At 46.2% G+C, this 288,358-nt stretch overlaps 1 protein-coding gene across 1 annotated transcript; it reads right to left on the minus strand.

Moving 5' to 3' along the window:
• Positions 1–66,584: 66,584 nt before the first annotated feature.
• On the minus strand, positions 66,585–183,593 carry FAM83E (family with sequence similarity 83 member E). The gene is made up of 6 exons (XM_073656286.1): positions 183,138–183,593; positions 165,135–165,705; positions 156,350–156,517; positions 127,654–127,778; positions 123,011–123,776; positions 66,585–70,222 (listed from the first exon to the last, which is right to left on the minus strand). Exons 2-6 carry the CDS (start codon positions 165,582–165,584, stop codon positions 69,992–69,994), a joined length of 1,740 nt encoding a protein of 579 aa, XP_073512387.1. The 5' UTR covers positions 165,585–165,705; positions 183,138–183,593; the 3' UTR covers positions 66,585–69,991.
• Between the last annotated feature and the right edge of the window lie 104,765 nt (positions 183,594–288,358).

Below are 288,358 nucleotides of genomic sequence, written 5' to 3' on the forward strand. Positions count from 1 at the left end.
TGGACATGCAGAATACATGGGGCCAAGGACATGGCACTGGTTGCATAAGTGATGGCAGCGGTGACCAGCAGGGGTTAGAGAGCATGGCACCTGCACCGGTTGCAGGTGATGGATTGGGAGCATGTGCTGCATCTGCACCCATCGCAGGTGGAAGGCAGGGAGCCAGTGCTGCGGTGCACCGGTCGCAGGTGGCAGGCAGGAAGCCAGTAAGAGGAAAGCACAAGGGTTTAGACCTAGAGAAGCGGAGGAGCATGGCCACGGAGGATTTGCTGGCTGCAGGCGTGCAGCTAAAGAACCATACGCATCACGGACCGCAACATGCACAGGGCACCGCTACGACAGCTGGAGGTATCCAGGCTGCTGGGGACGACAGCAAGGAAGGAGAGATAGAGGCATCATCTGAGGAAGTGGCAGATGGAGACCATCGGGGAACGTACGCAACTGCTATTGCGGGGGACCTCGCAGTCATCCTGGTAAGAAACATGTTCACTGTACGGCTGGGTGTTGTATGAATGTGGAAGGGAGGCGTCAGGCTGTGGCAGATGGTGCAGGAGTGAGTCGTCAGGTCGATTGTGTGGGGACTGAAGGTCGTAGTGGAGAGAGTGCCATGTCGCAGCTATTGCGGGTTTTGAGGGAGCTGATTGTCCCAGGTACAGTGAGCCCGGCAGCAGTAGGGCAGGGAAGTGGGTCGGCGGCGATTCCGGCATGAGTCGCCGTCAATTGTAGTAGAGGACACAGGTGTGGAACAAGTGGTTATGGTGTCAGCAGGGAGTACTCCTGCAGCATAGTCTTCTACAGCAGTGGTTGCTAGCAGTGCTCCCACAGCTTAGTCTACAACGACATTGGATATCGTGCTCAAGGATGATAGAGCGCGAGGGGATATATATGTTTGTTATGATGGGCCATTGGGGTCACATTTGAAGCAGGAGACAAGAGATCTGGAATAATGAGTATATAGAAATGTTTTCATTATTGGTGCTGGAAAAACTTAATTTAGATCGTGTGACGCCAGATGTGAGTAAGAGGTGGAGGAACGGTGGAGGTATCGTTTAATCCCTCATACTTTTGCCAATTGGTTGCAGGAGTTCACTATACTGGCTAGTGTAATTGGGGAGAAGGCACCCGAGAATTGCTCGGACCTGTTCTGTTACCAGGATACGATTGGTGAAGCTTATCACGCGTATGGAGGTTTGGGTTGGTTACGATACGATGAGCAATTCAGACAGTGAAAAGCGGTCAGGCCTTGTTTGCGATGGGAACATAAGGAAATTAGCTTATGGATGAGGTTGAGGACAGCGCCGAGAGCTGGGTCACAGTTCTTTCCAGGGGTTGCCGGAGGTGCCACTAGCTCAGGGGGATCTTCGGCAAATACCCGGAGGGGGCGGTGTTGAAGATTTAACAAAAGAGTGTAGTTTCGGGACGTCATGCCGGTTTAAGCATGAGTGTTCAGGTTGTGGGGGATCCCATAGTTATTTCAAGTGTCTTTCAAAGACCCTTTCCTTGTTCTCAGGTGATATTATATGTAATATGTGTGTTAAATTTAATGTGTTAATTTGTTTAATAAAGGCTGCTGTGGCCATTTCATCCAAGTCTGTGTCTTTGAGGAAACAGGGAAAATGGGAGGGCGGAGGTTATTGGGTGCAGGGTATTGGTCCTGAAGTCAGTCATTCTGCAGTCAAGTAGGCCTGGACTGAGGACCCAATGACTGGAATGCCTGCCATGGCACTCTGCTAGGTGGGGGACATTTTAGGTAAAAGGGGACATTATACAAGATGGAGTTTGGCATGTGGTGTGGGGGCAGGGCACGGATGAGCTGGAGAAACAAAGGATGAGTCCCACACTGGGGGGAGGCGGTCAAGCACATACCTGATTGGTTGCTGACCTTTCTGGTATATAGAGCACCAGGGGTGGTCCTAGGGCAGTCCTCTTAGAAAGATCAGTGTTCCTACCCTTCCTCCCTTATTATCTATGGGTTCATTATTTATTATTTAAATGCATTATGTATTAACTTGTTAACAACTAGAACATAATGAAAGATTAACTATTTGTTAACGTAACATGCGATATGCATTAATGGGTTAATCCTTTTCCTTATTTTCTAGGCGTTAATCATTTCTTCATGTAAAGCGTGTTATGTATGAAATTGTTACGAAGGGGCAGCGTCATGTCATGGCAGCTGGCGGGATCAGGTCTTTGGAAAGCTAAGTGGTGGTACGGAAAAGGTGTGGGGGGGACCCCGTTGTGGGCGAGTCACGTCCCTCCATTTGGCAGAGAATAAGCAGGGTCCTGACTTGGCTAAGGTCTCAGAGCGAAATTGGATGGGCACCATTCAGCTGGAGGGCTCCCAAATTGGCACGTTGTGATTGGGGGCAATAGAGGAGAAGCTGATGGTGAGAGGTTTCGATGTGGTGGCTATTCTCAGGTTATTTTATATGTAATATATGTGTTAAATTTAATGTGTTCATTTGTTTAATAAAGGCTGCTGTGGCCGTTTTATCCAAGTCAGCGTCTTTCTTTATTGAGGGAACAGGAGAAATGGGGGGAGGGAAACGGAGGTTATTGGGCGCTGGGTATTTGTCCAGAGGGCAGAGGTCAGCCATTCTGCAGTCATGTGCTCCCACATGGCTTTACTGGTTGATAAGAGACTGAAGATACATGATAGATGCCCAGTCCTGTACATGTGTATAATGTATGAACAGCACATGTGACGTAAATGTCCAAGTGTACCGTGTATAATGCATGTTTGTCTGTTCATTTGGATACAATAATTCCTATAGGTGTGCATTTGTGTATGTATAAAGCATGCATCTTAATTTGTGGGTGTGTGCACACATTAAGTATTTGCTGCAGATATTCCTGCATCAAAAATGTGTCTCTTGGCAGGAAAAATTTATGAACATTATGTTTTCACGGCACTTTACGTGATTTCACTTGCGTTTTTTCCCAATACATTCGATAGGGTGAAAAATGCTGAAAGAATTGATGTGCTGTAGATGCCAAACTGCTTCAAATCTACAAGGAAAAAAACACCAACATGTGCATGTGATTTCAGAATACTCACTTTGCTGGTTCTGTAAAACACTGCATTTTGTCCTCAAAAAAAAAAAAGCAGCAAAAATGCTAAATGTGGACATACGGAGTTTGTCATTTGTGTAATTATTCTGAGCTAGACAATTTTTTTTTTTGCCAGACCATTGTTACTGCAGAATGAACATTGTGAAAACAAAGTTCAAAAAACAATGGTGGAATTGTTATTTTTTACCATTTCATTTCACTTGTTTTTTTTCCCCCGTTTTGTCCAATACATTATACAGTAAAATATGTGATGTCATTCAAAACTACATCTTGTCCTGCAAAAACAATCCCTAAGAAGTTAGGGCTCTTAGAACAGTGAGGAACCAAATGAGAGCACAAAAATGCCCTGGTCCTTAAAAAGGTTAATAAATAAAAGTGGTGTCCCTTAGGCCAAGGGAAGACAGCAGAATTTCATGGTTGATGTATAGAGCACAATTCCTTGACCCTCCGCAGGTCTCCTGTGCTCAGCAGCCCCATGTATGCTCATAAGGTTTAGTCCAGGTTAAGAGACCAGCGATTGGTCTGGCCATTGTGCTCCATTCAAGGACCCTGGAATACGGCCGTCGGATCTTGGCCTCAAGCAAGGTCACACCTCCATTTGCCTTTTCTGTTTTTAGAAACATAAAAATGGAATTAATGTTTGAGATGAATGGAAGCAGAGGGACCCCATTAATTATTGCAGTGGCATCTGGGTTCCTCCATGTTACCATATTTCGAATGAAAGAAAGAGCATCATGCAGAACTCGTGTTTTCCGGCCTAAAGCTGAACATAATGGAACCCAGAGGCCCCCAATAATAATCAGTGGGGTCCCTGTGCTGCCATTCGTATCAGTTATGCAACAGATTCATTTAGGCCACATTTACATGCAGTGTTTTTTTCTCTTTCCCCATGACGGCAACATGGAGAGAGGGGATCCGCCCTTCAAGGACAGGAAACATACAGATAAAAAGGGCGGCACCTCTCTCCCGCATCAGTTGGTTTCCTACAGATGAGAAAGAGAAAGAGAGAGAGAATGTACTTACCAGGCCCGGCCAGACCGGTTCAGGCAGCAGGGGTTCCCTGCCTCGGCTGGTGCGGTGTCCTGTAGCGTCACTGCTGGGGTCAGTGGGCCTCTAGGGTGGCAGGGAGACGCGGCGCAGGGATTGGACCACCGTGGTCTCCAGTGGCGTCGGGCCCAGGTTGGTACATATGGCGGGGCTTCCGGGGCTCAGGTTAGTGAGTAGGCTTGAGCTCTGGGGCCCAGGTCCGATGCTTGCCTGGGCTTCCGGGGGAGCGCGCGCGCCCGACGCCTTCCTGGAGCAAAGATTCGGTGTGTCTGGGGGCACGCGCGGCGCAGGAGGCACTCCCCTCTGACGCCGCTGGGGCGCGCTCCGGAAGTGCCGCGTGCCGCGGGTCCCTCTGGAAGCGGCGTTTGAACGTGCGCGCGGGAAACCGAGGGACGGCGTGCACGACATGGCTCAGAAGTGGCAGGCCAATGGGGGGGGCGGACCCCTATAGAGGTTAAATTGCCAGGGAAGCACAGGGGAAGTGCTTCCTGGCAGGCTCTGGCACCCTTCAGCGATGAGCGAGCAGGAGCTACAGGTGCAGCCCCTTCACCCCCACTCACCATCACCATCACCTCAGAGACGCGGGAAGTGTACAAAAGGACCCTCCAGTGACCCTTCACGCCAACACAGCCAAGGTGACGGCGGGAGCGGACGGTCTGGCAGGTCTTCACAACGTGGCAAGGACTCCAGCGTGGCGTCTACCTCGAAGAAAGACCCAGCTACTGGGACAGGTTCCTGTTCAAATCCGGTATTCCGGGTCGGTAAGTGATCTTCGTGAAAGCTCACTTGTAACTGGGACCCCCCTCTCTTTTCTCCTCAGGGAAGGAAAAGTACGAGCAAGTCCAAGCACTGAGCCTGCGCACTTTGCGCAGAGGATCTGCCCACTACGTGGCAAAAAAGACTGTGCAACTCATGCATCGAACAGACAATCGGTGAGGAGACCCCGAAGTTCGCTTCAGAACTCAGATCCCTGATTAAGTCTCAGGTTGAGGATACCTTTAAGGCCCTGCAGACGGGGGGAAAGAAACAAGGAAAAACCAGACACCTATCCCCGGTGTCAGAATCTAGTAGTTCGGACGAGGAGGGGGTAGCCTCCGATTCATTCTGCTCATCGTCTTCGTCATCTTTGGGGGATGGGGGTCGTAGCTGTTTCCCTATAGGTGGAACTGATCGCTTGATTAAAGCGGTTAGGTCCACTATGGGGCTCATAGATCCTCGCCCTAAAAAAACAGTCCAGGATTTAATGTTTAGTGGCCTGGAGCAGAAGAAAAGGAGATCCTTCCCTCTTAATGATAAAGTACACTCTCTGATTAAGAGGGAATGGCAAAAAACGGAAAGGAAAGGATTGTTATCGCCCAAAAGGAAATACCCCTTCGAGGACCCAGTATGCTCCTTCTGGGGGAAGGCGCCTAAAATAGATGTAGCGATAGCCAAGGCCTCTAAAAAATTTTCCCTGCCGTTCGAGGACATGGAGGTGCTGAAAGACCCAATGGACAAAAAAGCCGACTCCTTTCTGAAAGGAGCTTGGGAGGCGGCTGGAGGGGGGCGAAAACCCGCAGTGGCAGCCACATGCTCATTAAAGATCTGTCTGGATCAGCTAGAAACGCAATTAAAAAGTAAAACATCAAGGGATAACATAATAGGCTCCATCCCAATAATGAAGAGCGCAGCAGCCTTTCTAGCTGACGCCTCAGCCGACTCTGTCAGACTGGCAGCCAGGGCTGGGAGTTTTTTCTAACGCAGCTAGACGGGCCCTCTGGCTCAAATGCTGGCCGGGCGACCAACAAAGTCTAGGCTGTGCTCCATCCCTTGTGAGGGGGAGTTCCTATTCGGATCTACCCTGGACGATATCCTGGACAAAGCCGGGGATAATAAAAAACGCTTCCCGTCCTCTCCGGTACTTCATTTAGGAAATCCTTTCGGAGCAGGAAATTCATGCGGAGAAAACCCCCCAAAGACCAGGGCAGGTGGGAGGACAGGAGACAAAAAAAGGGCAAGGGGTTTATGTTTAACAGGCCCTCCAGTGACAATAGGAAACCCGCCCAATGAAAGGCAGCCCCAGGTGGGGGGGGGGGGGAGAGACTTCTCCATTTCCTCCTGGCCTGGGAAAAAATATCAGACAGTCGTTGGATTTTAGACCTGATAAAATCAGGCCTAAGATTCCAGTTCCTCTCCATTCCCTGTCCAAATTTCGTTATAACCCCCGTGAGGTCTTCAGGGGCAGAACAACTGGCTCTAGAACAGGAGGTTCTAGGTTTAGTAGGCAAAGCAGTCCTTCAGGAAGTCCCAGCTCAGGAGGAAGGCGAAGGATTCTACTACCCTCTGTTCCTCAGGAAAAAAACGGACGGAACATTCAGAACTATTGTGAACCTAAAAAGTTGAACAGATTTCTAAAGGTACAATCGTTCAAGATGGAATCAATAAAAACATCAGTGAAATTGTTGTTCCCAGGCTGTTTTATGGCCGTCCTGGATCTGAAGGACGCCTATTATCATGTCCCCATACACAGAGACTACCGAAAATTCCTGAGAGTTGCGATACCGCTGAAGGGCATAAATCAAACACTACCAATATGCGGCTCTCCCCTTCGGGTTAGCGATAGCCCCAAGGGCCTTTACAAAGATAGTGGCAGAGGTTATGGCCCATCTGAGGGAGCAGAACATCCTAATAATCCCGTACCTGGACGATCTGCTTATAATAGGCAACTCATTCGACCATTGCAAGGACAATCTAGCAAGAGTCATGGGTTCCTTGACAAATTTAGGCTGGCTTCTGAATCTAAAAAAATCCAGGTTGGAGCCAGATCAAGTGCAGGAGTACTTGGGCATCCTATTAGATTCAAGGAATCAGGAATGCAGTCTGCCGGCAGGGAAAATCCAGAGCATGATGGCCCGAGTATCCCACGTAAAAGACCATCCCTACATGACACTGCGGGGTGCAATGTCCCTCCTAGGTTCAATGACTGCCTGCATACCGGGGGTCCGCTGGGCTCAGTTGCACACCAGGGTCTTACAATGGGAAATCTTGGGGGCGGAAAGGTCACTGAGAGGGCACTTAGAAGGTCGGCTGACTTTATCATCAAAAACCTTGCTTTCCCTGAAATGGTGGACAGAGGGGGACAATTTAGCCAGGGCGTTCCATGGACAATATAAGTGTCACAGGTCCTAATGACAGAGGCAAGCCCCAAGGGGTGGGGGGCTCATCTAAAAGACCAGGTAGCTCAGGAAGTCTGGTCGAAGGATTCGGAAGGGGTATCTTCCAACATGAGGGAACTCCTGGCAGAAAAATATGCCCTCTTAGAAATCTTAAACTCTCTATGGGGGCATCATGTAAGAGTTTTTTCGGACAACAAGGTAGTAGTGGCATATTTAAATCACCAGGTGGGGACCCGGTCCCATTCTCTTCTACAAGTGTCAAGTTCTATTCTCCAGATAGCAGAGAACAATCTAGAGTCCCTATTGGCACTCCACATAAAAGGGACAGAGAATATCACGGCAGACTTCCTGAGCAGGACCCAGCTGAAACAGGGCGAGTGGGAGCTGAATCAACTAGTGTTCAACCAAATCGCGAGGGCTTGGGGAAACCCCTCCATAGACCTATTCGCCAACTGGCGGAACAAAAAAGTGGACATGTTCTGTTCAATCGACCCCAAGGGGAACCCAGCAACACTAGATGCCTTCTCAATCCCATGGAACCACCAGCTAGCGTATGCCTTTCCTCCGATTGCTCTCATTCCGGCGGTTCCGATGAAAATCAGGGAAGACGAGGCTAACATAATTCTGATCGCCCCCTTCTGGCCGAAGAGGCCTTGGTTTTCCTGGCTGAGGATAATGTCCACCACAGACCCCTGGGTTCTTCCGGAAGTTCCGGATCTCCTGTCCCAGGGACCGGTCCTTCACCCTCAGGTAGCAAACCTGCACCTGACAGCCTGGATTTTGAGAGGGCGCTCTTAAGGGATAGAGGGTTTTCCCCCCAATTTAATCTCCACCCTACTGCAGAGTAGGAAACCCGTAACTACCAGGCTCTATGGTAAAACCTGGAAAAAATTCCTCTCATTCACGGGTTAGAAAGTATTAGGGGAGGCCCCCATTACTGCAATCTTGGAGTTCCTTCAAAAAGGGTTGGAGCGGGGCTTGGCCACAAGCACTCTAAAGGTTCAGGTGGCGGCACTGGGAGCCCTATACAACTGCGACCTGGCCAGGGATAGGTGGATCTCCAGATTCATCAGGGCATCTCATAGGTCGTGGCCCATCCCCTCCCGGAATGCTCCTCCTTGGGACTTAAATTTAGTTCTGTCAGCCCTGACCAAACGTCCCTTCGAGCCTCTAGCGGATGCATCTCTTAGAATTATATCTCTCAAGACGTCCCTTCTAGTAGCCCTCACATCGGCACGTAGGGTTAGCGACATACAAGCCTTATCAGCGGGGCCCCCCTTTATGCAAATTCTAGAGGACAGGATGACACTTAGGACTGACCCAGCATACCTTCCTAAGGTGGGATCACTTTTCCACAGGTCGCAGGAGGTCACCCTCCCTTCCTTTTGCTCAGACCCAAAAAACAAGGGGGAAGAAGCCCTTCACACCTTAGATGTCAGGAGGTGCATCATCCAGTACATAGAGGCCACACGGGAGTGTAGGAAGGATAGGGCTCTTTTTGTGTGCTTCCAGGGATCTCTGAAGGGACGGAAGGCCTCCAAGAGCACCCTGGCAAGGTGGATAAAGGACGCCATCTCCCTGGCTTACTCCTCAAGCGGGGAGTCCGCGCCAGAAGATTTAAAGGCTCACTCGACTAGGGCAGTAGCAGCCTCCTAGGCGGAGAAAGCTGGGGCTTCAATCGAGCAGATATGTAGAGCTGCAACGTGGTCTTCCCCTTCTACATTCTTTAAGCACTATCGGCTGGATCTAACCTCTTCCTCGGACATTATCTTTGGCAGAAGGGTTCTGGAAGCGGTGGTCCCTCCCTAATCAGCACTTCTCTGCAAATCTCTCCGTGGTGCCGTCATGGGGAAAGAGAAAGACGTAGTTACTTACCGGTAACGGGATTTCTCGGAACCCATGACGGCACCTGTACATTCCCTCCCTTCACACATGGGTGTGCACATTTATTTATTACCTATGCTTAGTCACAGGGTGTGTCTGGCAAGCTCCTTTTAAGATGTTAAAATTTGTGTTACTAACCTGGCGGTCCTCTCTGTGCTCTGTAAACAACTGATGCGGGAGAGAGGTGCCGCCCTTTTTATCTGTAGGTTTCCTGTCCCTGAAGGGCGGATCCCCTCTCTCTGTGGTGCCATCATGGGTTCAGAGAACTCCCGTTACCGGTAAGTAACTACGTCTTTTGCGCCAATTAAAAGCTTCTTTTTACAAACCAGCAAACGCTATGATATTTCAGAAATCTCACTCAGGACAGTGTGTAAATGAATGAGAACTGCAGCATTTTTTACAGTTTTTTTACCCATAGAAAGCGAAAAAATATCACAAAAAAGTCATATCAAATGGTTTTTGCTGTGTATTTGGTGAATAAAACATGTGCTGTAGACAAAGCACACTTATAATCTGCACCCAAAAAACACTGGAAGGAAACATGTCAAAACCAACACAAAATGGGCGTTTTGAATTCAGCGTTTGTTACCGGCAAGAGCAGGTTTTGGCTGCAGAAGAAACTTTACGTATTAACATAAGGCTGTTGTGTTTTTGCCGCAAGTTAAAAGCTTCTTTTTACAATACCAGCAAGAGCTAGGAGACTTCAGAAATCTCATGCACACGCTTGTTTTTTTTTCCTGACTGAATTGAAAAACTGCTGAAATTTTTAAATCTGCAACATGTCTTCAATTCTTCCACCCATAACGCAATAAGAGTGAAAAAAATACAACAGTTTTGGTACTTTTTTGGAGAACAAAACTAACGTTAAACATCAAACACGTACTCTACACAAAAAAAAATAAAGCTGAAAAACTATTGCTTTGAATGCAACGATTTTCCTGCCAGGAGAGCAGGTTTTTTGCTGCTGAAAAAAACACTGTATGTGAATGACGTGCCCCCTGGGCCATGGGGTACTCTGTAGCCGGGCCGGTCGATGCTGGTGGGATGTCACGGTGGCAGTGACCCGGTCTGTGACCCAGGGCGGTCAATTAAAGGGGAAAGAAAAAGGGGAATAAAGTTTTTAGAGATAATGTTCGTGGCACCACCTGTGGTATGCGGCTATATGGGGCCACCGCTGCGGTGCAGAACCTCTGGAGTTGATGGTAACGCAGCAGAGTTGGTTCAGCTCTCCGCAGGCAGAGCTTAGCTCCAGGGCAGTGTTTGATGATTTTATGAGGTAGATGTTGCTGGTGCTGTGTAGTGCAGAGCTGGTGATGGCGCAGCAATAATTTCAGGACACAGTGGGGTGCAGTCTTCAAGGTTAGCTCATTTTGTTCAAAACTCCAGGTTACCAGGGCCAGTGTGTAACCTCCCACGTTATCCTGTGTTCACCAGGGAAGGGGTTCAGCAACGCTCAAGTCTCTCAGGAGTACTTAAACGCGACCCCATTCTATGTTCCTTCCACGGTCCTCTTCCCTGCGCTGGCTCTCACCCTCCAGCCCTGCGCCTCACTATCAGTGTCCTAAACCGGTAGCCTCGGGTCTTGTCGGGCGACGTGCAGTCCCCTGGACCCTATGCGGCCACCTTTTCGGCCACATAATTGTGGTGGTTGGCTACTGCACCTTGCAAATACAGCGGCCTCCGGTTATCTACCTGAGCCTGATTATTCTCCACTAGTTTAGGGGCCGGTCCCCTCTGCGGCCTGATCCCTCTACGTCCATGTAGATTCGGGCGAATGGGTGGCTTCCTGCACTCACCGTGCCCCTGGGATCCCATCTGATTCTAGAGCCTTTCCTCTCTCTCCTGGGCCTCTTTTACCAGGCCCGCTCTCCTCTCTCTACTCTTCCTGAGTAGAGCTCCTGCTCCCAACTCTAGACTCTGAACTTTCTCCTTTCTGGAACCTTCCACCCTCTTTTATACTCTTACCCTGACGGTGCTCCCTGGACTGCTTCCTCCACCCACTACATGGTTCCACCCTTCAGCTAGGGACCAGGGACTGTGGTCTCCCTTAGGAGCAATCTTGCCCTTCCCTACTGAAGTGGAGTGTATTGGATGTGGGTGTGTGGGTCCCGGGTAGTACTCCGTCCTTACCTGAGAGTGGGGTACCACACCTCTGGGTGAGATGCAGTACCTCTGTGGCAACTGAACCCGCAGGGGCGCCACATGTGCTGCATCTGCACCCATCGCAGGTGGCAGGCAGGGAGCAATTGTGGGGTCTGCACCAGTTGCAGGTGGCAGAAAACCGGTGGGTTTTGGCTTGGGCACAAGTTTCACAAGCGAGCATTTATTCTCTACAGTCCCCAACCATGGTTTGCCACCAAAAATTCCTGGTTACCAGACAGATGGTATTGTTAATACAAGGGTGACCTGCAAGCACAGAATCCTGGGACTCTTAAGAATATATGCAGGTGCATCTCACTAAATTAGAATATCAAAAAGTTAATTTATTTCAGTTCTTCAATACAAAAAGTGAAACTCATATTATATTGAGTCATTACAAACAGAGCGATCTCTTTCAAGTGTTTATTTCTGTTAATGTTAATTATTATGGCTTACAGCCAATAAAAAACACAAAAGTCATTATCTCAGTAAATTAGAATACTTTATAACCGCTTGAAAAATGTTTTTCAAATCTGAAATGTTGGCCCACTGAAATGTATGTTCAGTAAATGCACTCAATACTTGGTCAGGGCTCCTTTTGTATAATTTACTGCATCAATGCGGTGTGGCATGGAGGCGATCAGCCTGTGGCACTGCTGAGGTGTTATGGAAGCCCAGGTTGCTTTGATAGCAGCCTTCAGCTCGTCTGCATTGTTGGGTCTGGTGTCTCTCATATTCCTCTTGACAATACCCTATAGATTCTCTATGGGGTTAAGGTCAGGCGAGTTTGCTGGCCAATCAAGTACAGTGATACTGTTGTTTGTAAACCAGGTATTGGTACTTTTGGCAGTGTGGACATGTGCCAAGTCCTGCTGGAGAATGAAATTTCCATCTCCTAAAAGCTTGTCAGCAGAGGGAAGCACTAACTTTGGTCTTGATAAAACACAGTGGACCTACACCAGCCCATGACATCGTTCCCCAAACCATCACTGATTGTGGATGCTTCACACAAGACCTCAAGCAGCTTGGATTGTAGCCTCTCCACTCTTCCTCCAGACTCTGGGACCTTGATTTCCAAAGGAAAATTGGAACTCTGGGACCTTGTGGAGTGTGTCAGTGACTGCCTTCTGGATATCTGTCAAGTCAGCAGTATTCCCCATGATTGTGGAGCCTACTGAAACAGACTAATGGACCTTTTTAAATGCTTAGGAAGCCTTTGCAGGTGTTTTTTGTTAACTATTTTAATTTACTGAGATAATGACTTGTGTTTTCATTGGCTGTAAGCCATAATCATCAACATTAACAGAAATAAACCCTTGAAATAGATCACTCTGTTTGTAATGACTATACAGTATATGAGTTTCACTTTTTGTATTGAAGAACTGAAATAAATTAACTTTTTGATGATATTTTAATTTAGTGAGATACACCTGTAGTAGAAACTAGGTGGGGAAAAAATAGCCCCTGACAATACTTGCCCAAAAACTAACTCTTGGGATCTACAGATCTAAGAAACAGAAGACAACTTTACCTTCAGCTAGAATAGGAAGTGGTTCAGAGTCTTCAGACAGAAACTTCAGGAGGAGAGTATGTCAGTTTTTATGGTTTTTAGCACCATTTCTGAATGTCAACAAAAATCAAATCTAGTAAATTTTAATGAGTAAAGACCAGCCATCTCTCTCCTAGGGTTCAGTCTTTTAGCAGATTCCAAGCAAGTCAGATTTTTGTGGTCCGTGAGAAGTGATTTTATGTTTGGCACCTTTGAGTGGCACCATTCCTCCTAGGCCCATTTAATTTGCAACAATTCATGATTACCGATGTCATAATTCCTCTCGGCAGATGAAAATTTTCATGAAGAGGCACACAGATTAACTTGAGCTAGAGACTGGGTACCTTGCAATAGCATTGCTCCAACCTAAGAGGAATTAACCTCCATAATAAAAAGGATGCTTTGGATTGGGCTAAACCAATTAAAAAAAAAATATATATATTGCTTTAATTCAGTGAAGGCACAGATTGCATCAGGCTTCAATTAACAACATATGCCCCCTTCTTAGTCATGTTAGTCTGCACATACCCTATCTGGAGCCGGCTGCGATCCCAAGGCTGCGGAGGAGCCACCTCCAGATTCCGCTCATTATGCAAATGAGCGCCGGCCTCTTTTTCTCACATGCAGACTTTCCTCATAGAGGTTAGGTCTATGGGGAAAGCCTGCATGTAGACCCACAGGAGAAATAGACATGCTGCGGTCTGGAAAGACGTGCCTCATGTCAGTTTTCACGGGTGTGCCGCAGATGCATAGTGGACATGGGATTTGTATAAAGCCCATCCACTATGCTGTAACATCTGACTGCTTAAATGGTTTGGACCTTCGAAGGATCCATGCGGAAACCTTTAGCAGGCAAAATATGCCCCAGGTAATTTACTTAAACAAAAATGAATTAAATTTGGCAAATAAGGAATTAACTGAGTATTTGATGTACAGTACATAGATGTTAGATTTGTGAATTGATAGGTGAATAAGCCAAGGTGTCATCCATGTACACAACAGCATATTGACCACTTGTATCTGAATATGTCATTCACAAACTTTAAAAAAAAACAGCCTGCGCATTACTTAGCTCAAAAGACATCGCAAGATACTCATAGGGACCCTGTGGAGTGTTAAATACTGGCTTTCACTCATCCCCTTTCCTGATAAGAATCAGGTTATACGCACCCCTGAGATCAAGTTTGATGAACCAACGGCTCCCAACAGCTGGTTAATAGAGATCAGTGATGAGTGGCAGAGGATACTGATCCTTCAGTGATTTTGTAGGTGGCTAATAGTCGACACATGGTGTTAGGCTACCATCTGACAGTCCTATATAATGTTTCATGGCCTGACATTATGGATCAGAAATATTGTATTTTCTATACTTAGGGACACGGAAGTTTGGTAGCAGATCAATGGGACAATCATCATCTTTGTGGGGGTGATTTCAGATTCGGACACAGAAGATACATAAGGTAAACCATTGGGTATGGCTTTAAACAGTTTCACAGATAAGGACATACATTTGTCCTGACACGCAGGTTTTTAATGTACAGTACAATATCACCCTGGTGCCAGTCAATAACCGGGATCTGTTTATGTAACCGAGGCATACCCAAGACCACAGATGTGGATAGGTTTTCAAGGAAAAAAAAAAAAGTCTCACCCAGGGTGTAGTGAAGAATCAGCAATAGCATTAACTTTCATGGGAAATCATTTTAGCAAGGGTAAGCCAAGATCCTCTGCATTAACAAAATTTGCTGCAGAACCACAATCAAAGGCCTGAAGCAATATAGATTTTTCTAGACAAAATGTACAAACAGGCAGCAATAATTTTGCAGACTCATAGGTGCACAGGCATTTTTCTAGGTGGACATCCTCAGGCCCACAAAGATGTTGACATTTCTCTGGTGGCGGTTGTATTGAGCAGGAAGACCTCTGATATCTAGACTCTCCCCAGTTGTTACCCAAAAACAGCTCGTGTTGCTTTATCCGTTGTACTTACTAGGAGTGAGTCACCCCAATCTACATGGGTTCCTAGGTAAGGGTAATAGATACACAAGACTTAGGAGGAAGTGCAGTGTCAGTAGTATGTCCCAATCTGCATTTGCACAAACACCTATCTAGAAGACTTGACAGGGAAATGGCCATATCAAGAGAGTCAGGAGAAGGGATCTGAAGTAACATGTCCTTGACTTGGTCAAAAAGTCCTGAGCGACACTGATTGCAAAGGGCCTGGTCGTTAGGAGTCTGGCCAAGCTCCAAAACTCTGTACAGTTAGAATCAACAGGATATCACCCCTGATGAAGCACAGTCCGTTTACTTTCAACAAAATTTACTTGGTGAGGGTCATACAGGAGCCCTAGGGCCTCAAAAACTAGTCTACAGTGGAGAGTTCAGCAGGCTCATCCTGCAGCAGGGATATGATGTTGTACTTCATGTTGTATTTCAGAATTAGAGGAATGTAGGCAGAACCTTAAATACAGGCTATAGCTGTTCTTAAAGGTTTTTTTTAAGCCCACCTGAAAAATTGGTCAGGCAGGTTAACTTTGGGTTAAGAATAGGTCAAGGGAGGTATTGCAAGGGCTTGGGCCTGAGCAGTTTCATGATGCTGAAAATGTTCTGCAAGATCCTGGATGATGTCATGCATTTGACCCACCAATACTTGGGGGATCTATAATTTGTTAGGCCAGATATAATGTAATGAGGGTCTACCAGATGACGCCTGGCAGCTCTAAAACAGCTACCACGGACAGGCTTAGTGCAAGCCACTCCGCTTACCAGTTCCCAGGGGTTGCCCTGGCCTTCACCCTTTAACCCCTGTACAGGGATCTGGACTTAAACAGGGGCCCCTGGGCTGGGGCCACGGAATAAGCTGCTGCTCGGTGGTGCAGGCTGGCAGGAGTGGTCACAACCAAAAGAGCAGGAAAAGCACAAGATCAGAATATGCAAGTGTGGCACCCCAGGTCTGGTCGTCACAGTGGCAGCAATGTCATGTCTGAGAGCAGGTGGGAGGTTCCCTGGTTGGGGACAATTAGCATGCAGCACCTCCTGCCTCAGTCCAGGGAGGGGAGCAACCTGCCCTTTATAAACTGGATCTGGGGCGGGGTTAGAGAGACAAGTTAGAGAGGAGTTAGAGACAAGTTCCAGTGAAGTTGCAGATAGGGACAGGTTAGCAGCAGGCTGAGGAGTCCCTGTAGGCAGAGGAGGAACACGAGGCCAGGAGGGGAGATAGCAGAGCTCATCCTGGCTAGAGACTTGCAAAGCCAGACACTGGAGTCCGAGGCTGTGGGGGTTATAAGCCCAGCAGCAGAAAACCACCACGCAGGGGACTTCAAGTCCTCTGGCCCAAGGAAGCCCGGAGGCTCAGCCACACGAGAGGGACCACTGCTGCCCCGGAGGGGTGAGAAGTACGGAAGGCCCGAGTCGCCAGTCATACGGGTGAGAACAACACGGTACACTCAGAGACGTGGGCTACCACTACACTACAGCGGGATAGCCAAGAAAGAGTGAAGTCAGCACAGCAGACCTACAAACTCCCCCTGACCAGTGGGATTTCCCAGTTGCTCTCAGACTGACCAGGCCTCCATTGTTAACCTGTATTCCGGACGGGTCCCTTAATACCACCAACAGTAAAGACCCTGAATTGCATGACAGACTCCGTGTGGTTACTGCTGCTCCCGCGCACCATCACCACCAACATCCCTATTTACTGCCCTGAGGCTATACTCCTCCCGTGGGGAGTTATACTATCCTCTGCTGCACCCACAACACCAGCCTCAGCGGTCTGCCCTGCAGCGGCGGTTCACTCTGACCGCAATCCACGGGTGGCGTAGTCGGACATTCAGCATATAGACTGCCATTTGGTTTGACCGCCCTGGGCACGGACCGGATCGCCGCCGCAGAGACTACAACCCCCAGCATCCACAAGAGGTCCGGTTCTGGGTATCCCCCACACACACACAGCCCAGGGGGCGCGTCACAAGGTTAGGCCACAGCACCACTAACAGTATTTGGTCAGTATTTTTTTTTTTTTCCCAGGAGTGGGTGATAGAAATAAGTGCACCACTTCTGCATTTATTATACCTTTTCTCTGATTGTTCTTCACCTGGTTTTGGCTCCTACTTCTGAGAAAAAAAATACTGAACAAATTCTGATAGTGGGGCTGGGGCCTTAGTCAGTATGTCAAAATAGGAAAATACTATACAGGAGCTGAATAGACAAGGCTAAACCAGAGGAGCAAAAGGATGTATCTGGCATCTTACAGCAGTAAGCTGGAAGCTTAAGTATGGTATGGTGCTCTCTAGTGTTGAGCGAGTATGTTCTGTTAACCCTTTCGCTGCGTATGCTCAGGCGAGCACAGAGTAGTTACAGCTGCTCGGTGTTATGTTTAAATCACTCCCGCGTGCATGATTTGCGACAGTGACAGCTTTATTACATGTGAGGAATGCTTGTTTCTTTTGCATTCCTCACATGTAATAAAGCTGTCAAACTGTCGCAAATCATGCACGCAGGAGTGATTTAAACATAACACCGAGCAGCTGTAACTACTCTGTGCTCGACCGAGCATACTCGGACAGAACATACTCGCTCAACACTAGTGCTCTCCAGTTGGATGGAGCAGGAAGCTGACAACTCCAGTTGGACAGCAAACACCCATACTTTCAGACTGCACTGCAAGTCCCAGCCACTAACTTTTGTGGCTGAATAGACTTTGCCATCCAGAGCCTCTGGTTCCCATGTCTCTAATATCACCAGCGCCACTTGGAGACAGAAGCAGGTCCTGATGGAGATGTGACACCTATTTGTAGCTACATACGTGTAAAGATTCACCAGCACCTGCAATGTCTGCTCTTTGTACAGGCCACAAAAATCCCATTTGAACTAATAAAACTTAATTGCTCAAATAAAAATATAAGTAACCAGTGCAAATCATATGTTCTGGTGCACATTAAAATTTCACTCTGTTCCTTATTAATCCTATGTATAAATGTATCCCAAGTGGTCACATTACACATTAGTGGTGTCATACAGTTGTAATATACATATGGATAGATCTACCTAACTGTAGCTACTTAGGGGAACAGTTCTACAATTGCATAACTAGCATAAAGCACAAGCACGCCCGTCTATTATCTGCCTTGAGGGAGTGTATCCTATTGTGTAAAGTCTAATTACCACAGGAACAAAGCAATATTAACAGAAGATTCCTCCCCAATATGTTTCACCCTTACAGGCTTCATCTGGGTAATGAAGCGATTGTGAACCTAAATGGCCAAACAAATTATTTATGACCTCCCTGTCTGACATCAGACCAACCTCATCATTAGGTTATCAAATCTGCCGCCAATCTGAGCTTCCACAATGCTGGGCCAATGTGCAGCTATTAGAGTGAGGTCAGAGATATACATCAATGTCTCATGTATGCATTCAATACAGAGAAGGTGGCCATATTATCACATCAGGGTAAAGGAAAACAATCATAATAGCCTCCAAGAAAATGGCGACCACTTCATACTATGGGCTTCAAAAGATGGCTGCAACACTCACAGTAGAGGAGATATCACTTAAATCTTGAAGAAAATGATGTTGGTCTTATACTTTTGACTTCTTCAAAATGGCCACAAAACCTATGCAATGTGAAGAGAAAGAAAAAAAAAATATTCAAAGAGATAGCATCGGTCTTCTACTTTGAGCTTCTTCAAAATGGCTACAGTGCCTGCACAATAGAGTATAATATATTAGAATGGACCTTTATTGGATAATGGTCTGAAAAATCAATTATGGGTTAAGCACCCACCTAGTGTAGCCATCACATAAAAGGCATAGTGTCCATTTAATATCACTAAATGGACACTATGCCTTTAAATAATGGTTATACCAAATGGGCACTCTTTAAATGGTGGTTCCATTCCTTTAAATGGTAAAACCCATTTGATGTAACCATCATTTCATGGGATAGAAACAGCTTAGTATATCAGTTTGTTAAGGGCTCACCTTGTGAGGTGGACCCTCTAAGCCCCATGTTAGGTGGGCACATAGATCCCAGCGGTGTGGTGCAGCAGTGTAGCACATTTGGAGTGAGGACTTGAATCACTGGAAACCACAAGGCAATGCAAATCATAGTGCACAGCACCATAAACAGAACCAAGAGTCTTAATACCCAGACACAGGGGTGAGTCTTAGTGGGCCTTATATAGGCCTAGGCTGATGATGTCATGGGAACATGCTGGGCCACTTGTAAAACCCGGCATGGAGCACAGCAGAGGCAGCAGCCTCAGGGGAGGTGTTGAAGTCCTGCCGCGGCAGATGCGTATCACCATCATCAAAGAGATAGCGCCAACTAAATATAACCAACAGGTGACAAGTACCTGTACATCATCAACTAATAAAAAAAAGGAGTCAATTGAAAATAAAAGGAGTAAGACTATATGGTGATATATATATAATGTAATATAATTAATGATATTATATAATATGTTACAATAGAAGGTATGATTCATGAGGAAAGGGAATAAATAAAGATAAAGAAACTAAATAAATAATGAAAATGTAATTATTTTTGTCGGCCTTAGCAATCATTTGACGCACTTCACAAACAATAAAGGTATAGCCGTTAATACATTTATTATGCATTTACCATTTTAAATGACCATTGATGTAAAGCCTCTTTCTGGAATTATGTATGTATATGCATGTATGTGTATGTATATATATATATATATATATATATATATACACACACATATACATATACATACATACATATACACTAACTATTGAAACCGTTCTACGTCCGGATGGCAAGCATTTTTATTGGTACATTTCTGGCGCCATTTTTTTCAAGACACTGTGTCTGCTAATTCACATATACAGTGTCTTCAATAAAATGGCGCCAGATAGCACGGTATAGTACTACAACATCAACATAACAGTGAAAGCAGGCCATGCACTACACCACATTTCCGGGGGACAGGGCAACAATGCTCCCAAGAGTGAGCACAACTGTCCCTGTCCCTGGCTGGAGTGGGGGGAGGGAACACCTAGAAAGGGGGAACCCGGTAGTGTGTGGGTGGGGAGAGTAGATTCAGGGTGCACTGTAAAAGGGAGTATATAAGATGGGCACCATCTTAGAGTCAAGGGAGAAAGGAAGAGAAAGAAGCAGAGAGGAGAAGGCTGGGAGCAGGGGCTCTCTATGGGCTCTGCTCCGCAGGCAGGCCAATCTCAAGGCCTGATCCTGGAGGAGAGGAAAGGAGAGGAGAGGAACAGAGGAGGCTCCCAGAGTGGAGTGAAGGGACCCTAGGGGTGCAGACCGACCAGTTGCCACCGTACGCCCGCCGCTACCAGAGTAGGGGGGTCAGGCCAAGAAAGGGAACCGGATCCCTCATCTAGTGAGGAGAGCAACTACCCTCAGCTAGTAACCGGAGGCCATGGCATTGCACGTGCATGGCCCCTCACTAAACCCGTTAGGAAGGCATCATATAGGACCCAGGGAAACGGAACATACGTTTGCCTGCCAAGGCCCGAGCCAGCTGGACAGAAACGTGGTCACTTGTGGGGTACGACGGGCCAGAGAAAGGATACACGAAGGGGGTCCTGAAAAGCATTCCAAAGGTACCTGAGAGTTGGCCGAGCCCCTCACCTTGTGAGCACAGTACTACGCGGGCAGCCATTACCTGCAGAAGTGGCTTGGAGTGTAAAACTGTGAGTAAAGACCCTGGACTGCATCACCGGACTCTGAGTCATTACTGTTGCTCCCGCGCACCATCACCCCCACCATCTGCACTCACCACCCTGAGGCTATACTCCTCCCGTGGGGAGTTATACTACCCTCTGCTGCGCACACAACATCAGCCTCAGCGGTCTGCCCCGCAGCGGCGGTTCTCAGTGACCGCAATCCACGGGTGGCATAGTCGGACATTTAAACATTAAAAACCAAGTAAACAGATCCGCCACTGGTTTGACCACCCTGAGCCACGGGACCGGGTCACCACCACGGAGACTACAACCCCTAGCATTACACAGAGAGACCCAGCTCCGGGTATTTCCCCCAAACGCACGGCCCAGGGGGCGCGACAACTTTGACGTAGTCGGCAGGATCGAAACCAACCCATTATCGTCGGGTATTGTGTGCCTAGAGACTGTTTCACTCTGTTGAATGTGGCGCCCGCCCCAGCAGAACGGACGACATTATGTGCGCGCCAAAAGACAACAAGAAGCCACCTTCCATCGTGGGCCAGGTCCCAGAATGGCGCCAAAGACGGAGCCCACCCCCAACAGCCATGAGTGCGGCTGTAGAGATGTGCATCAACATGGGGTGGCTGCCCCTGAAAGTGATTGTCAGCAGATGGCCCCGGGATCACCCCCAACAGGGGTGGAAAGAAAAGAAAACCGAGGGGCAGGGTGTGGTTTGGATCAGTCTTGGCGGACCACACCCGGAGATGGCGAGGAGCGCCAACCCCGGTACCCTGACCAGTGGCTTGCTGCAGGCCGAAGCGGCTCCGTACAGCCTCGCGGAGCTGATGGCCCAGCCCCCGGAGAGGACCCTGAATTCCTCTGGGCTGGACTGGGACTCAGTGACCGCAATCCACGGGTGGCGTAGTCGGACATTTAAACATTAAAAACCAAGTGAACAGATCCGCCACTGGTTTCACCACCCTGAGCCACAGGACCGGGTCGCCGCCACGGAGACTACAACCCCTAGCATTACACAGAGAGACCCGGCTCCGGGTATTTCCCCCAAACGCACGGCCCAGGGGGCGCGCCAGCAACACTAGGTGGCTACTTACTAGTAATGAGCGAGCCTGCTCAGCACTCGCTCAAGCATCACTGTGCTTGACATGCTCTGCACTTGGTGAGTATTTCCTGGTTGCTTGGGCGGAAGCTCGGGTCCCTGCCCTGCATGTTTGGCGCTCTTTAGAGAGCCAATGAACATGCAGGGATTGTATGCCAAGCACTGTAATGCCGTAGCCATGTTGATTGTAGCATTATAGTGATTGGCTGGCTGCACAGCATCATCAGGTGTATATAAGACCGGGCACCGCAATGCTCGTCACAGTCTACCCCGGAAACAGGCAGAGTAGGGAGAGCTGCTGCTGAGTCAGGAAGAGATTTGCTTGTTTATAGTTGGTATAGGTATTCCACAGCATATCTATATATCCATCTGAACGAACAGTCCTTCTAAGGACTAATCCAGCTGTATATATTCAATGGTGATAGCAGGAGTTAAGCAGGCAGGGGTTGTGGCAATGTATACAGCACAAGAGGGTCCACTGCATGTTCTGTCTGCTGCTGCTGTTACAGATATCTGTAGACATAGCCCCAGATATCAGGGGCAGGGGTATTTTTTTTAATCTTTAACCTGATTATTTGCTTACAAAGCAATCCAGAGTACACCACTTTAGTTCTCCATTTGCTTGTTAGCACTGCAGAATACAGTCAGATTTTTTCCATCATCAAACGTGATCCCATATTACAGCGATAAAAATTCACAAATTTGTAGTGAACGTGGAAAATATTGTCCTCCATTTAGAGTTTTGCATCAGTGTGCCAGTGAAGCTATTCACACATGTTCACTGCCAAGAATAGTAAACTGCATTGCCGCTATTTAAAACCGTGGGTGTCCGTCAGAAGTATCACATATAACTGCTGTACAAATCCAGGCATTTGTAGTGAACGTTGAAATAATTGTCCTCTATTTAGAGTTTGTAGCAGTGTGTCAGTGAAGCTATTCACACAAGGTCGCTGCCAGGAATAGTAAACTACTGGGCCGCTATTTAAAACTGTGGGTGTCCGTCAGACGTATCACATATAGCTGCGGTTCAAATCCAGGCATTTGTAGTGAATGTGGAAAATATTGTCCTCCATTTAGAGTTTTGCATCAATGTGATAGTGAAGCTATTCACATGTGGTCACTGTGAAGAATAGTAAACTACAGGGCACCTATTTAAAACCGTGGGTGTTCATCAGACGTATCACATATAACTGTGGTACAAATCCAGCCATTTGTAGTGAACATGTAAAATATTGTCCTCCATTTAGAGTTTGTAGCAGTGTGTCAGTGAAGCTATTCACACAAGGTCGCTGCCAAGAATAGTTAACTACAGGGTCGCTATTTAAAACCGTAGGTGTCCATCAGACATATCACATACAGTATAACTGCTGTATAAATCCAGCCATTTGTAGTGAACGTGGAAAATATTGCCCTTCATTTAGAGTTTTGCATCAGTGTGTCAGTAAAGCTATTGACATGTGGTCGCTGTGAAGAATAGTAAACTACAGGGCCGCTATTTAAAACCGTGGGTGTCCGTTAGATGTATCACATGTAACTGCGGTACAAATCCAGCCATTTGTAGTAAACATGTAAAATATTATCCTCCATTTAAAATGGACAAGGTGCGTGGCAATGGACGAGGAAGTGGGCGTGATGGTGATAGTGTATGCAGAGGCTGCGGCTGAGGCCGTGGGCAAGCTGAAATTGTGCCACAACAAACACCCACATCTTGTCACTCGACCTTCCTGGCTCAATTGCTAGGGGACCACAGCACACCACTATTGAACCCAGAGCAGTGTCAAAATGATGTTGGTTGGATAGCAGATAATGCTTCCAGTCACTTGGCCACTACCACCTCCACCCTGTCTTCCACATGGTCAAGTCTCAGTAGCCGTGAGTCTGGACCGCATAATCCTCACCCTGATCTTCCTTCTTCCCACCATGCTGAGTGCCCGGAGACAACTCAAACTTTTCCATTTATAGATTCGGGCCTCTTGCCCAGCCAGCTTCAAGCGGGGTAAGAGGAGAACGCGTGTAGTGGTGCCCAAATATTTGAGCAGCCACGGTCACATGAAAGCAACGGTGGGAAAGTGCAATTACTGTCGCAAGAGGTAGATGATGATGAGACACCATTGCCAGAAAGTCAGGAGGAGGACCAGGGTGCGGTAGTGGAAGACGAAGTGGTGGACGATGTAGTCACTGACCCAACATGGCAGGGGGACATGCAGAGCAAGGACAGCAGCACACAAGGGGAGGGAGGCATAGCACCACAACAGACAGAAAGAGGCAGTGTGGTGGCCACAGACACAAGGCAGGCAACCGTTCCCCAGAACACCAACACGACGGAAGTTGCCAGTACAACTGTTAGGTCTTCCCGAGTCTGGTTGATTTTTAAAGACTCTGCAGATAACCCTAAAAAGGCCATTTGCACCATCTGCCAGGCCAGCATCAGCAGGGGTAGAAAAACTAGCAGCCTGACCACCACCAGCATGATCAGGCACATGACAGCAAAGCAGCCGACTAGGTGGGCCGAATGCCAGGGTCCAGAAACAATGTGTGCGGGTGACACCACTGCTTGTTTCGCTGTTGTGCGTACACGCCAATCCCCTGTCCATGGCACATGCGAAGATGCCTACCGCCCTGCACCTGTCGTTGCACACTCTCAACTAGCTGTCACGGGTGTGTCAGATGTGACAGACAGTCGCTCTGCAGTTGGTTGCAGAAGATCCCTTCGTTTGGCATTACAGACACCTTCTTAGATCTGTCTCACTCTAGGACCCAGCGGCTAGCTTCCTCTTGCTAATTAACACCCTGGCCTGGGTGTATAAATACCTTCAGTTTGAAACAGGGAGGCGCCGGTGATTTTCATATGACCCCTTGTGAAGGCTTGGAGCAAGTGCTTTTCTTACTTCCTCTCTGGTGCTAGTATGATGTGTGTGCAATCTCTCAGGTCAACTCAGGCTAATCTACTTCCCCCGTGTCCCTCACCCCCCCCCATTCCCTAGGCAGACCCTAGCTCTAGGGAGAGACAGGGTCTTAGGTTCACCAATCGCCGAGCAACCAATATAGGGATGGTGGGGAAGGACAGAGTGATATCAGATCAGTCTAGGAGGTCTCCACCCCCTCTGTCCTTAGTGTCTGGGCTCCCTTTTGTCTTTCCTACACTGTGCGTGACATTATCACCAGCCGTGCACATTTAGAGAAAAAAAAAACTGACGCTTGGGTTTAATTGTGTGGAGGTTTTTTTTGTGCGTGATTTTATTTTTTTTCCTTTCTCCCTTGGTATGGGTTCAGTTGCAGAGCTTGCAGAGCAGCAGTCTGTTTCTGGAGGTGAATGACCTCCGCTGTGACGTTCAGCAACAACATCAGCGGCTACAGGTCGCTAATGTGGGGGTCTCTGCAGGTAGGCCTGTCCAGCCTGAACTCAGGGTTGTCCTCCCGGACAGATTTTCAGGAGGTAGGGACAAGTTTTTTGTATTCAAGGAGGCCTGCAAACTGTTTTTTAAACTTAGTCCTTACTTCTCCGGAAATGAGGAGCAACGGGTTGGAATTCATCTCTCTACTGCACGGAGATCCTCAATCATGGGCATTTTCTTTACTGCAGGATTCGTTTGTCTCCAGTCTATAGAGGGTTTTTTAAGGGCTTTGGTCCTCATCTATGATGACCCTGACGAGTTGCCTTGGCCGAGTCTAGGTTACATCGCCTTCAGCAGGGGAATTGGTCAGTGGAGACGTACTGTTCTGAATTCCGTAGATGGGCAACGGAATCCAAATGGAATGACTCAGCCCTTAGAAGTCAATTTTGTGAAGGTCTTACTGAAAGGTTGAAAGATGCCTTGGCAGTATATGAAACCCCTCAGTCATTGGAGGCTGCCATGTCGTTGGCCATACGTCTTGATAGAGCCTTCATGATAGGCGTGTGAGACCACCTTCTCTGGGGCCTTCTTGTTGGGGTTATGTACCTCTGCTGGGAGAGCAGTGTGGCGGTAAATCAGTACTGGGGGAGGTGGAGGAATCCATGCAGTTAGGGGGTGACTTGACATCATACATTTCCCCAGAGATTCGCAAGAAAAAAGGTGCATGTTTTCTTTGTGGGAAAAGGGGACATTTTATTGGGACCTGTCCTTTAATTCCTAAACAAAAGAATACTCGATTATCTCTTGGTAGTCTGGAATTGGCTAAACAAGGGGTGCATTTGCTGCCAACCTGCAGTTCCCGGTTTGTCCTGACAACAGAGGTGGTCCTAGAGAGCAAAACCGAGAAAATTTCTGTGTTTATTGACAGTGGAGCTGGAGTCAGCATGGTTGATGCTGAGTTTGTGAAAACTCATGGTCTTGCTTGCTGTACTTCAGCTAAGACTATTTCCAGCTTTGCCATCGACTCGGCGCCACTTGAACAGAAAGCATTTTCTCAGATTGTACATAACGTAAAACTGAGGGTGGGGTTGGTTCATTGTGAAATAATCCCTTGCTATGTCCTGGACAGTCTTCCCACACCTATTATTTTGGGTCTTCCCTGGCTGGTGAAACATAATCCGGAGGATCGGCAGGCCAGGGACATTATTGAATGGGGAGATTACTGCCATGAGAACTGTTTAGATATTTCCCTTGCTATATTACCTGCTTTTCTGTTTGGCTTTGAGGACGGTTTTTCTGAGAAGCGGTGTCAGGATTTGCCTCCTTATCGTGCATATGACTGACCTATTAACCTGACCCCTGGAGCTAAACTACCAAAGTCCAGACAGTATAATCTTTCTGGCTCTGAGAGACAAGCCATGAAGGATTTCATTGCGGAGAGTCTGGAGAAGGGACATATCAGACTCTCCTCTTCGCCCGTGGTGGCAGGGTTCTTCTTTGTGAAGAAAAAAGATGGTGGGCTACGTCCCTGTTTACATTTTCAGGAATTAAATCAAATTACCATCCGTGATCCATACCCTCTTCCTGATTTGTTAAGCCAGGTTGTAGGAGCTAAGGTATTCTCCAAGTTGGATTTAAGGGAAGCCTACAATCTGGTTAGAATCAGAGAAAGGGACGAATGGAAAACAGTGTTCTATACCCCTTGTCATAGAAATATTGAAAATATTCTTTCTCCCCTCGAAACCTCTCTTTATAGCCCTCCCCTATAGTATTGGTCAGAGGAGAAGAGCTGACAATCCACCATCTGTCTGTATGCAAATTAACACACACATGAGAAGTGCCTTGTAAGCAAATGCTAGCATAAAGGGTGCTACCAATCCAATTAAAATGTGAGGATAGTTTCCACTGACGCAGGCCTGCGATAATTTACACCTGGGTGAGGAGGAAATCTCGTTTAGGCTTCTAACACACTCGCAATAACCAGAACAATTCCCAGTTGCAATATGCAGCTGGGTTGGCGTCGATACAGAATATGAAATATCTCAAGTTCAATACGTCCGATAATAACGGGACCTATATTTTAAGTGACAGGGTCAGCCAGGGAGCAATATGCTTATTTTTCTGTAGCTGTGAGCCCCTCCTGGGAGCGGTAACGCAAAAGTAACAAAATAGCAGACCGCAACTATGTCATGTGTGGTCTCTAAAGAAAGGCAAACTCATAATGGAAATTATGGCGTCATTTGCAAGTTTCTGCGATCAACGAGCAATAAGTTATCCCAGAAGTTAGTGATTTTAATAAAAATGTGAAGGCTGGAGCCCAGCCAACATGATGTCAGCACAGGGGGTGTGTGGACTGGCCTCCCTCTTCGGCATAAAAGACCCCACTGAGGATGGATCAGTACTCATTGCCGGGAGTATATATTTCATATAGCAAGGGGTCACGTTCTATAACAGTCCAATTGGAGTGCCTCCCCTCCACCTATACTGAATCGTCTCAGCGATCTTTATAGTAAGTCTTCTTTAATCCTGTTTATTTTGTGTAACTGTATATTCTGTACTGTAAATGTCCCCTTTGTAAAAACCTTGTATATTTTTCCTAACACTGCCTCCCTTTTGGATTAAATATAAAATGTAATAGTCCTGTTTCTTTTGTCCTGTAATTGTTCCCTCCCCTAAAGCCATATACACTACCAGAACGCTGGCGTCCGACCAGGCCTGCATTATCAAACTCGGTCAGTGGTAGCAGCGAATAATAATAAGTGGGTTATCGTGAAGCTGTCAGTGACCGTACTGGACGTATACACATATTCCATACGTTGGGAGGTGTGTACGCCATACGTTCACTGGGCGCTTGCCGATACCTACGTAGTGAGTAATCGGGGTCGTGTGTGCACGAATCTCTGACAGTCCCTGACAAATTGGTGGCAGCGGTGGGATATTGTGTGATCCTGCTGGTGTCATTCCTGACAAATTTCGTGGCAGCGGTGGGATATTACAGAACATCAGTGGCTCGATTGATCAATCATTAATGTCACTAAACACGTGCACGGTTCTTGCGAGACTCAGTGTTTGTTTTTTTCCGTAAATATATTTATTAAAATTTTGTCAAAGATAAGATACAACAATCAAGAAAAATAGTATACATATGAATACATGTGAATTCACATTCAGGTATAATGCAACTTTATGAAGAAACAAATCAAACTTGTAATCCTAGATATCTCGGGTTGGACTCATCTTGTCCAAACACCACTTAGTAAATTTTAAACTAAACATTCTTAAATTGTGTAGGAAAAGTACAGTGAAGAAGAAACAAAGTCAGGAAAAGAGAAAGGAAAAGAAATAGAGACAAAAGATTGGAAGTGGGGAAAAGGGGGGGGGGGGGAGGGGCAAAACCAGCCTCGGTCCCGATTACCTTACATGGAGATTATGAGGACTCACTTAACCAGTCCCGAAAGTCTAAGCTCACCTTGAATGTCTCCCAAAGGAACCATGTTTGGCCCTGAACGGTCACAGAGTCGCTATCTTGAGCCATCATCGAATCCATGCGGCTCAATCTATACATTTCGGACACCCACTCAACCGCAGATGGAACCCTCACCGCTCTCCAGTATCTGGGGATAATTGTTCTAGCCGCCACTAAGCAGAACCTCAGAATTCCCTTCTTTATGGCTGTTATAGACCCAGGAATCAATGAAAGGAGGACAATTTGAGGGGATGGTTCACAGTGGACACCCGTCATCAAGCGAAAGGCATTAAAAACCGCACCCGAAAATGGATTCAGAAGCCTACAAGACCACCATATATGAAGCATAGACCCCTCCTCATTGTCGCATCTCCAGCATGTATTCGGGATTGCAGTATTGAATTTATGGAGAAGCGCAGGACACCTATACCAGCGCTTTAAAATTTTATAATTTTTCTCTTGTGATCTGCAAGAGACAGATCTTGTGAGTAAGGGTAAAGATCTTCAGGCAGTCAGCTTCAGAGAGGGTAGTCTGCAAGTCTCCCTCCCATGCTGTAATAAAGCTAGGGGTGTTAATAGATACAGTTTCCAGGATCAAATTATAAAGCAAGGAGACTATGTGGGTAGGGCCCTCTGTAGACAGCATCAAGGACTCAAATCAGGTCGGTCTCTTAAAAGAAATACCTGAGAGGAAGTCCTTCAACTGGGTAAATTCAAACCAAGACCGTGGCCTGCCATGGCATATGTCCCCTAACTCCCCCACATTGGAGAGCCCAGAGAGCCTGTCCGCCACCTGTCCCAATCTCACCCGGTCATCAGCCCTCCAACAAAAAAACGTAGTCCTATCCACCGCTGGGGGGAAATCAATGTTGTCAAAGAGGGGGCTTAATCTGCATGGTGTATTACTAAGTTTCAGTTTCCCCTGATTTCTATCCCAAAATCTCAGCACTATCTACGTAAGTGGTGGAAAGTCTGAGATCGGGGGCCTAGAATTGTCACCACACCATGGTGCCCAATATAGAGAGCCAGGGGAGAGAAGTTTTTCTATAGTCACCCATTGTTTGTGCAGGTCATTATATCTCCAGTCAACCAATCTAGACAAGAGAATAGCTTGATAGTATCGTTTGAAATTAGGGAGACCTGTGCCCCCCTGTGTCTTGGATCTAGTCAAAACCGAGAGCCTAATTCGGGGTCTACGAGCGCCCCAAACAAAACTATTGATAGCAGATTGTAAACGATTAAAAAAATAATCAGGTATTGCTATTGGGGCAGTTTGAAAAAGATAAAGGAAACGAGGGAGAATATCCATTTTAATAACGTTTATACGGCCGAACCATGAAAGCTGAGGTCTACTGTATTTTTTAAGATCCAAAAACGTTTTGTGTAAAAGTGGGACATAGTTCAATGAAAACAGGTCTACCCCATCTCTGGGGATCCAAACTCCCAGGTACTTTATTGCTTTATCCTCCCATTTAAATGGGAAGGAAGTTTGAAGTCTCCGAACTAAATCGTCAGGGAGAGATATATTTAGGGCCTCTGTCTTGGAATAGTTAACTTTAAAATTAGATACTTCTCCAAACCGTTGGAACTCTCTCATCAGCACTGGGAATGCAATGATCGGATTAGTGATATAAATCAAAAGGTCATCTGCATAGATGGACAATTTAAAATGATTCTGACCAACATTGACTCCTCTGATATCTGATGCATTCCTCAGTGCTACCGCTAGATGCTCCATTGCAATGATGTAGAGTAAGGGAGAAAGAGGGCACCCCTGTCTTGTGCCATTAGCTATATGAAAAGGGGATGAGAAAATACCATTAACTTTACGTCGGGCTGTGGGACCTCGATATAGTGCCATAATCCTACCTAGCATGTCCAGACCCAACCCAAGTTGTGTCAAGGCAGATCTCAGAAAGCTCCACCCCAAGCGATCAAACGTCTTTTCTGCGTCAATAGATAATAGACATGCTGGGATCTTATGTTTACGCATATGGGAGATAAGGAGCAATGTTTTTATAGTATTATCTCTAGCCTCTCTGCGGTGTACAAATCCAGCCTGATCTCCATGAATAGAGCTAGGAAGTAGAGAGCTTAATCTGTTTGCAATTTCTTTGGCATATAATTTTACATCTACGTTAATTAGGGAGATAGGCCGATAATTTGCGCATTCCAAGGGGTCCTTTCCTGGTTTGGGAATAACGACAATCGTGGCAGCTAAGGTTTGAGGGGCAAAATGGCAATTCTCAGAGATGGAATTGAAGCGCTTCATCATAAATTATATTAAATTTGGTGCAAATAACTTATAAAAATTAGCTGGGAATCCATCCGGGCCGGGGCTTCTGCCATTTGCCAAAGACTTGACCGTATCCAGTACCTCCTGTTCTGAGAACGGGGTCTCAAGGGCCACCATGTCCTCAGATGGCAGAGGGGGAATCGGAGTGCAATTTACATAATCATCCACTCTTTCCTGGAAGTCGGACATGGCCATGTCTGCCAAAGGTCCCCTAAGGTTGTAAAGGGAGTTGTAATAATCCCTAAATGAGTCTACAATCTCCAGAGGGGAATAAAGAGATTTACCGGATTTAGATTTAATGATAGGTATATAGGTAGTAGGAATTCGAGGATGCAAAAATCGTGCTAAAGCTCTACCAGGCTTGTCTGAGTATTCATATAGATATCTACGGAAGCGGTCTCTCTGTCTCGCTGTTGCTGTATCTAGCAATGAGCTCAAGTCAGTTCTAGCTTTCAGCAGATCAATCCATGACCTGTGGATTATGTGATCTTTTGTGATCCAACTCTAAAGCCTGAATACGCGTCAGCAGATTAGTAATGGCAGAAGCCCTATCCTTCTTCAGTCGTGTCCCTTGTTGGATGAGTACACCCCGTATGATTCCCTTTAGGGCCTCCCACTGAAATGGCAAAGCTGTGGGGTCATCTTTATGAATATTGGAGAAATCTGAGATTGCTGTCCTGATTGCCTCTTGGCAAGAGGGATTTTTAAGAAGCCCCGGGTGCAAGGACCAAGTCCACTTGCTCGATGAGAGTTCTGGTAATGTCAAGGATAGTAAGACTGGGGCATGGTCTGACCAAATCATTGGGTCAATTTGTGTCAACGGGTGAAACCAGAGCAGTCTGTGACTAATTAAAAAATAATCTATTCCTTTTATATGAATCATGTACCGCGGAGTAAAAAGTATAGTCACGTGTGGAGGGGTGGGTCAGTCTCCAGACATCGACCAATCTAGATTCCGTTAGTTTATCTCTCAGGCTCTCCAACTGGGAGGGGGGGACGGCCGACCTACCCGTAGATGAGTCCAGGACCCGATCCAGCGTGAAATTGAGGTCTTCTCCGACTATTACCGCACCCTCGGCCAATGCTGTAAGGTTGTGTAAGTATGCTTTACAAGTTCTAATCTGATCCTGGTTAGGGAGATAAAAGTTAGCGATTGTAAATACATCTCTGATAATTTTAATCTTTAGAAACAAATACCTTCCTTGAGTATCAGGTTAGAGGCAAGTACTTGAGCCTGCAGCGACTTGTGTAGGGCAATACTGACCCCTTTAGATTTTGAGTCTGGGTTGCCGCTGTGGAACCAATGTGAGTAAAATTTATGGTGAGTGACGGTATCCGATCTGACCTAAAGTGTGTCTCCTGAAGAAGTAATATATGAACCCGTTTCTCATGCATATGGTAAAGTACCTGTGAGCGTTTTTCTGGGGTATTAAACCCTCTAATGTTCAGAGAAAAAAGTTTCAAAGTGGACATCGTAGATTAATACAAGAATCAGTGGTGGGACCGAGTGGTGGTGTGAGGGGAAGAGGTATTGGGTGTAGAAGAGTAAGCCCTTAAGAAAGAAGATATGGGAGAAAATTCAGTAGGAAGATTAGAAAGGACAGAATGTGTATAAAAGGTTCAGACTGAGAAAGAAATTCCGTCTTATTAGACCACAGGTAGCTACACCTATGGACTAAGATTAAACAGAGAAATCTCTGTAAGTACTGTCAAAGACACACACTAACTTGGCAGGTGACTGTACCCTAAAACACGAGCAATCAGCCAGGCCCCCACAGCAAATTAGTTATACATGTTAATTAATTTATGCAACTAAACAAATCCAGTGCCCCAGACTTATCAAAATTCCCCTTAACACTACATAAAACCAGAGGCAACTAAAAGGTGGTGGAAATTCCTGTGGACTATTTTCTAGACATAATAAGCCAATGCAATGCATAGTGAGGTTCCACTAAAGGACTGCAAAGCCCCCCATAAGAAATCTACTAATATTAAAATTAATAAACTCCGACACGAGGAAAGAGTCAGTGGAGAGAGCGAGTGACTACGATAGGACAGACTACTAAGGCTCAGGAGTCACCAGAGGGACCAGTGGAGTCACTGCGTGGGTGTCTTCTCCTCTTCCTCACAGTTCCCATTGTCTCTCTCCCACCTCTCCTTGCTCCTCCGAACCCAAAAGAGGATAAACGGGGCCACTCTCCCAGGCTGACTGGTGGCAACCCCAGAGACGATGAGAAATCCAGAAGATCCAATGGCGATCTCAGGTTTACCGTGCCAGTGTCCCCACAAGCATGAAGCTGAAAGGGGTATCCCCACTTGTAAGTAATGTTCTTCACATTCAGAGCCTCCAAAAGAGGTCGCAGAGCCCTTCTTTTAGCCAGGGTTATAGGGGAGAGGTCGGCTAGAAGTTGAATATTTGTGCCATTAAGGTCTATGGCATCATTCTCTCTAGCTTTACGCATAATGTCTTCCTTAATTTGGAAGAAGTGGATCCTGCAAATGACGTCTCTACGTCTAGATGAGTCAGGGTGCTTGGGGCCCAAGGATTGGTGAGCTCTGTCCAGCTCAAGTTGTTCTTCCATGGATCTACTCAGCAATGAGTTGAAAAGGTGCTGTAGGGCTGAGTTCAAGTCCCGTGGAGCCACCGACTCCAGGAGACCTCGGAGTCTAATGTTTTTTCTCCGATCTCTGTTTTCGGAGTCTTCTAGCATATCCAGAACTAGATCAAAATTCTGGGAGTGCGGATCCAAAAGATGCTGCTGGGTGTGGAGCTGTGTAGATAGTTCATCCACTTTAGCTTCAAGTGCAGTGAAGGCAGAGTTTATATTAGAAACATCCTCTTTGAGGGAGCCAATTTCCCCCTTGCATACAGCCTCCAATCGCTGAATATAACCCTCCATATCGGTTTTAGTGGAGATGGCACTTAAATGGGCTCGTAATTCCCCAGCGTTCATAGTCAAGAGCAAGGGATCCCCGAGGTTTGCAAAGTTAATAAGGGTCCCAGGGCCATCCTGGGTAATCATACTGCTATTCTCAGTTACGCCAGCTTCAGATGCAAGGGGTCCCAGAACAGTGCTGCTTGTAGCTCCTGCACTCCTCAGAGATTCAGTTGGGGTAGAGGAATGGGTTAACTGAGTAGCTGCTGAAGCTGACTTGGAGGGAGCTCTCCCCTCTCTGCATGCCTGCATTGCTACTGTCTCTAACACCGGATCCCACTTGGACTGCCTCCCACTTTCCCTGTGTCTGTCTCACCGGAGTGCGGCCTCCATGTGATAATCTGGCTTCAGCAGCAGGTAAGCTTGCTCCCCTCCTGCTCTGCACACTGGGTCCTCCCACAGCAGCAGCCATATCTGCACGTGTGGTCTGTTTTCCCACGCTGCCTGAGACTGATAAATACCGGGTGATGTCAGGGTCAGTGGATCCAGAGATGAGCTCCCGTGGTGCCTGGGAGCGGAGACCGGATTTTCTTCTCATGTAGAGGCTGGGATCTGCTTGTGCTGGCTAATGCTTTGCTGTAAGGGCTCTGGAAAGCACGATCTCTCTCTAAGTGCGTCTGCTCTGCTTCATGGCCAGGCCATGCCCCCTGAGACTCAGTGTTTTAATAATATTTTTTTATCTGGGACATTGCTTTACATCTATGCCCGCGCAGGCACTGTGGTGGCTCTCTCTGGAGCTGCATGTGCCTCCCGTGGGCTGACTACTGGGCATGCGGTGGGTGGGCGTGGCTTCCCGAGGGGGCGTGCACCGATTCCAGCAGCGCCATTGGCCGGCTTCCGATGACATGGTTTCCCATGATACATTAAGGTCCTGGAAGGACAACACCATTACTTCCCTTGAGAAAGCAACGCACAGGCAACGCGAAACGCACGCTGGGAAGACGCCAATCCACCCTAGCTACCGCCAGTCTGAGGGTCCTTGGGATACTATAATTAGGGTAAGCGGTCCTAGGCTTTTTGGTCCAGTACTCTGGTACCTATACATTTGTTGATGGTGGCCCCGGGAGTTTGCATTTAGTGGCACAGTGTGTGCTTATACTCCTATTACTTGCCCTATACAGATTACCTGGGTTAACCTGCCATCACTAGCCTCAAATACTCCGCTTTTCCAGGCCCATACCATGTATCGAATTACATACAACCTCTGACTGTTTTTTTCCCCTGGGTGGGGGGGTTCCTGACACTGGTCCTTATGCACACTGCTTTTATATATATTGTCTTTTTGCTAATATGTATACATGTGTCTTTAATAAAGATTTTGTCATATTTTTGTACAAGAAACTCCTAGTTTCTCTGTAGCAGTTGCCCCCCCTTCCTTCTCTTGTTTTTCTGTCCTATCTTTTATTTGGCAATGATGGCTACGCATGGAGAGCCCTGGTATCACCAGCAGTCAAAGGCCCCTCTCACTGCCTTCTGTGAACTGCGAGATATTGACCCCGCAGGCAAAAAAAAGGCCCAACTGATTGCTGAACTGTAGCAAGGTGCTGCAGAGCCAGTCCTACAGCAGAGCCCTGATGATGGGGTGGCCAGCCAAAGCCCAGATGGCTCTGCTACAGGCATCCCACTTGTGATTGCCAGCCATACCCACAGCCAGGGTAGTGTGGACCCCCACCTGCAGATGGCCTTGGAGCAGCTCGCCGCAGATGACCGTGACTTACGACTGCAGCTGATACTGAAATTCCAGGAGTGAGCAGACCAACGGGACCAAGCTGACTGAGATGAGCGACAGGCTCAGGTTGAGCGAGCAGAACGACAGCCCCAAGAGGAGCATCTGTACCAGCTGGAGCTAGCCCGGATTCAGAAGGAGCCATCCATCCTGCAGATCCGTGAGCCGAACAATGCCAATACCTTTAAACCCCGTCTGGAGCATTTTCCTGTAATGGAAAAGGACAGGGACTTGGACACATTTCTGCATGGATTTGAAAAGGCCTGCAGACAGTACCAGCTGCTCGAGGACCAGTGGGCCAGATACTTAACTCCAGGGCTCAGAGGAAAAGCTCTGGAAGTATTTGCTTCTCTCCCTCGAGAAGAAGATGGTGACTATGAGGCCGTCAAGCAAGCCCTGATAAAAAGTACCAGCTGACTCCAGAGGTTTACCGGAATAAGTTCAAAGCCCTCCAACGTGGACCACATGATAGCTACGGTGATGTGGTGGATGGGCTCAGGACCAACTTTGAGCAGTGGGTTCAGGAACTGTCAGTCACCAATTTCGAGGACCTGAAGGATATGATGGTGAAGGACCAGTTTCTTCATCTTTGCCCTGTGGAAGTGAGACAGTTTGTACTGGATCGGGAGCCTAAGGAAGCCGCCAAAGCAGCCCAGATCGCGGATGCCTATGAGGCCAACCGCACACCAGAGGTGTGGAAGCCAGCCGCCGCCAGCTGGAAAGGGGGTAAGCTGACAACCAACCCCAGTTTTCCAGGCAGCCAGCCCTCAGCAGGTCCTGACCCATCTTCCAGCATCCGGCCAACATCTGACTCACGTCGGTGCTATACCTGTGACAAGACTGGTCAGATCAGCCTCACCTGCCCACAGAGGCAGAAGAAGAACCCCACACCTAAGGCCCAGGGGCCTACTGCAGCAGTTATTTTTGTGGGTGGGGCAGTTGTGGGGGGGGGGGTCTATGAAAACTTAAAGTCACCATGGGTGATAAAGTCACTATGGGGCTCAAGGACACCGGAGCCGAACGAATCCTCATCCGGTGTCTGCTGAAGACCTTATCCCCGGGTAAACCCTGATTATCCCCGGGTAAATTCTGATTGTCACCGGGATTGGGGGTATTCACCGTCCTTTGCCAATGGCCCGGTTTTCCTAAACTGGGGTGCTAGGAGGGGGTTGCGGGAAGTGGGGGTGTCTGAGAACCTCCCGACAAATGTGCTCTTGGGGACTGATCTGGGACCGTTGACTGCCCAATATGTTCCTGACAACCCTCCCAGATCTAATAATGTCTGTGATGAAAATGCTGATTATATGAACGATAATATAATGCATAATGATAGCATGTCTTGTGGTAAAGGAGTCACCCTGCAGGGTGAGGTTGCTGAGGACCCCCAAAACGAAGCCAGCGTGAGTGCTAGGGGCGATGGGAGCAGGCACGGGGACTTTGAAGCCAGCGGTCCCGTGCTGCCGACCAGTGTCACGATGGACTGTGACTTGGCCGTCGTAGCTGTCCCATGATTGGCACAGCTCCTGAGGTATTGGGGGATGATGGGGAAGTGGTGCCCTCAGCCTGTCAGGCTGATGGTAAAGGGTTTTTGTCCTCCGGGGAGACAGCCTAGATAGCCGCTGTCACTCGGAGTATGAGCACCCAGAAGGCACGCGGTGCGCTGCCTTCTGGGCCCTCATCACCTGGTGGGACAACAGAACTGGCTGTGGACCCAGAGCCGGTCCCAGACAGTTCCAGTGAGGTTGGGGCCGTAATGTCACTTCTGGCCACCTCCAGCCAGGAGTTCCAGGCGGCTTTGCTCACAGATGACAGTCTAGAGACATTAAGGAACCTGGCAGAGAAGCCCATCTCCGAATCCGATAAGGAGAGGGTATATCGGGAAACCGTCCAATGTGATCCACAATAGGAGTGGATGAGGGAAAGACAGCTAGTCGTGCCCTATCAGTTTAGGGAGAAGTTGTTGCGGGTTGCCCATGAAATTACACTAGCTGGACACTTGGGGGTCCGCAAATCCAAGGCCCGGCTGTCGCACCACTTCTATTGGCCCCACATGGGGACAGATGTTGCCAACTACTGCTGCTCCTGTATCACGTGTCAAAGAGTGGGGAAGTCGGGGCATGCCCCCAAGGCCCCCCTAATTCCCTTTGCCAGTGATAGAGGAGCCATTCCATAGGATTGCTTTGGATATCATTGGCCCGCTGGCCATCCCCAGCTGCTCTGGAAAACAGTTCATCCTTACTGTGGTAGACTATGCTACCCGGTACCCGGAGGCAGTAGCTCTGTTCTCCATTCAGGCTGATAAGGTGGCAGACGCACTTCTGGCCATTTTTTCCAGAGTAGGATTTCCCAGGGAGATGCTTACGGACCAGGGGACTCAGTTCATGTCTCGGTTAATGGAAGCTCTCTGTAAGAAAATGCAGGTGCCTCACCTGGTATCAAGTTTGTATCACCCACAGACCAATGGTTTGTGTGAACGATTCAATGGTACCCTTAAGCAGATCCTTAAGATGCTAGTTGAGTCCCATGGGCGCGACTGGGAGCTGTACCTCCCACACCTGCTCTTTGCTTACAGAGAGGTACTACAGGCCTCAACGGAGTTCTCCCCCTTCGAGCTCCTGTATGGCAGATGAGTCCGGGGGCCCCTTGGTCTGGTAAGAGAACCCTGGGAAGGGGAACTGAACTCACCCGAAGTGTCCATCATAGAGTATGTCATGCGGCTCCATGACAAAATGCAGGCAATGACTCAGTTGGTGCATGAGTTTATGGTGCAGGCCCAGGCCAGCCAGAAGCTGTAGTACGACTGGAACGCCCGAGAGCGGGTGTACGAAATGGGTCAGAAATTGTGGGTCCTAGTCCCAATGACCCATATGCCAGTGCCTCAATGACGTGAACTATGTGGTCACCATTGACCATGCCAGGAAGAGGCAGAAGGTATTCCACGTCAACATGATGAAAGCTCATCATGACCGGGAGGCCTCTGCCCTTCCTGTGTGTAGCGTCCCATAAGAAGGCGAGACAGAAGTCCTGGTGGACTTGTTTGCCACCGCCCGGGACGGAGGATCTATTGTCGCGGAATTCAACCCACAGCTATCTACGGACCAGAAGTCCCAGCTTCGAGAGGTGTTCTGGCCTTACCTGGCCCTCTTCACGGGTGTACCAGGGAGGATGCAGCTAGCTGTCCACCAGGTGGACAATGGGAGTCAACCCCCAGTCCGTCAATTCGCTTACTGTGTCTCTCTAGAGGTACAGAAAGAGATGAAGGCGGAGATAGAGGAGATGTTGTGCCTGGGGGTGATCCAAAGATCAAAAAGTGCTTGGGCCTCGCCTGTAGTCCTGGTCCTGAAAAAGTACCGTACCACCCAGTTCTGCGTGGTCTACAGGAGGCTAAATGCCATCACAGCCCCCGATGCGTACCCAATGCCATGCATTGATGAGCTGATGGATCGCTTAGCTGCGGCCCATACTTGACAATTATGGATTTGAGTCGAGCATACTGGCAGATTCCTCTGTCCCAGGAGGCCCAGGAGAGGTCCGCCTTCATTATGCCATTCGGGCTGAATTAATCCCTCGTCATTCCATTTGGCATGAGGAATGCACCTGCCACTTTCCAGCGATTAGTCAACCAGCTGCTCGAGGGGCTGGAGCGGTTCATGGTTGCTTACCTGGATGACATTGCCGTCTTCAGTCCCACCTGGGAGGAACACCTGGTGCATCTGGAGCAGGTACTCAGGCGGGTCCAGGGCGCTGGGTTGACTATAAAGCCTGCAAAGTGTCAGGTAGGCATTACGGAGGTGCAGTACCTCAGACGACACCGAGTGGGTGGCAAGACTCTGAAGACAGAACCTTGGAAGGTTGATGCTATCATCTCCTGGCCTTCACCCAAAACCAAGAATCAGGTGATGTCCTTCTTGGGTATGGCAGGGTACTAGAGGGAGTTTGTTCCCAACTATAGTGCTTTTGCTAAGCGTCTGATGGACCTCACGAAAAAGAAGCTACCACTGACAGTCAACTGGACAGCTCATTGTGAGCGGTTCTTCGCGGCGCTGAAACCTGCCCTGGCCAGTTCCCCAATACTGCAGACCCCAGACTTTGCCCAGCGGTTTGTAGTCCAGACGGATGCCAGTGCTTTTGGCCTGGGTGCTGTGCTCAGCTAGGTAAACGGGCAGGGGGAAAAGCATCCGGTGATGTTCCTCAGACACACACTCTTACCCCAGAAGGTGGCATACACCACTGTGGAGAAGGAGTGCCTCGCTATAGTGTGGGCCCTGCAGAAGCTGCAGCCCTATCTATACAAGTGCAACTTCACCATAGAGACTGTCCACAACCCCCTCAACTGGCTGCACCGGGTGTCCGGAGACAATGGTAAACTACTGCGGTGGAGCCTGGCTCTACAGCAGTATGATTTTACCATTCAGCACAAGAAGGGTACTGAACATGGCAACGCCAACGGGCTGTCCAGTCAAGGAGATACAGAGGAGGTAGGCTTAAGCTGTGATCTGTAAATCAGCCCCTACGCTACCTCAAAGAGGCGGAGATGTCATAGAAATATTGAAAATATTCTTTCTCCCCCTGAAACCCCTCTTCATTCCCCCTCCCCTATAGTATTGGTCAGAGGAGAAGAGCTGACAATCCACCATCTGTCTGTAGGCAAATTAATTGTAGATCTAAATGTGGGAAACAGAGCGCACAATAGGGTGATACCCTATGGAGGGAGAGTAAGAGAGTGTTGGTTCCACTCACCTGATGGAGTTGTGACAGGCACAACTCCTATGTAGGCATGAAGAAAACCAGCTGCTGCTGCCCCGTGGCTGGAAGATGAATCCTCCAGGAGATATTGGATCCAGTTGGATAAACACGTAGCTGGGCTGCGCTGCTGAAGTGAATCAATTCTTCAGAGATGATGATGATGATGATGAAAAGGCTTTTTATTAACAACGTGTTTCAATGCCGTACTGGCGTCTTTTTCAAGTAAAAAAAAACAAATGTGTACAGCATGAGGATGGATGGGTTTTTAAAGGCCCAAAATGGATGCCAGTTACATTGGGAACACCCACAGAAACACTTAAACCAATAGGAAAATTAGGAAGGGGAGGGACGTTCAACTTGCAATTAAAGTTGGAGAAAAAAAAAAAAAAAAAAGGGACCATCCTTAATAGTGATAAAATGTAAACAGTTAAATGATTACAATGTGAGATAAGAACCCAGAACGGGGCAGTGAATAAAAGCCAATGAGTGAATATTTAACAGTTGAGCCACCCAGGCGAATGTGGGAAAGGGGACAAAGGAAAGAGGGGAAATGCACATATAAATGGCAACACATAAATAAAAGACAAATTGTTGAGGAGAAGCGATTGGAGTGTAGGAGAAATGTGATTAAAACCTGGGATTTGGTAGTGTATGGACATCAGAAGGGCAACATGTAACAGAGGAGCCATCGAGGTGGATGAGGTGAAGGTGGTACAGAAAAGGGAACTATACTTATAAATGAATAAAAAGGACAAACATTTTGTAAAGACTACGGTTTGGAGTGCAGGAGAGTTAAAAAAGGGGGATGAAAAATGAAATGGGGATAATAATATTCATAAATACAAGGAGGGAATAACTAAAAAAAATATAATAAATAAATAAATAAAAAAATAAATAAAAAATAAATAAGTAAATAAATAAAAAAAAAAAATGAATTTCCAAGAATGGATAAATTGGATCCAAGATCATGTGTATATTGATTGTTTAGGATAAAACACATTGTGATATGGAATTAAAAATGGGGATATTAATAGAAATTATATTAAAATAACAATCAGATAAAGTACCTCAGAAAATACATAAAAAGGGATCTGAGACCCTATGCAACAACTGTGCAGAGCTTAAAATAGAATGAAATGAATAATTAAATAAAAATCTCAGTAATTTCATTGAGTCCATAGGGTTTAAGGGTGCTGATCCTGTATATCCAATATATTTCTTTTCTCTTCAGGGTTTCCATAGGGTTTGGGAGATCAAGGGAAATGGATTCAATTGGTGTGATAGAGATGCCTGTGGCATTCTTGCCGTGTACCAATGCGCAATGCCGGGATAAACCATGCTTCATGAAACCTTTTACAATATTGGACCGATGAGAGTTAAGCCTTCGGTGTAGTGTCTGGGTGGTCCTGCCCACGTACTGCAGGCCACATTGGCATTCTATGAGGTATATAATGAAGCAAGATTGACAGCTCATATTTGACTTGATAGTAAAAACTTCACCTGTATGGTAAGATTTAAAAGTTTGGGTATTATGTTTAATGCTGTTGCAACAAAGGCATTGTCTCGAAAAGCATTTGAAACTCCCATTTCTTTGTGATCGTTTATTGGTGCGTGTACCACTGGGGGTCGTGTGTTTCAGGCGGCTGGGGGCTAGGATGTTTCTCAGCGTGGGGGCTTGCCTGAAGGTAACCTTAGGCTGTTTAGGAATGAGAGAACACAGAATTGGATCTTTTAGAAGAATGTGCCAATGTTTGTGCAGTGATTTTCGAATGGACTCATGTGCTGAATTAAAAGTTGTGATAAAATTACAATTAAAATCATCACCTGCACTAGCCTGTGGGACAATTTTGGGCTGGATGCACTGTTTTTGTGATAAGTTCCTTGTTTTCTGATAAGCGCGCTTGATAAGCCCTTTGGGGTAACTTTGCCTATGAAAACGCTCACGCAGGATATTGGCTTGTGATTCAAAATCAACCTCATTACTGCAGTTACGTTTTATCCGTTGAAACTGATTAAAAGGGACATTTTCAAGCCACTTTTTATAGTGACCGCTGGAAAAATGGATATAACTATTGACATCCACATCTTTAAAAAAAGTTTTAGTAATTATATGTTGTCCCTGATGAGAGATGGTGATATCTAAAAAGTTAATAAAATCTTTCCCTATTGTAGGAGTAAAAGTAATCCCCCAATCATTAGAATTAAGATAAGATAAAAAGCATGAAACTGTTTGTGGATCCCCTTTCCAAATAATAAAAAGATCATCTATAAACCTCTTATACAGGACAATGTTGGCATTGTATCTGGAATTATAAATAAATTTTTCTTCAAAAATGCCCATAAATAAGTTTGCGTAGCTTGGGGCTACCCTTGTCCCCATAGCTGTGCCACATTTTTGATGATAAACATTATTTTGGAACTTAAAAAAATTATTTTGCAAAATAAAATCCAAACCTTCCAGAATAAAAGCTTTATGTGGTTTACTTAACTTTGTATCTTTCAACAAAAATAGATTAATGCAATGTAAACCAATGTTGTGTCTGATATTAGTGTATAACGAGGTGACATCAAGTGTAATAAATAAATATGAATCTTCCCAAGTTATGCCCTGTAGAATCCTAATCAGATGACCAGAGTCATCCAAATGACTGGATAGGCTTTTGACATGAGTTTGGAGAATAGTGTCAAGATAATAGGATAAATTACTTGTAAGTGATCCTATCCCAGATATGATTGGTCGCCCTGGAGGGTTCTCAAGAGATTTATGTATCTTTGGGAGGTGATACATGAATGGTATGTTTGGATCATTAGTAATCAAGAACTTTTTTTCTTTCTTATTTAAAACACCCTGTTCAAAAGCTTTAGAGATGAGTTGGGAATATTTGGCATATATGGGTGGAAATGGATCATTATGTATGATTTCATAGTGCTCTGGGCTAGATAAAATATTAAAAGCTTCTTTAATATAGTCATCTCGATCCTGTACCACTATACCACCCCCCTTGTCGGCAGACCGTATGACAATGTTGGGGTTATTCTTAAGAGATTGTATAGCCATTTTTTCTTGCTTTGTGAGATTGTTCTTGGAATATCCATGTGTGTTACTTTTGATGTTTTTGAATTCATCAAGTACCAACTCCAAAAATGTATTTACAAAATGGCCTTGACTTTTAAGTGGATAAAAATTAGACTTGGGATGGACATCAACGTGAAAATCTGTAGGTGAAGCGTCCTGTGAAGGTGGTTTATTTTTGTTTATGGAAAAGTGTCTTCTCAGAGTTAATTTTCTGATAAATGTATGAAGGTCAAGGAATATGTTGAAATCATCAACCGTGTTGGTGGGACAGAAAGAGAGCCCTTTAGATAATACCGCTATTTCAGTGGCGCTCAAAGATTAATGAGATAAATTAAATATATTGTTTGTTGGAGGGCTATTTATTACATTTGAGTTTGATTAGGAGAGATTTTTCCTTTTTTTATTGTTTTTCCCTCCTCTTGTACCCTCCTAGATTTTTCCTTTTTGTGGCTTTTGGTAGAAAAAAGTTTTTTATTGATGGGGGGTTTTGGGGACTAGCAGGTGCTGAAACCGAGTAAATAGGAGGTAGAAATGGCACTGAACCCATGCTTCCTGCTTTGGTGTTATCCAAAACAATGGTGTTACTGGTCACTTGAAGATTGTTTGTGACTGTGGGGGATTTTTCAACTTGAAGTTCTAAAAAAGTGGGGAGAAAATCCGTGGAAGTGTCGTGAACTGAGAAATCAAGATCAATATCATGGTTGCTTGGTGGAAGTGAAATTTGTGAAAGTGGGGCAGGGTGTGGGTTCAGGGGAGTTGGTGTGAGTGGTATGAGTGATATTTCATCTGGTATGTGAGTGGACATTAGATCAGAGGGGATTTGAAAGGAGGGAATGTTAGAGGCCGGAATGGGTATGTTATGTTCAGTGCGCAAACAATGGATTTTGTCTTTGATCACTTGCAAATATTTCTCCGTATTAGATACAGAGTTGGTGGGGGATAGAGCAGAGGAAGCTGTGGTGGGATTGGAAAATTTTGTTGGTGGAGTTGAATTGCCAGGAGGAGTTATCGAGGAACTGGATATAAGAGACCGATTTTTTGAATTGTTTTTGAAATTGTATTTACTGTTTAAAAATGTTCGTGAGTTGTTGGTATTGGCACGTGGTGCAATTCTATCAGGTTGGATGGCTATAGTGGTGCTGGAAGTTCTCCTTTTGGTAATATTACTAGAGATGGGTTTAAAAGCTTTGGTAGTAGCATTCCCACCACGATAGTCTGACCTGTCTCTAGTGAGTTTTTTGGATTTTTTTTGTAATCATTTCATGTTCCAAAGTGAGTATCCTAGATGTAATATTGGAATTTATTGTTTGAAAATCTTTATGTAAAGAAAACTCAGTTAATTCTCTAGTGAGGTCGTTAATGCGTGTTGACACTTGTGATGCAATATTTGATCTCTTTGCAAATAAACACTCTAAAAGACCTTTCATGCATGTACTTAAAATGGTGTCCCATTTAGAAGTAAAGGAAAGGTCCTCAGGAAAAGGGGAGACATGTGGGATTCTGAGCCCCCTGGGACTCATTCTATTTTAAGCTCTGCACAGTCGTTGCATAGGGTCTCAGATCCCTTTTTATGTATTTTCTGAGGTACTTTTTCTGATTGTTATTTTAATATAATTTCTATTAATATCCCCATTTTTAATTCCATATCACAATGTGTTTTATCCTAAACAATCAATATACACATGATCTTGGATCCAATTTATCCATTCTTGGAAATTCATTTTTTTTTTATTTATTTATTTATTTATTTATTTTTTATTTTATTTATTTATTTATTATATTTGTTTTAGTTATTCCCTCCTTGTATTTATGAATATTATTATCCCCCTTTCATTTTTCATCCCCCTTTTTTAACTCTCCTGCACTCCAAACCGTAGTCTTTACAAAATTTTTGTCCTTTTTATTCATTTCTAAGTATAGTTCCCTTTCTGTACCACCTTCACCTCATCCACCTCGATGGCTCCTCTGTTAAATGTTGCCCTTCTGATGTCCCTACACTGCCAAATCCCAGGTTCTAATCACATTTCTCCTACACTCCAATCGCTTCTCCTCAACAATTTGTCTTTTATTTATGTGGTGCCATTTATATGTGCATTTCCCCTCTTTCCTTTGTCTCCTTTCCCACATTTGCCTGGGTGGCTCACCTGTTAAATATTCACTCACTGGCTTTTATTCACTGCCCCATTCTGGGTTCTTATCCCACATTGTAATCATTTAACTGTTTACATTTTATCACTATTAAGGAAGGTCCCTTTTTTTTTTTTTTTTTTCTCCAACTTTAATTGCAAGTTGAACGTCCCTCCCCTTCCTAATTTTCCTATTGGTTTAAGTGTTTCTGTGGGTGTTCCCAATGTAACTGGCATCCATTTTGGGCCTTTAAAAACCCATCCATCCTCATGCTGTACACCTTTGGTTTTCTTACTTGAAAAAGACGCCAGTACGGCGTTGAAACACGTTGTTAATAAAAAGCCTTTTCATCATCATCATCATCATCATCTCTGAAGAATTGATTCACTTCAGCAGCGCTGTAGGCAAATTAACACACACATGAGAAGTGCCTTGTAAGCAAATGCTAGCACAAAGGGTGCTACCAACCCAATTAAAATGTGAGGGTAGTTTCCACTGACACAGGCCTGCAATAATTTACACCTGGGTGAGTAGGAAAGCTCATTTAGGCTTCAAACACACTTGCAATAACCAGAACAATTCCCATCTGCAATATGCAGCCGGGCCGGCGCCGATACAGAATTTTGAATATCTCAAGTTCCATATGTACAATAATAACGGGACCTATATTTTAGTGGTAGGGTCAGCCAAGGAACAATATGCTTATTTTTACATAGTTGTGAGCCCCTCCGGGGAGTGGTAACATAAAAGTAACAAAATAGCAGACCGCAACTATGTCATGTGTGGTCTCTAAAGAAAGGCAATTTCATAATGGAAATTATGGCGTCGTTTGCAAGTTTCTGCCATCAACAAGTGATAATTTATCCCAGAAGTTAGCGATTTTAACAAAAATGTAAAGGCTGGAGTCCAGCCCACATGATGTCAGCACAGGGGGTGTGTGGGCCAGCCTCAGGAAGGACACACCGAAACGCGCATCGGGTGAGCATTACACGTGCAGCAGGAACAGCCACATTCCAACCAGCAGGTATGAGGACATTCAATTATACATATGTATATAATGCTGAATATCCATTATAATCCAGCAAAAACTAGTGGCTACTAATATATATAAAAACAGTTATGTCTATACACCGCTAATTACATCTGGGATGGTGTTCCAATGGAGTACAAGTTGCATTGCCATAGATACTGACATACTGCCATTATAGCAGGTCAGATGTAGCAGTGTTGGTTATACTCAAATGAAGTGGTAGTATTACTCTGACATCCTGCGTGCATATTATAAGTAATATTTTAATGAGATATAATTTCATCATGTGTATGCTCTATTTCTTTGTCACCATATACCCTAACTTGTTATAATAAAGGTCTTTTTTATTGAACACACATGGCCTTCTTGTCGGATGTTAATTTATAGGTTTTTACTGTTATTACTGACCTAACGGTTTCTGCAGGCAAAATGGTGGTTTTGGTGGTTGTAGATTGGTTCAGTAAAATTGTTCACTTCGTCGCATTACCTGCACTTACAAATGCCAAGACACTTGCTCAGGTGTTCATAAATGAGATTGTGAAGCTTCACGGGGTTCCCTCCAATATGGTGTCAGATCAGGGGACCCAGTTTGTTTCCAAGTTCTGGAAGGCATTCTGTTCTTGACTGGAGGTGCAGCTGTCCTTTTCCTCTGCTTTCCACCCTCAGTCAAATGGACAGAGCGAGCGTGTCAATCAGAATTTGGAGAACTACCTCAGGTATTTCGTCTCCGAAAATCAGGAGGATTGGGCATCCTACTTACGGCTGGCAGAATTTGCCATTAATAGTCATCGTCAAGAATACACTGGCAGGTCACTGTTCTTTGGTGCATATGGTTACCACCCACAATTTGGTACCTTCAGGGGGGGAGGAGTTTCAGGAGTTCCTGAGGATCAATGTTTTGCTTTGTCGCTCTCCTCGGTGTGGCGGTGGTTCCTGAGTAACTTAAAGATCATGGGAGACTGGTATAAACGTATGGTTGACAGAAAACACTTGCCAGGTCCGGACCTGAATGTGAATGACTTTGTGTGGTTGTCTACCAGGAATATCAAGTTGAAAGTCCCTTCTTGGAAGCTAGGACCTAGGTTTATTGGTCCCTATAAAATAACCGCTATCGTTAAGCCAGCAGAGTTTCGTCTTGAGCTTCCTCAGGCCCTTAAGGACCAAAATATTTTCTACAGGTCCTTATTCAAGAAACATGTGGAATCTCTTGAGCCCTCACCCCTCCCACTGCCCTCAGTATTGGTTGATGGCAATCTTGAGTTTCTGGTTCCAAGGATTATAGATTCTCGTCTCCAACATCGTTCCCTACAATACTGGAAGGGTTATAGTCCAGAAGAGACCATAACCCCCCCCATACCCTAGCCAGACCCTAGCTCTAGGGAAAGACAGGGTTTTAGGTTCCTGCTCAGTGATTGGTGAGCAACAAATATAGGGATGGTAGAGAAGGACAGGGTGATATCAGATCCGCCTAGTAGCTCTCCACCCCCTCTCTCCTTAGTGTCTGGGCTCCCCTCCCTTCATCCCTTCGTGTTGCACCTTGTCTTTTCTACACTGTGTGTGACACTAGCACCATCAGCATCCACGTCCACGTCCTTGTCCCAGTGCAGCATTCAGTTGTCCCTACCCAAGTCCTTGGAAAGCAAGCTCAAATACGCAGCCAACAACCCACAGGCCACACTACTAAATTCACACATTTCGTAAATGCTTGCGCTTGAAATGTTGCTTTTCTGCAACCTGATGGCGGTGGCCATCCCTTGGTACTCGGTCCCCAGCTGACACTATTTCTCCCGGTGTGTCGTCCCCACATTACACAACCACATGTCCCAGAACATTAGCCATGCCCTCAACAACGCAGCTATTGGGAAGGTCCACCTAACTACGGACACATGGACAAGTGCTAGTGGGCATGGATGGTACATCTCGCTGATAGCACACTTGGTTAATATAGTGAAAGCCGAGACCCAGTCGGACTTTGGGATGGAACACATTCTCCCGACGCCGAGGATTTTGGGCCCTGGGTCAATCAGAGTTGCCCCCACATTCTACAGCTCCTGCACCTCTTCCTACTCTTCAACCTTCATCTCTGAAATGACCACATCAGTCACAACCTTAAAGCACTGCAGCACTGCCTTGGCCAAGCGGCAACAGGCTGTGCTGAAGCTAATATGCCTAGGTGACAAATTGCACACCGCTGAAGAGTTGTGGACAGCTCTGAAAGAGCAGGCAGATCTGTGGCTCACACTGCTACAGCCAGGCATGGTCGTGTGTGACAATGGCCAGAACCTGGTGGTGGCTCTGAAGTGAGGCGAGCTCACACACGTACCGTGCCTGGCCCATGTGCTTAACCTCGTGGTTCAGCGGTTTCTCAAAACCTACCCAGATCTGCAGGATCTACTTGTCAAAGTACGCTGTGTGTGTGCCCATTTTAGAAAGCCAGCTAAAGCTTCCGCCGCCCTTATCGTGCTTCATCAGCATTTGCAGCTTCCAGCTCACCAACTGGTGTGCGATGTCCCCACACTTTGGAACTCTACGTTGCAGATGTTGAGAAGAATTTGTCAGAAAAAGAGGGCAGTTATTGATTACCAGCATCAACACAGCCGTCGATATTCAGGACAGCCTCCACATATAAGACCTCAGGAGTGGGCATGGATTCAGACATCTGTGCCATCCTCCAAAACTTTGAGGATTCCACCAAGATGGTGAGCGGCGATGACGCCATAATTAGCGTCACCATCCCACTTCTCTGTCTTCTGAAACACTCGCTGCTCACAATTAAAGAGTCTGAGCATGATGAGATGGAGCAAGGAACCATACAGGGTTATTGCATACAGCCCAGCATCATCTCATCCCAACATGGATTGGGTTACAATGAAGGAGAGGAGGAGGAGAAAGAACAGGAGCTAGTTTCCTGCGCTATAGACGGTACTACCCGACAACTGTCATACCGTCTGTTAAGCATGGATGGGCTGAGGAGAGGGAGGAGAAGGATGAGGAGGAGAGCATGGTCAGTCTTCCTCTCGGTGAGGACACGGAAGTCTTTCCTGTTAGCAGTCTGGCACACATGGCTGAATTTATGCTACGCTGCCTTTCCCGTGACCCTCGTATTCTCCAAATTGTGGCTGACAGTCATTACTTGTTGGTAACACTTTTAGACCCATGCTACAAGGAGAACTTTCTATCTCTTTTTCCCATGGCGGACAGGTCTGCTAAAATGGGGCAGTACCAGAATGTGCTTCTTGTGGAATTATTAAAAAAATTCCCATCTGAAAACGCTGGTGACAGAGGTCACAGTTCTTTGGACAACCAAGGAGTACAGGCGAGAGAGGCACAACTTCAATCCAGCAGAGGCAGGGGAACACTGTCAAAGTTCTGGGACAGTTTTCTCAGACCCTCCCATTGCACAAGCCCTGATGCGCCGGGTAGTCTCACAAGGAGGGAGAAGTTTGGGATGATGCTGAAGGAGTACCTTTCCGACCGTAGCAACGTCCTCTGTGATTCCTCTGTGCCTTATAGTTATTGGGTATCCAAGCTGGACACGTGGCATGAACTGGCTCTCTACGCCTTGGAGGTCCTGGCCCGCCCCTAGTGTTGTGTTAGAGCGGGTTTTTAGTGCCGCGGGGGGATTTATAACTGATAGGCGCATCCGCCTGTCAACTGAAAATGCGGACAGGCTGACTCTGAACAAGGGCTGGATTGGGCCAGACTTCTCAACACCACCGAATGCTAGCAGCGTAACATAAACTCAAATACAGTGTCTTTTTTTTGGGAGGTCTAACTCTAGTCCCATACACCTCTATCTTCACACCCAGACATGGGTCTACGCGTCCTGATTTTGTCTATTTGCTCTTGTCCTCCTCCTTCTCCTCATCCTCCACCACCATATCTACCATATCACCATATCTACGTCTCTTGCAAAAAGCATTGGAGTGCCTCCAAATTTTTTGCAGCCCTTGCATTCACTGCATAGGCAATAACAGTATGGGAGACCCACTTCTTAATAATTGGAATGTTTTTTTCATGAGGCCCTCCTCTACATCTCTTGCAAGGGGCATTGGAGTGCCTCCTAATTTTTGGCAGCCCTTGCATTCACTGCATAGGCAATAACAGTATGGGAGACCCACTTTCTAATAATGGGAACATTTTTTCATGAGACCCTCCTCTACGTCTCTTGCAAGGGGAATTGGAGTGCCTCCAAATTTTTGACAGCCATTGTATTCACTGCATAGGCAATAACAGTATGGGAGACTCACTTCCTAATAACAGGAAATTTTTTGTCATGAGGCCCTCCTCTACATGTCTTCCAGGGGGCATTTTAGTGTCTCCAAATTTTGGGCAGTCCTTGCCCAAGGAAGTGCTGTTTGAGAAGCTCAACATACATTATGGAGTTCATCTTTACCCCTTCAGGGATCCTAAAAGGGCTGACAATCTCTCTCCCCATGATTCCAGCCCAAAACATTACTCCACCTCCTTCTTGTTAGCGCCGTAGCCGTGTTTGCATGGGGTGTCCATCAACCAGCCATCCTCCACTCCATCCATCTGGACCATCGAGATCATTTCATGCAATAAAATATACTGTTATCATAGGCAGTTTGTACAAAAACCTTTCAATTGTACTCTAATAGTTATTTGACTGGAAAATTACAATGCCTGCAATTCATATAGGTAATTTGGGAAAATCTGAGAAAATATTATTTGCATAATAATTTGGAACACAGTGTATACATCTACCCATTGATACAGTGTGAAGGTTCTACCTGCATCGCACTATGGATATTATAATGAAAAATGAATAAGAGAGTATGTAACTTTTTGGCATCCCCTGTGTATGTGGAAGCAGCCCCTTTTAAATTTATTTGCTTGGATTGTATTATATACAGTGGAGAAAATACCCGCTATTCAGCAGTTGTATTTGTTGTATCTCTGCACCTATATATGGACTATGTCATGATATTGTTATCATATATCAAAAACTTCTATTAATGTATGTATTGTAATAACTTTTTGAAATGTATTTGGCATCATAGAGATACAACATTGGGAGATATATGGAGACATTAGGCATACAACACAGTATAAGGTATCAATATGTATTGTGGTGTTGACCTTATATGAGATGTTATCTTATGCCAATTTGTTATATTGAATTCCAACTATGGGAACCTATATATAAAAAAGAAAAGAAAAAGATATATATTAATTTACCATTACTTTATGATAATGGAGTTCCATGGTTGGATATGGAATTCTCTGTTCTTTCCACTTGTGTACGATTATAGTGTGATTCTTAGTGAACCTTTGTCTAATTGGGTAATGCCTGTACGCATTGGGGCCATGGTCCAGGTGTACGCATCGGCTTTCGGCGTCCTTAGCGTTTGAGTGACGTGAACGCCGTCGCCGCCATGTATCCTGGCAATGGTGACTCTCCTGTGTCATCTATGGGCATGCGGAATGTGCCCTGGTGTACTTCCGCCCTAAGCGATGACGCGTTTGACGCAAGTTCCGCCCAACCTCGTCATGTAAGGGACGTCACTTCCGCCAGATTGATGATGCGCTTGCGGTCGTCCCCGCCTCTCTTGGGAGGTGTGGTACGTCACTTCCAGGTCTTCACTCGGCGATAATGGATTAAATTGTTACCGCACGTGTATGGGTAGGCGTGGATGTACCTAAGGAGGTGGCGACTATGAGGTAATTGGTCCCTATATATAGATATAGCAGGTGTGTGACAAGTGATACTGCCCCTTGAGAAAGGCTAAGCGCCGAAACGCGCGTTGGGGACAGCCACAGCGTGGTGGTCAGGTATTGAATGCTCTGGGAGGTATGTTATAAGCCTAGTTGATGTATGGTGCTATATGTCTATATATGAGATATATTTTGATTTAACCCCTTTTTGGCATCTATCCCCTATATGTATGTAGAGCATAACAAATGCAATACTATGTGCCACCACTCTTGATGGCCGCTATGAGTGTTTTTATAATATGTATCCCAATTTTTGTATTATGTCCTGTTTATATGATGCATGTGCAATAAAGCATTTTTTATGTGATAACATCACCATCTGTGTCGTCCCTTTTGTCTTTCGGCCACTCCCCCCTTATATAATATATATGACGACTGGTGTACTATCAGTCCTCTCTTTTGAGCAGCAACCTACATGTAAATATAACACTATCTATCAATGTATTATATTCTGTTGCTGTGGTGTTCTTTCAGTCATATCTTGATACGCAATAACAGTATAGGAGACCCTCTAATTAATAATGGGAACAACAAAGCATACTGGCTGATGGCTCTCTAACAATAGTGAGGGCCGACTGCTGGCCCTTTAAGAATAGTAAGGGCCGCCTGATGGCCCTATAAAAATAGGCTTTGTGACTTTCAGAGTCCCTCCATCATAAATGAAACAGGGTGTGTCTGATCATGTCTCACACACAACATGGCCAGATAAGGTAGTATAATGTTAAAATGACATTTACTGGTGAATGTATTTTTCATCATTGAAAGCAATGTAAAAGTGCAAAAACGCTACGTGTGAACATAGCCCAAGGTGTGGAGGAGCATTTTTGTTTCTGGTTATTTATTTTGCCTTATATACAAGTCGTTACCTTGGAAAGGATGTTCCTTATCATTTTTTCCAGGAAAATCCATTTTGGTTTAGTTTTTGCATGTTTTATTGTGAATCCGTAAAAGTGGCGTAATACTCTGACAACATTGTTCACAGCAGTGATCTGGGAGTCAGAGATGCTTCCAGGGATCTTCCCCATGCTGTTCCAATGTCATTTGAGCACTGTTGCCATAGATTTGGGCAATTTTAGGCCCTCGGCAAACCTCCGGGGGGTGGGGGCACCGGAAAAATGCTCAAGTTTCACATAGACTTATATTGGGTTCGTTGATCGGATTGGGCACTCGAGCATTCCAATTTGCTCGACTCGAACGAGCACCCAAGCATTTTAGTGCTCGCTCATCACCCCTTAATTGATTCTTCAGGCCATTATCCAATAAAGGTCTATTCTAATATATTATATTCTGTTGTGCAGGCACTGTGGCCATTTTGAAGAAGCTCAAAGTAGAAGACCAGTGCCATCTTTTCGAAGACTTTTTTTTTTCTCTTCACATTGCATAGGTTTTGTGGCCATTTTGAAGAAGTCAAAAGTATAAGACCAACCATCATTTTCTTCAAGATTTAAGTGATATCTCCTCTACTGTGAGTGTTGCAGCCATCTTTTGAAGCCCATAGTATGAAGTGGTCTCCATTTTCTTGGAGGCTATTATGATTGTTTTCCTTTATCCTGATGTGATCATATGGCGACCTTCTCTGTATTGAATGCATACAACAGACCATGCTGATAGGTCAATAAACATACATGAGACATTGATGTATATCTCTGACCTCACTCTAATAGATGCACATTAGCCCAGCATTGTGGAAGCTCAGATTGGCTGCTGATTTGGAAGACTAATGATGAGATCGGTCTGATGTCAGATGGGGAGGTTATAAAATCTTTGTTTGGCTATTTTGGTTCACATTTGCTTCATTACCCTGATGAAGCCTGTAAGGGTGAAACATTGGGAAAGCTTCTTCTCTATGTTTATATTGCTTTGTTTCTGTGGTCATTAGACTTTACACAATAGGATACACTCCCTCATGGTAGATAATGGAAGGGCGTCTTTGTGCTTTATGCTAGTTATACAATTGTAACTGTTTTCCTATGTAGCTAGAGTTAGGTCGATCTATCCATATGTAGATGTAACGACCGGAACGCCGGTTGAATGTGTATGAGGTATCGGCGCTGCTATGAATGACTCCGAGCTCTTATAGTGGCTAATAACTTTCTTTATACTGGTCACACAAATGACAGGGTTAAACAATTCTACAAAATATGGGCCACAACAGCTACTAACACAAAATACAAGTTATGCAGCCCGAGAGAGCCCAAGTGCCAATCTCGTGGGAATGCGCCAAACTACCCCTGAGCTATGCCGCTCCCACCCTTATTCAGTACAGGGCCTACCCACGATTTACCGTGGACGAGGCACGTGGTCCTCCCAGGAATATAACCTTATACCCCCTCTCCCACACTAATACAATGGGATCTGGGTACCCTTGTTTTCCCTTGGAGAACACTCATATATATATTTAGCCAACGCATTACCTAAACTGTGTACAGTTTCTCTTCTTATAAGAGCAAAGAGAAATCTCTCAGACTTAATGTGGCGCCTCTGAGGGTTCAGTCGCCACAGAGGTACTGTATCTCACCCAGAGGTGTGGTATCCCACTCTCGGGTAAGAATAGAGTGCTGCCCGGGACCCTAACACCTGCATCCAACATATCGACTTCAGTAGGGCAGGGCGAGATTGCTCCTAAGGGAGAGCACAGTCCCTGGTCCCTGGCTGGAGTGGAGGGGAACCAAGTGAGGGGGAACCGTGTAGTGGGTGTGGGTGGAGGATGTAGATCAGGGAGCACAGGAGAGGGTGTTGTATAAAAAGAGGAGCCATCTTGTAAAGACAAGCCAGTCAGAGGAAGAAAGTGAAGGGAGCAGGGGCTCTGCACGAGCTCTGCTCCAGAGTGGGCCTAGCAGAGAGGCCCAGGACTGAGAAGAGGAGAGGAGTAGGAAGGAAGGCTCCAAGAGGAGGAAGGGATCCTAGGGGTACGGGCAGTGCTGGAGGCCACCCGTACGCCCAAATCTACCTGGTGTGGAGGGATCAAGCTGCAGAGGGGACCGGCCCCTAAACTAGTGGAGAACTACAAGGCTCAGCTAGAAACCGGAGGCTGCTGTACTTGCAAGGTGCAGTGGCCACAACCACAATTACATCGCCGAAAAGGTGGCCACAGAGGGTCCAGGGGACTGCAGGTCGCCCAACAAGACCCGAGGCTACCGGATTGGGACACTGATTGTGAAGCGCAGGGCAGGAGGGCGAGAGCCAGTGCAGGAAGATGACTGAGGAAGGCACATAGAAAGGGGTCCTGTCAGGCACTCTTGAAATACCTGAGGGATTGCTGAACCCCTGCTTGGTGAATGCAGCGCGACGTGGGAGGCTGTAAGCTGGACAGTGCAACCTGAGGAACTTAACAACTGTGAGTAAACTCGGAAGACTGCACCCCACTGTCTCTGTGATTATTATCTGCGCCATCACCCCTGCACTACAACGCCCAGCATCACTTATATCATCTACAACATCTACACTGCCCTGGAGCTAAGCTCTACCTGTGGAGAGCTAAACCAACTCTGCTGCACTAACATCAGCTCCAGAGGACCTGCTCCGCAGCGGCGGCCCCCTTTAGCCGCATACCACAGGTGGCGTCACAAACTTTGTACATAAAAACTATAAAATCCTCCTTTTTACTGACCGCCCTGGGTCACGGACCTGGTCACCGCCACTGTGACATCACCCCTAGCAACGACTGGCCCGGCACCGAGTACCCCACGGCCCAGGGGACGCGTCATTAATCCATATACAAACAGTTAACAAACTAAACCTTTTATTAGACCCTTATCTCTGGCCACAGGGTTTGATCAGCTTCTTCTTCTCACCAAGCTCTCCAGCACATTCAGGTGTAAGCAGGAATTAGAATCAATGTCAGTCCCAAAGTGTAGTTCACAAAAGGGCTCCTTTGTAGTATCCACGTACACAGAGTCTTAGTATACCAGATCCTTCACAAATCTGGATCAAGCCTGATCAGTCCATCAGCAGTGATATACACCAGGCAGTTCTCAGCACTACTGGAATCACTAGCTAGCTTTCCCTAACTGACTACACAGTTGGTGACCGGTCACATATCTCAGTTACTCACAAGGCACAGCTTCTTCTTGTACACAACATCCGCTCCAGTCTGTACAAGCTCCCAAACGTCCCTGGGCATCAGACACATCTCGACTCCTCAGAAGACTTCCTGGTTCTGTGTTTCCCGGGCTTTTTTACAGATCCCCAGGCTTTTTCTTTCCTTGTTTCTTGCTGACTCCTAATGGCCGGACTAAGTCATTGCAGGAGAAATTTATACTGTCAGTAATATGAACTCATTACTAGAAAGACATGTCAACATGTTACAATTATTATAACTGTATGACACCACTAACGCAGCAATGTGACCGCTTGGGATACATTTATGCATAGATAGGATTAATAAGGAACAGAGTGAAATTTTAATGTGCACCAGTACATATGATTTGCACTGGTTACTTATATCTTTATTTGAACAATTAAGGTTTTTTTTTTATTATTATTATTTCAAATGGCATTTTTGTGGCCTGTACAAAAAGAAGACATTGCAGGTGCTGGTGAATCTTTACACCTATGTAGCTACAAATAGGTGTCACATCTCCACCAGGACCTGCTTCTGTCTCCAGGCGCTGGAGAAAGAAGAGACATGGGAACCAGAGGCTCTGGATGGCGAAGTCTATCCAGCCACAAAAGTTCGAGTGGCTGGGACTTGCAGTGCAGTCTGAAAATATGGGTGTGTGCTGTCCAACTGGAGTTGTCAGCTTCCTGCTCCATCCACACATGAAACATATGTCTCACAAGCACAGTGCACACATGACACACACGTCACACAAGCACCATTTACACATGACACACACGTCACAAAAGCTCTATATACACAAGCACAGCGCACATATAACACATCACACAAGCACCATGCACACATGACACACACTTCACATAAGCACTATATACGCAAGCACAGTGCACACATGACACACGTCACAAGAACCATGCAGACATGACACATACGACACACAAGCACCATGCGCACATGACACACACAAGCACTATACACACAAACACAGCGGCCACGTGACACACGTTACACAAGCACTATGCACACATGATATATATGATACACAAGTACCATGCACACATGACACACGTCACACAAGCACCATGCACACATGATATACACGATACACAAGCACCATGCACACAGGATGCACACATCCACAAGCACCATGCACACATAATGCAAACATCACACAAGCACTATATACACAAGCACAGCGCACACATGACACATGTCACACAAGCACCATGCACAAGACACACATGTCACACAAGCACTATATACACAAGCACAGCACACAAATTACATATGTCACACAAGCACCAAGCACAGATGACACACACGATACACTTGCACAAAGCACACATGACACACACGTCACACAAGCACTTTACACACAAGCACAGAAAACAAATGACATGTCACACAAGCACCAAGCACAGATGACACACACGATACACTTGCACCAAGCACACATGACACACATGTCACACAAGCCCTTTACACACAAGCACAGCACACACATGATGCGCAAGTCCAATGCACACGTGTCACACAAGCACCATGCACACATCACACAAGCACTATATACACAAGCACAGCACATACATGACACACGTCACACAAGCACCATGAACACACGTCACACAAGCTCCATTCACATATGACACACAAGACACACAAGCACCGTGTACACATGGCACATGTCACTCAAGCACTATAATACACAAGGAAAGCACACACATGACACAGAAGCCCCATGCACACATCACACAAGCATTATATACACAAGCACAGCGCACACATGACATGTCACACAAGCACCATGCACATATGACACACACGACACACAAGCACCATGCACACATGACACATGTCACACAGGCACTATATACACATGACACAGAAGCACCATGCACACATGTCAAACAAGCACCATGCACACGTCACACAAGCACCATGCACACATGTCACACAAGCATTATATACATAAGCACAGAGTACACATGACACGTCACGCAAGCACTATGCACACATGACATACAAGTCACACAAGCAGCATGCACACATGACACACACATCACACAAGCGCCATGCACACAAGAACAGCACAAATGACACTTGTCACACAAGCACTATATACAGAAGCACAACGGCAGCGCACACATGACACACGTCACACAAGCAGCATGCACACATGACACACACATCACACAAGTACCATGCACACAAGAACAACACAAATGACACTTGTCACACAAGCACCATGCACACATGTCACACACATGAAACAAGTGCAGTGTACACAAGTACGGGATATACACAACACAAACAAATTCAAAACATGACAGTAAAGTCACATGGTTGCTTGCTTACCTCATCCAATCCTGTCTCCCTTCTGCAAAGATGTATCCTGCACCTGAAGTAGTAAATGTTAATCCCTACCCCAACTCCACTAAGCTCCACCCCCAGGTCAATGAACATTCTTCTTCATCCTTATGCCACACATGGGTCACTGTGCAGCTGCTCTGAGCCTGGAAACTCCTTACCGCTCACAGAGAAGAGTCTCCTATATTAACAAAGGTTGCACACAGCATGAAAAGAGGAGTTGGAGAGTGAAGCAGCACTGGCTCCGCCCTCACAGGACATCCTACTGCTGGAGCCACACACCGGAGAAGGACGCTGTGCTGTATATATATATATATATATATAGATATATATATATATATATATACATTGGCATGCAAAAGTTTGGGCACCCCAGGTCAAAATTACTGTTATTTTGAACAGTTAAGCAAGTTGAAGATAAAATGATGTCTAAAGGGCCTAAAGTTAAAGATGACGCATTTCCTTTGTATTTTAGGCAAAAAATACATACCAAATTTTTCAGACTACACTGTGTTCCAAATTATTATGCAAATAATATTTTCTCAGATTTTCCCAAATTACCTATATGAATTGCAGTCATTGTAATTTTCCTGTCAAATAACTATTCGAATACAATTGAAAGGTTTTTGTACAAACTGCCTATAACAGTATATTTTAAAAAAAATAAAAAACTCAAACTGCACTCAAAATGCATGTTCCAAATTATTATGCACAGCAGAGTTTTCAACCTTTTCATTTTAATAAAGAACAAAAAAATGGTCATTTTTGAAATTATAAGCATTAGCAGGTTATTACAAACTGAAATCAAACAGTTTTCAACTCAAAACTTTATTCTAGGTGATGTTACATTTGCACATAGGACCGCTTGTTCGAAAGGAGCTTCTGAACTCTCTCGTCCATTGAATTTGTCAGGCTTTGGATGGTTTCTGCTTTAATTGTTTTGCATGAGGACAGAATACCCTCCCAGAGCTGTTGCTTAGATGTGAACTGCCTCCCGCCATCATAGACACTCCTTTTGATGATGCTCCAGAGGTTCTCAATGGGGTTGAGGTCAGGGGAGCATGGGTGCCACACCATAAGTTTGTCCCCTTTTATGCCCATAGCAGCCAGAGATGCAGATGTGTTATGTGCAGCTTGAGACGGGGCATTATCATGCATGAAGCTCACTTGTCCCTACTGACCCTTGGTAACCTATTTGTGGGATATTTCTATTTATAATCTATTTATGTGGTGCTACATTTGTGATTTTTTAAAAAAGATATATAATAAAATTGATAATTTTATATATATATTTTTTTGGGTTTAGAAATTGATGGGTCTCCTTATAAACATTTACTTCTGGTTGATGCGAAAAGATCTTATACTGACCTGTGTGTGGGTGGACGTATACCTGCCGGGGTATTGGATGTATACCGGCTGGGGTATTGATCTGCCATATGTACAGTGGTGGCCAAAAGTATTGTCACCCCTGCAATTCTGTCAGATAATACTCAGTTTCTTCCTGAAAATGATTGCAATCACAAATTCTTTGGTATTATTATCTTCATTTAATTTGCTTGCAACAAAAAAACACAAAAGAGAATGAAGCAAAAATCAAATCATGGATCATTTCACACAAAACTCCAAAAATGGGCCAGACAAAAGTATTGGCACCCTCAGCCTAATACTTGGTTGCACAACCTTTAGCCAAATTAATTGCGAACAACCGCTTCCGGGAACCATCAATGAGTTTCTTACAATGCTCTGCTGGAATTGTAGACCATTCTTCTTTGGCAAACTGCTCCAGGTCCCTGATATTTGAAGGGTGCCTTCTCCAAACTGCCATTTTGAGATCTTTCCACAGGTGTTCTATGGGATTCAGGTCTGGACTCATTGCTGGCCACCTTAGAAGTCTCCAGTGCTTTCTCTCAAACCATTTTATAGTGCTTTTGGAAGTGTGTTTTGGGTCATTGTCCTGCTGGAAGACCCATGACCTCTGAGGGAGACCCAGCTTTCTCACACTGGGCCCTACATTATGCTGCAAAATTTGTTGGTAGTCTTCAGACTTCATAATGCCATGCACACGGTCAAGCAGTCCAGTGCCAGAGGCAGCAAAGCAACCCCAAAACATCAGGGAACCTCCGCCATGTTTGACTGTAGGGACCGTGTTCTTTTCTTTGAATGCCTCTTTTTTTTTCCTGTACACTCTATGTTGATGCTTTTTCCCAAAAAGTCTCATCTGACCAGAGAACATTATTCCAAAACGTTTTAGGCTATCTCAGGTAAGTTTTGGCAAACTCCAGCCTGGCTTTTTTATGTCTCGGGGTAAGAAGTGGGGTCTTCCTGGGCATCCTACCATACAGTCCCTTTTGATTCAGACGCCAACGGATAGTATGGGTTGACACTGTTGTACCCTCGGACTGCAGGGCAGCTTGAACTTGTTTGGATGTTAGTCGAGATTCTTTATCCACCATCCGCACAATCTTGCGTTGAAATCTCTCATCAATTTTTCTTTTCCGTCCACATCTAAGGAGGTTAGCCACAGTGCCATAGGCTTTCAACTTCTTGATGACACTGAGCACGGAAGACACAGGAACATTCAGGTCTTTGAAGATGGACTTGTAGCCTTGAGATTGCTCATGCTTCTTCACAATTTGGTTACTCAAGTCCTCAGACAGTTCTTTGGTCTTCTTTCTTTTCTCCATGCTCAATGTGGCACCCACAAGGACACAGGACAGAGGTTGAGTCAACTTTAATCCATGTTAACTGGCTGCAAGTGTGATTTAGTTATTGCCAACACATGTTAGGTGCCACAGGTAAGTTACAGGTGCTGTTAATTACAAGAAGTAGAGAAGCATCACATGATTTTTCAAACAGTGCCAATACTTTTGTCCACCCCCTTTTTTAGGTTTGGTGTGGAATTATATCCAATTTGGCTTTAGGACAATTCTTTTTGTGTTTTTTCACTGAAGATAAATTAAATGAAGATAATAATACCAAAGAATTTGTGATTACAAACATTTTCAGGAAGAAACTGAGTATTATCTGACAGAATTGCAGGGGTGCCAATACTTTCGGCCACTACTGTACTATACGTTCCTGCTGTGTTTACCTTTGTGCTGGAGCATGGCTGTTTTGTGTTAAAGTCCCTCTGTTTTTTTTTGGAGCTAATAAACCTTGCCTCGTTGGACTAAAACCGTTGCCTATCTTATGCACTACCTTAGCAATACCCTACAACACCCATTTATATTCATGTTAACAGGGATACTCCTAAAAAGGCTGAGAAAGAAAATCCTTCATTAAGACCCTGAGTGTACTTGGATTTGATCCTATAGCTAAATCTTGCCTCTTCCTGAAGAAGTAGTCTATCGAAATTGCCCTTCCTGTGGCCTAGAGTTCATTTCTGTATGCCCTAAAAGGATAGGGCAGTAGAGGTTTCCTTATGAAAGAATCTCATATGCTTAGAATTGGGATATCCGCTTCAGTATTTATGAGCTAAAATGTTGTGAAAGCCATTGGCGAAATTCTTGAATCGTTTTACTCACCTGGGCGCTTGTGACTTTCTGTCAGTGGTTGTTTTGTGCAGACATGCATCTGATGTCCAGACTCTCCACAGTTGCTATCAAGATTTAGTGTTTGGTTCTTGGCCAGTTGTTTTTAATAGAAGAGAGTCATTCCAATCTGCATAGGCCAGGGGCATCAAACTCATTTTCACCGAGGGCTCCATCAGCATTATGGTTGCCTTCAAAGGACCACTTGTAATTCTAAGAGCTCATGCAGATGTCTATGCAACATGGTACAAGCACAGACTCCAATTCATGGACTGGCCAGAGGCTATAAGAGAGCTGTCCTTGGGTAGTAGGGCTAAGAGAGCTATTTTTGGGTAGTAAGGCTAAGACAGTTGTTCCTTGGTAGTAGGGCTCAGAGCACTGTCCATGGGTAGTAGGGCTAAGAGAGCTATTTCTGGAAAGTAGGGCTAAAAGAGCAGTCCCTGGGTATTAGGCCTAAGAGAGCTGTCCCTGGGTAGTAGGGCTAATAGAGAGCTGTGCTAGATCTCAGAGTTTAAGATGGACTGCTCCCTATGCTAAAACTGGCTGTGTCTGTTCTGATTAAAATATGGAACCACACAGAAGTGCTGGGTGACTGCGTTCACTTTTTGCGCTGGCTGATTGTATTCACTCGGTCACTTATTCCCTCATAAAGATGGCACCCACTCCTTGTGCTGGCTCCATCCGCTCTTCTAAGTGCTGGCTCTGTCGACGTAGAATGCAGCCAGTAATTAGTAGAGGGCATGTCGCCAGCAGACGGTGTGGCTTTTGAGCTCTGGCGAACACCTCCACATTGCTTGGTCCGGCTCTTTGTACGGGAAAGTGGAGAGTCGGTCCTTCTGTGTCTTGACTTCACAGGCCTCATAGGATGACGTGTCTGCCTTGAGTTTGACACATCTGCCATAAGCTCATCAGTAAAGGTAATAGGTGTACAAGACAGAGGTGGAGGTGCGAAGTCAGCATTGCGTTCCTGTCTGTGTTCACTCAACTGTCTATCAAGACGGATTGCCAAGGACATGGCCAAATCAAGGCAGTCGGAAACATGTCTTTGATGTGATCAAAAAATCCAGTACCAAACTGATGGTGAAGGGCCTGATCATTCCACTGAGTCAGAAGCCCGGAGCCAAAACTCAGTACAATAATCCTCAGCAGGAAGTCGCCCCTGACAGAGCATGATTTACTTTCAGAGAAAGCTACTCAGGATCATCATATTGGCGCCCTGAGGCCTCAAAAACAAGTTGACTGTAAGGAGCTCTGGAGTGTCAAAGGGTAGAGAAAAGAACCAAGCTTGTGGGTCACCCTGCAGCAAGGAGATGTGATGAGACGAGACCTAGACGCTGGCTATAAGAACCAGATGATTGTGAGTGGAGCCTGAAGTACAAGAAACAGCTTTCCTTAAAAGAAAAAAAAAATCCTACGTCACCTGAAAAATCAGGGAAGATAACCTTGGGTTCAGGAGAAATCAAGGGAGGTGCTGCAGAGGCTTGGACCTGAGCAATTTTATGATGGTGAATCTGCTTTGCAAAACCTTGAAATAAATGGGTCAAGGCTTCCAGTTGATCCGCCAATGTCTGGAGGGAATCCATAATTTGTGGGCTAGTCAATCTGCCACATCTGTCAGAGACCACAGACTCAAAAAGGCTACCTCAGACAGACTTAGCACAAGACAATATGTTTGACAGTTTCCAGAGGAACCCGACATTCAGCCTTTAAACCCTGTATAAGGATAATGTTTTACAATGAGGTCCACTGGATTGCTTCCATGAAGAACAGCCATCTGGAGGATCGAATCAGAGGCAGGAAGGTTCACCAAACAGGGTCAAAGCTAAGAGATAACGTAAAGAACTCGAATCAGGACAAAATACAGTGGAACAGCACAAAGGTATATACCAGGACAGCAGAGCTATTGACTGGCTGTGAGAAATTATTCTCAGGGGTTTAAATAGTGAGAATCCCCGCAGCCGGAAGAAACACAACCTAACAGAATTTAATCCCATAGCTTCAGGACTGTTCGGAGCCACAAGTCCTGGGAATAAAACAGGGCTATTGAATAGCCACTGTGCGTCAGCCGATGAGCAAAGCAGGAGTAGAGGGGACAGGCACAGATGTCACAGATATGCATATTCCTGGCCACATTTTGACTAGATGTACAGTACAGACTAAAAGTTTGGACACACCTTCTCATTTAAAGATTTTTCTGGATTTTCATGACTATGAAAATTGTACATTCACACTGAAGACATCAAAACTATGAATTACCACATGTGGAATTATATACTTAACAAAAAAGTGTGAAACAACTGAAAATATATCTTAGATTCTAGGTTCTTCAAAGTAGCCACCTTTTGCTTTGATGACTGCTTTGCACACTCTTGGCATTCTCTTGATGAGCTTCAAGAGGTAGTCACCGGAAATGGTCTTCCAACAATCTTGAAGGAGTTCCCAGAGATGCTTAGCACTTGTTGGCCCTTTTGCCTTCACTCTGTGGTCCAGCTCACCCCAAACCATCTCGATTGGGTTCAGGTCTGGTGACTGTGGAGGCCAGGTCATCTGGCATAGCCCATCACTCTCCTTCTTGGTCAAATAGCCCTTACACAGCCTGGAGGTGTGTTTGGGGTCATTGTCCTGTTGAAAAATAAATGATGGTCCAACTAAACGCAAACCGGATGGAATAGCATGCCGCTGCAAGATGCTGTGGTAGCCATGCTGGTTCAGTATGCCTTCAATTTTGAATAAATCCCCAACAGTGTCACCAGCAAAGCCCCCCCACACCATCACACCTCCTCCTCCATGCTTCACGGTGGGAACCAGGCATGTAGAGTCCATCCGTTCACCTTTTCTGCGTCGCACAAAGACACGGTGGTTGGAATCAAAGATCTCAAATTTGGACTCATCAGACCAAAGCACAGATTTCCTCTGGTCTAATGTCCATTCCTTGTGTTCTTTAGCCCAAACAAGTCTCTTCTGCTTGTTGCCTGTCCTTAGCAGTGGTTTCCTAGCAGCTATTTTACCATAAAGGCCTGCTGCACAAAGTCTCCTCTTAACAGTTGTTGTAGAGATGTGTCTGCTGCTAGAACTCTGTGTGGCATTGACCTGGTCTCTAATATGAGCTGCTGTTAACCTGCGATTTCTGAGGCTGGTGACTCGGATAAACTTATCCTCAGAAGCAGAGGTGACTCTTGGTCTTCCTTTCCCGGGGCAGTCCTCATGTGAGCCAGTTTCTTTGTAGCGCTTGATGGTTTTTGCAACTGCACTTGGGGACACTTTCAAAGTTTTTCCAATTTTTCGGACTGACTGACCTCCATTTCTTAAAGTAATGATGGCCACTCGTTTTTCTTTACTTAGCTGCTTTCTTCTTGCCATAATACAAATTCTAACACTCTATTCAGTAGGACTATCAGCTGTGTATCCACCTGACTTTTGCACAACACAACTGATGGTCCCAACCCCATTTATAAGGCAAGAAATCCCACTTATTAAACCTGACAGGGGACACCTGTGAAGTGAAAACCATTTCCGGTGACTACCTCTTGAAGCCCATCAAGAGAATGCCAAGAGTGTGCAAAGCAGTCATCAAAGCAAAAGGTGGCTACTTTGAAGAAGCTAGAATATAAGACATATTTTCAGTTATTTCACACTTTTTTGTTAAGTATATAATTCCACATGTGTTAATTCATAGTTTTGATGCCTTCAGTGTGAATGTACAATTTTCAAAGTCATGAAAATACAGAAAAACCTTTAAATGAGTAGGTGTGTCCAAACTTTTGGTCTGTACTGTATGTGGCCTTGCTCAATACAAGTGAATTGAATGAGGCTGCGCATGTCTAGTTGGAATATGGCCTGAAGTATGCATAGCGCATACTTGTGGTCATATTACCGCCCTGTCTCTCTGCCGGCACCCTTCTAAAACAAAAAACAAACCTGTATGCTTTGTCGAGCCAGCTGTGCTTAGTGTAGTTGGGAGGAATTCCAGTCTGTGGTCTTACGTACTGTATATTCAGGGCCTGATTCATTATTACGTTTGCTCTTTAATTTTGGCTACTTTTTGGTGAATTTCGTCTGTTTTTCATTTGCGGCCTTGTTCTTTTAATTTGTGCCTTTTTTAAAGTCTATTTTATATGCTTTTCCCGTTCTTTTTCATGTTTGCCAGTGTGGGCAGAGTTTAGGGTTTCCATAGGTTTTCACCTGCTCGATCATTTGCGACTTTTTGAAATGTCACAAAATTTGTCTCAAATGTACTCCAGTCTCCTCTTTGAGTAATTTTATATACCCCAGTAATTTTTTGCTAATTTTTGCATTATTTTAGCAAATGTGCGACTTTTGCCCTGAAAGGTCACACCAAAAAATTTAACAACAAAAGTGAAGACAGTTTTTCACTTTGTGCAAAACTCATGAACCACGTGTGCCATTTTGGGGACTTGGACACAAGACAAAAATGTCTTAAAAAAAACAACAAAGGATGAATCGAGCACTGATTTCTGGTAAATTAATGTATAATATGAAAGGACGCACACACAGGTTGACATTTATTTTGCTATTAGACAAGTAAATTGGTAATTTTAATTAATAACATTTAGATTCACATTTTATTATCAATTTAAATATACAAGAATTTCCGTTTCTGAGTGAATCTATGTAAAGTAAATGAGCCACCAGTCATATTGGCATAATACATAATGCTTTCTTATGCAAAAAAAATAAGCTTGAAAACAAATATAACAAAAGTGAGATGAAAAACTTAAAGCATTTTAATTTCCCTTAGACCGACTTCACTCACAGTTTTTTGTTTTGCTTCAACCTAAAAAACATGAATTTAATACATTTTTGTGGCATATTTATTGTGATTTATTATTGTGTTTTTTTCTATCCTAGAGAGAAATTTACAGAAAAATGCAGGAAAAAAGTAAATCATAACTACAGCATCACTTCAGGGTTCCAATTAAAATAAAAACAGTCCACATTCACCTGCGCCATCTCTCGAACAGCGTCATTGCTGGGGACGAGGATCCACTGCTTTTATTTTAATTGGGGACTTGAAGTGATTAAGCTGCAGTTGTTGCGTAGTAGACAACCCCTTTCAAAACCATCCAGAACTAAACAAAATGCCACAAAAATACCCAAAACATTGCAGTGTGTTTTAGATTTCAATACTCATTTTCAGTAAACATCTTGTTGCAACATTTTTTTGTTTTTGATAAAAAATGAGGAAAAAATACCAGGAAAAAGCTTTGTGTGAAACCACCCATAAAGTTCATGTTGTTATAAAGTGCTTGTTCAACATTTAGGTGTGAAGTGCATAGTGCCCTCTCCTGTACTTTACTGATCTTTTCGATTTGTACATGGTAGAATAGCTGGAACACATTGCTCTAACTACCAGGTAAGCTGGCAATATAATCCCTTGCCCACCAATGGCAACTAGAGAACATATAGTAGCATTTACCACTCCACTGCTCTGAAAAACCAGGGGCACACCAGCGCTCTGAAACACCAGGTACACACCACCACTCAACCACTAGGGACTCACCACCACCGCTGTGAACCGCTAGGGACACACATCCACTCTGAGCCATTAGAGACACTTCACCACTCTGAACTACTAGGGACAGACCTCCACTCTGAACCACGAGGGACACACCACCAATCGCAATCACTAGGGACACACCACCACTGTAAACTACCTGGGACACACCACTACTCTGATTCACGAGGGACACACCACTACTCTGATTCACCAGGGACAATTCACCTTACGCTTCTTTTTAAGACTTCAAAATAGTATGGTTACAAACTGTGTGAACAGAAAAGCGCCATCAAAAACACTGCAATAAAAAGAATGCTTGAAATTCATTTTTTTTCACAAGCAAACAAAACAAAGTGTGTATGTGAAGGAGGCCAAAGGAACTGAATTGGTTCTTTGCTTCTTTATTTTCTTGCTATTCATCTATTTTTTATTCTTTCAGCATTCCATTACTTTTTTAAGGGTCATGTATTCATCTCATATTGGCTTCTGTAATTTTCATCAACAGTCGTTATTGTTTGTAACAACACCATTGTTTCATGTCCTTAAAGCCATATTCCATTTTTATAATTACACACATAGTTAATCAGTATAACCTGTTTGCAGAACATATGTTTGCTTTTCTTACTGTGGCTTCCTCTTTGTGTACTCTGCAGGTTGTAATTGTTCAGGTTGCCTAGACTTCTGCTTAGGTGTGTTACCGGAAGTTCTGCCCAAAAAGTGTTACCTGTGCACTAAAGCGTTGGGGAGATGTGGAAGCAATTGCAATAGTACGTTCAAGTACACAGATTAGGACTAGATTACTAGAGGTAAAAATAGCAAAGGGTTGTATAACACTTCCAGTACCCTATGATAAGCGGGTGCCCGCTACCTGGTGGATTCAGTGCCATACATCCACCTAAATACAGATACAAAGAAAAAAATTAGAAGCATCACTCCAAAGGAACGTTTCAAACACACAATGTAGCGGCTATCCTTTACATGCTTTATGAAGGCTAAAGGATAGCCAAAACGTTGTATCTTGTGAAATATAGTATTAGAAACATTCCTTTGGAGTTCTGCTTCCACTTTTTTCTTTAGATTATATTATAGGATCTTCATTGATATGTTCTTCCATATCAGTTTTGCAAAATGGTGAAGAGAGGAAAGTGAAATCATTAAGCAAATCTGCTAATGGAGTCTATACACCTTCAAAAGCTTCTCATCTGACACTTGTTCTGCCATTAGTTATTCCTTACGACCTCCGTCTTCCTCCACCATACACACCAAGCACATGTGTGTTTTCCACATGGAGAGAGAAAGACATTGCCAGACATCTTTGGAGACAACTTATCTCTCCTAAGAGCAAAACGATTGGAAGTTAAATTTGAGCATCCAAAAGGGGAAGTTTTTCAGCAGTAAATGAAAGTCATTAAAACTTAGCCTTCAGTCATATTGGATAAAAAAAAATTGGGAGAATGTGCACATATTAGTAAAGAAAATCCATATTGCTTACACGTTTCGGTCAAGATTAAGGCTTTTCTACCCAAAACGTCTAAGCATTATGTTTTTTTCTAATATGTGCACAGTCTCCCAATTTATTTTATCCTATGTGTTTAAAGGTTAAGTTTTAACTACCTTCCTTTGGTGCTGGAGAACATCCCCTTTGGATCATTGAGAGCTATTTGACCTAGAAGACAGACCAGTGCATTCTCCGTTAACTACACCCAGACCACAGATTGTCTACCCTAGAAGCCTCCTGGGATACTTATCTCCAACACATAAGTGGTGATCTGAATTGACACTTTTTCAATTTTTTTGTAAATTTTGAACATGTCTTACTCTTTACCTTGGAATCATCTGTCATGGAAGAATTGGAAGGTCCCCATAAACTCCTGCTACCACCACCACAATGCACTTTTTCTTGGATTGGCCAAGCATACATATGTTTCAATGGGGAGAGGGGAGAAAGATGTTGTAAGACAACTTTGGCTATAGCTCATTTTCCCTAGGAACAAAACGATTGGGAGATTAAATTCAGTATCATTCATCAGGAATGAATTTGGAGTCTCCATACACTGAAAGTCATCCAGTTCCTTATGGTATTGACTGCAGTGCCCCTCTCCCACTGTGCTGAGCATATCTCCTGCTCTGTGTACTTCATTGCACAACGTAACCCCATACCATCCTGAAAATCAATGACTGGCTTATAGATTATAACACGAGCAGAAGAAGTACCGCCACTAAATTACCTTTCCGTGCTTTAAGTGTCATGTCTGACCTCTTACTACTCAGCTTACTAAGATAGTAAATGCAGTGGAGACAGAAATGACACAAGGTTTGTCATAGGATCTGAGGACAAAATAAGGCTGCATCTTCCTTACTATCAGTAGAACTGACAGAGAACAAATATCTCCATGAAATACAACTGATGATCAATAGTAGGATAGACGTCCAAGTTGTCTTGTGGAAGTAGTCCATGGTCTAGGCAGAGACGTATTAGATACACCATGCACTAATTGTCCTTGCAGTCTTAATGGTGTCATATTATTTGGAGACTGAAATGACTTAATGGTGGACTCTCGAGGTCTATGGTCTTCAGGAAAAGCTCTTTGTCGCATCAGTAGCATTGCTGGGGTATCCTTAATGTTCCATCGTGATTTGCTCTGGTGGAAAGAATTAAAAGATATGTTAAGGCTTACTCACTAGGTTGTATGATACATGTATATATGATAGCGTGTTTGTATGAGTTTTATGAGATTTCATTTTAAACGGCAAACTTTTTTCTTGAATCTGGCATCAATCTGGAAGGTGCTGGATTATCAGATGGTCACAGAATTGTTTAAATAGTAGTGATCATTCAGCAAGAAAACTAAAACAAAAGAATGACACAAAATCTACTATATTTTACATTTAGCTTTAGCGGTGTGAATATCCACTGTATATTGCTGCCAACTCATTGGAGAATTTTTGAATTTCTGGAAAATGGATTAAAGGGAATCTCTAATCATCTAATCAGAAGGTGTTTTTTTTAAGCACACTGTGTTATGCTTTTTCAATCCATTCCTACACATTTTATATAGAGGTGAGCAGTTTTTTTTTAATTTTAATTTACAGATTTTGCCAAATTGTCCCAAAAAATGTGATTTGTGGTAAATAAGTTTGAGCAAATCTAAATATTAGAAAGCTTGTAATTGCTCAGAAAATACACATGGAAGAGAAAAAGAGAATCCCACTGATCATAAGACTTTACACTCTATAGAAGAGAGGGAGAGAGAAAAAGAACCCTTTTGACCATAAGAGCTTACACTCTACAGGAGAGAGAGGACCCCGCTGACCATAAGAGCTTACACTCTACAGGAGAGAGAGGACCCCGCTGACCATAAGAGCTTACACTCTACAGAATACAGACACTTATCCAGTGCTGGGCAAGTTTTTTGCTTTGCACTAATAGAATCTTAAAATGTTTGAATTCGCATGAAACAGGAAATTAGACTCAAATTTAATCCTTGCAGATCAATCCGCTCATCTCTAATTTTATATACTATAATTTTTGGTGCCTATTGCAAGGGTGTACCGTCCATAGCAGCAGACCACCCCTCATCAGAATTTCAACAGTATCCACATCCTCAGGATGTGGGTACCATTGAAAAGAATATCAAATCAGGGAGCCAACAGCTCCCTGATCTACCTGTGAGTCTGAGTCTCTGTGCACTGCAAGTGCAATGGTATCACTGCATCATCCCTACAGTCTGGAGCCTCAGTCCTCACACTTCACAGACTCAAGCAGCAACCTGGGGGAACAGGGTGAAGATGAGTAGTGTTTTTTTTTAATTGTCAGTAGTTGTGCGGGACATCATACTGAGAAGCTGAGGGGACTTTATTCCTGAGTGTGGGACTGTGGAGCCATAATACTGAGTGGGGCACTATGTGGGGGGGGGGATCATACTGAGGGGCTGAGAGGACCCTCGTACTGAATGGTGGACTGAGGCACCATCATATTGAGTGTGGGACTGTGGGGCCATCATACTGACTGCAGTATTGTGTGTGGGGGCCATCTCAATGAGTCTGGGTTATGGGGACATCATACTAAATGTGTGGGATGTGGGGACCCTCATACTGAATGGTTGGCTGTGGGTGCCATAATACTTTGTGAGGGGCCGTGAGGGCCATTATATTGAATGATGGAATCTAGGGTCCTCATATTGAATGGGGTCAACATACTGAGTGGGAAGCTATAAAAGGCCATCACACTGAGTGGGGGGGCTGTAAAGGACATAATACTGAGCGGAAGGTGGGCTGTGGGGGGGAAGAGGGGCAATTAGAACTCTTCCTATGCGGCTATGTGATTTCTGTGTATGACACAAGCATATTGAATGTTTTCTTACAATTTTAAATGAATCCTGACATCTGATACATACTGCCCTTCCATGGGCAGCATATATCAGGCACTGGCTGAATGATCTCAGCCAAGTATGTTTAACTGTAAAATGCTATGATGGTTCATAGATGAACATACTTGCAAGGGTATGTGCACACGATCCTGAGCCGACTGCAGCCCCGAGGCTGCGGAGAAGCCGCCTCCGGCTTCCGCTCACTATGCAAATAAGCGGCAGCCGTTTTAACTGTAAAATGCTATGATGGTTCAGAGATGAACATACTTGTAAGGGTATGTGCACACGATCCTGAGCTGACTGCAGCCCCGAGGCTGCGGAGAAGCCGCCTCTGGCTTCCGCTCACTATGCAAATAAGCGGCAGCCGTTTTTTTTTTTTCTCACAGGTGGCCTTTCCCCATAGAGATTAAGTCTATTGGGAAAGCCCGCATGCGGACCCGCAGGAGGAAAAAGACATGCTGCAGTCTGGAAAGTCTAAGGGGGTTAGATTGGGAGACCTTGGTGGCCATTCAACTGGCCCACGATGACCAATCCACTTTCCAGGAAACTGTTTCCAGGAAACTGAGTTTTTCCAACAAGATGATGCACCACCACATGATGGGTGTCAGGTCCGAGCATTCCTACATGAACAGTTTCCTGGAAAGTGGATTGGTCATCGTGGGCCAGTTGAATGGCCACCAAGGTCTCCCGATCTGACCCCCTTAGACTATTATCTTTGGGGTCATCTGAAGGCAATTGTCTATGCGGTGAAGATACTGGAAGCCTGTGCTAGCATTTCTTCTGTGGTGTTGCTATCAGTGCGTCAAGAGTGGGAGAAGAGGGTTGTATTGACAATCCAACACAATGGGCACCACTTTGAACACATTTTATAAGTGGCCATAAACTTGTAAAAAACTCATGAAAGAATAAAGTTATGTTAAAACCAATCACACCATTGTTTTTCTTATGAAATTCTCAATAAGTTTGATGTGTCACATGACCCTCTTCCCATTGAAAAAAATAAAGTTGGATTCAAAATGGCTGACTTCAAAATGGCTGCCATGGTCACCACCCATCTGGAAAAGTTTTCCCCCTCCCATATGCTAATGTGCTACAAACAGAAAGTTGATATCACCAACCATTCCCATTTTATTTAGGTGCATCCATGTAAATGGCCCACCCTGTAGATTAATATTAACTTATTTACAAATTGTGTATATTCCAATTCCATTGTGCTTTGTGCAATTCTATCTAGCAACTACAATCAACACCATAGGGTGTAATATTAATGCAGCTTTTTGAATATTTTTGTAATAATATGTCAATGTGTTGATCCCAAGTATATCGCTAATAGTGGATATTATTGTGAACATATATTGTACTAGCAACAATATTCCCTATAACTATGTATCATATTAGTAGCAACAAATGTTAATAATAGCAGCAATGGCTACATCAAAGAGTCCCCGCATTAATGATTTGTAACTGTTTCACAAGGGAGTTCACTATGTTGGTATCAAAACTCCTCTTTATAAATACAGTGTTACAACTCTACAGCCTAAGCAGCCAGTAGTACGGAGAAGATATCCTTTCTCTTTCCCCCAACCCGACTTGCTACCATGAGGTTTATGCTTCAGGCTGTACCTGCTGATCACTGGTATCATGTATTCATGCAATGTATTTATAACTCATGATTGTGGAGATCACAATTCCTCTGTCTCATCACTGCATATCGCTTGTGTCTTGTATCCCTTGTCTCTCGTATATCTCTTCTGTCTCAACGTGTTTTGCACACCTACTTATTGGTTGGCACATCAGGAGACTGACACTGTTTTTTGGGGCACTATAATATATCATTAAACCTCTTCTAGCCACAATATGAACCGTGTGCAGTGGCATGAATGTGTTATGTCTGCCAAAGCACATTCACACTGGTAACATACAAACCATGGAGACAAATACCTGAATCTGACAGGTCCCTGTTAAGACTAGGAAAAGCCCCTTTCTGACTGTAGTCTGTCCCTGCCTGACCACGAAGGTTGGCACCCTAAGACAACGCAGTGACTCCCCCACTCGATGGCAGCTTAACCTGAATGTCCTTAGCATCTCCTTGGTTTACTAGTGTAGCAGTTCTCTAAGGAGAAGAGGAATCACACACAAAACTACTGCAACAAACACAAACTACAGCAAAGTGAATAAATCCAACAAAGTCTATCACCAGCAGGAAACACCAGTAGGGGAAGGTATTTAAAGCTGAACCCGAAAGGACAAACAGAGTAAATAAAAACACTTATTACCCAAAATCAACAGAAACAAAGATAACAGAACTAAAACACCAAAAGAAAAGGTGGATCTGCTGTGGCTCAGTGGAAAGAGATGCCCACCACAGAACACAGAATCAAGGCTCAGAATGCTGAGCATTTATAAGTAACGGCAACATGACGCGCAATGGATGCAGATAATTATAAGGTCTGTCAGGGGCATCAGTTACGACACCGAGTAGATCACACAATATCCCACCACTGCCGTCACTTTGTCAGAGATTCACAGGGATTTGCGCACACGACCTCGATTACTCACAACATAGCTATCGGCAAGTGAGCAAAAAGCATCTGGTGCATACACCTCCGGATTCCAGCGCATGGAATATGTGTATACACCCACGTACGTTTACTGCCAGCTTCACGACAGCCCAATTATTATTATTCACTGCCACCACTGACCCAATTTGAAATATAATACAGGCCGGGTCTGACTCCTGCGTTCTGGAAGCATATATGGCTTCGGGGGTGGGAACGATTATAGAAAAAAAGAAACAGGACTATTAAATTTTATATTTAATCTAAAAGGGAGGCAGTGTTTAGGAAAAATATATAAAAGGTTTTACAAAAGGAGACAATACAATACATATGCAGTTACACTAAATAATAAGGATTAAAGGAGAACTTACTATAAGATCACAGAGATGATTTAGTATAGCTGGAAGGGGGGCATCCCACTTTGATTTGACCGTTATTGAACGTGAACCTTTGCTTATAGTCTCTATTATCCTTGGCAATGAACACTGACCTCCCCTTCCGCTGTGTCTTTTATGCTGAAGGGAGAGACCTGCCCACACACCCCCTGGGATGACATCACGTGGGCTGGGCTCCAGCCTTCATATTTTTATTAGAATCTCTAACTTCTGGAATTACTTATCGCTGGTTGATCACAGAGGCTTGCTAGCGACGCCATATTTTCCCCTATGAATTTACCTTTCTTTAGAGACCACACATAGCATAGCTGCAATCCGTTATTCTGGTACTTTTGCGCCACCGCTCCCCGGAGGGGCTTACAGCTACGGGAAAATAAGCATATTGTTCCTTAGCTGAGCCTGCCACTAAAAATATGGGCCCCATTATTATCGAAAGTATAGAACTCCAGATATTCCATATTTTGTGTCGGCACCGGCCCGACTGTAGACTTCTGTTGAATTCCTTTTTAAGTCCCGTGAATACAACTTTCTCAGCTAAATATTAATTTATCACAAGCCTCTGTTAATTGGGTTTGCCACCTCTCTCTGTACTGGCATATGTCTACAGCTACTTCTCCTGCGTGTGATAATTAGCACAGAGACAGATGGTGGATAAGGAAAGGAGAAAGAATGGCTTGGAGAGAGAAAATATGTTCTTAATTTCTATGACAGAGGAGAAGAGGGAATTTTCAATACTTCTATGACACAGTCCCTATCAAGGGACCAATCAGATACGATCGTGTCAGATCATGTGCTGTTTTGTCATTGGAGTCGCGACTGCCACCATTGCTACAGGACACCAGAGAGATAGAAGCCAGGTATTTGTTCTTTGTAAGTGCAGTTTAATAGCAATCCATAAGATATTAACATATTACCATAGGGGATAACTATGTTAGATTGTAAGCACCATTATTAGAATTACAATGGCATCAGTAATAGATAATTAACATCAGTAATTGGATTGTAAGCACCAGTATTAGCATAATGATAGTATCTGCAGTGGGATCCACTAGAGATAGTAGATAGATAATTGAAATCAGTAAAACAACATCATACTAGCCTTATGTCTTATAGGGGATAACTGCGTTAAATAATTATTAAGTACTAGATGGTGGCCCGATTCTAACACATCGGGTATTCTAGAATATGTATGCGGCCGACCGGGCGCAACTAATCAGCAAAGCATTTTTTAAATGGGTTGCGCACTACTTTAAATTAACCCCCCAATGTATCCCCCTGGGGCCCCTAATGAATTTTGGAGGACCGGGGAGCGAGGCCGCCGGTCTGGGTACTTCTGCTGCGAGCAGCCGGGAGATGACCGGCTAACACAGGGTGAGCGTGGGAGCGGGTGAGCGTGGGAGGGTGAGCGTGGGAGCGGGTGAGCATGGGAGGGTGAGAATGTGAGGGTGTGAGCGTGTGAGGGTGAGCGTGTGAGGGTGAGCGTGGAAGCGTGTGAGGGTGAGCGTGGAAGCGTGTGAGGGTGAGCGTGGAAGCGTCAGAGTGTGAACGTCCGAGCGCGAGCGTCCGAGCGTGAGCATCAGAGCGTGAGCGTCAGAGCATCAGAGCGTGAGTGTGAGCGTCCGAGCGTGAGCGTCCGAGCGTGAGCATCAGAGCATGAGCGTGAGCGTCAGAGCGTGAGCATCCAAGTGTGAGCGTCAGAGCGTGAGCGTCCGAGCATGAGCGTGAGTGTCAGAGCTTGAGCGTCAGAGCGTGAGCGTCAGAGCGTGAGCGTCAGAGTGTGAACGTCCGAGCGTGAGCGTCTGAGCGTGAGCGTCAGAGCATCAGAGCGTCAGAGCGTGAGCATCAGAGCGTGAGCGTCTGAGCGTGAGCGTCAGAGCGTGAGTGTGAGCGTTCGAGCGTGAGCGTGAGCGTCAGAGCGTCAGAGCGTGAGCGTCTGAGCGTGAGCGTCAGAGCGTGAGCATCCGAGCGTGAGTGTGTGAGTGTGAGCGTCCGAGCCTGAGCGACCGAGCGTGAGCGTCAGACCGTGAGCGTCCGAGCGTGAGCATCAGAGCCTGAGCGTCCGAGCGTGAGCGTCTGAGCATGAGCGTCAGAGCGTGAGCGTCAGAGTGTGAGCTTCAGAGCGTGAGCGTGAGCGTCAGAGCGTGAGCGTCAGAGCGTGAGCTTCAGAGCGTGAGCGTCAGAGCTTGAACGTGAGCGTCAGAGCGTGAGCGTCCGAGCGTCAGAGCGTGAGCGTCCGAGCGTCAGAGCGTGAGCGTTAGAGCGTGAGTGTGAGCGTCAGAGCGTGAGCGTCAGAGCGTGAGCGTCCGAGCGTGAGTGTCAGAGCGTGAGCATGTGAGCGTCAGAGCATGAGGGTCAGAGCGTGAGAGTGAGCGTCAGAGCGTGAACGTCCGAGCGTGAGCGTCCGAGCGTGAACGTCCGAGCGTGAACGTGAGCGTCCGAGCGTGAGCGTCAGAGCGTGAACGTGAGCGTCCGAGTGTGAGCATCAGAGCGTGAGCGTGAGCGTCCAAGCGTGAGCGTCCGAGCGTCAGAGCGTGAGCGTGAGCGTCCGAGTGTGAGCATCAGAGCGTGAGAGTGAGCGTCCGAGCGTGAGCGTCAGAGCGTGAGCGTCCGAGCGTCAGAGCGTGAACGTGAGCGTCCAAGCGTGAGCGTCCGAGCGTGAGCGTCAGAGCGTGAGCGTCAGAGCGTGAGCGTGACCGTCAGAGCGTTAGAGCGTGAGCGTCCGAGCGTCAGAGCGTGAGCATGTGAGCTTTAGAGCGTGAATATCAGAGCATGAGAGTGAGCGCCAGAGCGTGAGCATCAGAGCGTGAGCGTCAGAGTGTGAGCGTCCGAGCGGGAGCGTCCGAGCGGGAGCGTGAGCGTCAGAGCGTGACCGTCAGAGCGTGAGTATGAGCGTCAGAGCGTGAGCGTCAGAGCGTGAGCGTCAGAGTGTGAGCGTCAGAGCGTGAGTGTGAGCGTCAGAGCGTGACAGTGAGCGTCAGAGCATCAGAGCGTGAGAGTCAGAGTGTGAGCGTCAGAGTGTGAGTGTGAGCGTCAGAGCGTGAGCGTCAGAGCGTGAGTGTGAGCGTCAGAGCGTGAGCGTCAGAGCATGAGTGTGAGCGTCAGAGCGTGAGCGTCAGAGCGTGAGCGTCAGAGCGTGAGTGTGAGCATCAGAGCGTGATCGTCAGAGCGTGAGCGTCAGAGCGTGAGCATCAGAGCGTGAGCGTGAGCGCCAGAGCGGGAGCGTCAGAGCGTGAGCGTCAGAGCGTGAGTCTGAGCGTCAGAGCGTTAGCGTCCGAGTGTGAGCGTCAGAGCGTGAGTGTGAGCGTCAGAGCGTGAGCATCAGAGCGTGAGCGTCCGAGCGGGATTGTGAGCGTCAGAGCGTGAGCGTCAGACCGTGAGCGTCAGAGCGTGAGCGTCAGAGCGTGAGCGTCAGAGTGTGAGCGTCAGAGCGTGAGTGTGAGCGTCAGAGCGTGAGTGTGAGCGTCAGAGCGTGAGTGTGAGCGTCAGAGCGTGAGCAGGAGCGTCAGAGTGTGAGCGTCAGAGCGTGAGTGTGAGCGTCAGAGCGTGAGCGTCAGAGCGTGAGTGTGAGCGTCAGAGCGTGAGCGTCAGAGCGTGAGTGTGAGGGTCAGAGTGTGAGCGTCCGAGCGTGAGCGTCAGAGCGTGAGCATGAGCATCAGGGCGTGAGCGTCAGAGCGTGAGCGTCCGAGCATGAGCGTCCGAGCGTGAGCGTGAGCGTCCGAGCGTGAGCGTCCGAGCGTGAGTGTGAGCGTCAGAGCGTGAGCGTCAGAGCGTGAGTGTGAGCGTCAGAGAGTGAGTGTGAGCGTCAGAGCGTGAGCGTCAGAGCGTGACCGTGAGCGTCCGAGCGTGAGCGTCAGAGCGTGAGTGTGAGCGTCAGAGCGTGAGCGTCAGAGCGTGAGTGTCAGAGCGTGAACGTGAGCATCAGAGCGTGAGCGTCAGAGCGTGAGCGTCGGTGTGTGAGCGTGAGCATCAGAGCGTGAGCGTCCGAGCGTGAGCGTCAGAGCGTGAGCGTAAGAGTCCGAGCGTGAGTGTCAGAGCGTGAGCGTCAGAGTGTGAGCGTCAGAGCGTGAGCGTCAGAGCGTGAGTGTGAGCGTCAGAGCGTGAGTGTCAGAGCGTGAGTGTGAGCGTCAGAGCGTGAGCGTCAGAGCGTGAGCGTCAGAGCATGAGTGTGAGCGTCAGAGCGTGAGCATCAGAGCGTGAGCGTCAGAGTGTGAGCGTCAGAGCGTGAGTGTGAGCGTCAGAGCGTGAGTGTGAGCATCAGAGCGTGAGCGTCAGAGCGTAAGTGTGAGCATCAGAGCGTGAGCGTCAGAGCGTGAGCGTCAGAGCGTGAGTGTGAGCAACAGAGCATGAGCGTCAGAGCGTGAGCGTCAGAGTATGAGCGTCAGAGCGTGAGCATGTGAGCGTCAGAGCGTGAGCATCAGAGCGTGAGTGTGAGCGCCAGAGCGTGAGCATCAGAGCGTGAGCGTCAGAGCGTGAGCGTCCGAGCGGGAGCGTCAGAGCGGGAGCGTCAGAGCGTGAGCATCAGAGCGTGAGCGTGAGCGTCAGAGCGTGAGTGTCAGAGCGTGAGCGTCAGAGTGTGAGCGTCAGAGCGTGAGCGTCCAAGCGTGAGCGTCAGAGCGTGAGCGTCCGAGCGTGAGTGTGAGCGTCAGAGCGTGAGCGTCCGACCGTGAGCATCAGAGCGTGAGCATGAGCGTCAGAGCGTGAGCATCAGAGTGTGAGCGTCAGAGCGTGAGTGTGAGCGTCAGAGTGTGAGCGTCAGAATGTCTGAGCGTGAGCGTCTGAGCGTCAGAGCGTGAGTATGAGGGTCAGAGCGTGAGCGTTCGAGCGTGAAAATCAGAGCGTGAGCATCCGAGCGTGAACGTCAGAGCGGGAGCGTCGTAGCGTGAGAGTCAGAGCGTGAGCGTCAAAGCGTGAGCGTCCGAGCGTGAACGTCAGAGCGTGAGCGTCAGTGTGTGAGCGTGAGCATCAGAGCGTGAACGTCTGAGCGTGAGCGTGAGCGTCCGAGCGTGAGCGTCAGAGCGTGAGTGTAAGCGTCAGAGCGTGAGTGTGAGCGTCACAGCGTGAGTGTGAGCGTCAGAGCGTGAGTGTGAGCGTCCGAGCGTGAGCGTCAGAGCGTGAGCGTGTGAGCGTCAGAGCGTGAGCATCAGAGCGTGAGCGCTAGAGCGTGAGCGTCAGAGCGTGAGCGTCCGAGCGGGAGCGTCAGAGCGTGAGCGTCCGAGCGTGAGCGCCAGAGCGTGAGCGTCAGAGCGTGAGCGTCAGAGCGGGAGCGTCCGAGCGGTAGTGTCAGAGCGTGAGCGTGAGCGTCAGAGCGTGAGCGTCAGAGCATGAGCGTCAGAGCGTGAGCGTCAGAGCGTGAGTGTGAGCGTCAGAGCGTGAGTATGAGCGTCAGAGCGTGAGCGTCAGAGCATGAGCGTCAGAGCATGAGCGTCAGAGCGTCAGAGCGTGAGCGTCAGAGTGTGAGCGTTAGAGTGTGAGCGTCAGAGCGTGAGTGTGAGCGTCAGAGCGTGAGCGTCAGAGCGTCAGAGCGTGAGCGTCAGAGTGTGAGCGTCAGAGCGTGAGCATCAGAGCGTGAGTGTGAGCGTCAGAGCGTGAGCGTCAGAGCGTGAGCATGTGAGCGTCAGAGCGTGAGCATCAGAGCGTGAGCGCTAGAGCGTGAGCGTCAGAGCGTGAGCGTCCGAGCGGGAGCGTCAGAGCGTGAGTGTGAGCGTCAGAGCGTGAGTGTGAGCGTCCGAGCGTGAGTGTGAGCGTCCGAGCGTGAGCGTCAGAGCGTGAGCGTGTGAGCGTCAGAGCGTGAGCATCAGAGCGTGAGCGCTAGAGCGTGAGCGTCAGAGCGTGAGCGTCCGAGCGGGAGCGTCAGAGCGTGAGCGTCCGAGCGTGAGCGCCAGAGCGTGAGCGTCAGAGTGTGAGCGTCCGAGCGGGAGCGTCCGAGCGGTAGTGTCAGAGCGTGAGCGTGAGCGTCAGAGCGTGAGCGTCAGAGCATGAGCGTCAGAGCGTGAGCGTCAGAGCGTGAGTGTCAGAGCGTGAGTGTGAGCGTCAGAGCGTGAGTATGAGCGTCAGAGCATGAGCGTCAGAGCATGAGCGTCAGAGCGTCAGAGCGTGAGCGTCAGAGTGTGAGCGTCAGAGCGTGAGTGTGAGCGTCAGAGCGTGAGCGTCAGAGCGTGAGCGTCAGAGTGTGAGCGTCAGAGCGTGAGCATCAGAGCGTGAGTGTGAGCGTCAGAGCGTGAGCGTCAGAGCGTGAGCATGTGAGCGTCAGAGCGTGAGCATCAGAGCGTGAGCGCTAGAGCGTGAGCGTCAGAGCGTGAGCGTCCGAGCGGGAGCGTCCGAGCGGGAGCGTCCGAGCGGGAGCGTCAGAGCGGGAGCGTCAGAGCGTGAGTGTGAGCGTCAGAGCGTGAGCATCAGAGCGTGAACATCAGAGCGTGAGCGTCCGAGTGTGAGCGTCAGAGCGTGAGCGTCCGAGCGGGAGTGTGAGCGTCAGAGCGTGAGCGTCCGACCGTGAGCGTCAGAGCGTGAGCGTCAGAGCGTGAGCATCAGAGTGGGAGCGTCAGAGCGTGAGTGTGAGCGTCAGAGCGTGAGCGTCAGAGCGTGAGCGTCAGAGCGTGAGTGTGAGCGTCCGAGCGTGAGCGTCAGAGCCTGAGTGTCAGAGCGTGAACGTGAGCGTCAGAGCGTGAGCGTCAGTGTGTGAGCGTGAGCATCAGAGCGTGAGTGTCCGAGCGTGAGCGTCAGAGCGTGAGCGTAAGCGTCCGAGCGTGAGTGTCAGAGCGTGAGCGTCATAGCGTGAGCGTCAGAGCGTGAGCATCAGAGCGTGAGTGTGAGCGTCAGAGCGTGAGAGTCAGAGCGTGAGCGTCAGAGCGTGAGCGTCAGAGTGTGAGCGTGAGTGTGAGCGTCAGAGCGTGAGTGTGAGCGTCAGAGCGTGAGTGTGAGCGTCAGAGCGTGAGCGTCAGAGCGTGAGCGTCAGAGCGTAAGTGTGAGCGTCAGAGCGTGAGCATCAGAGTGTGAGCGTCACAGCGTGAGCGTCAGAGCGTGAGTGTGAGCATCAGAGCGTGAGCGTCAGAGCGTGAGCGTCAGAGTGTGAGCGTCAGAGCGTGAGCGTGAGCGTCAGAGTGTGAGCGTCAGAGACTGAGTGTGAGCGTCAGAGCGTGAGCGTCAGAGCGTGAGCATGTGAGCGTGAGCATGTGAGCGTGAGCATGTGAGCGTCAGAGCGTGAGCATCAGAGCGTGAGCTTGAGCGCCAGAGCGTGAGCATCAGAGCGTGAGCGTCAGAGCGTGAGCGTCCGAGCGGGAGAATCCGAGCGTGAGCGTCAGAGCGTGAGTGTGAGCGTCAGAGCGTGAGCGTCAGAGCATGAGCGTGAGCGTCCGAGCGGGAGCGTCAGAGCGTGAGCGTGAGCGTCAGAGCGTGAGTGTGAGCGTCAGAGCGTGAGCGTCCGAGCGTGAGTGTGAGCGTTAGAGCGTGAGCGTCCGACCGTGAGCGTCAGAGCGTGAGCGTCAGACCTTGAGCGTCAGAGCGTGAGCATCAGAGTGTGAGCGTCAGAGCGTGAGTGTGAGCGTCAGAGCGTGAGTGTGAGCGTCAGAGTGTGAGCGTCAGAGCGTGAGCAGGAGCATCAGAGTGTGAGCGTCAGAGCGTGAGCGTCAGAGCGTGAGTGTGAGTGTCAGAGCGTGAGCGTCAGAGCGTGAGTGTGAACGTCAGAGCGTGAGCTTCCGAGCGTGAGCGTCAGAGCGTGAGTGTGAGCGTCAGAGCGTGAGCGTCCGAGCGTGAGTGTGAGGGTCCGAGCGTGAGCGTCCGAGCATGAGCGTCAGAGCTTGAGCGTCAGAGCGTGAACGTCAGAGCGTGAGCGTCAGAGCGTGAGCGTCAGTGTGTGAGCGTGAGCATCAGAGCGTGAGTGTCCGAGCGGGAGCGTCAGAGCGTGAGCGTGAGCGTCCGAGCATGAGCGCCCGAATGTGAGCGTCCGAGTGTGAGCGTCAGAGCGTGAGTGTGAGGGTCAGAGCGTGAGCGTCCGAGCGTGAGCGTTAGAGCTTGAGCGTCCGAGCGTGAACGTCAGAGCGTGAGCATCAGAGCGTGAGCGTCAGTGTGTGAGCGTGAGCATCAGAGCGTGAGCGTCCGAGCGGGAGCGTCAGAGCGTGAGCGTGAGCGTCCGAGCATGAGCGCCCGAATGTGAGCGTCCGAGCGTGAGCGCCCGAATGTGAGCGTCAGAGCCTGAGCGTCAGAGCGTGAGCGTCAGTGTGTGAGCGTGAGCATCAGAGCGTGAGCGTCCGAGCGGGAGCGTCAGAGCGTGAGCATGAGCGTCCGAGCATGAGCGCCCGAATGTGAGCGTCAGAGCGTGAGCGTCCGAGCGTGAGCGTCAGAGCTTGAGCGTCAGAGCTTGAGCGTCCGAGCGTGAACGTCAGAGCGTGAGCGTCAGAGCGTGAGCGTCCGAGCGGGAGCGTCAGAGCGTGAGCGTCCGAGCATGAGCGCCCGAATGTGAGCGTCCGAGTGTGAGCGTCAGAGCGTGAGTGTGAGGGTCAGAGCGTGAGCGTCCGAGCGTGAGCGTTAGAGCTTGAGCGTCCGAGCGTGAACGTCAGAGCGTGAGCATCAGAGCGTGAGCGTCAGTGTGTGAGCGTGAGCATCAGAGCGTGAGCGTCCGAGCGGGAGCGTCAGAGCGTGAGCGTGAGCGTCCGAGCATGAGCGCCCGAATGTGAGCGTCCGAGCGTGAGCGCCCGAATGTGAGCGTCAGAGCCTGAGCGTCAGAGCGTGAGCGTCAGTGTGTGAGCGTGAGCATCAGAGCGTGAGCGTCCGAGCGGGAGCGTCAGAGCGTGAGCATGAGCGTCCGAGCATGAGCGCCCGAATGTGAGCGTCAGAGCGTGAGCGTCCGAGTGTGAGCGTCAGAGCTTGAGCGTCAGAGCTTGAGCGTCCGAGCGTGAACGTCAGAGCGTGAGCGTCAGAGCGTGAGCATCAGTGTGTGAGCGTGAGCATCAGAGCGTGAGCGTCCGAGCGGGAGCGTCAGAGCGTGAGCGTGAGCGTCCGAGCATGAGCGCCCGAATGTGAGCGTCCGAGCGTGAGCGCCCGAATGTGAGTGTCAGAGCCTGATCGTCAGAGCATGAGCGTCAGTGTGTGAGCGTGAGCATCAGAGCGTGAGCGTCCGAGCGGGATCGTCAGAGCGTGAGCATGAGCGTCCGAGCATGAGCGCCCGAATGTGAGCGTCAGAGCGTGAGCGTCTGAGGGTGTGAGGTTGAGCGGGTGAGGGTAAGCCGCTAATGGCCGCTATCTTGTTCTCAAATTCCGCATCGCTGATTGGCCGCGGCCTGACCAATCAGCGACGTAGGATTTCCTGGACAGACAGACACACAGACAGTAAGACAGACGGGATAAGACAATTATAAATATTAGATTGGCATTACAATCAGAGTTGCCAACCGTCCAAAAATTCCAGGTCGGTCCTAAAAATATGGCACTTTTTTGCCCTGTTTGTAAAAAAAATTTAAGGTGTCTGTGATTTTTTTGAAGCTGAAGAAACATTTAAATTATTTTGACTGTAATTATCATTGATTTACAGTCTACAGTGAACACAGCTGATGTCTCCTTATCAGAATTATGGGATGTAGATATGTATCACTTATAATCATAATGATTTATTATGATTTTCCAATGTATTCATAAAAATGATTGTCTTTCCATGATTTTTTGATAAGCTGTCCAGAAAAAATAAAAATTCAAGTTGGCAACCCTGCTTATAATAAAATCCATAATGGATTATTTGTGTCAGTAGCAGCATCACAATGTTACTACAATTAACCAGATACAGCGCTATACCCAATACACCAGTGGCAACATAGTTACACATTGCACCCATTGATTACAAGGGACAGTTAGTCACTCCTAGATACATACAGTACCATACCATTAAGGGGCCATCCACTTTCAGTGCAATATCCCTTACTGTACTTATCTCCGATCGCAGCAATAAATGTACACCCACATAATTATGGCCACTTGTTTTGATTATTTTTTTGGTAGGTCCTCAATCGGAGACTTTGAGTTCTATATGACCTTTTTGTTCTAATGTTGAAACCTGTGCGATGTATGACTGATCGACATTGTATTGCTCTCATTTGCTATTCAACATTGCAATATTTTCACGGAGTGCAATCTGCTTACTTGGCTATTTCATCCATATATTGTCATTAGTGCTATATATAGTGTATTCTGTATCAGATGTCAATAAAAATAATGAAAAAAAGTACTATATAGCATTAACACAAAGATCCTGTACCGACAAGCAGACTTAGTATGTTTGTTCTCGAATATGATGTTCATAACACATTTTATTGCTTTTTTACAGTAATTTTTGCCTTTTAAAATAACTGGTGATTAAATCTTTGACATATAATAGATGTGGAATTTTGTGAAAGTTTGTTGTGGTACTTAGGACCTTCCAAACTAATTGAATAGTTCTGAAACAATCTGTTGTGTGATAATGAACATGGCAGACAGAGGGCGCCAGTTCATTATTTATTGGCAGACGAGGGTTCTTATACAAATTGTGCCATTGTGTATGAAAAACTGCTGCAGCTTATTTTACTGCTATATCAGTCACCTCATTGTGACTCTTGTATACCTTTTCATAGTTAAACTAAATAGGGACAAAAATCACATAAATGTTCCCTTATCAGCACTGTCTTATTATTCACAGAGTCTCCCTTCCCCAACCGCAATAACATGCCATTCTCTTAAGCAAAATCTGTGACATGATGTTCAAACTGGCAGTGCTTTCCTTCCTATCTACAGTCTGGCATAGTATAATCTACCCTCCATAAAGACTTAGATGCTTCTGCATACTCTAATCTGCTGCGTACAGCCTCTCTCTCTCTCCATGCTTTTATCTCTATTACTAAGTTATTAGACGAGGAGAACAGAGATGGCTTATGCATCCAGGAGCAGAGTGCTGTCAGATCTACAGCAGAAGCAGCAGGACAAAAGAACAATAATAAAAAAAATGATAATGGTATATACATTGTAACTGATAAGACTCACAGAGCTGAAATTAAGGATCCTTGCTTTATTCCAGCATTTTTTTAGCCTATACAGTACAGCTCTATTACTAATTCTGTCACAACCGAGGCCTTCTGATACCTGAATGTCCACTGCAAAGAGACAATATTTCATGGGTGAATTTTTTTCTTTAAATCTTTTTGGGTCACAAATGGGTTTTTAATGGTTTCTACTACCAATAGAAAAACTGGTATCTTTTAATTTTTTTTTACATTTTATGTAGCGAAAAATTGGAAAAATCTGGGAAAAATATTATTATTCATAGACATATAGACATTCCTAACTTGTAAGCATTATTGCAGCATATAGATATGTAGCTTCAGATTCAATTTGGGGTTCTACTTTAGTTTTTGTGCCGGGAGCAATTTGCGAAAACCCAATATGTGTTATCCCAACCTTGCTCTGTATGCATATTACAGGTAATAGTGATATAATCCCAGCCTAGCAGAGATCTGCTTACAGAGGATTGTTTCCAGGGAATAACCTGCCAGTATGCTTCTCTTCTCTACTTGACTGTTGGAAGCAAATGACATCAAGGACTCGAGGCATCATTGTAACTGACCGAATGAAGGAAGGGCGAAGGGCGCCTCCTGTGTTTGGGCATTGAAAAAAACTTTGCTCAGAACTTAGTATTTTAACAACTTGTCACACAATGTCAGCTGAAACTCTTTAATAACAGAGCTCCTTACAACACATTCTTCATGGATTTGATACATTAATTTGTGAAACTGATGAGGTTAAGAACAATGAAGAGGATATTGTGTTTTTGAGCCATTTATGCATTATCTGTTAGTTTGATTCCTTCTTCTCCTCCTTCTTCTATGGTTCCCCTAATGCAGCAGACATTTCCCATGATACTTCTAGTATTGCAAAGAGGGGGATAATCTCATCACATTGCACTTCCTCTTCTCTGAGTTCTATTTAAGGACAGCAAATGATAGATCATTGACTTAGAATAGCTGTCCCCTAAATCAAGACAAACTGCAGAGACTAAGCGTATTATAATCCAGCTTCAGTCTGTCTCCCATGACTCCTGCTTGTGAAAGGATTCTCCCTGACATTGATAACAAAGAAGCGGAGAAAGTATGAAGCTGCTTCTCATATGAAGCACTAGAAAGTCTATAAACAGCAACCAAGAAGGAGGAGCTTTAAAAATATGTGACCAAAAGAGCGCTGGTCCAGTCTTTTTTACAGGCTTTAGCAGTGACGTCACAACGATTGGCTACAGTGGTAATGTTTACTATCACTGAGCTCAGAAGCTTGTGCGGTCTACTTAAACAGAGCAGCTGAGCTTAGTGATTGGCTACAGCAGTGATGTGCACTGTAGTTGTGATGTCACCACTGCAAGCGGTAAACAAAGACAGGATTAGCTGTGGAGAGTGGGCGCTGGACTTTGGAAGAGTAAGTACTGTCTGTCTTTGTTGTTTTAGAAGTATACAAACTTTTTATCACTATATTTTCACTGTTGAAAAGCCCTGTCCACCAGCTGAAGTTTCTATTAAAAAAACAAACTGAGCTTCACTCACCCTTCCTGGGTCCAGCGTTGAGCCTCCACCTCTGCTCCTGGTGTCTGATATTGACTGTATTGCTGACATCTCATCAACAACAGTAAAGTCAATAACTAAGCCCTGCTGCTTTACAATGTCATGAGCCGCTCAGAGCCATTAAGCTCAATCATTAGCTGCAGCACTGGCAACGGGACATACATGCTGGAGATAATAACAGACAACTGGAGCAGTGGAGACTCAGCAATGGACCAGGGAAGGATGAGAAAAGAACTTTTTAAATCTTTTTTTTTACACAAACTGCAGCCAGTGGATGAGAGTTTTCGAAACTGGAAACCCCTTTAATGCCATTAAGACTCCATCACCAAAAAACATAATTGCATATTTCAGTGCAATTTTTAATAAAGGTAAAAATAAATTAGCATGATAACAACATGCTAAATGTAAAACCGGGCAGGGCTGGCATGCAAGGCAGATTAGATGTGGTGCCATGCCTGGCATGTAGCCCGGATTCTCAGTGCTGGCACAGCAACAATAATAAGCAGGAAAACAAGAATGTAGAAAAAGAAGCCGGATACTGGTATTCACAATGCACATAGAGATGTGTGGGCGTCATCAGCAGCCTGGTTGCAATTGGCAGTGACTTATGTTAGTCCATGGACTTCACAACAGAGGAAGGTGGCACAAGGGTAGAAACAATATAACACTTTCGCACAGTCTGCTACACCTTACTGGTATCTCAGTAGTGTATCCTTGTTCTGGTAAATCAGCTGATACAATGCCTGTTAGACCTGGTAATGTACAAGCCTTACACCTAGTGTTGAGCGAGCACTAAAATGCTCGGGTGCTCGAAGCTCGGGCCGAGCTCACCGTGATACTTGGGTGCTCGACCCGAGCAATGAGCCCAATGTTAGTCTATGGGAGGCCCGAGAATTTTTGCGGCGGCACCCCCGGCAGTCTGTAGAAAGCCTAAAAAGTGCCCAAAACTATAGTGACAGTGCTTGCACTTGAAATTGGGCCTTTTAGGCACATGGAGGCAGACGCCGGCCACCATGTCATGGCTGCGTCGACGGCCTGGTATCCATACTCAGTCCCCAGCCGCCCGGCGGCCGGGTGTCCATACTTGGTCCCCAGCCGCCCCTATTTGAAGGACAGCCTAACCACAAACACGTGGACAAGTGAATGTGGCCAGGGATGGTCCATCTCACTGACGCCTTCACACTGGGTTAATATTGTGGAAGCCGGGACACAGTTGGACACTGGGATGCAACACGTCCTCCAGACATAGAGGATTGCGGGTCCTGGGTCAATCAGGCTTCAACACAAAGTTCAGAAGGTAGACAGCAGCAGTGGTCGGCCTCCTACACAATGAGTAAATTATTCATGATCATGAGGCCATCCATCTCCTTAGCTTTCTGTTCCTCGGAACGCAAGCGCATGTATGTAGTAGCGGCTAGGCCTGAGGTAGTCAGCGTTTTGGCGCATATCCTACCTCCTCCGAGGATTGCTGGATGTTTTCCTTCTACTATCCCAGTTCTATGACACCAGTTAAAACCTTCAGGTGATGAATGATTGATGAGGTGGTGGCAAAGGAGAAAGAGCAGGAGGAACAGGGACCATTCACATCAATATCAGGCCAGTCAACCACACATGTCTTGTAGGATATGTTTCTGTACCAAAAGGAACGGTTCGGCTACACAGTTATAGGGCATACAGTGAGTGCAATGCCTACCAAAAATTTCGAGGCACTCCAATGCCCCTTGGAAGTGACATGGAGGTCAGAGGGCCTTAACTAAACCGTTTTTTCCATTTATAGCAACTAGGTCTCCTGTACACTGTTGGCCTAAGCAGTGAATGGAAGGCTTTCCAAAAATTAGAGGAACTGCAATGCCCCATGAAACAGACGTGGATTACAGCATACTAAAAACCTTCTACCCATTATTGGGGAGTGGGTCTCCCCTTAGTGTTCGCCTATGCATTGAAGAGCAAAAGCTGACTAAAATTAGGAAGAAATGCAATGCCCCTTGGAAGAGCTGTGGAGTTCAGAGTGGTTTAACAAGACGGTTTTAATGCCCCTTGGAAGAGACGTGGAGGTCACAGTAGCTTAACAAGACGGTTTTAATGCCCCTTGGAAGAGTGGTGGAGGTCACAGTAGCTTAACAAGACAGTTTTAATGCCCCTTGGAAGAGCGGTGGAGGTTGCAGTAGCTTAACAAGACGGTTTTAATGCCCCTTGGAAGAGGGGTGGAGGTGGCAGTAGCTTAACAAGTCGCTTTTAATGCCCTTTGGAAGAGACGTGGAGGCCAGAGTGGTTTAACAAGACGGTTTTAATGCCCCTTGGAAGAGTGGTGGGGGTCACAGTAGCTTAACAAGACGGTTTTAATGCCCCTTACAAGAGCCATGCAGTACAGCATATTAAAAGCATTATTCCCATTAATGGGGAGTGGGTCTTCCATAGTCTTTGCCTTTGCCTTCCAAGCAATAGTTGCCAAAAATTAGGACGGAGGAACTTGCAATGCTGGCAACACGGACCACGGTCACCCTGGTGGTATAGTGGTGGTGGAGGCTGAGGATAAGGAGAAGAGCAAAAAACAGCCGAAATGAGGACGCGTATACCCATGTGTGGGTGTTAAGCGGTGCATGGGAATACACCTCCCGAAATAACACAGTGGATTTGATTTTATGTTACTCTGCTGTCATTTGGTGGTGATGAGAAGTCTGGCCCAATCCAGCCCTTGTTCATTTTGATAAGGATCAGCTTGTCAGCATTGTCAGTTGACAGGCGAGTCGCTTATCAGTTATAATTCCCCCAGCGGCACTAAAAACACACTCCGATAACACATTAGCGGCAGGGCAGGCCAGGACCTCCAAGGCGTACAGAGCGAGTTCATTCCAAGTGTCCAGCTTGGATACCCAATAATTAAAAGGCACAGAGGAATCACGGAGGACGATGGTACGGTCAGCAAGGTACTCCCTCACCATCTTTTGAAACTTTCCACTCCTTGTGAGAGTACCCCGTGCCTCAGGGCCTGTAAGCTGGGCGGGTCTCAGAAAACCGTCGCAGAATATTGACAGTGTTCCCCTGCCTCTGCTGGATTGGAATTGCGTCTCTCTCGCCTGTACGTCTTGGTTGGTCAATGAACTGTGACCTCTGCCACTAGCGTGTTCAGATGGAAATTTTTTTAACAGTTCTGCAGCAAGGGCCTTCTGGTACTGCCCCATTTTTGTAGACCTCTCCACCTCAGGAATAAGAGAGTGAAAGTTCTCCTTGTAGTGGGGGTCTAAAAGTGTCATCAACCAGTAATGACTGTCACCCAACATTTTGACAACGCAAGGGTCACGGTTAAGGCAGCATAACATAAAGTAAGCCATGCGTGCCAGACTGGTAACGGGCAAGACTTCCGTGTCCTCACCAAGATGATGACTGACCATGCTCTCCTCCTCCTCCTCCTCCCCCCTGTCCTCAGGCCACCCACGCTGAACCAACGGTATGACAGTTGTACAGGTACTACCGTCTACAGCGCATGATACCAGCTCCTGTTCTTCCTCCTCCTCCTCCTCTCCCTCATTGTCCACCAATGCACATTGGGATGAGATGAGGCTGGTCTGTGTGTAATCGCCCATTACGGCTTCTTGATCCATCTCATCATACTCTGGCTGCAATGCCTCCTCTTTAATTCTCTGCAGAGAGCGTTGCAAAAGACAGACAAGTGGGATGCTGATGCTAATGATGGCATCATCGCCACTCACCAACTGGGTGGACTCCTCAAAGTTTGTCAGGATGGTACATATGTCAGACATCCAGGTCCACTCCTGAGGTCTTATGTGTGGAGTCTGACCTGAATATCGACGGCCTTGTTGCAGCTGGTACGCCACAACTGCTCTCTTCTGCTCACAAATCCTTTGTAACATGTGGAGGGTAGTGTTTCAATGTGTGGGGACATCACACACCAGTCGGTGTGCCGGAAGCTGCAAATGCTGCTGCAACACAGCAAGGGCAGCGGAAGCTGTAGCCGACTTCTGAAAATGAGCTGACAGGCTGCGTACTTTGACGAGGAGATCTGGCAACTCGGGGTACGATTTAAGAAACCGCTGAATCACGATGTTAAGCATATGAGCCAGGCATGGTACGTGTGTGATCTCGCCTCGCCTCAGAGCCGCCACCAGGTTACGGACATTGTCACACACGACCATGCCTGGATGTAGGTTCAGCGGTCTCAGCCACAGATCTGCCTGCTCTTTCACAGCTGTCCACAACTCACAAGCATTGTGAGGTTTATCACCTAAGCTTATGAGTTTCAGCACAGCCTGTTGCCGCTTAGCTGAGGCAGTACTGCCGTGCTTCCCCAGCTTGTAACTGATGTAGTGATATGTGAGATGGAGGCTGAACATGAGTAGGAGGAGGAGGATGATTCGCAGGAGCTGTACACTGTGGGGGCAACTCTGACTGACATAGGGCCCGCAATCCTCGGTGTGGAGAGGACGTGTTCCGTCCCAAGGTCCGACTGGGTCCCGGCTTCCACCATGTTTACCCAGTGTGCCGTCAGGGAGATGGACCGTCCCTGGCCACAAGCACTTGTCCACGTGTCCGTTGTCAGGTGGACTCTCCCAGTAACTGCGTTGTTGAGGGCACGGCAGACATTTTGGGACACGTGCTTGAGTAGTACGGGGATGGCACACCGGGCAAAATAGCGTCAGCTGGGGACCGAGTACCGAGGGATGGCCACCGCCATAAGGTTGTGGAAGGATTCCGTCTCCACCAGCATAAAAGGCAGCATTTCCAACGCAAGCAGTCGTGAAATGTGCGAATTTAGGACTGCGGCCTATGGGGCATTGGCTGCGAATTTGCGCTTTTGTTCAAAGCTCTGGGATATGGACAATTGAACGCTGCGGTGGGACGTGGACGTTGATGCTGTTTCTTGAGAAACTGCCATAACAAGTGAAGACTGAGAGGAGGGGGCATCTTTGCATGCAGTATGGAGAGGGGATTGCCTTGCATGCACAACAGGTGGTTGTCTTACACGCACAACAGCGGAAGAAGCAGTGGTGACACTCGCTGACACTGGTCATGGACTCCTTGGGTTCGCCCCACAAAGTCGGGTGCTTTGCTGCTGTGTGCCTGATCCTGCTGGTGGTAGTCAGGCTGGTAGTTTTGTCACCCCTGCTGATGCTGGCATGGCAGGTGGTACAAATGGCCTCTTTGGGGTTATCAGCAGAGTCTTTAAAAAAATTCCAGACTCTGGAAGACCTATCGGTTGTACTGGCAACGTCCCTCATGTTGGTGTTACGGGGAACTGTTGCCCGCCTTCTGTGTGCGGCCACCACACTGCTTCATCCTGTCTGTTGGGGTACTCTGCCTCCCTCCCCCTGTGTGCTGCTGGCCTCACTCTGTGTGTCCTCCTGCCACGTTGGGTCAGTTACTAGATCATCCACCACCTCCTCCTCTTCCACTTGTGTACCACGATCCTCCTCCTCACTTCGTGGCAATTGTGTCTCGTCATCGTCCACCTCTTGTAACAAATTGCCAGCGTCGACTTCCTCTGGCCGTGGCTGTTCAAATATATGGGCATCACTACATGGGATCTCCTCTTCCACCACTTCAAGCGGAGCAGGCGAGGGGCACAAATCAGGAAATGGACCAGTGAACAGCTCTTCAGAGTGTCCAAGTGTGGGATCAGTTGCTGTCTGACGACACTCGGCATGGTGGGAGGAAGGAGCATCAGGGTGAGGAGGAGTATGCGGTCGAGACTCACGGCTACTAAAACTTGACCTTGTGGAAGACAGACCAGAGGTGGTGGTGCCCAGGTAACTGGAAGTATTATCTGCTATCCAATTAATAACCTGTTCACACTGATCAGTTCGCAATACTGGTGTTGTAGTGTGCTTCCCTAGTAATTCGGTCATGAAATGGGAGCGAGAAGATGTGGCTGTTGGTTGTGGCACATTTTCACCTTGGTCACGGCCCCGTCCTCTACGCGCACCATCACCAGAACATCCAGTTCCACGTCCCTTGGCACACGCCTTGCCCATTGTAAATGAAGTAAAATAGCTTACACTCGCACTATCAATGGAAAAAGGCTAATAAAAAGGAGATTAGAACCGTGGAAGAGGAAAACTACAGTTCTATTTTTCTGGCCTACACCAGAATTTTTTAAACAGATATATTTGTGTCTGAACACTGAGCGAGACACTCAATTTTTTTATTTTTTATGTAAAAAAGGTGGATAATACAGAGATTTGAACCGTGGAACTGCAAAACCACAGTTATAGTTATGTGGCCTACACCAGACTCTTTTAAACAGATATATTGGTGTCTGAACAGTCAGGAAGACACTATTACTGTTTTTTTTTTACGGAAAAAATGCCAAAAGCAGGATAATACAGAGATTTGACCCGTGGAACTGCAAAACCACAGTTCTAGTTATGTGGCCTACACCAGACTCTTTTAAACAGATATATTGGTGTCTGAACAGTCACCGAGACACTATTACTGTTTTTTTTTACGGAAAAAATGCCAAAAGCAGGATAATACAGAGATTTGAACCGTGGAACTGCAAAACCACAGTTCTAGTTATCTGGCCTACACCAGACTCTTTTAAACAGATATATTGGTGTCTGAACAGTCAGGGAGATACAATTACTGGGTTTTTTTTACGGTAAAAATGCCAAAAGCAGGATAATACAGAGATTTGAACCGTGGAACTGCAAAACCAAAGTTCTAGTTATCTGGCCTACACCAGACTCTTTTAAACAGATATATAGGTGTCTGAACAGTCAGGGAGACACTATTACTGTTTTTTTTTTGCTGTAAAAATGGTAAAAGCAGGATAATGCAGAGATTTTAACCGTGGAACTGCAAAACCAAAGTTCTAGTTATCTGGCCTACACCAGACTCTTTTGAACAGATATATAGGTGTCTGAACAGTCAGGGAGACACTATTACTGTTTTTTTTTACGGTAAATATGCCAAAAGCAGGATAATACAGAGATTTGAACCGTGGAACTGCAAAACCAAAGTTCTAGTTATCTGGCCTACACCAGACTCTTTTAAACAGATAGTGAGGACTTTTATCATTTTGCTTTTTCTCTCTTTTTTTAATAAACCGGAGTGGGTTTAGGAAGCAATTTGTATGTAGCTAAAAGATCTCATTCAGATATCGCTGTTATTAAACATATGCAAAACAATGGTGCGCATGCCATCAGTATTTTGGATCCAAGTTTCATCAGTGTTTGGTCAGTGTCAGTTTTTGCCATCCGTGTTTTTCATAATAATAATTACAGTAATTAAATAGCTTCTCCTATACATTGCAGTGTTAATCTGTGTGCTGTCCATAACTTTAAATGACCCCTAGGGGCCATTCATCAATGCTTTAAAAAAAAACTTTGAAAAGCTGCAATGTTTTTGCAAATTGCAAGGTTGCACAAAAAAATGTGACTTCTGGTGTTTTTACACAATTCTTGTCCTAGCTTTGACAAACTACAGTAAGTGGAGCTAGGGCGGATGAATTTTTTATGAGTCATGAATTTTACAACTAGCGGCGTTTGGTACACCACAAGTCTTACTCCAGCAGAGGCTAGAGTAAGATTTGTGGTGCGGCATTCATAGAAGCACACGCCACTACACGCCTCACCTGATTCATCAAGAGACATGAACCCCTTAATGAATCGGGGGTGTATGTGCCAAAACGCCCCCCCCCCCTCCCCCATAGACTTGTATTGGTTTCATCCTTGATATTGGTGAAAAATGGAAATGCCTCTATGATTTTTGCACTGATACATGGTCCGCAAAAAATATGAATGTCACCAAAGACTATAACAGGTATGTGTTCTATCCTTGAAAATCATGACTACAACACGTGCATGAAAAACAAATGTCTGAATGAGGCCTTAAACCTGTTACTAAGGTGTTGAGAGATATAAAGCAAGCTTTAAATAATAAAATATAGATGTCTGCAGTGCTGTAGATATTGAGGACACAACAAAGGCAAAAAGATGAAAGGCAATTGTAACATACCTGGCGGCGTCCTTGCATAGTGGTCCATCTCCCACTGTGCAAGAGCGCACACTTGATCTCCAGTCCAGAATGTTTCTCTGGCTTCCCTCCATGCTGTCTGTTTGTGTCTGTTTCTGCTGCTTAAGGGTGGCGCCCGATCACTTCCTGCTTTTTGTACCTGCTGTGGGCACACCCCTTGTGCGTCCTCAGCCTATTGCTGTCTGTCACCTGGTATTTAACCCAGCTGCCCCAATCAATCCCTGCCTGAGCATTGTGTTTCATTCAGTGTGTGCTTGCACTCTGAAGGTGCCAGGTCCCGTTCTGTGTTCTCTTGTCTGCCTATCCTGGAGGCTGTATTTCCAGGCCTGTCTGAACATGCTCCTAGCCTGTTCCTCCTGCCTTCTAGAGGCTGATTACCTAGACCCGCTCCTGTATCTTGTCTGTCCTGTCTGAACACGCTCCTTGCCTGTTCGTCCCGCCTCTCTGGGGGCCGTATTCCCAGACCCGCTCCTGTATTCCGCTGCAGTGTCGGTCTCCTCTGTACACTCAGTTCCAGTCTGAACTCTCTCCTATCTTTTACCTGTTTTTTCCCTATGTCCGTTCCTTTCCTTTTTCTGCAGAGTCTGAACTCGTACCTAACTCCTGCTTGTTGTCTCTGTACTCCCGTTTGTGAGTTTGTGGTCCACTCGCTACTTCTCTGCAAGTACCCTGTGGGTATCTGGCTCTGCCTTTCCCTTCCTGTCTGTTCCGTGTGAACAGAGCCCTGTCCCCCCTGCTCTGCCTTGCTCACCGCTCCGGCGGTTCTAGCCTGCTCTGCCTTGCTCACTGCTCCGGCAGCCTTGCTCCGCTCTGACCCTTTTGCTCGCTGCTCCGGCAGCCTTGCTCCACTCTGACCCTTTTGCTCGCTGCTCCGGCAGCCTTGCTCCGCTCTGACCCTTTTGCTCGCTGCTCCGGCAGCCTTGCTCCGCTCTGACCCTTTTGCTCGCTGCTCCGGCAGCCTTGCTCCGCTCTGACCCTTTTGCTCGCTGCTCCGGCAGCCTTGCTCCGCTCTGACCCTTTTGCTCGCTGCTCCGGCAGCCTTGCTCCGCTCTGACCCTTTTGCTCGCTGCTCCGGCAGCCTTGCTCCGCTCTGACCCTTTTGCTCGCTGCTCCGGCAGCCTTGCTCTACTCTTGCTCACCGCTCCAGGCGGCCTCGTCCTGCTCTACTCTTGCTCACCGCTCCAGGCGGCCTCGTCCTGCTCTGCTCTTGCTCACCGCTCCAGGCGGCCTCGTCCTGCTCTGCTCTTGCTCACCGCTCCAGGCGGCCTCGTCCTGCTCTGCTCTTGCTCACCGCTCCGGGCGGCCTCGTCCTGCTCTGCTCTTGCTCACCGCTCCGGGCGGTCTCGTCCTGCTCTGCTCTTGCTCACCGCTCCGGGCGGTCTCGTCCTGCTCTGCTCTTGCTCACCGCTCCGGGCGGTCTCGTCCTGCTCTGCTCTTGCTCACCGCTCCGGGCGGTCTCGTCCTGCTCTGCTCTTGCTCACCGCTCCGGGCGGTCTCGTCCTGCTCTGCTCTTGCTCACCGCTCCGGGCGGTCTCGTCCTGCTCTGCTCTTGCTCACCGCTCCGGGTGGTCTCGCCCTGCCCTGCCCTGCTCTTGCTCACCGCTCCGGGCGGTCTCGTCCTGCTCTGCTCTTGCTCACCGCTCCGGGCGGTCTCGCCCTGCTCTGCTCTTGCTCACCGCTCCGGGCGGTCTCGTCCTGCTCTGCTCTTGCTCACCGCTCTGGACGGTCTCGTCCTGCTCTGCTCTTGCTCACCGCTCCAGGCGGTCTCGTCCTGCTCTGCTCTTGCTCACCGCTCCGGGCGGTCTCGTCCTGCTCTGCTCTTGCTCACCGCTCCGGGCGGTCTCGTCCTGCTCTGCTCTTGCTCACCGCTCCGGGCGGTCTCGCCCTGCCCTGCCCTGCTCTTGCTCACCGCTCCGGGCGGTCTCGTCCTGCTCTGCTCTTGCTCACCGCTCCGGGCGGTCTCGTCCTGCTCTGCTCTTGCTCACCGCTCCGGGCGGTCTCGTCCTGCTCTGCTCTTGCTCACCGCTCCGGGCGGTCTCGTCCTGCCCTGCCCTGCTCTTGCTCACCGCTCCGGGCAGTCTCGTCCTGCCCTGCTCTTGCTCACCTCTCTGGGCGGCCTCACTCTGCTGTGTTTGTCCGCCACATCTGTGGTTCTGTTCCAGAGTCCCAGTGTGTACTGGGTCCTATCCCGCCTGTGTTCCTACCTGCTAGTGCCTTCCTGTCTGCACTCTAGCCGTGCTTGCCTGTACCCCCCTGCCTGCATACCCGCCTGCCTGCATACCAGTTGTGCCAGCCTAACCAGTCTGTTCCTGTTTTCCCCTGTGTGGGTCAACAGCCGTGTCCGGGGTCTGTCCTGGAGTAGCACCTGGTCCCTCTGCTCGGTTCCTCCTTGGTGCACTGGCGTCGTATGCCGTCGTGCGACCCTGGTCGGATCGAATGAATACCTAGTTACACCCTCCAGGCATTCACTCTCCGGCACGGTCCAGTGGAATCACACGCACACGCCGCTCAGCCTGGGCGTGTGCATTACAGTAATATAGAAAGATAAAAGGACAATCACTTTACTGAGTCATAAAAATGTAGGGAAACCGTACAAAATAAAATACAAATACACAACACAGATAGAAGAATCAAAGGAGACATGTGAGAGGACACCTGGAAAAAAACTAGACGTACCCTGCACAGTGATGACTTAGCCGGAAAGCGTGCCGCATGAGGGGCAAAAGTGTAGATAGCTCAGTTATAAGGCTAAGTGCCCACGATGCAGAAATGCTGCATATTATTTCCGCTTCTCCCTGGCAGGAAAAACGCATGCTAATTTTACATGCGTTTTTCCCGCCAGGCAGAAGCGTTTGTCAAGCGTTCTTCACATGCATTTCTGCATGCGGGTTATCAAGCGCTTTCCAAGCGATTTTAGCATCACTTGGAAAGTGCTTGACAACTTGGTCACACTATGTAAATCCATGCAACCGGCATGGATTTATATAGTATGACCAAGTAATAGTTAAAAAAATAGAATAAAAATGGTAAAAAATAAAAAATTAAGATTATACTTACCTTCCGATGGCCCCCGGTGTTTTCTCCGCTCCGTCTGGTCTGTTGTATGGGTCGCGGTGGTGTGAAAGGACCTGCGATTACGTCATTGAGTCATGTGACAGGTCACGCTACATCTGACGTCGGCGGTCGCTTGACTTGTCACATGACTAAATGACGTCATGGCAGGTCCTTCACACCACCACGACCCATACAACAGACCAGATGGAGCGGAGAAAACACTGGGAGCCATCAGAAGGTAAGTATAATCTTTATTTTTTATTTTAAATTCTTTTTTTAACAGGTTCTATGGTACCTGGGTCTGGAGGAGAGTCTCCTCTTCTCCAGACCCGGGTACCATCCGCACATAGAATCGCCTAATATTCGTGTGTGCAAATGTGCTGACACGGATAATATGCGTTTCAATGCAAGTTAATGGCGGCAATTACGCTGCGTGTCCGCAAAATTAATGGACATGCTGCATATTTTTCCGCAATGATAATTCGCAGCGGAAATTTCCACAGCATGTGCACAGCACATGCGGATTATCATTGAGGACCAAGGGTCACGTATTACTAAGTGTTTTTTAAGTGTTTTCGCTTCGGAAATTCCGCCGCAAAAATGCTTGAAAAACGCATAGTGGGCACGCAGCCTAAGTGGAGGCAGACCACGAATCAAAAAATGAATATCATTGAAAAGGTGGGAAATCTGACCTCGAACAGATCATTGTAAATAAAAGGTGAACAAAGTACCGAGTGCACCACCCACAAACGGCAAAGTCATGTGGACTACAACAAGAACACAACTAGAATGCTACAATGTACTACAAAGTATGAGCACAAGACAAAATGGTGAAATAGTGATGACGCAGGGAACCAGAGACTCTTCTGCACTAACCAGCCTCGCATATTTTTGTATTATTTGTGTGTTTAATAATGGTGCTTAGGTGTCACGGGTGTGTCAGATGTGACTGACAGTCGGCCTGCAGTTGGTTGCAGAAGATCTCTTTGTTTGGCATTGCAGACACCTTCTTAGAACTGTCTCACTCTAGGACCCAGCGGCTATCTCCCTCCTGCTAATTGACACCCAGGCCTGGGTGTTTAAATACTTTCTGTTTGCTACAGGGAGGTGCCGGTGATATTCGCATGTTCCCCTGTCAAGGCTTGGAGCTATTGCAGTCTGCTTACTTCCTCTTTGGTGCTAGGAGGACGTGTGGTGTAATCTCTCTGAAGTCGGCTCAAGCTAAGTTACTTTCCCCCGTGTTTGTTTCTCTTGTTGTCTTTAGTTGTTAGTGGGGACTGACTAGTGCTCATCTCCCCTTCCCTATCCAGGGCCAAGCTCTTTGGAAATACAGGGTTTAGGTTCCTGTGTGGCGATTGGTGAGGAACCAATATAGGAACGATAGGGGAGACCGGGTGATATCAGATCAGCCTAGGAGGTCTCCACTCCCCCTCTCCCTAGTGTCTGGGCTCCCTTCCCCTCTTCCCTTCGTGTTGCACTTAGTATTTCCCACACCTTGCATGACATTAGGGGCAGTTAACATATGGGTTGTGGTTATAGGTGTAATAAAGATATTTAGTCAATAAGTGATGTTTCTAAAGTATGTAAAGAACTTTTTTTCAACGTGGTCACAAAGTGTTTGATTGAAAATGGTGCCTACTTGAGCAAGTAGATGTTAGCAGTAATGAGCAAGTAAAAAATGTAACTATCGGCTCCATTTGGATGTCAGTTTTTCTCAGGCAAATTCTATCCATTTTCATAGATAGAGCTTGTACCTATTTTATAAGATCAAAAATGCCCTAATCACAACAATAAAAATAACAAAAAAGGTAAAAAAAATTATATCTTTATTAACCAAGATTGGATTAAGAATTCTGGCCTTGCATAAAGCAAAGGTCCTCCTGTTGCTCAGGCACGCACCACAACGTGTATTTCCTTAGAAAGCCACAGGAATCTTTATACTTCCTAAAGAAGGCTTCGCAAAATGCACATCGGTGTGCGTGACTGGGCAACAGGAGGATCTTTGCCTTAAGCCCCATTCACACGTTCAGTATTTGGTCAGTATTTTACATCAGTATTTGTAAGCCAAAACCAGGAGTGGATGATAAATGCAGAAGTGGTGACGTGTTTCTATTATACTTTTCCTCTGATTGTTCCTCTCCTGTTTTGGCTTACAAATACTGATGTAAAATACTGACCAAATACAGAACGTGTGACCGTGGCCTTATGCAGGGTCAGAATTCTTAACCCTTTGTCATATTTTGCATCTTTATAACTGGTTATCCGCACTTGCACTTTACCTACATGTATATATTTTTAATAATTATACATGCACTTTGTTTATACTGTACATTAATTTATATAAACAATGATTTGTACGGAGTCATAATTTAATCATAACCTGGGTTACTTTGAACTCTATTATTATCAAATATATATACACTACTTGTACTTTATATTTAATTATCCACTACCCATTCTGCTGCCCAGCCTCTGTTTATATCATGTCTTGTGTTGTTGTATATTCTTTTAACTAATCATGTTAGTAAAGATATGTTTTGCCTTTTTTGTTATTTTTATTGTAATGTATATATGGCATATATACAGGCCGCCCCCGAAAGCAAGAGAATAATAACTAAACTAAAACTAAAGATTAAAAAAGAACCACAGGATGGATTTTATCAACTAAGGCATCATTTTAATCAGTGTAATGTTGCCCACCTGACAGTGTATGTATTTACTGAGCACAATCCTGCTGACAGGTGCGCTTTAAAACATGACATACCAAAAAGAGACAAAAAAACGCAGCCTCAAAAGCCCAAAAAAGCATGTAAAAACATACTTAAAAAAGTATTAAAAAAACCACAAGTAACCTAATATATATAGTAGGGGCAGACTCACTAAATACTCAAAGTGGGGAATATGGAAGTTTTCACATGTCTGTGTATTTTTGCGATCCAATTGTTGTTTTGTTTAGTCAGATTCTGATTAAAATCTTACTTTTGAAAAGGGTTGTACTCATTTTTGTTGAGCACTGAATATTCTAATTAGGTGTCCACTGTTTGTATTTGACCTTTTAAATGCAGGTAATGGGAGTAATGTAAGGATGTTGGCTGTCCCCGAAGACACCAATCGCGTAACGTGAATAGTGTCCAAGGCCGGTGTTAAGGGCAGGCAAATTAGGCATTTCCTAGGGCCCCCACTCTCACAGGGGCCCCCAGCCAGCACATCACGCTGCTAATAGCAGCACACCACGCTGCTGCTATGGGGATTGTGAGTCAGGAGGGCCTGGCACCGCTTCCTCCCCCTGCATTGCACATTCAAATGTATTGGCATCATGGATGCCAATACAGTTGAAAGCAATGATGAAGGAGAGAGCGTCAAGTGACGCTCTCTCTCCCATAATTCCCCCCCTGCATCTGACGAAGTGCCAGGTATTGGAGTAAATGCTGTGCCAGGCAGTGGAGTAGACACGCTGCAGAGACCGGAGCAGCGGGGGAACGAGGAGAGGTGGGTATTGTATTTTCTTTTTTTTTAAATCAGTGAGAATGTGGTGGCCATAATACTGGAGGACTATAGGGCTGCATTAATACTCTAAGGGGCTGCATTATACTATATAGAGGCTGCATTATACTCTATAGGATTGTATTACACTGTATGGGGCTGCACTACACTATATGGGGCTGCATTACACTATATGGGGCTGCATTACACTATATGGGGCTGCATTATACTATATGGGGCTGCATTATACTATATGGAGCAGCATTACACTATATGGGACTGCATTACACTATATGGGACTGCATTATACTATATGGGGGCTGCAATATGCTATATGGGGGCTGCACTAGACTCTATTGAGGATGATGGGGTGTGCAGTTGTGACGCCTACTTCGCTACTCGCTAGCCCACCCTGAGAGATGGGGGGTACTCGGAACCGGGTCAGATGTTGGGGATTGCAGTCGTGGCCTAGGCCCGGTCCGTGCCCAGGGTCGTCACATCAAAATAAGGGCTAGGAGGGACGGTGGTAATCGAGTGGATATAATGACTACGCCACCTGTGGAGTCTGGTGATTCGCCACCAGCGCTGCAGCAGTCCTCTGAGGTGGGATGTAGTGGCAGCAGAAGATGGTACTGCTCCCCACAGGCGGAGCAGGGCCTCAGGGCAGAGAAGACGGACCAGGGGAGTTGTAATGGGTGGTGGGGTGTGGTGTCGCGCTGAAATAAGGGACCGGAGGCAATGGATGCAGTCTTCCAAGCTTTACTCACGTTGTTAGGTGTCAGCTGCAAGGCTTCTCCTTGCTCCTCACGGCGCGCTGCGGCCACCAGGAAGGGGTTCAGCACACTCCGGGTAGTTCGGGTGCATCAATCAGGACCCCCAGCACCAGAGTGTTCCTGGACTTTCCCACTAGGTCCTCTCCTGTCCGTATATGGTACGTGTTACAAGGCTGGGTCTCCCTCTGGCTATACAAAGAACAAGGGTACGGGTGGTGACTCCGCTCCGTCCTTTACCCGGTGGGATCCTCTAAGCCTCCGGGCTTTTCTGACTAGGACATGAAGTAGCAAAGCCAGATATCGGGGGCCGGTACCCCTTTTGCAGCAGGAGTCCCTCTGACTAGGCCAGAATAGTGAGGACAGGTGGCGTATGCCGCTCCGTCTGCATCCCCCTGGATCCTTTTGCCTGTGGAGCTTGTCTCCTCTGCTCCCCTCCGGGCCTTCTTAGGTAGGGACCTTGACCAGGTAGAGACAGCCGTTAACTCTAGCCTGCTCCTCGCCTCAAGGCCAGAGGACGAGGACCATGTATCCTCAATCATCTGCAGGTTCACATAGAAAGCCACGTTCAGTGATGAAGATCACAATCAAAGACCATAAGCCCAAGATGGCCGTTTATTAAATATGAATTTTGTGGTGTAACCTAAAGTGTGTCCTCCACCCTCACCCACTACATGGTTCCCCCTATCTTTTGGTTCCCCCCATCTCCTCTTATCCCGGCTGGGGCAGCACCCTGGTGCATATAAGCCCCCCTTCAGGTGGGAGAGGTGTAGTGTTGGATGGATTGCTGAGTCCTGAGAGGTGCTCCACCCTTACCTCGGAGAGGAGATACCACACCTCGGTCTGAGGTGCAGTACCCCTGTGGCGACTGAACCCTCAGGGGCGCCACACATTATACTATATATACTATATGGAGGCTGCATTAGACTGTAAGAATATAGGGAATGCATTATACTATAAAGGACTATGGGGTGCATTATACTATGGGCAGTGCATTGTATTAAATGTAGGACTATTGATAGTGTATTATACAATATAGAGGGCTATGGGGAGTGCATTATACTGTATAGAGAACTATGGGGAGTGCATTCTACTGTATGGGGGTTGCATTACACTATATGGGACTGCATTACACAATATGGGACTGCATACTACTATATGGGGGCTGCAATATGCTATATGGGGGCTACATTATACTATATTAAGCTGGAGTATACTCTATGGGGGCTGAATTAGACTCTATGGGGGCTGCATTATACTATATGGGGGCTGCATTAGACTGTAAGAATATAGGGAATGCATTATACTATAAAGGACTATGGGGTGCATTATACTGTGGGAAGTGCATTGTATTAAATGTAGGACTATTGATAGTGTATTATACAATATAGAGGGCTATGGGGAGTGCATTATATTCTATGGGGGCTGCATTACACTATATGGGACTGCATTATACTATATGGGGCTGCAATATGCTATATGGGGGCTACATTATACTATATTAAGCTGGATTATACTCTATGGGGGCTGAATTAGACTCTATGGGGGCTGCATTAGACTCTATGGGGGCTGCATTAGACTCTATTGAGGATGATGGGGTGTGCATTATACTATATATACTATATGGAGGCTGCATTAGACTGTAAGAATATGGGGAATGCATTATACTATAAAGGACTATGGGGTGCATTATACTATGGGCAGTGCATTGTATTAAATGTAGGACTATTGATAGTGTATTATACAACATAGAGGGCTATGGGGAGTGATTTATACCGTATAGAGAACTATGGGGAGTGCATTATACTATACGGAGTACTATGGGGTGCATTATACTATATTGAGGACTTTGGGATGTGTATTATACAATATAGAGGACTATAGGGTTTATTATACTAAACAAGCAAAATGCTGATTATTCATTCATGTGTCTCAATGCGTCTAGTGTGTAATATGATATGGTGTAGTATAAGGATTGTTAATATGGTAATGTGAAGTATAATATGTATGATGTGTAACAATGTATGATGTTGGTAGTGTACAGCATAGGATAAGACATAGATTAGGACCTAGGGAATAAGATAAGGACAATAGGTTAGTACATACTGATATAGGATAAGATACATGTAATGTTTGAGACTAGGCCACCATGGGAGGAGGTTAATGAGGTTAGAAAAAGGACTCACTTACTGGTAGTTGTCAGATAGGGAAGTACCATAACAAGTTCAAGTGCAGTGGGCTGCAAGGGCCAGCATGTACCAATCGTTTGAGGCAGGGGGAGACCGTATTGATATCCTGTGCAGACATTCTGGCTGTCAGAAGCCAAAGACCCAGCGTGGGGGCTGATGGGCGCATTGTGTCCTCTGGGGAAGATGGATGCAGAATCTTGAGATGAGCAGATTGCTCATCCTGAATCCACTGTGGAAATGGACAGAAAATTCCTGGGTCTGACAGAATCAGTGGGCTTAGGGATAGTCCAGGATGAACGAATAGTAAGGCAGAAGATTTGTAATGCTAAGGAAGTAAGGAACAAGAAGTGTTGTGCCCTATCCCACATGTTACAACCTCATGAACTTGAAATAACCAGTAAACACTTGCTTGTTGCAATGAACTTGGTGTCCCCTGAGTTGTGTGCGGTGGCTCCTGAAGTTTGAGGCCTGGAGACAGCAGAGGCCTGCTGCCTACAAATGAGTGTGATGCACCCAACACCTGACAGCACACTGGGACTGGGACACTGCTAGAGCGTAACCGGACAGCAGATCGGTCATGACTACTGCTATCGGCCACTTTACTGTAACATGAATGCCTGATTAATGGCCATGTTCCCAAAACGTAGCAACAGCCTTCATACACACTCGTTTTTCCTCTGGCCTGTGTGTACTGCATGGAAATAACGTTGAATAATATTTTAAAGGACTCAAGTTTTTGGTGTCTGTAATTGATGCTTCATTGTATTACGCACAAAATATAATTGTCCGTTATTACAATGTAGAGTTTCATTTATTGCTTATTGTGACACCAGGAACACCCCATTAGAACCCACTGAATTTTTAGAGCTACTTTTACACATTCATTTAGCTATCATAATTTTGCCATTGTATCATCACACTTGCCCATTTTTCTGCTCCTAATGTATCAATTTTTATAGGGAATCTGTCAGCAGGTGCTAATCTGATAGCACAATGTAGGGACTGAGACATTGATTCCAGTGATGTGTCACTTACTAGGCTGTGTGTTGTTGTTTCAATAAAATCAATATTTTATCACCAGGAGATTATCACTACAGGACTAGCTGCCTCATGCCACCTAGTCAACGTGCTTTCTGTAAATTCGTCTCCAGCACTAATTGACAGTTTTCTGCCTATGCACAGTGTAAATGTAGAGCAGGCAAGAAAGCTTGTAAAAGAACTTCAACATGACGTTTCAAGGATGGAGCGAGACTGCCATCTACTGGCCAGATACAGTCAAGCGGAACCAAAATATGCAAGGGAAGTTGCAGGGAGAGCAGGTTCAGACGCTGGACCTGATCAGGTGACTTCCAGGAAGGAGTTCAGGGACATAAGAGACCAGCGCGCCAAACCTGAGGGGTCTTTGGCGCCAAGCAGCAGAAAGGAGCAGACGTGCTCCCTGCATCCTGAGAAACTCCGCGTGACAGGCCAAATCCAGAGGCCTGAGAGGTGCTCCAGCCGGGCACCGGTAAAAGAGCTCCGGATCCCTCACAGTTGTGACCCGAGTGCAGTGCCTGCTCTGGAGACTCGGAACCTGATCGCGGTGCTGAGTGAGTTCGCGGAACCCGACGTCGCCCGCCGACAGACGAAGCCTGGACCCCCCTATCCAAGGCTCGAGAGACTGCCTACGTGAGCAGGGCCGTCACTTCCACTGCTCACCCACGGTACCGGGGACAATTGGGTTTAGGTACTCAGGTTGGGAGGGGAACCGTTGGGGCTAAAGTAGCACAACGTGATTTAATTGAATTTATACGGAAGAGACTCACGGCCTAGCGGGAATAACCGGTGACCCCCGCTAGGGCCAAATGCACAGTTAAAGAACTTGTGTGGTGTCTCCCATGATTGAGGGCATCACCTTACTTTCAGAGACTGCGCCTTACTTTGAGAAATTTTGTATTTTTATGATATTTCAAACCACTGTTCATTACCCTTGTTGCTAATCCCTTGTTTCAGTATACCTGTTGTATAAAACTGTTTACAAACATCTTCGACTGTTCTCGCCTTGTGTCTCTGTGCGTTGCATTCCGGCACCTGCATTACATAAACATAAAGCTGCCAATCTGAGTTGTGGGTGGGGTTATACAGAGCTCAGCATTCAGAGTACTGCTAGATCAGCAGCAGAGAAAACAGTGATTTTATCACAACTGCTGCATCGAGTAAACTAAATGATATATTGCTGGAATCAGGGTCTCTGCCTCTATATCATGCTGCTCTCAAATAGGGTAGCAAAAACCTGCTGAGAGATTCCCTTTAAGAATTGATTGTTTACTTGCTTCCAAGTATATCCCACTCCTTGACAGGCACCATTATTTTGGACATTTCTCACTTCATCTGTCAGTGGTTTTTGAGGCTGATTGACACATAGTTTTAGCTTTTGAACATTTTCATATAAGATTTCCACTTCCTACACTTCCCTTTTCCAATGAATAGCTTAATGATTATTTACATGATACGAGACATTTGGATGTGTAACTACAGAAATTAGAGCGTGGTAGTTATTAACAAATAGCAGCCGGCTTTCATCTGATCCTGCAACTGTACGAGATATTTAGTCATTGCAGGCACGGCTGGAATGTGCTTTGATGAATTATTTAAAATATGTTAATTTGTAACATGTTATCCTGACCTATATTAGTTCTCTGTGAGTGTAGTCATGACATATGTCAGCCATGATTGCTTTTATCGGCTTTACCTACTGCATCTTATGTTTTGTTGTCCATTATTTTATTGCATGCTGATAAAAAGATTAAATTCATCTGTAAGTTATATAGACAAACTGACAAATCTATTGGACCTGCAGAGTAAATATTGGAACAAGGTGGAGGGAATATTAGTCAAGGGAGGAAACCACACACAGCAGAACTCAATTCAAAGATCACTATGGATGAGGATAAAAGCAAGGAACATGTTTTCACTTCTGAATTTAATTGTACACATGGGTAACAAGTTCATCTGAAAACCATTATGTCATCAGCTGGAGTCAAACCTAGCCTTTCCTTCACTGGGGCAAAGATTCTGTTTGCTGCCTTAATATGGCCAACGCACAAGCAAAGCAAATAGCTGGAGTCTGAGATCAAGATCATTATCACGTGTAGGACAACATATTTCAACATCAATTTGATCCCTCCCATAAAGAGAATCTGTCAGCAAGGTTTTGATCTGCCATCTGAGAGCAGCATAATGTAGGGACAGAGACTCTGATTCCAGTGATGTGTCACTTACTGAGCGGCATGCTGTCATTTTGATACAATCACTGTTTCCTCTGCTGCAGATCTAGCAGTTCTCTGAATGCTGAGCTCTATATAACCCCTCCCACAATACTGATTTGCAGCTTTCTCTGTATAACCCTGCCCACACCACTGATTGGCAGCTTTCTCTGTATAACCCTGCCCACACCACTGATTGGCAGCTTTCTCTGTATAACCCTGCCCACACCACTGATTGACAGCTTTCTCTGTATAACCCCGCCCATATCACTGATTGGCAGCTTTCTCTGTATAACCCTGCCCATATCACTGATTGGCAGCTTTCTCTGTATAACCCCGCCCACACTACTGATTGGCAGCTTTCTATGTATAACCCCGCCCACATCACTGTTTGGCAGCTTTCTCTGTATAACCCCGCCCATATCACTGATTGGCAGCTTTCTCTGTATAACCCTGCCCACACCACTGATTGACAGCTTTCTCTGTATAACCCTGCCCACACCAATGATTGGCAGCTTTCTCTGTATAACCCTGCCCAAACCTCTGATTGGCAGTTTTCTCTGTATAACCCTGCCCACACCTCTGATTGGCAGATTTCTCTGTATAACCCTGCCCACACCACTGATTGGCAGCTTTCTCTGTATAACCCCGCCCATATCACTGATTGGCAGCTTTCTCTGTATAACCCTGCCCATATCACTGATTGGCAGCTTTCTCTGTATAACCCCGCCCACACTACTGATTGGCAGCTTTCTATGTATAACCCCGCCCACATCACTGTTTGGCAGCTTTCTCTGTATAACCCCGCCCATATCACTGATTGGCAGCTTTCTCTGTATAACCCTGCCCACACCACTGATTGACAGCTTTCTCTGTATAACCCTGCCCACACCACTGATTGGCAGCTTTCTCTGTATAACCGTGCCCAAACCTCTGATTGGCAGCTTTCTCTGTATAACCCTGCCCACACCTCTGATTGTCAGCTTTCTCTGTATAACCCCACCCACACCACTGATTGACAGCTTTCTCTGTTGTAAGGCAGCGCTAGTCATCATCCTGGGGGATACTCGCTGCAGCACATCAACAAAAGCACACCAGCCACGACTTTTCGGTGTTTCTCAGTCCAACAGTTTATTATCTCATCATAAACTGCTGATCACACAGTCCATCTTAGTGCTCACTGGCATATTACACGTATAATGTCAAACGAGCCCCAAGTGGCAGACAGGCCCACTTGGTTCCAGGTCCTGCCTTCAGCAAGGTAATAATAAAGCAATGTCCATATCAGCAGTGTTTTTACCTTTTGCCGGCTTATGGCTGCTTCAGGCCTTTTGGTTCCCAGATGGGGGTCTCTAGCCTCTGGCCCTCCAAGGCTTACTGGCGTCTAGTCACAAGACCCAGGCTTCACCCTCCAGGAGTCCACCAAGCTTCACCAGGCCTCACACGGTGCCTCATGCCTATCACACCCCTTGCACCACTGCACACACCTGTCCCAAATTACCAGGGTTTTTATATCCTATAGAAACAGCCACAGGACCTGTGCTTATCTCACAGTCACGTGTCCAGACCTTCCGTTGTGCAAAAGGACCTGTGTGATGTCACAGTCATGTGACCAGTCAGCTGAGGGGGAGGAAATAGCATAAACAGACATACTAGATCATTATAGCAATGCCGCTGCACCACATATTCCCCCCCTCTGTTCAAACTTGTGGGGTTGAACACACAATATACACAACAGTTTATAACCCACAGTTCACACAGAGACCATTTACTGGACAACTGTGCTGCTCAGCCCCTGAAACATTAGTCAACGACATTAGCCCATCCCTTAGGGACCTACCATCTGTCATTGTCACTGACTTCATCAGGTCACATTTCCGGGTCGTAAACTTGTCAGGTCTCCCCCGCTCGCAGCGATCAGTCGAAACCCTGTCAGGTCTCCCCCGCTCCCAGCGGTCAGTAAAAACCCTGTCAGGTCTCCCCCATTCCCAGCGGTCAATACAGCAGGGCGACTCACATGTCCTTGTACCTAAGGTCCGGTTTGACTCCATATTGTCCCGTCCTCTATTGGGTCGTTTGTATGGGCCACCCAAACCTGAGTTACTGGAGGTCTCACTACCCCTAAACCCACGCCGACTACTCTCAGGACATCTTGAAGGGTCCCTAACTTCAGCTGTTCTGTTATCTAGGGGGCCCTTTCTCTGTCGGGTCCCACCATTTCCAGACGGCTGCCACCCTCTGCTGCTCAGATGATGCTGTCCATCTACTCGAAGTCTAGCGAGATTCAACAGTTCCACCTCTCGCAGGTAGGTCACTCAGTACTCCACCAGCATGCTCATATATGCAATACTTTCTTCCATTCCTATAGCGTAGAATGACACCATGCCGTCTTCATCTGGTATCCAGTCCTGATGATCACGTGGACTGCTTACTTTCATCACACCAGATTTCTTCACCATCATCTGCATGGCTCGGCCATTTCTCCCAATGAGCTTTCTCACCAGAACATGAGGCACCCGGATGACCTCTTCCCGCCGACTGTGAGATTTTCTCATAAGCTCCAGTTGTCTGGCGGCTTGTTCCGTCTTCAACCGGAGAAACCGCTTCGTGCGAATACATCGCCAATGTATGTCACTTAGGATCGCCACCCTCTTCACTGTGACTTCAGTCGTGGACAGGACCACCAGCTGTTTACCTTCTGAGGTCGAGTACACCTTACAGGCTCCCACGGCCTTCTTAAACTGGTCATGCACGGACTCACTGGTGCATTCTTCCGTCAAATCCTCAGGTACATCTATGAGGCATTTGTACCGAGACGTTTCGGTCTCCAGACGATCAACCAGCTCAGGGTTCAGGGACAACTGACTCTCATCTTCTTCCCCCTTTACGCTTCCCCTGAGCTGACTCACAGTTACCAATTCACGAACTTTCGTCTTGATCACTTCCGCAACTTGTTTGCCCTCTTCCTTCTCTAAGGATGCCTCGTTCATTGAGTGATACTTTGCCAGGCGATCTTTGAGCTCGAAAACTTCTTCCTCTTACTCAGCTACTCGCCTCTCAGCGGCCCATCTCCTCTTGCTTCAACTGCTCTTTTAATAGTAGAGTTCTCTCAGACCTCTCCGTCTCCAATGCGCCTACTCGGTTCTCAACAGCCAGTCTCTCAAGCTTCTCTTGCGTCCACTGGGCTTGTAGCAACTCCTTGAGCTCCTTGATCTCGGCTCCTACATCCACTGAATCATCCGAGCTCGCATTATTCGAGGAGGTATCTGCTTCATACCTCCCACCTCCAGTGGCCAACTCCTGGCTCTGGTCTGTGGCTTCTCTGATGGACTCCTCCATCTTTTCCCGCTCAGCTTCCATCTTGCTGAGCCTTTCCTTAAAGCACGTCTCTGCCCTCTGGAGAGTATCACAGAACGTCTGAAGCTCCTTCACCTGAGCTTCCAAACCTAAAGTCTTTCTGCGAAGATCCCCTTTTTCATCACGGGTGTCTTGCAGCGTGGTCTCAACCACTTGGCGCACTTGCTCTGCATCCGCCTTATCCTCCTCTAGTTTTTCTTTAACCTTGAGGAGGTCCTCATAATCTCTCTTAATCTGTTGCAGTTCCTCACTGAACCTTTCATGCCTCTTTTCTGCCTCATGGTCGTGAGCAGACACTTCAACTTTTATTGCCTCTTTCAGGGCGGATAGCTCCCGGTCTCGCTGGTACAGAGAGTCCTCCAGCCGCTCCTTCTCCTTCATTAGAGGCTTTACTTGGTCCTGGAATTGCTGCAGCTCCCTCATGAGTTCATCATAGTCCTTTTCGGATTTACACAGCTCCAGGTCGAACTGTTCGCGCAGTCGTTCCTGTTCCTGATCACGTCCAGAAACTCCATCCTGCCGCGTCTCCTTCTCCAGCTTCAACTGCAAAACCTCTCCCTTGATTTTGCGGCGGTCCTCCTTAACTTCCTGAAACATTTCCTTCCATTGGTTAACTTCCTCGCTGCTTTCTTCCAGTTTTCGCTGCAAGTTCCTTATAACCTGGTTTATTTTCTGCCGTTCAGACTCCAGGCTCAGCTGGTCATGACTGGCCGCCTCCTCTTTCAGGGCTGTCAGATCCTTCTGTCTCAGTACTGTATCAGAGGTTGCTACTGGCAACGTCACCTCCTCTTCTGCCTCTGAAGGAGGATCCACACTTGAGACAATGGCACACACCATTACATCTTCTTTATTTTCACTTTTAGTCAAGACTACAGGAGCAGCCTTTTTGTGGCCCTTGTGCCGTCGACGAGAGGAGGACTTTATCACCTCGTCTATCCCCTCCTGACTGTCCTCTCCTACTTCCGTAGGGTCACCGTCAGCTACGGGGTCTGTGTCACTCTCCATAGTGTCGTGGTCCAATAAGTCACCTCCCACCTTAACGTCAACCCCCTCCACTGGAGTCACCCCGTTATCAACGGTCAAATTGTCATTTTTAGGAGGTACCAACCCACCACCAGTAACAATTTTCAGTTTTCTACACTCTACGCTCTTGTGAAAATCCGCCCCTTTTTTAGACTCCACTCCCTTTTTAACAACCACACCGGCAGGGTAATTTTTACAAGAAAAATTAACAGTAGTCTTAGGACTCAGTTCACCACAGCTCTTACCACCTCCCCGGGCACTCTGGGACAATACTGGCACCTCCGAAGGGTTCATAGAATGGTCCACTACATTCTATATGGTGCCCACAGCTCCTGTGGTTCCTGCACCATGTCCTGTAAAAGTTTCTCAAAAACCTGATGTGAGTCCTGTCGCTGTTTCTCAAATGCCTGTTGCTGCGACTCAAATGCCTGTTGCTGTTTCTCAAATGCCTGCTGCTGTGACTCCACCAGGCATTTCAATCGCTCAACAGCTTCAGACTCATTTGCTGCTCCCTTCGCAGCCATCTTTATCAGCTCCTGCATTTCTTCAGGACACTCCACTATGCAGAAGGGCGATTTCACTCGGTCATCTGACCCCTTCTCCATTCCGCCTGGAGATACTGCACCATTCATGGCCATCGCGGTACACACTAGACACTTTATACCGCTCTCACCGAAAAATTTTCGTGGCCCCGCCGAGCCACAGCAAACCAGGTTTGAGTGCGACGTCAATCTTCGCAACCCCGCCGAGTTGCAGCCAGATGCTTTTAATCTTCGTGAGCCCCGCCGAGCCACAGCAAACCAGGTTTGAGTGCGACGCCAATCTTCGCAACCCCGCCGAGTTGCAGCCAGATGCTTTACCACACTCGTCGACCTGTGCCGTTGCCCCTAGCAACCGGGCTGTCGTTGCCGCTTGCAACCAGACTGCAGTTGCCCGCACTCTCAAACCACATGTAAGGCAGCGCTAGTCATCATCCTGGGGGATACTCGCTGCAGCGCATCAACAAAAGCACACCAGCCACGACTTTGCGGTGTTTCACAGTCCAACAGTTTATTATCTCATCATAAACTGCTGATCACACAGTCCATCTTAGTGCTCACTGGCATATTACACGTATAATGTCAAACGAGCCCCAAGTGGCAGACAGGCCCACTTGGTTCCAGGTCCTGCCTTCAGCAAGGTAATAATAAAGCAATGTCCATATCAGCAGTGTTTTTACCTTTTGCCGGCTTATGGCTGCTTCAGGCCTTTTGGTTCCCAGATGGGGGTCTCTAGCCTCTGGCCCTCCAAGGCTTACTGGCGTCTAGTCACAAGACCCAGGCTTCACCCTCCAGGAGTCCACCAAGCTTCACCAGGCCTCACACGATGCCACACACACGGGGAAACAGGCCTCACGCCTATCACACCCCTGGCACCACTGCACACACCTGTCCCAAATTACCAGGGTTTTTATATCCTATAGAAACAGCTACAGGACCTGTGCTTATCTCACAGTCACGTGTCCAGACCTTCCGTTGTGCAAAAGGACCTGTGTGATGTCACAGTCATGTGACCAGTCAGCTGAGGGGGAGGAAATAGCATAAACAGACATACTAGATCATTATAGCAATACCGCGGCACCACACTGTATAACTCTGCCCACATCACTGATTGGCAGCTTTCTCTGTATAACCCCGCCCACGCCACTGATTGGCAGCTTTCTCTGTATAACCCTGCCCACATCACTGATTGGCAGCTTTCTCTGTATAACCCCGCCCACACCACTCATTGGCAGCTTTCTCTGTATAACCCTGCCCACATCACTGATTGGCTGCTTTCTCTGTATAACCCTGCCCACACCACTGATTGACAGCTTTCTCTGTATAACCCCGCCCACATCACTGATAGGCTGCTTTCTCTGTATAACCCCACCCACACCACTGATTGACAGCTTTCTCTATATAACCCTGCCCACAACTCTGATTGGCAGCTTTCTCTGTATAACCCTGCCCACATCACTGATTGGCTGCTTTCTCTGTATAACCCTGCCCACACCACTGATTGACAGCTTTCTCTGTATAACCCCGCCCACATCACTGATAGGCTGCTTTCTCTGTATAACCCCACCCACACCACTAATTGACAGCTTTCTCTGTATAACTCTGCCCACACCACTAATTGGCAGCTTTCTCTGTATAACTCTGCCCACACCACTAATTGGCTGCTTTCTCTGTATAACCCTGCCCACACCACTGATTGGCAGCTTTCTCTGTATAACCCTGCCCACACCACTGATTGGCAGCTTTCTCTGTATAACCCTGCCCACAACTCTGATTGGCAGCTTTCTCTGTATAACCCTGCCCACATCACTGATTGGCTGCTTTCTCTGTATAACCCTGCCCACACCACTGATTGACAGCTTTCTCTGTATAACCCCGCCCACATCACTGATAGGCTGCTTTCTCTGTATAACCCCACCCACACCACTGATTGACAGCTTTCTCTATATAACCCTGCCCACACCACTAATTGACAGCTTTCTCTGTATAACTCTGCCCACACCACTAATTGGCTGCTTTCTCTGTATAACCCTGCCCACACCACTGATTGGCAGCTTTCTGCCCCTGTGTACTGAGCACAAAAAGCTTCCAATGAGTGGTTGGACAACATGGCAGTAGGCTCACTAGTCCCCTAGTGATAAAATCATTGTTGTACCGGCAGAAGATTTTCAAAGCTACAACAAACAGCCTAGTAAGTGACATCTCTGGAATCAGGGTTTCTGTCTCTACATTATGCTGCTCTCAAATTAGGTGGCAGAAACCAGGTGACAGATTCCTTTAAGCCCCCATTCATATTGGCATAATGTTATTTGAACTCACTGGTATCAACAGATTCATCTGACACTCTAATGTGTATGGAGGCATTGCGGCAGATGTCTATCATGTATGTCTGATTTTATACTGCCAATCACTTTTTCTCCTGGAGATAGGCTATCAGCAGACATGTCTGTTAGTGAACCAGCCTAGCTGTGTATGGAGATCAAACCGAGATAGCTGTTCACTAATAATAGGCCGAAGCATTGTTCTGGCCGACAGTCTTGTAATGTGTACGCAGGCATTAGGTCCAGAGGTGGACATAAGAAAGAAGCAAGACAGATCTTTAAACTCATTGTCTTAGTCACTAGGGAAGGGGCATCTGACTTGAAGGAGTGATACAGTACTGTCCCTTTATGTGCTGTTGGGGATCAATAATGGCTGACCACCATCTATCCCATTCTAATGCCATGAATGAGAGTTGTGAAACCCCCCCTAAGGCCTCTTTCACGCGTCAATGTTTCCAGTACGTGTGGTGACAGTTTCCACACGTACTGGAGACACTGACACATGTAGACCCATTCAAATCTATGGGTCTGTGCATATGTCAGTGTGTTTCCATGGACCGTGTGTCTGTGTGTTCCACACGTAGACAAGTCCATTTTTTGTGGATACATAGTCCGCAAAAGTGTCTCACACTGAACACACATGGATGACATCCGTGTGTCATCAGTGTGAGACGTACCGGCACCTTGGAATCAGTGTACAGTTAGCGCTATTCCCAAGCGCCAGGTGCTGAACACTGCCCTCATCATGGTTCCCTGCCGTTGCTGTGATCAGCACCAGCAGGGACAATGATGAAGTTAGTAATAGTCTGCTCCTGCAGTATCCCTGTGTCAAAATAAGAATAAAATAATAAAATCCTTATACTCACATGTCCTAAGTGTCCCCCACTGTAATCCTCTGACCGCTCAGCAGAGGAGCCGAGGAGAATGAGCCGCTCCAGTGAGCGGGGCCCTGCACTGTGCTGAGCTCAGGAGCGGTGTCCTGTCACTCACTGAGCTCAGCTCTGGGGCCGCTCGCTGCAGGAGTCATTCACCCCGGCTCCTCTGCTGAGCAGTCGCATGGATTACAGCGGGGGACACTTAAGATAGGTGAGTATATGGATTTTATTATTTTATTCTTATTTTTACAGGTGAACACTGCAGTTGCAGACACTACTACTCTCATCATTGTCGCTGCTGATGCTGATCACAGCGCTGGCAGGGAAACATGATGAGTTCAGCACCCGGCGCTTGGGAACAGCGCTAACTGTACACTGATCCCAAAACACCGGTACGTGTGCACCTGATGCGGCACATGGGCGGCACACTGGTGACACACACAGACACATGGGACACAGATATCTCCGGTACCGGTTTTTCTGGTACAGGAAATATATGGACGTGTGAAACAGGCCTTAAGAAAACAATTTTATTAATATTGTACAGTCATATATATATATAGAGAGAGAGAGAGAGAGAGAGAGAGAGAGAGAGAGAGAGAGAGAGAGAGAGAGAGAATCTGTGGAATGTTTTTTTTAATGTGCAGCACCAGTCAATCCCTGTGTTTTTTGTATAAATAGCATTTTTGCTCAGGCTTGCTCCAAAGAACTTAGCAAAATGACACAGTGTGGACATAGCCTAATACGCTGCACATAGCCTCATTGTGTACTGCATTTTGTGATTGCTGTCATACGATGAGTATGTAAACCTATGACTGAGCTTACAATGTTGTATACTTAATGGGTGGGAGAATGTTCAGGTGTTTCCTGGGAGTGACAGATACAGCAACAATAGGGAATAAATCCACCATGTAATCATTTCTACAGAATGTGGAAAAACTGTGTAAAATATATAAAATGTATTTTTTAGCAACATAAGGGTTTCAAAGTTGCTTCATGAAAAATCTTTTCCTATAGCGGCTCCGCCGGCAATCTTGCGGTTGTTTAAGGCGACATTTTTTTGTGTCCTCCATAATAAACAGCGGGCAGCTTCCAAACTATGCCCCCTGAAAAATGAGCATCTCATTTCTTTAAAATGTGCACAGCAATGTTAAAATGTCCATTTTTTGCATGGGTTTTCCAGCACTTTTTCAAGAGGATTCTGAATTAAATCTGCCTGAAAAGTACGTCATGTGCACATAGTCTACCTTTAGATAACAGAAATTTCCTGAAACAATATCCTTACTGTTAGTTTAGGGTCATCTGAGAAAATCGATTCCGATCACTCTGATTAGACTCTGATCTGTGGGTGGTCAGAGTGTGATCTGATTTTCTCAGAGGTTAAGAAAAAAAAGTTTCTCCGCTTTCTCCATTCAATCCGTCCGTAAAAATCGGACTGCACTCGATGTTTTCCTTAGACCCATAGACTTGCATTGCTGATTTTGATCTGACACTGAAATAACAAATATATCTGTTACATACTGTACATACCAATTCGCATGTAAATGCAGCGGGGGGGGGGCGCCTCCCCATCCTTCAATGAGCCCCTGGCACCTGCCCAACCTTGCTTACATCACAGCATACAATACGTAGTACACAGAGAAAGGGCATCCAGCTCCTATTCTTACCCCCATAGATTTCTGTGGCGCTAAACCGGCCACACAGGTGGTTTATCTTCAAGTTACTGACTTAGAGCATAATGCTGCATTTCTAAAAAATTCTGGTGACAGGTCATCATCTGATTATAGTTAATTAAGTTGTCAAGGAGGCTTTTTGTGGATTCAAATCAAAAGTGAACCTTGAAGATTCTGGATTCTATTGGAAAAATCCAATAATATTCATAAATTGCTGTCTTCTTTTGTGGCACAAGTATTTGTATTTTCCATGGTGAGCTGCCATTTTTATTGATATCACTTTTGAGTAGATACGATATTTTGATGGCTTTTTGTTGCAATTTTTTTCAGAGTTGCAATGAGCAAAAAAACGCAATTCTACCTTTTTGATATATTTTTATTTCTACAGTTTTTACCCTTGGATTAATTAATTTTGATAGAATAGACTTTCACTGATACGACAATAGTAAGTATGTTTTTATTTTTTTACATCTTTGTTTTTAATGGAGGAAAGGGGATGAATCGAAATGTTATGTTTTTTAAGTCTCCGTAGGGAACTTGATGTGACACTGAGTCACTTCTCATGGACAAGCTGTGAATCGGGATAGTCAAGGAGTCCAAGGTGAAAAGCCAGGAGGGTACTTCATAAATAGAAGGAAGAGACAAAGGCGCAGTCAGGCCTTTAGGGCAGAGTGGCCCGACGGAAGCCTCTCCTCTGTGCAAGACATATGAAAGCCCACATACAGTTTGCTCAAAAACACATGAAGAACTTCCAGACTATGAGAAATAAGATTCTTTGGTCTGATGAGATGAAGATAGAACTTTTTGGTGATAACTCTAAGCGGTATGTGTGGAGAAAACAAGGCACTGCTCATCACCTGCCCAATACAATCCCAACAGTGAAACATGGTGGTGGCAGCATCATGCTATGGGGGTGTTTTTCAACTGCAGGGACAAGACAACTGGTTGCAATTGAAGGAAACATGAATGCGGTCAAGTACAGAGATATCCTGGATGAAAACATCTTCCGGAGTGCTCTGGACCTCAGACTTGGCCGAAGGTTCACCTTCCAACAAGACAATGACCCTAAGCACACAGCTAAAATAACAAATGAGTGGCTTCATAACAAATCTGTGACCATTCTTGACTGGCCCAGCCAGAGTCCTGACCTAAACCCAATTGAGCATCTCTGGAGAGACCTGAAAATGGCTGTCCACCAACGTTCACCATCCAACCTGACGGAACTGGAGAGGATCTGCAAGGAAGAATGGCAGAGGATCCCCAAATCCAGGTGTGAAAAACTTGTTGCATCATTCCCAAGAAGACTCATGGCTGTACAAGCTGAAAAGGGTGCTTCTACTCAATACTGAGCAAAGGGTCTGAATACTTATGACCATGTGATATTTCAGTTTTTCTTTTTTAATAAATTTGCAAAAATTTCTACATTTCTGTTTTTTTTTCAGCGAAAATGGGGTGCAGAGTGTACATTAATGAGAAAAACAAACAAACTTTTTAGAATTTACCAAATGGCTGCAATGAAAGAAAGACTGAAAAATTTAAAGGGGTCTGAATACTTTCCGTACCCACTGTAGCAAGATTATCAGGTCAATTACACATAATTTCTGCATAAGGCGTAAGCATATTTCAGTAATTGCTAACACACAGTGATAAGGTAACACATATAAACAAGTACTAAAAACTTTATGCAGAAATTACTATATATGTGTGGACTGTATGCCACTATCACCTGAGTCTTCGCTGTTGTATTTTCACCTTCCATGTATGTTTTTATGCCACTTTTCTATAATTATTAATAAACTTTTGAATATTTATTTGGGCAGACCATTGACTCCATGTTTTTGTAGGATATTCCATGTTAGGAGGGTCTCTTTTTGTGACATAGTAGGGCCTGTATTTTGGCATATGGCCTTGTTTATATATGTATGTCTAGATCATGTTATCAGTTCGGATGATATTGATTCTATGCACTGGTCTTCATAGGAGCACCATAGGAGCACCATCATTGCATGCATGAAGCCTTCCACAGACCCCCAGCTGCCATGACAATCCATCATCTTCTCATAATAGCATTGCGGGGTGGGGGGGCATAGGAAACTTCATCAGAGAAAATAACTTTACCCCAGCCTTCAGAAGTCCATTCTCTGTACTTCCTGATAAATGATTTTCTCTGACGAAGCCACCATCAGACTGTTTGAGACTTTGGAAGTAAGATTTTCTGGAGAAGGTCAGCACCACCACAAATCCTTTGTTATGCCAACAGTAAAGCATCCTCACACCATTCAAGTGTGAGGGCTTCTCATCCATAGAGTGGGATTACTCACACTTTTACCTAAGAGCACTGCCATGAATACAGAATGGTATATAAACCTCCTCTATGAGCAACTTCTCTTAATGATCCAGGAGCAATTTGGTGATAAATAATGATTTTTCCAGCATGGTGGAGGCCATATCACAAGACAAAAGGGATAACTAAGTGGCTTGGTGAACAAAACATTGAAATTTTGGGTCCATGGCCAGGAAACTCCCCAGATCTCAATCCTATTAAGAACCTATGGTTAATCCAAAAATTGGATGGACCAACAAAAACAGAGAAATAGTGATAAACTGCAAGCACTGATTAGACAAGAATGTTTCCATCAGTCAGGATTAGACCCAGAAGATGATATCAATCTGCCAGGAGAAAGAGCAGAAGTCTTGAAAAATAAGGGTCAACACAGTAAATCTTGAATATTTGCATAAACGTGATGTATTTGTCAATAGTTTAAAAACTTATAATTGTACTTCAGTAGCCAAATAAACAACTAAAAGATCTAAAAACGACACTTTTGTGAAAACCAAAAATTGTTTCAATCTCCAAACTTTTGGCCTCGACTGTATACAGTATATGGATAACATAGGATCATGTACTTAATAGGTGACATCGCTTTATTCCCTCCCTGCTTAGTGACCTCTGCACAGATCACAGAGCATCCCTAGAAAACTCTAATTCTGAAGGAAATGAACCTTTTTATGATGTAGCAGCTGTAAGCATATCTCTGAATAACGTTATCAGATGACTTGTCAATAATCATGTACAAAACATAAAATAAAAAATTGCTATCAGAAAATAAAACATATTTATTCTTTTCAGTTTTAAATGAGTAAAAAAACATATTTTCAGGCTTTCCAGTTACCTTGATATCTGATACCAAGAACATGTTTGTTGTATTTAGCACTTTCTTTAGAAATTCTCAAGAGTTTACTGAATTTACAGGAATTCTTTTGTGTCAGTAAGAACCAACAGGTGCTGGGTTTCAAATACTGTTTGATCAAGAGGACAAACTAAGATATGAAAAATAATCTGTATGCTTTTAGATCTAGCAATCATTTACTTCAGTATAATGTCAGATTCATAGGCAAGACCAGGAATTGACAGACTATCGGGTGGTTTGCAGGTCGATCTTCAATGGATCCTGAATAGATCAAAAGTCAAACTGTGCTTTTAACTTTATCCTCATCCTCAGATTTCGGTCCATGCCCCGCCATTATGTAACACATCCTCTGGCTTTTTTACTGTGTTGTCAACATTTGGACCTGTAACCGTCTTGCTGTCAGCACGGGGCAGTCTACAAAAATGCAGCATCACAGACTTGGGTAACAGAAAAAGGTGCACAGGACCATTAGATCACCCCTAAAATAAAAAATTATCAACAAAGTATGAGCAAATTGCTGACTGCGAGGACATGTTTCTGGGGTATACAAAAAAACTTATGGCACTTTCGAGATATTGTTTGTTTAAGAGGGACTGGGTAAAGTTCGAGATCTACTGTAAAATAAAGGGTTATTCTCATTTTAGATGTTTTTGAAGTTCCCACACAAGTGCATGGAGAAAGCTGCACATACACGACAGCCATTTGGTTCACAGTGGGATGGGGGTCATTGGACCACCATCCTGGAGATAGAGATAGGTCCCTGAGGTGGAATCCATATCAATCAGACATTTATCTAAGAGTATATCATAAGTCCCATCAGTATTGCAGAATAACCCAGCAATCATCCTTGGGGTGAAGGTCCTGTGCACCTTTGTCTGTTACTGGAGTCGGTAATGCTGCACTGTTTGTAGGCTGTTTTGTGCTGGCAACCAGACTAGTGGTCATATGTAACTTCCTCAGTATTTAGCACTTCAGCCTTGCAACGTGGGGTTCCTTGGTTCAAATCCCAACAAGGACAACATCTGCAGTGAGTTTTTATGTTCTCCTCGTGTTTGCGTGGGTTTTCTCTAAAATCTCAAAGATATATTGGTAAAATTTAGACCGAGAGCCCCAATGTACTGTAATGCTAAATCTTCAGTCAAAGACAATGGGCTCAATTCATCAAAGTATTTACATCAGTTTTCTAGCGTAAAAAGCTTTGAAAGGTCACATAATTTTGGTGCAACTCGAGGCTGCGCTAAAATATTGTGACTTTTGTTGTTCTCACGTCATTATCGACCAGCTCCGACAAAGTGGGCAGAACTGGGTTGGGTCAGGGTGTGGCAACCGCTGTTCATTTAATTCATGATAGTAGTGGTGTTTGCTATGCCTCAAATCTTACTCCAGCAGGGACTGGAGTAGGATTTGTGGTGAGGCACACACTGAGCTGTACGCCACTCGTCCAGCGCTCCTGATTCATGAAGAGGTATATGACTCTTCATGAATTAGGAGTGTCTGACTCCACCATGCCCACTCATGAATGAACAACGCCGGTCTTGATGCATGGGCCCCGTTGTGTTTTAAAATCCTAGTAAAACTCTTGAAAATGCACAGTAAAAACTATATTTCCCTACAGAAATCCCCTTCAAAACCTGGTAAGAAATAGATCTCAAGAACCTGAGTTACCAGTAATAGTAGATACCCACCACTCTAAGGCTGTTGACCCACGGGCCAGACAAACTATTATAACTTGAATAATAAAGGAAATTTGTCAAACTTTTTAAAAAAATGTTTAGCATCTTTATATTCATAAAAAAATACATTTTATGCCAAGGAAAATATAATACACTCACCTTTCCATCCTCCCCAAGTTCTAAGGGGTTTTGTCTTATACCAGGTTCTCCGCTGCAGCCTGACAATTGAGACAGCTGACTAAGATCCCAAAGAGACTTGCTTGGCCGTCCTGCTGTTGTCTTAGCCACAGACAACCTATTCCGCTGAACATTCTTTAAGATATCACTTAAAGCACTGTGAGACTCCTGGGCACTTCGGAAACTCATGGTAGGTCCTTCAAAATTACGACAAGCAGCAAGGCGATGGCGGATGGAGTAGTCAGGCACATTAACTGCTTCTTTAGGTATAACGGAAGAGTCCTGCGGTACACCTGAAGTCCTGGTAAATCCAGCATCCATACCATTACTTTTTACCATTGCTGGTACAACAGTCCGCCGCTCTGCTATGTTATTAATACTTTTTGAAAATTGTAGTCCACTAATTGGGGTCAAGTAAGGGGAAGAAATTACATCTGTTGGCTGCAAGGCTCCATTGGTGGTGAATCTTTGCGGTGACGAAAATCCATTTGTATATGGTTCTACCTCAACTGGCACAACTTGTGCGGTAGAATTCAGGGTTTCGGTATCTTTAGTCACAGCTGGCATAGGGGAAGGGATTATAACTTTATTATGGGTATCTTTGCTGGAATCTTTGGCAAAATCATATCTCTGAAGTGGCCGAGAGGCTGCAAACAATGTACGGAACTCATTATCAAATGAATCAGTTATTTCTCCAGTTAAAAGTGTGACCAAGTTCCTGTCTAGTCTTGAGTCACTCCATGTGAAGCTGAAAAAAAAATTATATTGTATAAGTGAGCATCAAAGAGATCTGAAGTTTCACAGACAAGAGATGTTTGAGGAGTTTCCCTGTCTAATTCCCTGTATTGTTTTCTCTTTTTGGTTCAGCGATGAGCCCTGCAGTGAGGATAGAAACATGTCATGTTGGGGTGGTTTAACCTCTTTTCATAGGGATGCACTAAGGATTGATTATGATCAGGGCAAGGTTCCATTGGGGGCCTTTTACAAGTAAAGAGTAACTGAGGTTGGGTCCTCAGGGTCCTTGTAGCCCCTCTTTTCAATTCAGATTATAAAAGGGAAGGGGACAGTTTCCTGCACCACATGAAGCATCCAACAGACATACTCCTTGCAATTGTAAATTCTCACCCTATCTGTTGCTTTATGTAAGTGCACATTGACACTAAATGTGTTTTATTCAATGATAAATAACTAAAGATGATAATTTAGTGTGTTTTTTTTACTTTCCGTCTAATTTGTATGACCACCTTTACAGTCCTTACAGAATATCTGTATTAGGACTCTAACACAACTCACCAGCTGTAACCAACCAAATTACCAGTGTGAGACATGTAGAACAAGAGCGCAGATTGTCAGTCATTGCATATCACACTGGTAATGTCCCCTTTCATTTAAAGGTGATATTTGGTACTTTGTAAAAAAAAATATATACATACTGTATGCCTAAGCAGTAACAGGCAGGTAGCTACTGCTTGTTTCGCCAGGCACCATTTTTTGCTTTCACAGAGCGGTCACAGACCACTCCTGCTGTCGATTCAGCTGCTTCTGCTGATGTCACGTCGACAGAGCGGTGGCTTCTTTTCTGCTCAACTCTTTCGACGGGGCATGACTTTCGATGTCAAACTGATTGCCAGCCGGCTTCCCGAGTTGGGCAGCAGTGAGCTAGCTATCAATCAGCATGATGTTGGTAGTACCGTCATTCCATGTGCCCATTGACGTGCCCTTGACATGATCGGTAGTCACTGATGGGCTGCTATGACAGCCATGAGTCTACTGAAGACCCTCGAGCTTGTCATTACGGAGCTCCTTTCATACCCTGCCTGTGGCCGGGCTTCAAAGGAGACTGTGATTTTCCCTATATGAAGTGATGCTGTGGCATTGCTTTATATAGCACAAGCGATCAGACGATCAAAGCTTCAAGTCCCCTAAGGACTAATAAATGCAATGAAAAGTAAACAAAAGTTTTAAAAAATATGAAAAAAATAAAGAAAACATAAAAGTTCAAAATCACCCTCTTTTGCCCCATTAAAAATAAAGAAATAAAAAAAATTAAAAAATACACACATGTGGTATTGCTGCGTTCAGAAAAGTAGGATCTATCAAAATACAAAAATAATTAACCGATCGGTAAATATCGTAAATAAAGAAAACATAAAAGTTCAAAATCACCCTCTTTTGCCCCATTAAAAATAAAGAAATTCAAAAAATAAAAAAATACACACATGTGGTATTGCCGCATTCAGAAAAGTAGGATCTATCAAAATACAAAAATAATTAACCGATCGGTAAACATCGTAAATGAAAAAAAATCAAACACACCAAAAGTAATTTTTTTTGGTCGCTGCAATTCCACAAAAAATGCTGTAACAAGCAACCAAAACATCACATCGATCCCAAAATGGTATCATTAAAAACATTGTCTCGTCACGCAAAAAATAATCCCCCACACAGCTCCATCTGCGGAAAAATCTAAATGTTACAAGTGTCGGAAAATGGCGACAAAGCTCCAAAAAAAAATTTCTACAAACTTCTGATTTTTTTTTCACCACTAAAATGATTAAAAAATGGGACATGTTTGATATTGTCAAAATCATACTGGTGAGCAGAATTATAAGGTAATTTTTACCACAAAATGTACACTGTAAAAACAATTCCTAAAAATCAATATCAGAATTGTGTTTTTTTCACAATTTATCCCCACTTGGAATTATTTTTTTTTATCGTTTTCCAATACACTATGTGGTAAAGTGAATGGCATCATTCAGAAGTACAACTTGTACAAACAAGCCCTCACAAGTCTATGTGGACAGAAAAATAAATGCATTATGGCTCCGGTAAGAAGAGGATAAAATACAAACGCGCAAAAATAGAAATTGGCCTGGTTGTGAAGGGATTAAAAAAATGTGGATTTCTATAGAATAAGACATCAGATCGCAGATATCATTTTATTCAACTTCTTATGACCTACATTCCCATATAATAGGTAAGAGAGACTCGGCACTCGACTATCGCAGTAACGTGAACAAAAGTTTTTTAATGGCATTCCAAAACAATATTATAACGTTTCGGTCACAATCCGGACCTTCGTCAGAACTGATTGCCGCAGTGTAGGGGTTGTATGTGAATATGGACCATCCAGTCTTTACCTCACACTTATACTGAGAACGAAATGTATTTTTGGCTACATCCCACTGACATCCCACGGAGAGCATTCAGACTAATATTATTCAGTTAGGCTGCTCAGATGACACTTTTTTCACATGAACTGTATGTGAATGCCCAAAAAATAAAAAATCAGATCAACGGCAAAGCATCCAATTTTTATGGGTACATTGCCATAACTGATTTTGGGATAGTAAATTGTTTTTCCTTTTGATCTATAACAATGAATGGTATACAAATGGCATACAGATTGCATCCGGATGACAAATCAGATGGAAAAATGTTTGCTTTTTTTCTGGCTAAAAATTGGATTTTTTTATATGGTCGTGTGAACTTAGCCTCATATTTGGTCTGGCCATTGATATTTCAATGGCCGATATTTTAGTTTTCCAGGTAGACAAGTTGCTTCCAGTGGTGTCTGAAAATGTCTTTCTTCTCGCTCCTCAATGAAAACACATGAACGCTCAGCAGAGCCGAGCACGCATGTGTATGAGGGAGTCAGGAGAGATAAAGTAGCGGTCTGCCAAATGAACGTTCGACCGACAGATACATTACATGTATGGCCAGCTTAGGGTAGGGAAATTAGATTAGGAGTCCCAATGGAGTCAGACACTGAGATGTATAATGCCAATTTCTGTACAGTTCTGAGGAATATGTTATCACCAGCTAAGTAGAGTGGAGAAATATAAAAAATGCACATTTCAGAATAGTTGCTAATATTATTTGAAAGCAACAATCTCTTACGTGGCGCTCCACCATTGAAGTCAATCAATTATTAATAATTTAGGAATACATGACTAAAATCATGACAAAGTTGCATTACCATATAGGCTATATGTTTTCTGATGATGATACCAACAAAGCAGGGGTGCAGATCTACTCCCCCAGTGTGGAACTATTCTGATGACATATTCTTTTATAATGGAGTTTGAACTTTAATTTAAAGAGAATCTATCATCAACAATTTATACCCCATCTAATGGCCTGCACAGTATGTACAGGGGCTTTCATGCTGATTTAAATCTTTAATTTTTTTGTAGAAAATCATTTTGCTGTTTTAGAGAAATCAATTGAGGCGGGCATTGCACTCGCAGCTTTCCTGCCTCTCTGCCTTTTTCCCACCTGATGCCTCCTATTTCTGACTGACAAATCGCTGAAACAAGAGTGACCTGTCAGTCAGAGACAGGAGGCGGGCAGTGGGCTGGAAATAGGGGAGAGGCAGGAGAGCTGGAACTGCAGGGCCCGCCCACTGCACTTGCAGCTCATTAGCATACAATTTCAACCATGGATGTCTCTAAAACACCTAAATGGATTTCTACAAGAAAGGTAAGGATTTACTCAGCATTAAAGCACCTTTACATACATGCCATCAGTTTGGGGTTTTAAATCCTTATGACAGTTTCTCATTAAATAGTTGTAGTGGCTCATGGCAAAAACATAAAAATGAAATTATTTCACTTTCTTACCTATATGTCCCAGTGATTACAGTATTACAGTCAACCAGCAGAAATTTCTCTTTCATCACTCCAGTTACTTGCTTCAATTGTCGAGTACTAAACGTGCATCCAGAAAGTACCCGCACTCGAATATTCTGTTAAATACAAATGAGAAGCGCGTACAGTAAAAGCAGGCAGGGCATGTAAACTGCTTGTTCTCTTTATATATTAATTTGTATTTATTATTAGAATTTGACTTATTTTTTATGAGTGCATTGTTGATCATGTGATTTGATTATATGATCAGTATTCATTAAAATGAGCTTAGGGGATAGTCCGTTTTTTGTAAATCATAGAGGCATTAGATCAACTCCAAAACACATTGTCTATATAAAGCTTTTAACTGTATTGGACTATACTCTTCTAAATCATTGGCAGCGCCTAAGTGAAACCACGTGTGGTTTAGCTGAACTTAAAGGGGTGTTCCATAGGCAAAAGTAAATTTTATTTAAATCCCCATCTATTTGATGCCATAATCTAAGCTGCTTTCTATTATACTTGTATTATAAATTCCCTTCTGTTCCCTAACGACACTGTTAGTAAATTTTTTTTTACTTCCTGTCTGATGATGATTTGTTTGAGGGCCCCCAGTGCATCCTGGGATAATCAAACGAAGCTTCATAAGAGTAGGGAACAGAGGCAGCAGTCAGTGTTACAGCCACTGCGCCCTCCCTGGAACGAAGCGTCATCAGTTTCCCTGCTCTGTCTAGGTGTTGTGATCTGCACAGTGACTGCCACCGCCCTGTTGTCAGCTCAGATCTGCAGATATTAACCTGCAACACAGCGGTGTTACAATACCCGATGTGCAGGAGATCAGCGCCACCCCGCAGGTGACATCACTGGTCTCTGCCGGGTATTGTAACACCGCTGTGTTGCAGGCTCATTACTGCAGATCTGATCTGACAACAGATCGGAGGCTGTCACTGTGCAGATCGCAGAGTGCACAGCTCGCATGGTGGGACATAGCAGAGACCAGCCACGCCCATGAAACGAGCGTCACTGATGACACTTTGTGTCAGGGAGAAGGCAGGGGCTGTGACAGTGACCGCAGCCTCTGTCCCCTGCTCTGAGATTGCTTTGTTTCAGTATCCCAGGATGAGATTCTGAAACGCATTGTCATCAGACAAGACGTCAAAAAGAAAAAAATAGACTAGCAGTTAGATAGTGTAGTTAGGGAATGGTAGGGAATTTTTAAAGCAAGTATATTAGAAAATAGCTTAGAATTATTGCATCAAATAAATAGGGATTTAAATAAAATTTCCTTTCGTCTTTGGACCACCCCTTTGAGTAAACTTTGTATTGGAGCATGAATTAATTGACTTCAGCACGTGAAGTATCAGCTGGGTTCATAGATTGTTCCTACCAATGGTGCTATACAGTGTTGTGCCTGCTATCACACAACTTGTTTAGGTGAACAGTTTTCTTACTGTTTATTATAACAAAAGTGCTATAGTCTGCCCTATAAAATCAGAAGCTGCCTAATAGGTGCACGCGTGTTGGGTAGTTGCACGCGTCTTCTTGTGCAAAGTGTCTTCGGCAATAAGTGGCAGTTATTTCAGAGGCCATGGACTAACACCCGTCTTCTTCTCTCTTCACACAGGTACAATCTCTGCTTGCTGCAAAATTCCTCTGCTTGCTGTATATGTCATCTATTGCTCTGCTTCCCTGAAACCACTTAATGGCACAATCTCTGCTTGCTGTAAAATTCCTCTGCTTGCTGTATATGTCATCTATTGCTCTGCTTCCCTAAAACAACTTAATGGTACAATCTCTGCTTGCTGCAAAATTCCTCTGCTAGCTGTATTTCTGCCATGTCATCTGTAACTTACATTCCATTCAATACTCACTGATACATGTCTGTCCCTCCATCACTGCAGCCATTATCTGATGGCAGAAGGTGTTACTCTGTGTAGACTACATTGTCTTTGCTCTGTCTTTGATCATCAAGCCATCTCCTGATTAGAGATGAGCGGTGTTCGACTAGAACTGTTCGCCAATCTCAAATTCGAGCTGTTTTGGGCGGTGTTCGAGTTGTTCGACGAACCCGAACGATTTGCAAAAAATTCGGCTGTTCGAGGTTATGTTCGATAACTGTTCGTGCACCAAAAGCGTGTCCTGCATGTCTGGCGCTATTTAGAGCACCAATCATGCAGGGATTGTCTGCCACTCACTGTAATGCCACAGCCATGGTGGTTGTGGCATTACAGTGATTGCCCAAATCGATGGGAACAGTGCCAACAGTGAAACATGAAAAGCCGGCAATTCAGCAGCGGCATACACCGGTACCCGACAATTTAGAACCGAAAGAATAGAGCTTCACACATAGATTAGATAAATATAAACATGTCAGCCACATATATATGAAGTACAGTGATAGTGTTGCTTACTGTACATGTCATTTAGCGTAAAGGATTTATCAAAAAAAATAATAGTGTTTTCATGCACCGTCTCTTTAAAAAAGCCGGCCGGCAATTCAGCAGCGGTACCCGACAATTTAGAAAAGAAAGAATAGCGTATCACACATAGATTAGATAGATAGAAACATGTCAGTCACATATATATGAAGTACAGTGACAGTGTTGCTTACTGTACTTGTCATTTAGTGTAAAGGATTTATTTAAAAAAATAATAGTGTTTTCATGCACCGTCTCTTTAAGAAAGCCGGCCGGCAATTCAGCATCTGTACCCGACAATTTATAACAGACAGAATAGAGCTTCACACATAGATTAGATAGATAGAAACATGTCAGTCACATATATATGAAGTAGAGTGATAGTGTTGGTTACTGTACTTGTCATTTAGTATTAAAATAAAGGATTTATTATTAAAAAAATTGGCGTGGGGTTCCCCTTAATTTTAGGCTCTAGCGGAGGTTAAGCAGACAGCTGGGGCAGATGTTTGAAGCCTGGGAAGGGGGTAATACCCACGGAGCTTCCCAGGCTACTAATATCAGCCCCCAGCTGAATACATAGCCTTTACTAGCTATTAAAATGGGGACCCCCCCAAAAAAATGACGTGGGGTCCCCCCTAATTTAATAGCTAGCAAAGGCTAGGCAGACAGCTGGGGGCTGATATTAATAGCCCAGGAAGGGAGCCATGAATATTGGCCCCCTCCCAGGCTAGAAACACCAGCCGTCAGCCGCCCCAGAAATGGCGCATTCATAGGATGCGCCAATTCTGGCACTTAGCCTCGCTCTTCCACGCTGCCCTGGTGCGGTGGCAGTGGGGTAATAGGGTTGGGGTTGATGTCAGCTTATGATGCCAGCTGACATCAAGCCCAGGTTAGTAATGGAGAGGCGTCTATAAGACACCCCCATTACTAACCCCATAGTCAAAGTTAAAAAAAACACAAACACCCAGAATAAAGTCCTTTAATTGAAATAAAGACACAATCCTTTATTGTTCTAAATTAAACCATACTTACCGTCACGCCCATTCCAGCTGAAGCCAACGATCTCCTGTAATAAAAATAAAATAATAAAGCAACCTCATCCTTACCTTTCCATGGCTCCCACGACAGCTTCAGCTCTGCTACATCGAGATGACAGGCTGGACCGCAGCAGAACGCCGCCATCCAGCCTGTCATCCCGCAGACACTGAGAAGCGCAGGCATGCTTGCGCTCCACATTGTCTCTCTGTGACGGCATAAAGATGAGCCGAGGTCATGTCCAATGAACTCGGCTCACCTCATGCACGTCACTGACAGCGTGGGAGAATTCTCCTGCACTCAGCGCTTCAGCGTGAGAATTCTCCCACGCTGTCAGTGACGTGCATGAGGTGAGCCGAGTTCATTGGACATGACCTCGGCTCATCTGGATGCCGTCACAGCGAGACACTGAGGAGCGCAAGCATGCCTGCTCTTCTCAGTGTCTGCGGGATGACAGGCTGGATGGCAGCGTTCTGCTGCGGTCCAGCCTGTCATCTCGATGTAGCAGAGCTGAAGCTGTCGTGGGAACCATGGAAAGGTAAGGATGATGTTGGTTTATTATTTTTCTTTTATTGCAGGAGATCGTTGGCTTCAGCTGGAATGGGCGTGACGGTAAGTATGGTTTAATTTAGAACAATAAAGAATTGTGTGTTTATTTCAATTAAAGGACTTTATTCTGGGTGTTGTGTTTTTTTTAAATACTTTACTAGAAATTCATGGCGGTCATGTCTAATACTGGCGTGACCCCATGAATTTTGGGCTTGGGGCCAGCTGATAATACCAAGCTGGCCCTAACCCCTTTATTACCCAGTGAGCCACCGCACCAGGGCCCTGGATGAGTTGGGTACAGCGCCAGAAGATGGCGCTTCTATGAACGCGCCATTTTCCGGGGTGGCTGCGGACTGCAATTTGCAGCGGGGGGGGGCCCAGAAAGCTTGGGCCTCCCTGAGCTGCAGATTCCAGCCCCCAGCTGCCTAGTTGTACCTGGCTGGACACAAAAATAGGGCGAAGCCCCACGTATTTTTTTTTTAATTATTTCATGAAATTCATGAAATAATTAAGAAAAAAAGGCCTTCCCTATATTGTTGTGTCCGGCCAGGTACAAATAGTCAGCTGGTGGTTGGGGGCAGCCCGTTCCTGCCTGCTGTACCTGGCTGGACACAAATATAGTGCGAAGCCCCACTTCAATTTTTTTTAATTATTTCATGAAATTCATGAAATAATTAAGAAAAAAAGGCCTTCCCTATATTGTTGTGTCCGGCCAGGTACAAATAGGCAGCTGGTGGTTGGGGGCAGCCCGTTCCTGCCTGCTGTACCTGGCTGGACACAAATATAGTGCGAAGCCCCACTTCAATTTTTTTAAATTATTTCAGGAAATTCATGAAATAATTTAAAAAAAATTGACGTGGGGCTTCGCACTATATTTGTGTCCAGTCAGGTGCAGCAGGCAGGAACGGGCTGCCCCCAACCACCAGCTGCCTATTTGTACCTGGCCGGACACAACAATATAGGGAAGCCCTTTTTTCTTAATTATTTCATGAAATAATTTAAAGAAAATTGACGTGGGGCTTCGCCCTGTTTTTGTGTCCAGCCAGGTACAACTAGGCAGCTGGGGGCTGGAATCCGCAGCGCAGGGAGGCCCAAGCTTTCTGGGCCACCCCCGCTGCAAATTGCAGTCCGCAGCCACCCCGGAAAATGGCGCGTTCATAGAAGCGCCATCTTCTGGCGCTGTACCCAACTCATCCAGGGCCCTGATGCGGTGGCTCACTGGGTAATAAAGGGGTTAGGGCCAGCTTGGCATTATCAGCTGGCCCTAAGCCCAAAATTCATGGGGTCACGCCAATATTAGACATGACCACCATGAATTTCTAGTAAAGTATTTAAAAAAAACACAACACCCAGAAAAAAGTCCTTTAATTGAAATAAACACACAATTCTTTATTGTTCTAAATTAAACCATACTTACCGTCACGCCCATTCCAGCTGAAGCCAACGATCTCCTGAAATAAAAGAAAAATAATAAAGCAACATCATCCTTACCTTTCCATGGTTCCCATGACAGCTTCAGCTCTGCTACATCGAGATGACAGGCTGGACCGCAGCAGAACGCTGCCATCCAGCCTGTCATCCCGCAGACACTGAGAAGCGCAGGCTTGCTTGCGCTCCACAGTGTCTCTCTGTGAGGGCATCCAGATGAGCCCAGTTAATGTCCAATGAACTCGGCTCACCTCATGCACGTCACTGACAGCGTGGGAAAATTCTCCTGCACTCAGCGCTTCAGCGTGGGAGAATTCTCACACTGAAGCGCTGAGTGCAGGAGAATTCTCCCACGCTGTCAGTGACATGCAGGAGGTGAGCTGAGTTCATTGGACATGAGCTCACCTTATGCACGTCACTGACAGCGTGGGAAAATTCTCCTGCACTCAGCGCTTCAGCGTGGGAGAATTCTCACGCTGAAGCGCTGAGTGCAGGAGAATTCTCCCACGCTGTCAGTGACGTGCAGGAGGTGAGCTGAGATCATTGGACATGAGCTCACCTTATGCACGTCACTGACAGCGTGGGAGAATTCTCCTGCACTCAGCGCTTCAGCGTGAGAATTTTCCCACGCTGTCAGTGACGTGCATGAGGTGCGCCGAGTTCATTGGACATGAACTCGTCTCATCTTTATGCCGTCACAGCCAGACACTGCAGAACGCAAGCATGCCTGCGCTTCTCAGTGTCTGCGGGATGACAGGCTGGATGGCAGCGTTCTGCTGCGGTCCAGCCTGTCATCTCGATGTAGCAGAGCTGAAGCTGTCGTGGGAACCATGGAAAGGTAAGGATGAGGTTGCTTTATTATTTTTCTTTTATTGCAGGAGATCGTTGGCTTCAGCTGGAATGGGCGTGATGGTAAGTATGGTTTAATTTAGAACAATAAAGGATTGTGTCTTTATTTCAATTAAAGGACTTTATTCTGGGTGTTTGTGTTTTCTTTTAACTTTGATTATGGGGTTAGTAATGGGGGTGTCTTATAGACGCCTCTCCATTACTAACCTGGGCTTGATGTCAGCTGGCATTATAAGCTGACATCAACCCCAGCCCTATTACCCCCTGCCACCGCTACAGGGCAGCGTGGAAGAGCGAGGCTAAGTGCCAGAATTGGCGCATCCTATGAATGCGCCATTTCTGGGGCGGCTGACGGCTGGTGTTTCTAGCCTGGGAGGGGGCCAATATTCATGGCTCCCTTCCTGGGCTATTAATATCAGCCCCCAGCTGTCTGCCTAGCCTTTGCTAGCTATTAAATTAGGGGGGACCCCACGTCATTTTTTTGGGGGGGTCCCCCATTTTAATAGCTAGTAAAGGCTATGTATTCAGCTGGGGGCTCATATTAGTAGCCTGGGAAGCTCCGTGGGTATTACCCCCTTCCCAGGCTTCAAACATCTGCCCCAGCTGTCTGCTTAACCTCCGCTAGAGACTAAAATTAAGGGGAACCCCACGCCAATTTTTTTTAATAATAAATCCTTTATTTTAATACTAAATGACAAGTACAGTAACCAACACTATCACTGTACTTCATATATATGTGACTGACATGTTTCTATCTATCTAATCTATGTGTGAAGCTCTATTCTGTCTGTTATAAATTGTCGGGTACCGCTGCTGAATTGCCGGCCGGCTTTTTTAAAGAGACGGTGCATGAAAACACTATTATATTTTTTAATAAATCCTTTACACTAAATGACAAGTACAGTAAGCAACACTGTCACTGTACTTCATATATATGTGACTGACATGTTTCTATCTATCTAATCTATGTGTGAGGCTCTATTCCTTCTTGTCTAAATTGTCGGGTACCGGTGTATGCCGCTGCTGAATTGCCGGCCGGCTTTTTTAAAGAAAGCGTCTTCTGAGCAGTTTGTCAGCTTTTGGACACCTTTGAAGGTGTTTTCTATGTGTTTCTATGTGTTTTTGTTTGCCTGCCATTGGTTTTAACGATGTTCGACGGTGTTCTAAGGTGTTCGACGAACAGTTCGACGAACAGTTCCTCGAACATCCCGGTGTTCGACGAACCGAACCGAACCCGAACACTACGGGGGTGGCTCAACACTACTCCTGATGTGATGATCAGCTGCTAATTTAGCCACAAACAGCTCCCACAATGCCCCTCACCTAATGCTATAGTCTGCCTTATAAAATCAGAAGCTGCCTAATGGGTACACGCGTGTGGGGTAGTTGCACGCGTCTTCTAGCGCAAAGTGTCTTGGTTGATGAGTGGCAGTTAGTCAGGGCAGGAGTCAGGTAACCCACACTTGGAATGCTTACTCTCTTTTAACTATGTTTTTGTTCGTGTTCACTCTTTTCCCTATAGTCCTCCACTTTCTATTAGCCCCCTTAATTCCTACACCTAGTAATTAACACTTCATCTCTCCCTCCATCCTTCCATCCATGTCACCTCCTCCTCAGAACTATTCCTCAACATTCAATCCTGTGTCTCCAAACACAGACAGCCACCACATGCCGTCTCCTACTTCCACCTACTAACACTTTCTCTGCCCCTCCTCACTGCCGGCGACATCTCTCCAAATCCTGGTCCACCACATCCCCACAGTCACTTCAACCTTCTATCCACGATCTACCACAAACTCTCGCAACCTTTCTAACCTCATACCCATCCAGCCAGTACCCGCTTCCCCAGTTGCTCTAACAGGATCTCTATGGAACGCTCGCTTCGTCTGCAACAAACTTTCCTACATTCATGATCTTTTCATTACTAACAAACTTTCCTTCCTCGCCATCACTGAAACCTGGCTCACCCCCTCTGACATGGCCTCTCCAGCTGCACTTTCGTATGGCGGATTCCACCTTTCCCACACCCCCCGCCCCAGCGGCAAACATGGTGGAGGAGTAGATTTTATCCTGTCTGATACCTTACCTGCGCCTTCACCCAAATCCCACTACTGCCCTCCGTTACTCTCCCTTCTTTTGAGGTGCACTGTGTGCACTTCTACTCCCCCTCCAGCCTCCAACTGGCTGTCATCTACCATTCTCCAGGGCCAGCCACCACTTTCTTCGACCACTTCACCACCTGGCTGCTTCACTTCCTTTCCACTGATATCCCCACTATCATCATGGGCGACTTCAACATCCCCATTGACACTTCCCACTCATCTGTCTCTAAGCTCCTATTCCTCACTTCCTCCTTCAGCATTGCTCAATGGTCTGCTTCAGCCACTCACAAAGATGGCCACACATTAGACCTCATCTTCACCCACCTCTGTTCCCTATCTAACCTATCTAACTCTCCTCTCCCTCTTTCTGACCACAACCTACTAACATTCTCTGCCCTCTCCTCTCCAGGTCCACATTCCCCTCTCCACAAACTTGCACACCCTTGCAGAAATCTCAAACACCTTGACATACACTCACTCTCTGAATCCCTCCTTCCTCTTACAGACATAAATTCCTTACATGACGTAGATGTTGCTGCTACAGCTCTTGTTTTGGTCGCCCCTCTCACACATACCAAAGCTTGCACATTCAATAGGCAACCGTAGCACACCAACCTGACTAGAGAACTGCGACGAGTCTCCAGGGTTGCTGAGAGGAGATGGAAAAGGTTTCACTCCAATGAGCACTTCATTGCATTAAAACAATCCCTCACTATTTTTAAGTCAGCACTCACTGCAGCAAAACAAACTTACTTCTCATCTCTCATATCCTCCCTGTCCCACAACCCTAAACAGCTATTCAACACTTTCAATTCTCTCCTCTGTCCCCCAGTGCCTCCTCCCTCTCCTCTCATCTCAGCTGAAGAGTTTGCATCATTCTTCAAGCAGAAGATCGACAACATCAGACAAAGCTTTTGCCTAAAGTCCCCTCAGCCCCTCCTCATATCTACTCAACCCTTCTCCTCCAAAACCAACTTCTCCACCATTACAGAAGATCAAGTTTCCTCCTTACTCTCCAAATCACATCTCACCACCTGCGAACTTGACCCAATCCTGTCCCACCTCATCCCTAACCTTACCACAGTTTTCATCCCAACCCTAACCAACCTCTTTAACCTGCCACTAACAACCGGTGTCTTCCCCTCATGTTTCAAACATGCCTCAATCACACCCATCCTCAAAAAGTCCTCCCTCGACCAATCCTCTCTGACTAGCTATCGCCCCATATCACTTCTCCCCTATGCTTCAAAACTACTGGAACAACACGTCCACCTTGAACTGTCCTCCCACCTCTCCTCATGCTCCATCTTTGACCACTTACAATCTGTCTTCTGTCCGCATCACTCCACTGAAACTGCACTGACTAAAGTCACCAATGACCTACTAACCGCCAAATCCAAGCGACACTACTCCGTCCTGCTACTCCTGGACCTGTCATCTGCCTTTGTCATAGTGGACCATTCCCTCTTACTACAGACTCTCTCATCTCTTGGCATCACAGACTTGGCCCTATCTTGGATCTCGTCATAGCTAACAGACCGGACATTCAGCGTCTCCCACTCACACACCACCTCTTCATCTTGCCCCCTATCTGTCGGTGTCCCCCAAGGCTCAGTTCTAGGGCCCCTGCTCTTCTCCATCTACACCTTTGGCCTGGGACAGCTCATAGTCTCACAGCTTTCAGTATCACCTCTATGCTGATGACATACAGATCTACCTCTCTGGACCCGATATCAACTCCTTACTAACCAGAATCCCACAATGTCTGTCCGCTATTTCATCCTTCTTCTCTGCTAGATTTCTAAAACATAACATGGATAAAACTGAATTCATCATCTTTCCCCCACCTCACTCAACCCCCCCCATCTGACATATCCAACAATGTTAATAGTTGCCCACTCTCCCCAGTCCCACAAGCTCGCTGCCTCGGGGTAACCCTTGACTCTGATCTCTCCTTCAAACCTCATATCCAAACTCTCTCCATTTCCTGCCGACTCCAACTCAAAAATATCTCCAGAATCTGCTCATTCCTCAGCAAAGACTCTGCAAAAACACTATAGCATGCCCTCATCATCTCCTGTCTCGACTACTGCAACCTCCGGCTCTGTGGCCTCCCTTCTAACATTCTTGCACCCCTCCAATCTATCCTAAACTCTGCTGCCCGATTAATCCACCTTTCCCCCCACTATTCCCCAGCCTCTCCCCTCTGTCAATCCCTTCACTGGATCTCCATTGCCCAGAGGCTCAAGTTCAAGACCCTAACCCAGGCATACAAAGCCATCCACAACCTGTATCCCCCATACATCTGTGACTTAGTCCCCCGATACTTACCTACACGCAACCTCCAATCTTCACAAGATCTCCTTCTCTACTCCCATCTTATCTCCTCTTCCCAAAATTGCATACAAGATTTCTCCCGCACACCCCCCCTACTCTGGAACTCTCTACCCCAACACATCAAACTTTTGCCTACAGTGGAAACCTTCAAAAGGAACCTGAAGACCTACCTCTTCCGACAAGCCTACAACCTGCAGAAACCACTGCTCCACCACACCGCTGCATGACCAGCTCTACCCTCACCTATCTTCACCCATCCTTTGTAGATTGTGAGCCCTCGAGGGCAGGGTCCTCTCTCTTCCTGTACCAGTCGCTGACTTGTATTTTTCAAGATTATTGTAATTGTTTTTGCTATGTATACCTCCTTTTCACATGTAAAGCACCATGGAATAAATGGTGCAATAATAATAAATAATAATAATTTAAATAACATAGGGTTCTTAGTAATACTGTTTTTGATCAAAAATAGCATAAAAGCCATCCTACCATGGCAAGGTGACCCTATTCAGGAAGGTCCTACACTGTCTAATATTAAAACCTTACCATGTGTCAAAAGTGACCTGTGTGAATAGGCTTTATTCACACAGGTCACTTTTGAGACATAGTAAGGTTTTAACATTAGACAGATTTAGGACCGTCCTGAATAGGATGTGGGATGGCTTTTATGCTATTTTTGATCAAAAACAGTGTTACTAAGAACCGTATGTTATGTAAATGCACTTTTGCTTTTTACTTATTTAGTTACAGCAGGGTTTATGCTCATTTTGTTTCTTGCAGGTTTTGTCTGTTTAATGGCCAATGTGAACATGCGTTTCTATCTTGCATATACTGTATACCAACTCAAACTCCAGCTCAATGTGTGTGTGCATTTTCTTTGTTTATTAATAGCACTTTAATCTATTGATCCACACAATGGAGCGTTCTTTTTGTGTTTTGACTCATGCTCTTTCTGTGTCACCGATTTTAACACATCTGTCACACTAAAAAGATTTCTGAACCCTAATGGTAATTGTCTCCATATGGTCTGTATAAAAATTTTGTTAGTCTGTAAAGATTTATAAAACACTAAGGCTTCATAGGACCTCATAGAAAGCCATCCTGTGGAAAGAACAGAGTAGAATTTTGCAAGGAGGATTTAACCTGCCAATGAATGTTCATGTTTGCTTATACTCCCATTTATACAAATACTGTATAGTATTGTACAAAAAGTACAGTTTAATTACAAATAGTCAAATATAGTGATGGTTGTTCCTAAGAAGATGAAAAAGGTGCCATAGAAGTAACTATGAAGGAGACAGTTTCTGCACTGGAGACATTTTATGAATACTGAATATGGAATTGAAGGTGAGCACAGCTGAAATTGAATATTGAAGCTGAAGCACAGTTTGGTCATGCAAAAAAAGGCAAGACAATACTTTGAAAAATTGGGCACACACGAATATATAAAATCAAATTAATTAAGTATCATAGTAACATAGTAACGTAGGTTGAATAAAGACCTAGGTCCATCCAGTTCAACCTTTCTCCACCAATTGTACTCCCTACACTAACATACTAACTTACTGGGACTAGGCCTCGCAGCAAACATTCCATGGAGGAGCATATATAGAAATCATGGAGCCCCATAGCCAAAGTCCCAAATAGGCCCCCACAAAAAAAATTGTTCAGTGGAGTATGAGGGGTCACGATGCATAGGCAAAGTCAAAGAAGGGCATACCTCCCAATTTTTACATATAAGAAGAAGGACATGTATTGCAGCACATATACTGTGATTGTGCCCATACTGAAGAATATAACGCCCACAAAAATGTTTCCCCCAACCTAGACAATAAGATACCTCCACAGCGAGTTCCAAGCTCAAACTGCCCTCACAGTACCCCCTACACGCAGAGTATGATGCAGCCATAGTATATTTCTGCTTCAGCACCCTCACAACACAATATAGTGTACCCACAGTGCCCCCAACACAGTGGGATACCCTCACAGTCCCATAACACAATGTGATGCCCATATAATGCTTTCAACACAGTAGTATGTCCTCACAGTGCCCCCCAAATAGAATTATGCCCCCGGAGCTCACACACACACACAAACACACACACACACACACACACACATTATGAGGCCTCCAAAGTGATATTCAACACAGTATAATGTCCACACGGTCCTTCCCACACATTATGATCCTCTAATCAACCCCCCACAGCATGATTCCCCCCAAACAGTATGAGCCACTCAAAAACCTCTCCTCACACAGTATGATGCCACCGCAAACAGTATGATTCCCCTCACAGTCCAATCCCCAATAGTATGATACCCTACAATCCATGCAATATTATGGCACCAAAATCCCCAACCCCACATAGTATGATGCCCCCAGTCACTCAAACAGTATGATAACCCCCACAGACCTCTACACAGGTATCATAGCATGCACAAAATATCCTGGTTCCTACAAATCCCCCCCCCCACACACATAGTATTATGGCCCCCTCAGCACCTCCCCACATAGTATGATGTCTTAAAAACTCCCATGCATAATACCATGGCCCCCAAAACGCCTCTACACAGTATAATGGCCTCTGTACAATATAAATATATACAATGTTTGTTTGTATGGTCGCTATACACATACAGTGCAAACAAACAGTATGATGGCAAAAAAAGAACAAGACATACCTACTCCCCTAGCCCCATTCCAATGTTGTGCTGCTTCTTGTAGCAGGTATGGTATAGTGATGTGATCTCTCTTTCTGTGCTGGGACTCAGACTAAGCACATGCTGAATTATGGAGCAGGGAGCTAACGGCTACTCGTTCGGCAATATTGTTCAACTACACATCTACATCCTGAGGACGCAAATACTATTGAAATCCAGATATGGTGATGTCGTAAATGGGGTGTCTCTGCCATTTGGAATCGGAGCCCCACCAAGTCACAAGCCACATAGAAGCTGTGTGGTCTGCCGCTATTAACAATATTCCACTGACTCCATGTTTAAAAACATTTAAAACAAACTTATGACAGACCACCAGTCACATATGAATAGTTTTAACTGGTCTCATGACACCAAAAAGTTATTATTGTACTCATTAGAGAAAGCAATACAGTAAATGTAACCCTAGTGTAATACAGTATACAATATTGGAGCAGTCCCCAAAATATTGCAATAATAGCAGACAGCTAATGAGAGATTGTCTATAGAGAATAAAAGTCACAAATTAGATCTTTTCAAGAAAGAAAAATGCACAAAATATCATAATGCCATATCCAGGGCTAGACTGGCCATCAGGCAATTCTGGCAAATGCCATTTGGGCCATTCTGGCAGTGGGGTGCACTGATCATTTTTAACAGTATGGGCATCCTCAGGATGCGGATATTGGTAACAGCTGCAGCCATCGGCTCGCTGCCCCATCACTTAGTCCATCAGGACATAGGCAGCCCACTGTTCTACAACCTTAAAGGACAAATGAATAGAGGCTGAAGTGGACAGGGTCACAGGATTAGGTGAGTGTAAGCTTATTTTAAATTATTTGTCATACATTATATATATATATATATAATATATATATATATATATAATTTATATATATATATATATATTTATATTTATATATACTGTGGTGACCATCATACTGTGTGATGGGTTGTGTTAACCATCATACTGTATTGGAACCATGATGACCATACTGTATGTGGGGTTGGCACGATTCCACAAATCACGTCCTGACCTTGGACTTTGCCTATGACTATCCGTTTGCCTTATCACTTTATCCTTGATGTACCCTCCTAGCTTTTGACCTCAGACTCCTTGACTTCCCCACCTTAAGGCTTTCAATGAGAGGTGACTCAGCTTCACATTACAACTGGTTGTATACAATTTTTCGCCAGTATGGATCCCATTCACACATTTAGTGATCTTGTGCTACACAAAGGGAAGATGGAAAGGGAGCCCAGACTCTAGGGAAAGGGGGGGAATTGGAAACCTCTTAGGTTGATCAAGCTTCACCCTGTCTTCCCTAATGTCCCTGCATTGGCTCTTCACCAATCGCCACACACGTACCTCGCCCTGTCTTTCCCTGGCGTTTGGCTCAGGTTAGGGAAGGGAGGAGAAGAGCACTAGTCGATCTCCGCTAAACACTATAGACAACAAGGAAGGACAAACAGGGGGAAATCACTTAGCTTTAGATGACTCCAGACAAATGGGCACATGTCCTCAAGCTCCAGAGAGGACAAAGTACTGCTCTTGCTAAAGCCTTCATCAGTAGTAATGAATATCGCCGGCACCTCCCTCTAGAACACACTAGTTAATTAGCCAGAGGAAGGTAGCCGCTGGGTCCTAGAGACAGCCTCTAAGAAGATGTCTGTAATGCCAAACATAGAGATTTCCTCAACCAACTGTAGGGCGACTCTCTGTTACTTCTGACACACCAGTGACATCATGAGATGAATCTGACTCAAATGATCCAAGATCTGGCTAAATAGCACCAGAACCTTGAATCTTTACAGTTCCAGTAGCAGGGCCAGGTATCTAGCTTTATAAAAGCTCTCTATAGCTCTCCACTACTTTCAGTAACTGCGATGTCTGTACCCTCAGACATGCAGTTCATCTCTTCCAAACCTGCAGTGGTCCTTCCTGATAAATCTTCAGGAGACAAGAATCAGTTTAAGCTATTCACGGAGACCTGTAGGTTATTTTTTAAGCTGTGACACCAGTCTTCAAAAGATGAGCCCCAGCGGGTAGGAATAATTATGTCCTTCCTGCGAGGGGGTCCTCAGACATAGGTGTTTTCACTGTCCCCATAAGCCACAGAAAGAGTTTCTGCTGACACCTTCTTTGAGTTAATTTATGATGAACCTGACAGAATCCAAGTTGCTGAAGCGAAGATCATGAACCTGGCACAGGGGAACTGCACTGCGGAGGCCTACTGTACCAAATGCTGACAATGGTCCACTGAAGTTCAGTGGAACGATGCAGCCCTCGGGTGTTAACTCCATAGAGTTCTGACCAAATCTCTTAAGGGCGCTCTGGCTCGTCATGATCACCCTTCTTCTTTGGCTTAGGCTATAACACAGGCTGTGCGGATGGACCGCAGAGTTTTTGAAAGGCGTGGTGGACAGCAGGGTGCCTTGTATACTCCCCCAGAGCATGTCCATTTTCCAGAGGTGGAGCCATTAGAGGTTGGAATTGCCAGTTTTTGTGCTGTGGAGAAAAAACGTAGACAAGATCTTGGACTCTCTACATTCTGTGGTCTCTGTCGATACTGTGGTCTCGCAGGACATTTTTTAAAGGACTGTCCAGCTCGCCCTCAAGCAAGCAAGCCGTAGGGAAAATGCCTAAGTCTGGGTGATTGTTGAGGGGGTCACGCAGACTTCCAGGAACCTTTTCTCTCCTCATATGAAGTACTGCTCAATACATTTTTTGCCTTCAGGCTGCGTGCCCACGTTGCGTATTACAAGCGTATATGCTGCGGAATTTCCGCAGCGTAAACGCTTGTAAAACGCATGTATATCCGCACCCCATGGTCCCCAATGGCATTCCGCAATGTCAATGCCCATGCTGCGGACTTTTCCGCAGCGTATATGCTGCGGTCAAAAATCTGCAGCATGTTCATTAATTTTGCGTTTCCGCATGCGGAATCAATGTGCGTATGGTACCCAAGTCTGGAGGAGAGGAGACTCTCATCCAGACCTGGGTACTAAAGAACCTGTAAAAAAAAGAATAAAATAAAGTTTATACTTATCTTCTGATGTTTTCCCGCCGTCGCGCTTGTTTGTGAAGGACCTGCCACGTCATTGAGTCATGTGACCCATCATATGACTCAATGACGTCACCGCAGGTCCTGCACACAACAGCGTGAGCAGCTCAAGACTCCGGACGGGGCAGATAATGCATCGGAAGGTGAGTATAAACTTTATTTTTTTATTTTTTACCATTCTGATTCTTTTTTTTTAACTATTACTTGGTCACACTATATAAATCCATGCCGGTTGCATGGATTTATATAGTGTGAACAATTTGTCAAGCACTTTCCAAGTGATGCTTAAATCACTTGGAGAAGTGCTTGATAACCCGCATGCGGAAATGCATGCAAATACGCTGCAAAGACGCCTCACAAACGCTTCTACCTGGCGGGAAAACCACATGTAAAATCCGCATGCGATTTTCCCGCCAGGGAGAAGCGTAAAAAAATATGCTTCAGTTCCGCAACGTGGGCACTTAGCCTCAAGAACCAGGTATTGCCAGCATTAGCTTTTATTGAGTGCGGGTCTGTAGGTAACTTTATTGATTTGGAACTGGTACTGAAATTAGGATTAGGAACAGTTAGTGTGTAAAAACCTATTCAAATTTTTGCACATGCTGCGGAAATTTCCGCTGCGGATTATCATTGCGAAAAAATCCGCAGCACAACCATTAATTTTGTGGAATTGCGGTGAAATCGCTATCATTGACTTGCATGACTACATGTACACATGCGGATATTATGTGATTCAATGCGCGGATAGTACCCGGGTCTGGAGAAGAGGAGACTCTCCTCCAGACCCGGGTACCATAGTACCTGTAGTTAAAAAAGAATTAAAATAAACAAAAAAACATTATACTCACCTTCTGATGGCCCGCTGTCTGCTCCCGGCGGCGCTGCTAGCTCTTCGGCTGCTCGCGGTGGTGTAAAAGGACCTTCCACGACGTAATTTAGTCATGTGACAGTTGCATGGATTTATATAGTGTGACCAAGTTATCAAGCACTTTCCAAGTGATGCTAAAATCGCTTGGAAAAGCGCTTGACAACCGAAATGCGAAATCGCATGTTAAAAATACTTCACAAACGCTTCTACCTGGCAGAAAAAACGCATGTAAAATCCGCATGCATTTTTTCTGCCAGGGAGATGCAGAAACGCTCTGCATCATGGGCTCTTAGCCTTAATATAGTTTGGTTATGAAGCATAATCATAACGATGTCATTATAAGCATGGATTACTAAAAATTAAAGTTGAACAAAAAGATTTTCAGGACTCTAGACCACTTTGGTAGTTCATGGCTGCTGGTCCAGAGCCTGCAATTCTCCTCCTACCTGACAGCATCTTTTTTTTAGTAGGTCATCATGCGTGCATTATACCAAAACAATGACTTTGCGCTGGGCCCAATCTTTTTGCTCAACTCTACTACCAACATAATAAAAATTTTAGGATGGATCATCCTTAAAATATTACTGATTTCAATCAAATATGGTTTTTCAAATAATGAAAAAAGTAATCCAAGTAGTAATTAAAAGACAAGGTACACACCACCCCTTATCTGCAGTAAAAAGATTCAATCTCCAGAGGAGACAAGGTTTCTATACCATAAAAAACATTAACTTGTGAAACAGCCAAACTGAACACAGTTTTTTAAAGAAGCCTTGGATGATTTCTTAGAAGAAAATAAGTTAAATACTTATGTAAATTCATGATTTTGTGAATGTTGATGCAGTCAATCGACACTCAGTATCAGTAAGACTGATTCATGCATATTGATTATGACGCGCCCCTGGGCCTGCTGTGTCGCGCAGCGTCTCGCGCACGGGGCTTACCCGGAACCGGATCAGATGAGGGTTGTAGTCTCCGAGTGGCGGGGACCCGGTCCGTGCCCAGGGAGTCAAACTCAGTGTGTGGCAGTCTTGATAGATGTTATTTGAGTGTCGACTACGCCACCCGTTGATTTGCAGCTATGGAGCTGCCGCTGCAGGGCAGACCGCTGAGGCCGGTGTAGAATTGTGCAGCGTGATAGTATAACCCCCAACGGGAGGGGTATGGCCTCAGGGCAGCCGACGTGGAAGATGGGGGTAGCAGGAACCACTCAGAGACGGTGCGGTGTAATTCAGGGTCTTTACTGGTAACAACGATAGACCCTCCCGGAGTACTTGCTAGCGAACGGGGCCTGGTCAGTCCTTGAGCAGATGGGATCTCCCCTGGCCAGGCGGAGTTGTAGGCCTCCCAAACTGACTGTACTCTTCTGGCTACCTTGCTAGAAGCGGATATAAGTAGCCCACGTCCCTGAGTGTGCCGTGTGGTGCTCACCCGTATGGCCGGTGACTCGGGGCCTTCTATGGCTTCCGCTCCACGATGGCGGCGCTGGTCCCACGCGTGTGACCGTGCCTTCGGGTTTCTGGGCCTGAGGACCTGAAATCCCCTGCCGGTCGGCTTCTGCTGCTGGGTAAGAGTTAGTCCCCACAGCCTCGGACGCCGGGTCCGGTAAGAAAGCTTCTCAGTCAGGGCGAGCTCTGCAGCTGCCAGCCCCTGACTCGTAGTAGTATTGCTCCCACTGAGCTTCTGCTGTCTCTTCCTATGACTGTTTCTTGTCTCTGCTTCTTCTCTACTCCTAACCCTGCCTCAGCCCCGGGTTTATATAGGGGAAGTTCTTCCCCTCCCAAGACTGGGCAGGAGGTGTGGCATGCACAGGATCCCTGACCAAAGGACCTCCCACCTGCTCTCAGACATAACATTACATTACTGTGGGAAACCAGACCCCTGGGGTGCCACAATTATACCCCTGCCCTTTCCCATCCCTCACTTGAACATGATAGCCATGTCTTTTTCAATATACAAACTCTGTAACCATGAAAAAAAAACATGATATAAAGAATCTTTGGAAACAAGACTAGACTTCTTCCAAATGATGTAAAAGACAAATGCTATGTACCTTTGGTTGTAATTATTGCTCCTACTGGTGGTAGAATCAATATTAATGCCTAAACTTTCAGTTACTTTTCTTCATTATTTATATGGATGATGGACATTTGTGCAATAAATGCATTAAGAAAATGTAGAAATGTAGTAATAAATAGAAAAAAAATGATTTTATATGCCATAACACTATGAAGAGTTCATATTATAAATTAAACTTTAGAATGTGACAGTTTTGATATTGTCATTTCCAATCGGTCACCTGTGATGTCATCACTTTGTGTAGGAACAAAAGAAAGAATAATTGTCTGACCGGAGGCAAGGTGTGTTATTCTATGACTATTACTTTAGTAATCCTAATGTAAAGCTACTCTTACTTTGATGACATATGTATACTTTTGCCTTCTCATTCTAAAATTATAATTAGAGTATGAACATTTTCAATGACTTTTTATAAGGCAGTCATTAGAGATGAGCAGATCGATCTATTGTGGATGATTTTGAGTCGAATCTCCTGAAATTTTCTAGTCCCCATGAATTCAAACAATTTCCTAGTGACATCGTTTTAAGGTTGAATGTAGACAGAAGTCCATCGACTTCAACCAATAACCCAACATGTTGATCCAGAGGAAGGCAAAAAATCCCTCTAGTCAGGTGCTAATTACCCCACATAAGGGGAAAAATTTCTTCACAATAACTCCTTATTTGGCAATCAGACTAGTTCCCTGGATCAAGGTACCATCTCAGAATCTAGTGTCCATAACCAGTAATATATTTTTCAAAAAAGGCAGCCAGCCCCTCCTTGAACTATTTTTAGTGAATCAACCATTACAACATCATTTGGCAGAGAGTTCCATAATTTCACTGGTCTTGCTGCTCTTCGCAGCCAATCAGGGTGGACTTTCACAGCTAGTATAAAAGAAAAGGGCTGACCAAGCATAACCATTTTAAGATTTTACAGCATAGAGTAGGAGTTAAGAATGCACAGCTCATTATACATAGGGGTAGAAGAAGGCCTAAGTCCATAGTGGTGGAGCATTTCTGCATCACATTGAAATTAGGAGTGTTTGCCTCAAAGATTCAAGTGATAGTGAGATGTTGTAGCTGCATAGTCAGTGTGACCGTGAATTGGTTGATCTATTAATGCACTAATAATGCACCTTAATAACTGCTTGGCGGACAGAGAAGCCAACCACAAAACACAGACTCAAGGGTTCGAACTCAGAAGCATGACAGTGTTCCTACCGTCTGGCATTTGTTGTTACATGGTTTTAAGGCAAAGTGAATTAATCACCAAACAAATTATGACACTAAATGCAGACAATTAATTGTATAGATCTGTTTTGGCACACCTGTTTAAATTGTCAAATTGGAAGCACACCTATATTATGGGCAGTTAGGTGTTGTATTATCCTTTTTGGCTGTCAATGGATCCCTGTCAAGCATTTTTGGGAGATTCCATATTTTTCAAAGTTGACTGTGCTAAAAAAATTGTAAACAACTTAAACGTTTAACGTGTGTCCAAAATGTATATTAAACCAAAAATCAGCACTGGAATGGTAGCGTAAGTGAAAAAAACCTCATACCATGTCAAAAAATGTGGGATTGGCTAGCAGCAGCAACACCACTGGGTCTGCTGGCATCAAGTGTCCCGGCAGTAGTTGTATCAAATGCAGGTCACACTTGGTCTCCTTTGCCTCTGGCAAGCATAACAATGGAGAGGAAACAGAGAGCCTAATAGAATACAGGTATATGTCACATCAATTGTCTTAGTCACAGCAGAATGATTGCACTTCTCACAGCTTGAGTTAATATTCTGCTCAGTCCACCTCTTCCATTGCCATACAATTTAAAGGGGTAGTCTATTACTCCATCTGAATGTTTGGTGCCGATAATACATAAACACTTATACTCACCTACCATGCCTACGCCATTCTAGTGGTGCCAGCACTTGCATTACCAGGGCTCTCATTCAGTTATCATGACATGTTATGACACATGAGCCCAGCTCCCGATCAGCGCTGGCATCATTATCCCAGCCTTCGGATAAATCGAACATCGACATGAAGCTGCGGTTGCTCTCTGACTTCCTCTAGATTTTCGATTTGTCCAAAGGCGGGGACAGCGTCGCCAGCGTTGATGGGTGCACAGCTAATGTGTCATAACAACTGCATGAGAACCTTGGGAACGCGTGTCCTAACATTGCTGGAATGGCGCCAGCACGGGAGGTGAGTATAAGTATTTTTATTTTATTGGCACCAAACATTCAGATCGAGAAGGGTTTCTAGTAGTAGTAGACAATACCTTTAATGTTGTACATTTCCATTTTGTCAATGACACCTGTTTCTGTTCTTCTCCTTAGTCCCCTAACCACAGCACCCCAGGGGCTAAGGAAGATACTACTACAAGTCAACTTCTTTCAGATAAACAGCTGTTTTACTTGGATGACATGGAGCTGGAGGAGATAAAAAAACATGATTCTAAGGCCAACCTGTTCTGCTGGCTCTGTGAGCAGTGGTAGTAGCTCTCTGTGCTAGAGGAAAACTTGAGACGGCAATCAGGCAGGGGAGCAAAGAGCTCAGACCATTTCCCATACAGAGGCAACTGTCAGACAAATTATGGATGACGATGATGATTCTAAGGTGCACAAGACCTGGAAACCAGACTTGGCTGCCGATGAGGTGATGTCATCAGAGGGGAAGGGTAATGGCCTTTGCAGTACACGGCACATGCGATGTGTGACTAAAATATCCTCTGAGGAAAAATGTGATTGTTCTGTGCTCTGGAGCAGGTGATGTTGCAAATGTTGGTGGAGGATTGTCATCAGTTCCTGAAAGCTCTGGTCATGGTGGTGGCATCTCATGTGTGAGCTCATTTATATGTTGCAAACAAATGATTCTTTGGCAGTTTACAGACTCTGCAAGAGGAAAAAAACCCACGGACATCACAGTTCATATAGATTAGGAACTACTGCTCTCCATAAGTAAATGAAGTAACATCATCTGCTGATGTGGAAAAAGCAAGTCAGCCAGCAGTCAGAGCAAGCCTCAAGTTGTTCTTCTTGGCCTTCTCCTCACACTTGTCTTTCTATTTGCCAGGCTGCACCATCAAGTAGGACCTGGTTGGCATCATCATTATCATTGTCATCCATCACTACTGCTTGTCATGCTCTGAGCACTTCTCCTCTTTCTCTGCTTCATTGGCAGATCTCAATCACAGATTGTATGTTGAGGAAGGGTGTACAGTAGACTCTCATTCTTCTGCTGGATTGACAACTAAACTCTCACCTGGTCAATCTGCTGATGGTGCAATCACTGCTGTACTACCTTGTGGAACTAGCTGCCTTTGAGAAATGATGGTGTGCACTCAGCTTGGCTAGAAGATACCCAGCTGCTAGAGATGAGTAACTTTTTTGAAATGTAAATTTGCTGAATTTTCTCTAAGAATTCAATTTACAGTGAATAAATTTGTACTGATCTTAGTACTGGTAAGGGGAGAGAAAAAAAGAGAGAGTAGAGAAAGAAATGTGATAATATGGTACATGGTGCAACCTAAAGGAAAAGGAAAGGTATGTCACAGTTGCAGGGCATTATAGGGAAGTCAGCGTGGCCATGCAAATCGACATTAGCCCACTCAATGATTCTTCAGCAGTGTGGGAAATAATGGTGGGCAATTTTTTTTTCTTTTTTTATAAATGTGAATCTCAAAGTGCCACCATGAAATGGAATTAGTAATTTCAGGAAATTCAACTCAGACTCAATCCTCTATGGATCGATTTGCTCATCTCTATCAGTCATCAGATTTTTTTTTCAGAAATGGGTGCCTGCTCAGTGCTCTCATGTGCAGATTGTAGGCCATTTTCTCGACTAGACTTTGAACTCCACAGTGCACTGCACTATAGACAACTAGAGCAGCAATTATGGGCATGGACATGAGATGAGTATCACATTCCACTTGGTGCATGTTTGAGTGGCAGCAGTGACCATTGGAAAAGGGACAGATGGTGAAACTTCCACGACTATTTTGTCTTTTTCCACCACCAGGTGTTGGTTATATGTCTCTTCTTACACTTCCGCCCCATCCCCACTATTGGCAGCCAATGAAGGACTTGTGTTGCCAACTGAAGACCTTCAAAAAGTCAACATACATGTCATCCTCCTCATATTTATCCTTGAAAAAACATTCACTAAAATGCAAAAGGGGACGGGGCAAGAACAGAAACTTGCACATGCTCATTCCCGCCCTGTGTCTCTTGGGGACCTTCAAGGTACATGTAACATGCTGGAAGATTAGGAGGAGGAGGGAAAGAGTAGGAGAAGGAAGAGCAGCAGCATGTGGAAAGAGACATACAGTTGGCACAGGCAAGAAACCAGGTTGACAGTCAGAGTGAAATTATGTTGACAATGACTTAATACTGGTAGCTCATTACAACCAACCGTCGCAGTGGAGTGATGAAAATGAACGGGCCTCTCAGTCGTGCTAGTGTGGCACCCCAGGGGTCTGGTTACCACAGTAATAGAAATATTACGTCTGAGAGCAAGTGGGAGGTTTCTCTGGTCAGGAGCCCTAAGCATGCAGCACTGCCCGCCCAGACCTGGGAGGGGAGGAATCTGCCCTTATAAACTGGGTCTGGGGAGGGATTAGGTCAGTTAGAGCTTGGAGAGGGAAAGATACAGCAGGAGCTCTGTAGGAACAGTAGCTGAAGACCAGGGGCTGGAGCTGAGCAGAGCTCGCCCTGGCTGAGGACACTACAACCGGACACCGGAGTCCGAGGCTGTGGGGACTGATATACACCCAGCAGCAGAAACCAGCTGGCAGGGGATTCCAGGTCCTCTGGCCATAGAAGCCCGGAGGCTCAGTCACAAGAAAGGGACCAGCGCTGCCATCCTGGAGCGGAGGCTAACAGAAGGCCCCAAGTCACCAGCCATATGGGTGAGCACCACACAGTATACTCAGGGACGTGGGCTACTTGTGACCGCTTACAGCAAGGTAGCCAGGAAAGAGTGCAGCTAGACGGGGAGGCCTACAACTCCGCCTGGCCAGGGGAGATCCTGCTTGCTCACAGACTGACCAGGCCTCTACTGCTAACCAGTACTCCCGGGAGGGTCTGCTTTATACCATCAGTAAAGACCCTGAACTGCACCACACGTCTCTGTGTTTCATCGCCGCACCAGCACCATTAGTACTGGGATGCTCACACCATCACTCCCATCATCCACACTAGCTGCCCTGAGGCAATACTTCTCCCGTGGGGAGTTATCCCATACTCGGCTGCGCAAACAACATCAGCCTCAGCGGTCTGCAGCGCAGCGGCGGTCCCCACTGACCGCAATCCACGGGTGGCGTAGTCGGACATTTGTTATTACACTAAGACTGCCACTGGTTTGACCACCCTGAGCCACGGACCGGGTCGCCGCCACACTGAGACTACCACCCCCAGCATCCCACCAGAGGCCCGGTTCCGGGTTCCCCACGCGGCCCAGGGGGCGAGTCACTAGCAAGCATGGCAAGCTGTATGCTGTAATGCTTGTGGGATGTCAGGTGTATTGTTACCATCAAGAAAAGGGATGACTGCTGAATGCTTTTAGACCCTCACTTTAAAAGCAAAATTGTTAATTTTTTTTCCATCTATTGACAGAGAGTCCAAAATGACTTATTACCAAGATAAGCTCTGTTACCTGCAAAGCTTTCACCGAGTGGATGCCTGCTGATCGGTACACTGACTAGTAGGCCCCTCTGCATATTCCACAGACCCAATTCTCTTCCTCCTGTACTTGCATTAGAACTACAACAGTACCGGAGGAAGCAGCAACAGCTACAGTATATTTAATATGATAAACCAGATGTTTTATCTACCATTATGCCAACCTGATTAACTACAGCAAACAGAAACTCACCAGCTGAGAAGCCAGGTTCAGTCATACCTAGACTGTGTCCTTTCACAGGCAGATACCCTGAGCCCCGATCCCTTGGACTTTTGGGTCAGCCGACTGAACCAGTGGCAAGAGCTAGCCCAGTTTGCTATGGGCATAGTTTCATTTTCAGCCGCCAGAGTGTTCAGCATGGGCAGTGGATTTGTCACACTCAAACACACCAGATTTTCCACAGCAAGCATGGAGAACTTTACATTTATCAAAATGAATCTGGCATGTATCAGTGTTGAATATCATTCACTTATATTTTTAAATTGGCCATACCATCTGCCTGCCTGACTATCCATTGTCTGTCTTCTGCGCAGTTTTGTGCCAGAGCTGATGGCCCATGCCCAGGCAGGTATCTACTCCCTTTCCATCATGTTATCTATACTGTAGTATTACTGCTGCCCTACACTGTAAGACATATTGCCTGCAGCCATCGTAATTCTCTGCCATAAGGTTTGTGCCACTGCACGGCCACACCAACCACACATCACCTCGGTACCCACTGTGTTTTATAGTGTTATACTGTACTGCCCCTTCTGGGGCTGCAGTTGCTGGCTCTACACTGCCAGACATTTCATTGCCAGTCCCATCATATTTTTCTACCATGTGGCTTCTGACACTGCAAGACCACACCAATTTTTTTAAAAAATAACATAACTGTTTTTGGTCTCTAAATAAAGGGATACATTTTGAATTGATACTGCTTCTTCACTTAGCAAATAAAGAAGCTTGTGAGACTCCACAAACTGTGAAGATTTTTGCACCATCCCATGTAAAAAAAGACACTGCTTCTTCCCTTTGCCTTTCTCTGTATAAACAGCAAGTCAGGTATCTACCCCCAAAGAAGGATAATTTTTGGACTGTTTTCACTCTTTAAATTTGATATTATTACTAGGGATGTGTACCTCTAATTATTTGTAGGTTTAATCTATTATATAGACGTGCCATTTATTGATTTTGGCCTTACATAGGGGTTTTAAAAGTCTGTTGGTATAGTTTGTTGTTAAATAACAGCTAGTGATGGCCACTGTTGATCATCCTTTTTCCTTTAGCCCGATAGGTTAAGGTCGCTTAGACAAAGTTAAGGCAGTGTTTGCATTAAAGAGCTCAAAAGGGGTTCAAGGAAACTTCCAAGTATTATACATGTATTTTCTGGGAATTTAGAGAATTTGCAGTATTGAGAATCACAGCAACTTTATTCTCTGTGAATCGATGTTTGGGAGAAAATTCAGCGAAGCTGGCAAATTTGAATTTCAAATGATCCGCTCATCTCTACCAGGTATTGAAGCAATGTTGTGGCCTTCTCAAGCAATGTTGCCTATGCACTGTCACATTTTTGTTTCTTCTTGATATCTTCACATTTAATAACAAAAACTTGTAGATTTTCTATTATTGGAGATCTCTTCAGGCTGTGTGCCCACTATGCGTTTTTTAAGTGTTTCAACAGCGGCAATTCCGCCGTAGAAACGCTTAAAAAATGCTTGGTAGAAGGTCTGCCATGTTCCCCAATGATAATCCACATGTGCTGTGCACATGCTGCGGAAATTTACGCTGCGGATTATCATTGCGGAAAAATCCGCAGCACTACTAATTATCTTGTGGAAGTGCGGCGTTTTCGCCTCCATTGACTTGCATTGGAACGCATGGAATCCGCATCACTGAATCTGTACATGCGGATTCCAGTGTGCGGATGGTACCCGGGTTTGGAGAAGAGGAGACTCTCCTCCAGACCCAGGTACCATAGTACCTGTAAAAAAAAGAATAAAATAAAAAATAAATATTATACTTACCTTCTGATGGCCCCCGGTGTCCTTGTCTTGGCTTGCCGGCAGCTCGCGGTAGACTAAAGGACCTGAGGTGACGTAATTTAGTCATGTGACCGGTCACGCGACCGCTGACGTCGGCAGGTCCTTTAGTCTACCGCGAGCTGCCGACAAGCCAAGACAAGGACACTGGGGGCCATCAGAAGGTAAGTATAATGTTTATTTTTTATTTTTACCATTCTTTTACGGTCACACTATATAAATGCATGCCGGTTGCATGGATTTATATAGTGTGACCAAGTTGTCAAGCAATTTCCAAGTGATGCTAAAATCGCTTGGAAAGCGCTTGACAACCCACATGTGCAAATGCATGTGAAGAACGCTTCACTTCCACCTGTCCCTGGCAGGAAAAATGCATGTACAATCCGCATGTACAATCCGCATGCGTTTTTCCTACCAGGGAGATGCAGAAACGCTCAGGAAAAAATCCAGAGCATTTCTGCATCGTGGGCACATAGCCTCATGGTTGGAAAATTAAATTTCAGCATATTAGAGATCAAGGAATTTAAGACTGACTTATTTTTCCAAAAGAAAGAAGTGTTGTCTAATAACCACAGACATGTTTTACTAGCTGACATTCAGCTCCCTTTTAAATATTTTCTAAATCTACAGCAGAGTAAAGACAAGAATCTTTGACCATCACAGATGTTGATTCCAAGATCTTTTTTAAGGCTACGTGCACGTACATACAGTGTGTCATAGAGAGATTACAAAATCCATGAGACATCTCTCTGGATAAGGGACATACACATCCACCCCCCAGGCTGAACTTATCAGATTAAGTATAGTTAGGGAGAAAGAAGCTAGTTATAACTGGAGGAAGAAACCGAGATCCAACACCTCCATCTTCATTGAAGCTAGGACATCCTGGTGTGAACAGGTGATTAAGACTAGTATATTTGCTGGGAATATATATGAGGTCTGGGGTTTGTGTAATAAAAGGTGGAGAAATACCCTTTCAAGGCTGCTTCAGACACTTGAGCACCAGCGGGAAGTTATGAATATTGGGGTTAGTATCAATGCGATATTGATGGGATATACTTTTTCAACTTCGGGACTAAGAGGGGAAGAACATACATATTTTGTCATAACTGTGAGACATGCATCGAGCCGAGATCTAGCACCACTTTCCTGTAGCCTCCCGTGAGGTCATTGTGCTCAGTGGGGACTCCGATCCTGCCTCACTCCTCCGGGACACCCTCTCCTCCTAGCCCAGGCCCGCAGCATCACCCCACTTCTGCCGCTGCTGGCTTCCTATAGCGGCGACCTTGCTACTTCCTCATGTGACACCGCTCCACTGCCTCCGACCCCTCCTTCTGATAAGCTACATTCAGACTATAAGACGCACCACCATTTTCCTCCCAAATTTGGGGGGAATAAGGTGTGTCTTATAGTCTGAAAAATACGGTATATTGTAGGCTTGACATTTTCTTGTATGTCGCAATTTCACATTTTATTCCAAATGATTCACAATCTCACACCTTTGTCAAATTTTAGGAAATTATCTAAAAGAGAAATTATTGGTTTTAAAAACAGTAGAGATGAGAAAAGAGTTGAAACTATACCTCAGTGAATCTAACATTGACTCCGGTTGATTCCACCATATGAATAAATGAAGCCAAATGTTGTAAACTTAGGATGATGTAGACCGGAACCATGCGCCTTGTAGCTGCTTCATACACGTCTAAGAAAATATCTGGATCTGTGAATATGTCCATCACAACTGCAATGACCTGAAATAAAAACGCTACATGTTTTTTGGGATTAGACCTAAAGTAACTCATAGTAATTCATTAATTCCTGGAGGATTGAACAGGAAATGATTTTTCCCAATGTCTGTTTTCAAGGGAAAATAACATACCAGTTTCTATCAGAGATAAGCAGCACCAGGTTCTTAGCAATTGTTTAATACTGTTGGGATTTATTCAGACGTCAGTATTTTTCATCGGTATTTGTATGCCAAAACCAGGAGTTGAACTTACAGAGGAAAACTATAATTGAAAGATTGTTCTGTGTTTTGGAGACACTCCTAGTTTTGGCATAGAAATATTGCTAAAATATTGATCAAAAATACTAATTTGTGAATAAAGCTTTAGGGCTTATTGAGTCACCATTCATGGTCATGTAAGCAAAAATAGTTACGAATTTCATTAGTATTCTGGATAACATTTTCACCATTTTGGTGTGACTGTTTTTAACAGTCTCTATAAATTACCATCCTACTAACATCACATTAAATCCATCAAGGGTATCTTTACACAAAATATTTTAGTTGTTTTTTTCTAAAATAAAAATGCATGTAAAAGATTCTGCATTTCTACATTATTTTTGTTGCTGTTCTATAGTACCTGATTTTTTGCTTTCCCCTTTTTAGTTGCATTTCATCACCAAATGTCATGTGATTAATTGATCATGTGATTGTAAGTTTTCTTATAGAATTACATGCATTGTAATGGAGAAAATGCAACTAGTCATGTTAACATGGTTTTTAACCAATTAAAGAAGCACTCCTCCTGCTCCCATCAAAGTTTTTATCCTCTTAATATATTGCAGTCATATTAAATAGCACAGTGTACTTACATCTGATCATTTTGCCTTTCAACACAGCTAACTCTTCTCTTTTCTCTGCTTCATGTAGAAACAAGAAGTCTCTTTTTCCAGCATAAATCATTCCCGTGTTCAACTCCCAACCCAGCTGCCCCTCCTCCTCCTCTGTCAGGGACTTTTGCAGTGACTCATGAGTCATGCAGGAAAAACTGACTTCCTGTTTCTACATAGAGCTTAGAAGGCTTCAGCTAGTCAGTTTTTAATCACGTGATGTCATAGACCTAATAGAAAATAGAAGATTTAACTGGGTAAAAGGGCAAAATGAGCAATTGTAAGTACACAGTGCTGTATAATATGATGATTTCAATATACTAAGAGGATAAAATCTTTAATGGGAATGCTTCTTTAAGAAAAAAGAATGGAGGTCTATATGAGAAAAATGGCAGAATACTTATTTGCCTCATTAGATAATTCCAGTAATCTAAATGTCATTAGGTTGATTATAATCAGTGAATGTGAATATTATCAGAGCACCAATAACAGGGCAAAAATTAATTAAAATGACTGATTTATTAATACACACAACGCGTTTCAGTGGACAAAGCCACCTTCATCATCATTTTTTTACATTAGGTAGATTATAGGACATTTTTACAGATTTTGTACTGGTGACCAGGAGCTTCAAGTTATGCCTCTTTGTTTGTTTGTGGCCAACTGGGTCTACACGGCAGGATTCTTTTCGGAACAATTTAAGCTAGCAAAATTTTCGAAATATCGGGCAGTTTACCAGGTAGAAGGTGAATTCAATCTTTGACCAACAAGCTGAAATTAGGATAGAAAGGAATTAAAGGGGCCAATCAGGATTAGAGCAAACCATCAATATTTGATCTGTGGGGGCCCAACTCTAGTCAAGGGCCATAGAGAGTTTTTCTATTTTTGAACATTCATGTCACTTTAGAGAAATCTGTGAATTATAAAGCCTTAGCCATACATACATGTCCATTTTGTATTTACTAAACACTGACCATTCATATAAGTCTCTTTATCTCTTTGCGTTCTGTGTATCTCTTGCGCGTTCTCATCCGCCTGCTATACTCACCAGCAAAATAAATTGGAAGATTTCCCTCAGGTTACTTAGCATTGGATCCATGAAAAATGGGCGGCACATGAACCCATCCACTTGAATGGATGAGATTTGTCTGCAAATTAATCAGAGTATTATATACAGCGGGTGAAATATTAAGCATGTCACCAATTTTCTAAGTAAATATATATTTATAGAGGTGCAATTGACATGAAATTCTCACCAGATGTCAGTAACAACCCATCCAATCCACACAGGCAGATAAATCAAATGAGAGATGTCCATAAATTAAGTAGATCATCCAGGTAGATGGCAGCAGATTTTTATCAAGAATGTCTCATTACATTTGTCCATTCATCCTTCCTTCAGTTATATGAAGTTTGCCAGTGCGATATCCTGAAAAACAGCCCCACACCATGATGTTCCTACCTCCAAACTTCACTGTTAGTATGGTGCTTTTGGGGTTATATGCAGTGCTTTTTGACCTCCAAACATAGCGTGTATTATTGCATCCAAAGAGTTAAATTTTGGTCTCATCTGACCAGTAGTGTTGAGTGAGCGTGTATTGTTAACCCTTTCGGCGAGCACGCTCGGGTGCTCGCCTAGTATTTTCGGCACGCTCGGCATCTATGTTAGTGTCGCCGCAGCTGCATGTGTCACGGCTGACAGGCAATCAAACAGGCAATCCCTGCACGTGTCACAGCTGTCTAACAGCCGTGACACATGCAGCCGCGGCGACACACTAACATAGATGCCAAGCACGCCGAAAATACTCAGCAAGCACCCGAGCTTGCTCACCGAAAGGGTTAACAATACACGCTCGTTCAACACTACTGACCAGACTATATTCTTCCAGTATTTCACAGGCTTATCTAAATGTTGTTGAGAAAACTTTAAACATGCTTGAACATGCTTTGCATACAGGCCATGGAGATTGAGTGCATTTCTTTTTGTTATCTTTGAGAGAATTGTAAATACTGATTCCTGGTCTTCCTGTAGCTCTTCACAGGTGGTCTTTGGCTCTTGGACAACTTTTCTGATAATTATTTTTACTCCTCTGTCTGAAAATTTTGTGGGGAGCACCTGGTCATGGCTGGTTTATGGTAAAATGATGTTCTTTCAACTTCCGGATTATGACCCCAATAGTGCTTACTGGAGTAGTTTAGAAATTCTTCTGTAGCCAATGCCATTAGTATGTTTTGCAACAATAAGGTTTCAAAGGTCTTGAGACAGCTTACTGGTTTTACCCATCATGAGGTGTTTCTTGTGTGGCGCCTTGGTAATGAGACACTTTTTTATAGGTCATCAGTTGAACCAGCTGATATTATTTTTCACTAAGTGGCAGGATTGGTTTCTAATTACTGATAAATTTAAGCTGGTGTTATGATTTTCCATGGCTTTTTGCACCTCTCTCTCTTCCTGTGTTCAATAATTCTTTCCTATGTCATTTCTCATTATTACACAATACTTAACTTATGGACATCTATGGTTTGATTTCTTTGCCTGTGTGGATTAATAGGGTTGTTACCGACATCTGGTGAGAATTTCATGTCAATGGCATCTTTAGAAATATATTTACTTTGAGAATTGATGACATGTTCAATACTTATTTTACCCGCTGAATCTCTGACACCTTTATGTAGACCATCACTCCAGAAAAGAATTCAGACCTTTGAATAGCCTCATCAAACATATTGTGTGCTGCCAATGGAAAAAAACAGTCAACGCACAGACAACAAACACTAATCTCTGAATAAGCCCTAAATAACACTAAACTCTTTCATAGAGGCTTTTGCACAACTTTTCGGCACCAATAAGAAACTTCATTGTTATTGTACAGTCATGACATCTAAGTTATATGGTAAATAAAATATGATCCTAATGATAACTTAATGCCATAATTGGCTCTACCTACTAAGTAGTCTTTTCAGAACTGATTTTAGACTAACGCCTGTTTCACACATCCATGAAACCTGAACCATTCTCTCATCAGGTTCGGTCCTTTGACCTAATCTAATTGCTTCAAAGACATGCAAGGAGGGGCCCAAATGAAACATTAAATGTCTTCTGAGGGTGGAGCATTTGTACTGTGGGCTTTCACTGCCAGGTGAATGTTCGCGAGCCGACATTGAGAAAGTTTGCATTTGGCTCCAGACATTTTTTGTTTTCAAGTTGTTCAGTTTTTCATCTATTTTGTGATGGCTATTTTACACGAACAACATGTGGCTATGAAGTTTTGTTTCCTTTTGTGAAATAAAAGCATCGGAAATGGTTGTTGTGAGGCACAAATTTTGCTTCAACTTATTTCATACCGAATTGCTCCAGTGAAAATGCTCCTAGTCAATTTCACGATTCCATTAATGATCTGGTGGCAATCTTCCTGAATGGTTAGATGAATTTATCACATTTTCATCAGTTCGGGAGGTAGAAAAATATCTGGAATGAGGTTAATCATCAATTGACTTTAAAATGAAAGAACCATTCATAAACTTGGGTTTTACTAATGGCAGCTTCCTTATAGACTGTAGCATAGTAACAATTTTCGGCTGTTATACTGACCCAGAATTGTTCTGTGAACATTGATCTAGCAGTGGAAGCCCACACTACAAGCTCCCCACCCTCCAGAAGATGATTCCCATTTTATTTCAGTACCCCTTTGTACATAAAGCTCTTAACTCAGGTCGGGAGACCCGGAAGTTGGGCCAGATCTTCCAATGTGAGAATGCTCAATGTTTCATGAATATATAAAACTGACCTAAAGCTGCTGTGGATTTGTGTTTTATTAGTTCTATTTTGCTTTTGATTATACCAATCGAAGAAAACACAAACATGAAAATGGCATAAAAGTTGCAACTTTAAGAATCATTTCTAATAAAATACAATGATGAGCTGATGTCTCTACGTTTCAGTCCACTTTAACATAATGTGTATGGGGGGAAGGTGACCACATTTTCCCAGGGTAAATGACCACTGGAAATAAGTTTACATGTTTAGCCTTTTAGAGATACACTCTTCAAAGTGGCCTCCTAATAGAAGGAGAAGCTAAAAGGTCATATGGAAAGAGGTGGTCAAGTAGCTAAAGGGCATTCTTCAAATTATCTTTGAATATCCTGTGAGGGACATAAACAAGAATTAGAACAGACTGCTCTGACATCAGTGGAATTACAAAAAAAGCCTATTAAGTGGGATTATGTGGGTTTTTAAAGGGTTTTTATTGTTTTTTTTATCACAATAGTTGGAGCTGAAGCCTCTTTTTTGTTTACATTATTATTTCTACTTGCATATACTTTTAGTAGTGCCTATGCAACTTTAACCAATGTATTTGTTTAGTTTCACTGTAAAGATATAGTTAATTTACAAGGAACAGAAGTAAATCATTGTACCTACAAAATATGGGAGATCATACATGAATAGGACAAAGCAGCAGGTGTGGAAAGGTATAGTAGATATATTGATTATAGAGTTATTGTCACCCTCGAGGGTGCTGAGACTATAGCTAAGGCCTGGTCTGCACTGGGTGGTTCAGTTTTGTCGTCCATCAACGAACTTGTCTCTGAAATAACTGGTGTGGCTCTGGGATGTAGAGGCCTTGATGAAAAGGAAAGGTACCTCTGAATTGCAGGTTATGGGCAAATAAGACTAAGGCTCTTGAGGACAGAGCCTTTGTTAGATGAGAAAAGGATGTTAAAAATGGGGACTTGATGGAATTGGGGCTCTGGGGAATTGGGCTTGGGCTAGGAGAAAAAACATCTGGAATTTGGTGGGAAGATGTTTTTCAGTTGAGACCTGTGTGCATATTTGCCATAATTTTTAAGTCCTGCTCCAATCCACTTCCAACCCAGTAATGCCATAGCCCACGCCAGAATCCCCAATTTTAGATGTGGTTTATTTAGACCCCCCCTCAGCAGAGGTGTTCAGTGAAATCAGTGACAGTTAATTGGTAACTGTGATGAATGACAGTAGAGAGATCCCGCAGAATCCCACCGCTGCCACCACTTGTGACTAATCCACACCTCGCTACCCTGTCTGACGTCACAATTACGTCAGATGGATCACGTGATACGGATCTGCCCTTTGCACCGTGACATTCTGCACCCTCTCGTGGACGCGAAAGGTCAGATTGGTACAGTTCTACACAGACACCGCCTGTCCACACGGGTACAGTAAGGCACCAGGAGCGTGGCACCACACTCGCTCACACCCCCCTGAAGCAGAACCTTGTTGGCTTGGTCGAGCTGCCAGCAGTTTCTATTAGATATAAGTCCCCGGTCCGTTAACGGGGATTATATCAGGCCAGAAACCTGCCCCGGTAGCATGAGGATTAAGTCGAGCAGCGGTCATGTGAGTTTGTGGATCGAGATAAAAGAGCAGCCCATGGTTAAATTATATATTTAATTGCCTTAAGGGCACACTAGACATTACACTATATACATAATGGTTATACATACATAATGGTCAGAGATGCAAACACAATAGTAGTGGTACAAAAGATATAAAGCAGTTATTAAGAGTTTGGCTTGTGGAGGAGGGGCTGCCACATGGGAGGCTTGTGGGGCCCTTTCTCTTTGCTGCAGGACTTCTACCACATGATGTATCCTCTCGACCTTCCAGGAAAAAAGACAATGGAGCCAGGGCTGCTGGGCTCTTAACCCCTCTGGGTCACTCCCCCTCTCCTGACTCCTGGCTAAACCTAAATCTCCTCGCCTGGCCTCTCTCAGCTAAAACCCCCAAAAACTAAAATGGGCTATACTTCCTTAATGGACGGTCCTAGGGAGCTGATTCTGGTGACATCGGATCCAGCCGGACCCCAGCTATGCGTCGATACAAAGCACAGGGGCCCGCAAGGCTGTGTCATGTATCTCCCTTTCCCTACACGCTGGACTGTGCTGAAAGCCAGGGTGACATTCATCCAGTTCATGTGTTTCCAAAAATCTATTTGGTGTATCACTGGGATGTATCGTATTCCCATAACTCGGTGTTGAATTATAATTGTCTGATACAAAGAACATGCCGCAAGGCTTGGAAGCCACAAGGGGCCTTCCTGTGGCAGCTCACAGCTGCTGTGAGGTATTTATCACTCCCTGACTCTCGGCCCCCTCCCTTGCAGAGTGTCCAGTTACAGCTGTACACTGTGATCTGTATAATCCCCCACCAAACAGGGCACAATGATTGACATGGGATTACGTTTTCAATATTCTTCACAGTAATTATACTATGTGAAGCGATACAATCATGGAGTATTGCTCCTTTAAAGGGAACAGGGTCCTGATATAGAGGGCTACACAAATATTCATTGTTCCATTTATTCAGCTAATTGTGTCTCTAAAAGTGACACAAAACCAGCAGACTTCTTATGCCGCCATATGTGAAGAAGACATAAGCAACATTGGCCAGGGAACTATTTTACAAGCAAATCTGTTTAAATGACATGGCTCTGCAATTGTCATAAGGAAACTACTCAGGAATGGGGAAATATAGACAGGTGAATTTTTGTTCTTGTCATGTGCATCTATGCCTCTTTTGATGCATTCCACAATTTTGTTGGTTTAGCAGTAGCTGACCATTTCTTATATCGAGAGTTAAGATTGCTGCCCGCCAATTTCATATATAAATATATTTATTCCTCATTGTCTATTTAATACATATTTGTATAGCACAGTTTGATTTCCCACTATATAAACTCTCATTGATCCACCTTAAACATTTCTTACAATGTACTCATATTGTACAATGTACAACATTTCTTACTCCCGCTCAGGCCTCTGTCTTCTCTAAGTGCCTCTGTAAATTTATATATTTCTTCTTTTTTGTTGATTATTCTACAGAGCTGCAGAGCTGTGTGTGAATATGAGAGCAAACTGTCAGTCATTACATGTCTCACACTGGTATCTCCCACTCTCATTTACAATAATCTCTGGAGGCAAATTCTCATGCAGATCAATGTCCGGGCCATAGATTTTAACAGCTCATTTTGAATAAGGTATCATTAAGATATAATTTTATACATCTTCCTATGACTTACATACCCATATAGACGGCTTTGGAAGGTTGATCCTACTAACAGATTCCCTTTAAATCCAGTTCAGAATATAGACGAAAAAGAAGCAGGTACATTTCACCAGAGTAGAAGCTTATGTATTGAAGGATCTGTATCTCAGTTGCACAGAAGATCCTGGACCATGAATTACTTTTAATTAATCCAAAAAATGATAAAATTCAAGCACCTAATGTAACAATTTAATTTCTTTATTGATTCAACATTAAACACACATGTAGCCTTGTGCCGTGTTCATCATCACCCCAGTGCATGGCTACATGTGTTTTAACTGTGATTCAATAGAGGAATTACATTTTTATACCAGGTGCTGGAATATTATGAGGAGTTTAGAACACAAAAAAGAGTTTCGTCACAAAACCGCCTCAAACTACTTTGACAGGAACAGGAAATAAAAAAAAAATGAAGGACTGTCCATATAAAATCTAAGAAATGAACTTTGTAACCTCAGTTCTGTATAGCGACATATGTTTATCTATTCATTTATCATGTTACAGTAATATATCTGTCAGGGAAGATCACCATAAAAAGCTAAAGTGGTTTCCCCTCCGATCAGACAACTGTTGTCCATTTAGTTGTAAAAAAGAATAGAAATAAAACAAACTGATACAATCACAGAAATCTGAACAAGGGCGATTCCTTATGATAAGTCCTGTGCACATACCTTGGCAGCATTTTGAATTGCTCTCCGAACCACCACTTTAATTTGAGGAGCATTATTGGTAGGAGGTTGTGTGTAAACTTCTGCTCGTGTAATTCCTTTCCACGTGTCTCCTTCTGGCCACCCAAGATCCAGCATCGGAGTTGGTACATCCGAGTTTCCCGGCCAGTAGCTCACACTTAAATCATCATCCAGCTCTGAATCTTCCTCATATTCTAGTTTTCCTAGTTGAGAATCAACTGCAGAGCTTCCTAGAGAAATAACCTCCTCTCGGGATAAAAACTGTCGAGCTCCTTCATTTTTAAGATAATTGAAGAAAGCCGCTTCCCCTTTAGATAAAAGTGTTTCCAAGGCAGTTCGTTGTTTTTCCGAATAATAAAATTGAGGACTTGTTTCAGAAATGTCTACAAATTCCAGCTCATCCTCCAAACATTTCACCTGAGAGTTGGCCATTTTAAGACTTAGGGATCTTTTTTAGGAAGTTCTTAATAAGAAATTAAAACATGTATTCAGTTTATCTGTTAATGCTTTGAAAGTCTTGTAATTGCAGGGCTCGGCACATTGAAGGTAAATTCTAGAAAGGAAAACAAAAATTAAAGTAAAATTAGCATACAAATTTATCTATTATGAGTATTAGTTAAAGCAAACTGATAGTTGATACCTGCTGTATGATCCACGGGCAATAGGCATGTATCAGACATTGGCTTCATGATTTCAGCCAGTAACACTGAAATGTTTTAAAAAAACAAACATGCTTTAAAAGCCGCCTGGAACAGAGATGCATAGAAGACTCCCCTATATCTGCATGTAAATAGCTTTTCTCGAAAATAGCTTTTCTCGAGGTGACACTTTGCCTTTAACTAATATTTTAGATAATGAATTTGTAGGGAATGAAGAAGGAACACTTTCAAAGGAATTTATAAAGGTTTTTTTTCTTCAAAAAGTAGTAAGTTTTTGTAGCATGCTGTCTTTGTGCAAAAATGTGCAACTTTTTTTGCTATTTTACACTACTCTTGCTACTTTTTTATATTTTCTTTTATATAGCTATTCTATTAAGGTTAAATGCAAATTTTTAAAAAGTTGCAATTTTTACTCCAATAGGGGGTGAACTAAGAAGTGAAAAAACAGAGGTAGACAGAAGTGTTATATCTAATGATGTGCCAAATGTTTGAAACATTGGGCAACACTCAACAGAGCCACAAGAAAAACTGCCTTAGGCTGCGTTCACACATTGCGTATTTTTGCGAGCTTTTTCGCACGCGCTTTTTCAAAATACGCAGTGAGCCTTGTGTCTGCCAGCAAAGTGAATGGGAAATTCACTTTGCCGTTCAGACACTGTGTGATTTTACGCAGCACGAAAGCGCAGCTGCTTGAAGAATTGACATGTCAATTCTTTACGCAGCTGCATCCTGCGCTTTCTCACATATTGTGCCCATTATAAGCGATGGAATTACGCAGCGGTGTTCACACACTGCGTAATTCCAGCGTTTTTTTACGGAGGTGCAGGAGAAACTATGGATACTCACCTATCCGATGGATGGGAGAGGCGTCCGGTCCCGCCGCTTCCAGCATCTGCCGGTGAACCGATCAACTGACTGTCAGCTGACCGGCTTGTAAATCAGTTGATCGGTCTAGTCAGTTGATCGGTATACCGACCGATCATCTGATGTACGAGCCGGTCAGCTGACAGTCAGCTGATCGGTTCACCGGCAGATGCTGGAAGCGGCGGGATGATGCCTCAGTGTCTGTAGGTGCAGGAGATGAGGCTCCGCCCACCAGCTCCGGCCTGTAGCTCCAGCAGAGCGGCTGCTACCAGCATGGCCCCTTCTCCTTGCCTCCCCTGTGCTCTCTGTCTCTACCTCCCCTGTGCTCTCTGTCTCTACCTCCCCTGTGCTCTCTCTCCCTGCCTACCCTGTGCTCTCTCTCTCTCTGCCTCCCCTGCTCCGCTCTCCCCCTCCTGCCTTCAGCCCTGCAATTTGCAAGAACACTCTGCAGTCGGGCCCTGGGAGATGGGAGGCTGCATCAGAGAAATGCATCATGTGGAATCATCTGCAGAGAGGGTAAGTCCATGTGTAATGTGTGTGTATATGTGTGTATGCATATGTGTGTACATGTGTGTGTGTGTATATATATGTGTGCATATATGCAGTGGTGTACCACCAATGGCAGCAGGCCACGCCACTGTTATGAGACTCGTGAGCCTCACCACAGCGGGCCCTGCTTCTTCCCGTTAGCACACGCACTGCCCGGCCACTCGCCCGCACAAAATGATGGGATTGGAAACGTCTTCTGATGCTTCTTCCTCCATCATCATTGCTCACACTGACAGCCGGAGGGGGCCCAGTGCGAGCAATGATGATGGAGGAGGTAGCGTCAGAAGACGTTTCCATTCCCATCATTTTACTCGACGTATGACGTCACTACAGGGCACTCGCTGCTATGAGATGTCCGGAGCTTCACACTGCACGCTGAGGAGACCGGAGCATCGGCTGGAACCAGGAGAGGTGAGTACTGGATCTATTTTTTTTAAATCAGTGACCGGTGGCCATAATACAGTATGAGTGTACACTGCAGAAAAAACGCATGCGTAAAAAAAAGCAGCAAAAAACGCAGTGTGTGAATGGAGGTACTTTTTTTACCTGCGTAAAAAAATGCAGGTAAAAACTGCAGGAAAATACGCGCGCATGAAAAAAGCAGCAAATACGCAATGTGTGAATGCAGCATTAAGAAATTTCCTCATAATGAATCCCCTTGTGTTGCTCAGTGCAAAAATGTCTGACTGGAGTTGATCACAAAACAGATCCCATATGTTCATATGGGAGCCGTTTGGTCCAAGAGGGAACCCAGATGTCTTCCTCATAGAGAGGAATGCTGCATGCGATGTTTCGCTGTCCACTTCTGGAGGATGTAATGAGCACTGCTACAGATCAGCTCTGATACACACCTTGCAAAAGAAAATGGAGGCCATGAAAAATGTTTGTGAGTTTTGGGTAGTTTACATTCTGTGTATATGTAAAGTTTAATCATAGTTTACTCTGTTGGAGATTTGTGATGTAATATATCATCTGGCCAGTAGAGGGCAGCGGCGAGAGGCTGGAGTTGGAGTGGCGGTTGGTGGGCGGCTGGGAGGAGTCGAAGGAGAGACCAGGTAGAAGTGAAGCTGCGGGTCCTTGGAGAAAGTTTGGATAGAGCGGTGCAATTCTGGATCTGCTGTTGGGGACTCTGGGATGCGTTGTTTGGCTTGACATGAGCCGACTTGGTGAGGACAACCAAGTGCACAGCATCTTGGGCTAGGCCACTTGAGGCCCTATCTTTAAGGACTTAGGGAAGCACTCCATTGGAGAGATCGGCATTCCCTAAGAGCTTCAAGACGCCGTTTCTATCTCTAATGACTTAGGGAAGACCTGCATTGGAGAGATCGGCATTCCCTAAGAGCTTCAAGACGGCGTTTCTGATTATTCGGGACTCAGCCCAGCAAGGACCCTTCTAATTCAGTCTCAGGATGTACCTATACCATCTTACATCTGAATATATATGCTTATATATAAATAGCCTTATAGAGGTCCAGTTAGTTAGGAGAAAAGGCCTCTTCTGTAAGAGACACTTTGAAAACAGCTCCCAGTAGGCAATAGCTAAAGTGTTGGCACAGCACTGCCATTTTATTGATTTTTGCATAGTAAGAGTTAATCGAGTTGTATTTTGCTTGCATATAACTGTTAATTCTTTTTAAGTGTACCTGCGTATACTCTTATTTGGTGTTATTGAGAGTAACTGTTGTCATTGTTTTTGTTTCTTATACACTGTTTACCTACCATCCTTTCCTTTGTTTTAGAAACTGGTTACAAAATATTCATATTGTATTATCTAATCTTTGTGCATGTCTGCTGATTGTTGCTGTACCCCTCGTCCTGTTGCTGTCCCTCGTCCACGTTTCATATACATTGTTGTATTTTTTTAACTTTTCCATTTCTCCTCCTTGCATCTGAGACATTGTTTTTGTTACTTTTACATTGTTTACCTACCATCCTTTCCTTTGTTTTAGAAACTGGTTAGTAAATATTCATATTATATTATTTAATCTGTGTGTGTGTCTGCTTATTGTTGCTGTATCCCTCGTCTTGTGGCCATGTTTCATTTGGAGCAAAGTGCAGGGTACAGCATCACAATGCAGAACGTGACCGGGGATGGTAGTGTGGTACAAGCCGCAGGGTCCGCTGGAGCACCTGTCCCAGCCTCTCTCCTGCCGACTCTAAACGCTTCGAGCCTGAGCTTCTCAGCAGGATCCACACTGAAACAACTTGCAAAATTTGACAGCAAAAACATGCCAATTGATGGATGGGCTAATCGTATGTAAAGTACATACAGACTGTATAACCTATCTGATGAGCTGCACTCTGACGTCACGCTGCACACACTAGAGGGAAAAGCACAGGAAACGGTGACGCGGCATCCCGCATCAAAATGAAAAACTCTAGAAGACATTGAGGCCATATTAGAGGATGTTTACATAGAGAGAGGCTCGGACACTAGTTTATGTACACGCTTCTTTAATTGTCAGCAGACGAAAACATCTCCCAGTATATAAATGCTTAACAGAGAATATGACAGACCTATCATAAAAAATACAAAGCTGGAACCTCTATTTTCACCGATTCTGACACCATCTTGAAAGAATAGTTTGTTCAGGGTCTGATGGATTCATTGCTAAGGTGGACATTGCGGGATCAGATACAGGTGAATGAGACACTTCAGTTTGCCCAGGTTGCCGCAGAAGCTTTGGCTTGTGAAGGTGAGGATGAAATGGGTTCCAGCACTATGCAGATGTATGGCCCCAAAAGTCCAACTCCTTGGCTGAAATGAGGGCCACAATCCAGGAATTGACCTGGCAAGTGGATCAGCTAAGAAGGTCTCACGCCCTTCACCCTGTCAAGTTGGGTGGGGGAAGCCGGTCCATTTGACATATGACTCATCACCCTTGACAGATGTGGTAGGAAGAACTGAGATATCCAACAAACGTTGCTTTGTATAGGTCACCAGAAGAGACCCGGTACTGAACGGCCCTTGCGTGGCCTGACTCACCTTTAAGGACAACTCGTCCAAGCCAAGACTAAACCTGAGAACAACTGAACACTGTTTACCCCAGTACCCAATATTCTGGAGGTGCCGAGAAAGAGGTAATGACTCTCGGTACTGCCCCCTGCTCAGAAAATGGATGGTAGAGTGTGTCAGGACATTTAAATGAGGATCACCTCCAGTGGTAGGGCGCAAAGGAGGAAATGCCCCATGTAGGCAAGGCCTGAAATACCCTAAGAACCTGGTGTCCCGAAGTCCAGGGATGGATGTACTGATTTCAAACAAGACCGTGCGCGGCCTAGTAGATACTGGAGCCGAAGTCTCCATAATGCCACTAAAATACTTAGAGACCCATTTCGGTCACTTTATCAAAGCTGAGCAAGGAAAACTGATTAGGCTGACGGCTGTTAACCAGACGAAGATTCCAGTCCACAGGATAGCGTGGATGCATGTGAAGATTGGAGACCCGGATGTTGGTTAAAAAGGGGTCGTGCTGGTGGATGGGAATTCACAGTCAGGAACCTTGATCATATTAGGAATGAATATCCTGCGTGATGTAGACTGTTTGATATTCCACAAAGATGGCCTGGGATACTGGCAGAGAGTCACCAAACATCGGCCTGCCAGAAGGCATTCCAGAGACTGAGCCGGGTATGTGGGATTCGCTACAGTGTTCCCGAAGATGAAGTGGTGGAGATTGCAACCGTCTCACCAGGGCGTCAAAATATTATCTCGCCTCATCAGGAGGAGATTGTACAGATGGATGTAAGTAGCCACCGAAGACTCAACAGCATAGAGGTGATTATTGAGCCCCATAAGCCAACAGGAGCCAAACAAGGCTTGTTGATCGCATGTACTATGGCAACAGTGGTGGATGGACAAGTGGCCATCCGGTGTGCCAATGTACACGATTCTTCTGTCATGCTTCATGCAGGTGAAAAAGTTGCAGATTTGTTAATGTATGGAGGAGAGACAGTCCCCGAAGTCCAACTGACACTGATTGCTGAGGAACAGGAACTGTGGACTGTGTCTGAAGCTCCGAGGACAGAGCCGACTTCAGAGTGGAATGGCCGAAATAGCCTCGAAATAATACGACTGGACACCAGTCAGTTCTCTTCCGAACAAATTCATCTGATAGAAGACTTGTTATGGGAGATTCAAGCTGCTTTATCCAGAAATAAAGATGATTTGGATGTACAGCCCACATTGAACGCGAGATTCCAACAGGACACACACCTCCAATCCGTGAACGATATCAACAAATTCCCCCTAACTTGTACCAGGAAGTAAAAGCCATGCTATCACAGATGCTGAGTAGTGGAGTAGTGACACGCCCCCTGGGCCGTGGGGTACTCAGTAGCCGGGCCGGTCGGTGCTGGGGATATCACGGTGGCAGTCACCCAGTCCGTGACCCAGGGCAGTCAATTAAAAGGGAAAGTAAAAGGGGAATAAAGTTTTTAGAGATCATGTTCGTGACGCCACCTGTGGTATGCGGCTATATGGAGCCGCCTCTGCGGTGCAGATCCCCTGGAGCTGATGGTGACGCAGCAGAGTTGGTACAGCTCTCCACAGGCAGAGCTAAGCTCCAGGGCAGTGTATGATGATGTTATGAGGTAGATGTTGCTGGTGCTGTGTAGTGCAGGGCTGGTGATGGCGCAGCAATAATTCCAGGATACAGTGGGGTGCAGTCTTCAGGTTTTACTCACAGTTGTTCAAAACTCCTGGTTACCAGGGCCAGTGTGTAACCTTCCACATCGTTCTGTGTCCACCAGGGAAGGGGTTCAGCTTTTCTTAAGTCTCTCAGGAGTACTTCTATGTGCTATTCCCGGTCGTCGTCCCTGCGCTGGGTCTCGCCCTCCAGCCCTGCGCCTCACAATCAGTGTCCCAAGCCAGTAGCCTCGGGTCTTGTCGGTCGACTTGTAATCCCCTGAACCCTATGCGGCCACCTTTTTGGCGATGAAATTGTGGTTGTTGGCTGTAGCACCTTGTAAATGCAGCAGCTTCCGGTTATCTAGCTGAGCCTGGTTGTTCTCCACTAGTTTAGGGGCCGGTCCTCTCTGCGGCCTGATCCCTCCACGTCCGTGTAGATTGGGGCGCACGGGTGGCTTCCTGTACTCACCGTGCCCCTGGGATCACCTATGTCTCTGGAGCCTTCCCTCTGCTCCCGTCCTCTCTTGCTCTCTCGCCTGGGGCTCTCTCACTAGGCCCAGCTCTTCTCTCTCTCCTAAGCGGAGCTCCTTCTGAGCTCCCACTCTCAACTGTCTCTCCTCTGTACTGACCTCCTTCTAGATGGTTCCCCTTCTTCTTATACTCTTCCTGACGGTGCTCCCCTGAACTACTTCCTCCACCCACACCCACTACATGGTTCCACCCTCCAGCTAGGGACCATGGACTGTGCTCTTCCTTAGGAGCAATCTCGCCCTTCCCCATTGAAGTGGAGTGTGTCAGAGTCTATGGGCCGCACCGATAGGGCTTGTCAAAAAGAAGGACGGAAGCTTGAGATTCTGTGTACACTATTGCAAGTTTAATAGTGCCACTATAAGAGACGCTTACCCTTTGCCTAGAGTGGAAGAGTTCCTGATGGAACTTCAACAGGCCCAGTATTTCTCCACCTTAGATCTAGCAAGTGGCTATTGGCAGGTTCTGTTGGCTGAAAGAGACAAGCCCAAGACAGCTTTCATTTTACCAATGGGCCTGTACTAGTTCAATAGAATGCCTTTTGGTTTCATCAATGCACTTGGGACATTTCAGTGGTTAATAGAGCACTGGTTGAGAGAGCTCAATTTTGAATCCATCTTGATCTATCTGGACAATGTCATAGTTCATACTCCCACCTTCGAGCAACATCTATGAAGACTACGACAAATGTTGACTTGTCTACAGGCCCACGGTCTGAAGTCGAAGCCCCAAAAGTGTCATTTGTTTCAGACAAAAATAGAATATTTAGGGCACGTGTTGTCCTCTGGTGGAGTCAGCCCGGCTAAAAGCAAAGTGGAAGCTGTAAGAAACTGGCCTCCGCCACTGACTCTTCGAGAGCTGCGCGCCTTCCTGGGACTAACAGGATATTATCAATGTTTAATCTCGAACTTCGCTAAGATAGCCGAGCCTCTTCACAAGTTACTTAAAGGGACTGCAAAAGGCTCAAAGAATCAGCCCATTTCCTGGGAATCCTTACAACAAGAAACCCTGGATCAGCTGAAGGAAGCCTTCACCAATGCCCCGGTGTAGGCATATGCTAAATATGATTGTCCATTCATTCTATATCCAGACTGAAGTCTTCACGGATTGGGAGCAGTGCTGGCCCAGGAGCAGGAGAGCCAGAAACAAGTGATAGCGTATGGAAGACGGTCTTTGAGAAACTCCGAAAGAAAGGGAGCATATATATCATATATATCAGCTGAACGGTCACAGGAGAGCTCTCCTCCAACTATATTGAGTCGTCTCTGAGAACGTATAGTAAGTTTCTTCTTTAAACCTGTTTTATTTTGTGTAACTGCTTATGTATTGTAATGTCCCCTTCTGTAAAATATTGTATATTTTTCCTAAACACTGCTTCCCTTCGGGATTAAATATAAAATTTGATAGTTCTGTTTCTTTATAATAAAATACAGGCCTGTATTATATTTCAAACTCGGCCGGTGGTGGCAGCGAATAATATTAATAATCGGGCTATTGTGAAGCTGACAGTGACCATACTGAGCGCGTAAACACATATTCCATGCGTTGGAATCCAGAGGTGTGACGCCATATGCTCACTGGTCGCTTACCGATACCTATGTAGAGAGTAGTGGGGACCGTGTGCTCGCGGCTCCCTGACGAAATCCGTGACATAGTGGCGACACGGTGAGATATTGCGTGATCTCCCCAGTGTTGTCTCTGTGCTTTCCCTGACATATAGTAATAGAAACCAATCGTGACCAAAGCCAAAATAAATAGAAATTAATAGATACACCTTAAATAATGAACAAATCCTATAAACAAGGGTTCCACAATTTCTACAAAATTACTAATCTTTATTACCGGTATATCATAATTCAAAAAGAAAAAGTTAATAAAATAACTTAAAAACACAGAGAAGTGATACAGAAAAATAAGGTTGCTGTACATCTGGTGAGTCTTTATTTTGGACAAACCAGGTACTCAACAGAACCCTTTTTCTGTATGACATTTCTGTGTTTTTAAGTTTTTTTATGGACTTTTTCCATAAAAATTAATTATGAATTATGACATATTGCTATTGTACTTATTGCAGTAAAAGTGTCTGCGGTATGTCTTTGTATTATGCTCTATTTGTGTGCAGTCAGTCACATGCACGGAGCACCTGTCTGCTTTATTAATTTATCTGGAGGTGACACATCTCTTTTTCCAGCCAAAGTCAATGAATACAACTGCCGCCAATCTTAACATCAATAGTTGTTTTTTATGCCTTATACAAGGATCACTGAACCTCCTCTCATACACATTGTTACATATTTTTGCAATTTTTGGGACCACATAAAATGTCTATATGTTACTAAGATCATTACATATAAAGAGAAATATGGGGCTTAGCTATTAGCCTTACTAGTTCTTTCAGGAAAGATGCTCTCAGGCATAGACTAATTGACAATCAATCTCAGACCCACACAATTAGTATCGGCTGTGGAAAGCCTGATAAACAACCAAAGGAGAAGTTATATAAGAAAGGTAGTGTTGAGCAAGCATGCTCGACACTGCTCGGTACTCGCCTGAGCATCTCACTACTCAGGATGTTCGGCGAGCACCGAGCATTTCCGGGTTACTCGGGTGGGAGCTCGGGTCTCCGCCCTGCACGTTCGGCGCTCTTTACAGAGCCCTTGAACATGCAGGGATTGCCAGCCAGTCACTGTAATGCCGCAGCCATGTTGGTTGTGGGCATTACAGTGATTTGCTGGCCACACAGCATCACCTTGAGTATTTAAAACCGGGCGCCGCCATCTTGGACACAGTCGCTCAGGATCAGACGGTGTATGGAGAGTGCTGCTGAGCTAGGGACAGATTTTTACTGCGAAATAGGTAGTGTAGGGTCTCTAAAGCCTGCAAAATCAAAAAACAGTCCTTCTCAGGACTAATATCCATCCCAGATATCAGGCAGGCAGGCAGGCAGGATGTATAGGAGACGCAGTGGTTATACCAACAAACACTGCATTACAGTCCTGTGTGCTGCTTTTCAAATTGCTAGACTTAGCCCCAGGTCTTAGGGGCCAGGAAAAATCCTTTTTTTTTTCATCTAAATCCTCTTTTTTTTCCTCAGTCAGACTGTACAAATACCTGTCTTATTAACCTCTTGGTATCCCCCCCCCCTAACAAAAAAAATTGAGTGTGTCTGTGAGTGTTCAGACACAAATATATCTATTTAAAAGAGTCTGCTGTAGGCCAGATTACTAGTTTTGCAGTTCCATGGTTCAAATCTCTGTATTATCCACTTTTTTGCCTTTTTTCCATAAAAAAAACAGTTTGAGTGTCTCGCTGACTGTTCAGACACAAATATATCTGTTTAAAAGATTCTGGTGAAGGCCAGATAACTAGAACTGTGGTTTTCCTCTTCCACGGTTCAAATCTCGGTGTAATCCACCTTTTTGCATAAAAAAACAGTTGCAGTGTCTCGCTGACTGTTCAGACACAAATATATCTGTTTAAAAGAGTCTGGTGTAGGCCAGATAACTAGAACTGTGGTTTTGCAGTTCCACGGTTCAAATATCTGTATTATCCAATTTTTTGCCTTTTTTTCCATAAAAAAAAACAGTTTGAGTGTCTCACTGACTGTTCAGACACAAATATATCTGTTTAAAAGATTCTGGTGTAAGCCAGAGAACTAGAACTGTGGTTTTCTTCTTCCACGGTTCAAATCTGGGTGTAATCCACCTTTTTGCATAAAAAAACAGTTTCAGTGTCTCGCTGACTGTTCAGACACAAATGTATCTGTTTAAAAGAATCTGGTGTAGGCCAGATAACTAGAACTGTGGTTTTGCAGTTCCACGGTTCAAATCTCTATATTATCCACTTTTTTGCCCTTTTTCCATAAAAAAAAACATTTTGAGTGTCTCGCTGACTGTTCAGACACAAATATATCTGTTTAAAAGATTCTGGTGTAGGCCAGAGAACTAGAACTGTGGTTTTCCTCTTCCACAGTTCAAATCTCCTTTTTATTACCCTTTTGCCATTGATAGTGCGAGTGTAAGCTATTTTACTTCATTTACAATGGGCAAGGAGCGTGGCAAGGGATGTGGAACTGGACGTTCTGGTGATGGTGCGTGCAGAGGACGGGGCCGTGGCCAACGTGAAAATGTGCCACAACCAACAGCCACATCTTCTCGCTCCCACTTCTTGACCAAATTACTAGGGAAGCACACAACAGCACCACTATTGCGAACTGATCAGTGTGAACAGGTTATTAATTGGATAGCAGATAATACTTCCAGTCACCTGGGCACCACAACCTCCGGTCTGTCTTCCACACGGTCAAGTGTTAGAAGCCGTGAGTCTCGACTGTATACTCCTTCACACCCTGATGCTCCTTCCTCCCACCATGCCGAGTGTCGTCAGACAGCAACTGATCCCACAGTTGGACACTCTGAAGAGCTGTTCACTGGTCCATTTCCATATTTGGGACCCTCGCCTGCTCCGCTTGAAGTGGTGGAAGAGGAGATCCCATGTAGCGATGCCCAAATATTTGAACGGCCACAGGAAGGCGACGCTGGCAATTTGTCACAAGAGGTGGACGATGACGAGACACAATTGCCACAAAGTGAGGAGGAGGATTGTGGTGCGGAAGTGGAAGAGGAGGAGGTGGTGGATGATCTAGTACTTGACCCAACGTGGCAGGAGGACACGCAGAGCGAGGCCAGCAGCACACAGGGGGAGGTAGGCAGAGTACCCCAACAGGCAGGAAGAAGCAGTGTGGTGGCTGCAGACAGAAGGCGAGCAACCGTTCCCCGTAACACCAACACGAGGGACGTTGCCAGTACAACCGGTAGGTCTTCCAGAGTCTGGAATTTTTTTAAAGACTCTGCTGATAACCCCAAAAAGGCCATTTGTACCACCTGCCAGGCCAGCATCAGCAGGGGTGACAAAACTACCAGCCTGACCACCACCAGCATGATCAGGCACATGGCAGCAAAGTACCCGACTTTGTGGGGCGAACCCCAGGGTCCACGACCAGTGTCAGCGGGTGTCACCACTGCTTCTTCTGCTGTTGTGCGTGTAAGAGAACCCCCTGTTGTGCAAGTCCATACTGCATGCAAAGATGCCACCTCCTCTCAGTCTTCACTTGTTCTGGCAGTTTCTAAAGAAACAGCATCAACGTCCACGTCCACGTCCCACCGCAGCGTTCAATTGTCCATATCCCAGACCTTTGAACGAAAGCGCAAATTCGCAGCCAACGCCCCACAGGCCACAGTCTTAAATTCGCACATTTCACGACTGCTTGCATTGGAAATGCTGCCTTTTAGGCTGGTGGAGACGGAATCCTTCCGCAACCATATGGCGGTGGCCGTCCCTCGGTACTCGGTCCCCAGCCGACACTATTTTGCCCGGTGTGCGATCCCCGCACTACACAAGCACGTGTCCCAAAACATCTGCCGTGCCCTTAACAACGCAGTTACTAGGAGAGTCCACCTGACAACGGACACGTGGACAAGTGCTTGAGGCCAGGGACAGCACATATCTCTGACAGCATACTGGTGCCGTCACATGACTAAATGACGTCATGGCAGGTCTTTTAGACCATCGCGAGCTGCCGGGGAGCCAGGACGCATCGCTATGGAGACCGGGGGCCATCTGAAGGTGAGTATAATGCATTTTTTTATTTTAAATTATTTTTTTTTACAGGTACTATGGTACCCGGGTCTGGATGAGAGTCTCCTCTTCTTCAGACCCGGGTACCAACCGCACATTGAATTTCTTAATATCCGCATGTGCACATGTAGTCATGCGGATATTAAGCAATTCAATGCAAGTCAATGGCAGCGAAAACGCCGCGATTATGCAAAATAATTGGTAGTGCTGCGGATTTTTCCGCAATGATAAATGATAATCTGAAGCGGAAATTCCCGCAGCATGTGCACAGCACATGCGGATCATCATTGAGGAACATTGCAGACCTTCTACCAAGCTTAAAAAAACGCATAGTGAGCACACAGCCTTAAGGTGATGTACCATGTCTCAGGCACCATGTCTCTCTTGTGTACATATTAACAGTTGGACCTCTTGCTCAGAGTGGCTTTCACACCACCCACTGCGGTGACTTCCTGCCGCCAGCTCCTTCTATTCTCTTCCTCCCTATCCCATCTAGTGGCAACAGATACTATTGCAGTATTAAGTACTTTACGCATCAACTGTGTAAATACTGAGTAGATATGTAGTGTAGCATGATGAATACAGATGAATATCCTTCAGAATTATTTATAGTAATATAACTTTTTTATTTCCCCATTAAAATTACGGCGAGTTAAAAGTGAAATTCTACTTCTGACAGTAAGTAGTAAACTTTTTACAGTTTACAATGAATAAATTGATGTTTGATGCATTAGTACTGGCTGTATAGTCAGCAACTACATGTTTGTAATACCGAACATATTCCTTACCTTACTTTTTGTTTGTTTTCACATTTTCAAGGAAACCTATAATTAGATTCATGCTGCCATAACCATTGGCAGCATGAATCAGATCCGGTCTGAGCAATTGCAGCCAGATATGTTTTGCTCTGAAACACTGCAGTGTTTTATAGAAAACATGGCTTGAAAAGTTGCTAGAAACTTGATTAGTCTGATGAGGTCCCCCGGCAGGTTCTTCACTGCCCACTCCAGTGGATTGACAAGTCGCTCGTATATGTGTACATAAGAAGAAAAGTGTTAATCAATCTGACCCCTATTGATTTGAATAGGTGGCCGATGTGCAGTACCCGGCCGCGGCCACTATACTGTCAACTGAGCTGTTTAGCTCCATAACTGAGCAGTTCTGCCCACCATCGGCAATGGGAACAGCTGATCGGCGGAGATGCCGGGTGTCACCCCCCACTGATCAGATATTGATGACCTATCCTAAGCATAGACCATCAATGTTAAAGTCCTGGACAATTCCAATAATGAATCTACTGGATTCAAGATTCTGTATCAAAATGCCAAATGTTAAACAATAATGTATAAAGAGAAAAAAGGGCGTTAATTTGTTGTACCATTTTCTGACCTTCACTTTAAAGACGATTGTTTTCCCAGCAGCACATACAGTAAGCGACGCCACCTTGCTTGTATTTATCCATTAACATGGAATTGTGAAGGGTGGATACTGGATATCAAACGAGCAGTGATAATTACTGGTTACACTGTCTCTTACTCTGATGTGAACAATATAAGACTACAGATATTTTTATTACTATGTAATGATTCTCTTCTACTCCTGCACTGAAATTTAACTCATTGGGGGAGAGTTATCAAAAGAGATGTAAGGAAAATGTGGCACACTTATAGAGAGTAACCATGCAGGTTGCTACTTTTTATTTACAAATAGACTTAATTCAAACATTACAAGCGCTTCCTTCATCTTCTTTGATTAATCTCTCTCATTATATGTTAAAGACATTCTCTAAAGGGAAGTTATTATATTCAGAAAATAACCTATTGTTGAAATCAGGTTTTAGTGTTACATGGCTTTTTAAAAAATATTTAGTAATTTTTTTTTCATATCATGATCTTTATTCAAAAATAAAATTAATAATCTTTCACACTGGCCATTGTTTTTTTAAGACTCTTGTTTTAGGAAACAACACATGTACATTAACCACAAAGATCACACCCCCAACCCTGTGTTTTGTATTGAAGCATCTAATGAGCATGTGCAAAAGAAATAAGCCAGGTCTCTTTTGTGATTGATGGACCTTGTGCTTTCCACTGCGTATAGAGGTGTTACCTGTAATTATAATCCAGCCTCTGATGATAAGCAGCCTTGCTCAGACATCTTCCCGAAACCCTAAAAAAAGCCTTTTTAATAAAGTCCATGATATGAAGGAAAAATAAAAACATAAAAAAAAAATACTAACAAAAACTTGATTTAAATAATAACTCGTTATCTGACGATAGCTTCCATTGACAAGCTTAAAATAGCTAAAAAGTGCTATAATTTCTTATAATTTCATAAGTTCATCTTTAAACAGGACATGTCAGTGACGCATATCTACAGATGCTTGAGGGATCACATCTTGTGATGCCTACAAATTGCTAGAACAAGGGATCTTCTTCCAATATTTATGACCCTTCATTTTATGCTCTGAATGCAAATGTGAATGTGAACTTATGCTACGGTAAATATTCTCATTTGTGAGTAAAATCTTAAAGATACAGTATCATAAATATCATAAAAATTATTGACTTTAGTTTTATCCTGTTTAGCCCTATGTCAGTAAGATCTCCCACAATGTGTATATTGTGGCTGGCTTTAAAACAAGTTTGTTGCCACAAATCTTTTGAGAAAACACATTTATTAAAATGATTGAGGTACTGGTATATTATGCTACATTGTCCATGAATGTTTGTGTATGCAATGGAATTGCTCCTAAGAATTATGCCAAAAGTATAAACGATTGAATGGACTGTAAAAGTCTGTCCTTCTGGTATAACATTTTATAACTATATGGCATAGCATAGTCATTTGTTCTATTACATATAGGGGCAAACTTTGAAGTCAGTGTGGTATATGTTTTTCTAAAATGGGCTCTATGGATGACGTACGCCATAGTGGCATGCAACATCAATTTCAATGAGAAGTATACATTATTGCATACTTGCCATTCCCAATGTAGTGTATACCTCTGACTTAAGGCCAAATTGCAGCTTTCAGATGCTATCACAAAAAACAGCAAAATGTTACATTTTAACATTATCAGAAATCCATTAAGCTGGAAAAAAATTCAGTATTAAAAAAGTAGTAAAATAATTATTGAATCAGTTTACAAAACTATGGCACGAAAATCCTCTGCTGTTTGATTAGTTTCTTGGATTGTACTATTAAAAACAAAATTTGCGTGAAATGAACTCTGTATGAACATGGAGCAAATTTATGGTGATTATAGGGAAACATAGAAGAAACATAGAAACATAGCAAGGTAGAGTTGGAAGGGGCCTCCAGGGTCATTGTGTCCAACCCCCTGCTCAAAGCAGGACTCACTAAACCATCTTAGACAGATGTCTGTCCAGCCTCTGTTTGAAGACTTCCATTGAAGGAGAACTCACCACCTCTTGTGGCCGCCTGCTCCTCTCATTGATCACCCTCACTGTCAAAAAGTTTTTTCTAATATCTAATCTGTATCTTCTCCCATTCAGTTTCATCCCATTGCTTCTAATCTTTCTTTGTGCAAATGAGAATAAATCTGATCCCTCTCAGTCTCCCCTCAGTCTTCTTTTTTGCAAGCTAAACATTTCCAAATCCTCTAACCATTCCTCATAGGACATTGTTTGCAGACTGGTCCCCATTCTGGTTGCTCTTCTCTAAACTTACTCCAGTTTTTTCATGTCTTTTTTAAAATGTGGTACCCAGAACTGGGATTGCAGTTGCACTTACGCCTTGGTGTCTGAAGGGCCCAATACACTTCTGGCAAAATGGTACTGGACAGGACAGCAGTAATATAATTTACACATGATAATTGGTGAACACCATGAAATATTTTACCTAAGGGCCCAGGTGTATCAATTTACACCTCTGGCACCTAGTACACACTACAAGTAATATCCTGACGTTTCCCCTCTAATTCGTTCTGGACCAGAAGCACAAAAGCAAAAGATTATTAAGTTGAATGATGAGGAGGTATTTTGCTGTTCCTACAAAAAAAAAAAACTCCAGACAATGCTCATCCAGTGCCTTTGTTGGCATATTTTAAATAACTTACTGGAGAATTTCTTGGGCAGCCTTTGACTTGCCTGTATCAGTCTGAGAGCCGACACTCAATAGTCCTATTATAAAACAATAGACTTTTAACGACAATCTACCGTCTGGTAATCACAAAACCAGAACGAGAACTGAATTCCCTCTGCTGTCTAGCTCGATTTGCGGGTTAAAGCTGGCCATACACATCAGATGACGGCTGAATGATGGCACAGTCGATCGTTCAGCTGGCTGTGCCATACATAGCGCCCGATGGGGCAAGGAGAGATGGGTATTCTGCGTTGTTGTTGAGGATTCAAGTGAACAATCAAATGAAAGTTCCACGAGCCAGATAAGGTGTAGCTATGGTTTTATTTTCAATGTGTTTCAAAGTCATCTGACCTCTTCATCTGGGAAAAAACAGGACAATCTGATGAAGAGCTTGATCTGTATATCATCTGTATACCTTCCCAATCTAAGGAGGTCAGATGACTTTGAAACACATTCAAAATAAAACCATATTTACAACTCATCTAGCTGATGGAACTTTTGATTGTTCTCTTGGATCTTCGTCAACAGTGCAAAATGCCCACTTCTCCTTCCCCTACTGTCCATTTACCAGTTGTTTCAACCCGTGGGGCTGCAGCAGTTGTTCTACATGCGATTTATGTGTTGCGTCTCACAGTGTCAGTGGTCGTCGGTTACAACCTTATTGCCCTTTCCTGTTTCCTAGCTACTTATTTATACACAGTGGCCGAGTGCCCGTGTGTTCTCTATGAGAGATGCATAGTTGGCTTATCTGCGGAAGACAATACAATCGGCAGTCTGAAATCAGACATGCCGGATCAATATCCCTCAATAATAAATTGTCCGGGCCTCCAACGATCGGCCGAAGCCATCAATATCAACTTCTAATAGGGAAAATTTTGTTAACAACATATTAGAGAATATATTTTTATAACATTTCCAAATATTTCCTCAAAGTAACTCTGCCTCCCCTAGCTGCACATTACGGGGATCTAATAAATATATAGGGCACAAATAACAATAACAACATAGTACCTGGAAAGAAGCCTCAATGTGCAGAAAGTCCACAGGATCTTCTATGCTCAGCCATAGTTTTCCCGTGGGGGTTTTTATTTTCCATCTCTTCCCTCTTGGTTTTTATTATGAAGCCGGTTGTTTCTTCTTTCAAGTTTATAATAGTTTAAAATTATCCTAAAAATCCCATAAATATTCAGAGCGGTGCTCGTCAGATTCAACTCCGGTAGAAACAGGAGATATTTTTACTGGCTTTATCTGAGGGCGACTGTGGGAAAGGTGTCAGCATAGCTGTAAGCGGCTGGCTCTCTGTACTTTGTCGCTCTACACCTGCTCTCCCTGCCTTTGTTCTTCCTGGAGACGCACCAGCAGGTCGTGCAGCTTACCTGCAGCAACCAGGAAGTGTTTTCTCCTCCAGCAGATCAGTTGACTTATTTGCAAGATAAAGATGATTAACCAACATAGAAGTAGCAGGATAGACTTATATAGGATCTGACCTGATCACGAGAACCATCTACATCATTGTGTCTCACACATTCTAATAGGTTCCTGGTTCCTTATATCAGATTATGGTTGAGTAGTGGTTATCAGCTGCATCTTCTTCCTTGTATTAAAGAATAACCGTTGTATTAATTCTTAATTTCATAAATCAATATTACATGTGAAAATATGAAACTTTGTCATATGTCTTATCAGAGGAAGCAGCTTCTTTCTCCTCCTGGACTGATCTTTCATTCTGAAAAATTCTCAATTCACAGGTAAAACCTGTCTTCAGTGAATACAGACTTCTCCATAAACTTCTATGGGGAACTAGCTAACAATTTCGAGAGAACTTGCAGCCGAATGTCAGTGTCGGCCTCTAGCTTCGCCTCCTCCATAGACTTTTAACCTCTTCACAACATATGAGATATTTGCGTCATATGTCGTGTCCCTGACTTTCATCCGGGCTCACATCTTTTCCCGACCATGATAGCTGATTTAATCAGCTGTCATATGCCTTTAACACCTGCGGCTGTTAACCAGTTAAATCCCTCTATTAATCTCTGACAGCGGCATCTAACACCCACCAACTGGTAGCATGTGACATCGGTGCCTCTGTCACATGATCAGGGGAGCACCGATGGGTTGTCATGACAGCTGGGTGTCTGCAGAAGACCCCCGTGCCTGTCATATTCCTCGGAACGCTGGGTCATGGCCGGCGTTCATAGGAGATCATGATTTTAGCTATACATAGCAGGGCTGGAGCAATGGTATATACAGCACAGGCGATCGGAGGATCGCAGCTTTACGTCTCCTAAGGGAACTATTAAATAAAGTAAAAAGTATAATTTTTTTTAAAACCATATGAAAAAAAAAATAAATAAATAAAAAGTTTAAATTACCCCTTTTGCCCCATTAAAAATAAAACACTGAAAAAAGATAAACATATTTAGTATCTCTGCGTTCAGAAATGTCCGATCTATCAAAATATATAGTAAAAAGGCAGAATTACGTTTTTTGGGCTGCCGCAACATTGCAGTAAAATACAATGACAGGCAATCATAACATCTTATCTAACCCAAAATGACACCAATAAAAACATCAGCTCAGGGCGCAAAAAATAAGCCATCACACAGCCCTAGATCCCGAAAAATGGAGACGCTACAGGTCTCGGAAAATGGCGACTAACGGTAGATCTTTTTTTTCATACAAATTTTGGATTTTTTTTTACCACTTAAATAAAAAATAAAGTATACTTGTGTGGTATCTGCGTACTTGTACTGACCTGGAGAATCATACTGCCAGATTAGTTTACCATATAGTGAACATGCTAAATAAAAAACCCTAAAAACAATTGTGGAATTGCACTTGTTTTGCAATTTCACCTCACTTAGAATTTTCCAATACACTATATGGTAAAATAAATGATGTTATTCAAAAGTGCAACTCGTCCTGCAAAAAACAAGCCCAAGCAGCTATATTGACAGAAAAATAAAAAATTATGGCTCTTGGAAGAAGGGGAGGAAAAAAACGAAAAATCAGAAAAAGAAGGTGTTGAAAACACCAACTGCCATCTCCTATATCAGTAATGGGGAAATCTGTCTTCACTGAATACAGATTCTACAGATTTTACTCATGAATTCATCATGACTAGTGTTGAGCGATACCTTCCGATATCGGGAAATATCGGATCGGATTGGATCGGACCGATACCGAAAAAGTATCGGATATCGCCGATTCCGATACCGGAAACCAATGCAAGTCAATGGGACATAAATATCGGAATTAAAATAAACCCTTTCTTTCCTTGTAGGTTATTTCTACATGAAGGAAAACAACTAAGAATAATGTAGAATGTATTGGGGGAGGTGGGGGAGACAATAAAGGCATAGAGGTTTAGCCCAGTCAAATGGAATAGCAGGAATTACTATTTTTTTATTATGTTCTGAGTTACGGAAATATTAACTATGTTAAGTATTTTTATATTTTGTCAGATATTTATGTTTCACTACTTCCATGCTCTTCACCTTCTTTTTTACTTCTCCCACACTTTCTCCTTCATCATCCTCAGCATCTTTTTCATCCACTTCTTCTTCACGGTCTTCTTCTTCACCTTCTTCGTATTATTCTTTTTTTTACATTCTTCATATTCTACTTCTTCATCTTCTTCATATTCTTCTTCTTCATCATATTCTTATTTGTGACAGGCATTCCTGTAGTTGTTATCTATAAAAGGTTGGACATTACACCTTTCGTTCTGCCCGTCACAAAAGATTTACAACAGGATTTGTCCGCGTTCAGTTTGGCCTGCAGCAGCAGGTCTTTTCCAGGGGCACCACGAGGAGGAACGGACTCACCCCCATACACTGCTTAGTCATCTTCTGCTTATAATTTAGATATTATCTTTTGCTCTGATTTTTAGTCTTATGCTTAATGTTCTTCCGCTTTTTGTTCTGCAGCTTCTTGTATTTCTGCTTCTTGGTTTTCTGTCTCTTGTTCTTCTGTATCTTGGTGCTTGTCTTCTCTTCTTTGTCTTCTTGGTCAACTTCTTCAGGGTCATCTTCTTGGTCTTCTTCGGGGTGGTCTTCAGGGTCGTCGTCTTCGGGGGTCCTCGTCTTCGGGGTCCTCGTCTTCTTCGGGTTGGTCTTCTGGGTCCTCGTCTTCGGGGTCCTCGTCTTCTTCGGGGTGGTCTTCAGGGTCCTCGTCTTCTTCGGGGTGGTCTTCAGGGTCCTCGTCTTCTTCGGGGTGGTCTTCAGGGTCCTCGTCTTCAGGGTCATTGTCTTCGGGGTCCTCGTCTTCTTAGGGTTGGTCTTCAGGGTCCTCGTCTTCAGGGTCCTCGTCAGGGAGATCCAGAGTGATTACCAAGAACCATTTCAAAAAGCTTGAACTTGGAAATGTAGCAGAAGGTACAAGAAAGCTGAGGAACTACCGAGGACCAGCTGACGGTACTGGAACCCGGATGGGTAGCAGAAGGTACAAGAGCCAATGGAACTACCGAGGACCAGCTGATGTTACTGGAACTCGGTTACTAAGCAGGAGGTACCTGTGCCAGAAAGCACTACCAAGGACCAGCAGACGTTGGTGGAACTTGGATACCGAGAAGGAGGCACCTAATCCAAAGGCACTGCCGAGAACCAGCTGACGGTACTGGAACCCGGATGGGTAGCAGAAGGTACCCATGTAAAAAAAAGTTCAAGGCCGTGAGCCGGCCGCAGTTACCAAAACCCACAGTCCTACAGGGGGTGCTTGTCCTATTGGCACTATGGAACCAGCCTTCATTGCCAGATCCCGCAGCCCACATAGGAGTCACCTAAACTGCAGGCACCATAGAGTCGGCTAACCCGACCGCAACACGACAGGACAACGCATTGGAGGCAAAGTGACGTTGACACTACCCGGAAACAGCTGGCGTGCTGGAACCAGGCTGGGCAGGAGGGAGTACCCGTGCCAAAGACACTGCCGAGAACCAGCTGACGGTACTGGAACCCGGATGGGTAGCAGAAGATACAAGAGCAAATGGAACTACCGAGGACCAGCTGACGGTACTGGAACCCGGATGGGTAGCAGAAGGTACAAGAGCCAATGGAACTACCGAGGACCAGCTGATGTTACTGGAACTCGGTTACTAAGCAGGAGGTACCTGTGCCAGAAAGCACTACCAAGGACCAGCAGACGTTGGTGGAACTTGGATACCGAGAAGGAGGCACCTAATCCAAAGGCACTGCCGAGAACCAGCTGACGGTACTGGAACCCGGATGGGTAGCAGAAGGTACCCATGTAAAAAAAAGTTCAAGGCCGCGAGCCGGCCGCAGTTACCAAAACCCACAGTCCTACAGGGGGTGCTTGTCCTATTGGCACTATGGAACCAGCCTTCATTGCCAGATCCCGCAGCCCACATAGGAGTCACCTAAACTGCAGGCACCATAGAGTCGGCTAACCCGACCGCAACACGACAGGACAACGCATTGGAGGCAAAGTGACGTTGACACTACCCGGAAACAGCTGGCGTGCTGGAACCAGGCTGGGCAGGAGGGAGTACCCGTGCCAAAGACACTGCCGAGAACCAGCTGACGGTACTGGAACCCGGATGGGTAGCAGAAGATACAAGAGCAAATGGAACTACCGAGGACCAGCTGACGGTACTGGAACCCGGATGGGTAGCAGAAGGTACAAGAGCCAATGGAACTACCGAGGACCAGCTGATGTTACTGGAACTCGGTTACTAAGCAGGAGGTACCTGTGCCAGAAAGCACTACCAAGGACCAGCAGACGTTGGTGGAACTTGGATACCGAGAAGGAGGCACCTAATCCAAAGGCACTGCCGAGAACCAGCTGACGGTACTGGAACCCGGATGGGTAGCAGAAGGTACCCATGTAAAAAAAAGTTCAAGGCCGCGAGCCGGCCGCAGTTACCAAAACCCACAGTCCTACAGGGGGTGCTTGTCCTATTGGCACTATGGAACCAGCCTTCATTGCCAGATCCCGCAGCCCACATAGGAGTCACCTAAACTGCAGGCACCATAGAGTCGGCTAACCCGACCGCAACACGACAGGACAACGCATTGGAGGCAAAGTGACGTTGACACTACCCGGAAACAGCTGGCGTGCTGGAACCAGGCTGGGCAGGAGGGAGTACCCGTGCCAAAGACACTGCCGAGAACCAGCTGACGGTACTGGAACCCGGATGGGTAGCAGAAGATACAAGAGCAAATGGAACTACCGAGGACCAGCTGACGGTACTGGAACCCGGATGGGTAGCAGAAGGTACAAGAGCCAATGGAACTACCGAGGACCAGCTGATGTTACTGGAACTCGGTTACTAAGCAGGAGGTACCTGTGCCAGAAAGCACTACCAAGGACCAGCAGACGTTGGTGGAACTTGGATACCGAGAAGGAGGCACCTAATCCAAAGGCACTGCCGAGAACCAGCTGACGGTACTGGAACCCGGATGGGTAGCAGAAGGTACCCATGTAAAAAAAAGTTCAAGGCCGCGAGCCGGCCGCAGTTACCAAAACCCACAGTCCTACAGGGGGTGCTTGTCCTATTGGCACTATGGAACCAGCCTTCATTGCCAGATCCCGCAGCCCACATAGGAGTCACCTAAACTGCAGGCACCATAGAGTCGGCTAACCCGACGGCAACACGACAGGACAACGCATTGGAGGCAAAGTGACGTTGACACTACCCGGAAACAGCTGGCGTGCTGGAACCAGGCTGGGCAGGAGGGAGTACCCGTGCCAAAGACACTGCCGAGAACCAGCTGACGGTACTGGAACCCGGATGGGTAGCAGAAGATACAAGAGCAAATGGAACTACCGAGGACCAGCTGACGGTACTGGAACCCGGATGGGTAGCAGAAGGTACAAGAGCCAATGGAACTACCGAGGACCAGCTGATGTTACTGGAACTCGGTTACTAAGCAGGAGGTACCTGTGCCAGAAAGCACTACCAAGGACCAGCAGACGTTGGTGGAACTTGGATACTGAGAAGGAGGCACCTAATCCAAAGGCACTGCCGAGAACCAGCTGACGGTACTGGAACCCGGATGGGTAGCAGAAGGTACCCATGTAAAAAAAAGTTCAAGGCCGCGAGCCGGCCGCAGTTACCAAAACCCACAGTCCTACAGGGGGTGCTTGTCCTATTGGCACTATGGAACCAGCCTTCATTGCCAGATCCCGCAGCCCACATAGGAGTCACCTAAACTGCAGGCACCATAGAGTCGGCTAACCCGACCGCAACACGACAGGACAACGCATTGGAGGCAAAGTGACGTTGACACTACCCGGAAACAGCTGTTGTGCTGGAACCAGGCTGGGCAGGAGGGAGTACCCGTGCCAAAGACACTGCCGAGAACCAGCTGATGGTACTGGAACCCGGATGGGTAGCAGAAGATACAAGAGCAAATGGAACTACCGAGGACCAGCTGACGGTACTGGAACCCGGATGGGTAGCAGAAGGTACAAGCGCCAATGGAACTACCGAGGACCAGCTGATGTTACTGGAACTCGGTTACTAAGCAGGAGGTACCTGTGCCAGAAAGCACTACCAAGGACCAGCAGACGTTGGTGGAACTTGGATACCGAGAAGGAGGCACCTAATCCAAAGGCACTGCCGAGAACCAGCTGACGGTACTGGAACCCGGATGGGTAGCAGAAGGTACCCATGTAAAAAAAAGCTCAAGGCCGTGAGCCGGCCGCAGTTACCAAAACCCACAGTCCTACAGGGGGTGCTTGTCCTATTGGCACTATGGAACCAGCCTTCATTGCCAGATCCCGCAGCCCACATAGGAGTCACCTAAACTGCAGGCACCATAGAGTCGGCTAACCCGACCGCAACACGACAGGACAACGCATTGGAGGCAAAGTGACGTTGACACTACCCGGAAACAGCTGGCGTGCTGGAACCAGGCTGGGCAGGAGGGAGTACCCGTGCCAAAGACACTGCCGAGAACCAGCTGACGGTACTGGAACCCGGATGGGTAGCAGAAGATACAAGAGCAAATGGAACTACCGAGGACCAGCTGACGGTACTGGAACCCGAATGGGTAGCAGAAGGTACAAGAGCCAATGGAACTGCCGAGAACCAGCTGGCGGTGCTGGAGCCCAGGGTAAATACTAAAAACAGAGGAGCCAGAGGTGTATTTGGAGGAGGTTTTAAATCCGTAGTACAGTGGATGTGGACAAAGCAGGAGAATTTGCCGGACACACAGCTGGGGATCAGCTGACGTTACTGAACCCCAATAACACTGGAGCAAGCGTTGACTGTGCAGACGGCACTTCTGAGCAGCAACTAGCGGTATTGGAGCCCAGGGTAAATACTAAAAACGGAGGAGCCAGAGGTGTAATTGGAGCAAGTTTTAAATAAGTAGCACAGTGAATGTGGACAGAGCAGAAGAAATTGCCGTGAACACAGCAGGGGAACAGCTGACGTTACCGAACCCCAATAACACCGCAGCAAGTGTTGACTGTGCAGACGGCACTTCCGAGCGCCAACTGGCGGTGCTGGAGCCCAGGGATAAGAATGAAAACAGAGGAGCCAGAGGTGTAATTGGAGCAACTTTAAAATGTGTAGTACAGTGGATGTGGACAAAGCTGGAGAAATTGCCGTCCGTACAGCAGGGGAACAGCTGACGTTACCGAACCCCAATAACACGGCAGCAAGTGTTGACTGTGCAGACAGCACTTCCGAGCGCCAACTGGCGGTGCTGGAGCCCAGGGATAAGAATAAAAATAGAGAGGAGCCAGAGGTGTAATTGGAGCAAGTTTTAAATAAGTAGCACAGTGAATATGGACAGAGCAGGAGAAATTGCCGTGAACACAGCAGGGGAACAGCTGACGTTACCGAACCCCAATAACACGGCAGCAAGTGTTGACTGTGCAGACAGCACTTCCGAGCGCCAACTGGCGGTGCTGGAGCCCAGGGATAAGAATAAAAATAGAGAGGAGCCAGAGGTGTAATTGGAGCAAGTTTTAAATAAGTAGCACAGTGAATATGGACAGAGCAGGAGAAATTGCCGTGAACACAGCAGGGGAACAGCTGACGTTACCGAACCCCAATAACACCGCAGCAAGTGTTGACTGTGCAGACGGCACTTCCGAGCGCCAACTGGCGGTGTTGGAGCCCAGGGATAAGAATGAAAACAGAGGAGCCAGAGGTGTAATTGGAGCAACTTTAAAATGTGTAGTACAGTGGATGTGGACAAAGCAGGAGAAATTGCCGTCCGCACAGCAGGGGAACAGCTGACGTTACTGAACCCCAATAACACGGCAGCAAGTGTTGACTGTGCAGATGGCACTTCCGTGCGCCAACTGGCGGTGTTGGAGCTCAGGGATAATACTGAAAACAGAGGAGCCAGAGGTGTAATTGGAGCAACTTTAAAATCTGTAGTAGTGAGAATGTGGACAGAGCAGGAGAAATTGCCGTCCGCACAGCAGGGGAACAGCTGACGTTACTGAACCCCAATAACATGGTAGCAAGTGTTGACTGTGCAGACGGCACTTCCGAGCGCCAACTGGCGGTGTTGGAGCTCAGGGATAATACTGAAAACAGAGGAGCCAGAGGTGTATTTGGAGGAGGTTTTAAATCAGTAGTACAGTGGATGTGGACAGAGCAGGAGAAATTGCCGTCCACACAGCAGGGGAACAGCTGACGTTACTGAACCCCAATAACACGGCAGCAAGTGTTGACTGTGCAGACGGCACTTCCGAGCGCCAACTGGCGGTGTTGGAGCTCAGGGATAATACTGAAAACAGAGGAGCCAGAGGTGTATTTGGAGGAGGTTTTAAATCAGTAGTACAGTGGATGTGGACAGAGCAGGAGAAATTGCCGTCCGCACAGCAGGGGAACAGCTGACGTTACTGAACCCCAATAACACGGCAGCAAGTGTTGACTGTGCAGACGGCACTTCCGAGCGCCAACTGGCGGTGTTGGAGCTCAGGAATTACAGTTCAGGTGGTAGAAACATGAACAGAACAGGAGACCTGGATACTGTTGCCAACCAATTATTTATTCTGGAAGAGGACTGGCAAATTCATGAGAGATCCAGGCCTTGTTCATTTTGAGAAAAGTAAGCCGGTCAACATTATCGGAGGATAGTCGCATGCGACGGTCTGTTAGTACACCACCTGCGGCACTAAAGACGCGTTCCGATAATACACTAGCAGCAGGGCAAGCTAGCACCTCCAGTGCATACTGACTAAGCTCTGGCCATGTATCCAGCTTACAGACCCAAAACTTGAAGGGAGAAGAGCCGTCTGGGAGTACACTAAGAGGGCAAGACATGTAGTCTGTCACCATCTGACGGAAACGTTGCCTCCTGCTGACTGGAGCCGTCTGTGATGGTGTAGACATTTGTGGCGGCGGGGACACAAAACTTTGCCACATTTCGGCCATACTGGTCTTGCCTTGTGCTGAGGCGCTGCTTCTGCTCCCTCTTTGTGCAGAGCTTCCTCCACTGCCTCGACGCACTGAGCTGCTTTGTAAAGCACTAGCAGCACTGCTCTCGGTTGGAATGGAGAACATGATGGAATGCACCAGTGCGTCTTGGTACTCCCGCATTTTACGCTCCCGGTTCAACGGTGTTATGAGGCTTTGTAAGTTGTCCCGGTAGCGAGGATCTAGGAGGGTGGACACCCAATAATCAGCCGTGTTGAGAATGTGGGCGATGCGGCGGTCGTTTCTCAGGCACTGCAGCATGAAATCAACCATGTGCTGCAGACTGCCAACTGGCCAAGAAACGCTGTCCCCTGCTTGAGGCGTGATCTCTGCCTGCTCTGCATCACCCCACCCTCGCTATAGATACTGACTACTAGAGCATTGTGTACCTCCCTCCTCTGGACAGATGTCTTCCTCATCCATTGACTCCTCCTCATCCTCCTCACAAAGTGTCCCCTGCCTAGGCCTTTGTGAGGAACCACGTTGTGCAGACTGTAGAGAAGCAGATGGCATTTGTGACTCCTCATCCTCCACCTCTTCCAAAACCTCGTCCCTTAGTGCTTGCAGTGTTTTTTCAAGCAGGCAGATAAGGGGGATAGTCATGCTGACTAGTGCATCATCTGCACTCGCCATCCGCGTGGAATAATCGAAGGCACGCAAAACGTGGCAAATGTCCTTCATAGAGGCCCACTCAGTGGTGGTGAAGTGTGAACGGCGCGCACTGCGACTTGTTTGCGCCTGCTGCAGCTGGTACTCCATTACTGCTGCCTGCTGCTCACACAACCTCTCCAACATATGTAACGTTGAATTCCACCTGGTGGGTAGGTCACATATGATGCGATGTTCCGGAAGACATAATCGGCGCTGCAGAGCTGCAATGCGTGATCTTGCATTGCTGGAACGCCGCAAGTGAGCGCACTCTATGCGGACCTTGTGAAGCAGTGCATCAAGATCCGGATAGTCCCTCAAAAAACTCTGCACGACCAAGTTGAGCACATGTGCCAGACATGGGATGTGAGTGAGGTTGCCTAGGCCCAGAGCTGCCACCAGATTTCGGCCATTGTCACACACTACCATGCCTGGCTGGAGATTCGCTGGCACAAACCACACGTCACTCTGCTGCTTGATGGCATTCCAGAGCTCCTGCGCTGTGTGGCTTCGATTCCCCAAAGAAATTAATTTTAATACGGCCTGTTGACGTTTGGCCACGGCTGTGCTCATATCGGTCATCATAACAGGTAACCGTTCACGGGTCGATGTGGAGGTAGACCGTGACGGCTCCTGCAGCGCTGATTCAGAGGAACTGGAGTATGAGGAGGAGTCAATGTGTACAGACTGGATTCCTGCAATCCTTGGAGTTGGCAGAACACGTACAGCGCCACTCTCAAGATCTGTACCCGGCTCCACAACATTTACCCAATGGGCAGTGAGGGAAAGGTATCGTCCCTGTCCATGCTTACTGGTCCACGCATCAGTGGTCAGGTGGACCTTGCTACTGACGGCGTTTTGTAGCGCATGTTTAATTTTTCCCTCCACATGATGTTGCAGGGCAGGGACGGCTTGCCTGCTGAAATAAAAGCGGCTGGGCACGTTGTATTGTGGGACTGCCAATGCCATAAAGTTACGGAATGTGTCAGTCTCCACCAGCCTGAATGATAGCATTTCAAGGGCCAGTAGTTTAGCAATGCCAGCATTCAGAGCCTGTGCTCGGGGGTGGTTTGCCGAGTATGGGCGCCTTTTCTCCCATGCCTGTGCTAACGATGGCTGTAGACTGGCCTGGGAGTGTGAGGATGACTGGGAAAGTGGTGCTGTGGGTGGAATTACACTGTGTCTCTGTACAACAGTGCCAGAGATTCTTCCATGGCGATCCTGTGAGGAAGCCGAACCAGCTGTGTGTGAGCTGGAGGAAGAGGCTACAACACGAGCTGAAGAGGTGGTAGGTGGCGCTGTAGGTTGGCCTAGGTCTTCAGTGTGTTTGTGTAACTCCACCACGTGCTTGGTCCGCACATGTTTCCACATATTTGTGGTATTGAGGTTGCTGACACTTTTCCCTCTTTTCACCTTCTGATTACACAGCTTGCATTTGACAAAGCAAATGTCATCTGCAACTGTGTCAAAAAAGGACCAGGCACTGCAAGTCTTGGGAGCGCCCGCTTTGGATTTTGGAAGAGCCATGCTCCTAATGGGTGCCGAAGTGGTGGCTACAGGCAACCAAGTCTGCCCCCTCCCTCTCCCTCCTTTTTGGGCCGTTCGGGGAATCTCTTCCTCAGAGCTGCTCCCACCACCTTCCTGTCCCTCACGCCATGATGGGTCAAGGACCTCATCATCTACACCACCCTCTTCAAACAACTGCTTCTCCTGGGTAGTCTCGACAGCACAGTACGCACCAGAAAGTGGCACCTGAGTCTCATCATCAGATGCGTACTGAGGTGTGCTGCTGACCATAGGCACTGGCCCACCCGCCTCTTCAGATTCAGAGAGACAAAACGGTTGCGCATCACTGCATACTACCTCTTCTTCAAATTCTCGAATTCTGCTTGGCTGGCCCCCTCTTTCCAAGCCAAGAGATTCAGAGAACAGAAGTAGAGATGGCTCCTGTCCAGGGCTCTCTGACTGCCTGGGCAATTTGGCAGGTGGTGAAGAGACAGATGGGTGCTCTTCAGTGCTCAGGACCTGAGAGGATCTGGAACTAATTGAAGTCGATGCGTTAGCTGCCATCCATCCGACAACGGCTTCAATTTGGTCCTCGCGCAGCAGTGGGGTACGGCTAGCTCCTACAAAGCTGCGCATAAAGGACTGTTCCCTGGTAAAACTGGGGGATGCTGAGTCACTGGTGCCCGCAGCAGGCACAGAATCCCCACGTCCTCTCCCTGCAGGCACAGAATCCTCACGTCCTCTCCCTGCAGAAACTCCACGCCCACGCCCACGCCCACACCCACGACCACATGCCTTACTCCCTGCCTTCTTCATCTTGGTAGACTGATAAAGATAGGCAGAAAAGTACTAAGGGCTTAGTGTGCTTATTCCTGAACAGCTGCTAACAGGTATAAGAAACACTAATTTTATAAAGTGTGGACTAGACTTTAATATGAGCTAATGTGGCCTACACAACTGTAAAGTGGAGTGTTTGGTGAACTTTATTTAGGTTTTTTTTTGTCACAAAAAGACACTGGATGTGCCTAAAGATGTAATAACGATAGTATCACAAACTTTTTGTAGCTATTACAATGTAGGAAGGTAACCTACAATGCAATAGATGAGGCTGCAAAAAATAGGCTAATACTAATCTGGCTGGGGCTGCAGGGCCCAAGGCTGCAGAAAGGCTCCTCTATCTACTCCTATATAGTGTGTTTGGAATCAATTTAGCTGAATACGGATGGAACCACCACACTAATAGGAGATATCAGGAAAAATTATGAATTGGCAATAAAGGACAATGTATGAGGCAGTGACACACACTGAGTGCACTACAACCAGACGGGGTTGAAGCACACACTACAGGGTGAGCTGCACTCACACACCAGACCTTGCAGACAGCGGTGAACAGTACAGATGCAGAGCACTGTGCACTAGCGCTGCAAGACCAAAAAAATTTCTCTATCTACTCCTATATAGTGTGTTTGGAACCAATTTAGCTGAATACGGATGGAACCACCACACTAATAGGAGATATCAGGAAAAATTATGAATTGGCAAAAAAGGACAATGTATGAGGCAGTGACACACACTGAGTGCACTACAACCAGACGGGGTTGAAGCACACACTACAGGGTGAGCTGCACTCACACACCAGACCTTGCAGACAGCGGTGAACAGTACAGATGCAGAGCACTGTGCACTAGCGCTGCAAGACGGAAAAAAAATTCTCTATCTACTCCTATATAGTGTGTTTGGAACCAATTTAGCTGAATACAGATGGAACCACCACACTAATAGGAGATATCAGGAAAAATTATGAATTGGCAAAAAAGGACAATGTATGAGGCAGTGACACACACTGAGTGCACTACAACCAGACGGGGTTGAAGCACACACTACAGGGTGAGCTGCACTCACACACCAGACCTTGCAGACAGCGGTGAACAGTACAGATGCAGAGCACTGTGCACTAGCGCTGCAAGACCAAAAAAATTTCTCTATCTACTCCTATATAGTGTGTTTGGAACCAATTTAGCTGAATACGGATGGAACCACCACACTAATAGGAGATATCAGGAAAAATTATGAATTGGCAAAAAAGGACAATGTATGAGGCAGTGACACACAGTGAGTGCACTACAACCAGACGGGGTTGAAGCACACACTACAGGGTGAGCTGCACTCACACACCAGACCTTGCAGACAGCGGTGAACAGTACAGATGCAGAGCACTGTGCACTAGTGCTGCAAGACGGAAAAAAATGTCTCTATCTACTCCTATATAGTGTGTTTGGAACCAATTTAGCTGAATACAGATGGAACCACCACACTAATAGGAGATATCAGGAAAAATTATGAATTGGCAAAAAAGGACAATGTATGAGGCAGTGACACACACTGAGTGCACTACAACCAGACTTGGCTGAAGCACACACTACAGGGTGAGCTGCACTCACACACACAGACCTTGCAGACAGCGGTGAACAGCACAGAGAACTGTGCACTAGCACTGCAAGGCACAGTGATTTAGAAAGTAGCTTGGGTAAAGCAGCATAGAGCAAATAGGTAGCTAAAACTGTCCCTCAGAACAACAGCGTCCTATCCCTAACTGAATTCACAGCAGAGTGAGCTCAAAATGGCGGCGGTGGCTTTTATAGTGCATCATGACATCATTTCAGCAGCCAATCACAGCCATGCCATTAGTTAAGATGCCTACATGCCTAACAGGATGTGCCCACACTTCTTAGGATCCTCATTGGCTGAATAAAATGAAAATGTCTCATTGCATTATGGGAACTTCCGATTCCGGTATACGATATTGCAAAAGTATCGGAATTAAGTATCGGAATTCCGATACCGCGAATATCGGCCGATACCCGATATTTCAGTATCGGAATGCTCAACACTAATCATGACAGATCAGTCCTGGAGGAGAAAGAATCAGATTTCTCTGATAAGATACACAGTATTACAAAGTTGCTTGTTTTCACATATACTATTGATTTATGAAATAAAAATTAACAGTATGGTTAGTTTTTAAAGGAGCTGTCCAGGACTTTTAAATTGATGGCCTATCTGTAGGAAAGGCCATCAATATCTGAGTGGTGTAGGTTAGCCCCGATGGCACCGGCGGCTGGGAGGGCTCAGCTCTGGAACTGCACAGCACAGGTTCGTGAACAGTACAATGGCTGCAGCCAAGTACTGTACATCCGCCCCCCAATTTCAATTGATAGGGGGTGATGTGCAGTACCTCCATGCGGTCACTCTACAGTTGACTGAGCTGTTCAGCTTCACAATGAAGCACTTCCGGCCAGCACTGGGAACAACTGATTAGTAGAGGTGCCGGGTGTCGCTCCCCTATCGATCAGATATTGATGTCCTAACCTAAGGATTGGGCCATTAATGTAAAAATCACGGACACCCCCTTTAAGTTTTCATAGAATAGCATAGACTAAACAGAGTGGCAGTGAATATAGAGTAAATGTTACAGATTACATAGCAAGGTTCTGAGTTCTTCCTATAGTGATCTACTGGCCTACATTTTATCACACCTATTACCCAGCAGATAACAATTCATTCTGCATTCAGAATTTCATATCAGGTTATACATAACAATGCGGGTTATTGTTAGTACACGAACACTTGGCGACAGACTACAATTAACATTCACAACAAACACAATGAGATAGTTTAACTCTTATTGTCACTTCTGCGGATGGATTGTGATAACGCAGATCCCAGGTGTTGCGTGATCAGCAGACAAACCTACTCTTTGTTTTAATAATCAATATAATCTATGGATGTTCCTGGAATTATTGTTTACTCAACATAGAAATGCTTTGATGTCCAAAATTCCTTCTTACACATCGCTGCCTAAAGTATGAGTCCTGCTCCAATAGTTTTGGTAGAGACAAAATATGAATAGGACAAAGAAAGTTTTTTTTAACTTCTGGATGTCATTTTCTGATGATCCCCTATATTAAGCATTCATTTCTGTCTTCTACATGTTCCTTGACCCTTTAAAGGGGTTGTCCGATCTGATACCTATAATGCCCTTTATAAAAATCTATCATTAAGGCTGCGTGCCCACGTTGCGTATTAGAAGCGTACATGCTGCGGAATTTCCGCGGTGTAAACGCTTGTAAAACGCATGTATATCCGCACCCCATGGTCCCCAATGGCATTCCGCAATGTCAATGCCCATGCTGCGGATTTTTCCGCAGCGTATATGCTGCGGTCAAAAATCCGCAGCATGTTCATTAATTTTGCGTTTCCGCATGCGGATGGTACCCAAGTCTGGAGGAGAGGAAACTCTCATCCAGACCTGGGTACCAAAGAACCTGTAAAAAAAAAGAATAAAATAAAGTTTATACTTATCTTCTGATGTCTTCCCGGTGTTTTCCTGCCGTCGCGAGGTGTGTGAAGGACCTGCCACGTCATTGAGTCATGTGACCCATCACATGACTCAATGACGTCACCGAAGGTCCTGCACACAACAGCGTGAGCCGCTCAAGACTCCGGATGGGGCACAGAATGCATCGGAAGGTGAGTAAAAGCTTTATTTTTTTATTTTTTACCATTCTGATTCTTTTTTTTTAACTATTACTTGGTCACACTATATAAATCCATGCCGGTTGCATGGATTTATATAGTGTGAACAAGTTGTCAAGCACTTTTCCAAGTGATGCTTGAATCACTTGGAGAAGTGCTTGATAACTCGCATGCGGAAATGCATGCAAAGACGCTGCAAAGACGCCTCACATACGCTTCTACCTGGCGGGAAAACCGCATGTAAAATCTGCATGCGATTTTCCAGCCAGGGAGAAGCGTAAAAAATATGCTTCATTTCCGCAATGTGGGCACATAGCCTAAGCCCTAACCACTTGATTTAATGTAAAATTCCCTACCATTCTCCCAATACATCTGATCCCTATATCTGTTTTTTTTTACTTTACTTTCTGTGAAGTTTCGTTTGAGGTGAGTCTCAAATAGTTCAATATTTTTTTTATATTTTTTACATCTATTTTTTTATTAGTCTCCTCAGTGGACTTGAACCTGTGATTGTTTGATTGCTTATACTATAAACTGCAACACCACAAAGTTGCAATATATAGCGAAATTACGGGTCTCCTATGAAGCCCAGTCTGTGGCTTAGCTTCACAGAAGGGCTAAGATGGCAGTTACGGGCCCATAGGTTTCTTAATAGTATATTGTTTCTCTGCGATTGCTTTGCGGGGACCAATAGGAGACGGAGTGCATGGGCATCAGCAATGGCATTGTTGCACCCCCGGGGCCGTGGGGTACTCGGCATCGGGCCTTCAGAAGCTTGGGGGGTATCACGGTGGCTGGCCCGGTCCGTGGCCCAGGGCGGACAACTGGAAAGAGGGGAATGTATATTGGGATAATAGGTTTGTAAATGTTTGTGACGCCACCTGCGGTGTCTGGTGAGGATCACCAGCGCTGCAGCAGTCCACTGAGGCCGGTGCTGTGGCAGCTTAGATGGTATCGCTCCCCACAGGTGGAGCAGAGCCTCAGGGCAGAGTAGGAGGGAGGATGCAGGACTGAGGGGACCCAGCCGGGTCAGAGCAAGAATAGGAGCACACGCGAAAGTCTCTTCAGTACCTTTTACTGATGGAAATTCAGGTACATCCCGGAGCACTGTAGGGTGAGGGGTGCATGTCCAGATTCTCCCCAGTGAGCGGGTGTAGGGCCTCCTGTTTCTTGCCTCTCTGTAGTAAGTTTCTGACCTGCCTGGAGCTAGGCCTAACTTGGTTTCTGTTCTGCACCTGCTGACTTGGTGATAGGGCCTTCTGTTGGAGATCACTCTCCCTATTCTCTGGGGTCTCCGTGATTCCTGACCCTGGTGCGTATCTGCTTTTGGTGATCCTGGGACATGTAGTTCGCCAGGGGTTCCGGTTGTTTTCTACTGGTCATGAAGATCCACGTAGACTCGGACCCGGTGTCCGGTATTTGCTTCTGGGGTGAGCTTGTAAAGCTCCTCTGCCCCCTATGTTACTCTCTTCCACTTGCCTTCAGCCCCGCTCGGGCCCTCACTAGGCTACACACACTGCAGCCAGGACGCTGCTCTTCTTCGCCGCTCTCAGAGTGTCTGCACCCCCTAGCTCTCTATCCTGAGCTCTGTGAGTTCTAGTCTGGATTCACTCTACAGATTATACTGAACTCTTTCTGCAGGAACTGCTAGGCTCTGGCTCGACTGCACTGACTTCTTCTGTGTCTGAGCAGGAACTGCTGAATCACTGGGCTGCCTGGCTCCACCTTCCCTCTTTATATCCCTAACGGGCTCCCTCTGGTGGTCTGAGGTGGAAGGTGGAGGTGTGTGTATGCTGTGGGTGCCTCTTGTGGAGAAATCCTTCTATGCAACCCTCTAGGATCTGTGGTACCAAGCGCAGCTGGGCGCCATATTCCCCCCTAGCAAAGCTCAGCACTCCCGGGCTGAAGTACATTTTATAAAACAATAAACATTAACAATCTTCCCTTTATGGGAGGCACATTTCTTAAACATTGCATAACAAAAACATTATAAATAGTGTTGAGCCACCCCCGTAGTGTTCGAGTTCGGTTCGATTCATTGAACACCCGTGTGTTCGCCGAACTGTTCGTTGAACTGTTCGTCGAACACCTTCGAACACCGTTAAAACCAATGGCAGGCAAACAAAAACACATAGAAACACATAGAAAACACCTTCAAAGGTGTCCAAAAGCTGACAAACTGCTCAGAAGACACAACTAACACATGGAAAAGTGACAAGTACATATAGTCATGCGAAAAGAAAAGAGGTGGAGGAGTAAAAGGAGGGGGAGACACAGATATAGGCATGTCATGCCCTTCTAAAATCCAAAAAGTGAGAAGCCGACACGTTCAGTCCGCTCCTGCCCGTGCCACCTCCGTGTCGCCGGGTTTGTGCCAGAGCCGCGGTGAACCCTGATGGCCAGCCCCCCTCTCCCAATACTGGTGCCTGTCCGCTGGTGGGTCGAGCGAGCCCCCCTGTGGTGGAGGCAGCTCTAAGCTTTTTAATTTAAATTGTCTCTCTAATTTGAATGAATACACTTTAAATCCATTTACAAGGATCTATTAGAGGGCAAGTCTCATGCCAGCAGCCGTGTAATTCCAGCTCCAGTAGCGTCCACTAAACCTGCTGCAGTTAAAAAGCTTTTATAAGGATCGAGCTCGGCTGTCCACCGCAAGGCATCCTACTGCCAGTCCCAGCCCCTATGCCTTGGGGTGCCTCCTGATGCTCTTCACTGAGTATCCCGTGGTCCCGAAGCATTTCCTTTGAAAAAATTAAGTGTCCAAACTACAGGTGGTGTAGCTTGCTTAACAGCCGGGATAATCCGCTGACTAGCAGACACTGCTACTAGACACAAAGTATTTCCTGGGCTAGATGCAGTTAAAAATTTGTAATTAGATACTCTCATTGGATGCTGAGAAAGCATTCCATAGAGTCTCCTGGCACGCCATATATGATTCTCTTAAAAAGCTTGGGGTAGGGGTCTAGGGGACCCTTTTATAGCCAAAATCACGGCCCTGTATCACAATACGTCACCTAGGCTGAAGATAAGTGGAACTGTAGCACCCTGAGGGCTCGGTTGCTACAGAGGTATTGCACCTCACCCAGAGGTGTGATATCTCACTCTCAGGTAAGGATGGAGTGTGGATCAGGACCCGACACCTGCATGCATTACACCACATTGCCGTGGGGCAGGGCGACCAATATGCCTCTGAGATGGGCACGACAGTCCCTGTCCCTGGCTGGAGTGGGGGGAGGGAACACTGAGGAAGGGGAACCCTGTAGTGCAGGAGCAGGGAGGAAGCAGTTCCTGGGTGCATTGAGAAGGGAATATAAAAGGTGGGCACCATCTTAGTTCAGTGCAGAGAAGTCTGAGCAGAAGTGGCAGGGAGCAGGGGCTCTGCATGAGCTCTGCTCCGGAGGCGGGCCTAGTAACAGAGGCCCAGGCCTGCAAGAGGGAGAAGGAAGGAAGAGGAGCGGAGAAGGCTCCAGGAACGAGGAATGAAGGGATCCCAGGGGTGCGGACAGGCGAGTCGCCACCGCACGCCCGAATCCACCTGCGTGGAGGGGTCAGGCCAAAGGGGGAGACCGGTCCCCGAAACTAGTGGAGGCAGGAAACGACCCTCAGCTAGAAACCGGAGGCTGTGACATTTTATGTGGCGCAGCCCCTCGCTACACCCGCTAGGAAGGCACCACATAGGGTCAGGGAAACTGGCGCCAAGTTTACGAAGAGGAGGCCCGAGGCAGCCGGACAGAAGGGTTGGTAAGAAAGGCCAGACAAAGGACACACAAAGGGGGTCCTGTGAAGCGCTCCAAAGTTATCTGGGAGTTGTCTGAGCCCCTCACCTGGTGAGCACAGTACGACGTGGGCAGCCGTTACCTGCAGACGTGGTCTGGATAATAAGAACTGTGAGTAAAGGCCCTGGACTGCATCACTGACTCTGTGTCGTTACTGCTGCTGCCCTGCACCATCACCCCAATCCTCCGCATACACTGCCCTGAGGCTATACTCCTCCCGTGGGGAGTTATGCTACGCTCTGCTGCACCCACAACACCAGCCTCAGCGGTCTGCCCTGCAGCGGCGGTTCACTCTGACCGCAATCCACGGGTGGCGTAGTCGGACATTTAAACATCAAAATCACATAAATAGTTCCGCCACTGGTTTGACCACCCTGAGCCACGGAACCGGGTCGCCGCCACGAAGACTACAACCACCAGCATCCACCAAAAAGGGTCCGGCTCCGGGTGTCCCAAGGCCCAGGGGGTGCATCAGAACATTTTCATCACCTTTCACAATCACCAATGGGACAAGGCAGGGATGTCCTCTGTCCCCTCTCTTATACATCCTAGTGACGGAGCACCTGCTCTCATCAATTCGCCATAACCCCAATATTAGGTGGATTGAGGTGGGAGGCACCGAGTACAAGTGCTCTCTATTTGCTGATGATGTCCTAGTATATATCACTCAATCACATATATCCATCCATGCTGTTATGGCTGAAATAGATCACTTTGTTACATGGTCAAATTTTAAAATCAATGCAGCGAAGTCTGAGGCCCTCGATGTCTCCCTCCCCAAATCCATATAGGATTCCATCCAGTCCAACTTTCCCTTTGCCTGGCCCTCACAGGGTATCAAATACTTAGGAATTCCTATTCATAGAGACCTCTCCCATCTATGTTATCTTAATTTTGGGCCCTTTATTGAACAACTCCATACAGACCACGGTTGGCAAGTTAGAACTGTAAGATTCACTATGTGAACCACTGGTGTTTTGTGGAAAAGCACATGTACACTGTGTTCCAAATTATTATGCAAAAAGTGTTTAGGAGTGATAAGGGAAGAATTTGTTTGTTTGTCAGTTAAACTCACTGATGGTGATGTGTGTCAGGGCTCTTTATATCACTGTAAGCAATTGCAGACACCTGTGCTAATTAGTTTGGCAGGTGTGTCCAATGAAAGGCAAGACTACTTAAGAAGGCTGTCTCACATTATTAAGCAGCCTACATTTTCTGCCAAAATGGGAAAGAAAAAGGATGTGTCGGCTGCTGAGAAGCAACAAATTGTGGAGTGTTTAGGTCAAGGCATGACTACAATCAACATTGTGCGATGATCAGGATGAAGTGTCTTGGCAATCAAGAAGTATGTAGCTGATTCACAGTACACACGTGTGCGTGCTGATAAGGGCAAATTGAGGACTCTTTCCTACAGGCAATTACGTCAGGTTAAAAGAGCAGCGGCAAAAAAGCCTTGTCATAGCAGCAGACAAGTTTTTGAAGCTGCTGGTGCCTCCAACGTCCCCCGAACAACAAGATGCAGGGTCCTTCAGAGGTTTGCAGCTGTGCATACGCCATCCTGTCGACCTCCTCTATCCACTTCACACAAGCAGAAGCGGCTCCAGTGGGCTAAACATTACATGAAGACTGATTTCAAAACTGTTTTGTTCACGGATGAGTGCCGTGCAGCGCTCGATGGTCCAGATGGATGGAGTGGAGGATGGCTGGTTGATGGACACCCCACGCAAACACGGCTACAGCGCCAACAAGGAGGAGGTGGAGTAATGTTTTGGGCTGGAATCATGGGGAGAGAGATTGTCGGCCCCTTTAGGATCCCTGAAGGCGCTAAAGATGAACTCCATAATGTATGTGGATTTTCTCAAACAGCACTTCCTGCCATGGTTCAAGAAGAAGAACCGTGTATTTCACAGCAAGATCATTTTTTTGCATGATAATGCACCATCTCATGCTGCACATAAAACATCTGCATCTCTGGCTGATATGGGCATAAAAGGGGACAAACTTATGGTGTGACCCCCATGCTCCCCTGACCTCTACCCCATTCAGAACCTCTGGAGCATCATCAAAAGGAGTGTCTATGATGGCGGGAGGCAGTTCACATCTAAGCAACAGCTCTGGGAGGGTATTATGTCCTCATGCAAAACAATTGAAGCAGAAACCATCCAAAACCTGACAAATTCAATGGACGAGAGAGTTCAGAAGCTCCTTTCGAACAAGGGGTCCTATGTGAAAATGTAACATCACCTAGAATAAAGTTTTGAGTTGAAAACTGTTTGATTTCAGTTTCTAATAACCTGCTAATGCTTATAATTTCAAAAATGACAATTTTTTTGGTCTTTATTAAAATGAAAAGGTTGATCGAAAAGTTTGGGGGATCTAAGAGTGTGGCAACCCAGTAGTCATGATTACTTTGTCAGAATTCGATCTGAGGGTCATGTTGCAGGTAGTGCAGCAAGAAGGCACTTATGTGTCTTGCGCATCTTGGAGCCCCAAAATTATTTTCAGGGCTAGATGCAGCTAAAAATTATTATTAATTTTAAATCTGGTGGAGCTTAGTATAGATGGCCTAATAGGATCAGTGCTGCACACTGCTACAAAGCCCAAATTATTTTCCAGCCAAGATACAGATAAACATGATTAGTAATTTTAAATCTGGTGGAGCTTATTATAGATGGCCTAATAGAATCAGTGCTGCACACTGCTACAAAGCCCAAATTATTTTCCAGCCAAGATACAGATAAACATGATTAGTAATTTGAAAGCTTAAAACGGTTGGTAGGGTGATTTTAACCAATGATCAAGCTTTTACTCTCCCCAGGATGACACAGGGGTAGAAAAGTCATTTCGGATCCATGATTTGTTCGTCTTTATGAACGTGAGTCTGTCTACATTATCAGTGGAGAGCCGCGTGCGCTTATCTGTCAGCACACCACCAGCAGCGCTGAACACACATTCAGACAGAACTCTGGCTGCGGGGCATGACAAGATCTCCAAGGCGTAAGTGGCTAGCTCCGGCCATTTATCCAGATTGGAAGCCCAAAAAGAGCAAGGCTCCAGTGACACAGTCATGGCTTCAATGTTTACTTGGAGATACTCCTGTACCATCGTCTCTAGGCGTTGACTATGTGTCAGACTTCTTGTCTCCTGTGGCCTTGCAAAGGATGGGCTAAAAAAGTGGTGAAATGATTCCGCAAAATTGATGTTACCAGCAGATACTGTGGTTCTGTTACGGTTTGAGTGCTGAACACTTGACGGTCCCACGGTTGGCAAGTTGGATCTGTGAGATTCACTACGTGCACCACTGGTGTTTTGTGGAAAAGCACATGTAAGATTCTGCAACAGTCTCTGCTGATACTCCTGCATGCGTGCATCCCTTTCTATGGCAGGAATAATTTCGGCAAATTTAATTTTGTACCGGGGATCTAACAGTGTGGCAACCCAGTAGTCAGGATTATTTCTAATTCTCACAATTCGAGGGTCATGTTGCAGGTAGTGCAGCAAGAAGGCACTCATGTGTGTTGCGCATCCAGGAGCACCAAGTCCCTGTTGTGTTGGTGGCGAGGTAACAATCATGCTTCCTTCCTCTGTCCTCTTCCCCCAACCTCGCACAACAGAAATGTGATCAAGGTCTCCCTCATCTGATGAGTCTTCCATCAGTTCGTCCTCCACTTCTTCCTGGGCTCCTGCACCTTCCTCACTAGTTTGGCTGCTACCATGCGCCCTGGTAAAACCATCTCCCCCACCTTGACATGCCTGCCGCCTTGGTGCTGCCGACCGTCTGGACCTTGCAGATGTTAGCCCTTCCGCATACAACTCCTCCTCCTCTACTTCCTCCACCTCCTCTTGTGCCACCACCTGACTCCGAATTCTGTTTAACATGTGCTCCAGCATGTAAATAACCGGAATAGTCATGCTGATAATGGCATCGTCAGCACTAAACATCTTCGTCGCCATTTCAAAACTGTGCAGAAGGGTGCATAGGTCCCTGATCTGAGACCACTCCTCCAGCGTGATTTACCCCACCTCTGGATCTCGTTGGCCCAGGCTATACGTCAGAACGTATTGCACCAGGGCTTGTCGGTGCTGCCACAGTCGCTGCAACATGTGCAGAGTTGAATTCCACCGGGTAGGCACATCGCATTTTAGCCGGTGAAGTGGCAGGCCCAACGACTTCTGTAGTGATGTAAGTCGCTGAACTGCGGGATGCGAACGGCGGAAGTGAGCACACAGCGACCGTGCCCTCTGCAGAAGGCCATCTAGTCTGGGATAGTGGGCTAAAAATTGCTGGACAACCAGGTTCAACACGTGAGCCATACAAGGCACGTGTGTGACATTGCCCCGGCGAAGGGCCGCACCCAGGTTTGCAGCATTGTCGCACACGGCCTTCCCTGGTTTCAGGTCCAGTGGAGACAACCATTCATGAAATTGGTTCTCCAGAGCTGACCACAACTCCTCAGCTGTGTGACTCACATTTCCCAGACATTTCAAAGTAAAAACCGCCTGATGACGTTGAGCCCTACTGCCAGCATAGTAAGGAGGTGTGCAGGATCCCTTCTGCGCAGTTAGAAAGCTTGTGGCATGACCAGACAGGCTTTGGGTGCAGGTGGAAGACCGAGAGGAGTTTGAGGAGGCAGAAGCAATGGAGGAACTTTGACATAAAAAGGATTGACGCACAACTCGTGGGGACGGCAAGACTTGGACAGCAGCCCCTTGTCCTGCTGTCACCATAGTTACCCAGTGCCCAGTCAGCGACATGTAACGCCCCTGTCCATGCCTACTCGTCCAATGTCTGTGGTGAAATGCACCCTGTCACACACAGAGTTTCTCAAAGAAGCGGTGATGTTGTGTGCGACATGCTGGTGGAGCGCAGGCACACCTTTCTTTGAGAAGTAGTGCCGACTGGGCATCTGGTACTGGGGCACTGCGACGGACATAAGGTCTCGAAAATCCTCTGTGTCCACCAGGCGGAAAGGAAGCATTTCTGTAGCCAAGAGCTTGCAGATGGTGAAATTCAACCTCTTAGCTTTCTCATGGCTAGGAGGAAATGGTCTTTTACTTGTCCACATCTGAGGGACCGAGGGCTGGCTATTGTGCTTAGACGGGGTTGATAAGGGTGTCCCCGGCAAACTGCCGGTCTGTGAGGAAGATGCAGGCGGACATGTTAGGTTGCCTTGATCCAAAGGTGGTGTTATCGATGTCGGACAGCGCTCAACACCAGCTGGTGTTACCGCCTCCAAAGAAAATGATGACCTGCCAATCAAGCTGGCTGTTGCGGGTAAAGAGGTGGCAGGTCTGCGCCCCAAAACAGGTGTGACTGCTGTCCCCCCAGTCACAGAGGATGAAGAGGCCGCGGATGCACAAGATATGGCAGACGGTGGTTGGCCCGGCCGGCTAGGCCGCATTGTAGCACACTGAGCTTCCCACTGCAACTTATGCTTCATGTCCATGTGCCGGTTCATGCATGAAGTACTCAAACTATGTATTTTTTGGCCTCTACTTAGCTTTTGCTGACAAATGTTACAGATAACACGAGTTGGGTCATCTTTATCGATCTGAAAAAATGCCCAGGCTATGCAAGGCTTAGCACCCATGCGACCTGAAGAGCCACCACGACTTGTGGTGAGAGGCAGAGTTGTGTTTGAGGATGCAGTTGTTGACGTGCTTCCAGTACTACGTCTCTGTCCAGGAAGGCGCAACCTGACCTCATCGTCACTAGCATCTTCCTCCACCTCCTCTGCTGACCTCATCTCTTGGCTGACTGTGGGTTGACAGTAAGTGGGATCTCCAACCTCATCATCATCACCCTGTGCGTTATCACACCCGTCGTCCTCAGAGCCAACCTGTTCCTGCCCTGACAAAAAACTAAAGTTGTCGCTCCAATCAGGTATTTGAGTCTCATCATCGTCTTCCTCATTGTCTCCACCAACAGGAGTTACAGTTTGGGAATGAGGGTCTACATTATGGTCAGAACCTTCTGCGTCTGGTCCTGGATCCGACTCATAAAGATTCTGGGCATCAGTGCAGATCATTTCCTCGTCTGGATTCACAGAAGCGCTGGAGTCGACCTCTGATTCCCAGGCTATAGTATGAGTAAACAACTCTGCAGACTCAACCATCTGTTCTACCTCATACTCAGACGGGCAACTGGAGATTTGTGAGCTGTGAGGAAGCAAGTGCGATTGGGGTGACACCTTTGAGGACTGGAGTATTTGTGATGTTGAAGTTGATGTGGAGGAGAGCCCACTTAAAGGAGCACTTGATATCTGTTGAAGCACCTGCTGTTTTTCTGCCTCATCTGGAATTTGTAGCGATTGGCGTGGCCGGAAGAAAGGGATCTTATCACATTGTCCGCTAAAAGAAGTAGACATTTTAGTTTGGCTGGAAGATGGTCTTTCTTCTGCAGATGTTACAGTTGCTTTAACACCTACCCCACGGACACAACCTTTTTTCCCCTTCCCAACACGCCTATTCCCCTTTCCACCAGCAGCAGGCCTTTTTCCACTCATTTTGGTGGTTAACTAATTCACAACTCTGGAGTTGTTTGCACAAAAAAACAATGGATGGGAACCGAGCAGAGCTGAGTGGCCAAACTGTGGTATTAGGCCAAAACTATTGGCTGGGTTAGATGCAGAAAAAAATTATATTTGATTTGCAACCTGATGGAGGTCAGTATAGATGGACTAATAGAACAAGTCCCACACACAGCTAGAAGCCCAAATATTTTTTCAGAGGTAGATGCAGAAAAAATATATATTCAGTTTGCAACCTGATGGAGGTCAGTATAGATGGACTAATAGAGAAAGTCCCACACACTGCTAGAAGGCCAAATATTTTTTCAGAGCTAGATGCAGATAAAAAATATTTTTAATTTGCAACCTGATGGAGGTCAGTATAGATGGACTAATAGAGAAAGTCCCACACACTACTAGAAGGCCAAATATTTTTTCAGAGCTAGATGCAGAAAAAAATTATATTCAGTTTGCAACCTGATGGAGGTCAGTATAGATGGACTAATAGAACAAGTCCCACACACAGCTAGAAGCCCAAATATTTTTTCAGAGGTAGATGCAGAAAAAAATTATATTCAGTTTGCAACTTGATGGAGGTCTGTATAGATGGATTAATAGAACAAGTCCCACACACAGCTAGAAGCCCAATATTTTTTCAGAGGTAGATGCAGAAAAAAAATTATTTTTAATTTGCAACCTGATGGAGGTCAGTATAGATGGACTAATAGAATGATGCTATGCCCAAAAGATTTTACTTCACTAGGTGCAGTAAAAAAATTGGTATTCTATACACAGGTGGTATATCTTGCAACACAGATAGGCTACTCCACTGACTAACACACTCTGCAATAGGCCAAAAAGGATTAGCTTTGCTAGATTCAGCCAAATGCTGTGAAAAAAACTTGCACAGCACTGGCACAGACCTGCCTGGCAAAAACTGATAGGAACTGATGTAACCTAGTCCTGAAAAGGACTGCAATTACAATTAGTCTTTACTCCCACAATCTATCTATTTAAGAGCACAGACCTGCCTGATAAAAGTCGTAGGAAAACATAGAATCATAGAATCATAGAATGGTAGAGTTGGAAGGGACCTCCTGGGTCATCTGGTCCAACCCCCTGCTCAAAGCAGGATTCACTAAATCATCTCAGACAGATGTCTGTCCAACCTCTGTTTGAAGACGTCCATTGAAGGGGAACTCACCACCTCTCGTGGCAGCCTGTTCCACTCATTAATCACCCTAACTGTCAAAATTTTTTTTCTAATATCTAATCTGTGTCTCCTCCCATTTAGTTTCATCCCGTTGCTTCTAGTCTTTCCCTGTGCAAATGAGAATAAAGATGATCCTTCTACAATGTGACAGCCCTTGACATATTTGTAGACAGCTATTAAGTCTCCTCTCAGTCTTCTTTTTTGCAAGCTAAACATTCCCAAATCCTGCAACCGTTCCTCATAGGACATGGTTTGCAGACCAGTCACCATTCTGGTCGCTCATCTCTGAACTTGTTCCAGTTTGTCTATGTCTTTTTTAAAATGTGGTGCCCAAAACTGTACACAGTATTCCAGATGAGGTCTGACCAAAGAGGAGTAAAGACCGATAATGACTTCACGTGATCTAGACTGTATGCTTCTGTTAATACATCCCAGAATTGTATTTGCCTTTTTTGCTGCTGCATCACACTGTTGACTCATGTTCAGTCTATGATCTATTAGTATACCTAAGTCTTTTTCACATGTACTGTTGCTTAGCTCTATTCCTCCCATTCTGTATATGCTTTTTTCATTTTTATTGCCCAGATGTAGTACTTTGCATTTTTCCCTGTTAAAAACCATTCTGTTGGTTGCTGCCCACTGCTCCAGTTTATTTAGGTATTTTTGAATCCTCTCTCTCTCTTCTCTAGTATTAGCTATCCCTCCTAGCTTTGTGTCATCAGCAAATTTAATCAGTTTACCCTCAATTCCTTCATCTAAATCATTGATGAAGATGTTGAACAATACAGGTCCCAGGACAGAGCCCTGTGGTATCCCACTTGAGACATTCATCCAGCTGGATGTGAAGCCATTTACAACCACCCTTTGAGTCTGATCACTAAGCCAGTTATGAATCCACCTAACAGTTGCCTGGTCCATTGCATACTTGGTCATTTTTTCAATAAGGATGGTGTGAGATACTTTGTCAAATGCTTTGCTGAAGTCAAGATATACTATATCTACAGCATTTCCCTGATCCACCCAGTCAGTGATTCTGTCATAGAAGGAAATTAAGTTAGTCTGACATGACTTGTTAGTTACAAACCCATGCTGACTCTGGTTAATCACTTCATTCTTATCCAGGTACTTACATACATGATGTTTAATAATTTGTTCAAAGATCTTTCCTGGTATAGAAGTCAGAAATGCTGTAACCTAGTCCTTAAAAGGACTGCAATCACAACTATTCCCTACTCCCAAGCTATCTGTAGATTTGTGCGAAAATTGGCTTGAAATTAACAAGGTATAGCGCACACAGCAACAGCGGTGCCGTCTAACACGCAGCTGCAGCAGTGAGAAAATGGTGGCGACGGGGAAAATGGCTTGGTCTTATAGGGCAAGGACATGTGACATACACTGCCAATGACACATGCCCTTGCTTGTGTGAAAAACAGCAGTTCGCTCCGTGTGTGCGCTGCTGATAGGCTGACAGACTGCACCTCCCCACTGCAAATGCGGGAAAGAGAAAAAAAAATGGAGATCTTCATTATTCCTGCAGAGATCCATCCCCTGCCCCTCCCCCCACCCCGCTGTACACTCAAACTGCGTATTAACATTAATTTTCATCATTACTGAGAAAAAATCCAGTTATGATTTTGGTGCACGAACAGTTATCGAACATAACCTCGAACAGCCGAATTTTTCTCAAATCGTTCGTGTTCGCTGAACGGCTCGAACACCGCCCAAAACAGCTTGAATTTGAGATTGGCGAACAGTTCGAGTAGAACAACGCTCATCTCTAATTATAAACATATAAAACATTTTCAGCAGTTCAATAAAGGTGCTCCTTCCGGGGAAGCACCTGTCCATGATAGGCTGGCCCAGCCGGGTCATCAGACGTAGATATCGGGGGTTTTCTCTCCTCCCCCACCTTGTGGACATTCAGGGCCATGGGTATGACAGGGGTTACCGGTCCTGCTGATGGGGCGGCCGCTTCGGCCTGCTCGGGGCCGAGCTCGGGTTGAAAATCAGGGCGGTGAACCGGTGCTCCGGCGCTGTGCTGTCCCTCGGACATTCTGGCGCCCCCCCTAGCGAACCATGGCCTATTTTCCTTTCCTTCCGGTAGGCCGCAGCTTCGCAGGTGACGGTCTTCTTCAGGACCTTGCGTCGCTTGCGTCCTATGTCAGAGCGTTCAGCGACGCTCCTTCTAGGACCTGGCGCTTCCTGGTTTGACGTCGACGCGTGGGACGTGTCCGGGGCTTCGCGCGCTTTTGCAGGTACGCCTCTCGGTTTCCCGTGGTTACGCCCTTCTTCCCGCTCGGCGACCCAACAATGGCGGCAATCTTTGCCACAGTTAAATACACAGTTCAGAATAAAGGCGCACAGTACCCGGTGGCAACGGGCATAACACTTCGTCGTTGCAGCGGGCACGGAATCCTGTTCATGACGCCAGAAGTTGTCGCACCCCCGGGGCCGTGGGGTACTCGGCATCGGGCCTTCAGAAGCTTGGGGGGTATCACGGTGGCTGGCCCGGTCCGTGGCCCAGGGCGGACAACTGAAAAGAGGGGAATGTATATTGGGATAATAGGTTTGTAAATGTTTGTGACGCCACCTGTGGTGTCTGGTGAGGATCACCAGTGCTGCAGCAGTCCACTGAGGCCGGTGTTGTGGCAGCTTAGATGGTATCGCTCCCCACAGATGGAGCAGGGCCTCAGGGCAGCGTAGGAGGGGGGATGCAGGACAGAGGGGACCCAGCCGGGTCAGAGCAAGAGTAGGAGCACACACGAAAGTCACTTCAGTACCTTTTACTGATGGAAATTCAGGCACATCCCGGAGCACTGTAGGGTGAGGGGTGCACGTCCGGATTCTCCCCAGTGAGCGGGTGTAGGGCCTCCTGTTTCTGACCTGCCTGGAGCTAGGCCTAACTTGGTTTCTGTTCTGTACCTGCTGACTTGGTGATAGGGCCTTCTGTTGGAGATCACTCTCCCTATTCTCTGGGGTCTCCATGATTCCTGACCCTGGTACGTATCAGCTTTTGGTGATCCTGGGACATGTAGTTCGCCAGGGGTTCCGTTTTTTTTCTACTGGTCATGAAGATCCACGTAGACTCGGACCCGGTGTCTGGTATTTGCTTCTGGGGTGAGTTTGTAAAGCTCCTCTGCTCCCTATGTTACTCTCTTCCACTTGCCTTTGGCCCCGCTCGGGCCCTCATTAGACTACACACACTGCAGCTAGGATGCTGCTCTTCTTCGCCGCTCTCAGAGTGTCGGCACACTCCTAGCTCTCTATCCTGAGCTCTGTGAGTTCTAGTCTGGACTCACTCTACAGACTATACTGAACTCTTTCTGCAGGAACTGCTAGGCTCTGGCTCGACTGCACTGACTCCTTCTGTGTCTGAGCAGGAACTGGGCTGCCTGGCTCCACCTTCCCTATTTATATCCCTAATGGGCTCCCTCTGGTGGTCTGAGGTGGAAGGTGGAGGTGTGTGTATGCTGTGGGGGCCTCTTGTGGAGAAATCCTTCTATGCAACCCTCTAGGATCTGTGGTACCAAGCGCAGCTGGGCGCCACAGCATCATTCAACTGCCGCTGTTGGCGGTTGGCGCAAGCTCCCATCACGACAGTTACAAACATATGCTGACTATATAATACATCCTGCAACTGCTTGGTATGAAGCAGGCTCAGTTCCTGAGCCAGTTTCATATTTTCCTTAGTGACCTGTACGAAAATACACGTTATATGTCATTAAAGAAGAAATAATCTCACATTGACAAGTCTTTTCGATACACCATGCTTGCCAACTCTTCTCTTCTCGTTATGGTCTTGAAAGGTTTCATGTGCATGGTGTCATCAATACTTTATCCTCAAACTGTGCACTTTCATCCAAATGCACACTCAGGGGTCAGGAAAAAGGAGCAGGGATATGACATGTGAAAAGGGTAAATACAGTTTGGCTGTGCAATTGTTGTTAGTTTAGATTCAACTGTTAAACTTTTTTGAAAAGTTGTTAAGTTTGCTATATATGCACTCTTACTACATCTGAGTGTCAAAAATGAGGTAGGGGAGTTCATTCAGCACTCACTTCAATGCACCAGACCCGAGAATTGCTGTATATCAGTGGCTCTCCATTTGGCAGAATCAGCCATGTACTAGTTTTCCCTACAGCAGGCATTCTGCACTAGATTCTACTCTGTCAGATCCATAGTGAAAATATCTCCATAATTCCAGCCTAATTCGTTTTGTGTTCCCCTGTTTCCAGATAAATCAGTCTCTCATGCAAACCTTTGCCTTACATTTCACTATCAATCACATTGTTTGCTCTATTAAAAAGCAGAGAAATGTTCACTATTTTCTAACACTTTCTAACATTTTTACTAAAAATTAATTATGCCAAATATGTACGAGAGCAGCAGAACCCACAGCGATATTTTGTCATGTAATCTAAAAAATAATTTTGCAGAGTTTCTCCAGCCATGCCTGAAGCTGAATTCTTCTATATACCGGCTTATTGACTTTCTCAAGTGTAAGGGGTGAGGAACAGACAAAAATGATGTTAAACCTGTCAGCTTGGTAGAAATATGACTGAAGATTTCTAAACAGGCTAAACTACTAGTTATTACTAACTCGTTTCAGGCACTTTTTCTGGTCCAAACCTGGAAATATCCACAGGAGTCACTCATTCAGATAATGTTGTTAAAGTGTGATGATAAGTACAATGTATGGACTGCAAATTTCTAATATAAATGTCTCTTGGGTATTTCTTTCTAGCCATGCACTCCCCAACATTGCAATTGCAACACTAAGAAGGAAACGTCCTGGATATATGTAAATCACATAATGAATAGACATAGCAATGACATGCAAATGATGAAAAAATTGAAACAAATTTTCAAAAATCTCGACTTATTCAGTGATGACTATGAGAGGCATGTACAGAAACCCCGGTACTTACACACCTTGACTGTTATCAATTGGAAATTGCCAACCAATAATTTCCCAGATGTGCTCAATAAGAGACAAGTCTGGAGACGCTGCAGGCCATGGTAGCATGTTTAGACCACAGTAGCACGAGCAACATGCAACCTAGTGTTTTTGTGTTGAATACCAGCTGCTGGGACATTTTCACGCTCCCTCGTGAAGGCTTCGTGATGGCTCCAGACCAATCTCCACCTATCATTTTTGATGTAAGGTCCCGGAGAATGGTAGTCATGGTCGAGCTGCTGCTCCATGACGCCCTGGCACTTTACAAGAAAATCGTGTCACAGGCAGTGGTGTACATAGAAAAAAAAAACATTTGGTGGAGAAGGTTTGGACACAGTGCATAGGCATAGGCACACAGTGCATAGCTTCCATGTATTGTGGAACTTACAAAGTAATTTTACCCCTATTGAAGCCCCTTAATATCACAAGCTCAACTCAAGGGGCCCATAGTGGCCTTGTGGTCTGCCACCATTAGGGGTAAGCTACGGTTTCATAGAATGATTTTTGCTGGCTTTGATTTGCTCCTATTGGCATTGCTGATGTCTAGCAGTTAAAGAAAACTTGTCATGCTGCCCAGCCCACGGACAGCATGATTCGCATCCTGGCTGCATGATTGTTGCTATGTATATAATTTTCTGTAACATTGCAGTGTTTCAGAGAAAATGTAATTAGAATATTGGGCTCGCCCCCGGCTGGCTTCTCCCAGCACTGCACCAGGTGATTGACAGGTCTCTCGTGGAGGGGATCTTCAAAGTATAATATTGTCTAAAATGGTTCAGAGGATAATATACCTGGCTGCAATTGTGCAGTCAGGATGTGATTCCTGCTGCCCATGGGTTGTGTAGCATTAATCGTTTGACAGGTTCCTTTTGATAGCCTCTCTCAATGAGGTCAGGCAAACAAATGAGGGCAAAAGTGATAAAATGAGGCAAGACATTTTTTTTTTGTGACCGTTGAACCCCCATACAGTTTAGATAGCTATCGGCTGAATAATGGTCTGGCCAATCATTCAACTGACTGCCATATTGGCCATCTCGCCCATACACTAGAGCACTCGCTCTGCTGCTCTTAGTTCTCTATAAGTGAGAGTCATTACCAGACATCTTTGGTGCTAGCTTATCTCTAGAGAACAAAAGGAGTATGAAATCCGACATGCCAGATGATTATCTCCCCTACATCATAAGTTGGGGGAGAGTTGGGAAGCCCCCACACTCATTAGACTGTCAGCTGAGCTGCTAATATTGGCAGGTTCAGCTGATGTCGATCTAATGTGTGTGATGGCCTTTAGAGCGCTACCTTATAAAAAAAAAAACACCAAACAAGTTTGCAGTGCCATGGGTTAAAAGTGGAACAAAACTATATACCTGTATTTATGTACACACATACATAAGCAAATGTTCTCCAGGGAGTCTTATAAGGTTTCATACCGCCCAGAACAATGGTACTCGTATCTGCTAGCAGCCCACTGCACCTTTAACTTGACCTTGTCACTGTCACTAGTGAAATTACTATCACAATGTGTAACTAACTATCAGGAAGTCATCCCTTTTCTACTGCCCCATAACCCTCTAATTATGGGCTTGTCCCAAACATTTAACAGTATTATATACTATTCAGATCACCCTTACATTTATAAGGCCTATCACTATCTATTCTGCCCTACTTGTCACTACCCAATATCCTAAATTCTAAAGTATGTGTTATCCTATGCTTACCCTACACTATAGACTACTTATATTGTGCATTACCTCTTCACATTACTTACACACGGTACATTACTAGAGATGAGCGAATGTTTCAATATTCGATTCGGATTACGATTGCCAAATTTGCGATATTTGCCGATTTATTCGTCGAATGTTCGTCGAACGTTACCAAATGCCATAAGATTAAATGGGGGGGGGACAAAAAAAATGCATATGCAACACCTTAAAACCGGCCTAAAAGCTGCCAAAACACATCAAATTAGGGGTAGACACCTGGAAAGTGCCATCAATTGACCCAGAGTACAAGTACCATAATTATTAATACTATTACAGTGACATTTATTCTGTGGCGCATTACATGTCAAAAGGGGTCACCGACTGGCACAAGAGGAGAGTGGACCCTACCCGCCAGGGCGCACAAAGAATCTACAAGAGATGGGTGGCTTCCCTGCGGGTTCAGTCACCACAGAGGTACTGCATCTCACCCAGAGGTGTGGTATCTCACTCTCAGGTAAGGATGGAGTACTGCCCGAGACCCAAACACCTGCATCCAACACTACACTACTCCAGACCAGCAGTAGGGGTGAGATGCACTGCTGCGCTGCTGAGCCCTGACCCTGGCTGGAGTGGGGGGAACCAAGAGAAGGGGAACCATGTAGTGGGTGTGGGTGGAGGAAGAAGTTCTGGGGAGCACTTGAGAAGGAGGATATAAAAAGGGAAGCCATCTTGGGAGTTCAGTTCAGTGGAGGGGGTCAGTTCAGAACAGAGAGTGTGTGGAGCAGGAGCTCTGCAGGAGCTCTGCTAAGGAAGAAGAGAGACTGAAGGGAAGAGAGGAGCAGGGAAAAAGGCTCCAGAAGGAAAGAGTGGATCCTAGGGGTACGGGAAGTGCTGGAGGCCACCCGTACGCCCGAAACTACCAGGAGTGGAAGGATCAGGCCGCAAAGGGGACCGGCCCCTAACTAGTGAGAATTGCAATATTCAACTAGAAACCAGAGCCTTCTACATTTCCAGGATGTAGTTGCCACAGCCCCAATTAATCACCAAAAAAGTAGCCACACAAGATCCAGGGAACTCCAGGTTGCCCGCCAAGATCCGGCTTGGGACACTGTTTGCGAGGCACAGGGCAGGAGGGTGAGAGCCAGCTCAGGAAGACAACCAGAAGGGACACACAGAAAGGTGTCCTGCTAAGTGCTAAGGGTTTGCTGAACCCCTCCCTGAGTAAACACCAGACGACATGGGTGGTTATGAACTGCAGTTTTAACCAGGAGCAACGTGAAAATCATGAGTAAAATCCTGAAGACTGCACCCCACTGTCTCTGAATTTTTGCTGCGCCATCATCCCCTGCACAACACTGCACCACCACAGTTACTTCATCATTCACCATCACAGCAATGCCCTGGAGCTTAGCTCTACTTGTGGAGAGCTGAACCAACTCTGCTGCATTACCAACAGCTCCAGAGGACCTGCTCCGCAACGGTGGCTCTATATAGCTGCATACCACAGGTGGCGTCACGAACATTAAACATAAAAACTATAATCCCTTTTCTTTAAATCCCCTTTTATTGACCGCCCTGGGTCAGGGACCGGGTCACCGCCACTGTGACATCTCCCCTAGTAACGACCGGCCCGGCTGCCGAGTACCTCACGGTCCAGGGGGCACGTCAGATACAGTAGGTAGTGCAGCGTTATGCTGGAGTGAGGCTTACCGCAGATTGTACGCTTGTCACATGAAGAGGGTCTTTAAATTTCTTTTTAAGGTTTGCATGGTAGGCGAGAGTCTGATGTGTTGGGGTACAGCAATACACAGTAGCGGAGATGCATGGGACAAATCTTGTATGCAATCGTTACAAGAAGAGATAAGAGAGAAGTAGAGAAAGAGATCTTGGAAGGATGGGAGGTTTCGTGCAGGTAACTAGAACTGGGAGACTAGGTCACACATGTATGGAGGAGACAGGTTTTCGATGGCTTGGTATGCCAAAGTTAGGCTGTTCAACTGGAGTCTCTGGGCAACAGGTAGCCAGCGCAGCGATTGACAGAGGGGAGAAGCCTGGGAATAACGGGATGACAGGTGGATTAATCAGCCAGCACAGTTTAGGATAGATTGGAGGGGTGCGAGAGTGGTAGAAGGGAGATCACAGAGCAGGACCTTGTAGTAGTCGAGGCGGGAGATGATGAGGGCGTGCTCTGGTGTTTTTCTAGATTCATAGTTGAAGAATGTGCGGATCCCCGAGATACTTTGGAGTTGGAGTCAGCAGCAAGTGGAAACGGCTTGGATCTGACATTTGAAGGACAGATCAGAGTCAAGCTTGCGGTACTAGGCAGATTGGCCAGCCATTCACTTTGATAGATAGGTCAGTTGGGAGGGGGGGTGAGTGAGATGGTGGAAAAATGATGCATTCTGTTTTACCCATGTTAATTTTTACAAATCTAGCAGAGAAGAAAGATGAAATATAGGACAGACATTGTGGGATTCTGGTTAGTAAGGAGGTGATATCAGGTCCAGAGAGGTAGATCTGTGTATCATTAGCATAGAGGTGATACTGAAAGCTGTGAAACCATGAGCGTTCTCAGGCCGAAGGTGAAAATGAAGAAGAGCCTGGGTACTACAACTGAACCATAGGGGACACAAACACATAGGGGGTGAGATGAGTGGGAGACACTAAATGTCCTGTCGGTTATGTATGAAAAGATCCAAGACAGGGCTCAGTCTGTGATGCCGAGAAACGAGAGTCTGTAGTAAGAGGATATGGTCTACAGTGTCAAAGCAGATGACAGGTCTAGGAGGAGGAAGATAGAGTAGTCTGGCTTGGATTTGGCAGTTACTAGGTGGTTGGTGACTTTAATCAGGGCAGTTTCAATGGAATGGTGAGGTCGCAAGACTGATTGTAAGCGGTCAAACAGGGAGCGGGAGAAGAGGTTGGAGGACAGTTCAAAATAGATGTGTTGATTAAGTAGTTATGAGGCATAGGGGAGAAGTGAGATGGGGTGATATCTAAACATAGGATGGGTGGTCAAGGGAGGGGTTTTGGAGGATGGATGTGATCGAGGTATGTTTGAATCACGAGGAGAAGACGGCAGTTGTTAGTGACAGGTAGAAGAGGAGGGTTAGGCTTGGGATGAAGACTGTGGTACACTTTGAAATGAGGTAGGATGGTATTAGGTCAAGTTCACAGGCGGTGAGATGTGATTTGGAGAGTAAAGATGATCTTTCGTGATGTCGGAGAAGCTGGTTTTGGAGGAGGACAGTTGAGTCGTTATGAGAGAGAAGGGGCTGTTGGGACTTTAAGCAAAAGCTTTGCCCTATGTTGTCAATCTTCTTTGATGAATGAAACTAAGTCTTCAGCTGAGATGAGAGGAGAGGAGAGGGAGGGGGAGTTGGTGGACAGAGAGGGACTTGAAAGTACTGAATAGCTGTTTAGGGTTGTGAGACACGTATGATATCAGAGATGAGAATTAGGTTTGTTTTGCTGCAGTGAGCAATTGTGCAGCTTTTTGAAAACTTCTGTTACTGGACTGCACTCGCTTTCCTTGGCAGTCAAACAGCAGTATGCCCTGTAGATGAGAGGCAGGAAGAACATGTGCTCCAGTAGATGTACACAGTTATAAGGCTCATGGAGATTTCCACACATTAGTCCACCGAAGATTCAAATCATTTCCACACCGGAAAGTCCAAAATACATGTGTTTTCCACATAAGACCTCCAGGGGTCAGGAAAAAATAACAGGGCAGTTTAACACCGGTCCTACAAACTCTGTAGAAAAAAAGAATAAACCAATATGAAAATAGGATTAAAAACAACTCATAAAAAAGAAAAGTAAAAACACAGAAAGCGTCACGCTAACCAATAAGAGTATGGGGGCCCCCAAAGGAGCAGGAGAACATTCCACAATCACAAAAACAACGAGAAGACCAGGCTCTCATTGAGGCCCCACGGAGACACCGTGTCCAGAGTTGAAATCCATCTGGCCTCTTTTTGGGCCAAAATCTGTTTGCCATTCCCTCCACGGTTGCCTAAATGTAAGATGTCTATACCTTGTACCCTCAGGGAGCTGGGGTCACAATTGTGAAATTTATGAAAATGACGTGGAAGCGTCCTCAGCTCCCGGGGGTCAGCGACCGTGTTGGCCAAACAAATGTCACGCACGTGCTCTCGAACTCTCACTCTGAGCTCCCTCGTGGTCAGACCAACATAATTGGCATCCACAGCTTGCATAGTATATGACGTAGGTAGAACTACACGAGATGTATCTTAGAATTTTAAATTCACGGGAGCCATCAGAGGAGAGAAAGGAAGCGCTGCGCAAGACATTTGTGCAGGTCACGCAATGACCACATGGATAGCAACCCACAGTGGGTCCATGGGAACCGCAGGGGTTATTCAGAGAGGGGATGTAATGAATTGACAGGAGTATGTCACTGAGATTTCTTGCCCGTCGAGCCGTCATCAACGGATGTCTGCCAAGACAGTCCCGCAGGGAGGGCTCCGTGCCAAGAACACCCCAATGTTTAGAGAAAATTTTCCGCATCGCCCCCCATTGACTGTTAAAGGTTGAGATATAGCGCATCCTCTATGGTTCGTGCCCACCCAAAGGGGAGGCCGGATAGAAAGGTGGCCCCGAGGAGTTTTTCTCGCCCTCTCATAGCCACGCCTGATGGACCTGTTGCTGTATCCACGATAACGGAAGCGTTCAACCAGATCAGCGGCCTGTCTCTCAAAGGATGATTCTGTAGAGCAGATGCGCCTCATCCTCAGGAATTGACCGACCGGGACAGCCCGAATGGTGGAAGAATTATGGGCAGACTCAGCATGTAGAAGGGCATTAACCGCAGTGGGTTTCCTAAAGACATCAGTCTTCCCCACCTTGTCACTGTGCCCAGCAGTGGAGATCTTTTCGGAAGATCTTAAACTCTCCTTTCTGGGCAAAGGAGAGGGGACAATCCTTCCAGTGTCCAACATATGGCAATAGAACAACTTAAAGCCTTTAAAGATATTGTGATTGTGATCAATCAGGCCGACAAGGAGAGTAATATCGTCCTTTGGCCCTGTGAGATGTATGAGAGGGAGGCCTTGCGCCACAATCCCCTTCTCCACCGCTTTGCAGAGCATCCTCGACCATGCTTGTGATGATCCGAGATGATTTGCATCTTCGGTGGACTAGTGTGTGGAAATCTCCATGAGCCTTATAACTGTGTACAGCAGTGAAATTATATGTGCTACCGTGATATGATGACGTTTTTGCATATGTTGTCCCATTATACTCCTGGGGGTCAGTGTTTGGATTGTCCCTCTTACCTTTGGTAGGATTAGGCTATATATGTTCTAATACTAGGGAGCAGAAATGAGGCGCACTGATCGCTGCGCGCATGCGCTGCGGCTTCCCGGCCCTGGGCGTTGATCTGGCTATCAACACCCTCCTTGCGCTCAATCCAGGCACCTTTGTGCCTTGGATAACGCGCTTCGGGGCTTGACAGATGGGATCCACGTGCAGGGTGTCGGCACTGCCACGCATGCGCCACCGCAGGTCCTGCTATTTCACCTCTGATGCCTCCTTGTCACATGACCCGCCCATGTGACCAACAGGGGGCGTATTTAAGAAGGTCTTACAAACCTCTCCACACACTTCCTCTTAAACTACTAAACAGCTAAGGTTGGAGAATGAAACAAATACACACCAGAACATGGAGAACTAAACTAATAGAAAACAGGGGTTGGAGAACTAAACAAATAAGACAACAGGGGTTGGAAAACTAACCTACTAAACATCTAGGGTTGGAGAACTAAACCACTGCACTCCAGGGGATGGAGAACTAAACCACTAGACACCAAGGTGTCACTACACAGCAATTGTTGGAATTCCCAAGGCTTGCAGGACAAACCTCTGTATCTAACACTTCCTCCAGTGCTTCTGCATCCTCCACCTCCTCTAGGGCCTCCACCTGTGCCCTCAACCTCTGTCTTACTGAGACACACGATCTAACAGTGCAGAGTGAATCCCCCCCACCTCCGTACTGCGCAGCCAGGTCTCATCGCAATCAGGCAGTGTTAAAATTAATATGCCTTGGAGATCGCAGTCATACAGCTGAAGAGTTGTGGACAGCTCTCCAGGCCGAGTTTGAGCAATGGCTGTCTCCACTGAACCTGGAGCAAGGTAAGGCCATGTGCGATAACGGTGCAAACCCAGTGGTGGCCCTACATCGGGGCAACCTCAGACACATGCCTTGCTTGGCTCGCATCCTCAACCTGATGGTACAGCAATTTCTCCGCCACTATCCCAGCCTGGGTGCACTGCTGCAGAAACCACGGTCTCTGCATGCTCACTTAAAACTATAAAAATGAGCAGGATCTTTAGTATAAAAGCCAGACTACTAGACAATGAGCAAACGACTTCATGATGATAGAGGCCACCATCTCCTTAGCTTGCTGGTACTTTTCTGTGGGAATGAGCTTGTCTCCAACCAGCCAGGAATATCCAGTGAACGGCATGCCATGGTTTGGTATTAGTACCCAGTACCAGAAGCAAATGACTCGCCCCCAGGGCCGTGGGGTACTCGGCAGCCGGGCCTTATGGCTGCTTTTGGGGAAAATCACTGTGGCTGGCCCGGTCTGTGACCCAGGGCGGTCAGTGCAAAAAGGGGATATTTATAGGGGATTTGTCGTGACGCCACCTGTGGTGTCTGGTGAGGTTCACCAGCGCTGCGACAGTCCTCTGAGGCAGATGATAGGGCAGCTTGAGATGGAACGGCTCCCCACAGGTGGAGCAGGCCTCAGGGCAGTGTACACTGTGTGCAGAATTATTAGGCAAATGAGTATTTTGATCACATGATACTTTTTATACATGTTGTCCTACTCCAAGCTGCATAGGCTTGAGAGCCAACTACCAATTAAGTAAATCTAGTGATGTGCATCTCTGTAATGAGGAGGGGTGTTGACTAATGACATCAACGCCCTATATAAGGTGTGCTTAATTATTAGGCAACTTCCTTTCCTTTGGCAAAATGGGTCAGAAGAGAGATTTGACGGGCTCTGAAAAGTCCAAAATTGTGAGATGTCTTGCAGAGGGATGCAGCAGTCTTGAAATTTCCAAACTTTTGAAGCGTAATCACCGAACAATCAAGCGTTCCATGGCAAATAGCCAACAGGGTCGCAAGAAGCGTGTTGGCCAAAAAAGGCGCAAAATAACTGCCCATGAATTGAGGAAAATCAAGCATGAAGCTGCCAAGATGCCATTCGCCACCAGTTTTGCCATATTTCAGAGCTGCAACGTTACTGGAGTATCAAAAAGCACAAGGTGTGCGATCCTCAAGGACTTCGCTAAGGTAAGGTAGGCTGTAAAATGACCACCTTTGAACAAGAAACATAAGATAAAACGTCAAGAATGGGCCAAGAAATATCTTAAGACTGATTTTTCAAATGTTTTATGGACTGATGAAATGAGAGTGACTCTTGATGGGCCAGATGGATGGGCCAGAGGCTGGATCAGTAAAAGGCAGAGAGCTCCACTCTGACTCAGATGCCAGCAAGGTGGAGGTGGGGTACTGGTATGGTCTGGTATCATCAAAGATGAACTTGTGGGACCTTTTTGGGTTGAGGATGGAGTGAAGCTCAACTCCCAGACCTACTGCCAGTTTCTGGAAGACAACTTCTTCAAGCAGTGGTACAGGAAGAAGTCGGTATCGTTCAAGAAAAACATGATTTTCATGCAGGACAATGCTCCATTCCATGCATCCAACTACTCCACAGCGTGACTGGCCAGTAAAGGTCTAAAAGAAGAAAAAATAATGACATGGCCCCCTTGTTCACCTGACCTGAACCCCATAGAGAACCTGTGGTCCATCATAAAATGGGATATCTACAGAGAGGGAAAACAGTTCACCTCTCGGAACAGTGTCTGGGAGGCTGTGGTGGCTGCTGCACGCAATGTTGATCGAAAACAGATCAAGCAACTGACAGTGCCGCCTGCACTCACCGTACCCCCCTAGGATCCCTTCTGCAGAACGGAGCTTACTCCCTGCTCCCCTCCTTGGCCTCTGTCCTAGGCCCTTGTAGTGGAGCAGAGCTCCTACAGAGACTCTGCTCCCAGACTGTGTCTCTGAACTGTCCCTATTCCAACAACCACCACTCTCTACCGTTAAGATGTCTACCTTTTATATATCTACTGTATGAGTGCTCCCCTAAACTACTTCCTCCACCCACACCCACTACTGGTTCCCCCTACCTTTGGGTTCCCCCCACCCCAGCCAGGGACAGGGCTCAGCAGAAAACTACATTGCGTCTTGCCCCTCCTGCTGGCCTGGGGTAGTGTAGTGTTGGATGTAGGTGTTGGGGTCCTGTGCAGTTCTCCCTCCTTACCTGAGAGAAGGGAGACACCACACCTCTGGGTGAGGTGCAGTACCTCTGTGGCGACCGAACCCTCAGGGGCACCACACAAAGCCATCTACAAATTCCGTACCTCAGAAATTTTATTTGGTAGACTGACTGAGCAAACATTAGTTTTTCACAAAGGAGCTGAAGACACTGAGTGGCAGTAGGTGCAAGTTTCTCCAGCATAACCTGTTTGTTATTGTTAGATATCAGAGGGAGGACTTAACTGGGCTTTGCCAAGGTGCCATATTGCATCTTAAATAGTGATGAGCGAGCATGCTCGCTACTGCTCGGTGCTCGCCCGAGCATCTCACTGCTCGAGATGCTCTGCGCTCGCCGAGTATTTCCGGGTTGCTCGGATGTGAACTCGGGTCCCCTCCCTGCATGTTTGTCTCTCTTTAGAGAGCCAGTGAACATGTAGAGATTGCCTGCCATGCACTGTAATGCCGTAGCCATGTTGATTGTGGGCATTGCAGTGATTGGCTGGCCGCACAGCATCATCAGGTCTATATCAGACCTGGCGCCTCCATGCTCGTCACAGTCACTCCGGATCAGACAGTGAAGGGAGAGCTGCTTCTGCATCAGGGACAGATTTGATTGTGTATTAGGTAGTGTAGGGAGAAAAACCGTACATTACACATATCCATCTTAACAAACAGTCCTTCTGAGGACTAATCCATCTGAAGAGATATCAGGCAGGCAGGGTGTATAGGCAGGCAGGGTATATAGTAGACTGCAGTGCATATAGCACAAGAGGCTCCATTCAAATTCTGCCTTCTGCTGCTGTTAGATATTTCTATACAAAGGCCCAGGTCTCAGGGGCCAGGAATACTTTTCTTTGGATCTTAATCCTCATTATTTGCTTAAAAAGCAATCCAGAGAACACAATTTTTTCTGCGCCATTTGCTTGTTGGCACTGCAGAATACAGCCAGGTCCTTTCCATATTACAGCGCTAGAAATCCAGCTATTTAAAACTCTGTTTTCTCCGTCAAACGGATCAGATATACGTTGTCAGAAAATACTGCCATTTCTGGCCTCCATTAAAAATTTCCTTTAGTGTGTCATTGAAGCAACTCACCGCAGTTTGCTGTTCAAACTACTTACCTACAGGCCAGGTATTTAAAACTCTGTTTTCTCCGTCACACGGATCACATATACGTTGTCAGAAAATACTGCCATTTCGGGCCTCCATTAAAAATTTCCTTTAGTGTGTCATTGAAGCAACTCACCGCAGTTTGCTGTTCAAACTACTTACCTACAGGCCAGGTATTTAAAACTCTGTTTTCTCCTTCACACGGATCACATATATGTTGTCAGAAAATACTGCCATTTCTGGCCTCCATTAAAAATTTCCTTTAGTGTGTCATTGAAGCAATTCACCGCAGTTTGCTGTTCAAACTACTTAGCTACAGGCCAGGTATTTAAAACTCTGTTTTCTCCATCACACGGATCACATATAAGTTCGCTCCAAACTCAGTTATTTGTAGTGAGCGTGGAAGATACTGTCCTCCATTTAAAGTGGGCAAGGCACGAGGCAAGGGATGGGGAACTGGACGTGATGGTAATGGTGCATGCAGACGCTGAGGGCAATCTGAAATTGTGCCACAACAAACACCCACATCTTCTCGCCTGACCTTCCTGTCCCAATTTCTAGGGGACCACAGCACACCACTATTGAACCCAGAGCAGTGTCAAAAGGTTGTTGGTTGGATAACGGATAATGCTTCCAGTCACTTAGCCACCACTACCACCCTGTCTTCCACACGGTCAAGTCTCAGTAGCCGTGAGTGTGGACCGCATATTCCTCACCATGATCCTCCTTCCTCCCACCATGCCGAATACCCAGAGACAACTGATCCCACACTTGGACACTCTGAAGAGCTGTTCACTTTTCCATTGATAGATTCGGGCCTCTCGCCCGGTCCACTTGAAGCGAAGAGAAGATCATGTGTAGCGATGCCCAAATATTTGAGCAGCCACGGTCACACGAAGGCGATGGTGGGAAAGTGTCACAAGAGGTGGACGATGATGAGACACAATTGCCAGAGAGTCAGGAGAAGGACCAGGGTGCGGAAGTGGAAGACGAGGTGGTGGATGATATAGTAACTGACCCAACCTGGCAGGAGGACATGCAGAGCGAGGACAGCAGCACACAGGGGGAGGGAGGCAGAGCACCCCAACAGGCAGGAAGAAACAGTGTGGTGGCCGCAGACAGAAGGCAGGCAACTGTTCCCCGTAACACCAACACGAAGGAAGTTGCCAATACAACTGTTAGGTCTTTCCGAGTCTGGTTGTTTTTTAAAGACTCTGCCGATAACCCCAAAAAGGCCATTTGCACCACCGGCCAGGCCAGCATCAACAGGGGTGGCAAAACGACCAGCCTGACCACCACCAGCATGATCAGGCACATGGCAGCAAAGCACCCGACTTTGTGGGCCGAACCCCAGGGTCCAGGAACATTGTCTGCGGGTGGCACCATTGCTTCTTCCGCTGTTGTGCATGCAAGCCAATCCCCTATCTATGGTACATACGAAGACGCCTCCTGCCCTGCACCCGTCATTGCAGACTCTCAAGTAGCAGCATCAGGAAGCACGTCCACGTCAGACCTCGGGACGGAACACGTCCTCCCGACACAAAAGATTATGGGCCCTAGGTCAATCAGGTTTGCCCCCACGGTCTACAACTCCTGCACGTCATCCTCCTCAGCCTCCACCTCCTCTTCAGCCTCCATCTCCAAAATGACCATATCTGTCACAAGCTGGAAGCACTGCAGCACTGCCTCGGCCAAGCGGCAACAGGCTGTGCTGAAGCTAATATGCTTAGCTGAAAAACCGCACAATGCTGAAGAGTTGTGGACAGCTCTGAAAGAGCAGGCAGATCTGTGGCTCACACCGCTGAACCTACAGCCAGGCATGGTCGTGTATGACAATGGCCAGAACCTGGTGGCGGCTCTGAGGCGAGGAGAGCTCACACACGTACAATACCTGGCCCATGTGGTTAACCTCATGGTTCAGCGGTTTCTCAAATCCTACCCGGAGCTGCCGGATCTGCTTGTTAAAGTATGTCGCCTGTGTGCCCATTTTAGAAAGTCAGCTACAGCTTCCACCGCCCTTGCCGTGCTTCAGCAGCGTTTGCAGCTTCCGGCTCACAGACTGGTGTGTGATGTCTCCACGCGTTGGAACTCTACAATGCAGATGTTGGGAAGGATTTGTGAGCAGAAGAGGGCAGTTGTTGAGTACCATCATCAACAAGGCCGTAGGTATTCAGTTCAGACTCCACACATAAGACCTCAGGAGTGGACATGGATGTCAGACATTTGTACCATCCTCCAAAACTTTGAGGACTCCACCAAGATGGTGAGCGGCGATGACGCCATAATAAGCATCACCATCCCACTTCTCTGTCTTCTGAAACGCTCTCTGCTAACAATCAAAGAGGATGCATTGCAGGCGGAGCACGATGAGATGGAGCAAGGAACCAAACAGGGTGATTACACACAGCCAAGCCTCATCTCATCCCAACATGGATTGGGTGACAATGAGGAAGGACAGGAGCTAGTTTCATGCACTATAGATGGTACTACCTGCACAGCTGTCATACCGTCTGTTCAGCGTGGATGGCCAGAGGACAGAGAGGAGGAGGAGGATGAGAGCATGGTAAGTCATCCTCTTGGTGAGGACACGGAAGTCTTGCCTGTTAGTAGTCTGGCACGCATGGCTGAGTTTATGTTACGCTGCCTTTCCCATGACCCTCGCGTTCTCAAAATTTTGGGTGACAGTCATTATTGTTTGGTGACACTTCTAGACCCACGCTACAATGAAAACTTTCTATCTCTTATTCCTGAGGCGGACAGGTCTACAAAAATGGAGCTGTACCAGGAGGCCCTTGTTGCGGAACTATTAAAGAAATTCCCATCTGAAAACGCTGGCGGCAGAGGGCACACTTCATTGGACAACCAAGGAGTACAGACGAGAGAGACACAACTTCAATCCAGCAGAGGCAGGGGAACACTGTCAAAGTTCTGGGAGAGTTTTCCCAGACCCTCCCATCGCACAGGCCCTGAGGCGCGGGGTACTCTCACAAGGAGTGCAAAGTTTGGGAAGATGCTGAGGGAGTACCTTGCCGATCGCACCAACGTCCTCCGTGATTCCGCTGTGCCTTATAATTATTGGGTATCCAAGCTGGATACGTGGAATGAACTGGCTCTCTATGCCTTGGAGGTCCTTGCGTGCCCTGCCACCAGCGTTTTAGCAGAGCGGGTTTTTAGTGCTGCTGGTGGAATTATAACTGATAAGCGCATCCACCTGTCTACTGAAAATGTTGGCAGGCTGACTCTTATAAAAATGAACAAGGGCTGGATTGGGCCAAACTTCTCAACACCACCGAATGATAGCAGCGTAACATAAACTCAAATCCAGTGTCTTTTCTTGGGAGATGTATTCCCATGTACTTTTTCACACCCACACATAGGTATACTCTTACTGATTTTGGCTATTTGCTCTTGTCCTCCTCCTTCTCCTCATCCTCCACCACCATATCACCAGGGTGACAGTGGTCCGTGATGCAACACCCACATAATTTTTTAAAGGGTGTTTATGATGCTCGTAAAAAAATATTTTTATACAGTATGTTCATGTATACTCCCCAGGGGTAAATGTTTGTCAGCCCATAGACTTAGTGCATGGGCATTACCAGTATAGGAAGCCCGCTCCTTTCTAATGGGAACATTTTTTTATGAGGCCCTCCTCCATGTCTCTTCCAAGGGTCATTGAAGTGCCTCCAAATTTTTGGCAGTTCTTGCATTCACTGCATAGGCCAACACTATGGGAAACTCTTTCCTTTCTAATGGGAACATGCCGTACCTCGTTACTGTGGCCCTGCTCCGTGTGTCTTTAAATTCTTAGTGGGGTTTTTCCTAAAATTGGTCAGTCATTGGACTCACTGCATACCCTATAACTGTATAGCAGACTCTCCCCTTTCTAATGGGACTGTGTCATTACTGTGGCCCTGCTCTATGTGTCTTTAATTTCTTAGTGGGGATTTTCCTAAAATTAGTCAGCCCTTGGACTCCATGCATACCCTATAACTGTATAGCAGACCCTCTCCTTTCTAATGGGAACATGTCATACTTGCTACTGCGGCCCTGCTCTATGTATCTTTAATTTCTTAGTGGGGTTTTTCCTAAATTTGGTCAGTCGTTGGACTCACTGCATACCCTATAACTGTAGAGCAGACCCTTTCCTTTCTAATGGGAACATGTCATACCTTGTTACTGTGGCCCTGCTCTATGTGTCTTTAAATTCATAGTGGGGTTTTTCCTAAAATTGGTCAGCCGTTGGACTCACTGCATACCCTATAACTGTATAGCAGACTCTCTCCTTTCTAATGGGAACATGTCGTACCTTGTTACTGTGGCCCTGCTCCGTGTGTCTTTAAATTCTTAGTGGGGTTTTTCCTAAAATTGGTCAGCCATTGGACTCACTGCATACCCTATAACTGTATAGCAGACTCTCTCCTTTCTAATGGGAACATGTCGTACCTTGTTACTGTGGCCCTGCTCCGTGTGTCTTTAAATTCTTAGTGGGGTTTTTCCTAAAATTGGTCAGCCATTGGACTCACTGCATACCCTATAACTGTATAGCAGACTCTCTCCTTTCTAAATGGAATTTGTCATTACTGTGGCCCTGCTCTATGTGTCTTTAAATTCTTAGTGGGGTTTTTCCCAAATTTTGGCAGCTCTTGCTGTCATAGCATGGGCATTGCCACCCACTCCTTTATAATGGGAAAAAAATTTTTACTGAGACCCTCCTCTATGTCTCTTCAAAGGGGTATTGGGTTGCGTCCAAATTTTTGGCAGCCCTTCCAGTCACTTTATACACAATAACAGTGTAGGAGACCTACTTCTTAATAATGGGAACAACAAAGTATAGCCGGCTGATGGCTCTCTAATAATAGCGAGGGCCGACTGCTGGCCTTTTAAGAATAGTAAGGGCTGTCTGATGGCCGTATAAAAATAGGCTTTATGACTTTCAGAGTCCCTCCATCATAAATAAAACAGGATGTGTCTGATGATGTGTCACACACCATGTTGCCAGAAAATGTTGTTAAATGTTAAAATGACATTTCCCGGTGAATGCATTTGTCTTAAAAAATAACGTAAAAAAACCAAAAAAATAGGATCTTTCTTTAGTATAAAAAACAGCGTCACCAATTTAACCTCAATGTACTCACATTGTTCAGCTCATGCACCTCCTCCTCCATTTCCAAAATGACTACATCAGTCACAAGCTGACAGCACAGAAGCACTGCCTTGGCCAAGTGGCAACAGGCTGTGCTGCAGATAACAAGCTTAATGCTTAATTGACAAACCGCCCAGCGCTGCAGAGTTGTTGAAAGCTGTAACACAGCCGCCTGATCTGTGGCTCTTACCGTTGAACATACAGCCAGGCGTGGTCGTGTGTGACAATGGGCGGAACCTGGTGACGGAGATATGACAGCCAGGGTAGATACGTTTCCCTCTATGCCAGTCCTTTCACCGAGCTAAATACAACTCTCAGCAAAAAAAGTTGTGGACTGGCTCCATACCGTCCCTGGCCACATTCACTTGTCCACTTGTTTGTGGCTAGGTGGTCCTTCCCAGTAAGTGCACTGGGGAGGGCACGTGTAATGTTGTGGGACCCGTGCTTGTGGAAGGCGGAGGCGATACCGGGAAATATAGTGGCGGCTGGGGACCGAGTATGGACACCCTGCCGCCCCCGGTATGAGGTTATGAAAAGCTTCCGCCTCCACGAGCCTAAAAGGCCATATTTCAAGTGCAAAGAACTGCCCAGAAATCTGGCAGTTTAGTGTTGCGGCCTGTGGATGGGTGGCTGGCTGCATACTTGCACTTGCATTCCAAGTAACAGAAAACTAAGCAGATGGTGGCCTCTATCATAATCATGGCCTCACCTCGGCACTATGAACTCTCCTGAAGGAGAAGCCAGGGCCCGCCGGAGGAGTCTCCGGTTCTCTTGTGGGCCTGTCCAACCCTGCCAAAAAGCAGCCCTGGCTAAGAAAATTGTGGGGGAAGGTTCCCGGACACTCTATGGACGCTTTTTTTAATGTGGATCGGCCATGCTTATCCATGTTATTTCTCAAAACGCATTACAGATCAGGCCATTGTCCAACTCTGTATTCAAGACATTAAGTGCGCAAAGAAAGATGTGTGTGTCAAAGCACCACCGACAAGTGCGAGTTGATGTTGGACGGGCTGCCATTGCTTCTGCAACAAGCTCAATTACAGGACTTCCTGGGAGAAATGACACGCAGAGCTAAATACAACTCTCAGCAAAAAAAAGTTGTGGACTGGCTCCGTACCGTCCCTGGCCACATTCAACTGTCCACGTGTTTGTGGTTAGGCGGTCCTTCCCAGTAAGTGCACTGGGGAGGGCAAGGGTAATGTTGTGGGACCCGTCCTTGTGGAAGGTGGAGGCGATACCGGGAAATATAGTGATGGCTGGGGACCGAGTATGGACACCCGGCCGCCGCCGACATGAGGTTATGAAAAGCTTCCGCCTCCACGAGCCTAAAAGACCACATTTCAAGTGCAAGCAGCTGTCAAAAATTTGGCAGTATAGTATTGCAGCCTGTGGGTGGGTGGGTGGCTGCCTGCATACTTGCGCTTGCATTCCAAGGAATGGCGTAGGGACAACTGAACGCTGCAGTGGGACAAGGACGTGGATGGTGATTGTTGCAAGTCTGCAACGACAGGTGCATGGCGGGAGGCATCTTCGCATGCGCCAAGGATCACTTATGATAAGCATACTTTTAGGCAGTGACCTGGGAGTCAGAAAGGCTTCCAGAGGTCTTCCCCATGCTGTTCCCATGTCTTTTCAGCACTGTATGCATTTGTCTGATGATGTGTCACACACCACATGGCCAGATAAGGTTGTAAAATGTTAAAATGACATTACCTGCTGAATGCATTTGTCTTGGTTGAAAGCAATGCAAAAGTGCAAAAACGCATCAAAAACGCTACGTGTGAACATAGCCCAAGTTGTAGAGGAGTATTTTTGTTTTTGGTTATTTATTTTGCCTTATATACAAGTCATCACCCTGGAAAGGATGTTCCTTAACATATTTCCCAGGAAAATCCATTTTGGTTTCGTTTTTGTATGTTTTATTGTGAGTCCGTAAAAGTGGCGTAATACTCTGACCACATTGCTGACAGCAGTGATCTGGGAGTCAGAGATGCTTCCAGAGGTCTTCCCCATGCTGTTCCCATGTCATTTGGGTACTGTTCCCATCGCTTTGGGCAATTTTTAGGCCCTCTGCAGACCGCCGGGGGGAGCCGACTGAAAAATGCTCGCGTTTCCCATAGACTTACATTGGGCTCGTTGCTCGGGTCGAGCTCCCGAGTATTCCAATTTGCTCGACCCGAGCAACGAGTACCCAAGCATTTTAGTGCTCGCTCATCACTAATCTTAAATATTATAGACCCTGCACTGGCGGCCTTACATTCTACAGGATGGTGGGGAAGGAGATAGTAGGTAGTGGATTTGCATTAGCTCCGGTGGTGTTGAGGTGAGGTGGCAGCGAGACAATGGCAGGCTGTAGGCTGTCTTGAAGAGATGGTTTTTCAGGTTGTGTCTGAAGGATCCGAATGTAGTGGCTAATCGGACGTGTTGGGGCACAGAATTCCAGGGGATGGGGGATAGTTGTTAGAAGAATTGGAGGTGATTGAGGAACAAATAAGTGTAGAAAGAAGGAGGTCTTGGGAGGACCGGAGATTACGGAAGGGGATATATCGGGAGATTAGATCAGAGATGTGTGGAGAAGAAAGGTTAGGGATGGCTTTGTATGTCAGTGTTAGTAGTTTGAACTGGATATGCTGGGCAATTGGGAGCCAGTGAAGGGATCTTATAGATTGCAATTTTATGGATTGCTGGAGCAAGTCCACGGTAAAAAAGCAGCCATAGAGTGTCCGGGAACCTTCCCACACACTTTTTTTAGCCAGGGATGCTTCTTGGCAGGGTTGGACTGGCCCACCAGAGAAGCGGAGACTCCTCCCGTGGGCCCTGGCTTCTCCATCAGGAAAGTTCATAGCGCAAACCTTGCAGGTTGTAATGATGATGAGGCCATCCATCTCTTCAGCTTTCTATTACTTGAAATTCTTTCGAAGTTTGCAGCCAGCCACCCACCCACAGGCTGCAATACTAAACTGCCACATTTCTGGACAGCTGCTTTCACTTGAAATGTTGTGCTGGCCCGGCCGCGTCACTACTAGGAGACACGGCCCTGTGCGCGGCCGTGTCTCCTAGCTGTGACGTCACGCAGTGCGCACCCAGCCTGCAGTGCTGCACCGGAAAGGAGCAGGACCACTGGAGCCAAGCCGGGGGATGGTGAGTGTGAGTGTGTGTGTGTGTATATTTATGTATGTGTGTGCATGTACAGTACAGACCAAAAGTTTGGACACACCTTCTCAGTTAAAGATTTTTCTGTATTTTCATGACTATGAAAATTGTACATTCACACTGAAGGCATCAAAACTATGAATTAACACATGTGGAATTATATACTTAACAAAAAAGTGTGAAACAACTGAAAATATGTCTTATATTCTAGGTTCTTCAAAGTAGCCACCTTTTGCTTTGTTGACTGTGACGCGCCCCCTGGGCCATATTCTTTAGGGGGAATATCCGGAGCCGGATCAGATGGGAGTTGTAGTCTTCCGAGTGGCTGTGACCCGGTCCGTGCCCAGGGTGTCAAACTCGGTTGTATGTGGCAGTCCTACAGATGTTATTAAGTTCTTTATTGTCGACTACGCCACCCGTTGTATTGCGGTCACTATGGCCGCCGCTGCAGCAGGGTCCGCTGAGGCTGATGGTGTAGGTGCAGCTTTTGGTGGTATAACCCCCAACGGGTGGGGTATAGCCTCAGGGGGTCAGGTGCAGAGGATGGGGGTTGTGGTGGTGCAGCATAGATGTTAAAGGAAGACAGAGTCGGGTTGTGCAGTTTAGGGTATTTACTCACTGCTGATGTTCCGGTCACTCCAGCTTCAAGTGACCACCCGAGCCGTGCTGCGTCCACCAGGTCCTGGATCCAGCCAACCCCCAAACAAGTCCGGAGCGTGACCCTGAGCTCTCCTTCTGTCCTTTCCTCTGGCCGTCCCCACTAGTGATCCACCCAGGTCCAGCTCCCTCGGGCCTTCTGTTGGGACACCCTTGGCCTTGGGTTCCCTGACCCTCCACGTGGTATGCCTTCGGGGTGGATGTGGTGGGTGGCCGTGGCAGACGCTGCCCACGGCCTCCGGTCTCTGGCTAGGGTGTGCTTTTGCCCCCACCAGCTTGGGATCCGGTACCCTTTTGCCAACTCTTCACCCGCTGATGGACTTTGGGTTCTCAGAGTTCCTTTTCTGTTTCCCCCTCTGGGTCTTTCTTGCTTTCTCCTCTCTCTCTCTCTCTGGGGCTTCTCTGCTCCTCTTCCTGACTCTGACAGACTGACCGATTGTGGCAGACTGACTCCTCTGCAAAGACTGACTGACCCTGTTCTTTGATGGTGCCCACCTTATATACACCCTCTATGTGTGAGCTCAGGTGACCAGCACCCAATGAGCTCCTATCTTTACCCAGGCTGCTCCCCCTATCTGCCCCTACACTACTTGGGATGTACCACCCCCCTCCCACTCCAGCCAGGAACAGACTCGGTCGTACCTGCACATTTCTAAGTGGGAGTACCGTCGGTCTGCTCCTCGGAAATGGGATGTGTGTAGTGCATGCAGCCTACCGAGCTCAGATCCACACTCCATCCTTACCCGGGAGTGGAATATCACACCTCTGGGTTGAGGTGCAATACCCCTGTAGCAGCCGAATCCTCAGGGTGCTACATTCCCCCCTGGTAAATCACAGCACGTCCTCGGGCTGTAAGAACAAAACACCAAAAACATACAAATTTTTGCATAAACATATAAAACATCATATATATATATATTAATAAAACTTTTCATATAAAACTTTCTCGTCGCCTCTGGCTCCTCCTCCGGTCACTGTGCAACTTGTGACCGGGTAAAGTGCGACAGTCTCTCTAGACAAATGGTTTTCCTATAAAACCGGTAGGGGGCGCTTTAGGACGCGCAACTATATACAAGGGATATGGCCGCTCTCAGTCCTCGGCCAGGTATTAGGGAGGAATGACCGCTCTCAGTCCTCGGTCAGTGGGATTTAGGGAATTACGGGTAACAGTTCACACTTGCTGGTCCCAACGGGGACTATATTAGCAACAGTAACAGTTTCAGTTCATGGTGCCCCGACGGGCAACTATATACAGCTTCTGCTTCGCTGTACTTAACGACGGCGTCCTCCTGCTCTTGCTTTATGGTTACCTTTGGCTTCAGACCCGTCCGGGTCCTCTTGTTCTTCCTCCTCACACCGCAGCTCTTCCTCCGTCAGGCGATGCACATGGAGGGCGTAGGGTCCTTTGGCACACTTGTGCCGGGTGAAGGTGACCTCGTCCCCGATGTAAAGGTCACGACCTCTGTGTCCCTCCGGTAGGTGGGACTCAACGTCTCTCCTGGTCACAAAGACGTCGCCTAAGGTGCGGTGGTCTCGGATGAAGCCCCACCCATGTTGCATGTTAAACTTTATCACAGTCCCGATGGTGCGGGGACTATGCGCTGCACGGGGGTCTCTCCTGGCCCGGCTCTTCTGCTCCGCGCTCCTTATTTGAGCTTGCTGTTCCCGGACCCGCCTCTCTCTCCGCTCCCTCTCGAAGACCTCGAGCTGTTGGCGGCAGCACTCAGCACGCTCCGCTGCAGCTGCCCGAGTCTCCTGAGTGAACCCCATGAGATCTTCTCCGGTGGGGTCCCACTCAAACTGCGCTTCTGCTAGCGGGGGCGAGATCCTCTTTACGGGCTTTGGAGCCGGGATCAGGGGTTCATCCAGGGGTCTCTCTCTCCGGAGTCGGGGATGGTGGAACTCCGGTGGCCATATAAATGGCTGCCCATCCGGGCACGTATGCTGGGCGTACAGGTCCTCTCCCAGATGCGGCACTCTTGGTCTTATGGGCGCGGTAGTGTTAGCGCCCGGGTTGCCCGGGCCTTGCGGCCAGGCCTGGGGTATCTGGAAGGTAAAGGGCACCGTAAGGACGGCGGCGCCCTGGGCTACTTGGCCCTGCGACCAGGCCGGGGGCTCCGCGGATGTAGGGGGCGCTGTTGGTATTGCGGCGCCCGGGGGTACTAGGCCCTGCGACCAGGCTGGTGGTACTTCCTGCTTGGTCACGCTCAGGGTCGAGGCGTGTGACGTCACAGGGGTCGCGGCTCCCGTTTGAGGCCTAGTCTGCGGCGGTGACGTTGCAGCGACGGGCACGGCAGGATAGACTTCGGGCTCTGCGACGGGGAGCTGGGGCAGGTACGCGGTTTCCCGGTTTGGGGTATAGACGTCCCCTTTACCTGCCTCCACTCGTTCGGCTCCCTTCTCGGCGCCGTCTCCGGCCTTCAGTCCTCCCGCGCCATCCTCAGAGGCGGTCTGTCTCCTCGTCTTGGGTGGCGTGCTCCGCTGACAGGTCTCGGTCTGCTGGGCCATCTCACGGCTCCACTCCGCCAACGTCTCTCGCTGCACCCGGGCCATCCTCCTTGCGAGGCCCTCCAGAGCGGTCTGTGCACACTCCCGGTCTCGGGGGAGCTGTGCTAGGACCTCCACTAGGCCTAGTGGGGTCGTTGCTTCCAGCAGGCTCCTGACCAACGGGTCGGTGCTGCTCTGCTCTCCTTCTGTTATCTCCAGCAGGCTCCTGGCCAGCGGGCCGGTGCTGCTCTGCTCTCCCTCCTCTGTTTCTAGCAGGCTCCTGGCCAACGGGCCGGTGCTGCTCTGCTTTCTCGCCATCTCCGGGTAAGCTCCTCCGATACTCTTCTCCAGGCTTCTTGCCTCCGGGTGCGCTCTCTCCAGACTGCTCCAAGCGACACCCATCTTTGTTCTCCCTTTCTCAGTCCTCCCACTTCGAGGGCGGTCCCGGGGCCACTTGGTGATTGTCAGCTCCAGGGGCAGTTCTTTCACGCTGACAGACACCTCTAGCATCACAGTCTCTGTTGGTGGGGGCGGTTTCCACTTTTGGCGCCATTTTCGGTCCTGGCCCACGATGGGAGGTGGCCTCTCGCCACCCTCTGGCACGCCCATAATGGCGTCCGCTCTTCCAAGGCGGGAAACCTTTGGAAATGGCGGGAATCGTCTCCCAGTGGCGGGAAACTCTGCAAATGGCGGGAAAAAGCTGTTAATGGCGGACAACCGGCGGGAATCGACCTGTGATGGAGTCCGATGGCGGGGACCCTCCGGAACCGGCAGGAGACTTCTTTTTGAGGTAAACTTGTTCTTTTCTTCAGGCACGCAGTACCCGGGTGTTGCGGGCACGAGATCCTGCCGACTACGCCAAAGTTGACGCGCCCCCTGGGCCATATTCTTTAGGGGGAATATCCGGAGCCGGATCAGATGGGAGTTGTAGTCTTCCGAGTGGCTGTGACCCGGTCCGTGCCCAGGGTGTCAAACTCGGTTGTATGTGGCAGTCCTACAGATGTTATTAAGTTCTTTATTGTCGACTACGCCACCCGTTGTATTGCGGTCACTATGGCCGCCGCTGCAGCAGGGTCCGCTGAGGCTGATGGTGTAGGTGCAGCTTTTGGTGGTATAACCCCCAACGGGTGGGGTATAGCCTCAGGGGGTCAGGTGCAGAGGATGGGGGTTGTGGTGGTGCAGCATAGATGTTAAAGGAAGACAGAGTCGGGTTGTGCAGTTTAGGGTATTTACTCACTGCTGATGTTCCGGTCACTCCAGCTTCAAGTGACCACCCGAGCCGTGCTGCGTCCACCAGGTCCTGGATCCAGCCAACCCCCAAACAAGTCCGGAGCGTGACCCTGAGCTCTCCTTCTGTCCTTTCCTCTGGCCGTCCCCACTAGTGATCCACCCAGGTCCAGCTCCCTCGGGCCTTCTGTTGGGACACCCTTGGCCTTGGGTTCCCTGACCCTCCACGTGGTATGCCTTCGGGGTGGATGTGGTGGGTGGCCGTGGCAGACGCTGCCCACGGCCTCCGGTCTCTGGCTAGGGTGTGCTTTTGCCCCCACCAGCTTGGGATCCGGTACCCTTTTGCCAACTCTTCACCCGCTGATGGACTTTGGGTTCTCAGAGTTCCTTTTCTGTTTCCCCCTCTGGGTCTTTCTTGCTTTCTCCTCTCTCTCTCTCTCTGGGGCTTCTCTGCTCCTCTTCCTGACTCTGACAGACTGACCGATTGTGGCAGACTGACTCCTCTGCAAAGACTGACTGACCCTGTTCTTTGATGGTGCCCACCTTATATACACCCTCTATGTGTGAGCTCAGGTGACCAGCACCCAATGAGCTCCTATCTTTACCCAGGCTGCTCCCCCTATCTGCCCCTACACTACTTGGGATGTACCACCCCCCTCCCACTCCAGCCAGGAACAGACTCGGTCGTACCTGCACATTTCTAAGTGGGAGTACCGTCGGTCTGCTCCTCGGAAATGGGATGTGTGTAGTGCATGCAGCCTACCGAGCTCAGATCCACACTCCATCCTTACCCGGGAGTGGAATATCACACCTCTGGGTTGAGGTGCAATACCCCTGTAGCAGCCGAATCCTCAGGGTGCTACAACTGCTTTGCACACTCTTGGCATTCTCTTGATGAGCTTCAAGAGGTAGTCACCGGAAATGGTTTTCACTTCACAGGTGTGCCCTGTCAGGTTTAATAAGTGGGATTTCTTGCCTTATAAATGGGGTTGGGACCATCAGTTGTGTTGTGCAGAAGTCTGGTGGATACACAGCTGATAGTCCTACTGAATAGACTGTTAGAATTTGTATTATGGCAAGAAAAAAGCAGCTAAGTAAAGAAAAACGAGTGCCCATCATTACTTTAAGAAATGAAGGTCAGTCAGTGCGAAAAATTGGGAAAACTTTGAAAGTGTCCCCAAGTGCAGTTGCAAAAACCATAAAGCGCTACAAAGAAACTGGCTCACATGAGGACTGCCCCAGGAAAGGAAGACCAAGAGTCACCTCTGCTTCTGAGGATAAGTTTATCCGAGTCACCAGCCTCAGAAATCACAGGTTAACAGCATCTCAGATTAGAGAACCGGTCAATGCCACACAGAGTTCTAGCAGCAGACACATCTCTACAACAACTGTTAAGAGGAGACTTTGTGCAGCAGGCCTTCATGGTAAAATAGCTGCTAGGAAACCACTGCTAAGGACAGGCAACAAGCAGAAGGGACTTTTTTTGGGCTAAAGAACACAAGTAATGGACATTAGATGAGTGGAAATCTGTGCTTTGGTATGATGAGTCCAAATTTGAGATCTTTGGTTCCAACCACCGTGTCTTTGTGCGACGCAGAAAAGGTGAACGGATGAAATCTACATGCCTGGTTCCCACCGTGAAGCATGGAGGAGGAGGTGTGATGGTGTGGGGGTGCTTTGCTGGTGACACTGTTGGGGATTTATTCAAAATTGAAGGCATACTGAACCAGCATGGCTACCACAGCATCTTGCAGCGGCATGCTATTCCATCTGGTTTGCGTTTAGTTGGACCATCATTTATTTTTCAACAGGACAATGACCCCAAACACACCTCCAGGCTGTGTAAGGGCTATTTGACCAAGAAGGAGAGTGATGGGGTGCCACCTCCACAGTCACCAGACCTGAACCCATTTGAGATGGTTTGGGGTGAGCTGGACCGCAGAGTGAAGGCAAAAGGGCCAACAAGTGCTAAGCATCTCTGGGAATTCCTTCAAGTTTGTTGGAAGACCATTTCCGGTGACTACCTCTTGAAGCTCATCAAGAGAATGCCAAGAGTGTGCAAAGCAGTTATCAAAGCAAAAGGTGGCTACTTTGAAGAACCTAGAATATAAGACATATTTTCAGTTGTTTCACACTTTTTTGTTAAGTATATAATTCCACATGTGTTAATTCATAGTTTTGATGCCTTCAGTGTGAATGTACAATTTTCATAGTCATGAAAATACAGAAAAATCTTTAAATGAGAAGGTGTGTCCAAACTTTTGGTCTGTACTGTATGTATGTGTGTGCAGGCAGATATCATTGTGTGATGTCTTTTTATATGTATTTTTGTGTTTCAAATGTGTTTATGCGTGTATGTACAGTACAGACCAAAAGTTTGGACACACCTTCTCATTTAAAGATTTTTCTGTATTTTCATGACTATGAAAATTGTACATTCACACTGAAGTCATCAAAACTATGAATTAACACATGTGGAATTATATACTTAACAAAAAAGTGTGAAACAACTTAAAATATGTCTTATATTTTAGGTTCTTCAAAGTAGCCACCTTTTGCTTTGATGACTGCTTTGCACACTCTTGGCATTCTCTTGATGAGCTTCAAGAGGTAGTCACCGGAAATGGTCTTCCAACAATCTTGAAGGAGTTTCCAGAGATGCTTACCACTTGTTGGCCCTTATGCCTTCACTCTGCGGTTCAGCTCACCCCAAACCATCTCGATTGGGTTCAGGTCTGGTGACTGGGGAGGCCAGGTCATCTGGTGTCGCACCCCATCACTCTGCTCCTTGGTTAAATAGCCCTTACACAGCCTGGAGGTGTGTTTGGGGTCATTGTCCTGTTGAAAAATAAATGATGGTCCAACTAAACGCAAACAGGATGGAATAGCATGCCGCTGCAAGATGCTGTGGTAGCCATGCTGGTTCAGTATGCCTTCAATTTTGAATAAATCCCCAAGTGTCACCAGCAAAGCACCCCCACACCATCACACCTCCTCCTCCATGCTTCACGGTGGGAACCAGGCATGTAGAGTCCATCCGATCACCTTTTCTGCGTCGCACAAAAACACGGTGGTTGGAACCAAAGATCTCAAATTTGGACTCATCAGACCAAAGCACAGATTTCCACTGGTCTAATGTCCATTCCTTGTGTTCTTTAGCCCAAACAAGTCTCTTCTGCTTGTTGCCTGTCCTTAGCAGTGGTTTCCTAGCAGCTATTTTAGCATGAAGGCCTGCTGCACAAAGTCTCCTCTTAACAGTTGTTGAAGAGATGTGTCTGCTGCTAGAACTCTGTGTGGCATTGACCTGGTCTCTAATCTGAGCTGCTGTTAACCTGCGATTTCTGAGGCTGGTGACTCAGATAAACTTATCCTCAGAAGCAGAGGAGACTCTTGGTCTTCCTTTCCTGGGGCGGTCCTTATGTGAGCCAGTTTCTTTGTAGGGCTTGATGGTTTTTGCCACTGCACTTGGGGATGCTTTCAAAGTTTTCCCAATTTTTTGGACTGACTGACCTTCATTTCTTAAAGTAATGTTGGCCACTCGTTTTTCTTTACTTAGATGCTTTTTTCTTGCCATAATACAAATTCTAACAGTCTATTCAGTAGGACTATCAGCTGTGTATCCACCAGACTTCTGCACAACACAACTGATGGTCCCAACCCCATTTATAAGGCAAGAAATCCCACTTATTAAACCTGACAGGGCACACCTATGAAGTGAAAACCATTTCCAGTGACTACCTCTTAAAGCTCATCAAGAGAATGCCAAGAGTGTGCAAAGCAGTCATCAAAGCAAAAGGTGGCTACTTTGAAGAACCTAGAATATAAGACATATTTTCAGTTGTTTCACACTTTTTTGTTAAGTATATAATTCCACATGTGTTAATGCATAGTTTTGATGCATTCAGTGTGAATGTACAATTTTCATAGTCATGAAAATACAGAAAAATCTTTAAATGAGAAGGTGTGTCCAAACTTTTGGTCTGTACTGTATATGTCTGTATATGTTTGTGTGTGTGCGTGACTGCGTGCGTGACTGTGTGTGGCCTCCTGCTGAGTATAGATGGCACAGTGCGGCCTCTTGCTGTCTCTGGGGGGGGGCGCCGTGCGGCCTCCCGCTATTGCACCGTGCGACCTCTCGCTGTGTGTAGATGGCGCCGTGTGGCCTCCCGCTGTGTATAGATGGCGCCGTGCGGCCCCCTGCGGTGTACAAATGGCGCCGTGCGGCCCCCGCTGTGTATAGATGGCACCGTGCGACCTCCCGCTGTGTATAGATGGCGCCGTGTTGCCTCCCGCTGTGTATAGATGGCGCCGTGCGGCCCCCTGCGGTGTATAGATGGCGCCGTGCGGCCCCCGCTGTGTATAGATGACATCGTGCGGCCCCATGCTGTGCATAAATGGAATCGTGTGGCCCCCGCTGTGTATAGATGGCATAGTGCGGCCTCCTGCTGTGTATAGATGGCACCGTGCGGCCCCCTGCTGTGTATAGATGGCGCCGTGTGGCCTCCAGCTGTGTATAGATGGCTCCGTGTGGCCTCCCGCTGTACATAGATGACACCGTGCGGCCCCCTGCTGTGTATAGATGGCGCCGTGTGGCCTCCTGCTGTGTATAGGTGGCGCCGTGCGGCCTCCTGCTGTGTATAGATGCCGCCGTGCGGCCTCCCGCTGTGTATAGATAGCTCCGTGCGGCCTCCCGCTGTGTATAGATGGCTCCGTGCGGCCTCCCGCTGTGTATAGATGGCGCCTTGCGGCCTCCCGCTGTTTATAGATGGCGCCGTGCGGCCTCCCGCTGTGTATAGATGGTGCCGTGTGGCCTCCCGCTGTGTATAGATGGCTATGTGCGGCCTCCCGCTGTGTATAGATGGCTATATGCGGCCTCCCGCTGTGTATAGATGGTGCCGTGCAGCCTCCCGCTGTGTATAGATGGCGCCGTGCGGCCTCCCGCTGTGTATAGATGGCGCCGTGCGGCCTCCCGCTGTGTATAGATGGCGCCGTGCGGCCTCCCGCTGTGTATAGATGGCTCCGTGAGGCCTCCCACTGTGTATAGATGGCTCCGTGCGGCCTCCCGCTGTGAATAGATGGCTATGTGCAGCCTCCCGCTGTGTATAGATGGCTCCGTGCGGCCTCCCGCTGTGTATAGATGGCTACGTGTGGCCTCCCGCTGTGTATAGATGGCTACGTGTGGCCTCCCGCTGTGTATAGATGGCTACATGCGGCCTCCTGCTGTGTATACATGGCTACCTGCGGCCTCCTGCTGTGTATACATGGCTACGTGTGTCCTCCTGCTGTGTATACATGGCTACATGTGCTCAATATTGAGTCATACAATTAATGTAAGGCTATGTGGCCATGATGCAGAAATGCTCCGGATTTTTTTTGAGCGTTTCTGCATCTTCCTGGCAGAAAAAACGCATGCGAATTGTACATGCGGATTGTACATGCGGATTGATCATGATTTTTTCCTGCCAGGGACTTGCGGATGTGAAGCGTTCTTCACATGCATTTCCGCATGCGGGTTGACAAGCGCTTTCCAAGCGATTTTAGCATCACTTGGAAAGTGCTTGACAACTTGGTCACACTATATAAATCCATGTAACCGGCATGGATTTATATAGTGTGACCGTAAAAGAATGGTAAAAAATAAATATATAATTACTTTCTGATGGCCTGCTGATGTCAGCAGTCGCGTGACCCATCACATGACTAAATGACGTCACGGCTGGTCCTTTCCAGACCATCGCGATCTGCCGTCAAGCCAGGACGCATCGGATAAAGACACCGGGGGCCATCAGAAGGTAAGTATAATATTTATTTTTTATTTTATTCTTTTTTTACAGGTTCTATGGTACCCGGGTCCGGAGGAGAGTCTCCTCTTCTCCAAACCCGGGTACCATCCGCACATTGAAATGCATGGATTCCGCATGTACAGATGCAGTGATGCGGATTCCATGTGTTCCAATGCAAGTCAATGGCGGCGAAAGCGCCGCGCTTCCGCAAAATAATTGGTAGTGCTGCGGATTTTTCCACAATGATAATCCGCAGTGGAAATTTCCGCAGCATGTGCATGGCACATGCGGATTATCATTGGGGAACATGGCAGACCTTCTACCAAGCGTTTTTTAAGCGTTTCTGCAGCGGCAATTGCCGCATAGTGGGCACACAGCCTAAAAAAAAATATTATAATTAATATTGTGCCAAATTAATTTCACGTGAACTATCACATGATCTATCACAGGGGATCATGTGACATGTCACGTGATACATCAGGTGTGTGTGTGTGTGTGTGTGGGGGGGGGGAGGGCCCGTGCCTTCTAAACTGCCCGGGGCCCTTGCTACTCTTAATCCACCACTGCCCACTCATCAGTTCTTATGTGCGGAGGCTGAAGTGAATGCCAATGGGAGTGTTGAAGCTAGTACTCAACAACTGCCATCTTCTGCTCACAAATACTTTCCAACATCTGCAACGTTGATTTCCAACGTGTGGTGACATCGCACAACAGTCGGTGAGCTGGAAGCTGCATATGCTGCTGAAACACTGCCAGGGTGGCGGAAGCTATAGCTGACTTTCTGAAATGGGCACACACAAGTTGTACTTTCACAAGCAGCTCTGGCAGATCTGAGTAGGTTTTGAGAAACTGCTGAACCAGTAAGTTGAGCACATTTAGTGCTCTCTCATTACTAATGTGTACCCCTGAATGGAGAACAATATCAGCACTGAAAAATTAAAAGATGAAATATAGCCTGCTTTATATACCACGGTACTAAGAAAACCAATCTCGATTATATCTTGAATACCCCTGTGACAAAAGTATCTGCCCCAAAGAATTAATTTCACTACAGTAGAACTAGTATAATGGTGACCAACAACTTTTCCACTACAGCCAACCCAATAGATGGAGACCCAATCAGGATTCTCCACATTTCAAAACATTAGGGCTTAAACCCACCAAAGTGGCATGAATTTCACCAGAGTAGAAATAGTTTAATGGAGACAGAAACCTCTTCCACTACAGCTAAACCCAATAAATGGAGACCAAATCAGGATTCCCCACATTTCCAAAAATTAGTGGCAGACACTAGTGTTGAACGAGCACTAAAATGCTCGGGTGCTCGAAGCTCGGGCCGAGCTCACTGTGATACTCGGGTGCTCGACCAGAGCAACGAGCCCAATGTTAGTCTATGGGAGACCCGAACATTTTTGCGGCGGCTCCCCCGGCAGTCTGTAGAAAGCCTAAAAAGTGCCCAAAACGATAGTGACAGTGCTCAAATGACATGGGGACAGCATGGGGACCGCCCCTGGAAGAATTTCTGACCCCCAGGTCACTGCTGTCAACAACGTGGTCAGAGGTATTAAGCCACTTTTACAGGCTCACAATAAAACGTTCAAAAATGAAAGTGAAAGTGCTTTCCTGTGAAATATGTTAACCCCTTAACGACCATGGGTCTTTCTGTTTTTGTGTTTTCCTTTTTTGCTCCCCTTCTTCCCAGAGCCAGAACTTTTTTAATTTTTGTTCAATATGGCCATGTGAGGGCTTATTTTTTGCGGGGCGAGTTGTACTTTTAAACACCATCACTGGTTTTACCATATCGTGTGCTGGAAAATGGGAAAAAAATTCCGAGTGCAGTGAAACTGCAAAAAAAATGCAATTCCACAGTTGTTTTTTGGGTCCTTTTTTTACCACGTTCACAGATTGCTAAAACTGACCTGCCATCATTATTTTCCAGGTCGTTATGAGTTCACAGACACCAAACATGTATAGGTTCTTTTTTATTTAAGTGGTGAAAAAAAAATCCAAAGCTTGCTAAAAAAACAAAAAAAAATTACGCCATTTTCCGAGACCCTTAGCTTCTCCATTTTTCGGGATCTGGGGCCAGGTGAGGGCTTATTTTTTGCGTGCCGGGCTGACGTTTTTATTGATACCATTTTGGGGTAGATCCGATGTTTTGATCGCCCGTTATTGCATTTTATTGCAAAGTTGTAGCGACCAAAAAACTTAATTCTGGCGTTTAAAATTTTTTTCTCGTTACGCCGTTTACTGATTGTATTAATTCTTCTTTTATATTGATAGATCGGGCGATTCTGAACGCGGCGATACCAAATATGTGTATGTGTTTTTTTTTTTATATATATATAGATTTTATTTTGAATGGGGCGAAAGGGGGGTGACTTAAACTTTTATATATATAGGAGACTAGAAGCAGCAGTTGTCTGATTGCTTCTACTGCATACAAGTGATGAGCAGATCGCTTGTATGCAGAAGAAATGCTCACTTGCTATGAGCGCTGACCACTAGGTGGCGCTCATAGCAATTGAGACATGACAACCACAGGCGTCTGCTGCTGACCCTGAGTTGTCATGCCCACCCATTGGTGACCCGCGATCACGTGACGGGGTCACTGATGGGCGGGGCTTAGGACTCCCGGAAGCGCGAGTTAAATGCCACTGTCAGAGATTTAACATGTTAACAGCCGCGGGTGGATTGCGATTCCAATAATCAGCTGACATGTGCTCGCTTCAGTGCGGGCTCACCGCCGGAGCCCCCGCTGAACCGGCCTTCCCGACCTGGTGCGTACTATTACTGACCAGGTCGGAAAGGGGTTAAGGAACATCCTTTCGAGGGTAAAGAACTTGTGTATGAGGTAAAATAAATAACCAAAAACAAAAATACTCCTCCACACCTTGGGCTATGTTCACAAGTAGCATTTTTTATGCGTTTTTGCACGTTTGTATTGCTTTCAACCGTGACAAATGCATTCACCGGGAAATGTCATTTTAACATTTTACAACCTTATCTGGCCATGTGCTGTGTGACACATGCATACAGTGCTAAAAAGACATGGGAACAGCATGGGGAAGACCCATGGAAGCATCTCTGACACCCAGGTCACTGGCTAAAAGTGTGCCCATCAGAAGTGATCCTTGCCGCATCAGAAGATGCAGACTTGCAACTATCCCCGTGCAAGTCCTTGTCCCAGGGCAGTGTTCAATTGTACCTCCCCCATAACTTGCAATACAAGCGCTAGTATGCAGCCTGCCACCCACCCACCCCCAGGCTGCAATACCATACTGCTAGATTGCTTGCACTTGAAATTGGGCCTTTTAGGCATGTGGAGGTGGAATCTGGCCACCACGTCATGGCTGCGTCGGTAGCCTGGTATTGATACTCAGTCCCCAGCCGCCCGGCGGCCGGGTGTCCACGCTTGGTCCCCAGCCGCCAGGGGGCGGCCAGGTGTCCATACTCAGTCCCCAGCCGCGTGGGGGTGGCCGGGTGTCCATAAACGGTCCCCAGCCGCCCCTATTTGTCCCGGTGCGCCTTATACACAAGCGCGCATACCAAAACATTACCTGTGCCCTCCCCAGTGCATTTAGAGGGAAGGACAGCCTAACCACAAACACGTGGACAAGTGAATGTGGCCAGGAATGGTCCATCTCACTGAGGCCTTCACACTGGGTTAATATTGTGGAAGCCGGGACACAGTTGGACACTGGGATGCAACACGTTCTCCAGACATAGAGGATTGCGGGTCCTGGGTCAATCAGGCTTCAACACAAAGTTCAGAAGGTAGACAGCAGCAGTGGTCGGCCTCCTACACAACGAGTAAATTATTCATGATCATGAGGCCATCCACCTCCTTAGCTTTCTGTTCCTTGGAATGCAAGCGCATGTATGTAGTAGCAGTTAGGCCTGAGGTGGTCAGTGTTTTGGCGCATATTCTACCTCCTTCGAGGATTGCTGGATGTTTTCCTGCTACTATCCCAGTTCTATGACTCCCGTTAAAACAAAGCTTCAGGTGATGAATGATGGATGAGGTGGTGGCAAAGGAGAAAGAGCAGGAGGAACAGGGACCATTCACATCAATATCAGGCCAGCCAACCACACATGTCTTGTAGGATATGTTTCTGTACCAAAAGGAGCGGTTCAGCTACACAGTTATAAGGCATACAGTGCATGCAATGCCTACCAAAAATTTCGAGGCACTCCAATGCCCCTTGGAAGTGACATGGAGGTCAGAGGGCCTTAACTAAACCGTTTTTTCCATTTATAGCAACTGGGTCTGCTGTACACTGTTGGCCTAAGCAGGGAATGGAAGGCTTTCCAAAAATTATTAGGCACTGCAATGCCCCTTGAAACAGACGTGGATTACAGCGTATTAAAAACCTTCTACGCATTATTGGGGAGTGGGTCTCCCTTAGTGTTCGCCTATGCATTGAAAAGCAAAAGCTGACAAAAATTAGGAGGAAATGCAATGCCCGTTGCAAGAGTCGTGGAGGTTAGAGGCAATTAAAAACAACATGTCAATGCCCCTTGGAAGAGCTGTGGAGTTCAGAGTGGTTTAACAAGACGGTTTTAATGCCCCTTAGAAGAGACGTGGAGTTCAGAGTGGTTTAACAAGACAGTTTTAATGCCCCTTGGAAGAGTGGTGGAGGTTACAGTGGAATAAAAAGACAATATCAATGCCCCGTGGAAGAGACGTGGAGGTCACAGTAGCTTAACAAGACGGTTTTAATGCCCCTTGGAAGAGTGGTGGAGGTCGCAGTGGAATAAAAAGACAATATCAATGCCCCTTGGAAGAGTGGTGGAGGTTACAGTGGAATAAAAAGACAATATCAACGCCCTGTGGAAGGTACGTGGAGGTCACAGTAGCTTAACAAGACGCTTTTAATGCCCCTTGGAAGAGTGGTGGAGGTCGCAGTGGAATAAAAAGACAATATTAACGACCCTTGGAAGAGACGTGGAGGTCACAGTAGCTTAACAAGACGATTATAATGCCCCTTACAAGAGCCATGCAGTACAGCATATTAAAAACATTATTCCAATTATTGGGGAGTGGGTGTCCCATCGTCTTTGCCTATGCCTTCCAAGCAAAAGCTGCCAAAAATTAGGAAGGGGGAACTTGCAATGTCCCTTACAAGAGCCATGCAGTACAGCATATTAAAAACATTATTCCCATTATTGGGGAGTGGGTCTCCCATAGTCTTTGCCTATGCCTTCCAAGCAAAAGCTGCCAAAAATTAGGACAGAGGAACTTGCAATGCTGGCAACATGGACCACGGTCACCCTGGTGGTATAGTGGACGTGGAGGCTGAGGATAAGGAGAAGAGCAAAAAACAGCCGAAATGAGGAAGCGTATACCCATGTGTGGGTGTGAAGCGATGCATGGGAATACACCTCCCGAAATAACACAGTGGATTTGACTTTATGTTACTCTGCTGTCATTTGGTGGTGATGAGAAGTCTGTCCCAATCCAGCCCTTGTTCATTTTGATAAGGGTCAGCTTGTCAGCATTGTCAGTTGACAGGCGAGTGCGCTTATCAGTTATAATTCCCCCAGCGGCACTAAAAACACACTCCGATAACACGCTAGCAGCAGGGCAGGCCAGGACCTCCAAGGCATACAGAGTGAGTTCATTCCAAGTGTCCAGCTTGGATACCCAATAATTAAAAGGCACAGAGGAATCACGGAGGACGCTGGTACTCCCTCACCATCTTTTGAAACTTTCCACTCCTTGTGAGAGTACCCTGCGCCTCAGGGCCTGTAAGCTGGGCAGGTCTCAGAAAACTGTCCTAGAACATTGACACTGTTCCCCTGCCTCTGCTGGATTGGAGTTGCGTCTCTCTCGCCTGTATGCCTTAGTTGGGCAGCGAACTGTGACCTCTGCCGCTACCATGTTCAGATGGGAATTTTTTTAATAGTTCTGCAGCAAGGGCCTTCTGGTACTGCCCCATTTTTGTAGACCTCTCAAACTCAGGAATAAGAGAGTGAAAGTTCTCCTTGTAGAGGGGGTCTAAAAGTGTCATCAACCAGTAATGACTGTCACCCAACATTTTGACAATGCGAGGGTCACGGTTAAGGCAGCGTAACATAAAGTCAGCCATGGGTGCCAGACTGGTAACGGGCAAGACTTCCGTGTCCTCACCAAGATAACGACTGATAGTGTTGAGCGATCACTAAAATGCTCGGGTGCTCGAAGCTCGGGCCGAGCTTACCGTGATACTCGGGTGCTCGACCCGAGCAACGAGCCCAATGTTAGTCTATGAGAGACCCGAGCATTTTTGCGGCAGCACCCCCGGCAGTCTGTAGAAAGCCTAAAAAGTGCCCAAAACGATAGTGACAGTGCTCAAAAGACATAAGGGCAGCATGGGGATCGCCCCTGGAAGCATTTCTGACCCCCAGGTCACTGCTGTCAACAACGTGGTCAGAGGTATTAAGCCACTTTTGCGGGCTCACAATAAAACGTTCAAAAACGAAACTGAAACGGTTTTCCTGTGAAATATGTTAAGGAATTTCCTTTCCAGGGTAAAAACTTGTGTATAAGGTAAAATAAATAACCAAAAACAAAAATACTCCTCCACACCTTGGGCTATGTTCACAAGTAGCATTTTTCATGCGTTTTTGCACTTTTGTATTGCTTTCAACCGTGACAAATGCGATCACCGGGAAATGTCATTTTAACATTTTACAACCTTATCTGGCCATGTGCTGTGTGACACATGCATACAGTGCTGAAAAGACAAGGGATCAGCATGGGGAAGACCCCTGGAAGCATCTCTGACCCCCAGGTCACTGTCTAAAAGTGTGCCCATCAGAAGTGATCCTTGCCGCATCAGAAGATGCAGACTTGCAACTATCCCCGTGCAAGTCCTTGTCCCAGGGCAGTGTTCAATTGTACCTCCCCCATTCCTTGCAATGCAAGCGAAAATATGCAGTCAACCACCCACCCACCCGCAGGCTGCAATACCATACTGCTAGCTCTCACTTGAAATGGGGCCTTTTAGTTTGGAGGAGGCCGAAGCTGGCCACTACCTCATGGCCGCTTCGGCAGCGAGGTATCCATACTCTGTCGCCAGCCGCCCGGTGGCCGGGTGCCCACGCTCGGTCCCCAGCCGCCAGGTGGTGGCCAGGTGTCCATACTCGGTCCCCAGCCGCCCTGATTTCTCCTGTCACCTTCCCCCACACTTTTCTTAGCCGGGCCTGCTTTAGGGCAGCATTGGACGAGCCCACCAGAGAACCAGACTCCTCTGGTGGGCCCTGGCTTCTTCATCAGGGGAGTTGAGAGTGCCTAGGTGAGGAGCATGATGATGATGATAGAAGTTAGCATCTGCTTTGTTTTCTTGGAATGCAAGCGCATGTATGTAGTAGCGGCTAGGCCTGAGGTGGTCCGCGTTTTGGCGCATATCCTACCTCCTCCGAGGATTGCTGGATGTTTTCCTGCTACTATCCCAGTTCTATGACTCCCGTTAAAACAAAGCTTCAGGTGATAAATGATGGATGAGGTGGTGGCAAAGGAGAAAGAGCAGGAGGAACAGGGACCATTCACATCAATATCAGGCCAGTCAACCAGATATGTCTTGTAGGATATGTTTCTGTAAAAAAAGGAGTGGTTCGGCTACACAGTTATAGGGCATACAGTGAGTGCAATGCCTACCAAAAATTTCGAGCCACTCCAATGCCCCTTGGAAATGACATGGAGGTCAGAGGGCGTTAACTAAACCTTTTTTTCCATTTATAGCAACTGGGTCTCCCGTGCACTGTTGGCCTAAGCAGTGAATGGAAGGCTTTCCAAAAATTGAGGAACTGCAATGCCCCTTACAAGAGCCATGTGTGGCACCCCAGGGGTCTGGTCACCACAGTAATAGAGATATTACGTCCGAGAGCAAGTGGGAGGTTTCCTGGTCAGGATCCCTTAAACATGCAACATCCTCCTGCCCCAGTCCTGGGAGGGGAGAATTCTGCCCTTATAAACTGGATCTGGGGCGGGGTTGAGTGAGTCAGAGAACAGTCAGAGTCAGAGTGAGAGCAAGGGAAAGTAACAGCAAGGAGCTCTGTAGGAGCTAGGAGCTAAAGACCAGGGGCTGGAAGCTGAGCAGAGCTCGCCCTGGCAGAAGACAATAGGAACCGGACACAGGAGTCCGAAGCTGTAAGGACTTATATATCCAGCAGCAGAAACCAGCCGGCAGGGGATTTCAGGTCCTCTGGCCATAGAAGCCCGGAGGCTCAGTCACAAGCAAGGGACCAGCACCGCCGTCGTGGAGCAGAGGCTAACAGAAGGCCCCAAGTCACCAGCCATACGGGTGAGCACTACACGGTACACTCAGGGACATGGGCTACTTCTACCCGCTTACAGCAAGGTAGCCAGGAAGAGTGCAGACAGACGGGGAGGCCTACAACTCCACCTGGCCAGGGGAACTCCTGCTTGCTCACAGACTGACCAGGCCTCTTATGCTAGCCAGTACTCCCGGGAGGGTCTACCTTATAATCATCAGTAAAGACCCTGAACTGCACTGCAAAGACTCTGAGTCGTTCCTGCTGCGCTCGTGCACCATCACCCCCATCATCCACACTCACTGCCCTGAGGCTATATTCCTCCCAAGGGGAGTTATCCCATTCTATGCTGCGCACACAACACCAGCCTCAGCGGTCTGCCTCGCAGCGGTGGTACTCCCTGGCCGCAATCCACGGGTGGCGCAGTCGGACAATTAACCTCAAAACCTAAGAAAGACTGCCACTGGTTTGACCAGCCTGAGCCACGGGACCGGGTCACCGCCACGGAGACTACAGACCCCAGAGACCCGGCACCGGGTATCCCACACATGTGTACACACGGCCCAGGGGGCGCGTCACATGCAGTACAGCATATTACAAACATAAGTCCCATTATTGGGGAGTGGGTGTCCCATAGTATTTGCTTATGCCTTGCAAGCAAAAGCTGCCAAAAATTAGGACGGAGCAACTTGCAATACCCCTTACAAGAGCCATGCAGTACAGCATATTACAAACATAAGTCCCATTATTGGGGAGTGGGTGTCCCATAGTATTTGCTTATGCCTTGCAAGCAAAAGCTGCCAAAAATTAGGACGGAGCAACTTGCAATGCCCCTTACAAGAGCCATGCAGTACAGCATATTACAAACATAAGTCCCATTATTGGGGAGTGGGTCTCCCATAGTATTTGCTTATGCTTTCCCAGCAAAAGCTGCCAAAAATTAGGATGGAGCAACTTGCAATGCCCCTTACAAGAGCCATGCAGTACAGCATATTACAAACATAAGTCCCATTATTGGGGAGTGGGTGTCCCATGGTATTTGCTTATGCTTTCCCAGCAAAAGCTGCCAAAAATTAGGACGGAGCAACTTGCAATGCCCCTTACAAGAGCCATGCAGTACAGCATATTACAAACATAAGTCCCATCATTGGGGAGTGGGTCTCCCATAGTATTTGCTTATGCTTTCCCAGCAAAAGCTGCCAAAAATTAGGACGGAGCAACTTGCAATGCCCCTTACAAGAGCCATGCAGTACAGCATATTACAAACATAAGTCCCATTATTGGGGAGTGGGTGTCCCATGGTATTTGCTTATGCTTTCCCAGCAAAAGCTGCCAAAAATTAGGACGGAGGAACTTGCAATGCTGGCACCCTGGTGGTATAGTGGTGGTGGAGGCTGAGGATAAGGAGAAGAAGATTAAACAGCCAAAACGAGGAAGCGTATACCCATGTGTGGATGTGAAGCGGTGCATGTGAATACACCTCCCGAAATAACACAGTGGATTTGACTTTATGTTACTCTGCTGTCATTTGGTGGTGATGAGAAGTCTGGCCCAATCCAGCCCTTGTTCATTTTGATAAGGGTCAGCTTGTCAGCATTGTCAGTTGACAGGCGAGTGCGCTTATCAGTTATAATTCCCCCAGCGGCACTAAAAACACGCTTCGATAACACGCTAGTGGCAGGGCAGGCCAGGACCTCCAAGGTATACAGAGCGAGATCATTCCAAGTGTCCAGCTTGGATACCCAATAATTAAAAGGCACAGAGGAATCACGGAGGACGCTGGTACGATCGGCAAGGTACTCCCTCACCATCTTTTGAAACTTTCCACTCCGTGTGAGAGTACCCCGCGCCTGAGGGCCGGTAAGCTGGGCGGGTGTCAGAAAACTGTCCCAGAACGTTGACAGTGTTCCCCTGCCTCTGCTGGATTGGAGTTGCATCTCTCTCGCCTGTACGCCTTGGTTGGGCAACGAACTGTGACCTCTGCCGCTAGCGTGTTCAGATGGGAATTTTTTTAAGAGTTCTGCAGCAAGGGCCTTCTGGTATTGCCCCATTTTTGTAGACCTCTCCACCTCAGGAATAAGAGAGTGAAAGTTCTCCTTGTAGCGGGGGTCTACAAGTGTCACCAACCAGTAATGACGGTCACCCAACATTTTGACAACGCGAGGGTCACGGTTAAGGCAGCGTAACATAAAGTCAGCCATGCGTGCCAGACTGGTAACGGGCAAGATTTTCGTGTCCTCACCAAGATGACGACTGACCATGCTCTCCTCCTCCTCCTCCTCTTCCTCCTCCCCCCTGTCCTCAGGCCACCCACGCTGAACCGATGGTATGACACTTGTACAGGTACTACCGTCTACAACGCATGATAGCAGCTCCTGTTTTTCCTCCTCCTCCTCCTCCTCCTCCTCTCCCTCATTGTCCCCCAATGCACGTTGGGATGAGATGAGGCTGGGCTGTGTGTAATCGCTCGCTACGGCTTCTTGATCCATCTCATCATACTCTGGCTGCAATGCCTCCTCTTTAATTCTCTGCAGAGAGCTTTGCAAAAGACAGACAAGTGGGATGCTGACACTAATGATGGCGTCATCGCCACTCACCATCTTGGTGGCCTCCTCAAAGTTTGTGAGGATGGTACATATGTCAGACATCCAGGTCCACTCCTGAGGTCTTATGTGTGGAGTCTGACCTGAATATCGACGGCCTTGTGGCAGCTGGCACTCCACAACTGCTCTCTTCTGCTCACAAATCCTTTGCAACATGTGGAGGGTAGAGTTCCAACGTGTGGGGACATCACACACCAGTCGGTGTGCCGGAAGCTGCAAACGCTGCTGCAACACAGCAAGGGCGGCGGAAGCTGTAGCCGACTTGCGAAAATGAGCTGACAGGCGGCGTACTTTCACGAGCAGATCTGGCAACTCGGGGTACGATTTAAGAAACCGCTGAACCACGAGGTTAAGCACATGAGCCAGGCATGGTACGTGTGTGATCTCATCTCGCCTCAGAGCCGCCACCAGGTTACGGCCATTGTCACACACGACCATGCCGGGATGTAGGTTCAGCGGTCTCAGCCACAGATCTGCCTGCTCTTTCACAGCTGTCCACTACTCACAAGCAGTGTGAGGTTTATCACCTAAGCTTATCAGTTTCAGCACAGCCTGTTGCCGCTTGGCGGAGGCAGTACTGCAATGCTTCCAGCTTGTAACTGATGTGGTGATATCTGAGATGGAGGCTGAACATGAGGAGGAGGAGGAGGAGGAGGATGCGCAGGAGCTGTACACTGTGGGGGCAACTCTGACTGACATAGGGCCCGCAATCCTCGGTGTGGGGAGGATGTGTTCCGTCCTAAGATCCGACTGGGTCCCGGCTTCCACTATGTTTACCCAGTGTGCCGTCAGAGAGATGTACCGTCCCTGGCCACAAGCACTTGTCCACGTGTCCGTTGTCAGGTGGACTCTCCCAGTAACTGCGTTGTAGTGGGCACGGCAGATGCTTTGGGACACGTGCTTGTGTAGTGCGGGGATGGCACACCGGGCAAAATAGTGTCGGCTGGGGACCGAGTACCGAGGGACGGCCACCGCCATAAGATTGCGGAAGGATTCCGTCTCCACCAGCCTAAAAGGCAGCATTTCCAATGCAAGCAGTCGTGAAATGTGCGAATTTAGGACTGTGGTCTGTGGGGCGTTAGCTGCGAATTTCCGCTTTCGTTCAAAGGTCTGGGATATGGACAATTGAACGCTGCGCTGGGACGTGGATGTGGACGTTGATGCTGTTTCTTGAGAAACTGCCATAGCTAGTGAAGACTGAGAGGAGGGGGCATCTTTACATGCAGTTTGGACAGGGGATTGCCTTGCACACACAACAGGGGGTTCTATTGCACGCACAACAGTGGAAGAAGCAGTGGTGACACCCGCTGACACTGGTCGTGGACCCTGGGTTTCGCCCCACAAAGTCGGGTGCTTTGCTGCCATGTGCCTGATCATGCTGGTGGTGGTCAGGCTGGTAGTTTTGTCACCCCTGCTGATGCTGGCATGGCAGGTGGAACATATGGCCTTTTTGGGGTTATCAGCAGAGTCTTTAAAAAAATTCCAGACTCTGGAAGACCTACCGCTTGTACTGGCAACGTCCCTCGTGTTGGTGTTACGGGGTACGGTTGCCTGCCTTCTGTCTGCGGCCACCACACTGCTTCTTCCTGCCTGTTGGGGTACTCTGCCTCCCTCCCCCTGTGTGCTGCTGGCCTCACTCTGCATGTCCTCCTTCCACGTTGGGTCAGTTACTAGATCATCCACCACCTCCTCCTCTTCCACTTGCGCACCACGATCCTCCTCCTCACTTCCTGGTAATTGTGTCTCGTCATCGTCCAACTCTTGTGACAGATTGCCAACGTCGACTTCCTGTGGCCGTGGCTGTTCAAATATTTGGGCATCGCAACATGGGATCTCCTCTTCCACCACTTCAAGCGTATCAGGCGAGGGGCTCAAATATGGAAATGGACCAGTGAACAGCTCTTCAGAGTGTCCAATTGTGGGATCACTTGCTGTCTGACGACACTCGGCATGGTGGGAGGAAGGAGCATCAGGGTGAGGAGGAGTATGCGGTCGAGACTCATGGCTACTAAGAGTTGACCGTGTGGAAGACAGACCGGAGGTGGTGGTGCCCAGGTAACTGGAAGTATTGTCTGCTATCCAATTAATAACCTGTTCACACTGATCAGTTCTCAATACTGGTGTTGTTCTGTGCTTCCCTAGTAATTCGGTCAAGAAGTGGGAGCGAGAAGATGTGGCTGTTGGTTGTGGCACATTTTCACCTTGGCCACGGCCCCGTCCTCTGCACGAAGCATCACCAGAACATCCACTTCCACGTCCCTTGCCACGCGCCTTGCCCATTGTAAATGAAGTAAAATAGCTTACACTTGCACTATCAATGGAAAAAGGGTAATAAAGAGTAGATTAGAACCGTGGAAGAGGAAAACCACAGTTATTGTTTACTGGGGTATACCACACTTTTTTAAATAGAGATATTTGCGGCTGAACAGTGAGCGACACACTCAAACTGCTTTTTTTTTTAGATACCAAAGGCCCAAAACTGGATAGTACAGTGATTTGACCCGTGGAACTGCGAAACCACACTGGGATGTCGGGCATACACAAGACTATTTTCAACAGATATATTTTTGTGTCACAACAGTCAGGAGACACTACTGTTTTTCTTTACGGAAAAAACTACCAAAGCCTGAATAATAGAGATTTTTTACCGTGGAACAGCAAAACCACAGTTATAATTTACTGGTGTATACCAGGCTTTTTAAAATATATATATATTTGCGGCTGAACAGTGAGCGACACACTCAAACTGTTTTTTTTAGATACAAATGGCCCAAAAGTGGATAATACAGAGGTTTGTACCGTGGAACTGCAAAACCACAATTGTATTTCTCGGGCCTACACCAGACTATTTTCAACAGATATATTTGTGTCTGAAAAATCAGGGAGACACTATTTTTTTTTTTTACAGCAAAAAATGCAAAAAGCAGGATAATAGAGATTTTTTACCGTGGAACAGCAAAAGCACACTTCTGTCTCTCTGGCCTACACCAGACTATTTTCAACAGATATATTTGTGTCTGAAAAATCAGGGAGACACTATTATTATTTTTATACAGCAAAAAATGCCAAAAACAGGATAATAGAGATGTTTTACCATGGAACATCAAAACCACAGTAATAATTTACTGGTGTATACCAGGCTTTTTAAAATATATATATATTTGCGGCTGAACAGTGAGCGACACACTCAAACTGTTTTTTTTAGATACAAATGGCCCAAAAGTGGATAATACAGAGGTTTGTACCGTGGAACTGCAAAACCACACTTGTATTTCTCGGGCCTACACCAGACTATTTTCAACAGATATATTTGTGTCTGAAAAATCAGGGAGACACTATTTTTTTTACAGCAAAAATGCAAAAAGCAGGATAATAGAGATTTTTTACCGTGGAACAGCAAAAGCACACTTCTGTCTCTCTGGCCTACACCAGACTATTTTCAACAGATATATTTGTGTCTGAAAAATCAGGGAGACACTATTATTATTTTTATACAGCAAAAAATGCCAAAAACAGGATAATAGAGATGTTTTACCGTGGAACATCAAAACCACAGTAATAATTTACTGGTGTATACCAGGCTTTTTAAAATATATATATATTTGCGGCTGAACAGTGAGCGACACACTCAAACTGTTTTTTTTAGATACAAATGGCCCAAAAGTGGATAATACAGAGGTTTGTACCGTGGAACTGCAAAACCACACTTGTATTTCTCGGGCCTACACCAGACTATTTTCAACAGATATATTTGTGTCTGAAAAATCAGGGAGACACTATTTTTTTTTTTTTTTTACAGCAAAAAATGCAAAAAGCAGGATAATAGAGATTTTTTACCGTGGAACAGCAAAAGCACACTTCTGTCTCTCTGGCCTACACCAGACTATTTTCAACAGATATATTTGTGTCTGAAAAATCAGGGAGACACTTATTATTTTTATACAGGAAAAAATGCCAAAAACAGGATAATAGAGATGTTTTACCGTGGAACATCAAAACCACAGTAATAATTTACTGGTGTATACCAGGCTTTTTAAAATATATATACAGTTATATGAAAAAGTTTGGGCACCCCTATTAATCTTAAGCTTAATGTTTTTTAAAAATTTGTGTTTTTGCAACAGCTATTTCAGTTTGATATATGTAATAACTGTTGGACACAGTAATGTTTTTGCCTTGAAATGAGGTTTATTGTACTAACAGAAAATGTGCAATCTGCATTCAAACAAAATTTGACAGGTGCATAAATATGGGCACCCTTATCATTTTCTTGTTTTAAATACTCCTACCTACATTTTACTGACTTACTAAAGCATTTTTTTTGGTTTTGTAACCTCATTGAGCTTTGAACTTTATAGCCAGGTGTATGCAATCATGAGAAAAGCTACTTAAAGTGGCCTCTTGCAAGTTGTTCCCCTGCTTGAATCTCCTCTGAAGAGTGGCATCATGGGCTCCTCAAAACAACTGTTAAATGATCTGAAAAGCAAGATTATTCAACATAGTTGTTCAGGGGAAGGATACAAAAAGCTGTCTCAGAGATTTAACCTGTCAGTTTCCACTGTGAGGAACATAGTAAGGAAATGGAAGAACACAGGGACAGTTCTTGTTAAGGCCAGAAGTGGCAGGCCAAGAAAAACATCAGAAAGGCAGAGAAGAAGAATGGTGAGATCAGTCAAGGATAATCCTCAGACCACCTCCAGAGAGCTGCAGCATCAACTTGCTGCAGATGGTGTCACTGTGTATCGGTCAACTATACAACGCACTTTGCACAAGGAGAAGCTGTATGGGAGAGTGATGCGAATGAAGCCGTTTCTGCAAGCACGCCACAAACAGAGTCGGCTGAGGTATGCAAAAGCACATTTGGAGAAGCCAATTTCTTTTTGGAAGAAGGTCCTGTGGACTGATGAAACCAAGATTGAGTTGTTTGGTCATACAAAAAGGCGTTATGCATGGCGGCAAAAAAACACAGCATTCCAAGAAAAACACTTACTACCCACAGTAAAATTTGGTGGAGGTTCCATCATGCTTTGGGGCTTTGTGGCCAATGCCGGCACCAGGAATCTTGTTAAAATTGAGGGACGCATGGATTCCACTCAGTATCAGCAGATTCTTGACAATAATGTTCAAGATTCAGTGATAAAGTTGAAGTTACGCAAGGGATGGATCTTTCAGCAAGACAATGATCCAAAACACCACTCCAAATCTACTCAGGCATTCATGCAGAGGAACAATTACAATGTTCTGGAATGGCCATCCCAGTCCCCAGACCTGAATATCATTGAACATCTGTGGGATCATTTGAAGAGGGCTGTCCATGCTCGGCGACCCTCAAACTTAACTGAACTGGAATTGTTTTGTAAAGAGGAATGGTCAAAAATACCTTCATCCAGGATCCAGGAGCTCATTAAAAGCTACAGGAAGTGACTAGAGGCTGTTATTTTTGCAAAAGGAGGATCTACTAAATATTAATGTCACTTTTCGGGTGAGGTACCCATACTTATGCACCTGTCAAATTTTGTTTGAATGCAGATTGCACATTTTCTGTTAGTACAATAAACCTCATTTCAAGGCAGAAACATTACTGTGTCCAACAGTTATTACATATATCAAACTGAAATAGCTGTTGCAAAAACATCAATTTTTATAAAACAATAAGCTTAAGATTAATAGGGGTGCCCAAACTTTTTCATATAACTGTATATTTGCGGCTGAACAGTGAGCGACACACTCAAACTGTTTTTTTTAGATACAAATGGCCCATAGAACTGCAAAACCACACTTCTATTTCTCTGGCCTACACCAGACTATTTTCAACAGATATATTTGTGTCTGAAAAATCAGAGGCACACTTTTTTTTTTTTGTGGGGGTGGGTGCACCAAAAGGTTAATAAGATGGGTATTTGTACATTGTGAAGGAGGAAAAAAAAAAGAGGATTTAGATAAAAAAAAGGATTTTTCCTGGCCCCCGGGACCTGGAGCTAAGTCCAGCAATTTCAGCAACAGGAGCAGCACACAGGACTGTAATGCAGCGTTTGCTGGTATAACCACTGCGTCTCCTATACAGCCTGCCTGCCTGCCTGATATACCTGGGATGGATATTAGCCCTGAGAAGGACTGTTTGTTTGATCTGGCAGCCTTTACAGACCCTACACTAACTATATTGCAGGATATCTCTCTCCCTAAATCAGTAGCGCTGTCCCTACACTGTCTGATCCGGAGCGACTGTGTCCAAGATGGCGGCGCCCGGTTTTAAATACTTGAGGTGACGCTGTGCGGCCAGCCAATCACTGTAATGCCCACAAACAACATGGCTGCGGCATTACAGTGACTGGCTGGCAATCCCTGCATGTTCATTGGCTCTGTAAAGAGCACCAAACATGCAGGGCGGAGACCCAAGCTCCCGCCCGAGTAACCCGGAAATGCTCGGTGCTCGCCAAACATCCCGAGTAGCGTGATGCTCGGGCGAGTACCGAGCAGTGTCGAGCATGTTCGCTCAACACTAGCAGACACCAACAAAGTGGCATCAATGTCAGTATAGTAGAAATTGTACAATTAGGAACGACACTTCTTCCCCTACAGCCAACCCAGTAGATGGAGACCCTATCAGGATTCTTCACATTTCCAAAAATTAGTGCCAGACAACAGCAAAGTGGCATCTACTTCAATACAGTAGAAATTGTAGAATTAGGAACGATACATCTTCCCCAGAAGCCAATCCAGTAGAAGGAGACACAATCAGAAGTGTTTACATTTCCTTAAATTAGGGCCTAACACCACCAAAGTGGCATGAATTTCACCAGAGTAGAAGTAGTTTAATGAATACAGAAATCTCTTCCACTACACCAAACTCAATAGATGGAGACTAGTGTTGAGCAAGCACTAAAATGCTCGGGTGCTCGAAGCTCGGGCCGAGCTCACCGTGATACTCGGGTGCTCGACCCGAGCAACGAGCCCAATGTTAGTCTATGGGAGACCCAAGCATTTTTGCGGCGGCACCCCCGGCAGTCTGTAGAAAGCCTAAAAAGTGCCCAAACCGATAGTGACAGTGCTCAAATGACATGGGGACAGCATGGGGATCGCCCCAGGAAGCATTTCTGACCCCCAGGTCACTGCTGTCAACAACGTGGTCAGAGGTATTAAGCCACTTTTACGGGCTCACAATAAAACGTTCAAAAACGAAACTGAAACAGTTTTCCTGTGAAATTTGTTAAGGAACATCCTTTCCAGGGTAAAGACTTGTGTATAAGGTAAAATAAATAACCAAAAACAAAAATACTCCTCCACACCTTGGGCTATGTTCACAAGTAGCATTTTTTATGTGTTTTTGCACTTTTGCATTGCTTTCAACCGTGACAAATGCATTCACTGGGAAATGTCATTTTAACATTTTACAACCTTATCTGGCCAAGTGCTGTGTGACACATGCATACAGTGCTGAAAAGACAAGGGAACAGCATGGGGAAGACCCCTGGAAACATCTCTGACACCCAGGTCACTGCTTAAAAGTGTGCCCATCAGAAGTGATCCTTGCCGCATCAGAAGATGCAGACTTGCAACTATCCCCGTGCAAGCCCTTGTCCCAGGGCAGTGTTCAATTGTACCTCCCCCATTCCTTGCAATGCAAGCGCAAGTATGCAGTCTGCCACCCACCCCCAGGCTGCAATACCATACTGCTTGCTTGCTTACACTTGAAATTGGGCCTTTTAGGCATGTGGAGGCGGAATCTGGCCACCACGTCATGGCTGCGTCGGCGGCCAGGTATCCATACTCAGTCCCCAGCCGCCCGACGGCCGGGTGTCCACGCTTAGTTCCCAGCCGCCCCGCGGCCGGGTGCCCACACACGGTCCCCAGCCGCCTGGAGGCGGCCGGGTGTCCATAAAAGGTCCCCAGCCGCCCTTATTTGAATGACAGCCTATCCACAAACACATGGAAAAGTGAATGTGGCCAGGGATGGTCCATCTCACTGACGTCTTCACACTGGGTTAATATTGTGAAAGCCGGGACGCAGTTGGACACTGGGATGCAACACGTCCTCCAGACATAGAGGATTGCGGGTCCTGGGTCAGTCAGGCTTCAATACAAAGTTCAGAAGGAAGACAGCAGCAGTGGTCGGCCTTCTACACAACGAGTAAATTATTCATGATCATGAGACCATCCATCTCCTTAGCTTTCTGTTCCTTGGAATGCAAGCCCATGTATGTAGTAGCGGCTAGGCCTGAGGTGGTCAGCGTTTTGGCGCATATCCTACCTCCTCCGAGGATTGCTGGATGTTTTCCTGCTACTATAAAAGGTTCTATGACTTCTGTTAAAACAAAGCTTCAGGTGATGAATGATGGATGAGGTGGTGGCAAAGGAGAAAGAGCAGGAGGAACAAGGACCATTAACATCAATATCAGGCCAGTCAACCACACATGTCTTGTAGGATATGTTTCTGTACCAAAAGGAGCGGTTCGGCTACACAGTTATAGGGCATACAGTGAGTGCAATGCCTACCAAAAATTTAGAGGCACTCCAATGCCCCTTGGAAGTGACATGGAGGTCAGAGGGCGTTAACTAAACCGTTTTTTCCATTTATAGCAACTGGGTCTCCTGCACACTGTTGGCCTAAGCAGTGAATGGAAGGCTTTGCAAAAATTATGAGGAACTGCAATGCCCCTTGAAACTGACGTGGATTACAGCATGCTAAAATCCTTCTACCCATTACTGGAGAGTGGGTCTCCCTTAGTGTTCGCCTATGCATTGAAAAGCAAAAGCTGACTAAAATTAGGAGGAAATGCAATGTCCATTGGAAGAGTCGTGGAGGTTAGAGGTAATTAAAAACGACATTTCAATGCCCCTTGGAAGAGCTGTGGAGTTCAGAGTGGTTTAACAAGACGGTTTAAATGCCCCTTGGAAGAGACGTGGAGGTCACAGTAGCTTAACCAGACGGTTTTAATGCCCATTGGAAGAGACAAGGAGTTCAGAGTGGTTTCACAAGATGGTTTTAAAGCCCCTTGGAAGAGACGTGGAGGTCCCAGTGGAATAAAAAGACAATATCAATGCCTCGTAGAAGAGACGTGGAGGTCACAGTAGCTTAACAAGATGGTTTTAATGCCCCTTGGAGGAGTGGTGGAGGTTACAGTGGAATAAAAAGACAATATCAATGCCCCTTGGAAGAGTGGTGGAGGTCGCAGTGGCTTAAGAAGACGGTTTTAATGCCCCTTGGAAGAGTGGTGGAGATCGCAGTGGAATAAAGAAACAATATCAATGCCCCATGAAAGAGTGGTGGAGGTCGCAGTAGCTTCACAAGACGGTTTTAATGCCCCTTGGCAGAGTGGTGGAGGTCGCAGTGGAATAAAAATACAATATCAATGCCCCGTGGATGAGAGGTGAAGGTCACAGTACCATAACAAGACGGTTTTAATGCCCCTTGGAAGAGAAGTGGAGGTCCCAGTGGAATAAAAAGACAATATCAATGCCCCGTGGAAGAGATGTAGAGGTCACAGTAGCTTAACAAGACGGTTTTAATGCCCCTTGGAGGAGTGGTGGAGGTTACAGTGGAATAAAAAGACAATATCAATGCCCCTTGGAAGAGTGGTGAAGGTCGCAGTGGCTTAAGAAGACGGTTTTAATGCCCCCTGGAAGAGAGGTGGAGGTCGCAGTAGCTTCACAAGACAGTTTTAATGCCCCTTGGAGGAGTGGTGGAGGTTACAGTGGAATAAAAAGACAATATCAATGCCCCTTGGAAGAGTGGTGGAGGTCGCAGTAGCTTAACAAGACGGTTTTCATGCCACTTGGAAGAGTGGTGGAGGTTACAGTGGAAAAAAAAGACGATATCAATGCCCAATGGAAGAGTGGTGGAGGTCGCAGTAGCTTAACAAGACTGTTTTAATGCCCCTTGGAAGAGACGTGGAGTTCAGAGTTGTTTAACAAGATGGTTTTAATGCCCCTTGGAAGAGACGTGGAGGTCACAGTAGCTTAACAAGACGGTTTTAATGCCCCTTGGAAGAGTGGTGGAGGTCGCAGTGGAATAAAAAGACAATATCAATGCCCCATGGAAGAGACGTGGAGGTCACAGTAACCTAACAAGACGGTTTTAATGCCCCTTGGAAGAGACGTGGAGGTCCCAGTGGAATAAAAAGACAATATAAATGCCCCGTGGAAGAGACGTGGAGGTCACAGTAGCTTAACAAGACGGTTTTAATGCCCCTTGGAAGAGTGGTGGAGGTTACAGTGGAATAATAAGACAATATCAATACCCCGTGGAACAGACGTGGAGGTCACAGAAGCTTAACAAGACGGTTTTAATGCCCCTTGGTAGAGACGTGGAGGTCACAGTGTAATAAAAAGACAATATCAATGCCCCTTGGAAGAGTGGTGGAGGTCGCAGTAGTTTAACAAGACTGTTTTAATGCCCCTTGGAAGAGTGGTGGAGGTTACAGTGGAATAAAAAGACAATATCAATGCCCCTTGGAAGAGTGGTGGAGGTCGCAGTAGCTTCACAAGACGGTTTTAATGCCCCTTGGAAGAGTGGTGGAGGTCGCAGTGGAATAAAAATACAATATCAATGCCCCGTGAATGAGAGATGAAGGTCACAATACCTTAACAAGACGGTTTTAATGCCCTTTGGAAGAGACGTGGAGGTCACAGTGGAATAAAAAGACAATATCAATGCCCCTTGGAAGAGTGGTGGAGGTCGCAGTAGCTTAACAAGATGCTTTTAATGCCCCTTGGTAGAGTGATTGAGGTCGAAATAGCTTAACAAGACAGTTTTAATGCCCTTGGAAGAGTGGTGTAGGTTACACTGGAATAAAAAGACAATATCAATGCCCCTTGGAAGAGACGTGAAGGTCACAGTCGCTTAACAAGACGGTTTTAATGCCCCTTGGAAGAGTAGTGGAGGTCACAGGGGAATAAAAAGACAATATCAATGCCCCTTGGAAGAGTGGTGGAGGACACAGTAGCTTAACAAGATGGTTTTAATGCCCCTTGGAAGAAACGTGGAGGTCACAGTAGCTTAACAAGACTGTTTTAATGCCCCTTGGAATAGTGGTGAAGGTTACAGTGGAATAAAAAGACAAAATCAATGCCCCGTGGAAGAGACGTGGAGGTCACAGTAGCTTAACAAGTCACATTTAATGCCCCTTGACAGAGCGGTGGAGGTCGCAGTTGAATAAAAAGACAATATCAATGCCCCATGGAAGAGATGTGGAGGTCACAGTAGCTTAACAAGACAGTTTTAATTCCCCTTGGAAGAGACGTGGAGGTCACAGTAGCTTAACAAAACGGTTTTAATGCCCCTTGGAAGAGACGTGGAGGTCAGAGGGGTTTAACAAGACGGTGTTAATGCCCCTTGGAAGAGACGTGGAGGTCACAGTAGCTTAACAAGATGGTTTTAATGCCCCTTGGAAGAGACGTGGAGGTCAGTGTGGTTTAACAAGACAGATTTAATGCCCCTTGGAAGAGACGTGGAGGTCACAGTAGCTTAACAAGACGGTTTTAATGCCCCTTGGAAGAGTGGTGGAGGTCGCTGTGGAATAAAAAGACAATATCAGTGCCCCTTGGAAGAGTGGTGGAGGTCGCAGTAGCTTAACAAGACGGTTTTAATGTCCCTTGGAAGAGACGTGGAGGTCTCAGTAGCTTAACAAGCGAAAAGAAAAGAAAGGGCGCATGTGTAGACTCACAGGGCTATTTATATAATTTAAAAAGTGCCAGTACACTCACCTGTGATGGTTGTGTACGTCTACACAACCAAGATTAAGCATGTGATTAATGAGGCTCCGGGTCACCTCTATTTGTAGTACCGTCCTGTCGGTGTTTGCCTCGCAACTCCGTGCTCCTCAAGTGGTCACACGATCCTGCTGGACCAGATACCACATCACCGCAGGTCCTCAGTAGTTTAACTCGGTGGCTGGATAACCGCAGGTCCTCACACATCCAAATATGCCCGGCTGCTCCTGCCGCTTTGGCTCCGTATGGAGATATTTCACAAGTAAACAATGGTGCAGCGGTCTCAGGGAGCGCCAAAGGAATACTGGACAATTTAATAGATGGCAACCGACTTTCATTCTTCCTCCAATACCACTGCCACAACGCGTTTCAACGGTCTAAGCCGTCTTCATCAGGTGGGGTCAAGACTTAACAAGATGGTTTTAATGCCCCTAGGAAGAGACGTGGGGGTCACAGTTGCTTAACAAGACGGTTTTATTGCCCCTTGGAAGAGAAATGAAGGTCACAGTAGCTTAACAAGATGGTTTTAAAGCCCCTTGGAAGAGTGGTGGAGGTTACAGTGGAATAAAAAGACAATATCAATGCCCCGTGGAAGAGACGTGGAGGTGACAGTAGCTTAACAAGACGATTTTAATGCCCCTTGGAAGAGATGTGGAGGTCACAGTGGAATAAAAAGACAATATCATTTCCCCTTGGATGAGTGGTGGGAGGTCACAGTAGCTTAACAAGACTGCTTTAATGCCCCTTGAAAGAGTGGTGGAGGTTGCAGTGGAATAAAAAGACAATATCAATGCCCCTTGGAAGAGTGGTGGAGGTCGCAGTAGCTTAACAAGACGGTTTTCATGCCCCTTGGAAGAGTGGTGGAGGTTACAGTGGAAAAAAAAGACGATATCAATGCCCTATGGAAGAGTGGTGGAGGTCGCAGTAGCTTAACAAGGCTGTTTTAATGCCTCGTGGAAGAGACGTGGAGTTCAGAGTTGTTTAACAAGATGGTTTTAATGCCCCTTGGAAGAGACGTGGAGGTCACAGTAGCTTAACAAGACGGTTTTAATGCCCCTTGGAAGAGACGTGGAGGTCGCAGTGGAATAAAAAGACAATATCAATGCCCCATGGAAGAGACGTGGAGGTCACAGTAACCTAACAAGACGGTTTTAATGCCCCTTGGAAGAGTGGTGGAGGTCGCAGCGGAATAAAAAGACAATATCAATGCCCCTGGGATGAGTGGTGGAGGTCGCAGTAGCTTAACAAGACGGTTTTAATGCCCCTTGGAAGAGAAGTGGAGGTCACAGTAGCTTAAAAAGACGCTTTTAATGCCCCTTGGAAGAGACGTGAAGGTCACAGTAGCTTAACAAGACGGTTTTAATGCCCCTTGGAAGAGTGATGGAGGTTACAGTGGAATACTAAGACAATATCAATACCCCATGGAACAGACGTGGAAGTCACAGAAGCTTAACAAGACGGTTTTAATGCCCCTTGGTAGAGACGTGGAGATCACAGTGGAATAAAAAGACAATATCAATGCCCCATGGAAGAGTGGTGGAGGTCGAAGTAGTTTAACAAGACTGTTTTAATGCCCCTTGGAAGAGTGGTGGAGGTTACAGTGGAATAAAAAGACAATATCAATGCCCCTTGGAAGAGTGGTGGAGGTCGCAGTAGCTTAACAATACGGTTTTAATGCCCCTTGGAAGAGACGTGGAGGTCAGAGTGGTTTAACAAGACAGTTTTAATGCCCCTTGGAAGAGACGTGGAAGTCACAATAGCTTAACAAGATGGTTTTAATGCCCCTTGGAAGAGACGTGGAGGTCAGAGTGGTTTAACAAGACAGATTTAATGCCCCTTGGAATAGTGGTGGAGGTTACAGTGTAATAAAAAGACAATATCAATGCCCCGTGGAAGAGACGTGGAGGTCACAGTAGCTTAACAAGACGATTTTAATACCCCTTGGAAGAGATGTGGAGGTCACAGTGGAATAAAAAGACAATATCATTTCCCCTTGGATGAGTGGTGGAGGTCACAGTAGCTTAACAAGACTGTTTTAATGCCCCTTGGAAGAGTGGTGGAGGTTACAGTGGAAAAAAAAGACGATATCAATGCCCCATGGAAGAGTGGTGGAGGTCGCAGTAGCTTAACAAGGCTGTTTTAATGCCCCGTGGAAGAGACGTGGAGTTCAGAGTTGTTTAACAAGATGGTTTTAATGCCCCTTGGAAGAGACGTGGAGGTCACAGTAGCTTAACAAGACGGTTTTAATGCCCCTTGGAAGAGTGGTGGAGGTCGCAGTGGAATAAAAAGACAATATCAATGCCCCATGGAAGAGACGTGGAGGTCACAGTAGCTTAACAAGACGGTTTTAATGCCCCTTGGAAGAGTGGTGGAGGTCGCAGCGGAATAAAAAGACAATATCAATGCCCCTGGGAAGAGTGGTGGAGGTCGCAGTAGCTTAACAAGACGGTTTTAATGCCCCTTGGAAGAGAAGTGGAGGTCACAGTAGCTTAAAAAGACGCTTTTAATGCCCCTTGGAAGAGACGTGAAGGTCACAGTAGCTTAACAAGACGGTTTTAATGCCCCTTGGAAGAGTGGTGCAGGTTACAGTGGAATAATAAGACAATATCAATACCCCATGGAACAGACGTGGAGGTCACAGAAGCTTAACAAGACGGTTTTAATGCCCCTTGGTAGAGACGTGGAGATGACAGTGGAATAAAAAGACAATATCAATGCCCCTTGGAAGAGTGGTGGAGGTCGAAGTAGTTTAACAAGACTGTTTTAATGCCCCTTGGAAGAGTGGTGGAGGTTACAGTGGAATAAAAAGACAATATCAATGCCCCTTGGAAGCGTGGTGGAGGTCGCAGTAGCTTAACAATACGGTTTTAATGCCCCTTGGAAGAGACGTGGAGGTCAGAGTGGTTTAACAAGACAGTTTTAATGCCCCTTGGAAGAGACGTGGAAGTCACAGTAGCTTAACAAGATGGTTTTAATGCCCCTTGGAAGAGACGTGGAGGTCAGAGTGGTTTAACAAGACAGATTTAATGCCCCTTGGAATAGTGGTGGAGGTTACAGTGTAATAAAAAGACAATATCAATGCCCCGTGGAAGAGACGTGGAGGTCACAGTAGCTTAACAAGACGATTTTAATACCCCTTGGAAGAGATGTGGAGGTCACAGTGGAATAAAAAGACAATATCATTTCCCCTTGGATGGGTGGTGGAGGTCACAGTAGCTTAACAAGACTGTTTTAATGCCCCTTGGAAGAGTGGTGGAGGTTGCAGTGGAATAAAAAGACGATATCAATGCCCCATGGAAGAGTGGTGGAGGTCGCAGTAGCTTAACAAGACTGTTTTAATGCCCCTTGGATGAGACGTGGAGGTCACAGTAGCTTAATAAGACGGTTTTAATGCCCCTTGGAAGAGTGGTGGAGGTCGCAGTGGAATAAAAAGACAATATCAATGCCCCATGGAAGAGACGTGGAGGTCACAGTAACCTAACAAGACGGTTTTAATGCCCCTTGGAAGAGTGGTGGAGGTCGCAGCGGAATAAAAAGACAATATCAATGCCCCTGGGAAGAGTGGTGGAGGTCACAGTAGCTTAACAAGACGGTTTTAATGCCCCTTGGAAGAGAAGTGGAGGTCACAGTAGCTTAAAAACACGCTTTTAATGCCCCTTGGAAGAGACGTGAAGGTCACAGTAGCTTAACAAGACGGTTTTAATGCCCCTTGGAAGAGTTGTGGAGGTTACAGTGGAATAATAAGACAATATCAATACCCCGTGGAACAGACGTGGAGGTCACAGAAGCTTATCAAGACGGTTTTAATGCCCCTTGGTAGAGACGTGGAGGTCACAGTGAAATAAAAAGACAATATCAATGCCCCTTGGAAGAGTGGTGGAGGTCGCAGTAGTTTAACAAGACTGTTTTAATGCCCCTTGGAAGAGTGGTGGAGGTTACAGTGGAATAAAAAGACAATATCAATGCACCTTGGAAGAGTGGTGGAAGTCGCAATAGCTTAACAATACGGTTTTCATGCCCCTTGGAAGAGACGTGGAGGTCAGAGTGGTGTAACAAGACAGTTTTAATGCCCCTTGGAAGAGACGTGGAGGTCACAGTAGCTTAACAATTTGGTTTTAATGCCCCTTGGAAGAGTGGTGGAGGTCGCAGTGGAATAAAAAGACAATATCAGTGCCCCTTGGAAGAGTGGTGGAGGTCGCAGTAGCTTAACAAGACGGTTTTAATGCCCCTTGGAAGAGACGTGGAGGTCACAGTGGCTTAACAAGATGGTTTTAATGCCCCTTGGAAGAGACGTGGAGGTCAGAGTGGTTTAACAAGACAGTTTTAATGCCCCTTGGAAGAGACGTGGAGGTCACAGTAGCTTAACAAGACGGTTTTAATGCCCCTTGGAAGAGTGGTGGAGGTCGCAGTGGAATAAAAAGACAATATCAGTGCCCCTTGGAAGAGTGGTGGAGGTCGCAATAGCTTAACAAGACGGTTTTAATGCCCCTTGGAAGAGACGTGAAGGTCACAGTAGATTAACAAGCGAAAAGAAAAGAAAGGGCGCATGTGTAGACTCACAGGGCTATTTATATAATTTAAAAAGTGCCAGTACACTCACCTGTGATGGTTGTGTACGTCTACACAACCAAAATTAAGCGTGTGATTAATGAGGCTCCGGGTTACCTCTATTTGTAGTACCGTCCTGTCGGTGTTTGCCTTGCAACTCCGTGCTCCTCAAGTGGTCACACGATCCTGCTGGACCAGATACCACGTCACCGCAGGTCCTCAGTAGTTTAACCCGGTGGCTGGATAACCGCAGGTCCTCACACATACAAATATGCCCGGCTGCTCCTGCCGCTTTGGCTCCGTATGGAGATATTTCACAAGTAAACAATGGTGCAGCGGTCTCAGGGAGCGCCAAAGGAATACTGGACAATTTAATAGATGGCAACCGACTTTTATTCTTCCTCCAATACCACTGCCACAACGTGTTTCAACGGTCTAAGCCGTCTTCATCAGGTGGGGTCAAGACTTAACAAGATGGTTTTAATGCCGCTTGGAAGAGACGTGGAGGTCACAGTAGCTTAACAAGACGGTTTTAATGCCCCTTGGAAGAGAAATGAAGGTCACAGTAGCTTAACAAGACGGTTTTAAAGCTCCTTGGAAGAGTGGTGGAGGTTAAAGTGGAATAAAAATACAATATCAATGCCCCATGGAAGAGACGTGGAGGTCACAATAGCTTAACAAGATGATTTTAATGCCCCTTGGAAGAGATGTGGAGGTCACAGTGGAATAAAAAGACAATATCATTGCCCCTTGGAAGAGTGGAGGAGGTCACAGTAGCTTAACAAGACTGTTTTAATACACCTTGGAAGAGTGGTGGAGGTTACAGTGAAATAAAAAGACAATATCAATGCCCCTTGGAAGAGTAGTGGAGGTTGCAGTAGCTTAACAAGACGGTTTTCATGCCCCTTGGAAGAGTGGCGAAGGTTACAGTGGAATAAAAAAACAATATCAATGCCCCTTGGAAGAGTGGTGGAGGTCGCAGTAGCTTAACAAGACAGTTTTAATGCCCCTTGGAAGAGACGTGGTGGTCACAGTAGTTTAACAAGACGGTTTTAATGCCCCTTGGAAGAGAGGTGGAGTTCAGAGTTGTTTAACAAGACGGTTTTAATGCCCCTTGGAAGAGACGTGGAGGTCACAGTAGCTTAACAGGACTGTTTTAATGCCCCTTGGAAGAGTGGTAGAGGTTTCAGTGGAATAAAAAGACAATATCAATGCCCCATGGAAGACACGTGGAGGTCACAGTAAACTAACAAGACGGTTTTTATGCCCCTTGGAAGAATGGTGGAGGTCGCAGTGGAATAAAAAGACAATATCAATGCCCCTTGGAAGAGTGGTGGAGGTCGCAGTAGCTTAACAAGACGGTTTTAATGCCCCTTGGAAGAGAAGTGGAGGTCACAGTAGCTTAACAAGATGCTTTTAATGCCCCTTGGAAGAGACGTGAAGGTCACAGTAGCTTAACAAGACGGTTTTAATGCCCCTTGGAAGAGTGGTGGAGGTTACAGTGAAATAATAAGACAATATCTATACCCCGTGGAACAGACTTGGAGGTCACAGAAGCTTAACAAGACGGTTTTAATGCCCCTTGGAAGAGACGTGGAGGTCACAGTGGAATAAAAAGACAATATCAATGCCACTTGGAAGAGTGGTGGAGGTCGCAGTAGTTTAACAAGACTGTTTTAATGCCCTTTGGAAGAGTGGTGGAGGTTACAGTGGAATAAAAAGACAATATCAATGCCTCTTGGAAGAGTGGTGGAGGTCGCAGTAGCTTTACAATACGGTTTTAATGCCCCTTGGAAAAGACGTGGAGGTCATAGTGGTTTAACAAGACAGTTTTAATGCCCCTTGGAAGAGACGTGGAGGTCACAGTAGCTTAACAAGACGGTTTTAATGCCCTTTGGAAGAGTGGTGGAGGTCGCAGTTGAATAAAAAGACAATATCAGTGCCCCTTAGAAGAGTGGTGGAGGTCGCAGTAGCTTAACAAGATGGTTTTAATGCCCCTTGGAAGAGACGTGGAGGTCACAGTAGCTTAACAAGATGGTTTTAATGCCCCTTGGAAGAGACATGAAGGTCACAGTAGCTTAACAAGACGGTTTTAATGCCCCTTGGAAGAGTTGTGGAGGTTACAGTGGAATAAAAAGACAATATCAATGTCCCGTGGGAGAGACGTGGAGGTCACAGTAGCTTAAGAAGACGATTTTAATGCCCCTTGGAAGAGATGTGGAGGTCACAGTGGAATAAAAAGACAATATCATTGCCCCTTGGAAAAGTGGTGGAGGTCACAGTAGCTTAACAAGACTGTTTTAATGCCCCTTGGAAGAGTGGTGGAGGTTACAGTGGAATAAAAAGATAATATCAATGCCCCTTGGAAGAGTGGTGGAGGTCGCAGTAGCTTAACAAGACGGTTTTCATGCCCCTTGGAAGAGTGGTTGAGGTCGCAGTGGAATAAAAATACAATATCAATGCCCCTTGGAAGAGTGGTGGAGGTCGCAGTAGCTTAACAAGACAGTTTTAATGCCCCTTGGAAGAGACGTGGTGGTCACAATAGTTTAACAAGACGGTTTTAATGCCCCTTGGAAGAGAGGTGGAGTTCAGATTTGTTTAACAAGATGGTTTTAATGCCCCTTGGAAGAGACGTGGAGGTCACAGTAGCTTAACAAGACGGTTTTAATGCCCCTTGGAAGAGTGGTAGAGGTCGCAGTGGAATAAAAAGACAATATCAATGCCCCATGGAAGAGACGTGGAGGTCACAGTAACCTAACAAGACGGTTTTAATGCCCCTTGGAAGAATGGTGGAGGTCGCAGTGGAATAAAAAGACAATATCAATGCCCCTTGGAAGAGTGGTGGAGGTCACAGTAGCTTAACAAGACGGTTTTAATGCCCCTTGGAAGAGAAGTGGAGGTCACAGTAGCTTAACAAGATGCTTTTAATGCCCCTTGGAAGAGACGTGAAGGTCACAGTAGCTTAACAAGACGGTTTTAATGCCCCTTGGAAGAGTGGTGGAGGTTTCAGTGGAATAATAAGAAAATATCAATACCCCGTGGAACAGACGTGGAGGTCACAGAAGCTTAACAAGATGGTTTTAATGCCCCTTGGAGGAGACGTGGAGGTCACAGTGGAATAAAAAGACAATATCAATGCCCCTTGGAAGAGACGTGGAGGTCACAGTAGCTTAACAAGACGGTTTTAATGCCCCTTGGAAGAGTGGTGGAGGTCGCAGTGGAATAAAAAGACAATATCAGTGCCCCTTAGAAGAGTGGTGGAGGTCGCAGTAGCTTAAGAAGATGGTTTTAATGCCCCTTGGAAGAGACGTGGAGGTCACTGTAGCTTAACAAGATGGTTTTATTGCCCCTTAGAAGAGACGTGAAGGTCACAGTAGCTTAACAAGACGGTTTTAATGCCCCTTGGAAGAGTGGTGGAGGTCGCAGTGGAATAAAAAGAAAATATCAATGCCCCGTGGAAGAGACGTGGAGGTCACAGTAGCTTAACAAGACGGTTTTAATGCCCCTTGGAAGAGTGGTGGAGGTCGCAGAGGAATAAAAAGACAATATCAATGCCCCTTGGAAGAGTGGTGGAGGTCGCAGTAGCTTAACAAACGGTTTTAATGCCCCTTTGAAGAGACATGGAGGTCACAGTAGCTTAACAAGATGGATATAATGCCCCTTGGAAGAGACGTGAAGGTCACAGTAGCTTAACAACACGGTTTTAATGCCCCTTGGAAGCGTGGTGGAGGTTACAGTGGAATAATAAGACAATATCAATACCCCGTGGAAAAGACGTGGAGGTCACAGAAGCTTAACAAGATGGTTTTAATGCCCCTTGGAAGAGACATGGAGGTCACAGTGGAATAAAAAGACAATATCAATGCCCCTTGGAAGAGTGGTGGAGGTCGCAGTAGTTTAACAAGACTGTTTTAATGCCCCTTGGAAGAGTGGTGGAGGTTACAGTGGAATAAAAAGACAATATCAATGCCCCTTGGAAGAGTGGTGGAGGTTGCAGTAGCTTAGCAAGATGGTTTTAATGCCCCTTGGAAGAGACGTGGTGGTCACAGTAGCTTAACAAGAGGGTTTTAATGCCCCTTGGAAGAGACGTGGAGGTTTGAGTTGTTTAACAAGACGGTTTTAATACCCCTTGGAAGAGACGTGGAGGTCACAGTAGCTTAACAAGACGGTTTTAATGCCCCTTGGAAGAGTGGTGGAGGTTACAGTGGAATAAAAAGACAATCACATTGCCCCTTGGAAAAGTGGTGGAGGTCACAGTAGCTTAACAAGACTGTTTTAATGCCCCTTGGAAGAGTGGTGGAGGTTACAGTGGAATAAAAAGACAATATCAATGCCCCTTGGAAGAATGGTGGAGGTCGCAGTAGCTTAACAAGACGGTTTTCATGCCCCTTGGAAGAGTGGTGGAGGTCGCAGTGGAATAAAAAGACAATATCAATGCCCCTTGGAAGAGTGGTGGAGGTCGCAGTAGCTTAACAAGACGGTTTTAATGCCCCTTGGAAGAGACGTGGTTGTCACAGTAGCTTAACAAGACGGTTTTAATGCCCCTTGGAAGAAACATGGAGGTCAGAGTTGTTTAACAAGACGGTTTCAACGCCCCTTGGAAGAGACGTGGAGGTCACAGTAGCTTAACAAGATGGTTTTAATGCTCCTTGGAAGAGTGGTGGAGGTCGCAGTGGAATAAAAAGACAATATCAATGCCCCTTGGAAGAGTGGTGGAGGTCGCAGTAGCTTAACAAGACGGTTTTAATGCCCCTTGGAAGAGACGTGGTTGTCACAGTAGCTTAACAAGACAGTTTTAATGCCCCTTGGAAGAGACGTGGAGGTCAGATTTGTTTAACAAGACGGTTTTAATGCCCCTTGGAAGACACGTGGAGGTCACAGTATCTTAACAAGACGGTTTTAATGCCCCTTGGAAGAGTGGTGGAGGTCGCAGTGGAATAAAAAGACAATATCAATGCCCTGTGGAAGAGACGTTTAGGTCACAGTAGCTTAACAAGATGGTTTTAATGCCCCTTGGAAGAGTGGTGGAGGTCGCAGCGGAATAAAAAGACAATATCAATGCCCCTTGGAAGAGTGGTGGAGGTCGCAGTAGCTTAACAAACGGTTTTAATGCCCCTTGGAAGAGACATGGAGGTCACAGTAGCTTAACAAGACGGATTTAATGCCCCTTGGAAGAGACGTGAAGGTCACAGTAGCTTAACAAGACGGTTTTAATGCCCCTTGGAAGCGTGGTGGAGGTTACAGTGGAATAATAAAACAATATCAATACCCCGTGGAAAAGACGTGGAGGTCACAGAAGCTTAACAAGATGGTTTTAATGCCCCTTGGAAGAGACGTGGAGGTCACAGTGGAATAAAAAGACAATATCAATGCCCCTTGGAAGAGTGGTGGAGGTCGCAGTAGTTTAACAAGACTGTTTTAATGCCCCTTGGAAGAGTGGTGGAGGTTACAGTGGAATAAAAAGACAATATCAATGCCCCTTGGAAGAGTGGTGGAGGTTGCAGTAGCTTAGCAAGATGGTTTTAATGCCCCTTGGAAGAGACGTGTTGGTCACAGTAGCTTAACAAGAGGGTTTTAATGCCCCTTGGAAGAGACGTGGAGGTTTGAGTTGTTTAACAAGACGGTTTTAATGCCCCTTGGAAGAGACGTGGAGGTCACAGTAGCTTAACAAGACGGTTTTAATGCCCCTTGGAAGAGTGGTGGAGGTCGCAGTGGAATAAAAAGACAATATCAGTGCCCCTTAGAAGAGAGGTGGAGGTCGCAGTAGCTTAACAAGATGGTTTTAATTCCCCTTGGAAGAGACTTGGAGGTCACAGTAGCTTAACAAGATGGTTTTAATGCCCCTTGGAAGAGACATGAAGGTCACAGTAGCTTAACAGGACGGTTTTAATGCCCCTTGGAAGAGTGGTGGAGGTTACAGTGGAATAAAAAGACAATATCAATGCCCCGTGGGAGAGACGTGGAGGTCACAGTAGTTTAAGAAGACGATTTTAATGCCCCTTGGAAGAGATGTGGAGGTCACAGTGGAATAAAAAGACAATATCATTGCCCCTTGGAAAAGTGGTGGAGGTCACAGTAGCTTAACAAGACTGTTTTAATGCCCCTTGGAAGAGTGGTGGAGGTTACAGTGGAATAAAAAGACAATATCAATGCCCCTTGGAAGAGTGGTGGAGGTCGCAGTAGCTTAACAAGACGGTTTTCATGCCCCTTGGAAGAGTGGTGGAGGGCGCAGTGGAATAATAAGACAATATCAATGCCCCTTGGAAGAGTGGTGGAGGTCGCAGTAGCTTAACAAGACAGTTTTAATGCCCTTTGGAAGAGACGTGGTTGTCACAGTAGCTTAACAAGACGGTTTTAATGCCCCTTGGAAGAGACGTGGAGGTCAGAGTTGTTTAACAAGACGGTTTTAATGCCCCTTGGAAGAGACGTGGAGGTCACAGTAGCTTAGCAAGACGGTTTTAATGCCCCTTGGAAGAGTGGTGGAGGTCGCAGTGGAATAAAAAGACAATATCAATGCCCTGTGGAAGAGACGTGGAGGTCACAGTAGCTTAACAAGACGGTTTTAATGCCCCTTGGAAGAGTGGTGGAGGTCGCAGCGGAATAAAAAGACAATATCAATGCCCCTTGGAAGAGTGGTGGAGGTCGCAGTAGCTTAACAAACGGTTTTAATGCCCCTTTGAAGAGACATGGAGGTCACAGTATCTGAACAAGACGGATTTAATGCCCCTTGGAAGAGACGTAAAGGTCACAGTAGCTTAACAAGACGGTTTTAATGCCCCTTGGAAGCGTGTTGGAGGTTACAGTGGAATAATAAGACAATATCAATACCCCGTGGAAAAGACGTGGAGGTCACAGAAGCTTAACAAGATGGTTTTAATGCCCCTTGGAAGCGTGGTGGAGGTTACAGTGGAATAATAAAACAATATCAATACCCCGTGGAAAAGACGTGGAGGTCACAGAAGCTTAACAAGATGGTTTTAATGCCCCTTGGAAGAGACGTGGAGGTCACAGTGGAATAAAAAGACAATATCAATGCCCCTTGGAAGAGTGGTGGAGGTCGCAGTAGTTTAACAAGACTGTTTTAATGCCCCTTGGAAGAGACGTGGTGGTCACAGTAGCTTAACAAAACGGTTTTAATGCCCCTTGGAAGAGACGTGGAGGTTTGAGTTGTTTAACAAGACGGTTTTAATGCCCCTTGGAAGAGTGGTGGAGGTTGCAGTGGAATAAAAATACAATATCAGATCCCCCGTAGAAGAGTGGTGGAGGTCGCAGTAGCTTAACAAGATGGTTTTAATGCCCCTTGGAAGAGACGTGGAGGTCACAGTAGCTTAACAAGATGGTTTTAATGCCCCTTGGAAGAGACATGAAGGTCACAGTAGCTTAACAGGACGGTTTTAATGCCCCTTGGAAGAGTGGTGGAGGTTACAGTGGAATAAAAAGACAATATCAATGCCCCGTGGGAGAGACGTGGAGGTCACAGTAGCTTAAGAAGACGATTTTAATGCCCCTTGGAAGAGATGTGGAGGTCACAGTGGAATAAAAAGACAATATCATTGCCCCTTGGAAAAGTAGTGGAGGTCACAGTAGCTTAACAAGACTGTTTTAATGCCCCTTGGAAGAGTGGTGGAGGTTACAGTGGAATAAAAATACAATATCAATGCCCCTTGGAAGAGTGTTGGAGGTCGCAGTAGCTTAACAAGACGGTTTTCATGCCCCTTGGAAGAGTGGTGGAGGTCGCAGTGGAATAAAAAGACAATATCAATGCCCCTTGGAAGAGTGGTGGAGGTCGCAGTAGCTTAACAAGACGGTTTTAATGCCCCTTGGAAGAGACGTGGTTGTCACAGTAGCTTAACAAGACGGTTTTAATGCCCCTTGGAAGAGACGTGGAGGTCAGAGTTGTTTAACAAGACGGTTTTAATGCCCCTTGGAAGAGACGTGGAGGTCACAGTAGCTTAGCAAGACGGTTTTAATGCCCCTTGGAAGAGTGGTGGAGGTCGCAGTGGAATAAAAAGACAATATCAATGCCCTGTGGAAGAGACGTGGAGGTCACAGTAGCTTAACAAGACGGTTTTAATGCCCCTTGGAAGAGTGGTGGAGGTCGCAGCGGAATAAAAAGACAATATCAATGCCCCTTGGAAGAGTGGTGGAGGTCGCAGTAGCTTAACAAACGGTTTTAATGCCCCTTTGAAGAGACATGGAGGTCACAGTAGCTTAACAAGATGGATTTAATGCCCCTTGGAAGAGACGTAAAGGTCACAGTAGCATAACAAGACGGTTTTAATGCCCCTTGGAAGCGTGTTGGAGGTTACAGTGGAATAATAAGACAATATCAATACCCCGTGGAAAAGACGTGGAGGTCACAGAAGCTTAACAAGATGGTTTTAATGCCCCTTGGAAGAGACATGGAGGTCACAGTGGAATAAAAAGCCAATATCAATGCCCCTTGGAAGAGTGGTGGAGGTCTCAGTAGTTTAACAAGATTGCTTTAATGCCCCTTGGAAGAGTGGTGGAGGTTACAGTGGAATAAAAAGACAATATCAATGCCCCTTGGAAGAGTGGTGGAGGTTGCAGTAGCTTAGCAAGATGGTTTTAATGCCCCTTGGAAGAGACGTGGTGGTCATAGTAGCTTAACAAGAGGGTTTTAATGCCCCTTGGAAGAGACGTGTAGGTTTGAGTTGTTTAACAAGACGGTTTTAATGCCCCTTGGAAGAGACGTGGAGGTCACAGTAGCTTAACAAGACGGTTTTAATGCCCCTTGGAAGAGTGGTGGAGGTTACAGTGGAATTAAAAGACAATATCAATGCCCCTTGGAAGAGTGGTGGAGGTCGCAGTAGCTTAACAAGACGGTTTTCATTCCCCTTGGAAGAGTGGTGGAGGTCGCAGTGGAATAAAAAGACAATATCACTGCCCCTTGGAAGAGTGGTGGAGGTCGCAGTAGCTTAACAAGACGGTTTTAATGCCCCTTGGAAGAGACGTGGTTGTCACAGTAGCTTAACAAGACGGTTTTAATGCCCCTTGGAAGAGACGTGGAGGTCAGAGTTGTTTAACAAGACGGTTTTAACGCCCCTTGGAAGAGACATGGAGGTCACAGTAGCTTAACAAGACAGTTTTAATTCCCCTTGGAAGAGTGGTGGAGGTCGCAGTGGAATAAAAAGACAATATCAATGCCCCGTGGAAGAGACGTGGAGGTCACAGCAGCTTAACAAGACGGTTTTAATGCCCCTTGGAAGAGTGGCGGAGGTCGCAGTGGAATAAAAAGACAATATCAATGCCCCTTGGAAGAGTCGTGGAGGTCGCAGTAGCTTAACAAGACGGTTTTAATACCCCTTGGAAGAGACGTGGTTGTCACAGTAGCTTAACAAGACGGTTTTAATGCCCCTTGGAAGAGACGTGGAGGTCAGATTTGTTTAACAAGACGGTTTTAATGCCCCTTGAAAGAGACGTGGAGGTCACAGTATCTTAACAAGACGGTTTTGATGCCCCTTGGAAGAGTGGTGGAGGTCGCAGTGGAATAAAAAGACAATATCAATGCCCCGTGGAAGAGACGTGGAGGTCACAGTAGCTTAACAAGATGGTTTTAATGCCCCTTGGAAGAGTGGTGGAGGTCGCAGCGGAATAAAAAGACAATATCAATGCCCCTTGGAAGAGTGGTGGAGGTCGCAGTAGCTTAACAAACGGTTTTAATGTCCCTTGGAAGAGACATGGAGGTAACAGCAGCTTAACAAGACGGATTTAATGCCCCTTGGAAGAGACGTGAAGGTCACAGTAGCTTAACAAGACGGTTTTAATGCCCCTTGGAGGAGTGGTGGAGGTTACAGTGGAATAAAAAGACAATATCATTGCCCAATGGAAAAGTGGTGGAGGTCACAGTAGCTTAACAAGACTGTTTTAATGCCCCTTGGAAGAGTGGTGGAGGTTACAGTGGAATAAAAAGACAATATCAATGCCCCTTGGAAGAGTGGTAGAGGTCGCAGTAGCTTAACAAGACGGTTTTCATTCCCCTTGGAAGAGTGGTGGAGGTCGCAGTGGAATAAAAAGACAATATCAATGCCCCTTGGAAGAGTGGTGGAGGTCAGAGTTGTTTAACAAGACGGTTTTAACGCCCCTTGGAAGAGACGTGGAGGTCACAGTATCTTAACAAGACGGTTTTAATGCCCCTTGGAAGAGTGGTGGAGGTCGCAGTGGAATAAAAAGACAATATCAATGCCCCGTGGAAGAGACGTGGAGGTCACAGCAGCTTAACAAGATGGTTTTAATACCCCTTGGAAGAGTGGTGGAGGTCGCAGCGGAATAAAAAGACAATATCAATGCCCCTTGGAAGAGTGGTGGAGGTCGCAGTAGCTTAACAAACGGTTTTAATGTCCCTTGGAAGAGACATGGAGGTCACAGTAGCTTAACAAGACGGTTTTAATGCCCTTGGAAGTGTGGTGGAGGTTACAGTGGAATAATAAGACAATATCAATACCCCGTAGAAAAGACTTGGAGGTCACAGAAGCTTAACAAGATGGTTTTAATGCCCCTTGGAAGAGACGTGGAGGTCACAGTGGAATAAAAAGACAATATCAATGCCCCTTGGAAGAGTGGTGGAGGTCGCAGTAGTTTAACAAGACTGTTTTAATGCCCCTTGGAAGAGTGGTGGAGGTTACAGTGGAATAAAAAGACAATATCATTGCCCAATGGAAAAGTGGTGGAGGTCACAGTAGCTTAACAAGACTGTTTTAATGCCCCTTGGAAGAGTGGTGGAGGTTACAGTGGAATAAAAAGACAATATCAATGCCCCTTGGAAGAGTGGTGGAGGTCGCAGTAGCTTAACAAGACGGTTTTCATTCCCCTTGGAAGAGTGGTGGAGGTCGCAGTGGAATAAAAAGACAATATCAATGCCCCTTGGAAGAGTGGTGGAGGTCGCAGTAGCTTAACAAGACGGTTTTAATGCCCCTTGGAAGAGACGTGGTTGTCACAGTAGCTTAACAAGACGGTTTTAATGCCCCTTGGAAGAGTGGTGGAGGTCAGAGTTGTTTAACAAGACGGTTTTAACGCCCCTTGGAAGAGACGTGGAGGTCACAGTAGCTTAACAAGACGGTTTTAATGCCCCTTGGAAGAGTGGTGGAGGTCGCAGTGGAATAAAAAGACAATATCAATGCCCCGTGGAAGAGACGTGGAGGTCACAGCAGCTTAACAAGACGGTTTTAATGCCCCTTGGAAGAGTGGCGGAGGTCGCAGTGGAATAAAAAGACAATATCAATGCCCCTTGGAAGAGTCGTGGAGGTCGCAGTAGCTTAACAAGACGGTTTTAATACCCCTTGGAAGAGACGTGGTTGTCACAGTAGCTTAACAAGACGGTTTTAATGCCCCTTGGAAGAGACGTGGAGGTCAGATTTGTTTAACAAGACGGTTTTAATGCCCCTTGGAAGAGACGTGGAGGTCACAGTATCTTAACAAGACGGTTTTAATGCCCCTTGGAAGAGTGGTGGAGGTCGCAGTGGAATAAAAAGACAATATCAATGCCCCGTGGAAGAGACGTGGAGGTCACAGCAGCTTGACAAGATGGTTTTAATACCCCTTGGAAGAGTGGTGGAGGTCGCAGCGGAATAAAAAGACAATATCAATGCCCCTTGGAAGAGTGGTGGAGGTCGCAGTAGCTTAACAAACGGTTTTAATGTCCCTTGGAAGAGACATGGAAGTCACAGTAGCTTAACAAGACGGATTTAATGCCCCTTGGAAGAGACGTGAAGGTCACAGTAGCTTAACAAGACGGTTTTAATGCCCTTGGAAGTGTGGTGGAGGTTACAGTGGAATAATAAGACAATATCAATACCCCGTAGAAAAGACTTGGAGGTCACAGAAGCTTAACAAGATGGTTTTAATGCCCCTTGGAAGAGACGTGGAGGTCACAGTGGAATAAAAAGACAATATCAATGCCCCTTGGAAGAGTGGTGGAGGTCGCAGTAGTTTAACAAGACTGTTTTAATGCCCCTTGGAAGAGTGGTGGAGGTTACAGGTGAATAAAAAGACAATATCAATGCCCCTTGGAAGAGTGGTGGAGGTTGCAGTAGCTTAGCAAGATGGTTTTAATGCCCCTTGGAAGAGACGTGGTGGTCACAGTAGCTTAACAAGAGGGTTTTAATGCCCCTTGGAAGAGACGTGGAGGTTTAAGTTGTTTAACAAGACGGTTTTAATGCCCCTTGGAAGAGTGGTGAAGGTCGCAGTGGAACAAAAAGACAATATCAATGCCCCGTGGAAGAGACGTGGAGGTCACAGTACCTTAACAAGACGGTTTTAATGCCCCTTGGAAGAGTTGTGGAGGTCGCAGAAGCTTAACAAGACAGTTTTAATACCCCTTGAAAGAGACGTGGAGGTCACAGTAGCTTAACTAGACGGTTTTAATGCCCTGTGGAAGAGACGTGAAGGTCACAGGGGCTTAACAAGACGGTTTTAATGCCCCTTGGAAGAGTGGTGGAGGTTACAGTGAAATAATAAGACAAAATCAATGCCCCATGGAAGAGACGTGGAGGTCACACTAGTTTAACAAGAAGGTTTTAAAGCCCCTTCGAAGTGACGTGGAGGTCACAGTGGAATAAAAAGACAATATCAATGCCCCTTGGAAGAGTGGTGGAGGTCGCAGTATCTTAACGAGACGGTTTTAATGCCCCTTGGAAGAGTGGTGGAGGTCGCAGTGGACTAAAAAGACAATATCAATGCCCCTTGGAAGAGTGGTGGAGGTCACAGTAGCTTAACAAGACGGTTTTAATGCCCCTTGGAAGAGACGTGGAGGTCAGAGTGGTTTAACAAGACGGTTTTAACGCCCTTTGGAGGAGACATGGAGGTCACAGTAACATAACAATACAGTTTTAATGCCCCTTGGAAGAGACGTGGAGATCACAGTAGCTTAACAAGATGGTTTTAATGCCCCTTGGAAGAGACGTGGAGGTCAGCGTGGTTTAACAAGACGGTTTTAATGCCCCTTGGAAGAGACGTGGAGGTCACAGTAGCTTAACAAGACGGTTTTAATGCCCCTCGGAAGAGTGGTGGAGGTTACAGTGGAATAAAAAGACAATATCAATGCCCCGTGGAAGAGACGTGGATGTCACAGTAGCTTAACAACATGGTTTTAATGCCTCTTGGAAGAGTGGTGGAGGTCGCAATGGAATAAAAAGACAATATCAATGCCCCTTGGAAGAGTGGTGGAGGTCGCAGTAGCTTAACAAGACGGTTTTAATGCCCCTTCGAGGAGACGTGGAGGTCACAGTAGCTTAACAAGACGGTTTTAATGCCCCTTGGAAGAGACGTGGGGGTCACAGTAGCTTAACAAGATGGTTTTAATGCCCCTTGGAAGAGACATGAAGGTCACAGTAGCTTAACAAGACGGTTTTAATGCCCCTTGGAAGAGTGGTGGAGGTTACAGTGGAGTAAAAAGACAATATCAATGCCCCATGGAAGAGACGTGAAGGTCACAGTAGCTTAAGAAGACGATTTTAATGCCCCTTTCAAGAGATGTGGAGGTCAGAGTGGAATAAAAAGACAATATCATTGCCCCTTGGAAGAGTGGTGGAGGTCACAGTAGCTTAACAAGACTGTTTTAATGCCCCTTGGAAGAGTGGTGGAGGTTAAAGTGAAATAAAAAGACAATATCAATGCCCCTTGGAAGAGTGGTGGAGGTCGCAGTCGCTTAACAAGACGGTTTTCATGCCCCTTGGAAGAGTGGTGGAGGTCGCAGTGGAATAAAAAGACAATATCAATGCCCCTTGGAAGAGTGGTGGAGGTCGCCGTAGCTTAACAAGACGGTTTTAATGCCCCTTGGAAGAGACGTGGAGGTCAGAGTTGTTTAACTAGACGGTTTTAATGCCCCTTGGAAGAGACGTGGAGGTCACAGTAGCTTAACAAGACGGTTTTAATGCCCCTTGGAAGAGTGGTGGAGGTCGCAGTGGAATAAAAAGACAATATCAATGCCCCGTGGAAGAGACGTGGAGGTCACAGTAGCTTAACAAGATGGTTTTAATGCCCCTTGGAAGAGTGGTGGAGGTCGCAGCGGAATAAAAAGACAATATCAATGCCCCTTGGAAGAGTGGTGGAGGTCGCAGTAGCTTAACAAACGGTTTTAATGCCCCTTGGAAGAGACATGGAGGTCACAGTAGCTTAACAAGACGGTTTTAATGCCCCTTGTAAGAGACTTGGAGGTCACAGTAGCTTAACAAGATGGTTTTAATGCCCCTTGGAAGAGTGGTGGAGGTCGCAGCGGAATAAAAAGACAATATCAATGCCCCTTGGAAGAGTGGTGGAGGTCGCAGTAGCTTAACAAGATGGTTTTAATGCCCCTTGGTAGAGTGGTGGAGGTCGTAATAGCTTAACAAGACAGTTTTAATGCCCTTGGAAGAGTGGTGTAGGCTACAGTGGAATAAAAAGACAATATCAATGCCCTTGGAAGAGACGTGAAGGTCACAGTAGCTTAACAAGACGGTTTTAATGCCCCTTGGAATAGTGGTGAAGGTTACAGTGGAATAAAAAGACAAAATCAATGCCCCGTGGAAGAGACGTGGAGGTCACAGTAGCTTAACAAGTCACTTTTAATGCCCCTTGAAAGAGTGGTGGAGGTCGCAGTTGAATAAAAAGACAATATCAATGCCCCGTGGAAGAGATGTGGAGGTCACAGTAGCTTAACCAGACGGTTTTAATTCCCCTTGGAAGAGACGTGGAGGTCACAGTAGCTTAACAAAACGGTTTTAATGCCCCTTGGAAGAGACGTGGAGGTCAGAGGGGTTTAACAAGACGGTTTTAATGCCCCTTGGAAGAGACGTGGAGGTCACAGTAGCTTAACAATACGGTTTTAATGCCCCTTGGAAGAGACATGGAGGTCAGAGTGGTTTAACAAGACAGTTTTAATGCCCCTTGGAAGAGACGTGGAGGTCACAGTAGCTTAACAAGACGGTTTTAATGCCCCTTGGAAGAGTGGTGGAGGTCGCAGTTGAATAAAAAGACAATATCAGTGCCCCTTGGAAGAGTGGTGGAGGTCGCAGTAGCTTAACAAGACGGTTTTAATGCCCCTTGGAAGAGACGTGGAGGTCACAGTAGCTTAACAAGCGAAAAGAATAGAAAGGGCGCATGTGTAGACTCACAGGGCTATTTATATAATTTAAAAGGTGCCAGTACAGTACACTCACCTGTGATGGTTGTGTACCTCTACACAACCAAGATTAAGCGTGTGATTAATGAGGCTCCGGGTCACCTCTATTTGTAGTACCGTCCTGTCGGTGTTTGCCTCGCAACTCCGTGCTCCTCAAATGGTCACACGATCCTGCTGGACCAGATACCACATCACCGCAGGTCCTCAGTAGTTTAACCCGGTGGCTGGATAACCGCAGGTCCTCACACATCCAAATATGCCCGGCTTCTCCTGTCGCTTTGGCTCCGTATGGAGATATTTCACAAGTAAACAATGGTGCAGCGGTCTCAGGGAGCACCAAAGGAATACTGGACAATTTAATAGATGGTAACCGACTTTTATTCTTCCTCCAATACCACTGCCACAACGCGTTTCATGGGTCTAAGCCGTCTTCATCAGGTGGGGTCAAGACTTAACAAGACGGTTTTAATGCCCCTTGGAAGAGACGTGGGGGTCACAGTAGCTTAACAAGACGGTTTTAATGCCCCTTGGAAGAGAAATGAAGGTCACAGTAGCTTAACAAGGCGGTTTTAAAGCCCCTTGGAAGAGTGGTGGAGGTTACAGTGGAATAAAAAGACAAAATCAATGCCCCGTGGAAGAGACGTGGAGTTCACAGTATCTTAAGAAGACGATTTTAATGCCCCTTGGAAGAGATGTGGAGGTCACAGTGGAATAAAAAGACAATATCATTGCCCCTTGGAAGAGTGGTGGAGGTCACAGTAGCTTAACAAGACTGTTTTAATGCCCCTTGGAAGAGTGGTGGAGGTTACAGTGGAATAAAAAGACAATA

The sequence above is a fragment of the Phyllobates terribilis genome, unplaced genomic scaffold (assembly GCF_046119375.1).
Source record: "Phyllobates terribilis strain yellow unplaced genomic scaffold, ASM4611937v1 Scaffold_12__6_contigs__length_324123572, whole genome shotgun sequence".
NCBI classification, from domain to species: domain Eukaryota; kingdom Metazoa; phylum Chordata; class Amphibia; order Anura; family Dendrobatidae; genus Phyllobates; species Phyllobates terribilis.

What these genes read in the sequence shown, in the direction of transcription:
- FAM83E (XM_073656286.1), bottom strand. Translation starts at nt 165,584, where the DNA reads ATGGCCAACTCTCAGGTGAAATGTTTGGAGGATGAGCTGGAATTTGTA. An exon ending in TCAATGTTAGATTCACTGAG is followed by an intron (nt 127,779 to 156,349) that starts GTATAGTTTCAA and finishes TGTATTTAACAG; the next exon opens with AATATTCGAGTGCGGGTACT. An exon ending in AACTTGGGGAGGATGGAAAG is followed by an intron (nt 70,223 to 123,010) that starts GTGAGTGTATTA and finishes TCTTTCCACCAG; the next exon opens with AGCAAATCACGATGGAACAT.